General features: G+C 36.7%; 5 protein-coding genes across 12 annotated transcripts; 4 read left to right on the top strand and 1 right to left on the bottom strand.

The window, feature by feature from the left end:
- The first annotated feature begins 4,342 nt into the window (after positions 1-4,342).
- LOC129259327 (syntaxin-binding protein 5-like) lies at positions 4,343-126,678 on the top strand. Of its 6 annotated transcripts, XM_064098656.1 has the most exons (29): positions 4,412-4,702; positions 8,094-8,191; positions 70,890-70,971; positions 72,117-72,217; positions 77,712-77,846; positions 79,940-80,003; positions 80,790-80,997; positions 82,118-82,196; positions 82,786-82,806; positions 87,555-87,709; positions 90,074-90,146; positions 91,396-91,552; positions 99,150-99,217; positions 99,805-99,845; positions 100,165-100,370; positions 100,812-101,242; positions 101,624-101,858; positions 102,445-102,556; positions 111,959-112,336; positions 115,030-115,146; positions 116,198-116,320; positions 117,276-117,404; positions 117,945-118,039; positions 118,527-118,617; positions 120,347-120,455; positions 121,230-121,325; positions 122,738-122,862; positions 123,637-123,758; positions 125,250-126,678. In XM_064098656.1, exons 1-29 carry the CDS (start codon positions 4,586-4,588, stop codon positions 125,385-125,387), a joined length of 3,906 nt encoding a protein of 1,301 aa, XP_063954726.1. In that variant the 5' UTR covers positions 4,412-4,585; the 3' UTR covers positions 125,388-126,678. The 6 variants fall into 6 exon arrangements, with proteins under 6 accessions (XP_063954727.1, XP_063954725.1, XP_063954730.1 ...); XM_064098657.1 differs by lacking the exon at positions 82,786-82,806 and having other exon boundaries at positions 4,343-4,702; XM_064098655.1 differs by lacking the exon at positions 82,786-82,806 and having other exon boundaries at positions 4,343-4,702; positions 102,445-102,673.
- A 12,405-nt stretch (positions 126,679-139,083) lies between these two features.
- On the bottom strand, positions 139,084-179,809 carry LOC129258806 (TGF-beta-activated kinase 1 and MAP3K7-binding protein 2-like). Of its 2 annotated transcripts, none has more exons than XM_064098654.1 (7): positions 158,080-158,291; positions 153,623-153,713; positions 151,122-152,178; positions 147,451-147,599; positions 146,388-146,481; positions 145,269-145,361; positions 139,084-143,006 (listed from the first exon to the last, which is right to left on the bottom strand). In XM_064098654.1, exons 2-7 carry the CDS (start codon positions 153,710-153,712, stop codon positions 142,879-142,881), a joined length of 1,611 nt encoding a protein of 536 aa, XP_063954724.1. In that variant the 5' UTR covers position 153,713; positions 158,080-158,291; the 3' UTR covers positions 139,084-142,878. The 2 variants fall into 2 exon arrangements, with proteins under 2 accessions (XP_063954724.1, XP_054753018.2); XM_054897043.2 differs by lacking the exon at positions 158,080-158,291 and adding an exon at positions 179,660-179,809 and having other exon boundaries at positions 139,460-143,006.
- Positions 179,810-184,966: 5,157 nt separating this feature from the next.
- On the top strand, positions 184,967-200,758 carry LOC129258807 (uncharacterized). Of its 2 annotated transcripts, none has more exons than XM_064098652.1 (9): positions 184,967-185,028; positions 186,848-187,025; positions 188,249-188,410; positions 190,588-190,705; positions 192,921-193,084; positions 193,768-193,834; positions 195,913-195,946; positions 196,794-196,883; positions 197,550-200,758. In XM_064098652.1, exons 2-9 carry the CDS (start codon positions 186,864-186,866, stop codon positions 197,647-197,649), a joined length of 897 nt encoding a protein of 298 aa, XP_063954722.1. In that variant the 5' UTR covers positions 184,967-185,028; positions 186,848-186,863; the 3' UTR covers positions 197,650-200,758. The 2 variants fall into 2 exon arrangements, with proteins under 2 accessions (XP_063954722.1, XP_063954721.1); XM_064098651.1 differs by lacking the exon at positions 184,967-185,028 and adding an exon at positions 185,116-185,392.
- Positions 200,759-207,630: 6,872 nt separating this feature from the next.
- On the top strand, positions 207,631-208,362 carry LOC129258302 (forkhead box protein O1-B-like). The gene has a single exon (XM_054896590.2). The coding sequence runs from the start codon at positions 207,868-207,870 to the stop codon at positions 208,345-208,347; it is 480 nt and encodes a 159-aa protein (XP_054752565.2). The 5' UTR covers positions 207,631-207,867; the 3' UTR covers positions 208,348-208,362.
- A 25,033-nt stretch (positions 208,363-233,395) lies between these two features.
- LOC129258809 (forkhead box protein O1-like) lies at positions 233,396-237,326 on the top strand. Its single transcript, XM_064098650.1, has one exon. The coding sequence runs from the start codon at positions 234,363-234,365 to the stop codon at positions 235,575-235,577; it is 1,215 nt and encodes a 404-aa protein (XP_063954720.1). The 5' UTR covers positions 233,396-234,362; the 3' UTR covers positions 235,578-237,326.
- Positions 237,327-246,248: the final 8,922 nt, after the last annotated feature.

Raw genomic sequence — 246,248 nt, 5'->3', positions numbered from 1 at the left:
TTTTCTTCTTTGGTGACACTTTACTTTTGGCCTTTTGTATTTATTTATGATACATTTCTTTTTTATCTGTATGAATTTGTATTGTATTTGATATTTATTTATAATGTTTACTTTATATTTTGTTATGATTCTATTTGTATGTAAACATTCACTTATTTCAGTCTTTGACTGCTTGTGATTGTATTCTGATAGTTTTTATTGCAATAAAATCCAATATATATATATATATATATATATATATATATATATGTATATATATATCTCAAATTCTCTCTATCTATCCATCTGTCTGTCTTTTTCGCTCTCTCTGTTTCTCTCTATCCGTCTATCTATCTCTCGAATTCTCTCTATCCATCTGTCTGTCTGTCTCTCAAATTCTCTCTCTCTCTCTATCTATCCATCTGTCTGTCTTTTTCTCTCTATCCGTCTACGTATCTATCTCTCAAATTATATATCTATCTATCTATCTATCTATCTATGTAACTACAGTATCTATCTATTAATCTTCTCTGTCTCTCTCTCTCTCTCTCCCCATCCATCTGTCTTTCTCTAGTTCTCTCTCTCTCTATCAATCTATCTATCTATCTTCTATCTATCTATCTATCTATCTATATGTAACTGCAGTATCTATCGATCTGTTAATTTGTCGCTCTTCTCTGTCTCTCTCATTCTTTATCTATATATCCATCTAACATCTACCTATCTCTCAAATTCTCTATCTCTCTCTCTCTCCCTCTCTCTATCTATCTATCCATCTGTCTGTCTTTCTCTACTTCTCTCTCTCTATCTATCTATCTTCTATCTATCTATTTATCTATCTATCTATGTAACTACAGTATCTATCTATCTGTTAATTTGTCTATCTTCTCTGTCTCTCTCATTCTTTATCTATCTATCTATCTATTTATCTATCTATCTATATATCTATCTAACATCTATCTATCTTTCAAATTCTCTATCTCTCTCTCCCTCTATCTATCTCTCCATCTGTCTGTCTTTTTTTCTCTCTTTGTCTATTTCTCTTTTCCCGTCCATATATATATATATCTATCTATCTATAACATCTCTCCATCTCTCAAGTTCTCTCCCCCATCTATATATCTATCTATCTATCTTTTATCTATTTATCTATCTATGTAACTACAGTATCTATCTATCTGTTAATTTATCTATCTTCTCTGTCTCTCTCATTCTTTATCTATCTATCTAACATCTATCTATCTCTCATATAGATTCTCTCTCTCTCTCTCTCTCTCTCTCTCTCTCTCTTTCTCTCTCTATCTATCCATCTGTCTGTCTTTTTTTTCTCTCTCTATTTCTCTTAATCCGTCCATATATCTATCTATCTATCTATCTATCTTTGTACCTATCTCTCAAATTCTCTATCTCTCTCCCCTCTATCTATCTATCCATCTGTCTGTCTTTCTCTATTTCTCTCTCTCTATCTTCTATCTATCTATTTATCTAGCTATCTATGTAACTACAGTTTCTATTTATCTGTTAATTTGTCTATCTTCTCTGTCTCTCTCATTCTTTATCTATCTATCTAACATCTATCTATCTCTCAGATTCTCTATCTCTCTCACTCTCTTTCTCTCTCTATCTATCCATATGTCTGTCTTTTTTTCTCTATCTCTATTTCTCTTAATCCGTCCATATATCTATCTATCTATCTATCTATAACATCTCTCCATCTCTCAAGTTCTCTCCCCCCATCCAGTGGCGTAACAGGCGGGGGGGGCAGGGGGGGGCAAGCTGCCCCCCCCTGGCGGAGCTCACCGGGAAAAAAAAAACGGGGGAAAAAAAAAGGGGGGGGGGAAGAAAGGGAAAGGAAAGAAAAAAAGGGGAAAGGGCACTAGCGTACCTACGGGGGGGGGGGGCAGGGGGGCACTCTGCCCCCCCTGACGAGTCACAACCCATGCAAAAACGTATCTTTGCCCCCCCCCTGACGGGCTTGAAAAATCTTTTTTGCCCCCCCCCCCTGACGAGCTTTAAGACCTTCAATGCCCCCCTGACGAGCTTGAAGACCTTTTTTTTTTTTTTTTTTTTTTTGCTTGTCAAATTTTTTCTGGTACGAAATCCTTTATTTGTGATCGAAGACCTTTTTTTTTTTTTTTTTTTTTTTTTTTTTGCTTGTCAATTTTTTTCTGGTACGAAATCCTTTATTTGTGATCGAAGACCTTTTTTTTTTTCCTTGTCAAATTTTTTGGCGGGCGGTTTTGCCCCCCCTGTGGAAAATCCTAGGTACGCCACTGGGAAAGGGGAAGGGGAAAAGGAAAGGAAAAGGGAAAAGAAAACTAAGAAAAAACATAAAAAAGGGAAAACGGAAAGATAACGGGAAAAGGAAGGAAAAACGAACAAGTGAGAAAGAACAATTCGCCCCGATATACAAATACATTAGCATGATTAGTAAGACAGGGAAATAAATTAAAGATGACAAAAAGACAAACAAAAGCGGGAAATAAAGGCAGAATGGAATTAGCCAGAATCTAAATTGGGAAATAAAGAATAGGGACAAGATAACATACACTACCGGGCTGTCGAGGATTGAGATAACGAGCGGGAAGAAAAATGGATGGTATATATAGCATAATGTCGTATGAAAGTCTATCATGAACTTGCTAAATCTCCAAAGGCTCTGTCCAAGAGTCAAGACCCCGTGCAGTGGGGGCTCTGTAACGGGCCCCTATATAGACCCTTCCTGCATTAAGCTTTACGTTGAAGTAGTGGCGTACCGGGGGGGGGGTGGTTCCACAGCCAAGGGGAAATAAAAGAAAATAAAGGAGGCAGCGAAATGAGATGAATGAAAAAAAATATATGACATGACATTTGCTATAATGATGTAAAAATCTGTCACATAATTAGAATTTCATTTTAACAGGCCTTATTTTTTCTGGCTCGCTTCGCTCGCTGGCGACTTTTTACAAATTTTTCCACATTTGCTATGGTGTGCCCCTCACAATATTTGGATGATTACGATACACAACTGCATTGAATTTATGTGTTGAGTTAAAGCTATATAAAAATACACGCAATTTGATTAAAATAAGTGGCCATCTGTAAGGTTTAAAATGGCTTTGATATCAAGAGGTTCCAGGGCTCTGCCCTGGACCCCACCTGTAAAGCACTGTTATATGGATGAGTTTGGACCATGGCCCCAAAAAGTTCTACAACCAAACAAAAAAATGAGGAAAGAAAGGAAAGTGTATTATATTTTTCTGAATATCACGTTAAAATCTATCTTCATGTTAGATTCTCATGAAAAGGTGATTTTTTTTATCTCGCTCGCTTCGCTCGCTCGGGACCTATATTAAGCTACTTCTTGCCAGAAGCGCCATACTCGGCCCCCTCGAGCATACAGAGCTTCGCCCTGATGCTCACAATCATAACAAAAATCCTGTTCACCGTGGCGTACAAAAAAAAGAGAGAAAAAGGAAAGAGAGGAGGGTGAATATGATTTCATCTTTTTCACATCACGTCAAAATCTATCACAAAATTGGATTTTTGCAATAAAAATGTCAAAAAAATTTTGCTCGCTCGCTCGCTTATATATATATATATATATCTATTTGCCCGCTACGCGATATCGCCCCCTCAAAATTTTTGCCCTATGACGCCATTGCCTGTTCCATGATATGACCGGGAAATTTTTGGCTCTTGCCCCCCCTGGCCACCGACCCCTGTTGCGCCGCTGCCCCCATCTATCTATCTATCTATCTATCTATCTATCTATCTATCTATCTATCTATCTATCTATCTATCTATCTATCTATCTATCTATCTATCTATCTATCTATCTATCTATCCATCTCTCTATCTTTCTCTCTCTCTCTACTTCTATTTATCTATTGATCTATCTATCTATCTATCTATCTATGTCTCTATCTATTTATCAAGTCTTCTATATCTATCTTTCGGCATCTAAGTGTATCAATCCATCAAACTTCAATTTTCTTTCTATTATATGTATCTGTTTATTTTTATTTTGTCTGTCATTCTATTCATTTAGTTAATAATTTATATTTAGAAAAAAATTTTTTTTCATAACTTTTCATAAAAAAAACGTAACTGCAAAAGCATGTTCGGATTTCACTCATATGACTGCTCTCTGTACATGAAGTGCCGAGGAACTCTATGCTCTGATCAGTAACTGTGCAGATTGCATGCGGTGGTGTGGGACTCGCCTGTGTCGCACGCTGCAACCAGCGACGTGTGTAGACTCTTCACTAGTCGCTTTGTGGCTATTTTTGCGGAAAATGCCTTCGCCAGGGTGTAAAACGGAAACGCGCATCCGGGATTGGCTCGCAAGGTTAACCCAGAATTCCCAGCCGTAACCTTCGTAATATGTTGATGTGCATCACATACTTGTGCATAGACTTACACGCAAATTCATCCCGGCGGTAGTGCGCCTACACACTAAAGTGACTTTACGTAGGCTAGCAGACGATCGACAGCACTGCCCGACTGTACGCATCTTGCTTGTTTTTCTCGCGATTTATTCCAAACGGGCCAAATGGAGAGGTGGACTGTTTATCGTGGAGATATGGCAATTTCTTGAGGAACAATCGTGGAGAAATTAAGCAAAATGAAACGTCTTGTGAGGGTGCTGGACGGGCTCACGGCGGGGGTGGGATCCAGCTCTTCTCCGAAAGATTCAGATGTTGTGGAATCTCTGACACCGGAGCACTTCAATGTATGCAAGGTAGGTGGGTGGAACGAATCTCCACGACCTCGTCCATTCATTTACAGGTGGCTAGAGGCCCGCATACATACCGTATGTACCCCGTTCGTGTACGGTCAGTGTGTGTATATGCTCCCATATGTGTCGCACGCATGTTGGGAATCTCTTGAATAAAATCATTATCATAGATTTTTGTTGTATCATTATTGGAGATGAAGTACATTTGAGAGTTATGGCATCCATTCCAAGTATCCCCTTTCTTTAATTACCAATCTTTCCACAATTTTTTACATTTTATCATTTTATTGTGAACAGTGATTGAATTTGACAGAAATAAATACATCAGTCATGTCAGTGATATGTTTTTAATCAATTAAAACTGAAATGTGATTACTCATATAAAATTACAAGACACAAGCTGATTTATTGACTCGTGGAAATTTAGCTGATTACTCAAACAATACTGATAAATATATAAAAATTAACCTACCTTTTCTTTCCTTTGATGTCTACAATGATAAGGCCTTATTAATAATATGTCAGTATCCTCTTTAAAGAAATATATCTACATGTGATGTAGTTTATTAACAAGTGTTTTATTGTGCATTATAATTGTGTCACAATTTCTGTATTTAAACATTTCCATTCTCTATTAAAATAGCAAACTGTGATACATTGTTGCTTAAGTTGCATTTCTCACACAGGCATTGTTCATTAAGTCATGTACTTTACAAACAGCTTTTTGCCATTATTGGTACCTTAATAAGGAAATGAATCCTCCCTATTGTGAATCGTTAAAGTTATCTTTTCTCATTTATTTTTCTGTACCTAGTAATTTAATAAACCTATATCATTATCTGCCTTTTTGGCAACTATCTTTTTTTTTTGCCATTTGATAGTTGCAAACCATTTTGTTATAAAATTAGATCACCCCATTTCATTTATGTTAGACAATCATTTTAGTCATTTTCTATAATAAATAAATGATTATAAGAGGTGCTCTTTGAGCAGTAAACATGTCTTTGGATGGACAGAATACTTTAAAGGCCTAGTATTGCTAATACAATTCCATACTTTCTTGTACTGACTAAATCACTGCTTGTGTGTGCCAGGGTGCTACATAACTTTCTAGAAGCACTTTCCCAGTTGGGCAAGTAAATTCTGAAATAGTTGGAATATACTTGCCCAAAAATCGATTTCACTTGCCTGAAAAAATCCTTGAAAAAAAAGTTTAACCTCTTCAAAAGAAAGTATTGTGGATTTATAAACCATTGAACTACTTTTGACATGAACTGATGTACTTTGTTACTGCATGTCTTTTTCCAAAGTGATTTTATCTTGCCTGCTATGACCAAAATTAGGGTCCATATCATATCAACCCTAATTTTGGTCATTCCACTGTGAGAATTTTACTGTGAGTAGTTTTGGTCTATACTTCAAAATGCTTGCCCAACTCTAACTTTTACTTGCCCCGGGCAATCAGGCAAGTGCTTATGTAGCACCTTGTGTGCCATGTACACTATCTCATCAAGTACAGGTTTTAGGTCTGGATTTATTTCCTGTGCAATATCATATCATATTGCATGATGCTGATGCTCAAATATCTGACAGTGTCAAGTGTGTGTCTTATTGCATGGTCTAATAAATAATGAGCATCAAGATAACAATGATTTTTTTTATATATGTAATTTCTAATTCTCTTTTGTTTGTATATATTTCTTGTGTTCTACATTGTAAAGCGCTTTGATATGGATTTCATGAAAAGCGCTATATAACAATGATTTTTTTTTAATGTAATTTCTAATTCTCTTTTGTTTGTCTATATTTCTTGTTCTACATTGTAAAGCGCTTTGATATGAATTTCATGAAAAGCGCTATATAACAATGATTTTTTTTAAATATGTAATTTCTAATTCTCTTTTGTTTGTCTATATTTCTTGTGTTCTACATTGTAAAGCGCTTTGATATGAATTTCATGAAAAGCGCTATATATAAGACATAGTTATTATTATTATTGATTATTACAATACATGTAGATGGCTCTTCTTCATGGGATACCCAAAATATTTCACTCCCTATGGCAACGAGTGCCAATATTATATTACACTCTTCTTCAATTCATGCAATATACATTTCTTAACTTGTGGAATATTTTTGGCTATCCCATTCTGGGTCATCCAATATACATCAGTCTGTTGATTGAATACATGGACTGAATAAATTCAATAGAAAGAAGTGTTTTGACAAGGGTGTGTGTAAGGTAAACCCTTGTCAGGGTGATGAGATCATGTATCTAAAAAAAATTATCATGGGAAATCCCCCCTTTTTGAGTGGCAAGATAACATACAAAGCAAAAATTGTGGTGTCAACTGGTGTACATGTACAAATGTATATCAAGCGCCACACCAATCATTTAAATCTAAAAAATAATAAATTAAAAATAAAAATATTTTAACACCCATGGGTATTATTACAACAACTTTATTGTTACTTTAACACCTTTGGTGTTATATTCAAACTATATGGTAGAAGTTGAACACCTTGGGTTGTGGTCCTCTACATATAGGAACACCAACTGGTGTTGGTTTTAACACACAAGATTTTACAGTGTTTAAGTAATGTCATGACCAATCCTTACTCTCTGGTCTCTGTCTTTAAAAAAAATATGTCACGCCTCGTCAAAGGGATGACTATGTCATTTGATACAGACCCAGCATTAAAGGGATCCTTTGGGCTGAAAATTTTATCAAAATCTGATAACAAATAGCGAAGTTATTGAATTTTAAAGTATTATTGTGAAAAAAGTTATATGCATGTCATCATGAATATTAATGATGACACAGATCCCCATCATCCTTTTTCTTTTGTTAAATTACATGTGTACATGAAATCATAATTTTTTCATTTTTCCATTCATGTGTGAATATTTCCCTTGTAATGAATTAAGTTGCAGCAATGTATGCACTTTATAATCAGTTGTTATTCCAATATTTTTGGTTCTTGAAGGAAAAAAATTGAATGAACCTAATTTCATATAACAAAATACAAAAGAAAAATGGGGATATGAGTATGACATCATCAGTTTGCTCATTGAATATTCATGAGACATGCCTTGAACTGTTTTACCGGCATAATGCAAATCGGCATTAAAATGCCATAACTTTGTTATTCTTTGTCCGATTTTGATCAAATTTTCAGTGTTTGTTTGTCTGACTTTTATTAATCTGTTCAATAATATTATTATATTCAGTATGGAATACCTCTTTTAGTCTGTTATGTGTCTTTTACTAGAACTGGAATACATGTGTTTCTGAGATTATGTTGATGAAGCAGGGAAGGAGTCGATGACCATGAATGACATCTCAAAATGCTCCATTTTTATGCTATCTTTCTTGTTTGATTTTTATTGTAGGTTGTTCGCCATGGATTCCCGTTTGAACCGACCGCCATGGCATACGACCCTGTCCAGAACATCCTGGCCGTGGGATCCAAGAACGGCTCAATGAGAATGTATCCTTTATCAATTTGTTGACTTTTGGGGGGATTTGTGCCCCCTCCCCATCCTCAATTCATGTCATCATTCCTTCTCGACTAGTTTCAGTTAACCTATCATACTCCAGACATCAACCCCTACCATCATCATTTCGTGTCCCCCCCCCCATCATCCTACCCTTCCACCATCCTTCTGCTCCCTAATGTTCCCCCATCCCACCTTTTTCCCTTCCTCATCCCCCACCGCCCCCTCTCTCTAGCACCCCTGCCACACCTCCATCCTTTCCTTCTATCCTTGTACTCATGTCCAACCCCCTCTCCAACCCTCATCCTCTCCCTTCCCTTTATCCTTCCACTTGCCCACCATCCTCCCTTCTCGTTCCACCTTCCTTCCCCACCCCTCATCATCCCCATTAATCCTTCCCTACGATCCATATTTCCCCTCTCCCATGGTAGCACCCCTCTCCGGTCAATGCAATCCTCCACCTCCTACTATTCTTGTGCTGACCCATTATCTATTAGCTTTCCCCCACCATCCTCCTATTATCCCATACCCACCATTCTCCCCTCCCTACCTTCTTCCCTTCCCCCTTCATCTCCTTCCCCCTTCATCTCCATCATTCTTCCCTCCCCTACCATCCTCCCCTCTCTCTGCCTCGCTAACATCCCCCTCCCACTACCCTCCTACCATTCTTATACTCGCCCATCATCTTTTAGCTTCCCACCATCGCCCCCTCCCACAATCATCCCTTCACCCCCAACCATCCTTCCACCCCCTCTCCCTCCACCCCTCCCCAACAATTACCCCTTTCCCACTATTACTCCTCACCCCCCCCCCCATCGCTCCTCATCTGCTCATATTCTCCACTACCCTCCCCTTCTATTCATCCTGTGTATCTGCTGATGTTTGTCATATTAGTTTCTTAGAAGTTAGATGTATCTTTTTGGTATTATTATTTTGGTGCACTGATATTCTATGGTATCTCTCATTCTCTACACCTGTACCTTTCAAATATTACAAATTGTTGCCACATATGCAGAGCAAGGTAAGTGCAGTATTGATTAATATTTATTTTTGGATATCCATGGATGTCAGATTTTCAGTTGTACACTGTATTTAAATTGGAAGAATGAGAGGTGAAAGAGAATAAAGGAAGGAGGGAGGGAGAAGCAGGGAAAGAGAAAGAAAGGATGAGAAAAGGAGAATGGATAAAAGGGGAAACAGACTAGAGACTATAGAAAAAAAAAGACTGGGGGGGTGGGTGAGAGAGAAAGAGAGATAGAGCAAGGTGGAATTGAACAGAAAGTGTGAGAAGAGATGAGACTTTCTATCGAATACTATGTATACTTTGGGGGAGAGAGATAGAAAAAGACAGAGAGAGGGGGGAAAGAAAGATATGTTCATTAGTAATTCAACTAGCATCGGGAGGATCGGGGGATGGCATGTATTGAAACCAACATTTTTGTGATAAATTATTTAAAATGGCAAATCCACCGGACCAACAAAAAGTCAAGATGAATGAAAAGAGAAAAATTTAAACTAGCTTAATGCTGAAAATTTCATCGAAATCAGACATGAAATGAGAAAGTAATGACATATTATAAAACTCTTGCTTGATTTCACAAGTGTTCAGCATTCTGCTTGTTTGATATTTCTCTGTTTATTTAAAACCACTTTTTGCTGGAGTGGACTTGACCTTTACAGAAAAATGTGTGGGAGGGGCAACACTTATGCATATACAGCAATCAGCAGCGGCATTATATGATGGACGAAGAACTGCGGAGAGGGGGGGGGGGGGGTATTTCTAATTCGTACCTGATTGTAATTACGGACATCTGCCAGAATAATTTATGGTATTTGCATGGCTTCAAATCCTCCAGTGCTTCAAGGTGTACAAAAGGCTTGTGCAAATTCTCATTAACAATGTAACCATCTTGTTGTTTTTCACACTCACTATTTTTAGCCCAATTCTATTCTGGTCGCGAGATCAAAATAAACGTCGGTTGTATGAAGAGACCCTAAATTGTTTATTTGTATGTTTAGACAAATCTGTGCCAAATGATTCTGGAAGGGAATGTGTAATTGCTGAGAAATTGACAAAGTAAGCATGGTATTTCAGCCAGATGTCGGGTCTTTTTCCAAGCAACAGTAATACATTGTCCCACCCGTGCTTATCTGTGATCTCCAGTGTGGTACTTTTTCAGCTAAGATTTCAAAGAGTTTGTTTGAATAAACCAGATCTGAGTCTACGATGCAATGCTGATAATTAATCTTGATTTTATAATGTTTCTTGTGAAACTGTTTCTTATTGTTTGCTGCAACTACTTTCCTTCAGCTTCAAAAATGTGTGAATTATAAGATTTGGTGTAAATGCTGAATCCTGGGGAGCGTTTCATCAATATTTTCATCCGACAAGTTGTCAGATCTGACATCTTTCCATGATTTTGATTGGCTGAGAGGCACTGTTCCTATGGTAACTGTCGGATAAAATGGGACTTGTCGGATAAAACGTCCGACAAGTCCTTTCATGAAACGCCCCCCAGGACATTTAAAAAAAATGCTAACTGCCTTTAATCAGTAAATCAGTAAATTTGCAAATTGATCTACACCCGCTTTGTCTAATTTCCGTCTGGTCTATTCCCACATGGTCTAATCCTATCTCGTCTACAACCGGTTTGTCTAACAGCAACCCTTTGGTTTAATTACTAGCTCGCCAATTATTTGTCCAATTCAGCTATATCCATAAAGTCTAATATCTACTTGGTTAAATATCACTTGTAAAAGCAAAGTTTTCATGTGACAAAGTAAACAATGATTATTTATAGAGGAAGTGGAATTTTCACCAACTAAGCATTAATGATAATAATAATAACAACAACCTTACTCAGAACTGTTCTCCCAGCAGGCCCTGCTATTATTACTACGGCTTTAGCTTGGCTTCTGTAGCTAGGTGCTCAAGCATTCAAGGAATTTCTTCCTACCAGGTACCCATTCATGTGACCTGGGTTGAGTGCAGCACAATGCGGGTAAATTTCTAGCTGAAGGTTTACATGCCATGGCTAGGAATCGAACCCACGTCCCTCCTGATTGAAAGACAAAAGTCATAACCACTAGACCACGAATCCCCGGACTAAGTGGGTGTAAGACCAAGTGCTATGTAGGCCAAATAAACACCATATTGAGAAGTACCAAAGAGGCTTAGCCCATATGGAATTAGTCTATCTTAGAAGTAGAACAACTGTTCATAGACACCGTTCTCACTACCATCCTAAAACTAGTTTAGTGGAAACTAGTTTAACACGTAATGGGAACGGTCGAAGCGGCCTTGGAAGCGATCTTCCAATCCAGTTCGGAAAACCACCTCGCGATGTAGTTTTCAAGATCGCTTTGCCCCGTTAGAATCTAAAACCTTTGCTTTAATCCACTTGGCCATTCCACAAATACGTTTTTTATACTGGATGTTCTTAACCCTGTACTATCCTTAAACCTGTACTAATTTTTTCTTTTTCACACACACACACCAAATTTTCTGCCTAACCCCGGTTAAGGTAATGCTTGCTTGATATCTCTTAACATAATTTAGTCATCCCATACTTGGTAGCCATTTGTGATCTCTGATTGGACAAAAGCGCTGGCTCTGTTGCCGCTATAAAATAGGGCATAAATCGAGCACTGTCCTTGGCTTAGCCGGGTTTTTTTTTTCACTATCGATCTTAACCCCGGACTTTCACTCTTAGCACCGCTATTGCTCGGCTAACCCTGCTATTTTGCAGGGCCCAATAATCCTTATAGGTGGGGTTAGCCCACCTTGCAAAAATGCTGTGTAAAAAGAAACTGGGCTATAAAGCTGAACCCCATTCTATAGGTGGAGCTAAATTCCCACTTTGCCCTACCTATAGTATGGTTTTTTAAGGAGATTTTCGCTACTGTAGTGTAAAAAAGAAAGTGGGCTGTAAAGCTGAACCCCATACTATAGATGGAGCTAAATTCCCACTTAGCCCCACCTATAGTATATTTTTTAAAGGAGATTTTCGCTAGTGTAAAAAGCATATAAGATATATTTTGTTTTGATATAGAGATAGAGATTAGAGAATATCTAATAGCATCATGGTCACACATCACAGCAGATAGGTGAACTTTGACAATCCAGGCACCCCGTATTTGTTTGGAAATTGAGAGTGCAGCAGATGGTCGAAATTTGCAATAATATTGACAAATGTCTGGATCTAGTAAAAACGCGTGGTTAGGAATTTCCCCGGGAATTTCATTTTCATCTCCATATTAAACTGGGACATCAAAGCTTGATTATAAATAATAGATTGCAATAGAATTACATTCAAAACATGATATATGTACATGCATTTTATTTTCACATTGAAGTTTATTGCGATTGGAATTTCATTTGAAACATGATCATGCAGATTATATGTGGTCCAAAGTTTGGATTATTTATTAGCACATTTTTAGGATCATTGATTGATTTCAAGATTTAAGAAACTTCTCAAAGCTTTCTAATTTGGCAATTAAAACTGCCTTGATTTGTGATTTGCAAATAGATTAAGCCAACAAAATATTCCCCACATTGCTTCTCCATGGCAAATAATATTGAGGTTGAATCAGAATAATTTGCTTGATCAGAAATAGCAGGATGATTTGGAAATTTGAGCTGGTTCATATTTTTTTAAGGTTTCCTATTCATCCCCAAAAATGTGAGTTTGAATTTAGAATTCTGGAATGATTTAAAGCCTGACTCAAGAACAAGGCAGAAAAAGTTGATTTGAGTATCAATTAGAAGAAATTTTATGACATTCACAATTTAGATACTTTGACCCCAAGTAAAGAATTTTCTTGAAAATGAATTGTTGTACAGAATACAGATAAATCATAAAACATGTTGTGTCAAAGCTTATTTCAGCATTAATGAGCCCTGTAATGCTGTAAAAATATGCTCAGCTTTCGTTTTGATGGATGATCTGAAAAAAAGTGGAAGTATATGTACATGTACACAAAAGTATAATGAATGGCCTGTTAAAATTATATTTTATGGTTGATTTGTGAATATTGATGATCTTGTTGAATAGGGGGATGGTCATAAAGATGATGATTAACAATTGTATGTTGTGCCATGATTTGATTATAAGCAATACAAATTGAAGAATAACTCTAAAAAAATTAGTGGATTTAAAATAAATCCAGATAAAGCTTCCCAGACCAACTCAGGATTTAGATTTAAACCTTGAAGACTCTAATTCATATCTTCAATATTTTAATTCAATCATTTTAGATTATGGTGTAGATCATTCTAGATTTAAAATGAATCCTAAAGGATTTAAATTCAAATGCAGGGTTTGACTGATCACCATCTACATGTACAGCCCATCTGGATTTATTTTGAAGTCCCTGTTATTTAGATTGTATGAAAATCTCATCTCAAACTGGCTGAATTATGCAAAAATAATTTCAAATTTATAACATCTTTATCATAATTTACTATATAAAAACTATTCTTCTTAGTACCTATATTTACTATCAAGTCATTTGTTTAGGATGAGATAAATCACATAATTTTTTATAATGGCAATCCCAATTACATCTAAATAGATTTTAATTGATTTTAATAAATACACACATTCCTTGCTCATTGGTGAATTTATCCTATTTGGATGGATGAGAGAGGCGGTTTAATGATTGAGAGGGAAAAATAAATACAAACCCTCGACGGACCACATCACCTGTGTACATGTTAAACTGGTTTCCGATTCCTCCATGCCAGGCCATGCAATGAATAATGCAAATATTTGCTTTCAATGAACTAGGGCAATTCGACAAGAAAGCAAAATTTACAGTCATTAAACACTGTTTTGATGCGTGCCCGCTCTGTTCTGTTTGTTGCAGTATATCTTCAAAGCCCTATTACTGGGGTTCATTTCTTTCTTTATTGTTTTTTACCCCGTTAATTGTTTAGATATTGATTAATTTCTTCGAGGATAATCGTGGCTAGAGGTCAGTATTAAAGCAAGTCAGGTTGAATAATTCCATAATAACGCTTTTAAAGGATATAATCCAGTGTATTATGAATAGTTTATGATTTGATCAATATTGCTTTTCCTTTTCTTAACTCTTGTGTAAGGAGGTCACTCCCGAATGTAGGTTACCTAAGTAGGTTAGGGTAGTGTATTGAGTTTTTGTATCTCTTCTTGGAATGCTCCCCAGGGAGTGGAGAAAGGCATTGCTATATATTATGAAGGTATGCCAGTATCCAATGACTGGGGTAGTACATTGTAGTGCAAAGCGCTTTAGATACTTCTTTCTGATGTATTAAGCACTACATATAAAGATATATAAAAGAAAAGATAAAAAATTATGTCTTGTATAATAGTTACTAAAGGGGCTCTGCATCTTAAGTAACATTGAAGATGAGCAAATGCTGCTGAACAGGGGGTCCTTACATAGTAAAAATTACTTCATGAATTCGTAATCTCTTTTAGAACATTTTAATAAAATGTAATTGTAAAATCTATATTTCTATTCTGTTTAGAATATAATTATTATTATGAAACTACAGTTTCATTTATAAATTTGGAATTGAATTTCCTGCTGAAAATTCCCTTACATGTATGTTTTTTTTAGAATTTTGATAATAGGAATCAATTTTTCTTTGATATATGACATTTGGAACACAGTTACAAATTTCATTTGCCAGTAGGCATATTTCCATTGAATGGAACATTAATAATGAAAACCAAAATCAGTTATTAGACATATGATATGTACTATTCTTGTTTTATTACTTAATAAATATTTATATATGTTTTGATTAGTTTTATTAAATTTCTGAATTGTACAGTTATTCATGACTATATCTATAAAAAAACAATCGTTTTATTTAAATGTCTTTTTAGTTGTTTATTTTTCTTATATAATTTGATATAATTCTGCCATCTGTTGTAATGTATAGTATGAGTTATAGCAGTCCGAAACCACCCCTTAGAGTGCCCAAGGCCCACGTTAAGTTGTAAAGTTAATAGAAAGGATTATTTAGACGATTTTGAACGGAAGCTTGAGATACATTTTCGATGTCTTCATGAAGGCTATTCTGCAAAAAAGGACAGCTTGAGCAAATTCATGACTTTTTAAGATTTGGGCGATTCCATGATAAAACTTTACTTTTTTGCTACTTCATTAGTCTACAGTGATACATTTGGTATGACACTATAACAATCATCAAGCCTTTTTTTTATTAATCTAGTATTAATTTGAATGCATTCCAAGAATAATTTGCAAATTTCTTTAAAAGATGCCATTTCTTAATTTTTTTTTGGAAAGTCTTTTTTAAACATATATTCATTAGTCTGCAATTTTCAACACTTCGGAATTGATAACATTTAAGTTTATATTTACAGATGAAAAAGGATCAAAATTTACTGACATTAGATGTCAACTCCTTTAAAGTAATTATAATAATAATGATAAAGATATTTATAAAATGCGAAAGGCATATCCTTCCTAAGGGTGATCAAGGCACTCACAATAACTTCACATTCTGTAAATATTGAGACTATAAGAAATGTAATGGGGCATTGCATGAAACTTGAGTTCAATTGCATGTCCATTTTCAGTCTCTAAATCTTTCATATGTCTGGTAATTAATTGTAAATTTGTGATTGATTTCTAGACTGCTTCTTCTGATAAGAAGTGTAATCTGATTTGCTGCAGCTAAAATTGATTTATTAATTGTAAAATTGCAATTGATCGCAAATATTTTCTTGCAATACCCCATATGTCTGTAATGCTAGTATTGTACTGTCCATGTCCAGAAAGCTTGAATTGTCCATTTGCTATATTACAATCTACAAGAATTGCATCCAATGCATGTACATGTACACATATTGTGTACAGTTATTTTTTTATGTCACTGGAATTAATTTGCAGTCATTGAGATGGTTGTAAATTTACAAGGAGTATGAAATATACAAGATCATACAAGTACGTAGATTGCATACATACAAGCAAGCAAAGTTGTGATAATTACTCCCATATGTTATGTAAGAAGGCAATTACATTTTGCAAGCTTTATTTGTTTTGGAAATCAATGGCTTTCTCATTTGCGCCTCTCCGTGATAAGCTATCCATACTTAATTAAGCATCAAGAACTATATATATATATAGTCAATATATAAAACTATCGCCCTGAATATGTTCCTTTTGCCATATAACCAGTTGGTTTCGTTCATGCATTTTAAACATGAATAACTTTTTTAGTAATTATTTTGTGCATCCAGGCAATTGCTTTTTACTGAAATAATAGAAAATGCATTTGCTGGCATATGCTTGCTCTCCTGCATTTGTGCTCATGTAGGTTGTTTTCCTTTTTAGAACGACGGAGATAGAGAAAGCGGGGGGAGAGTCAGTAGCTGGGAGTGCATTATTACATGACGAGCATTGGCCTGCGTACATATATATTGTGTGAGCAAATTTGAATGCCTGATCTGTATTACGTGGCGAACATATTGCCGTAGAGCTCACACAGCATCCTCCTACGTGTAGCTCGTTGGTGGGTGTGTGTGAGTGTGTGTGTGAGGGTGAGTGTGTATGCATGCATGCATGCATACCGCGGTCCATCTTGTCTAAGTTCCACTGGTTTTGCATAGCTAGCCAGGAGATGGAGAGAGCATAGGGGTTGAGTTAGCATTTTTTATGCCTAATTGTATGTATGAGGCAAGAGAGAGAGAGAGGGTATGATATTGATGCTGCATGCTAGCTGTGTACATGTTTGTGGCGTGTGCCCCGTAGCGTGGAGGTGGTGGGTCCGTGTGTGTGTGTGTGTGTGCGTGGGTGTGTGTTTGGGAGCACGGGTTAGGTCGATTGATGGATGTGTCCCGGCATAATGCTACCAACATAATGCGACAGCTAATTATTTGCAGACGGTGCGGCCATGCCTGATGGAAATTAGGGGAATCAGGGATTCTGCCATTGTCTTCCTCGTCAGAGCCCACGATGGCTTCTTAAAGATTAATGAAGCTTACATCGCATTCTCATCCAGAATGAGGAATCGATTTTCATTTTTTGAATGATTACTTGCTATTGGTTTCTTTTGTGTACGCACCCTTATCTGCATGTCCATATCCTCACTTTTGTTTTGTCTTTCAATCAATGTATTTACTCCAAGTCATTAACATTTTGGTATTTCCTGTCATTTCTATAGTTCATAAGTTCATAATTTCAATAATGACCTTTGCAGGAATCGCAACAGATATCTAGATTAGATCTGAAATTACAGAGTGAGAAAAATGTACTGAAGTGACAAAAGAGTGGTGAAGCCTTTCAAAGTTTTAAATAAATTGATGATTTTCATCTGTCACCTGTAATATTTCAATTTTTCTTGTTTCTCCATCTTTATTCAAAACATGAAATAAACATCTTCACATACTGTATGTATATTGCAGCCAGAACACATGGTTGGAGTTACATGTTAATTAGTGTATGTTCAATTGATAATTCTTTGAGTGGTTTAGTGGTGTTAATTTGACTTACTAAAGCATGAGTGCTTGTTAGAAACCAGTGGACTTATGGCTTAAGGTTCTATCAGAGGGACCTAATTTAAAGAGTATTAATTGTATATATAACCAAATGGCTTTAGTAAACTCTCTAAATTAAAAAAAGATTGGTTGACATATGGAGATACATAATGTTGGTTAAAAAATAATGTGTAAAGAAATTAGTTTTTTAAACAAATAGTAGGTTTATATAAATACTCCTTGGTTGATTAAAAGAAAATGACCGTTCACATGCATGAATTTATTTTGAACCCAGGTCATCACATTACAGACACACTGTTTAAAAACGGTTTAACAAGTATTTTTGTAATGGAATGGCTCTTCTGTTGTGTAAAATAATTTCAGCTAAATAGAATGTTGATAGAAATGGACCAGTAATCGTGAATTTTACCTAATATTGTACTCTCGAAAAATTCATATGTATACATGTTTCTTTTTCGACCAATTTGGATTAGATTTTACTCAACTCTTTTTGAAGATGTAAAACGATACCACTGCTTTACTCTTGTGTTTCTCCATTTACAAACAAAAAATGTGAAAAATCACTGTATACTGGAGTATTATTTATCTTCGAAATTAGTGGAATATCCTGAACATGTAGTATTCTTATTTATTTACATGTAAATATATCTAGAGGATTTCCAGTGGGATTAGAAAGCCTTTTTCTTCATGTTCCTTTAAAATAGGATTGTTAATGAATCAAATATTTTTTTCATTCTTTGACATTGGGCTTTTGTATCCTTTTTACAAATACATGTATGATAGATCATAGGTAATATTTTTGCTTTTAATTGTCGCCCCAAAATCCTGGGAATTACTGCAGACATTTTTGACTGGATCGTGTTTGGCACACCAGTATTGGTTCATATAATCATGAACATGGAAAGAGCAATGAGTTCTAAAAGGGAATATATGATTCATTACTGTGCAAACCATCTATGCGGCTAAAAAACTTAAATTCATTCTAAAACTACATAAAAGAAGATAATCGGGGCCCCGTCTTACATAGAGTTACGATTGATCCAATCAATCGTAACTCTATGGAAATCCATCAGTGTCATAATTGTTTCTACAGGAAATTTGCAAAATGTCCTTTGTAAACAAAGAAGAACACACCAAATTGTCTAGAAATCAATAAATTTATGGATATACATTCATATCTAGAATTTTTATTGAACAAACATGCATTTTATATGTTGACTTTGCTGGCTTTCCATAGTTGTGATTGATCAGTTCAATCGCAACTCTTTGTAAGACGGTCCCTGGTCTTTCTTAAGGCCTGATTTTCTTCCAAAAATTTTAGATAATGAACTGTTAAATAACTGCTTAATAAAAAAAAAGAGTTTGTTTTTAAATGTGATTATAGATTTACCTTTGCAACCTTGCATTCAAAAAGCATATAAACAATCTGCTTTTTGAAAATAGTGATGTTTTTTATCCTCATGTCATGAAAATGATTGTTGTGTTGTTTGATTGAGCTTCTATTTTTACATTTTTACACCTCGATGTGTGCTGTCTAATTTGATAATATTGACAAGGCACTTATAGTTATCATAACACCATTCATCATTATCAGGGTTATGCAAATTAATCGTCAGAAGCATAAACAATCACTAGTACAGCAGTTGACAAGCTCATGTTTGATATTAAGTAAATATTTTCCTGTTGGACCAAATTGGACTGTCCTGATAATCAATTTGAATTTAGAGTAAAATTATTGAGATCTTTCATAAACTCTAAAACAAAGCACCCAGTTTCCTCTTTAATATAGAAAAACCCTTTAGAAGTCATTCGAAGACAATGGTTCCTGGCGTCCCTCATGAGCAGTTAAGTCACTAGAATTTTCTCAACAGATGACCTGTTTGTATGAATGATTAGAATCAAATCATGTCAATTTTTGCAATTTCACATCATTTGCTTTATAGTTTTTCGCATACAGGATCGCTTCATGCTGCTTCATAACATGGGTGTGTTGTGGACCATGTCTCTTGGTGATTCTGACTATCATCTTGCAGGCAGTTAATCAGCCCATAACACACTCTTTCACAGTGAATATTTTATCTATTTGCTCCTACACTTGTCTTTAGTTGCATTCACTAACCCTATTTTACCTTATGGAACACAATTTTAAAAAAATATCTATTTTAATACTGCCTTCAAGCAAGTTTATTGTCAGCGATAAAAATAAGCCCAAACATGAAATGCTAAAGAATAAGGCAATAATAGGAAGGAAATAAATGTACTGAAAAAATGGATGCAATTTCCAGTGCAGTATGATGATGTTCCTGAACAAAAAGCTGTTAAACTCACTCTAACTTGGCAATGCGATGAAAACAAAACAAAAATCGCTGTTTAAAATACAAATTGGCAACTTTTCAGTAAGTGTTATTTTGTCATTCCTTTTTACACATGTTCTTTCCAGATATAATTTTCAGAGTATGAAAATGAATATGAAAAATTGATTGTTGCAAATTTGAGGTGTAAAATAAGATTAAATTGACCTCGTACAGTTTTAATCATTTTATACCCATATAAATTTTTTTTTCATTGTATAAGAATAAATAGAAAATAAATCGTTGTTGCCAATTTGAGCAGATTGAATTTGACCTCATGAAAGCTGCTCGTGTCCCTCTACGGGAAACGCTTGAACTCGCCCCTTTGTCAGTTAAAAAACAAGTTTGATTGAGGAGTATGTTGACACATCCTTGATTAAGCTCTCCCCATCCTTCCCCACTTTGCTCCGCTTCTTATCACGTTGTCATCGCGCCCCAGACAAACTCGGCAGGCTATATATTTTATCTCTTTTTTTTCCTTCCCCGCCAGATCAACCGATCATTCAGTTAAGCTAATCAATACCTTGTTTGTTATCCCGACTTTTTTTTGTCAAACAGGCATGAATCTGGAATTGTTCATGTTGTTCAGGGAAAGTAAATGTGTTTTAATTTGAGCTAGAAGAGAGGTTTGAGTGGGTTAGAATAATGGCATTGGTGATGATAATATAAAGACGGGAAAATGCAATATGTGTCACTTTTGGAATTTTAGTGGGTGGCACGACATATGCTCCTGCGACATTTGCTCTTTTAATATCTCGGAGAGCATAGGGTTAGAATAAGGATGGTGATAGAGTTTTTGGTTCAAAATAGTGTTTAAGATAAGGATTAGGAATTATTTAGTTTTGGAGGTTAGGTTGTATGTTTAGCTTAACGTGCAGATTTTCCATCAGAGCAGTTATCCCCGGAGCAAGTGTCAAAGTGTCATGTAACCATTTTGATTACTGATGTGGTCACTCCAAATGATAAATTTACTTATTATCATTTTTTTAATAAAGTAGCAATGGTCTCGTAATTATGATAATGAAGATAATTTTTTATAATGATTTCATAGTGATTTTTTATCATATTCAATGGCACAAATTATTCAGTGAGAAACCATGAAGTATTGAACATTTTTTTTAAATTGCAAAATGTATAAATGTTCAATGGACAAAATGGCTTCAATTTTCACTGGTATTTTTTAATGAAACTTCACAATTTAACCAAGGGATAGAACTCTGGAGATATTTTCCACAACATGCGTTTACAAAGATTTTTTAAAATGTGGGGTGATTACAAACATGAGAAGGGGGTGTTCTGTGATATTGTCACCCCCCTTCTCCCCCTTATAGAATAATTGAACAGATGATATTTCAGATTTGTTTTTCAGTAATCTCTCATCTGAAAATAATACATGAAACTCTAAATAATGAAGTTGTACATCCTCTCTCTTGGACATTTTATGAAATGCTTTGGGCAACCGATCGATTCCCTTTCTCATCTCTTCCATTGTCTTTTTTTATAAGACGGTATCACAGAATTTTCATTAACTGATCTCAGATTTTTTTTCATTTTCTTTCAGTGTATGTGTTACTTGTACTTACCATCCCATAATTGTTTGATTTTTCACTCTGTAACTCTGTCTCTATCTCTCTTCCTCAATGCTTTCCCCTCTCTCTTTCTCTCTCTTTTGTCTCTTTTAGTTGTCACTTATTTTTCTTTTCTCTTGATCTTTATTTATGTTTCTCCTCTGCTCTGTCTATTTCCCCTCCCTGTTTTCTATTCCTCTCTCTGTGTTTTTTATTCTTTCTTCTGTTTTCCTCTACATTTTTTTTTCTCTTGCTCCATCTCTGCCTGCCCTTCTCTTTGTTCTGTCTCATTCTCTCTCTCTCACATACACACACACTCACACACACTCTTTATATCTTATTATTTTCATATTACTTTCAGTAGTAGATATGAAAGAACTACCCACAGTGTGTGCCACAGTATGTTCACAGTGTGGAACACAATGTGAGATCACCTTCCCACTGTTAAATTCGAGCATTTCAGCAGTGTAAATAGTCGACCTTGTGAACACTGTGAACAGTAATACTGTCGAGATGTCGATCCACAGTGTGAACATATATTTTCACACTGTTAAATTTGAGCATTTCAGCAGTGCGAATCACATATTCACATAGTCGACCGTGTGAACATATTGTGGACAGTAACACTGTCGAGGTGTCCACAGTGTGAACATATATCTTCACACTTTTAAATTTGAGCATTTCAGCAGTGTGAATCACATATTCACATAGTCGACCGTGTGAACACACTGTGAACAATCACACTGTCAAGGTGTCCACAGTGTGAACATATATCTTCACACTGTTAAATTTGAGCATTTCAGCAATGCGAATCACATATTCACATAGTCGACCGTGTGAACATATTGTGGACAGTAACACTGTCGAGGTGTCCACAGTGTGAAAATATCTTCACACTGTTTAATTTTAGCATTTCAACAGTGCGAATTACATATTCACATATAGTCAACCATGTGAACACACTGTGAACAATAACACTGTCGAGGTGTCGATCCACAGTGTGAACATATATCTTCACACTGTTAAATTTGAGGATTTCAGCAGTGTGAATCACATATTCACATAGTCGACTGTGTGAACACACTGTGAACAATCACACTGTCGAGGTGTCCACAGTGTGAACATATATCTTCACACTGTTCAATTTTAGCATTTTAACAGTGTGAATGATATTTTCACCTAGCCTACAATGTGAACACACTGTGATCACACTGTATGACATTGTGTTCTTTCTAGAAGCGTAACTTCCCCAAAACCATAATAATTTTGATTTAATTTTAGGTTATTTTATGAATAATATTGTTTGCAAGTGGAGATGAAGTGGAAGATCTTAATAATGAGAATGATATCAATCTCCACCTGATAAATATTAATCACAACTCTTAGTGAGGTATCATCCCAGTATTACAGTATACAAGATACATCAGAAACCAAATAGTTGCTCATCATTTAAAAAAAAGAAGCACAATCTCTGTTTCTGTAATTGAGTTAGAGTCTGGAATGACCTAGAATTCCCTCCCAGGTCACGCTTCCAACACAGTACACTTTAACTCTTTTACTTCGCTCTCAAATTGAATAAAAGATACTTTTCTTCCCATCCTAACTGCACCTTTTTAGTTATAATTTTGTCCCAATTGTGTATTTGTGTTTATTTCATCACGGAAGCTTTTAGAAGGGCTGTGGGATTGTAATGAATAAACTTTCATGGAAAATTGGCTAATGAACTCTTAATTTGTGGGAGGCCGGAGGGAGATATCTGAGGCCTTGTGGGAAGGCACCATTTCTTCGTTCCATGGGGACTTGTAAAGGGAGGGGGATCTCTGCCAGATAAGATGATAGAGGGAAGCAAGATTTGTTATTCTTGTGATGATGGAAATGTGGATATATAAGCAAAATATGACTGCAATGAATAAATACTTCATGATATTAGACCTCACTGAAAAATGCCTAATTTCAACCAAACGAAATGTGAGAATTTATACTAAAATTTGTATATGAATAATAACAATAATAGTGCATGGCTACTGATATTGCGCAAAGGTGCACGAGTCAATCATTAACGTAAGAATGTTTCAATAAGCGTTGTGACCACTGACAGGTGGACCTGTGCGCTATATCAGTAGCCGCTATTATTGTCATTGTTAATAAACAAATTTTTGTATTATTCATAAACAAATTTTGGTATCAATTCTCACATTTACTGCATTAAATTTAGGCATTTTCAATGACGTTTATTGCATTTCTTGTAGGATGTATTCAGTGCAGTAATGCCTTACTTTAAACACAAATCAAAATTCAAGTGTACAGCGCAGCAAAGAATGACTCCTGATTGTCCAAGCATAGACATATACCATCTATGAAAATGGTATCAAATTATTTGAGAGAATATCCCTGTATTTAGGACATGGATCTTTGCCCATCACTTCATGACATACATTTTCAGTAAAAAGCTGATTTTTGGTTTGTTTGTATGTATTAGCCTTAGCTCTGGCAGCAATTATTTCCTGCACTTGGTGCATTCAAGGAATCAAATTTTGCTGTGGGTACCCTTTCGCCTCACTTGGGCTGAGTGCAGCACAATATGGATCTTTGCCCATCATTTCATGATATACATTTTCAGTAAATTGCTGATTTTTGGTTTGTTTGTATGTATTAGCCTTGGCCCTGGCAGTAACTGTGTCCCGCACTTGGTGTATTCAAGGAATTACATTTTGATGTGGGTACCCTTTCACCTCACTTGGGCTGAGTGCAGCACAATATGGATAATTTTTTTGCTGAAAAAAACCCCCAAAACATATGGCTGGTTTGGTATGGGAATGGGGGGGGGGGGGGGGGGACTTGCCCCGTGTACCTGACATTCTTGTGAGGATTGTTACAGCAGGGCTGAAGAGAAATAAGGTGCTTTGCGTTGGGAGTTTAAAAACAAAACATATCTCACAGGCTTAATTATTGTTTTCTTTCTTCCTCCTTTCCCCCATGCATTATTAATCACGTTACCGACTGTAATATGACAATAAACTCCGGCGCACAGTTTTGCCGCGAGGAGCCCATATCCCTTCTTTATTGTTATTCCATCACCCGTTGTTGTTTTATTTTTTGACGATGATGGAGATGATGGCGCTGGTGGTTGCCGTGCCGATGACGGAGGGACTTATTAAATGACTTGAGGACAGCCATGCTCGAGAGATGAAATTCGCTCGGGGTAGATTTTAGCTGTGACTCGCAGACCGGGGTTTGATGTCCCCGCTATCCACGCAGAATTGTTTTCCAAATAGGATAATTGAATTACAGATAAAAAAAAGTGGTTGGTATGATACAGAAATACTTTATTTTATTTATTTATTTATTACGTCTTATTTTACCAGGGTGACTGTGTCAGTGGTTCAAACACTGTTATACTTAGAGGCCCTGGATTCAGCATTCATTTTCACTTGTGATACATTTCATTCAATATAGTTTGTTTTTAGGGAAGAAGGCAACTGTGAAAATGAGATCATTTTTGTAATTTATTTGTGAAGTTGCCCTTACTTCCGATGAAAATTGTGGATTAATAATAATAATAATATTCCGCATTTATATAGCGCTTAACACATCGGAACGACGTCTCTCAGCGCTTTACAGATATATTATTACCCCGGTCATCGGATCCTTGCATGCCCGCATACAATGTATGCACCTTCTCCACTCCCTGGGGAGCATTCCAACAAGAGTTCTAAGACTCAATTGCTAGGCATACTACATAGGCTTTCGCATCCTACCGGGTACCCATTTAACACCTGGGTGGAGAGTGGCAAATTGTGGATTGACGCCTTGCCAAAGGACGCTAGGCCATGGTGGGATTCGAACACACGACCCTCTGATTACAAGGCGAGAGTCAGAACCGCTACACCACGGCGCTTCCATTTTTTTTGTCTTATTTTGATTAGTCTTATGGTATATTAGCTCCATTTCTGAGTGAATTTGTTCAATTTGTCCTTTGTATCTCCGATTTAAACTGTGAGTTGGTAATGCTATTATTAGCTCTAGTTTTGAGTGAGTATAATTGATTATTCATGTAACCCCCTTAAATGGAACTCACTATTCACTGTTGCATTACACATATAAAATTGAAATTAATTCAGTTCACAAATTAGGTTTTAATATTTTGTAGGTTAATTAGTAAAAGAAATAAACTAATTAGTTACAGTAAAGATTTATGGATTTGCTTTTTTAACTGTAGATTAAAAAAACTTTTGTATTGATACAAGTTACATGTATGATATTGATGATTCTATAGAGCTAAAGAGCAAAACTTTTTTTTTCAATTTGATAGTGTGTGATGTCATCAGGTCACATGTTGATGTACTTTGCACACTATGCAAATCTTCTTGTCGTGTTTTCCAATTTATCCAGTCTGTCTTTTTGTGTGAATTTGCATTTTTACAATAAAAAAAAAAATTGCTCCACAAAAAAAATGAGTCCAAATTTATACTTACAGGAAGTGTGTATTGTTAGTCGAAAAAATTATCAAATATTCCCTTTTTTAACAGAGTTAAATGTGCACTGTGTTTAACCGCCCTTTCACACGGTAAAAAAAATGTAATTTGAATAATGATTCCAGTGAGAAATAAGGCTATTGACGAATATTTAGCATGTGTGAAGCCAAACTAGAACATGATTAGAATCACGAACGCTAATCACAGTCATGATTACAATAGCAATCATCATTACAATGATGATTCAAGATTCACGTGTGAAAAGGCCCTTATGCACCTTGATAGTAAACAGTGCTATGCACTTTCATCCAAGTTAGAGCACAGTGTAATGCACTTTTCTCAAAAGGGCCAAAACTCTCTCCCTCTCTCCCCCTCTAACCTATTCTATCACCTTTTGTCTGTCTGTCTCTGTCTGTGTCTCTCTCTCTCTCTTTCTCTTTTTTGTATTATTACCTTCTGTCAATTTGTAAAGGAATAAACAAGGTATGACGTGTGTATGGAATACAATACCAATTATCCAAAACATGACAAGAAAAAATATTTTTTAAAAGACATTCACTATGGTTTTGAAAGGTTGCATGCCCTGACGATGAACTGAGCAAAAACTGAAGAAAGTTGGAACGACAGGCAAGGTCTGATCACCAATTAGGAGCGCAGCCTTGCGTGTAGGATGGCAATAAAGCCTCCCGACATGGCCGTTTGATGCCACACCATCGGCACAAGAAAATGAGTCCAAGTCCTTTGAATTTTCTCTGTTTATTTCTACGTATATGTGATAGTCTCTTGCACCACCCAATTTGTATTATAGTTTTGGTATGGAGGGAAAGCTCTGTAATACATGTTCTGAATGTGTGATGTCTTGATTACCCCTGCTAACTCCCCCCTTCCCCCCCTCTCTCTCTCTTATCTCGCTTTTTCTTTCCAGTAGTCCATGTTTTGAAAACTCTATGGGGTTTCTCGATTACCCCTGCTTTCTCTCTCTCTCTTTCTCTCTTATGTTTGCTCTATCTTTCTGTTATCCATGTTCTTAATATAGAGTATGTATGTGGTGTCTCATTTATCTGTGCTGATCCCCCACACCCCCCCCCTCTCTCTCTCTCTCTCTCCCTCCCCTATTATTTTATCTCTCTTTCTCTTTATGTCGATTGCTTTTTCTGTATTCCATTTATTTTATTTAACCTCTCACATTTTTTCCCTGTCTGATCCACACAGATGAATATCATTAGCACAATCATATTATTTGCTGATTTCTCTTTTCTTTTTGTAATTAAATATTTTCTAACATTTGGTATTTGATGTAGTAATCCCTACGGTAGCTCATACAGGAAGCTATATCAAATATAAAGCAAATAATCACCTTTGTTTCATTGCATGAGACAAACTATATATCTACAGCTTCCTGAAAGCTTTTCACTTCAGAAAGCTTCATTCTAAATTGTATTGGATTTGATGGTTTGTTCTATCATTCCCGCAAGCAGTAATTATTTGCTTTCCAATATGAATATAGAATCAATGCAAACAAATGCAAGAAAAATGAAATAACTAAAAAAATGAAATTTATTAATGATGCACATTTAAACCCAACAGGTAATGATTTGATGACGTAAAGGTTCATATACATAAAGAGAAGATAATTTGCATTTGCATGTCAGGGGACCTTTAGATAGAAATATCATAATTCTTTGTTGCATCCACCATTATGGTACAGGTACAGATGTACTGTACATCAGACCTGTATTAGGTTTTGTACAATGGGAAGTGAAATTAATAGCATATGTCAGGGTACTGTTATAAGCTACTATAATGGTGTCACATGGTTGGTTGAGAGCAGATTTGTTACAGAACTTAAGCACTTGATATTGATTACAGGTGTTTGTGAAAACTGGACCGAGACCACCTGGAATAGGTCTATTATTTGGTATAGTTTGGTCCAGGTATGGTAATGGTAAAATACACATGACTGTACTGTAGCACCAAGTCTCCCTCGTGATTTCTTGAGGAACGTTTCATGAGGAACCTGAACATGCATTAAGTCGGTCATGCTTTCAGGGGAAGATGTGAATGCATTATCTGTGAAAACTGGTCTGTAGTTTATCTCTGGTTGTTGTTTCATTAAGCTGTTTCAAAAGACTTTACGCACGTGCGGTGATCATTTCTTGCGCTATATGATGTATCCATATGTAGCTGACCCGGCAGTTAAGAACATGTTCCAATCGTGTGTAAAGTTGTGCATGAAGTCTTGTTTTATGGAACACCCATCAGGGGGGTGTTTCACAAAGATTAAGTATGACTTAGAGTCGCACTTAAATGCTGACGTGTACATGTTATGTAACATGCAATCTTATTGATCAATACGCAGTAGTGTGCATCTTCTTGGCATGATCTGACCAATGCGTTTATGCCTTTTATACCAAACGCAGCTAGGCATTTAAGCGCGACTCTAAGTCATACTTAAATCTTTGTGAAACACCTCCCAGGAGGTTTTTTAACAAAGAGTTAAGTGTGATTTAAAGTCATGCTTAGTGATGACGTGCATGTGATATGTAACAAGCAATGTTATTGGTCAATACGCAGTAGCGCATGTCCCCTTTAATAGCATGATCTGACCAATGCAGTCATGCCTTTTATAACGCACTCAACTAGGCATTTAAATGCGACTCTAAGTCATACTTAAATCTCTGTGAAACACCCCACAGGTCTCCTTCATGGTTTCTTGGGGGAAAGGAATGTTTCACGAGGAAACTTGCTTTCAGGTTTAGATGTGAACACATTGATTTTTTTTTATAAATCTTAACACACACTCGGATCTCTATTCAATATCTCATCTTGAAGTAAAGAAAGAAAGGAGGAAAGAAAGGAAGGAGGGAAGGAGGGAGGGAGGGAGGGAATGAGGGAGGGAGGGAGGGAGGGAGGGAGGGAGGGAGGGAGGGAGGGAGGGAGGGAGGGAGGGAGGGAGGGAGGGAGGGAGGGAGGGAGGGAGGGAGGGAGGGAGGGAGGGAGGGAGGGAGGGAGGGAGGGAGGGAGGGAGGGAGGGAGAAAGAGGGAGAGAGGAGAAAAAAGGGGAAAAAAAGAAGAAAGAAAAAAAGATACAGACTGAGTGATAAAAAGATAGAGAGAGAGAGAGAGAGAACAGCAACAGAAGCGAAACCAGATAAAGCTGCATATCTGCCCACAGTAATATTTCATTTAATCATTTTAATTCAGAGTAAATCAACAGCTAATCTCAACAGGAAGTATTTCCCTTGAATATCCAAACATTGAAAGGTCATGGGAGTCACCAGCCCATAACCAGATTCATGATCATCATACCATCACCTAGTCGGCTGCTTAAAGGGAAAAATCACCATTGCAATAAGTGGTTTTAATAAAGGCAGATAAAATGCAGAAAATATTGCTGAAGGTTTGATGAAAACCCATTTTTAAAAATCTGACAAGTTGCTGAATTAGAAGTTTTGTTTAAATCCTGATTTCAATAGTAATGCAGTTTAGGTTTGGCAACGCATATACAAAATATCAAAATGACAAGATAATAAACATTATACAAATTTATTACATAATTGTTTGATAGATAAGAATAATAATAATAATAGTGGTATATGTACCCAGGGTAGCCACTTGATAGATTTGTTACTTTACCTTTGTTCTGTTTATGAACTACAATACTATGCATTAATATTTTGTTTTAACACAAAACATAAAGCTATATATTTTAAAATTGCCTTCAGTAAGTTATGTATACATGCAAATTAACATCCACAGAACATAACCTTAAAATTCTCATTAGTGTGAATGTGAGTACATATGGCATACGTTCATAAATATGAGGGTAGCTAAATGCATTGATTTTTGTGCCAGGGCAATGCCACTTCAATCCGAGACAGTTGTAGAACATGTACAGTATGTAATCATCAGCATATGTGTATTTACATACACGATACATGTACATATGCATACATGTACGTTATATAGAAATGGGAATATAAATTAAAATGAGAAAGTACTCTTCACTCTCCTGTTAAATCTCATGCTAAGTGGCAATGCATGAAATAAACATGATGAATTAATCTTTCTGTAACTTGTGACAAAAAAATAACTGGCTTTCTTGCATAAGCATCACAAAAATGGAAAATTGAAAAATATAATTTTAAACCAAATTTATTTTATGTTATTTAATATATGTTAAAAAATAGCTGGCTTTTCTGCATAAGCATCACAAAAATGAACAATTGAAAAGTATAATATTAAACCAAATTCATTTTATGTTACTTATATATATTTAGACCTGATATATTGTGATGGAACATTGTATATAGGCCTACTGAGGTGGGGTTTTTTTTTGTTCATCTCCATTCTCATAAATATGTTTTGTATGTTGTGACAATGCTCTGTTCTATATGTCACACATATCCTTTTCCTTTTCACCGAGAATAGACATAAAACAACATGAATCAAACTTGAATATGAAGAATTCTAGTGATGCAAGAATGTACAAGAATATATATATTTATTTATAAATAGTAACAGTAAAATCTGGTTGTTTTACACCAATGTCTTTGAAATTCAGTCTACACGTATTTAATTATAATCAGAGTAGCCTTGCTTAAGCCCTGGTGATGGAATGAAACACTTAGAAATGGTGTATTCTAAACGATAAATGTTGCATCATATTATTATAACAATTATTATTATTATTATAATTATTGTTATTATTATTATCAACATCATCATCATCATTATTATATTATGAATACAACATTTTCTGTCCTACATAAATTCATTGCCGAGTCTGGAGGTCAAAGACTATGGCCAGGGACTGTGAACTATGGTATTTTGCATATCGCACCCCCGGTGTCGCTGGAGAGCGGTTGCCTCATTTTTCTCTTCCCTCTCTTTATTTTTTCTCTATTTTTTGCTTATGTATCGTTGTCTGCCCCAGACCTGCACTCATCCCGTGAGAGAGGGTAAATATATATATTTATATATATATATATATATATATGATTTGTGACTAGCAGTATATGAGATCATCATCTTGATATTCTAAAGCGCTATATAAAAACTAGCTATTATTATTATTATTTTCTGTCAAATGGGCTTCATTTGCCCTCAGAGTAAACTCTCCAGCTTTGGGCATGATAAAATACTTCAAGTTTTGGAACAACATAGAATTTGAAGGAAAACACATTTTTAGCAAAAAAAAAGTGGATTGTGAAAAGTGCACTGAAAATTGTGAATATCATGAAAGTCATTGCAAAATCCAAACTACTATAGGCTTTGCTTTACATATTATGTAAGAATTTGGAATTTGCATTTTAGAACAAAAAAAAACAAAACCTGTGGACTTGACATAAGAGTGATTGGGGAGATAATATGGCTCATTTGGGTGAAAATGCATCTCTAGGAAATATAAAAACTGCATTTTTTAAATTTTAATTTCAGCTTGTCAGTATAAATCAATACTCTGTCCATTTTCACATAGCGTTCCAAGAGAGTTTCAGCAGGTAAATGCCTATTTGAGGTCTATAACTTTTTTTCTGTGGCTGTTTTTTTTAGCTTTAAGTACATGTCCATGACTGTTTAATTAATGGTACCATGACAGTGTTAATAAGATCTCCATGAGAGCACAATATCTTAGCAATGAAAAAAATGAAATCCATAATTTATTGTTCGAAAAAGAAATCTGAAACAGAAATACGCTGAAAATTCAATTTGCCCGATTGATCGTGGGCCTGGCAGCCACTCTGCAGTGCCACATCAACCTAGCCCTTTCCCTTGAATCATTGAACACCAAACAGGATAGCAGCAACTCCCATCTTTTAACTTCTTTTGGTTTTGAAGTGGCCGGGGCTTGAACTCCAGACTTACCAGTTGTGAGGGGGATGCTCTACCAACTGAGCCAACACACCGGTTGAGTGAGACCATTACAGAGACTCTTACATTTTATAAGATTTACAGGCAATTGATAGAGTCAAATAATAAAGAAAAACATGCAACACTCACGGCACTCTACGATATTGGCCCAGATTTATCATAGCTGCCAAGAAGTCAAAAAGGCATTTCAGGGAATAGATTCCTCCCAGGTATCCATTGAGCTCACCTGGATCAAGTGCGGCAAATCTACATCAATGTCGGTATCAAAGAACATCAGTGCGATTGCTGAAGTTGGCTGTCATGCAAAACGTACATACGTGTATAAACAGAATATTTAGAGTTCATGTAATTCATTTCCTGTGTCACATGTGACTGTGGAATCTGAAGTTATATCAGAACGATTTAGGATCTAGGGCGACGGCGTGCGAGGATGAAGAAAACTTTCAAAAGCTTTGTCGAGCTCTGTTTCTTTGATGAATTCCTTCAGCGGGATCGGGATGTGAGAAGTGTATAACGCTATAGGACAGCTTGATGAAGGGGGATTATGGTGTTGCCTTGTTTTGTTTCTAAGTGTTTGTTGATGCTGACGAGGCATTAGCCCATTACGGACCTGCCAACCATTACGTTTTACCCTATTAAAGGGATGGTCCGGGCTGAAAATATTTATATTTTAATACATAGAGTAGAATTCACTGAGCAAAATGCCGAAAATTTCATCAAAATCGGATAACAAATAATAAAGTTATTGAAGTTTCAAGTTTAGCAATATTTTGTGAAAGCAGTCGTCATGAATATTCATTAGGTGGCTGATGATGTCACATCTCCACTTTCCGTTTTCTTATGTTATTACATAAAATCATATTTTTTTCATTATTTCATACTTGTGTGAATAATATGCCTCCCTTATAATGAAATAAGTTGCAGCAATAAATATCTATTGCACTTAATCAGTTGTCAATCCAATTTTTCTAGTTCTTGGAGGAAAAATTTGAATCAACCTAATTTCATATAAATACAAAAGAAAAAGTGGGGATGTGACATCATCAGCCCACCTAATGAATATTTATGACAGCTGTTTTCACAAAATATTGCTAAACTTTAAAATTCAATTACTTTGTTATCCGATTTTGATGAAATTCTCGGCATTTTGCTCAGTGAATTCTAATTTATTTATTAAGCTATAAATACTTTCAGCTCGGACTATCCCTTTAAGTTAAGGTTTTGTAACCAAATTATGGCATTTAATTTTTTTTTTCATTACATTTTTTCTTCATGAATACCATTTCCTCCTCTTTTATTAAAAATTATATTTCATTGAGATAAATCATCTCTATATGTCTGTATTTCATTAAACTTACCCAAGTATACGTAATTGGATGAATTATGCAATTGTAATTTCAGGTAACTTCAACTTTCAAAGTATAACAATTTTTTTTTTCTATCATAGAAACATGGACCAATATTGGTCTGTCATCATTTGTAAAAACCAGGGTGAGTTATACATGTGTTTCAATGTGTTCTTTTTCATCTGCAATCTGAGTAATGTGCATTTTTTTCAATAGAATACAGTTTTGGGGGAGAAAATACAGTTTTAGTGATCAAAGAATAACATTGTTTATCCACAATGGTTGACAGCTCTGTCATTTATATCTGCCATTATGAAGGAAAAAAATGCTTACTTATAAATGCAAAAGGAGGACATTAGAGTGTCGGGGGGGGGGGGGGAGAAGGAGGATTTTTATAACTTTGTAACTCCTGCTCATTCCACCAACAGGTATTCTGTTTCAGTTTATGGTAACTCCAGTAGGAACTCGGCAGGACAACATTTTGCTGGTAAATGCCAAGCTGGTATATGTATAACCAATTACCTAGGAAACAGTTTACGTCTAGGTTAATCAGTCATAATGGCTGACCTTATAGACGACAGACATTACTCTCGAGCCTTTTTATCAAAGTGGAGACAATGGCAGAGTGGGGATTCGAACTCACAACCTTGCGATTATGAGTCCAATGCTCTTACCATTGGACCACAGCCCCTTCTGTTTGGAAGTGATTGTGAAATAGGTGCAATATTCTGTTGAATTCAAATGCGTGATGTATACTATTGATAATATAAATAAAGTATTGAATGGAGAAATAATTTGAAAACAATTTGATATAAACTTCAATATAAACAAGGACAGAGAGGTTGACACTCACAAAAGAAAAGTTGCAGAAAAGAAGTGTGCAGAATAATTGGTAAATTAAATGAGAATGACACTAAATGGGTATAAGACCATGTATGACGTAGACCAAATGGCAATTAGACCAAAGGGATAGCAGGTCAAATGGGTTTAGCCCATGTGGTATCTTCGAATTAGACCAACTGCTTGTAGACCGAGTGACAATGAACCAAAAAGCTGTGTGTCAGAGCAAAAGTCAGGGTCATCTGAAAGGATGTCATTTGACTGGGTTAAGTAGCGAATGTTGAATCATCCCTTTTACATGAGTCGATTTCTGTCGTCACCCCCGATGACCTTTGTAAGTGCATGTGCATTTGCCTGTACATTTGGATCAATAGCCAATTAATGCATCTGTAATCTGTTCTTAATGTCAATCCAAATGCTTCTTCTCCTTACCCCCCAAACATCCTTGAAAGAGCTCGGCCAACCGTTGCCATGGTGACACCATCGAGATGCCCTTCTCATCCTTTCTTGTCGGTCCTCTCTCCATGTTTTTCATTCTTCCTCTCCACGATCCCAGACAATGGTGATGTGTGTTTTGCCGGCGACTCTCGACATGTTGTTTTGAAGCCCGATTCATTCAGCCGTACCCTAATGTGTATCGTTTGCTTCCATTCAGATGTGAAAATGAGGGTTTTTTTGCTGTGACATTTAGCGAATGGTCCATCTTCACTATTTCCGTGATGTAAAACCACACTCTCAAAACTAATGTGAAATATATATTTTTTATTAATTGGTTGATATACAAATTTAAAACTGTTTATTAAAAAAAATTATTAAATATGATTGGATTAAAGTGCCTAATGTGCCCTTATATGTATCCCATACAGCTAACATTTCTCTGGTTGGTTAAGAGTTAAACAACTCTTGGTAGGTTCATATTATATTATAACCAACATAATGTGTAAAGTTTGGTTTAAATAAAGTACCGTACCCAATGAGCACTGCATAAAACCCATATAACATCCGATAGACCTGCAATGCTTCTGACTGGTTTAGAGCGAAACAAAAAGTCAAGCGTGCCGCAAGCGTTTACCGACTAGCTAGTGAGCCCTGCAAGCTACCAAACGGAACATGTTCACTAAAAGATTGATTATTTCTCTGCATGCCTATTGCAAGTTTATGCTCTGTCCACTAGATACATGTAGTTATTATTATTTGACTGCTAGCTAGTTAGTAGCTTGCTGCGTAGCACCTTATACCTCGGTCACATTTGCTCCACGACGGCCGTACTGCGAGTCGAAAACAGCCGTTTTATTCATTTTTACTCAAATCACCTATATGTAGCTGGGACAAAAAAGGTTAAAATGGCTGTTTTCGACTCGCCGCACGGCCGCCGTAGAGCAAATGCGACTGAGGTATTACTAGCTAGCTGCCAGATTAAAATTTCTGTGTTGTAGGTAGGTCCATGTATGAACAAATGTCCATTTACATATTAAAGGTTCATTGGAAGCTTTGTCATAACTTATTAGATATACATGTAGATCTTTGATGATATGACGAAACCCCATCAGGTGATTGGCTGAAATCCATCATGTGACCTGTCACTTATTTTAGATGACAGGAAAATGTGATAATGACTAGTACTCAGTACTGATGTGCGTTATATTGACCAGTCATATTAGAAGTTGATGTACTAAATATAAATAACAAGGACATCTACATCATTATCTTTCAAAATAAAAAACATATCAACCATCACACTGTTTCACATGTTCCTCATTCGTGCAGTTGTGAATGCCCTCGATGATGTATTATTTTGTTTTCAATTTTGAATTTTGCACCCAAAGTGAATAGAATCATATTCACATCATGGACTATATTCTTGCCTGCATCTATAGTTTGTTTATGTTTTATGATTACCAGTAAGCACATATTACTATGGGTATTGTTAGACACTGACAAGATAGAAATGCCAGTAGTTGCAGTAAACACTGATTTCATGAGAAAGTCTGTAAAACCAGGCTTAATTGTCAGTATATCATCGAGGATCTAGATCTGGTACAGTTACATAAACTGAACTTTGTGAAATCTTGAAATCTACGCTGAAAAATGTTCACACGGAAGATCACCAACACAGATAGGCACACGTGGGACAGTGTATTATTATTGCTGGAATAAAGACCCGACGGAAGTGACCAAATCCGCGCTCATTTTGCTTATTTCTCAGCAATTACACAATTTCTTCCAGAATCCTTTGGCACATATTTTTTATTCATACAGACACTTGGGTGGTCATTATATTAGATTCTGTAAAAAGTCATTTTGAGATCGTTACCAGAACTGGAATTTATCTTTAAAATGTACAAGTTGAACATGCTGTACAGGTCTTATGTTCTTTTAGCTTTTCATGAAGATGATGATGATGATGGCATCAAAAAGAAATACTCTCAAGGCAGTCCCTGTCCAAGATAGCACAGTTTGGGCCGTTCTCGACCCTTTCTATTCCAAATGAGCGTCTCATTGTGTAGGAGAAACACACAGCCCACAATCGGCATGCAAACAAGCGATTGGGCCGCGGAGGCACGCAAAGTGGTTTGTGGAGTATTCCAGCGTTTACCGCGGCAGCATTGCGAGCTCTGATTTCTGTTTGCGCAGCCACTCAGCGTGACTGGATGAGGGCTCCTTAGGAGGGAGCATCGTTAACCTTTTGAGCGCCGAGGTGTTGAGTGGCCGATGGCGAGTGTGATTGGAGTGGGATTGATAGGGTTAATCAGGTTGATGCGTAGAGTGAGCATGATTTCATACCTCTTTATACTTCTTGCTTTTCTGGTTTTATCCTCTCCTTTGCCAGCAAGTGGCTCCAGTTTGAACGTTTCCTGGTCCAAATATTCAGATGAAGTCACGTTTCAACCCCTTTTCCTCTCAATAAGCAAATAGTGGATTTGACAATTTTTCTTGAAAGAGATTTACTTAAAGTTTAATCTGTCAAATTCCCAGATAATGGTCTGGCAACTGTAACTGACAGGTTAAAGTCTTGTATATTGTAAGTCTTTCAGTTAATGCAGCATTGCTGTGGCAATAAGATCCTATATTTTAGAGGGAATTTTTATTTTTGAATTGAATTGAATTTATCACCAAATATATCACTGTCAGGTACAATAGTACATCACATATAAACAAAACATTTGGTAATTGGAGCTAACATGATAGCAAGATGCTAATTGAAGTTAGCCCCAAATAATGTCAATATCATTGTTTAAACAGTAATTTCAACTAAATCTCAATATTGTACATCAAATTCAGTACTAATTCTACTTATTACTGTTGCAGAAAATTGCGATCATTTTTAGTGAACATATTTACACTATTTACAAGAAAAAATATCTTGATTATTCACAAAATCTTTATATAGAAATATTTGTTTTCAGGCATTATTTACCATACCAAATTAATTATAATCTTCTAGTAGCATTAATTTTTAATGAATAGAAAATCTTTTGAATAATGTTTTAGCAATCTTCTAGCTCTATATCTCAAAAATTTGATCATTGAAGTAAAGCCATGTGAAAAAAGAAAAGAAAAAGACTTGGTTGTCCCAACTCTATGTATAAATGGATATTTCTGTTTCACCCCCTCAAAACCTGGTGATACGTTAGGCAAACATAATGGAGATAAGAAATATATATCATGTTGAAAGTCAGAAACCATGTTGTCCCCACTCTATGTCATAGATGACTTTCCCATACCAACCCCTCAAAACCGAAATGAGTGGATGACTGCAATCAAGTCTCTGGTGTCGGGTTACAGATGAAGCCGGTTTTATTGTCGCTTCAGGACCTCTAAACATACCAGGAGCCTTCCTACAAATTGCCATCAAATTATCATGCCTGGGTTGAACCCGTACTCGTTCTAATATTAGATGAAATATAGCTTGTTCAGAGATCAAGGTGGATAATGAGAGGCAGAAAGGCTTGAGCTTGATTTATTATCAAAATTCATGTACCGCATCTCTTGTGGGGGCGTCGTGGTCTAGTGGTTGTGACTCTTGTCTTTCGATCCGAGGGACGTGGGTTCGGTTGCCAGCCATGGAGTGTCTTCCTTCAGCAAGAAATTTACACACACTGTGCTGCTCTCAACCCAGGTGAGGGTACCCGGTCGGAAGAAATTCCTTGAATGCTTGAGCGTCCATAATGGCAGTGCAGGTAAAGCGGGGATGATAATAGCAGCGCTTTGTATGGATCGACAGGCAAAAAGCATTTTATACATCCAGCTAGTATTATTATTATTAAGGCCCTTTTTTGCAAATCATTACAGCTGCCAAAAGGTAGCTCCAGCACATATTTTGTTTTCTGATAAACCCAGATTTATAGGCCTATAGTTCTAAACTTTTTACTTGGCCAGATGATAATTTTCAGAAAAATGCTATGCAATGTAAGGAAGAATTTTTTGTTTATTTACAAAATATGTCAAAAGTAAAAATTCTACTTATTATGAAGATGATAGTTGACATGACCTTGATATTTATTTTTGGTATATATTGCCTTCTTTGTTTTTTTTTATTTGTTATTCCTTATTTTCCACCCGTCCAAATATTGAAAATTGACAAGTGACATAAAATATACATTTATGAAGTAAGTGGAATGTTCACTGAACAATTGGTAGTTTGTAATATCTTTCAAAGTTCCTCTGTACTTTTTTTACCGATTAACATGCTACTTTCAAGAATTAAAAAAGCTACATTTACTAGTGGTCTGAATTTCTATTGAATTAAAAATTAAAGTATATTAGAAAAAAAAAACATTGACATTACGTTTAAAAATATGTGAATGTTTTGAATAGGTAGTCTGTATTAAAAAAACGTCAGCAAACGCATCACATAAAAATCGAATGGAGAAGGGGTTTCAATGATTCAGTGTCTGTATTTTTGTTGAATTGCTGACCCTATAAGAGTGGTCATTACTCTTCTGTATTACTATTGAACCAATGTATTGATTCTTCAAAGCATTCTTGGCCTTTAATTTGCATTGCCATAAGGCATCGGCATGCTTGAGGGGAGTTTGTTTGTTAGTGTTATTAGGAGACTGTCAAGTGTGAATGAGCCCTTGATCTTGGGAAGGCTGTCCATTGCTAATTCGAAGCTCTGTTTACATTGCCTTTGATTTTACGATGTGTGAGCAACTGTATTGTATTGCCAATCCTGGAATACGGGGGTCCCGTCATGGTATGTTTTCACAAGGAAACATACTGAAGCCCTGGAAAGAGTTTGAACAGCGAAGGGCAACACGAGTAATCTTGAAACAAAGGCAACAGGAAATGCCTTACCCACAGCGATTACAGAGCCTTTCTTGGTTTACTCTTGAATCCAGAAGGAAGTATCTAATGATGTCATTTGTAATCAAAAACCTGTATAACATTGTATCATGTGAGGCGGTCAATGACAATATAACGGTACGATCACGCCAGAGTGAACACACAATCCTATTCCACCACATGAAAGCCAGAACCAAACATTTGCACCAAACTGCAATACATAGATTTCCGATTATATGGGAAAGTATGCCCTCACATATCAAAGATGAAATTGTATCTGGAAACATCTCAAAAGTTCTGAACCTCCTTCGTCGTGAAATTCTTTCTGTTTTTTGAATAACTAGATGTCTGATTTATAATGATATTTCCTTCGAAAATGCTTAATTTATTATTTTCCCCATTGATAAATTTCAACAAAAGAGCAAGTTTATTCATAATTTATACGCTAAATCTAATCCGGCCTATTTCAACTTCAACATTATGTCATTTGATCGCTCTTACATGGTTTTATATATTCTTATTGTCTCATATCCCATTACTTATGGTAGATGCAGTATTATATATCTATGATTTTAAATTTACGATTGCTTTAATGTTTGATGCTTATCATTCTAATGCTTGTAGATACATCATGATGTGATTGGGGGAGGTATTGTGGGGGTTGGCTTGAAGTGACCAAGTCATATTTATGACCATTGTATTTTGCCGATTCTAAATATCTTCATTTTATTTCTATTTTCACCATTGGTGTTATGACCTGGATGGGGTTGGGAGGTTTGGAGAGGAAGACCCGTGGGTTATGGCTATTAAGTTAGCCTTTTCCATACCCAGGCAGCCTCTCCAACTCTCATCCAGGTCTGAATTTCTCTATCATGTACAAGTTTGATTGATCTTGTTTCTGATCTGTTTGTATTCTTTGTTTTTTTGAATGCCAAATAAAATAATAATAATAATAATAACTGAGCATGCATGGCAGAGGACCCCCTCCTGCTCAGAACATGCATGTATGAGAATATATTGAATCTGCAATGTATTTGTTTTTTAATTGCGAATGTGATACAGCAGTGTAAAATTATCATTTTTCATGTGAGCTGATGGGAATGTTTGACTTTCAAGAACAATTGTACAAAGGGACTCATACATTCCTCTGCCTGAACAACTTTTAATCTAGAATATACACTCATTCAAAGCTAAAGTTAAAGAGAAATTCCAGTAGTTGCAGTAAAACACTGATTTCATGAGAAAGTCTGTAAAACCAGGCTTAATTGTCAGTATATCATCGAGGGTCTAGATCTGGTACAGTTACATAAACTGAACTTTGTGAAATCTTGAAATCTACGCTGAAATATGTTCAGACTGAACTTCCCCAACACAGATAAGCGCACGTGGGACAGTGTATAATTATTGCTTTGAGCGTCGGGCCCGACGCTCTACCCGAATCCTGTGCTTATTTGCTGATTTCTCAGCAATTACACAATTTCTTCCAGAATCCTTTGGCACATGCGTTTTATTTATACAAACAGACACTTTGGTGGTCATTTCATTGGATTCTATACGAACTCATTTTGATATCGTTACCAAAACTAGAATTTACCTTTAAGGTCATGTTACTATCGGAATATGTAAAATAAACTTTCTTGTGTCATAATTATGTTCTAATATTCCGTTTCCATCATCATTAACATTATTTCCACCACCACCACCGTCACCACTATCATCATCATCATCATCATCTTCATTTGTCATTATCATTATTTTTTTTTTTACTTGATTATATATATTATAGCAAGTTTTGGCTTGTTAGATTTTGTTCTTCTCTTTTTTATATCATACTTAATTGATACTTTAATAATTTGTTATTGTCCATTCTGCTCATAATATGATTATATGGTTAAAATATGTTTCGGTTTGTCATATTTTTCAAGCATTTTTTTGTTTACTATGGCAATCCATCTTCTGCTATTAATTTAATGCTAAATGATTTATACCTGATTTATTGTCAATATATGTTTGTTACATCTATGTTATATTATATTGTTATGTAGAAGAAAAATAAATTCAAATAAAAAAAAATATATAGCTTTCTCTCTCTCCCCTTTCAAATCCACTCCTTTACTAGATAAAAAAAATAATATATAAGTCTTTTTTATATTAAAAGTTTTAAAAATGAATTACTTTTAAAAGATGAACAATGCTGGACAAAGCTGATTAGTTTTTAGCTACTGGACTGGTTAATTGTAAACTGCTCTTATATATATGCCATTAATTATGATCAATAAAGCTTTTGCGTAAGCCTAATCTTTATGCACTTGATATTCATTTCCTTCTAAGTACTCCTTTGAGATATTTGATCAGTGGGACTTGAAACTAGAACCTTCTTATTCGATCATGATACCCCTACACCACTACCAAATTTCCCTCTCAAAAATTATGTTGCATGCATGTGACTGAGATATAGGCTTCAATTAAGTCATGCTGATCTGTGAGTTATCTGAACAGTTTCTTATCAACCATTCTCTGTTTGACAACATCAACATACCACCCAAAATAAATTTAATTTGCCCTCAAATGAGTCTCCTTTTGGCTGCCTGGCAACCCAATTACAGTACACATGTAATTGGGCCTCAACCAGTTTGACATATTGTCGTTGTTGCTGTCGTTCTGTAGAGGTTGAAAATCCTGAAAACACTGGTGTTTGCTTGTTCTTTTTGTTTCTTTAAGTTTTATTCTGATTTTCTTTCAGGTAATTGTTAAATTCCCTGGTTTTATTTTGTTATTAGTTGAAATGTGAATATGTAAATTGCATCTTGGTCTAATCACTCTATCGAAATTTTCTCCTATTCCACATGGTTTAATCTTGTTTTCTTGACAGTCAGTTTATCCCAAACCATTCAGTCTAATTGCCACTGAGCCCAGTTAGCATTCATCTAATTAGCAGTTATACTATGCCAGTGTTTCCAAACACCCATCTGGTCTAAGTACCATTTAGTTGCCCTCCGACCTGTTGCGAAATGAGTTGCAATTTAAAAAATCAAACGCAACTTTATTTTCAATCCACCAGAAGCAGACATTTGGGACTTGCTTTTGATTTTGACCTAAAGTGACCCTAATTGGACAAACCTGTACTATACCAGAAACTTGTGGGAGAAAGAGTTGTGCTTAAATGCAACCACTAACATCAAAGACAGGGACCAAGTACTGGTTCAGGATTGGTTGAAAATAAAGTTGCGTTCGATCTAATTTCTTTCTACAACAAGACCTAGATAAGGTATTGGACAAAACGGGAAATCAAGTAGATGAAAGTGAATGTATAGGACTATAGGTTAGAGGTTGACTATCAATAAAAAGTGTGGAGAGTAGAGTAAAAAGCAGACATGGTGAGTGTATTTGACATTTCTATCAGTCAAAAAAAAGGAAAAAAATCAGTTCTTTATTGCATTACTTGTCTTAGTAAAGTTGTATCGTCCAGTTTCAGAAGCTTGACACGTTTGCAGCTAATGGCAAACTACGAATCGACATTACAGGTGTTTTTAACCAAAACGTGCTGAATACTCTGACAATTAGGCAAGTTTGGCAACACTTTCAGATAAAGGGCTTAGAAATGTCAGAGTTCGTAACATCTACTTGTAGATTCAGAGATGGTGTTGGATCTATAAACATGAAAAATAGGTCATGTATTGATCTCACGGCTCCTGAAAGCAATCAAGCCTTTCCTGGAAAATATGTATTTGATGCCTTTGCCAGAAAAGAACCATTCATGATGCGAACGATTTTCAGTGATTGATCTAACTGCCGTTGGACTGATAAGTGTTTGAACGAACCCTGGATATTGTGAATTAGGTAACTTCTCTTGAGAAAAGAACTGTTTACCATGTTGGGAAAACTAAAATGACGTTTTCCAAATGATAATATATGGGCAGGGTGGTTGATTGAATGTCATTAGATTGATCAGGGGTATTACAAAGGTTCATTGAGTTTCTTTCAAGGAAAAATCTATACATGATTATTACTTGCCAAAAAATCATAAAGTGTTTAGGAGATCAAGGATACAATAGCCAGTCATGAAACCTTCTTTAAACCTTCCTACTTCTACAACTGCATGGGGCTAGTGACGTCTTCAGAGTTGTCAAGGTCAAAGACCATTGGTTTTTGTTAGATTCAAGTCATTGACTACTGAATTCTGTAATTTCCATAGCGTTTCTACAAGGACCACCTGCTTCCAGTAAGCAGTGGGTTAACCTGTTGATGAAGGAACTCTGTAATCTCATAGATTTTGTTCAAGCATTACCTGCTTCTAGGTGGCAATGGGTTATAACCTGTTGACTAAGGAATTTTGTTATTGCCATAGGCTTTGCACTCGTAAGGACCACCACTTTCAGAAGGTAAAGGTTAAGTCAGAGAATCGTGACTTATAAGAGACTACCAGACATCCTGTTTTTCTGTAGGCTTGATAGGGGATGACCTATTGCAGACATTAGAAACAGTCTTGATGGAATTGGCAAGAACCGCAGATGCAGGAAGCTCTTGCCTAATATTCTCATTAGAAGAGTGCCTTTCGTGGCTCTTTGTATCTCCTCACCTTTCATGGGGGGGTTATTCCGGCTCCAGCCGAATAGTCGCCTTCCATTGTTTGGTTCAAGCACTTATATTGCACATCTTGACATGAACACACTCTCTCTTAACCCATTGATTGTCAATCGTCAAGTTCCCACTAGCTTCGTCCAGGAATTACTAGCTTCTTGTAAGCATTTTGTTAAAAAGTTCCTTCATAAGCACTGTGCGTATCTCTGACATTTCAGGGGAGGATATTCCCAGCTGCGGCCTAACTGTCTCCCTCTGTTGTCCATCCAGTGTAAACATCGGCTTTAAAAAACTAGGTCCTCTAATGGATAAAGCATTCTTTCCTTCATTTGCCAAAGCAGGGTGGTGATGATGCGATACCCGACACCGAACGTGTTTATTGGTTTTTGTTTGCCCAGCACCTGGAGGCGTAAAAATATGGAAAAATTGAAGGAATGCGGAGGTAGATCGTTGATCCTGATAACACTGCCTGGATCTAGATATCAATAACTAATGAGCAATATGACATATATCATTTTTCAATTTTCTGAATTCATTGCTGTAATTGTTCCTGTAATTGTAGTCGGTGCCTAATTGCAGATATTCATACTCGTTTGACAAGTTGATGTTTGTTGGTCTCCAAATTAAAAGTCAAAATGGCCACACAGGAATAAGATATTAGAGAAACAATCATACAACATCCATGATTTCTTTATTTCTATGTACATGTATTTACACTTTTTGCTCTTCTGTCTGTAAGTTTTGCATTCTGAGGTGCAGTTACTGTAATTTTGCAAGGAATTTGGAATTATGGGATAAACACTGGCAATACTGTTTATTGCAAAAGAAGCCTTAGGATTTCACGCAAATATTTGGCAGACTAAAAAATATACTTTTGCACAATTTATTTTACTTTCAAGCAATATCTTGAGTTATATTACTTCATGTATATGAAAAGAGGAATATATTACAATTCTTTGTCCGGAGATGTTATTCATTTTGTGCAATTTGTTCATATTCTATAATCTTCTCAAAATTTGACATTTTCTAAAATGGCACATTTCTCTTAATGCAATACCTCTTCCAAAGCAGTGACAGGCCTTGCATTTTGATTCAATCTCCCCCTCTCTTTCAATTTCATGGTCATATCTTATGATTCCTCATATGTCAGCAGACATACGCACTGACTCCTTATTAGGCCAAAGCATATGATCTGCATTTTCCAAATGCGCACACTCATCGTTATACCCCTCAAAAGAACAGGGCTCTTATCTCTCGAATGTCTTTCTGTATGCTGTTTCCAAGACACAGTTGCATAGTATGGGAATTAGCAGTTACGTTTGGTGGAAATTATCCACCAACGATGATGGTTAATATTTGTATGACGACCATTGAAGGCACATTTGGCACAGCTGCTTTGCTGATTTTTCATTCTGCATGGTAAAGTGTAATGCTAGCCGCATCATTCTCTACACGCGTACATGAAAGATGAGAGGTGTTTCTCTTTAAATTATTTCATCAGATCTTTTTATTTTTAATTGTAAAGATGATTTAGATTCATATTGGTTTTAATAAAATATATGATAATTTTCATGAAAAACAATCTACAGACTTAACATGTATATGATTTAATATGTACAAACCAATCGTTACAATTTTAATGTGACAAGTAGAAAAGCAGGAAAGAAGATTTTACTTTAGCACAGCTGCCTGCCGTATTATTATCTTTTCCTTCATACTTTTGTCTAGAGCTGGCAAATAGATAACGCTAGCAATCAATGGATTTATCAAGAATTTGATGACCAGCCGTCTACCTTATACAAGTATTGCTTACAGCAATTTATTTGAGTATTTCATGCTCTACTAGTTGTACAAGGATCAAGTAATTCATTAAGGAAACTGTATACAAGCTGAAATCCAACTCATTTTCTCTTTAGCATCCCCTTCATATAAAGCAAGCTCTAGTGAGTAGAATAGAATAATTCATAGTCATGTTATTATATTGTAAAACATTTTGAGCATGTTTAAAAATAACATTGTGTACACCTGTTATTCTATACATTTTCCATCAAAGAACTCTCACTGTTGTGATTTCTATATTGGGATGTTCCATGGAAGAAAGTCATATGTCCGGGATGCAGATGCTGCAGTAGCATGCTCTGCCCTTCTTACACACCACGTGATAGTCACAGCCACTGCGTGCTTTCGGCATCGAGCTATGGATTCGGTCTCAACGTTAATCAGTCTCCACTCTGTGTGCATGGCCGTGCATGTATGCCCAAGGCTTAGGAGGTGCACTGCATGCGATGAAGCATGCTAAAGAAAGCACTCATTCAAACGGTGTCCCCAGTCTACTCATTTGGGTGCGTTCGCATGAATATCGCTGGACCGTTACCGAATATGGAGATGCTTACCCCCCTCCCCATCCCCGTTTTGATATCCACCCCTCTCACATCATAATTTTTAACAGAAAATTGGGAATGAAATAGATTTTGCATCAATATGACTCAAGCACTTGAGGAAGTGGGAGATAAAGGATTGGAAAAGTTTCATGTTTTATGATTTGTTTTTTTAGATTGACTGGAACATTGCGCTGAAAGATCACATGACCACTCATTGATCTTCACATGAAGAAACAAGGATGTTACATTGGCTTTTTGTTCTTTGAAATCACATTGCTTCAGATGGAAAACCCAAAATGGTCCACACAAGGATTCCTTCATGTTGTAACCCTTGGATGTCTTCTACCGATCATTTTCATCTCCTTAAAACCAGAATGATCTTCACAATGATTCCTTCCTTTGATAACCCTTGGATTTCTTCTACCTTTCACCTCACTCCCCTTAAACCCAGACTGGTCTGCCCAACAATCCCTAGCTTTGATAACCCTTGGATGTCTTCTGCCTGTTACCTCGCTTCTGTTAAATTAGAATGGTCTGCCCAAGGATCCCTTCCTTTGGTTACCCTTAGATACCTTCTACCTCTCACCACGCTTCTCCTTGAACCCAGAATGGTCCACCCAACAGTCCTGCCTTTGAATAACGTTTTGGATGTCTTCTGCCTCTCAACTCCCTCCCCTCAAACCCACACTGTTCTGCCCAACAATTCCTATCTTTGATAACCCTTGGATGTCTCCTCTCTCTCACCTTCCTCCTCGCAAACTCAGAAAGCTCCGCTAAACAATTCTTTTGGTAACCTTGGATGTCTTGTACCCATCACCTCCTATCTCTTAAACCCAGAATGGTGTGCCCAATGATTCCTTACTTTGATAACCGTCATTTGTCTTCTTCTTATCACCTCCTTCCCCTTGAACCCATAATGGTCCATTCAACAATCCATTCCTATGACTGACCCTTGGATGTCGTCTACCTATCACCTCCCTCTTCTTAAACCCCTATCCACAACCACCTAACAACCCCCTCACCTCCCGCTTTTTTAACCCCTCTCCACGGCCACCTCTGTAATCCATAAATTGAATTTCATGCTGATGTTGAGTTAACCCTAGCATGCACGTCTGTCTCTCAGTCAACAAGACCTCTAGCTATGTAAGGATGCGTTCAGGCTTAATCTTCAAACGCAAGGATCAGCGTTTGAAACATCCTGGTATACCAAGAAAACAAGACCTCTATTAGGCTTAATCTTCAAAAGTTTGGAGCATTTCATCGGGTTGATGCAAGAACGCCCGTAACACCACGTTTTTGCGCATCGCATGCATGCAAAAATGCCCTTAGCACCACGCATAAGTGCATCACATAAGGGTGTTTGTGCACCAATGTGGTGCGCAAAAATGTTGCTTTCTTGCTCTGACATGATGATTTAGTATATTAAGAAGATGCATTTGTGGGATTACCATTGGTTTTACTTCTATATTCTGAGTCTACCATGCAAAGTGATGAGAGAGTCCGTATTTTGGTGATTTCAAGTTTGGTGTTTATATTGGTGTCAAGTGATCATGTTAGAATGCCTAACATAACTCCAACACCTGATGAGGGGTTTTAAGAAATAGAATCAGCGACATTCAAGGCATACACTTCATTTCATGTATGGTTCTATGACCAGATCAAAAATCAACCCAAAACCAATTCCAGCTGTCCAAGCAGAATACGAAATCACCCATAATGCAATATTCATGGATATCATACACAAATCCTCGTGAACAGCATCATATTGAAGCTTTTATAGGTGATATTGCATTCCTGCTTCTATGAAACGCCACACTCAAACACACGATTTTGTGAGTTTACACTGTAATTTACATTACTATTAAATATAGAAGGATTTGACTGCTGTTTGAACTGAACCTGTTTCAGACGCATGGTCTGGTCCTTAGTCAAGATGAGTCTGAACGCACCCTGAGTCAGCTTGACTGTCTTGCATGCATGACTCCACTCTCATACCCCCTACACCATCATAGCATTGTATGTAGATCTTGGAGAGGGTTTAGAGCAAGAAAGTCACTATATCTGTGCTTGAGTGTATGATGAAACGCCCTTCATGCTCTGAAAATATGGTATGAGCCTCACCCATTTTTTGAGAATTGGGGTTCATTTTTGGATATGATTAGAGTTAAGTTGAATCAGAATACGTGTTTTCCTCTGCCTTTTCTTGTTATGTGGATGTTGAATGATTTAACTGTGCATTTTTATGCATTATCAGTTTCCCAATCATGTAAAATTCTGAATCTATGGTCACAGGGCATGGGATAGTAGTATTACATTGGATGGCTAGGGAATACTGCACAAATTAAAGATGAGTGGAATATTTCTAGCATTGTTTTTAGTCAGTATTTATTGCACCATGCAATATTGCGAGATATTGTACACCAGGTCATGTACATAAGTTATGTGGACTTTGTCAGATTACGGTGATCGTGCAATATGCTCGGACATTGCACAGGCAAATCAAGTAGACCAAAACATGCATTTTGATGTTCCACTTTATAATATAGGCTCTACATAGTCCGCCTCAAGTCTCTATAACAAAACCCTTTACCTTTACACAGTCCTACTATCTTTTATTCATCTGTGTCCTTGCTCGTTATCTCCTCAATATAGTAATGTATATTGTCACATCATCATGTATCCATGTTATGCATATTTAATTAGCTAAACTGTGATCAATTTATTCATCGATTTCCATGTTTCATCCATCCATATGGCAACAAATTTGAATACAGTACAATATTAATCTAATCAACAAATACGTTCATCCAACCATGGTTCCCTAGTTATTCCCAAATCCATGAAGACATGGGGGGTTCGGGCTTTTGCTCATGCTGGCCCTGTTCTCTGGAATGATCTTCCCCTGGTTATCCTTGAATGTACTTCCATTGACACATTTAAACGTTACCTTAAGATTCGTCTATTCAATGCCTCCTACTCTTGATTGTTCCTGAATCTATTACGATTATATTTGTACTTTTCTCTTTCTTTCTTTCACTGCGCCTTGGGCACTCTGCCGAGTGGATTTGGCGCATTACAAATCACATATATCATTATAAATATTATTTCATGAATCGAACATGATAATCTAAAATCATTGAATTGGTATTTAACCATGAAAAAACGTTTAAAGAACTCTTTCGTGTGAGTGTATTCTTTTCAGTAAGGACTATTTCTGATTTCCTGTAAATTAATATGGCACTGGTACATACATTAGAGGTAGAAGGGTTGACATTTGCAAATTTGTATGAATTATATTTTTTATAGGATGAAATTTCTTCAAATAAACAGTTCATTTGCCATTCTTTAATCATCATAGGTAGATATGAACATAGTGGTCCATATTTAAGATTTCTTTTCTGATATGATGATTCATCAACACCATACTGCTAACTCATGCTCCATTTAAAAGGATATCAAGTTAAATTGCCATTCATTCAATCTAGGGTATTGCGAACCAGAACCGGTTATGAATAAGCAATATCATAACTGTTGTTGTGAGATCACATATGCTCTGGACGAGGAGCCAAGGACTGTTCACCATTCTCGTAGTGAAATGATTTCTTGTTTGATAGCTGCAAAGCGACATCCAGGCTCTGTCTTACAAAGAGTTACGATTAGTGACTTACGATTGATCCGATCAACCTCAACTCTATGGAAATCCATCAATGTCATACTTTTTTATGCAGGAAATTTGCATGATGTTCTCTTTGCAAGCAAAGAGAAGCACACTGAATTTTCAAGAAAACTATGAATGTATGAATACACAGCATATCTAGAAAGATATATATTGAACAAACATGGCATTTCAGATGTTGATGTTGCCGGCTTTCCATAGTTGCTGTCGCTCTGATCAATCGCAACTCTTTGTAAGACGAGGATCAGGGGCCCGTCTTACAAAGAGTTGCGATTGATCCGATCAATCACAACTACGGACGGCCAGCAACATCAACATCTATTATGCATATTTGTTCAAAATATTTTCTAACTATGATTTATATTCATGCATTCTTTGTTTTCTTGAAAATTCACTGTGCTTCTCTTTGTTTACAAAGGACATTTGTGCAAACTTCCTGTAGAAAGAATTATGACATTGATGGATTTCCATAGAGTTACGATTGATTGGATCAATCGTAACTCTTTGTAAGACGGGGCCCAGATGTCACATTGCAGCTATGAAGCTAGAAATCAGTTCACTACGAGAATGGAGGCTGACTGCTTTTATCTATGCTGCTAATTCACACACTTTCACCGGCCATCAGAAAAAGTGCCGGTTTGGAACACTTCATGAGGGGTTTCTCCACTCCACACACGCCGTTATACGGAGCAATGGCTGCACGGTGCATAATTTATGAGGCTTGCGAGCACGACGGTCCCATTTCACTCAAGCGGTCCGCAGCGATCGTCTGCATGGAGAGACTGGGAGGAAGGGACCTCGTTAATTATTTATGAGGTTTTTTGGGCATGGTGGGTAAGGGATATAGCAAGGTTGCGTGTGTTTGGGTGTCGATGTTTCATGTACACTGGGATATATAAAATGTGAACAGGTCTGTGTGTTTTGATTTGATATGGTGTTGATCTTTCATGTTCACTAAGATATTTAATGTGAACAGGGCTGTGTGTCTTGCTGTGATGTGTGTGTGTGAGTTTGGTCATAATATCTAAACAGAGGGAAGGTCATTATTTGTCATGTCATGTTCAACATGCACAGTGTGGCCAGTTTCATGAGATGTGTGTGTGTGTGTGTTGATGTTTAATTTATGTGAACAACCATGTATGATTTGATTTGAGGTGTGTGTGGGTGTGAGTTCTGGCATGATGTCTAGAAAAAGGCAAAGTAATATGTTTAATACCCATATCATGTTAAGTAGGCATAGTGTGGTTGGTTTTATGAGATGTGGGTGTGTGTTGATGTTTCATTTAAATGTGAACGACCCTGTGTGATTTGATTTGAGGTGTGTGTGGATGTGAGTTCTGACATGATATCTAAAAATAGGCAAAGTAATATTTGTGATACTCATAAAGTAGGCATAGTGTTGTCAGATTCATGAGATGTGGGTGTGTTTGTGTATGTTGATGTTTCATTTGTATGAACAACCCTATAAGAATTACTTTTAGGGGTTTATGTGGGTGTGTTCAGGCATGTCTGACGATCAGAGTCCTAGTCAAATTTGTGATACCCCTTTCATGTTCAACAGACCTTGGCAAGTAACATGAGATGTGGGTGTGGGTGTGGGTGCACCTGCAAGAGAGATAGTGTGATTAGGCATTAGCTTTATAGGCAAACTTGCTCATAATGTGTTCCCTTTTCATTCATTTGAAGTGATGTTCACATCTGGTCACCTTCTCATGTTCACCTATGTGAACAGATGGATAACGTTTGTATGTGTGTTTTGAGGAGGATGTGACTTTATCAGATATAGAGAAAGTGTATTGTGCATAGTGGTAAAGTAGATACTGATGTGTTCATATTGTGTGTGAGGATGTTAGTTTGTCAGATATACTGTAGAGAAAGTGCATTGTACGTGGTGGTAATATTAATACAGTTGTACAGATGTGTTCATATTTTGGGAATGTATCTCTCATTTACATTTCTGAGTACCTGTTCATGTGTAGTGGATATAGGTATGTGCTTTGACATGGCAGCTAAACAAAGAAATAGTCATGTTCAGATAAATGCTATTGCTCTTAAAGTACTAAAGTAATATGATACATGTGAACATGGTGCAATGTGGGTGCGTAGTAGTATATGTTTAATGCATTATTGCTCAGGGTTTGGTTTTAAAGTCGGTTTCACATTTCCAAGGGCGTGTTCGTGCGCACCTCTTTATTAAGTCTTCATGCGGGAACATGCCAGAGTTGTCTATCTTTGATTGAATTTTGTCCCCATTATGAATTGTAATCTCTCAATATGCAGGAAGCATTTGTGAGGTGCCACACTTTAAATTTGGTGATGTAGATGTGTTAGTGCTCTAGGGTGGAAGTAGCTGTAGTAAATCAATACAAATCATGAGTCGGTATATGATGCTTCCATCTATCAGATGGTACAGAATGCATTGGAACATTAGTCGTGACAGATGTTTAGATTGCAAATACTCAAAAGATTGTATTCACCATACACATGGATATTTCTTTTTGTGGAGTTATCAAATTTCATATTGAATGTTTTCAAGGTATTTCACATTTAATTGGATGTATGAAAGCAAATGCCATGATTTATTTAGAAGTATTTATTTAGCAACAAAATGTATACTGCCAATGTCACTATAATTGTGCAGGTATTATTGAGTAGAATAAAGGCTTTAAAAAGAACCAATTATGTTTAATGTGATTCAGTGGCATTATATTTCCATATCACTCTTGTAATTGCAGATGTATGAATCATTTTGATTGAAAAAAAAGGAATTGATAGACTCCGCACTCGTGTAACCGCTGAAAATACTGGTAAAAAAAATGACACTTCAGGTAAAATAGTTACTTAAGAAAAAAATGTATTTACTTAACAGTGAATATTTTATATAAAATTAAATAATGATTATTTTCCAAATAGGGAATATATTGTCATGTTGGTGCAAGAATGATCTTAACACCACACTGTCTTGTATCGCATGCACACAAAAACGCCCTTAGCGGCACACATAAGTGCATTGCATAAGAGCGTTTGTGCACTAATACGGTGCGCGAAAAATGTCTTTGCTATGGATGTTCTTGCACCGACACAACAATATTCAGTAATTATAAATGAATGCATTGGAAAATATAAGAGTAAGAACAAACCCTTGCATTGCCAATTTGATGAAGGCTGAATCCAGCCAATTCATCAACAAGCGATTGATTTCATCTGTAGGAGAATCCTCCTCTGCGACTTAGTTGGTAGATCGACTTCTTGAGAACACAAACCATAACAGTTTTCAGGTATGTGCAAGGAAAGATTGATCCAAAAAATGTTACACCATGTTGACATTCATATCACTTTATACACGCTGTCTTAGAAAGTACAAAGAGCCCCATTTACACAAGGACACATGAACCTCTCCAGTCATCAAAAATGCCTATCTAAATGCATTGATGGTTCACAAGTGGTAGGTGGATGTAGTGCTTGGGGAAACCGGGGGTGCAGGATCATTGCATTTTAGCTTCCCCTATGTCTGCAGCTCTCACATCAGCTATTGGCCCCCTCGTTTATTTTCCCTTGTCTTGGCGGAGTTTATTTTGCTAGCGAGAGTGGGTGATATTACTTGTTGGCTCTTATTTATTGACTCGATTCGATTGGGTGCTGCGGCATCAATCACGACGGTCTTCGGGAACACGCCCGACAACGGGACCCTGCCTCCTTTCACTTTTGAAGGGATCAGCCTCTGGGATGGAATTGATTGAACTTTGAGTTTAAATCCGTTATTTGATTCCGGGCTATGATTGCGGGGAGGGTGGTAATGTGTCTGTTTGCCGTTTGCACTTGTTCAATTTACCGTCTTGGGGATTTAGACTTTGCTCCTGTCTTTATAAAGCACAATTTATCACTGTGGATCAGGGGCAGTGCCAGTGTATATGTTGATTGTGGGGAAGGGGCAAATGACCTTATTAAAGGGGAATTTCTTTTTTCCTGAAGGATGAAATAGATAAAAATGTATGTTATATGATGATGCAGCTCTCTCTCTTCAATAATCTTTTCTTCTTTGACTTTTTTCCCCCTTCGCCATTTTTTTTTTTCACCAAGTTTGTTTCATTCACAAATTATCTTTCGTCTTCTTTTACTTTTCCTATTTTTATCTTCTTTCTTCTTTTCTTCTCAATTTTTCGCCATTAATTTTCCCACTCTTACCCATGGCACTGCCTGTGAGATAAGGATAGTTATAAATACAAATATGTCTTAGTCTTGTAACTGCTTCCCCCCCCCCTTCCCCATATAAGTGGCTAACACTTGCTTCTGAATTTATCTTTCCTGATTTATTGATGCTGTCAACATGGGCAAGACCTCCCTCTCAAGAGGAATTTGAGTGCATCCATAGAGTTTATATTATTTCATTGTTTAATCTATGTGGGTGTTCATACTCAATTTAAGAAAGCATCAAAGTGGTGTTTTTTTAACCTGATTGCTAAGAAAGCATGAATGCTTGTAAGCAAGCAACCAGAGGACTGAAGGCTTAAGGTCCTCTCCAAGGGACCTGGTAATCAGTATAAATGCCTTACCAAAGGTCACTAGCGCACCAAGTGGGAATCGAACCTGGGCCACCGGAATCCGAAACCCCGCTCTACCGACAGAGCTATTACGCCTCCACAGAATAGGCAATTAAAGCACACGTGATGAGTTAAGATAAAAACTTCATGGTGATGATTTTTATGTTTTTTTTATTATTTATTTATATCTATTAATTGGATATGATAGCAATTATTGATTAGACTCTGATATCACTCATTGTTTGTGGTACATCCAGTCAGAGTATATCATAGTCTCTGCAGCCAACAGAAAATTATATATGGTTTAGTTCATAAAAACACATTCGCAATGCTTTAATGAGATAAGGAAGAACAGGAAGCAATCAAAAATTTACAAACAAGAAATGAGCAGGAAAAATTAGGAGAAATGTGATTTGAGAGAGGGAAATAGAGAGAAGAGAGAGAGGGGGATACAACCATTTTGTAAAAGCATGATTTTTCGACTGATGAATTGCAATGAGTTTATTATTAAGTCTTTGAAGTTTTAGCGGAGGGCACCATTTCCATGCCTTGCATCGCCATGGAAACGCTCTGTTACATCATTGGCTTGGTATATTGAGTGCCTCGTTTCCTGGTGGACTATTATTCTTTCAGAATATCTGATCAGCAGTGAGTAATTAGATGTCTATTTTGGGATGAAATTGCTGTATTTTGTAGGGCTGTGGATTTGGGTATGATGTCATGTAATTTGAGCAGTGTTGTAACTTTGTTTGTTTTCTTCAGATTTTACATTTTAAAAATAGTTATTTGTGTGTGTGATTTCTTGCACTATTGAAAATTCTTTATAAAACATATTTTTGTATATATAATTGTGAATTTACAATTATTGTCGAGGTTAAACAGGATATTCTAAGAATATTTTCAGTGAATTGATTAATCCTGGCAATCATTTTTCAGTAACCGATTAAGCTCTATTGTTGATATTATTGCCAGCTAATTTCCTTTTCCCCTTATACTGACAGTTTTCATAAACTTATTTCATTTCTTTTGTTTTTTTAAGATCTAGTAAGTTCACATCAGCATTAGATAGCTAAATAGTGAGCGTGAGTCAATTCACTCTTTGATTTATTAGCACTTTGGAAATTTAACCACTTTTTTCATGGAGAATGAAAATGACTTCATACATTAATGTTATATCCTAAATTTCCTACACGTGAGACTTTTGTTCCAGCAAAATATGGTTTAGAATGGCTAAAATCTGTAAAATATACTAATTAAAATACAACAATTATTATTGGTCTAGGGCTTGTTGTAAGCTTTAAATCTTAGATTTGATATTTGCATTAATCTGCATGGTTTTGTGAGATCTGTTGGTACCCCTTGTCTGAAGACCACCAACCCCTACCCCCCCCCCCCCCCTGGCAAACACACTCTCCCTTACTTAGTAATGGAAAGAAACTATGAATAAAACAAATTGATTATAATGAAAAAAGGAATAGGTAAGTCAATAAATTCAGATAGTTAAGTGAATGAATAATAATAATATAGGATTTGTATAGCGCACATATCCACCTTGCTAGGTGCTCAAGGCGCTCCTATATTACCCTGGCTAAGCTAGTCTACCGATTCTGGTGAGCACAGCTTTTTGAGGAATTACTTCCTGCTGGTACCCATTTACCTCACCTGGGTTGGGGGTAAATTTCTTGCTGAAGGAAAACACGCCATGGCTTGAAATTCGAACCCTTGTCTTTCAGCTTGAAAGACGAGAGTCCTAACCACAAGACCACGACGCCCCCACAATAATATGGAATATGAGTGAATCCATATATGAATAAATAGCTGAACAAAAGATCAATGAAGTAAAATTTACACACTTGCACCATCCAAAGGTAAATAAAGCATTAATGAAAAGAAACAATGAAAATGAAATAAAATTATACATTTACAACTGTAAAAAAATAATAATAAAAAAGAATTAAGCAAAGAACTAAATGATAAGCACGTAAACTACACAAGCATTGCAAAAGCATTTGTATGTATCATTGGGTGTGAGGTTGTGATGTTGTCTTGCATCCTCCCAAGATTCTGGGTGAGAGGTTGTCATGCATTGATGGGTGAACACATTGTTTTTTTCATTGATCTTTCTTGGAAAATTAGAGGATTATGTTGGCACAGTTTTACAGGTGACTAGCCAATCATTGTGCCCCTGTCTGACAAAAACTGCCACTCACAGTGACCTTCTGTTGGGTTATTTTCAATTTCCCTGAAAGTCAGCTAACCGATTGTTGTTGATAGACAGGTGGTGTTGACAAATCAACTTAAAATTATTTGACTTCGTGTATATTGTATTGTGCATTTTATACAGGCTTTGTACATTAACCACCACGGGAGCTTTTCATGCACTGATGATTGTTATAAGCTACTGAAATCCTTGCATCTGATTTGCTCAGAGCAAATTTGGAGGTGAAAATCCCTGACTTTTTAGGAAACACTTCCCAGGTTCCACTTGCATTTTCATCAAAAAATATAATTTTTCCTTTCATAATATTTTTCTCTGCAGTCACCATCTGTTTAATTTTCTTTCTTTTTTTTTGGTGATGATCAGGTTGAGTGAACAACATTGTTTGATAATGATGATAATTACCAAAGCAAATGTAATTTAATTTTGCTTAAAAACTATATATTATTTTTTTTTACATTTGTATTTTTGTGTGGTGTTCAAAGGTTTACATGTTGGTATGGATAATCGTGGAAGAAGTTTATGGTTCACCATGAGGTGAGTCTTAGAAAGGACAAAGGGGGGGTTGCAAGAAAATATTTGCAATCAATCGCAAATATTCTGATGCAATTTTACAATTGATTGATCAGTTTTAACTATAGCAAATCAGATTACACTCCTTGTTTCATGGAGCAGATAAGCAATCGATCCCAAAATTGCAATATATTGCACGGCATATGCTTGATTTCGGGAACGAAAATAGACTTGCAATTGATCGCAAGTGTCTTGCAACGCCCCATAAGAAAAGTGTAAAGAGGTAGAAGTGAAATGGAGCTTGGCGAGACAGTGGAAGGTTAGATTTCATTTTGTACTTACGTTGTGTATTGATGCAATTGTAAAAAATGGCTCTGAGTGGCTTTCCAAATGAAATCTAAATGAAATGAAAGGTAGGGACAGTGATTTTCCGTTTTACCGGTAAATAAAATGGAAATTCTGTTTGGTTCTTATACTTTTCATGTGAAAATTCATGGAATTCGCCTTTGCAAAACGGAATTCGGGTATTTGCTGTGTACATTTTCAGTGACAAAACGGAATTTCCATTTTTAGATCGAGTTGAAACGGAATTACAAATTTTCAGAAACAGAAAAGACCATTTTTTAAAATGGGAAATTGCTGTCTGTAGAAAGGGGCAGAAAGAAAAAAAATTAAAGGGTCTTGGGGAGTAGCCTATACAACGTGGACTGATAATGCTGATAATTCATTACCATAAGTAATTCAATTTGATTTGAAAAGCAATTTGAAGTATCTTTGTTCTGCATTGGTGCAATTTTAAACAATGGCTGACCAGATTTCCTAGAAAAATCAAAAGGGCCGGTCAGTGACTCACTGCATTTCAAGTATGACGTGAATTCTAAGAAAAAGAAGTAAATAAGATAAGAACGTTGATAGTAATTGAATTTACAAATATATAATAGGCTTTTTATATTATTGTTTTAAAAGACCATACTTGGGTACCAACGACTTCATGTGGGAGACTTTCTTGTAAGAATTCAATACTTATGAATTTAAACAACAAAATATGAAGGGTGAATAAACTGCAAAAATCTATAGTGGATGGGGGGAAATCTGAACTTTTGTTTTGTTATTCTCGAGTCAAATTTTATATGAAACTTAATATACACTGTTAAAAAACCCTGATTTTGCAGAAAGCAATCACAGAATCATTCTGTAAATTCATAAAACAGGAATTTTTCTGCAATTTAACACAACAGGTCTGTTTAAAAAGGGGAAAAGGGTGTTTTATTTAAGGAAATTTGTAAGGTTCCATACACCAAATACCAATTTCCTGTAATTTTACATGATATAATGTAAGATTACGCAATCTGGTAAGATTACAGGTGTTCTCGAGACTTTGCTGCAGGAACTTCTTTTATTTTAAGAATAACTTTTCTAACAGTGTACATCAGGATTTCATATTTCATTTTGATATATTTTTATGAAACTAAGGAGTGTCTGTTTGTCTCAACGTGCCATAATTGAGGAGAGTGTCAGTTTGAGGCTGGCTTTTTAATTGTTCAATTCTTTATTCTAATTCTGATTCCATATTCCTCCCTGAAGATTGTAGCCATCTTTCTAAAGATTTAGATGCCATAGAAACGTTGAATCAGAGACAGGTGGCCCCTAATCCACTCCCAGTAGTCATATATATCCTAATCCCCTGGATCAATAATTCCTTTTAGAGGAAGAATGGCATAATATTTCTAATAATAAGCATCATCATATTTTACTCATATATAGTGCTCAGTACAAATAAATTCAGATCAGCTGAGAAAACTGACCGGCCGAATATTGGATTTATTTTTAATCATAAGGATTAATTTTTAAAATTTCAAAAGATTTAAATTCAAATCTTTTAGCTTTATATTTAAATCCACAGTGTTCAAATCTAAATCTAATATTCAGCTGGTCACTTTTCACAGCTGATCTGAATTTTTATTTTTAAGTCCTTGGAATTCAGAGTGTTCTTAGACCACATCGGTAAGCACATAGATATTAAACTATGAATTTGGATTATTGCATTGGTTAACAGATTGGCTTACCCACACTTCATATTTTCAGAATATTCTCCAGAATATGTGTTGATGTAGTAATATTTTTTCTTGGGTGGAGGGGGGGGGGACACAAGGAAGGCAATGGCTCTGCTTTATCTAACCATGGATATCATATTCTGTGACACGTGTTCAGTGCCCTTGTAGTTCTGAACATCTTGGAATGTGGTTTTAAATTCAGAGGCAGATAGACCCGGGGAGTGTTTCATGAAACAATCAGTGATTTTCATTGACATGTGTGCTCTTAGCTAATCAGATATAAGGATTTCAGTAGCTTATAACAAAAGCCAGTGAAAATCACTGACAATTCCCTTTTAAGAAATGCTCCCAATGTCTTTGAATGTACAGGTAAATGCGTATGCATAGATGTGAGAACTGTAAGGGCTTTTTAACCCAGTATTCATGTCTTCTTGATCTACCACCCTCCTACCTTTGAACAAACAAAAATATTGCTTTAAAAAATCGCTGGTTCAAAGTCCTTTAAGCCGTTGCCTACTGGAACCTGGCAATCCCTGTTCGAAGCCTATGGGAATTACAGAATTCAGTAGTCAACGAGTTAAGACACTATGCTCTCTCAGGCTACTAATGTCCTTGTGACTCTGAAACTGCCTCGGTGTAGGATCCAGCCCGGCCAATTCCAATCTGCAATATAACCTCGGGATAACAGACAATTCAACAGACATCAAGTAGGATAATAAACTTCTGGCTGATATTGATTTAAGCGCTCATCTTTACCTTGCTCACCCCCCAGAATTGTTGTCTAAAATTTGCTATCTCTATATTTGTGATAATTCATTTTACTGTCTTAACATTCCCTATTTATTCTCCATTATTAGCAAGCCTTGCAAAGACTGGAAAAGCGCTATTTATCTAGTTTTTATAAAAAATAGATTTTTTGGAAAAAATAGTCTGTGAGGTAAGATTTTTTTTTGTAACCTTTTCTTTTTTAATGTAACTATTCTAAAATGACTGATCCTTTAAAAAAAATTTTGGGGGAAAAAATTATTTTTTAATAAAAACTAAGTCTGTGAGGTAAGATTTTTTTTGTAACCTTTTCTTTTTTGATGTAAACATCTCTAACATGACTGATCCTTTAAAAAAATCCCGGGAATCGACATGATGCTAGTGAAATTGAAACCCCAATGAGTGCTGGTTGTCCACGTAGTCCCATGCATGTCCTTCTGTGTCTGTATAAGAGCAAATCATGCAGGAAAGGTCAAACATAATGGATACTGGATCAGACACAAAAACATTAGGAAACGATGATTGCTATCACATTACATTTGACCATGATTGTGTGTTGTCTGAGGGATGGTAGAAAATATGGGGTTGTTGTACTTGATGTGGTGACTGCCGATTTGTATGGTTTGGGGATAAATTGTTTAGTCCCGTCAAGGCAGTTTTTATATGAAACGATTTTTCATTATGATATATCAAATACTAGTTTGATTTGAAATATTTTGCTTGATATTGTTAAGATATGATTATTATTTGGGTTGCCTCCCCCCCTCCCCATAAATTCTGCATCTTTCGCCTCTATCTAATTTTTCTTTTTCTCTGTCGCCCCCTCTCGATTTCTCTCCCTCTCTCGATCCCTGTCTTTATTTCTCTCTCTCTCCTTTCCCCCATTGCATATTAGATCATATGACTTCATGGCCTATTGTTTTAGATTAAACTTTCAAAACGTATACATGTATGCTTTTTTTTTCATTCACAGTGCTCACATTGTCATTGACTGATTTTCCTGTGATTAAAATTTAATTTGAGCGTGTGAACTTGTAACATTTAAGATATTTTAGTCCTCTCATTCAGTAAAAAATGAAAAGTTTTGCAAATCATGTGGCCGAATAGCATACTTACACCTGTAGAGTTAGACTTTCAGGTGGAGGGGGGGCGGTATTTTTTTTTTCATTTTAGAAAGAGGATTTGTTTTGAGACTAACTCTTTATAATATCATTCCAAGAATTCGAGACAGCCTTTAATCTTGAGGAAGTAACAGAGTAGAATATTGAATTTAAAGTAATTTGATTGGACGATGGGCCAGGGACCCAAGAGGAATACATCGGTGATTAGGAGAGTCTCACCAGCTCCCCCAGATTGCCCCCTAGGGGTATGAGTCGCTGGTGGAAGGGGGCGCTGGGACCGGATAATTGCCGATTGGTCTATTTTCTGTTCTGTCTCATCCCACCCAGTCTGATCCTACTTTAAAAACAATAATAATAATATGCAACATTTATATAGAGCTTAAAGGTCAAGTCCACCCCAGAAAAATATGGATTAGAATAAACAGTGAAAAATCAAACTAGAATTTCATCAAAATTGGACTAAATGGCTATTGGACCAACTGATTATTAAGACAAAATGGTAAGTGGACAATTTAGCAATCAGATCATGTGGATAGTGGACGAACTGATGGTAGACCAAATGATAGTAGATGAGTTGGCAATTGGACGAGTTGGAAATAAACCTGTTATCCTACCCCTTTGATCAAGTCAAGTTGATGAAGAAAGCTCAGACCTAGCCAGCATAGCACGGCCAAGTCGCCATGACGCATGGCCAATTAGCAGAGTATGCAATGTTCTACGTCCCGTGTGCATTGTTTACTACCACACCATGGCAGTAATTGCATTAAATGCTGGATTAATAAGATGGGGTTTAGACGATTTCCTTTTGGACTATAACGGTATAGGAGCACATGGAAATACCAAGTGGGTTATACATGTACCTTCAAAAGAAATTATTCCATCTTTCAATATGGTCTGTTGTTTGTGTATAAAATAAAAGTACAATCGAAGGACTTTGACCCAAATCAGAATAACTTCAGTTAAGCATGATGTAGCAGTCCCCCTCCTTTTCCCATCTTCTCATCATATTGTCATGAATCTACTACGCTTGTGCATTGTTTTAAATCTTACACCTCTTTACTAAACCTTCCTCCACAACTTTGAAAATTTTGCTGAAAATGACATGTTTTTTTTTCAATAAAGTAGAGCATTCATTGCACTTTTAAAATTTGTTATTCACAAATTTCAAATATTTTGGTCTTTTGGGATATGTTTCTGTCATCTTTTGCAACATTTTTTTTCAAAATTGAAGGTGCTGCTTGCCTTAAAAGAGGTAAGACAGCTTTATCAATGGAGTCACTATCTTAGGTATGCAATTCTGAACTGTAAAGTTTTATGAAATATATATGGATTTCGACTGAGTAATAGAGGTTTAAACTCAACTATGTGATCGTGTGAGGTCTAAAAATGCCCAATTCTTTTGATTGCATAATTCTTGAGAACTTTCAATCGGGTGGACTTCAAAGCTCGATAGCAAAAAGAAAAAAAAAATCAAACACATAAACTAATGTAATTAATAAAAAAAAATTGGGGGAATATTTAGGTGCTAAAGTAACAAAGATTTCATTTTTACTGTGGAATGTCCTTAGGCTGACTCAATGCCCTTCTTAGGCCGACTCTCTTCTGCTAACCATAAAACATGAATAGTGTATTGATAGCTACATTTATAGCAACCATTCTTTTGTTGTGAGCTAGTATTAGTTGATGTTGGAGGCAGTCACATCTTTGAGATTGTAAGCGGACCACCTGTGCTTTCTTCCTGTGTTTTCATTGTCAGAATGTGTTTCTTAAGGAATGTTCCCCGATCAAAGGCAGTAACTCTAAATATAGCTCTTTTCAGTTTTCTGAACTGAAGTGGCTCCCAGCCCTGGGTAAAATATGACATTATTATTATTAGTAGTAGTAGTAGTAGTAGTAGTAATATTGTTGTTATTGTTTTATTATTGTTATTATTATGATATTATAATTATCATAATTATTATTATTATGCAATGTGCTGTAGTTCAAATCTTAGATATAAATTATGATACTTGACTTTGCCACTTCTGTGCAACAAAGCCTTGAGCAACACTTACACACAAATATACACAAAACAAGTACAAATCTGGTATTTTGGAAAGAAATATTCAGTAGAAATTTACCCAATTCTGGGTTGAAAAAAAAAGGGGGGGATCATGCATGTTTGCCGGGTAAAGTAATAGGCAAGATGTACATGTCATCTAATTTTCACACAACACTCTGCAAAATGTGCACAGTTACACTTACAAAATACATCGATGTTCTTTCTTCACCATTAGTGGATGAAACTTTTATAGTGTAAGGGTGTTTCTGCGTAATAAGATGCATGAAAATGTGATGCTAAGGGCATCCCAGCATAAGTGTTGGTAGATGATTGAATCTATAAACACAGTGTCAAACTAAGAATCTATTCAATTTCTCTTTGAATTTTCTGTCAAATATGCCATTTATATTTCTCTTTGTTCTCATCCTTATATGGAAATTTTGCCCTTTTGAAGGTTGGTATACGCCCAATGAATTTTGAACCCATTTGAGATAAAATAACCAAAGACCGATCTGATTAAGAATCCACCAGAGACGACATAAAATAATCTTTCATGGGATAAGATCAAAGATGGTGGCTCCGACTCGATGAATGGAGCCAGTGAGACAGCAACAAACTATAACCAAACGAATTCACTGGATGAACTTAGCCACCCCCATAGACAGATGCTAGCCTTGATAAGACACTGTAAGGCCCTAGTACGATGCCTATCTGTGGGCGGCCATCTTTTAAGCTTGGCTGCACATCCCGCTGGACTGGTGTGTAATTGATTTTGAAATCGCAGATGGTATCGTGGAATAATGTTAGCCCAGCATGGCACGGAGTAAGGGAATTTGAACCTGATATGTCCTCTTAAAGAAAAAACTCAGGCGCTGGTGACAGCAGAAGATAAAATCTTCATAGAATTGAAATAAACTAACACAGAATTATGAAAACCCAGAATAAATGACATCTTCCAAACAATTTATCAGGAAAATGTTTAATTACAGAGTTAATGAGCAAATGAAGATAAGAAAAATTACTGAAAAATGCCTGTCCGTTAATTACGTGGTCACACATGTTGTTTTGTGTATTAGCTGCACTAGGAACAGCACATGATAATGAAATTGATATCATTTCCAGCAAGCCTGAATTATTTTTTATTAAACTTTGCTGTTCTAAATAAGCATTCTGGCATGTGATAAATACTTAAGGATTGCTTCCAAGCATTTCCTTTCACAATTAGATTTCTCTACCACAAAGCGAACTTACTTTTAAACTTTAAGATGCAGCTCTCCTACAGGGAGGGTTGTCAAATTTAATACATTTTCACATACACTTTATATATAGATGATTCGTGAATGTTTTAGTGTATTTTTATAATGTATTACTAATTAGAATTGATCTCGAGTAGATATTAAATTATTACAGAATGTGAAAATGTATTGACATTTATATTTCAGAGTGGTTTTTTTTAATATATTTTTTATATGAATATTTGCAATTTGCTGTGGGATATTTTAAACTGGAAACTTAGTATGTGGAGTGTCGAATTGTTTTGGGAAAAGGGTTTTTTAGGGGTTGTCAAAATTTGAAGATAAGTAAGGACCATATAAAAGTCCAACTCTAGGTCCATGCCTGCTTTACCATGTAAATGTACAGCTTTGTTCAAATGCATGCAGTGGTATTTATTTCCAGTGAACACTAGTGGAATAAATGAATCATGCTATATTTATCATGCCCCACTGGAGATTCTATCCTTGCATGTATATTCTCTGTATCTCCTTTGCGTGCCATTTTCTTCCAATATTTCTTATTATTATCAGGAAATTTGATATTTTGTCAGGAAAACTCAGTTTAATGAAGCTAGTCATCACAATGTGGTGCATTGTGGTCTAGTGGTTTTGACGCTAGTCTTTCAATCAGAGGGACATGGGTTCAATTCCAGCCATGGCCAGTGTGTTTCCCTTCAGCAAGATTCTTTATCCACATTGCTACGAACTCAGGCTTGGTAAGGTGAATGGGTACCATAGAGGCGGGTGTTTCATAAAGCTGTTTGTAAGTTACAAGCGCCCTTACGAACGACAAGGGGAGCCTTTCATGGAACAAGTAATCAGTGATTTCCTTTGTCCATTTTTCTCGGCTGCTGAAATAATGACACGACATCTGCTCCTGCGACAATTGCTCCGGTCTTAATATCTCAGAAGGCATAGGATTAGAGCAAGGATTGTAATAGAGTTGTTGGTTCAGAATAATGTAAAGATAATGATAAGGGTTTATTTAGTTTTGGAGGTTAGGTTTTATGTTTCGTTTAATGTGCAGAATTTCCATCGGAGCAATTGTCGCCGGAGCAAATGTCATGGAACCGCTGAAATTCTTTTCTGATTGGATCAGGACAATATCAAGAAGCATTGTGAGACCCCCCTCCTCCCCTCCTCAGGTTGGAGTTCATATTACCATTGTATCTAATAACCAAAATAGTGTGGGCGCGTCGTGGTCTGGTGGTTCTGACTCTCGCCTCTCAAACAGAAGGTCGTGGGTTCGAATCCTAGCCGTGGCATGTTTTCCTTCAGCAAGAAACTTATCCACACTCTGCTGCACTCAACCCAGGTGAGGTAAATGGGTACCAGCAGGAAATAATTCCTCAAAAAAGTTGTGTGCACCTGAATCGGTAGCCCAGCATAGCCAGGTAATGATAATAGCAGGGCCCGCTGGGAGAACAGTTTTCGGAACTGAAGTGGCTACCCTGGGTAAATATACTGTTATTATTATTATTATTATTATTATTAGAGTGTGATATATACCACAGCCTTCATTTCCATATCAGCGGTCCAATGGGGGTTTTCCGCCATTGCATTAGATGGAGATTCTATGGCCAATAATACCATGATATCTCTGACCTAGATTCCATTTAGAATATTGGACAAGTGACCCAGCCTAACTTGAAAGAGTGTAAGCATTCAGCATAATATTTGGCTTGGGAAGAGAAAAATATTACAGTCCTTCTAAAATCATATAATGCCCATGCCATGCAGCTCCAAACAGCTAGCGCTCTACGCTTATTCTTCTTCACTCCGATTACATGCCCTCCTCCGTGGAAGCGGCGAGAGAAACATTCTCTTTTGTACTCCCTTTTGGATTTTACCCGGTAAATTGTCATCAAATTACATCCAAATGAAACACGATTCATTTATTTATCTTTAATCCAATCAATTCCTTTCATAAAGCTAATAGGAGAAGATGACCTTGGCCCGGAACCCTCTGCAGTATTCCCACCAGATAGCTGCCTGCGTGCTTGCGTGCCTGCTCGTCGTCGTCGTCGCGCAAATGAAGCTGTACTTTTTCCAATCAAATCAAAATTTAAACACTCAATTTAGCCTGCTTTGCTGACACGTAGCTGCAAAATTGATGGCACTAAATGCTAATCCATGTGAGCATGTGTTGCTTGCTACATGCCAGCACCACAGGTACATGTATGTAACAGGGTTGGCTGATTAAAGATTTACTGTGTGCAAACGACGAGGGGTGGAGCGTGTGAACATGCCAAAGCGTAAAAACAATAGATGGAGAATGTGAACATCTGTCTTGTAAATAATGTTCCTCGTTTACCAGTATTATTACCAGTGCTATTAGAAATTTTATTGAATCTGAAATATGAACACAATTAACATTTTGATTAATCCTCACAGGAACCCCCCCCCCCTTCAAAAAAGAGATAAATAAATAATAACATGAAAATAAAATAACAGGAATAAATAGATAAATAAAGAAACAAATAAATAATTGAATAAATTGATAAAATATAATTAAATGAAATGAATGAATGAAAATAAATAAATAAATGAATAAAATTATTATATAAGCAATGAATTAAATAAGTAAATAAATAGATAATGAATAAAATCAATACGTAAAAATGAATGGTAACAAAGTGTCTTTGCTGGCCTGTACTTACTTTCAATCTTTTGATTTGTGATATCAAGTTATCAAATTATTGATATCAAAAATTGAATTCCTGATGTCAATAAAAAAACATTTTGTGTTAACAAAAAGTTCTTTCTGGCTTAAAAAAACGAATTATTGAAGTTAAAACGATAGGACATCTTAATTATAAAGTAAATAAGAATGTTGGTTTGTTATTCCCTGAACTAAAATATAAGTATTGTAATGTATTCATCATACATAAAGCAATATTTATCCAAGTATTGGTTTGAATTCAGGCATTTTTGCTATGTGACATGTAACCTACATTTTGTATCAAAGAAGGCAGTGATATTCTTCTAATCTAGTCGAGGCTGTCTTATATTTCTCTCCAAAGCTTACCCAATCTCTAAAAACACTGGGATTTGAGGATGAACCATGGACTAAATCTCCCTCTACGCATTGTTAATTTGTAGTATTGCATTCTGGGATTACAGCCATGTCTGATTGCCAATTTGAGCGTGTAGCGAAGGATTTGCTGAAAAGGGATTTTAATTGAAATTCTATTTGCATTGGGCTGGAAATGCAGATCATGACCCTAGGGATAGTCAGAATGCAGATTTGATTTCATAAATTGGCATTCGCTATCGAATCATAACTAGTACATGTTTATGTACAGACTTGGCTTTTGTTGTTCATTTGTTTTAGTTTCGGAATCTTTCTTGTTATGCAATGTGGCATCATCAGTGATCGAATATTACACCTTTATACAAGAATGCCTTTTTATCAAATAAATCATAAAACAATTGAATTGCAATGGATACAACATAGAAATTGAGGTACTTTGTCAATTTTTTAGTCAGAGCTGCGTTTGTTCGCGCGGGAATCCCGCAAGTGGCCTTTCATTTCCGAGTCTCACATTTCATCTTTATAGACAAAATGATGGGGAGTACAGGAAAGCCTCCATGAAAAGACGCAAAGTGTTTTTGTAGCGCGATTCCTGCTGAAAGACGTTGCAAAGACATTTGACGAGGTACCCGATATTACTCATAAATTGTTCTATCAACCCAAATTTCATATTTCTCTTCATTCTGTGCAACCATGTATATTGCTACCAACCGTATGTGTGTACTCCTGCGCATATATTTCAATGATAATAACAAAAATATGCATTTTTTATATAGCTCTTGATATAATGTTTCTATTGAAGTGCTGCATAATGTTGCCCTAGCTTCAGTTTGATGGTTGTAACAGCACTATTTGAAATATTTTACTTTTTTGGAACATATTTTAAAATATCCCTTTTCTGACTTAAACTGGCAACCTTTAACATATTTCATGTTTGGCTAAAAACTGCGAGAAGCCTTCCGTAAGTACGAGATCTGTCAGGGGGTATTTCAATGGAGCCCGGCTGATGGGGGAAGTTGAGGCTAATTTAATTGTCCTGATGTGCAGCGTGACCAAGAAAAGCCCCACGCTCTGGGGTCTGCTAAATGAAAAGCGTCTCGCTGTGCCAGCTCGCAACCATTCGTCTCCATTATTCCTGGCGATGCTCGCACGCCCGGCATCGTTTTGGGGGGATGAAAATAGAGCGTTTGAGAATGGGAGAGGGATGAAATATCGCCGGTGATGAATTGCTGTGGGTGTCGTAAGGTAGGGGGAAATGACAAGGTGTTTGGTAATGGAAACATTAAGGCAAGCCCGTACATGCTGTAAGAAAGTGAGATTGATACTGAGATACTAGGTAGCGGACGTAGAAAATAGTACATTTTCGTTTCTTAAATTTCAATTTTCTTTAAGGGTAAGATGAATGCCATTGACCCACATGGTGTAAGACACAAATTTTCAGTGTAATTTTTCAAGCAGCTAAAGGGGTAATATGAAGCAAAGGTTATAAGGGGGCTGAATCTGATGATGGTGGACTGTTTTAAGAAAAAATGCAAGTGCGCAAAAAAAAGAAAAGATGATTTAAATGGAATTACATGGAATGTAAAACGTCAAATTAGGAGGTTAGTAAAGAAATTTTGATTCCAACCATGCTAATATATATATATAATACAGATATTTCACACATGAAAAACACATTTTTTTAGAAATATATACCGTTACACCAGTGATAGGCTTCATGTAATGTGTTCATATAGACTTGAATAATCCATATCTTGTGGTATTATGTTATTGAATATTGTAGTGCATGAAACTGGAATATCCTTTTCCTCTCTTTCACTCTTTTGTTTCTATTATCAGAATAAAAAAATACTTGCTGCATTGTTTTTTTTTTCAATTTTCATTGATCCTACTGTGAGATACCATCACCTGATTACTGACTAATACAAAATTATGGTTTCTGAATTTCCTGTGGTACTTCCCATAGTTCACAGGCTTCCGGATTTCCTTACTTTCGTCTTCCCCAACATGAGATCATTCTAGTTTGAAATGAGTCATTTCATATGAGATATTTCTTCATTGACTGTGCAAATCATGCTTATTTTGCTTGATTGTATTAATCAAGCACCTATATTTGTACGAAACATAATGTACAATGTGATTTATGGATCACAGTGCCGTGGACCTGTGATATTGGAAAATAGTGGTATATGTTTAATCAATGATCAGCTGTGATAAGTAATAATGGTGATAGTGATGGTGTTGGTAGTGATGGTGATGGGGATGATGATGATGATGATGATGGTGATGGTGATGATGATGATAGTGGTGATGGTGATGATGATGATAGTGGTGATGATGATGATGATGATAGTGGTGATGATGATGATGATAGTGGTGATGGTGATGATGATGATAGTGGTGATGGTGATGATGATGATAGTGGTGATGATGATGATGATGGTGGTGATGGGGATGATGATGATGATGATGAAGATGATGATGATGATGGTGATAATGATGTTGATGATGAGGAGGAAGATGATGATAATGTTTACAATGATGTTGATGATGATTTTCATTATAAATTATGTTTATGACTTCCATTTCATCAAAAAAGTTCAGGTATTATCACCTGTATGCTACAGGGAGAGATATGGTATACCTTTTATTCTGCCTAAAGTAATATATATATTTTTTTCTTAATTTTGGAAATGTTAACTCATCCCTTTGATGAATGTGATATTGAGGAGACCTACTTTTACTGAGACACCCTGTAGAGACAGTCGTCCCCCTTTCTCTGTTGTCTTGCCAGCAACTTCCAGGAAACGGTGAGAACCTGGGGCTTTGTTTATTAGGGATGTAATCAAGATTCAAGAGTTATTAGCAGGATTGAAAATGACAGAAAAATCAAACTTCCCCGTGTTTTCATTTCTTTTTTCGTAGAAAGGCCCCAGGCCTTAAAAAACGCAAGAGAGAGAGAGAGGGGTGGAGAATGGTTTAAGACAAAAATACAACAAAAATGCAGATATAGATTGAGGTAGGTATAAGAAAGAGAAGGAGGGGGGAGGAAGGAGTTTGGATGTAAATATTTTAATTCATATGAAGTCTCTATTGATATTATTATTGTTATTACTGTTTTTGTGGTTGTTGTTGTTATTATTATTATTAGATATGATGTAATTATTAAAGAAAAAGATAATAGATAGATTTTAGCAGAACAAGATGTTTTCTTTAACCTAGACATTAACCCAACAGATTTGGTAGACCTGGGGTAGACTGTCACGTGAGGCATGATTCCGACACAGCAGTCCTCCAGCTTATGTTTCTAGTAAATGAGGTAAGATATCAGTTAATTGCTGATATGGGCTCCGTTGCATATAAGATACCATAATATTATGGTAACTTTGCCATCCAATGGTAATTTGCATAGAATCCTTGATTCTGATTGGCTGATGATCTTGCTACCATGGTCGTTACTAGTGGATGGCAAATTACCATAATGGTAACTTTTATGCAACGGGGCCTTGGTCTGCACCCTCGTGGTCTACTCTCCATTCGATCTCATCCCACTTGGACTAATACTATAGACCAAGTGGTGAGAAGAAATTGTAATTCCAAATATTATGAATGTAATATATATATATTGGATTTTATTGCGATGAAACTATAAAAATACAATCTCAAGCAGTCCAAAGACTGAAATATGCGACTGTTTACATGTACAAATAGAATCATAACAAAAATATAAAGTAAACATTATAAATAAATATTCAAATACAATACACAAATTCATACAGATGAAAAGGAAATGTATCTTAAGCGCAAAAAAATGCAAGAATGAAAATAACAAATAAATATGAGGCTTGACATTTTTTTACATCAATATTGCAAGAAAGCGAAAATTAAAAGAATACCAAAGCCCCTTTCACAAGCCTTGGCTCGGAATGGTTGCCTGAATATTTTGTCATAGAATATTACATTATGTATTTTACAATCAAGTCTGATAATAACTGTATGTATCACAGCGAACAACTTGCCATTTTGCAGCTGGTGTCTCTTCCTTATTATAGACATTTTGTAGACCTTATGAAAATGGCTCGACAACAGCAACTTTTATCTGGTATTTAAAGTTTTGTCCATAGGGATTACATATTACATGAAACAGATACAAAACAATTTCTGTTTTCCTCTCCATTTCACACAGCTTTGCTTAATGTGTATGTACACTTTATTAAAGCTGTTTTGTGAATACATATATTTACTTATAAGTCAATTAATTAATTTGAAAAATATTATGTTAATATTGTGTTAATATTCTGTTGATAGTCTGTTAAATTGGTCTTATAAGTTAATTGATTAATTTGAAAAATATTCTGTTAATATTCTGTTGATATTTTGTTAATTTGGTCTTATAAGTTAATGGATTAATTTGAAATATATTCTGATAATTTGGTGTTTTCCTCTTTGTAATTATTTTTACAGGGGGCCCTTGTTAGTGTATGTGCAGATGATAGCTTACATCTATGGAATCTTCGTCAGAAAAGACCAGCAATTCTTCACTCACTCAAGTTCAATAGAGAAAGGTAAGAGTAGAGTTCCCGGCTTTCGGTTTTCTAAAATGCAAATTCTGTGTTCTTCCTTTTTTGAACGCTAGATTACAGGTGCTTCGGTGATATCGCCTGCAAAAATATAAGTGTGCTGCGAGTTAGGAACTAGCTTGTGGTTCACTTTCCATAGGCCCTGTTACATTGTTCCGTCCAAGCCTTACGTGGGACTCGCGGGTGATTACTTTTGCTACCCGCAGGTTGCCTCCACGTCACACGCATTGACAGTATCGCGCATAGTTGCCCGTGGGAGGGCATGTAAGTCTGATTTGCACGCAGATAGTTTTGAACATGCTCAAAATTTCTTGCGGTGAGTTGCGGGCAATCACCCACCAGGCTTGCACGGAACGATGCGATGGGGCCTTAAAGGTCAAGTCCACCTCTGAAAAATGTTGATTTGAATCAATAGAGAAAAATCAGACAAGCACAATGCTGAAAATTTCATCAAAATCGGATGTAAAATAAGAAAGTTATGACATTTCAAAGTTTCGCTTATTTTTAACAAAATAGTTATATGAACGAGCCAGTTACATCCAAATGAGAGAGTCAATGATGTCACTCACTCACTATTTCTTTTGTTTTTTATTGTTTGAATTATACAATATTTCAATTTTTACGAATTTGATGATTAGGACCTCCTTGCCTGAAGCACAAAATGTTAAAATAATGGAATTCCATGTGTTCAGGGAGGAATGAAACTTCATTTCACATGACAATGACGAGAAAATCAAAATATTTCATATTTCATATAATAAAATACAAAAGAAATAGTGAGTGAGTGATGTCATAATTTCCCTCATTTGCATACCGACAGAGATGTACATATAACTGTTTTGTGAAATGAAGCAAAACTTTAAAATATCATAACTTTCTTATTTTACATCCGATTTTGATGAAATTTTCAGTGTTATGCTTGTTGAATTTTTCTCTTTTTATTCAAATCAAGTTTTTGTTGGGGTGGACTTGTCCTTTAAGCGATTTTAAACTGGTGAACGGTACATGCTCGCTAAAAGATCACATAATCATTTCTCTGCATGCCTATTACAAGCTTGTTAAAGCCATCCACTAGCAAGTCACTACATGTGGCTTGAAATTTCTGTGAGGGTTGTACAAAACTAGTGAAAAATCTAATAAAAATGTAAGTTTGCAATTGATAAACATGCACTTCAGTATGTAGGTAAAAGATTGACGAACACAATGTGAACTGTGACCAGCATGAATAAATTTGGTCAGCAGATGATCCTCTGATACATGATTGTCTTATTGGATTTTGCTATATGTTAATGATGTTTACTGTAGTAAATAAAGAGGCTTTAATAGGAGGAAATTATAATTTGTAAACAAATTTTCAGCATTACTCCTATGTGTTTAAGATCGCATGCTCGATCTGTAATGAAAATCATAAGTCAGGAAAAGTGATGTTTACTGTATTTTTCATAATTCATTTTTAAGAGATCTAATCAATTGAATTTTCCATAAATTCCATGAAATCTTTATTCTTCAACAATTTCTATTAAAAAAATTATGTTTCTGTATTTTTACAGAAACAGGGCTCCAGCTGAGAGATAAAGATAAAAAAATACTCTGTGGTAGTTATGCATCTCTGCTTACTTTGATATGAGCTTGAGAGTTTGAATATTCTTTTTAAAATATTAAAGAATAAATATGTATGTTGAGATAAATCAAAATCTTCATGTACCTTTAATATTCTTGGACTGTTTCTATTGTTTCATTAAAATTAAAAAGGTCTTGTACACAATTTGCAAGACTAGGTTCTGTGTGCTAGTATTTGTTTACCTTAAATTTTTTAATGACTTTAGATATGTTACTTATATTCTACTTTTTTTTAAATTGTTGATGTATGATGACAAGAATATTACTTAATAGTGCATCTGTATTGCAACAAATTAATGTATGATTTTCCTACATTTTATCATATAATTTACTTCACAAATATTTGGTTTCAGAGAACAGCAGTCTTTTGAATAATAATTCACTTTGCATTTTATATAGAAAAGTTGATATTACTTAGGCATGCTTAAGGTACAGAATATTAATAGTGAAATCATTGCTGTCAACTTGATACTACAATGCAATAGAATGAGCAAAGCCCTGTGTTATAGAATGATATGTGTATGATATGATAATTCAGTCTATGGGAGGCACAATATATATTCTTTGCTTGGGCATGATATTGGAAGATAGTGAAATAACGTTGCCGCTAACGACGAGACCCCAGCGAGTGCTGAAACAGTTTGACGTCACTGCAGTCAAGGGTCTCATATATACAACACGATCTCTTCCAACCCTTTATCCACCCTTCCTCTGAGTTTTCTCTCGTTTTATTGCTCTCGGTCTTTTATTTTCCTCCTGCATTCTTGTATCTCTCTACACTCCTTCATCATAATTTTTCTTCTTTCTATTCCATCTCTTATTTTTTGTATTCTATTCCACTTCTGTCTTCTACCTCTTCTATTCCTCCTCCTCCTTCTCCTTCTTCTTTTTTTCTTCTTCTTCTTCCTCTTCTTTTTCATCTTCTTCTTCGACTCCTCCTCTTCTTCCTCCCCTTCTTTTTTGTTTTCTTTTTCTTCCTATTTTTTCATCTCCTCCTTCTTCTCCTTCTCCTCCTCCTCATTCTCCTTCTCCTCCGTTTTCTTCTCATCCTCCTTCTCCTCCTCCTTCTTCTTCGTCTTCTTCGTTTTCTTTTTCTTCCCATTTTTTTTTCATTCTCCTCCTTCTTCTTTTACTTTTTCTTTTTTTCTTCTTCTACTCCTCCTCTTCCTCTTCTCCTCCTTATTCTTCTTCTTCTCTTCTTTTTGTTGTTGTGTGTATTGTATGTGATATTTTTCGTATGGATTAAAAAGAAAACACTCTGAAGAAAATAAAATCAAGTAAGTGTGGCACTTTCAAACACTGTGACTGAAATTATAAATTTCTCTGCTTGAGATTGTGTTTTCACTTGTCCATTGTCACTTTTTCAAAGCACTAAATAGACCAAATGATTTATACAGACCTGTACAATTTTTTTAGGATTTCATGTTTACAGCATATCACAAACCTTGGTAACAATTTGGACTCTACACCAATGCCTGTAACAGATGATTTATGAATAATATCAGCAAAAGTGGATCAATTTCTGCATGATGCCTTTTGGAAAGGATTTTTAATGAATTACTACTTGTAGATGCTGATTGGAGTGGAGGATCGGAATGACTCGATCTCCTCTCTCTCCTTTTCCATTCACAGTCGTCATAGCAGAGGTGATGCCAATTTGCTGAATTGACGATGTGTAGCGATCTATTTATAGCCTGCGATGTGCGTGTCCCTTGTGACCCAGCCAGGTTGTCTCTGGCCGATGCATAATGTATGTGATGGAATAGTTGGCGGAACTTGCCACAGGTCCACAGACTTTCTAGATTGAAAGGTGGCTCGACAGTCCGAGGGGTGATTCTGATATCGTGGCTCGACAGTCGGAGGGGTTATTCCGATGTTTTATTTGTGGGATGAATTCTGTCCATGAATCACAATCTGGGGAGCATTTCATGATACAAATAGTCAGTGGTTTTCACCGACTGTTGTTATAAGCTACTGAAACCCTTGCATCTGATTGGCTGAGAGCAAGTTGCTTCAAGATGCTACATGCAACATTCCCCAGGGCCCCGTCTTACAAAGAGTTGAGATTGATCTGGGGAGTGTTTCATCAACATTTTCATCCGACAAGTTGTCAGATCTGACATCTTTCTCTGATGTTGATTGGCTGAGAGGTACTGTTACTATGGTAACTGTCGGATAAAATGGGACTTGTCGGATAAAACGTCCGACAAGTCCTTTCATGAAATGCCCCCCCTGATCAATCGCAACTATGGACGGCCAGCAACGTCAACATATGAAATGCATGTTTGTTCAAAAACAATTTCTAGATATATGAATGTATATCCATAAATTCATTGATTTCTTGACAATTTGGTGTGTTCCCCTTTGTTAACAAAGGACATTTTACAAATTTCCTGTAGAAGAAATTATGTCACTGATGGATTTCCATAGAGTTATGATTGATTTGATCGATCATAACTCTTTGTAAGACGGGGCCCAGGAGTCTTTCAGCATGTTTTCAGATAATTCTAAATGATTGTTTTTCTTTCAATTTTAGCACATGAAGTCAGGCAAGGATCATTGCAGGAGGGGGGGGGGGGTTGGTTGGCAGGTGTCACCTTTTTGCTCCTTATTTTTGATATGGTGGTCCCTTTTAATTAGTGTTGCCTTGTTATGAGGAGCAGTTAACCTCATTTTCTAAATGATGATCCTTTTTTATTAGTACGTTTTTGGAAAACAGCCCAGTTTTTGTACCCCCTCATTGGTGAAATCATTGAAATTGCAACCCTACAGTGTGAGCATAATATCAATGAGTGTTGAATGACACCCAAAGTTGCTGAGTGTTGTAATACTACCAACAGAGAGTGAAATAACACCTCAAACTGAAAAGTGGTGTAAAAGGACTGAATATGGTTGTCTCTGTGCACCAGCAATTCTCATGTGATTTATGTTTATTAAAAATGTGATGATTAGTATTTTACTCATGATTTGTAATTCATTGAATAATGTTTTCAATTTTTGTGTACGGACTTGCTGAAAAACAGTCTTTTGGCTGAAAGCAGGTTTTTATTGTCTTTTATTTAAGTAAATAAACCCTACATACACATAGAGTTAAAGGAGAAGTTCACCCTGACAAAAAGTTTATTGTAAAAATAGCAGAAAAAATAATAAGAAATGTTGCTTAAGGTTTGAGAAAAATCCATCAAAGAATTAAAAAGCTATTAGAAATTCGATTATTTGATTTGTGATGTCATATGCGAGCAGCATTCCTACATAACGAAATGGTAAAAGATAAATGAAATGTCATTTTCTCAGAAAATTGAAAATGTTTTCTACTCTACCTTTTGTATATCAATTGACAAATCATTTCAGACCCAATCATGAAAAGAAAATAAGTCATTTTTATATTAAATAACATATGGGGCAGCTGCTCGTTTATGACATCACAAATAATCATAAACTTACATTTCTAATAACTTTTTTAATCTTGAACAGATTTTCCTCACACCTTCACCAATATTTTTATTATTTTTTTCTGCTATTTTTACAACAAACTTTTCTTCAGGGTGAACTTCCCCTTTAACACCTATTATTTTGGTTCCATGACATTTGCTCCGGCGATAATTGCTCTTCTGTGAATTCCACACACTAATGAAAATTGCCAACTTTAACACTATACCTTACCCTAAACCTAAAATAAACTACTATTGCAACCCTAACCCTATATCTAAGATGAAATAAAGTCCGGAGCAATTGTCGCAGGAGCGTGTGTCACCACAACGATTGTTTTGCTGTGTGGTTACTATTTTTTGTGCAAGTTATTACGGTATATGATATTGCAATTGCAAATTGTTTTCTCTTTTTTTTTTTTTTTTGACAGGATAACATACTGTGATCTCCCTTTTCAAAGTAAATGGCTATACATCGGAACAGAAAGGGGGAACGTCCACGTTGTTAACATAGAATCGTTTTCGCTTTCCGGTTATGTAATCAATTGGAACAAAGCAATCGAATTGTGAGTATCCATCCAGAATCATGAAACTGTCGGAGAGATGTTAAAACTCTGTTTCTCAAAAAATTGGGAATATAGTTGTTGAATATAGTCTGTTGCATCAACTGAGAATTGACTCAAAGTCTCGTCAAAGTTACTTTGAAATTTTTTTTTGACTCAATGAAGTTGCATTATTGCATAATCTTTCTTTCTTTTATTTTCTTAAAGAAAAAAGCTAGCAATTAAATGTTTACAAACTTGGATTTCCAAATTATTTTTAGTTTAGATTAGTTGGTTGCATCAACTGAGAATTGACTCAAAGTCTAGTCAAAGTTACATTGAAAAGAAGAAAATTTGACTCAATGAAGTTGCATTATTGCATAATCTTTCTCTCTTTTATTTTCGTAAAGAAAAAAGCTAGCAATTAACAAACTTGGAGTTCCAAATTATTTTGAGTTTAGATAGTTGGTTGCATCAACTGAGAATTGACCCAAAGTTTAGTCTAACTTACATCGAAAAGAAGAAAATTTGACTCAATAAAGTTGACTCCAGCTGACTTCCACTAAATTTGACTCTACAGAAATGGTAGAAATAAGCGTGTACATTGAGACAAGTGTTTTTAAGTTACATTGAACCTCTTATGCCCACACGGTTAGCCTTTGTTGATCCATTACTGATCTGATCAAAATACAATTTACGACTGGGTTCTAGAAATTTAGGGCGCTTGAAATGTCAACCGTCATTATGAATAATACAATGTGTACGGAGAAACTAGGGGCATATACAAGTCAACATGCTATTTGCCACTGTTATGTATTGTACATGTATAAATGTCATATCTTAATCATTACGTATGTTATTCCATTCATTATAGGATTTATCTTATTTGATGAATCATTGCATAGTTTCACAAAAGGCAGAATTTGTTTTCATTGCATTTGAATTCAGGACGTAACAATTAGTACCTCAAAGTATAATTACATTTCTTTTGGATAACATTATGCTTCTATGATGGTTGAAAACTACATAACTTCTGGATGCTGTTGCATAAAAGTTACCATTATGGTAACTTTGCCATCCAGTGGTAGCTTGCATGGAATCCTTGATTTTGATTGGCTGTCGATCATTGTTGCCATGGTAGTTACCATTGAATGACAAAGTTACCATAATGGTAACTTTGCCATCCAGTGGTAGCTTGCATGGAATCCTTGATTTTGATTGGCTGTCGATCATTGTTGCCATGGTAGTTACCATATAATGACAAAGTTACCATAATGGTAACTTTGCCATCCAGTGGTAGCTTGCATGGAATCCTTGATTTTGATTGGCTGTCGATCATTGTTGCCATGGTAGTTACCATTGGAAGGCAAAGTTACCATTACTGTAGTTTTTATGCAACGGGACCCTGTGCTGTCAGGTGTAACATTGTAACAGTGTAACACTGGATAAATCGTTTCGATTCTTGAGATGGAACGTACTTGCCTCGATATATCAAAAAGTATCTTTTGACAAAAACTCTGTGACCCTGTGACCATGTTGTCCTTTCAGTACTCTGTTGATTCACCACAAGAAAGTTGTTAACTCTGGAGGGCCCCGATAATTAGAGCTTAGGCTGTGCTTCTCAGATGGTTCAATCACAAATTTTGTTGTTGTAATTGTAGAAAGATTTGTCATGCAATATGAAAGCTTCACATTGTGGGCCAATATTAGTTTGATGAAGAATTTTGCCTGTAAATTAAAGAGAAGTCCCAAAATTTTAGGAACTAAAAAAATTATACAGACTCTTCTGCAAGCAAAGGGTTGAATTCTAATAGCAAATATAAACGATATATATACGTACAAACCATTTCAGTTTGCATTTCAAGTTACAGATGTTGGAATTCTAATTGTTGCATATACAGGTATTTTTTTTACTACATGTATGTTCCACTTTTTGCTTTTTTTTTCAAATCTGTGGTATGGTTTATGGGAAATGCACTGAGTGCTTGAAGGCCACTTGAGCTACAGCCGGGGTAATAATATCCAAGTCCTTTGGAAGCGCATAGAGACGTTATAATGTGTTATGCACTATACAAGAACTGACTATTATTATCATTCCTATTTCTTTTTCTTCTCAGATCAAGAAAAACCCATCCAGGTCCAGTTGTACATCTTAGTGATAACCCAGTAGATGGAAATAAGGTAAGATATGAAGAATAGTAATAAAATCCGTTAAGAAATTCATGGAGTAGTGGTTTTGACTCTCGCCTTGTAATCAGAGGGTCATGTGTTCATTTCTATTGCTTAGAAAAGGACCGAACATCTGGCTAGAATGCCACTCTGATTTTGTCCATTTTTCAGCAATTGCACATGATCCACCGGATCAATTTGGCACATATTTTTCAAATAGGTAACAGATACTTAGGTGGTTATTTTATTGGATTTTGTTCAAATTCATTTTAGGTTGTACACACAACGGCATATATCTTTAAGATGGGTGCGTGTGTGTTCAAACTTGCTTTCGTTGAACCCCTCCATTTTCATTGTTTTTTATCTGCAGTCTCTATTAAAGGCATTGGCTAACATTGATGCAAGGTCCCACTTGTCACCTGTGTCTGATATGTTACAAAAATGAAGTCCAGAAAAAAATCGCGTCCGAAAATCAGTATTTATTGCTTCAAAAAAGTGAAATACAGAGTGACCGGAAACAGATGTTAATTTCCTCACATACACTCATGTGTTCTTTTATTATCGGTACGATAGAAATTACATGATATCTTCGTTTATAATGTATTAAAAGCATTTCTTTTTATTTTTTGATGGTTTCAGCGTTTTTAGGTTGATAGAAAGGCATCCATGTCATATTTCATCTCTCCTTTGTGTTTTTTTTAAATTACATGTCTATAACGTTAACTTATGCCCTTAAGATTTTCATTCTATTCAAATTTATTGATATTCAAATCCTCTTGTCGTGTTTTTGATCTGCAGTTACTAATAGGTTTTGAGACGGGTGCCGTGGTATTATGGGACCTGAAGACTAGAGTGGCTGAATACCGGTATAACTGCAGCCAGCCCGTCCGCAGCATCGCCTGGCACTACGAGGGCAAGCAGTTTGTGTGCAGCCACATGGACGGCACGCTCACGATATGGAACGTCAAGAACTGCAACAAGCCTGCCAATATCATCTCTCCTCACGGTGAGTTTTGGGATTGGATTTCCTCTCACACAGTATCTTGAGGAATAGCTCTCCCCACCAAACCCTTGCAACCCCAAAATCACTCACAGACAGAGGAATAATAAATGTGACCAGCCACCCCCAAACCAACCATAAGTCGCCCAAAATGAATTTTGAGATTTAATCTAGTTTGAAAAAAGCACAGCCATAGCTTTAAAATGATATATAGTTTGTCTAAATTGATCAACAATAACCCACTGAAATGCAGAAGAAACAAAGCATGAGCTTCAGAAAACAAGGAGAAAACGTTTGAAGATTGTGTTCACTCAAGCATGAGATGTGCACACTGTGTAATTTCAATGGAATTTCCAAGCCTTCTGCAAAATCTTGTATCTTATAATTCAGTTTACAATTTGAAATTTTTACAGTTTCAAAGATGAATAAAGACTCCTTCAGATAAGCTAATTGTTAAATTTTTGCTTTTTGAAGACCAATTTACTATTTTGACTATTAGAGAGAACCTTTCCTGGCAACTTACTGGTGGTTTGGGGGTCACTGGTCACAAATGTTAGATTGCATGCAAAATGCATTTGATATAGTGCATCTCATACTCTCTAGTGTTTCATAACAATAATGGAGTACAAGGAGTTTGAACAACTGTAATGAAGGTGGTTTGTACAGGAGCTCGGCTTTACGTAGGGTTTCTTTACTTACAAGTGCAAAATTATGTAAACTACTCAAGGATATATACAAGAGAATGAGCAAAGCAATCGAGCTGATTTTGAGGATTTTTATCCCCATTTCTTATTAAATGTGATGGGTCTTGTACATACTTTATTGGAAAATTTGTGAAAGTTTGCAATGAAAATAAAGGTTTATGATAATGGCCTAATCTATTATCATCTACAATTGCTATGTTATGACCTTTCCGTCTTATTTTCATGTAGCCCTGAAGAGATGTGAATGTCAATGTTATTAGATTGGCATGTGCTCTGATAAAAAAGGTGGACTTTATATGTGGAATAGTGATAATAATTACAAGTAAATACAAATGTTAAGCACCATATGAATGCAAGTATTATTAGTATTATATTTGGTCGACTCAAAACTAACTTTTGATTTTTTGTTTGTTTCTTTGCAGCCAAAGTACCTGCCAAAGGATTAAAACCAGAGCCGTGCGCCCCCGTGCCCAAGGTAGAATGGGCATCTGTCAAAAGCGGGTGAGTTTGACACCATTTTTTATCAATTTCTTAAAATCATAAAGCCCTTTCCAGATTCTATCAACTTCTGTAGTATATGCCCACAAATACACTGCAATGTCTTTCAGCGAAAGAAATTTCTTCTCTTTCTACAAAACATTCTTTGTAGCCTTCACAATTCAAGTTCGCATGTCAAAATCTTACTTATCACTTTTATGTTCATATCAATGAAGGAAACTGGAGCATTTCATGAACAATTTTGTATGTGATTTTCACTTTATACAATTCGGTGGATTCACAATATTGTGCGCCATCTATCGGTTGCAGCGAACAGGCCAACTTTCTAACTTACATGTAAGGGTCAACATCGCACGCAGGCACAGGCAGTGCACAGTGCTTTTGCTTCAAAAATGAAAACCAAATGGCGCTATTGGTTCGTATCTGCTCTAAATGGGAAACCAAAGTAGTAGGCCTATCCTTATACGTTAGAGAAATGGTTGAGAGTTTGACTGTAATGACAGGAATTGGGCGAGTGGGGGGGGGGGGGGTATTATCATTTGATTATCTGTCAAGTTTCTTTTCATGTTTTCTCCTCTCTTGTTGTGTGTAGTTTTGGTCTGTTCCAGTGGTCGTGAGTTTCTCCTCTGTCTTTTATTCGTCCATTTCATGTTCCTACCATCAATTCTAACCTCATACTCATTTTATTGTAATTTGCTGAATGCAACCAGACCAGCGATTCTCGTGTTTTATCAATATGTTCATCAGTGTTAATCTTGATTAAGATTTCATTTGATGTGAATGGTGTATGCAAGATACATGGCTTAATATAACATTTCATGTATATATATATGCTGTCATGTACATTTTCATGCTCATATCATTGTTATAATCAGAATGAATTATAAGAGGGCATATACTAAAGGTATAATTATCATCAAGTCAAGTCAGTTCGAGGGCATGGAATGGCTTTAGCCTATGCCATCTCGGGCACCATGAACATACATGTAGAAGTGCTTCCAGACCTGTCTATCCAGCATGGCTGTCCTCAGTTCATTAATACTTACAGTATAAATCATGATTATTTATTAATCAGACCAGTAATTTCCAGTAGGGAATGGTGAAACTATGAATAGATTTATGGTGATTTTTTTTCAAAGCTTTCTAACTCATTCTTTTCATCATTCATGGAATGTGCAACTTCAAAATCTCATTACAAAAAAGGCAATGCATCAATAGGGATGTGTATAACTTACTTTTAAAAGGCTTATTATTTTTCCCACCCTTTATTTTCAGACAGTGTGGTTGTGTTTACAAAACACCAGTATCTAATGCTTGGGTGTAATTCATATGGTGTAAGTAGTGGTGACACAACATAGGCTCCTGGGACATTTGCTCCGGTCTAATCGTAGATACCATTCTCATTGCGATTTCTAAAACTAGTGTACTAGAAACCGGCTCAGGAAACCAGTTTGGAAGATCGCCTTGCTAGCGTTCCCATTTGAGCACACAAAAGTGGTTTTCCAAATCACTTCATGTCAAGAGATCTTGTTGCTATGGAAATGCTCTCAGTGGGGTGACACGTTTTGCGTGAAATTCAAAACTGCAACGTAATATTCTACACCTGTCGTGTGGAGTAGCGCGCTCAAAATGTGCGAAATCTCTTCCCGAAGAACAGTTGTGTCCTCACTTACGCTAAAACCAGTTTAATGAGGCAAAGCGATCTTGGAAACTACATTGCGAAGTGGTTTTCTGAACCAGTTTGGAAGATAGCTTCGACCGTTCTCACTACACGTTATTTTAGTTTCCACTAAACTAGTTTTAGGAAGGTAGTGAGAACGGTGTCTTAGAGGTCATAGGGTTAGGGTGAGGATTGTATTAGAGTTTTTGCTTCAGAATAATGTAAAGATAAGGATAAGGGTTTATTCAGTTTTGGAGGTAAGGTTTTATGTTTGGCTCAACCTGCAGATTTTCCATCGCCAGAGCAATTGTCGCCAGAGCAAATGTCATGGAACCTTCAAAGTAGTATATTTCAGTATTTTGTTATCTTAACAAAATATTAAATGGAAAGATGTTCAGGGAAAGCTCAGCCGGTTGGAATGAATCTAACACGGTCACAGTTTAGGGAGAGCATTGGAACTTTTTTTTCGAGAAAAGATTTTTATGTGAATATGGATTAACTGTACATTCAGGTGGCTTTTTTCACCAATCTGTTGTTGAAGTGACATTACGAATGACTTTGCAAATGAATGGAACATGAAATGCCACATTATCAGCCCAATATTTTTTCTTTTATTTTAAAGAGAACTGATAGATTTTTTTTATTATCTCATCTTGAGTTTACTAAGAAATATACTTTTGATTATCAGTGTGATGATATTGTAAACATTTTGATGTGTCAACTTTAGCTAATTTGATTAAAAATGACTGACAACATGGCTTGCCATATACAGTATCAGTTCAGTAAGTCATTCGTAGCTTTGTGAACAGCTTTGTGAAACCGACCTAGGATTCTCTACAGATTGTTGCTTTTCATGTACATAGGGTGCCCTGACTCAGGTACTTTGGGAAATTTATATTGGATATATGTAATCAACTTACATTCTGGCCCGTATTCTGAAGTCGGGTTTAACTTAAACTCAAGTTTAAAGTTGTGGTTTAAGTATGGATAGCCAATTGTTACATAAATCACTAACAGTAGAGATGTAATATTTCACCTCATTTGGCTCTCAAATCATTCATAATTGTATGGGAAGTATATATAGATGATTGTCTTCACCATCGATGAATCAGGAAAGAACATAAGAAACATACAACTAATTAATGAAAATTTTGACACTTTTTGGATTCCCATAATTTCAGCACAGAGTTAGACCATGGTCTAAGTTAAACCCAACTTCAGAATACGGGCCTCTATGTTTATTTTATGAACCTTATTACACTATTATATAATTTCTGTAAGATTGAAAGGGCACTAATGATGTTATATCAAATTGGTATTGTTGATTTTGTTCACTTCATAATGTGTGCTTTGCCTGAGGAACTGATATCTTGTTCGGGGTTTGAACCTGTAACCTTTTTCTTGGTGCATTATGGGGTTTGAACCTGTAACCTTTTTCTCGGTGCATTATGCAAGATTGGAGGATATTGAAAAATGATGTTAGAATGGAATTTTGTAGATTTTGTTCTCTTTAAAATGTGTCCTTTGCCAGAGAACATGATGTTTTGTTGGTTACACTTCGTAATTCCGAAGGTTCGTAATTCCGAAGGTTCTTTATTCTGAAGGTTCGTCATTCCGAAACACGTAAATTGCCTATACCTCGATGTTCGTTAATCCGAAAACGTAAAAGGGTTCGTTAATCCGAACATTTGTGGCGTTATTCCGAAGGTTTGTTATTCCGAAGGTTCGATAATCCGAAAACGAAATAAGGTTCGATGTTGCGAGGGTTCGTTAATCCGAAAACGAAATAAGGTTCGTTAGTCCGAAAACAAAATAAGGTTAGATAATCATTTAGTTTTCGGACTAACGAACCTTCGGAATTACGAACCTCATTTCGTTTTCGGATTAACAAATCTTCGGAATTACGAACCTCACTTCGTTTTCGGACTAACGAACCTTCGAAATTACGAACCTCATTTCGTTTTCGGACTAACGAACCTTCAGAATTACGAACCTTCGGAAATACGAACCTTCGGAATAACGAACCTTCGGAATATCCGAACCTTCGGAATAACGAAGCTTCGGAATTACGAATGTATGCGGTTTTGTTTAGGGTTTGAAGAACCCTAGACCTTTTCCTGGTACATGTACAATACATCATAAAGAAACAAATACGTACATTGTACGATAGATTCTCTTGCTATGTTACAGGTCAAGCACTTAGGTCAAAATGTTGGGGTTTTTTAATTCACATACATACGTGTACATGTAAGGCCTCATTATAAGCCATGAGCTTTTTTTATTATGATACTTTTTTCATTGGGATGGACATTTTATGTTTCAAGTAGACATGATCATTAATCTTTTTACAGGCTATTTTATGAACCAATAACTTTTTTCTTGCTGTTTTTTATCCTCAAAATATCTTGTTGAATGGACTCATTGCTTTTACAGATGAAGGGATAAATTATATATTTATTGAAAATTGAATAAGTAATTATGTATTTTAAAGAAGTTTTATTTGCTTTCATCCAGCCTGTAAAAGGTGTCCACAACATAAAATTGATAATATCTTCATATCGAGAATTGTTCAGACTTAAAGGGATATCTACTATGGAATGATTCTAATCATTCTGTATTTACTATTTTCAGACTTTTATGTTTCTGTACAGTATTTCTGAAATAAATGTTTACCAAATATGATGTCCTCTCTTCGAAAAATACATTTTACTCATGAATAAACTTGCAATTGTGTGTTAAATATGATGAAGTCTGAGATCTATGAATAATTTCATTTGGAAGGGTTTGTTCTTTTCCATACAATTTGAAAGTGTGTATTTAATACAAAAATATGACATCATTGTGAATTAAAAACCAACAATTTGGCAGACATGCCTGACCTGTAAGACAACAGTAGAATTTAGTGTTACTATAATGTTCCATAAAAAGTAGTGCATGTATTATGTATATTATCCTGTAATTATTTACTTTTGTTCTTTGCTATTTACTTGTATCCCAATAATTTACTGTTGTTATTGTTGTTGTTTGATATCGGAATTGAAACGAAATAAAGATTCATTCATTCATTCATTCATCAATGGAAGTCTTTGGCAAACCACATATAAAATGTCTGATTGATTTTAACTGTTATGATACTGTTTCCTGATCTTACATTGTTACATGATGTCAACGACTTTCAAGTGCAAATTTTATTAGTAAATGCATATACTGCTAGGTTATTCCCACCCACTGGAACAAACTAATCCATATTCAAAATGATCTCTCGATTGAAACATTCAAATCATAGAAGTTAAAACTCACCTGATGCTTTTAGTGTGATATTTTGGTTTACTGTAAACAGATTTTAGTTTCAATTTGTTAGTTAGCCCATTCACATGCTTTGAAATATGCCTTTGTAATTATTATTAATCTTGTATTATTATTGTTTAGATTATCATTATGATTTTGATTATTATTATCATTATTATTATTGATATTATTATCATTATTATTATGATCATTATTGTTGTTGTTGTTATTATTATAATACTATTATCATCATCATCATGAGCGCCAGTGATGGTAGCTCGAACTAAAGCTAGGGTAATAATAGCAAGGGCTTTGTCCCCAGGCAAAAAACACTATGTAAATCCAGCTATTGTTAATTTAATTTTAGTATTATAATTATTGTATTTTCTTTCCATCTTCTAAAATCTTTCCAGGGACCCCTACATTCTCTTTTCGGGTGGACTGACGTACGAGAAAGCCACCCAAACACCCAGCATCACTATTATGCAAGGCAAGACCACCACCGTACTAGAAATGGAACATTCCGTCGTCGACTTTCTCACTCTTTGTGAGAATCCATGGCCGAGTAGTAAGTCAGCTTTCCTATTATTTTTCTGGGACCCGTTGTTTAAAAAGTCATGTTTGAACACAGCTCCAAAACTAGATCTTAGCTTTCAGTTGTGTCATAATGTACAGCTTGGATAATTTTGGCACTGTCCATACGACTGTCCCGAGGTGCCTTTTCCATCAGACGCAAGCAAATTTTTATATTTACACGTTTAAACGTTAGCGCTTTTTGTGGCTACAAATTTGTCCACATTGTGCTGCACTCAACCCAGGTGAGGTGAATGGGTACCCGGCAGGATTAATTCCTTGAATGCACTGAGCGCTGAAAGGCAGTTCGAGCTAAAGCTGGGGTAATAGTAATAATAATAATAATGCGCCTCAGAATAGATTATTTCTAGATAGATGGCGCAATATAAATGCCTATTATATTATTATTATTATTACATGTATTTTGGAGGGTTTGAAAATGACTGAATTTGACATTTGCTTCTGTGTCAACATATGAGGAATCAATGAGAATAATAAAGAATGAAATTTTGTGACATTATTGACATAAAACAGAAGATTTTTTTTTCATTGATTGCAATCCATCTTAAGATAACTCAAGAATGAATATTATTCTCTTATCATTACTTGATGTACAAACTAGATTAGATAGACAAAGAGAACTACATGTATTGACAGTGATTAGATATGATGAATATACATGTATAAATAGGTTCAACTCATTTTTTTGCAGTCCAAGTATTAAATAACTCAAGAGTGAAAATCAAAATATTCTGATATCATTACATGATATAAATAGTTACTGTTGAGATAGATATAATGAAATATTGAGTGATTGAATATATATGATGAAGATATTAATAATGTATCCAATTCAATTTTAACTGTGTTCCAAAGCATTAAGCCCGGCTCACACTATGCGATTCGTTATGACGCGATTCTTTAATGAATCGCATTTTGCATTGAATGGGAAAGTTCTAAGAAGTGAGATTATTTCATTTGAAGTTCAGCATATTGTGAGGAATAATAAAATCATAATTTTGCTTTGCGGAAAGCCCTGTAGTGGGAGTAAAGCCCAAATTGCCTTCAAGTTGCAGTCGATGATGACATCATCACGATTTTGATTTGAATTTGCTTTTATTCCTACAGGGAGGCTCGACGAGACTGAATTTTGATTTCCGTAGTCCTACCACAATTCTGAACTCTGACCGCTAAGATTTTATTGATTGGAATGTTCATATCAAATGTTTTTACAATTTCTTTGAAATTTGGATCGCAACGAATCGCATAGTGTGAGCTGGGCTTTAGAGATAACCCAAGAATGAAAATCATATCATTCTGATTGTTATCATTACTTAATATACACAGTAGATGACATAGTTACAAAGAAATATTGAAATAGATGAAAGTACCCATCATGATGATGACGATGAAATGTCTCAGTTGATTACAGGTAAAATTGATGTAGGCTGCAATCTACTTTGTTACATAGGTCATCATATTAATTCTCGTTCAGACGCCCCTTCCCATAACGCATTGCACTAGCAATCAATATCATTAGTATTGACCCAATCGGAGTGGTGCACTAATGCTAATGAAATGTGACCGGAAAAGGTCAAGAGAGTTATAAATATGTTCATTGATCCTATCTGTCTCTCTCTCTCTCTCTCTACCTCTCTATCTCCTTTGTCTGTCCTCATTCAACTCTTGACACTTCTTTCTATTTTTCTTTTTTATCTAACTATTCTCTCTTTGTCTCTATTTTATTCTCCCTATCGATTTATAATCTTTATCTCTTTATTCCATTTATTCCTTTCATCTCTTCTTCATTCTCTTTCTCCGCTATTTCATTCTAATTTATCCCACTGATCGTCTCTTTCTCTATCTCACCATACTTCCCTCACACCCCTCCCCCTCTTCCGTTCTCTCTCTCTCTCCCTCCCTTTCCCTCATATGACTTTTTTCAATCCATTATCTCTATCTTTCTATCCCTCCCACATCCCTTCTCTGTTTCTTCTCTTCCATCTTCCTTCACTGTCTCTTTCTCCCCCTCTCTCTCCCCTTTTCTCTCTTTCATTTCTATATTTTTACCTGCCTTCATCACTTTGTATCATTTTCTCTCTGTCCCCCCCCCCCCACCGCATCTCTGTTTTCATCTCTCTCTCTCTGTTTCTCTCCCATACGTCTTTTTTTCACTTCTATATTTTATCCTATTCCATCATATTACACTTCTCTCTTTTCAACCCATCTTCCACATGTTCTCTTTCTCCCCCTCTCATGTCACCCCTCTTTTTATTTTTACCCCTCCCCCTTGCTCTTTCCATTGTTCTTCTTCCCTCCCATCCCCTCCCCATCCTTCTCTATCTCATTCTATATCTAGATCCACAAGAACCTTATGCTGTGGTAGTCCTGCTCGAGAGTGATCTAGTGGTCGTTGACCTTTTATCACCGGGGTAAGTGGTCGCTGACCTTTAGCTTGCTGACCGTCTCCTTCTCGATATAAGATATTGGGACAGGTCCAGGCTGATTGATGTAGCATGAAATCCAATATATCTTTGCCTTGGTTCTATACCCTCTATATACTACAGTCACACCGACGAAACTGACTCCAAACCGACCAATGGTTTGTTATTGGGAATAATATATTATTTTTTTGTCGGTCTATACTCAGTTTCGGTGTGATTGTGGCGTAGTCAGTCGTGCAGTGTCAACAATTTGCACACCCACTGAACTAGAGCAAATCCTTGTCCTTTTTTTTCTTGGCTGCAATAGACAGTTTTCATTATAGTACAATTTTTCAGTGAGAAGAAAAAAAAAACTTATATTGAAGGAAAGGAAACAGGAACAGAAAGCTGCAGGGATACTACTTTTCAGTCTGAATTCAGACCTTTTCAACACATTTTTAGCCATAGAAAATAACTTTTTTAGGTAGGGACAAAGGGACATTCTAGATGATTTTCATACTTTTAATTGATTTTAAGTGGCATCTCTGAAGCTGGGACATAGGCAGGTAGGTCAGGTTGAGTCAGGTTTAACTATACATGTATTTCTCCCTGTAAGCATGATTGTATATATTGCAGCTTTTTTGCATCACCCCTTGAAGTTGATTTACAAAATAAATTTGTAAGATTGGTGTTTCAGATGATTTTGGTCATATTTTAAAGTTCAATCAACAACATGAAAGAAAGTTGAAACTCAATGGTTGATTCATCTTTCCCATGTCAGAACCTTCCAGTTAAACTGTAACAGTTTTACTTTTGCTGCAACCACCATCATTATATATTTTTTTTAATATCTCAAAGAAGTTTTGTTTATTGATGTAGAATTCCCTACAATGGGAGTTCCACAGGGCTCTGTTCTAGGTACATAGTTTTTCTTGTTTTATATGAATGACCGGTTTGTGTTCATTATAATGATAAGTTAGAAGTATATTAAACCATAAGGCATGAAAGCTCAGTCAGTAGAGCAGGAATTTCGGTTTCCGGTGACTCAGGTTCAATTCCCACTTGGTGCGCTAGTGCCCTTTGGTAAGGCATCAATCCTCTTTACCAGGTCCCTCGTAGAGGACCTGAAGCAGTCGGTTCTCTGCTTGCTTACTTACAAGCATTCATGCTTAGCAATCAGGTAAAAAATCACCACCAAAATAACATCTCTTGATATTTTGCCGCGGTATCTATTTCAATTTTCCTTAATTTCTTGTAGGTACCCTTGCTTTGAGAACCCATATCCAATGGATCTTCACGAATCTCCTATAACATGTGTACAGTACTATGCAGATTGTCCATCGGATCTTATACCCGCTCTCTACTCAACTGGAGCAAATGGCCTCAACAGGAAGAAAACAGCCTACAGTAAGAGGGTAAGATCTATTCCCAAAATTTGAAAATTTTTGAAGATTTATCAGTTATATCCTTCCTCTCCCTCCTGTTTCCTCACCTCATCCTTGTCTTTGGCAAGAGATTTATCTATTTTTGCCACTCTTAACCCAGGTGAGGTAAATGGTATTCGGTTGGGAAGGAATTTCCAGAATGCTCGAGTGCTGTATCGTGGTGGCACGGAGGCTTGTCAAAGAGGTCTGCAGATAAACACTGCCAATTATATTATTTTGATTTAATTAAATTTAGCCACCATGTCCCTTTTTAACTCTTGACTAAAAATCATGGAGATGCTAATCTCTAGCCTATTGTTACAATCAAGGTTCTGACTTGGTGTCCATTGTTGTAAAGATGCATGATTGTGTGTTAACTTTGCCAGTAGAGTAAATTGGCATCAGTCCTTACCATGTTACCATTGTAGTTGACCAAGTCACTTGGATAATTTACCTCAAAATCATTGCCCGTAAACCAATCCATATCTCCTAGATATAACTCTGTTATACTTTGAGCCCATTTCGTAATCATTATCTACGGGATAGCTACACCAGGCGTTTGTACATGAAAATACTCAGCTCAATTTTTAATAACTGGTAATTTTGCCAATTACCAATGTAACATGGTTCAGCAGCCAATTATAAACAAAGGTTCCATGGAAGTTACGATACTGGCCGATTCACGACAGTTTTACATGCAAGGTATGTCTGTATGAAATGTGCCCCTGATCCTTACATTGTTGTGTGAGAGATGACTGTTATACATGTACACCTCTGGCACTCATGTCTGGGTTATTTATTGGCTGGGGAATGCCCTGAGTCGTGCATGGATGAATGACTAACATCCTCCACAGGGTTCCGGAATGGTTCTCACAAGACCACGTTCGCACCTCCCTGATAGTGTGCTTGACCCTGATCAGAAAGTACCAGGGGCGGTTTCACAAAGAGTTAAGTCTGACTTCGAGTCATGCTTAAGTGCCAACGTGCACATGATATGGGGTCGAGCCCATGAGGATGATCTTACCAGTGCGGTGATACCACATGCAGCTTGAAAATGTGAGTTTTAGTCAGACTTCAGTCACTGTGAAGCACCTCTCCTAGGTTACCTTTTTCCCATTCTGAGAGCAAGATGATCCCTATTTTTCCCTAAGAGAATAGTTCAGAATTACAAGGCACTTTTGAAAAGTACGTAAACTTTTTCTCAAATTTCTTCAAGGTATTAGAAATTTGAAAGCAAATTACAAGAATTTTTAGTCCAGATCTGGATGTGAGGTAAAAAGGGTGCACATTCTTCTGTATAGACCTTGTGCGTTGACTTCATCGTGACGCCATCTTAGAGGCTGAAGCCATTGCCTTGCATGCATAGTTGATCTGCAGCTGGCACATCTCTGACAACCCCATTTACATGTATTCCTATATTCCTCTGAGGGAGGGCGCTATGAGATCATGATGTCATATGCAATAGGTCTATAGAAATGTGAACATCTTTGGTTAGTCCATAATTCTGAAAACTCCTGGATTAGTCTGGTGTGAAAGTGAAAAAAAAAAAATAGTTGGGTGGTATTTAATGCTTGAACGTGTTCATGTGGTTTAGAAATATTTTCCTGATTTGTTGGATGTCGATGAGAACGTCTTATTGGTCACTCTCTAGCTATGAAATAATTGATGGGTACTAGTTATGTCCTGAACATGCTCATGTGATTTAGATTTGTTTTCTTCATCGGGTGGGTGTGAATGAGAACATCTTGTTGGTTACTCTCTAATAATGGGATCTTTATCCGGGGGAGGCTGGTGTGACAGTGCCAAAATAATTAATGGGTACTAGTTATATCCAGAATATTTAGATATGTTCTCTTCATTGGGTGGGTGTGAATTGGAACATCTTGTTGATCACTCTTTAACTATGAACACTTTGTTTGGTAGAGGCTGGTGTGAAAGCATGTAATAATCCTGAGCTAAACGAGTTCATGTCATTTAGAGTTATTTTCCTTATCTGATTGGTGTGAATAAACCCCACAGTCTAGACAGGTGTGCCAGGATTCCACTTCCCTCATGACCAAGGCTTGCACTTTCCTCCAGCCGATATTAAATATGTAGTTTTTTGGATATTTCCTCATTTCGATGTTTGGCTCAATAATTTTTCATTCAGTTGGTAAAATCAATATAAATGATACAGGAAGCAAAAGGATAGAATTCCATGTACTGTACCCACTTGAAATGCTTGCAAACATTGTATATGACGCAAGGAATTTTTCAAAAATGAAAGAATAAAAGAAGAATGTGATGATAGAATCTCAATCGAGTTCTTAAAGGACATTTTTCTGGGGTGGACTTGACCTTTAAGCAATCAACTCATATACAGAATATTATGAATGTGATTTAGCTCATTTTTGTTTGGAATTATATTGTATGTGTGCATGTAACCGATGATTTGTGCTGAAAACATAATCCCAATATTCTTGTTTTGTTGTGTTATAAAGTGAATGATACCATGCTCTATAACAATCTATGTTGATACATGTACAGTATATGGATAAACTTGATTGATTTACAAAATGGTTTTTACTATTGAACTTCCTTGGAAAGATGACAAGTTGTCAAAAGTAATTTGGCAATGAAAAAGATTTAAAAAGATGCTTAAAGCAGAAAGGGTTTACATATTTTGCAATGAGAAAAAAAAATCTGTCTTAAATGGATTATTAAAAATCCTAGAATAAATAACATACTGTTATGGAAGTCTACACATGTCACACATACCATTGTTAGCTTCAAATATTTTTTTTAAATAGAGGTTTATTGAATTAGATATTAATTTGGGCGCGTCGTGGTCTAGTGGTTCTGACTCTCGCCTTTCAAACAGAGGGTCGTGGGTTCGAATCCTAGCCATGGCGTGTTTTCCTTCAGCAAGATATTTATCCACACTGTGCTGCACTCGACCCAGGTGAGGTAAATGGGTACCGGCAGGAAGTAATTCCTCAAAAAGCTGTGCGCACCAGAATCGGTAGACTAGCTTAGCCGGGGTAATATAGGAGCACCTAGCAAGGTGGATACGTCCGCTATACAAATCCTATATTTATATTATTATTTATTTAAAAGCATTTGTGATACCAGGGTCAGCTCCAGTGTATTTTGATAGGGGAAGTGCAAGATCTATACATGTAGATAGTCTGAATGGAGGGTATGATTGTGTTTTCTTTTTAATTCCAGAGTGGTAAATGTAAACTTAAGAGTTTTGACAGTCCTTCCTATAAAGATAATATCAGTCTTTTGAAATTGTCTAGAAAGTCAGTGTCTTGCCATCTTTTACTAATAATCTAAATCAGGTTCCTCCTAACCGGGTGACAGTAGGTTACAAATTTCTGAAATAGGTTCCAAATGACATTGTGTCCTTTTGCAGGTAAACTAATTTCACAACATGCGAGTAGACTCGTAGTTCAGTGAGACCTATATATCTCTCCGAAGAGCCAATGCTGACACGATGAGGTGTTGATATTGTCGCTTACCGTAACAGAGATACTGCAGATGCCAGCTGCATATATTCCGAGATATTGAGATTGACAGATCATTTCATTGCTGCTTGTGCACTTTTATTCTAAGTATTTCAGCACAACACTTCTTCTGCTTGATTTAGGCCTACCTTCTGTTGTGATATTGAATTTCTGCATTGTTATGGATTGTCAGTGATTGTGTTATTTGAGGAGTTTAGGGACCTTGCTTTTTGTTATGTATTTGCTATCCCTTTTCTTTAATTTCCTTTCCATTTTCCTCCCCCATGCCTTTCAATGTATCTCTCTATCTCTATCTCTCCCCCTCCCATCATAAGGTGTCTGCCTGCACCCCATTACTCCCCTCCCATTCCCAGACTTCCCCCCTTCACCCACCCCACTCTCTCTCTCCACCTACCCCTACCATCCACCCCACCCCCATCTTAATGTGTCTGCATGCACCCCTTATTCCCCTCCCCTCCCTCCACCCCACCCCACTCTCTCTCTCCACCTACCCCTACCATCCATCCCCATCTTAAGGTGTCGGCATGCACCCCTTATTCCCCTCCCCTCCCTTCACCCCACTCCCCTCCCTCTCTCCCAATCTACCATCCATTCCACCCCCCCCCCCACCTTAAGTTGTCTGCACGTCCCTTACCTCATCCCCTCCCATTCCCCACCTACCATCCACCCCCATTTTAAGGTGTCTGCATGCACCCCTCATTCCCCTCCCCTCCCTCCACCCCACTCCTCTCCCTCTCTACCATCCACTTGTCTGCATGTCCCTTACCTCATCCCCTCCCATTCCCCACCTACCATCCACCCCCATTTTAAGGTGTCTGCATGCACCCCTCATTCCCCTCCCCTCCCTCCACCCCACTCCTCCCCCTCCCCTCCCTCCACCCCACTCCTCTCCCTCTCTACCATCCACTTGTCTGCATGTCCCTTACCTCATCCCCTCCCATTCCCACCTACCATCCACCCCCATTTTAAGGTGTCTGCATGCACCCCTTATTCCCCTCCCCTCCCTCCACCCCACTCCTCTCCCTCTCTCCCTCTCTACCATCCACTTGTATGCATGTCCCTTACCTCATCCCCTCCCATTCCCCACCTACCATCCACCCCCATTTTAAGGTGTCTGCATGCACCCCTCATTCCCCTCCCCTCCCTCCACCCCACTCCTCTCCCTCTCTACCATCCACTTGTCTGCATGTCCCTTACCTCATCCCCTCCCATTCCCCACCTACCATCCACCCCCATTCCCCACCTACCATCCACCCCCATTTTAAGGTGTCTGCATGCACCCCTTATTCCCCTCCCCTCCCCTCCCTCCACCCCACTCCTCTCCCTCTCTCCCTCTCTACCATCCACTTGTCTGCATGTCCCCTTACCTCATCCCCTCCCATTCCCCACCCCCTCTCCACATTCTACCATCCACCCCCACCCCACTCCCATCTTAAGGTGTCTGCGTGCACTCTCTGCTAATCAATAATACAGGACTATGTTCTAAACATCGTGACATTTCCCTCCAAGCTCCTTCATGCTCTGGAGGTTTCGCGTTCTATTTTGGAGCGCCTGCTTAGACATATGATAATCATGATGTCATAATGAAAGAAATTTTCTCAAATGTACTCCTGCACACACAGAAATGCTATGACCAGTTTGTATCTAAAGGGCATTCTCTCTGGGTATTTTTCTGTTAGAAGTGTTATAGCACATCACAGAAATACAAGTGCATTATCTGTTTGTACTAGAAATGTATTTGTTCAATTTAGTTGGATTATGTGGTGGGGGGGTGTCATACACCATACATTTACAAAAACTGCAACAAAACAGGAATTTTTCAAAATCAGAGTCGTTTTCAATTTGTTTTCTGGTATACATCGTATGATACGTATAGTATTATATTTCATATTGATTTTGTCATTTATTTGTAAGGAAGAGTACATGAATTCCTTAAACATTTTGGGATTATATTTTATCCAATACCTCAAGACAATTTTCTTCAATTCAATTCAATGTATTGTTTCACCATCAAGTGCAAAGACAATTCAAACAAATTGACAACAGAATTTTACACAAAAATACAATGTTGGTATGGTAACCCAGGAGAAGCAAGGCTTAAATAAAAACGGGCCACCAAATAACAATGCCAATATCCAATACCACTAGACAATTCTCTTCAATTCAATTCAATACATTGTTCAACCATCAAGTACAAAAACAATACAAACAAATTGACAACAAAATTATACAAAAATACAATGATGATAAGGTCACCCAGGAGAAGCAACACTTATAAAAACGGGCCACCAAAAAACAAATATGCAATTGTCAACAATACAAACATATAAATAACACACTCATGCAGCAAAAACCAAGGAGAGGGGAGGGGGCTAAAAGGTACATTATTATTTGAGGGAGGTTGAGGTTTACTATATGTTGATACCTATTATTGGGAGGTAATATTATGTTATGTGTATATTTATCATATATATATATCAAGGGTCTTTTGTATATAAATTTTGTGTTTGATGATATGCATGTACACACAATGAATTAGTTTTATTGGAAAAATCTACTGGTATTCTTCTTTGATATCGTTTGATGGGTTAAAACTATAGGCTAGTCATGAGTTGTATATCTCTGTTCACTACATGTGTAAATTATGCCTTCTTTAAGAATACACGTTTTCCAATCAAGCATCATTTATTCATTCATTTGATCAATCATTAATGCATTCATTCATTTAGTCGATCAGTAATTCGTTTTTAATTTGATCAATTATTCATTTATTCATTCATTTACTCATTCATTCTTTCTTTCACTCATTAATTCACTCATTTATTCATTCATTTGATCATCTGTTTATTCATTCATTTATTCATTTGATCATCTGTTATTAATTAATTAATTCATTCGTTCATTTGATCATCTGTTTATTCATTCATTCATTCATTCATTTGATAATGTTCATTCATTAATTCATTCAATTGTTTATTAATTCAGTTAGTCAATCATTCATTCACACATGATATGGGAGATTTACCAAATTTAAAGTGGAAGCACCGTGGTGTAGTGGTTCTGACTCTGGCCTTGTGATCAGAGAATCGTGTGTTCGAATCCCACCATAGCCTAGCGTCCTTTGGCATCATCAATCTACACTTCACTACTCTCACCCAGGTGCTAATTTGGTACCGGTAGCTAACAACCATCATTGTGGTTGGTTTAGCGAGTGTGCTTGGGGGTTCCGTACTGGGAGGGAGGGCTTGTTCTGTAAACAAGTTTTTGAATTTTAGAACTGTTGCTATGTTTGGGAAGCCGTTTAAAATCCCTGTGCAGCAGATCCTTGGAATGGTCCACCCTAAGGGTGATTAGCAGAATCATAGCAGACTCCTGTTTATCATTCAAAGGTGAAACAACTTATGCTCCTGCAACATTTGCTCCAGTCTTAACATTCCAGAGGGCATAGGGTTAGAGTTAGGACTGTAATAGAGTTCTTGGTTCGGAGTAATGTAAAGATGAGGATTAGGGTTTATTTAGTTTTGGAGGTTAGGTTCTACGTTTGGCTTAACTTACAGAGCAATTGTCGCTGGATTAAATGTCATGGAACCCATTCAAAACTCATGGGCCCGTATTCTGAACTCAGGTTTAAATTAAACCCTGTTTTAAAGTTGTGGTTTAACTATGGAGAGCCAATTAGGGCACCGTTCCGTAACAGTACACTTCCACTTTATTAACTCATTTGACACTGAAATTGTTCATAATTTTCTGGGAATAATAACTGAAGTATTTTTCTTCATTATGAAAGCAACAGGAAACAAAATAGTAAACATAAGAGACAAGCTATATAAAAAATGTTTTTTGATTTTTTGGCTCCCCATAATTTTAGCACAGAGTTAGATTGTGGTCTAACTTAAACCTGACCTTAGAATACGGGCCATGTAGTTTATTTTTCAGTTTCAAACAATAAGATCAAACCTCTCCTACTTCCTTGGTATAGAATTTGAAAAATAAAGCAACAGTGTTCTGAAAGCAGATTTGTCTGTCATTGTTATAAGGTTGATTAATGTTCTGTTTTGGTTTTTTTTGTTCTCAAACAGAATTGGCCAGTGAAAGGAGGAGAGTGGGGGTCTGGTGGCAGCAGTGATCAAGAAATCATCATTACAGGGTAAGGCCATTGATGGAAGATGAGGATGGTGAGAATGATGATGATGATGATGATGATGATGATGATGATGATGATGATGATGATGATGATGATGATGATGATGATGATGATGATGATGATGATGATGATGATGATGATGGTGGTGGTGGTGGTGGTGGTGGTGGTGGTGGTGGTGGTGGTGGTGGTGGTGGTGGTGGTGGTGGTGGTGGTGGTGGTGGTGGTGGTGGTGGTGTTGGTGATGATGATGATGATGATGATGATGATGATGATGATGATGGTGATGGTGGTGGTGGTGGTGGTGGTGGTGGTGGTGATGATGATGACGATGATGGTGATGATGGTGATGATGATGATGATGATGATGATGATGATGATGATGATTATGATGATAATGGTAATGATGATGATGATGATGATGGTGGTGATGATGATAATGGTAATGGTGATGATGCTGCGGCGGATGATGTTGATGTAGATGATGATGATCATGATGTTGGCCATGATGGTTATTTTATGATTGCAGTGATGGTGGTGATTTTGTTTTCGCAAATAGATACATTAACCTTTCTTATCTTTCCGTATTGCAGGCATGCAGATGGCTCAATCAAATTTTGGGACGCATCCCAGGGTAAGAAAAAAATACATTTTATCTTTGATCATAAAATTTCATTGAGAATGATATTCCCCGAGAATGTGTACATGATATTAAATTGCATTGATTGAATCGAATTGATGATTTCAAATCCCCAATATTACAGGTAATCTTTCATTCACTAGACTGGATTACCCATACAAACTGCAAATCTAGAGACACCATGGAGTTTCGATTTACTAAAAGAAATCTCATTATGGGATACCTTTATGGAGACAGTGGTGTTACTTGTGTTTCAATCTGTTTGCCAAACAAATAATAAGAATAGATAATAATGATTTGTTTCCTCTTCTAGTCATGCTTCAAGTTCTATACAAACTCAAGACTGCCAAGGTGTTTGAGAAAGCCAAGCAAGCCAAGACGCTGGATGGCGACGATGACCCCTTCGCTATCCAGCTGGTCAAGCTCTGCTCGGAGAGTAGGATGCTCTGTGTGGCCGGAGCCAGCGGTCATCTGCTCCTCTACCGCTTCAGCAAGATGGAGGCTTCAACTGAGCTACCGGTCAGTTTATAAGATGAGAGAGAGAGAGATAGAGTGGATAAGAAAGCAAGAAATAGACACAACACGGGCCCGTTGCATAAAAACTTGCCATAAAAAAACTCTGGCAAACAAAATTATGCCATTGATAATAACACCTTTAAAAACTCTGGAAAAAAAATTGCCTATATTCATGCAACAGGCCTCTGGACAGAAAAGAATAGACAAAAGTTTTTTTCAGGAAGAGGGTGACTGAGAAAAGTGGGGAGAAAGAGAGAGATGAAAGATAAGGGAAGAAGAAAAAACGAGAGAGAAAAATTTTTATGTGTGTATCTGTATGAGAATTCAAGAACATTTAAAATTATATCTAATGCAATAGAGCATATTAAGTCATGTCATAAACATACCTGTCTAGCTTCTTGCAGACTGGGCTTACTTTTATTGTTTTGCTTCTAAAATGTTCAGACACTAGAGATCTCGATAGTGTACGAGGCTGAGGAGCCCGAAACCCCAGAGACTGAGATGCCCCCCATGCCGATCCAACCGGCACCCCTCAAGCGGAACACCAGCACGGTGAGTGCCAGCAGCGTGGCCTCGGCGACCCTCCCCTCCACGCCCATCCAGCAGACGTCGACCACGCCCGCGCCAAGCCCCATCAACCACCCCCACCATCACCACCAGCACCAACACCAGCAGCAGCACCAGCAGCACCAGCACCACTCCCATCAGACGGGCGGGGAGGGGCTGAGGGACAACGTGCCCAATCTGAGGGTGAAGGGCGGGGCCCACAAGAGGGGGATGGGCTTCCAGCCCTCGCTATGTGTGCAGCTGCTCTGGGTGGACGGGGAACCCCCTCCGACCATCACTTGCGTGGAGATCAGTTCGGCGTATGGCCTGTGAGTATATGCCTCTTCGTCTCATTTCAGGGCCCTTAACCTTGTTGATGATGTTGATGAAGTTGATAGTGATGATGCTGGTGGTGATTATGGTCATAATCATGATGATGATGATGATAGTGATGATAATGCTGATGATGATGATAGTGATGATGATGATGTTGCTATGGTAATGATGTTGTTTACTAGTTTACTAGCTTTGCTCTATTGGATTCAATTTAATTGCAGAATTATGCATGTAACGTTGCCAATATATACCATCGTTGCCTATCAAAGATGCTCATAGAAAACTGAAAATTCATCTGTTTCTCGGGAAAGATTTTAAGATCAAAAACCCTTTTCATAAATTTGAATTAAAATCATGACTGCATCCTTTCCTAGACTGGCTTTTGGGACCACCAACGGGCTGGCAATTGTCGACTACCTTCAACGGACCTGCCTACTCAACATGGGCACGCCCGACCTGTATGGCTCAGCAGACCCTTACCAGCGCACCCCAAGATCTCCGAAGAAGAACAAATCGCAGCCGCAGGGCCTCGGCGACATCGTTGAACAGTACATGTCGGACCAGGAGAGGTGTAGGTCACCGGTTGGCTCCAGCATGGCGGGAGAGTCGGTAAGGAATCATTTGTCAAATACAAAAAGGGAATTAATGTTTCAGGACATGAACTTGCCCTAGAAAGCGGAAAACTACTATACGATTCAAATGAACAAAACTTGCCAATGAAATTCATTCCCCTTCCATTCATGCAGCCGCACAACTTTTCTTTGTCTTTGGCATTTTCAGAAAAATAATAGACGGCCCCTACCTTGCGTGCTGGAAAATTTGCATTGTGTGAATTGCATATATGTACTGTACATCCTTGATAATTCTATTGTAATATTTGGCGTTCTAAGGAACTTTCTCGTCCTGTATTGTGATGTCCCATGTGTACGCATACTTCATTTTTTCCTGTAGTTTGTATGAATTTCGGTTCAATTCAGTTCAATTGCATTTAATTTTATTAGTCTGTGATATACATATGGAAACATTTCCTCCACTGGCTTTTTGTGGCCATGTCGTGGTCTAGTTGTGGATAACCCACAAATCCTTTTTAATTTGTTAACTAATCTATCTTTTTCTGTTTTCTTCTCTTTTTCTCCCTCCTCTCTCTATTTCTCTCTATCTCTCTCTTTCTCACTCATACTTTACCCCACCCCAGAACGGAGTATGCATCAGCCCGACCGGCAACAGTGCGATGCGGGGCGGCGGCGGCGGAGGCGGCGGCGGAGTCAAGCCCCGCAACAACCACGACCCGTCTCAGCTCCGGCGCAGTAAGTCCCAGGGCTGTCGCAAGATGATGGCCAAGACGCAGTCCACCGTCTCGGACACCGGAGGACCCAATGGGGATGGAGGAGGTGGAGGGAGCGGAGGAGGAGGACCCATGGGAGGTAGCTCCGATAGTACCATGAGCTGCATGGGTGGCTTCCTGAGTTAGTGCCCTCACAAACTAACACATTACCCTATCCTTCCTCGATCATTTCAGTTTCATTTCTCCATCCTTAAAGCTTTCCTTCATATATTCTTTCAATTCTAAATCATCAAGTAGATATGATTCATAAACTGCCTTTTTCGTTCATAAATAGTCCACTACCTTTCCTTTCCATTATTTTCTTTAAGCTCAAATTCATTAAGTAAATATGATTCAGAAAATGCCTTTTTCATTAATAGATAGTCCATTATCTTTCCTTTTTTTCATTTATTCTTCTTTTCCTTTACTTTCTTTAAACTCAAACTTATCAAGTAGATAAGAGTAGATGAATAAATATTCCACTCTCTTTCCTTTCCTTTCTTTAATTTTCTTTTACCTTTTCTTCTTTCAACTCAAATATATCAAGTATATACATGTAAGAGTCATAAAATGCCTTTTTCATGAATAAATTTTCCACTATCTTTCCTTTCCTGTCTTTTTATTTTCTTTAAGCTGTAACTCATCAAGTAGATATTTATAAATTGCCTTTTTCATTCATAAATAGTCCCCTATTTTTCATTTCACTATTGAAAAGTCTGCTATACTTCCTTTCCTGTATTTTATTTGAATAATCAATTAGATATCATTTCATAAATTGCCTTTTTCATTCAATAATAGTCTGTTTTTCCTTTCCTTTTCTATTTTTTCCTTCAGACTTTTTAGTAGTTATTTTTCATGAAATGCCTCCTTGTTTAAATTAATAGTCCATAATCTTTCCTTTCATTTCCTTTATTTTCCTTTCTTTTGTTTTCTTTCAATTCAAATTTATCAAGTAGATATTATTTATAAAATCATGGTTTTCTTTCCAAAATAGTCTACAATCTCTAATGTTCTTTCTTATTCTGCCTGTTAAGAAAAAAAACTTAAGAAAAAGACCTGTTTCTAAAAGCAGCTTTAGCTCTTAAAAGCCTCTTGTCTATCATAACATTTTTCATCTCGTTTCAAATTTCCGACAAGGAAAATGAAAGATGTTTATGCCTTTGGAACCCTCAAGAACTATTTTCCTTGCTTTGTCATTTCAACTCGCTGAGTAGATATAGCTCATAAAATAGTTTCTTAACCATCGTATCTTTTCACTTCAACATTGCTAGAAATTTTCATATTCACACCTTTCTTATTTGTTCCTTAAGTTTCTCACTTCAATTGCTGCCTTTACGACCTATGACACAGTTTAAACCAAAATTAACTTCTTATATATTCATATTAGATCTTTGAAATGCAGTATACCTCTACTGTGGCCAAAGCATGACTTTTAGCCAATTTACATTTGCATCATGCAAAAATTAACTAAATCTAAAATAATACCTGGCTTCATTTATATTCATATCAAGTCATGCCTCGGGGAAAGATTCTACTGCATATTGCTTGTCGATTTTTAAAGCCTCATTTCCATCATGTTCCAGCTCAGCTAATCCTGAATTGGATTAGCATCATCCCTTTTTCTCAAAACCCTTCTATTCTTGTCTGCATACGGCTGCATTTAATCTGCAAAGGGAATTTCCAAAAGATAGGTATATTCATACTTTATCCGATGCTTAATCTTCAAAAATTGAGACGGAATTAAGAAGAATATCCCATTCCATATTTGGCCTTGATGTATTTTCTCATTCCTTTAAGACTTTTTGAGAAAGTATTGTTTCAGGCTATTTGCCTTTGGAAATTTGTCCCATTATTTTGTTCGGTATGAATATTCATTTACTTAGAAAAGCAATTCCTTTCAAATAATTTTCTAAAAGAATGTCGATAGAGTCTAAAGATTTCTAGATGCCAATTTTAAGCCCCGATGCTAAATGCATCATATTGAAGCTCCCAACAAAATTACCCTAGATCTTTTTTTTCTGAATCTACCCTCCAAAGTTATAAACCTTAAAATTTGTATAAGATTTTGCTAAATTTTGAGTTGATTTTTCAAGTTTTGTGTCAATTGTCAGATGAAATGAAAGATTATATAATCAAACACCTGGTAAGTGAAACAAGGATCTAAAAGCAGATATATGGGTAGAATTCATAATTGAAACATCCAAACTCGAAATACCCCGGTCCTGATAATGTTGCCCATCTTTTCTTTTTGGTATAAAATCACTTAAAGTGTTGGGATCGGAAGGAAATATTAGCTTTCTCTCTTATGCCACCGCGCACCTTATGACTGGTCTGCGACCCGATTTTGGAATAAAACGCAGTAGAATTTGATGTTAATATTTAAACATGGAATATAATACTGCGTAATGTTCTCGACCAACGCATGAATACTTATTTATAAATATGTGGCTATGCTATCACCCTTATAAGAATAAAAGCGTATTTAATAACTAGACGTAATGACGTCATAGCAATCGTATGATTGGCTACGATTTCAAACTAATTTGAAATTTACTCCAAAATAAAGGCTTGCAATCATCCAAAACTGTTATTTTATTATTAGTAGTCTTACAGTTAATTTGAGCCTCAAATAAAAAGAGAAATTTCATTCACATTTTCAGAAAATGAGCAACATTCGTTTTGTTCCAAAATTGGATCGTGGACCAGTCTTAAAGTGTATTCAGAGCTAAATCTGTTAGAGAGGAGTCCTATAGCCTTATTAAGAAAAGATGATAATATTACAGAGATGGGGGTTACATGTTTTGTGCCATTAGACACATAGAAATGCTTTTAAATTACTAGTGTTAGCTCACACATCTGTAGTTAAAAGCAAAATTTACTGAAAAGAAACTTGCCCTCACATAGCTTTATGCGTGGAGCGTCCCCTTTTCCATTTGCACTGCTAGGCACCTGTTAAAAAGGGAGTAGGTACAATTTCTTTTAAAAGTCTTTTGCAGATCCAAACCCATGACCTTTCAGTCGTTCAGACGGTCTAACCTCTAAGCCAATTTTCTGATTCAGTGCTACATGTATCTAGTTGAATGATAACTTGATAACATATGCTAAGCATTTGGCTCGAAGAAATCCTCAATTGGCGTCGTATGTAATATGAAATAAATTAACAGTATTGTTATCCTTGTTCCAAGTCTGATAGCAAATTCCTCAACGGAAAATATCTCTTTGACTGCAAATATTTTTAAAGTGAAAAAAGAATGTTTTCCCCACACATAGGTGGTTATATTTCTGTTGAAGCATCATTTCCCAATAATATCCTCTTATATTTCATATATTGATGGTATGTGGATAGGACAATTCATAGTAGTTTCATGCGCACTTTCTTGATTGATATACATGTACATTCTGTACAATACCTTCTTCCATTCATGAACATTCTCTTTTTTTCATTAAAAGAACCTTATCTTTTTCTTTCCTTTTTACCAAAAATATGTTACTTTTTCTGTTAAAACTTTACTATCCCTTCCAGCATTTCTTTCATGATATTCTCTTCTCCTTACTCAGACTAAAACCGCACTAATTTCGCTTGAATACGCTCAAAGCAAGTAGCCGTCACTTTTAGTCATCTCCGTCATAGCTTAGATTCAAATAAAACGCCTTTGCTACTTACATTTATAGATTTTTAATTCACTTTTACTCCACTGCCTTTCTGATTTTAACATTCTTTCCATACCTGCGTACTAATCTCAAGCTTTGCATTAGAATCTGCCCCCCCATATGTACCCGTCCCCCGTCCCCATAACTGTATCAGTAACAACAAACATGCTCCCTCAATTCAAATATTTATGCATGTACAGTACTCACCGAACTGGACATATATATATTCTACTGTTTAAAACTTCATCGCTTTGCCAGTTTCTTGAAGGTTATTTCAAGTATTTGATGTACCTATATAACTATATATTATTCAATTACATGTACATGTATGCAACAACCTAGCAATGGTTCCCCCGTTATCCTACATATTTATACTTCTATTCTATTTTGTGCATATTTGCCCTTTGTATATTATTAAAATCAAAATTTCCCCAGCCTGTTTTTTTTTGGGGGGGAGGGTCTTTTTACAAAAACATCCCATCAATTATGATAAATTTTAAATTTAGTTAGAATTCAAAGGATTCTCATGGATTAGCCTTGAATTTTACTTTATCCATTTTAAACTTGGTTCATTGACCGTAACAGACATCAAGTTACCCGTTTGTTTGGGGGTTGTTCTTATGTTTGATAAAGTTTACTAAAGAAAAGGTATATATATCACTCGTTTTAAGTCCAAAATACTCAAATATATGTTCCTTTACAAGAACATGATTGATGAAATAGGAATGTAATTTATCAGATAATTATAAGATCACCTGACATATTGAATATTCAATAATGGGCATGTATAAGCCTTGATTATTTATGATACATGTATATCAATTTAGGGTTCAAATTAAAGGAGGGAGGAATGTATCTAAAGTGGCAGTCAAATATTAATGCCAGTTTACACGTATCTATGATAGAATAAACATGAATAAAAGAATAAGGATTATATTTCTTTTCATCAAACCATTAAAAAAATGCATGCTTCGTGTACATATAGGAAACTAGATAGTCTACACCATTTCTGGACTAAAAACCATTTAGAATTTCTTCGGCCATCTCTTCTCTTCCCATTTTCAAAATTCCATCCATCATCCAGTGTTTTCCACTCTCTCGCCCACTTTTAATACGGAGTCCCCCCGGTTGATTTTTTACCCTAATACAGCAACACGTTTGCGAAAGTTCGTTCTTTTACGTAGGGCTTTCTCTCTCAAGAAACCCAGCAAATATGGTATCGTTTCCTCCGTTCAGCAAGATTTGCCTGAGCCTGGGAATGAGGCTAGCATGATGACCTTTGTCCTGCATAAGAGGGCATTGACCTCCCGACCACTGACCTTTGACCTCCATCCCCATTTGACCTCCGATTCCTGTAGAGTATGTATGCTTGCACTGCACTGCTATGAATTTGTGTCTGTCTGTTGTTGTTGTTTTTTCTTGGCTTGTGAATTTGATATGTTGAAATTTCTGTATCTTTTCTACTTAAGATGAAGTTTATATACATGTTTTACTTCAATATATTCTTGAAGATTGGAATTTTCTTACATTTTTACTCTTGTAGTCTTAAACATTCTTTAACATGCCATGTTTTCTCATGATGTACATGTAGCCTAACGCCTTTTAATACCACTATCAGTGAAGTTCTAAAAGAGGAGATATTCCACTGACTCTCTGTTAATATGAAAATAAACAGGAACAATTCACTAGTGCTCTTTTTTCAACTATTGAGGTTTTTTTTTAAACATTTTAAAGGCAAGATACCCTCATCCCCATCCATATTTTTCTGGTATATGAACTTTTCAAAAAGATTTGTTGGTCTTCAAAAGAACTAGATATGAAAATAAAACTTCACTGTAAATTCAGTAAATACTCACACCTGCATTGAATCAAAATGTGGAAAATAAATCCGTCATCTGGACTTTCAAGTTGGAGGAGAGCATGTTTCACGTCCGATTCTGGGGCCCGTAACACAAAACTTAGCAATGATCATAGCACATTTTCCTACGATTGATTGATTCCATTGACTACAATGTACAATCAATCGTGAAAATCAAGCGTACAATCAATCGCTAACCTTTGTGTTACGGGACCCTGGACGCCTCTTCACCCTGTCCGAGTTCATGACGGGATGACAAAATTTATTTTCCATATTGTGATTGATTATTTTCCGGGATCAATCAGAAATGACATCGGCTTATCATACATGTACTTGTACTGCCATTTGATGCTCATTACCAATGCGCCTGTGATATGAAAGGCTTCACATGAAATTACATGGCATAAACAATCTGTTTTCTATTTCCTGGGGGTGGTTTCACGAAGCTGTTCAGTGCTTGATTTTATGACCTACTTGTCTATGAAGTGCCAACATGAGATGCTCAATTCTCTTGATGTTTAATTAAACAAAATGTGACCATATTGTCCGATAATCACAATTTAGATAAGACCTCTTTTTTTGGGGGGGGGGAATATTGTAAAATTATACATTGCTTTAGAATGGTCCCAAACAAATATCAAATCTTAGTCATCATTGGTCATATTTCAAATTTAGTTGAAATTATTTTTTTTTTAATGACTCATTTTGGCTTTCCATAACCAAGTTGTTTATATAAATTCATTCATGACCGTATGAACAGCTTTTAAGAAACACTTCCCATTTTCAAATAATAATGCACTTTTGAATTTATGATGATTTTGAAAAAATCTCCCTTTCATTGTTTTGCAAGATATGATTCTTAAGTGAACACTAAAAGTGATAGACCTGTGCATTGCCTTTATAATGATCCTCACAATTTTTGTGTGATATAACCCAAATGAAATTAAAGAACTTGTGAAACACTATTCTGCCCGCAATTTAAACAAAATATTTGATGTTAACATTTCAAAACATGTCTCAGACACTTCAGATTTATAATGTTCACTTAAGATCATATCTCTTTAAAATATAACAGGTTATTATTTGTGATATAGTATGAAGTTATTTCTTTCTTATCTTAAATATCCATTAAGGATTAGTTATTCCTATTTCCAAAGTGTATTTTAAATGTTTTCTAGTTTGTTTGCAGTTCAATTGCAAAAGGAATAGACAATGATTTTGTTATCTACTTACATCCTTTTGCACCTTACTTCAGATATTGATTTCAAATTATTTTTATGTTTGTTTTTGATCGAATTTGTTTAACAAATTATTGATTTGGTTTGTTTATGTAATACCTTATGCATTGATTTGCTGTTTGGGAAATTTTGACATTAACATTCTTCATGGCATTTAACAAAACTAACTTGTACTAAATTCTATCATATAACTAAATAAAATTCTAACAACAAATACATGCACATGGCTTTGCCTTTTACAATAAACAAAAAGAAAATAAAAGTTAATATAACAGAAGCAAGGCATCATACAATTTATATATGTATGACCATACACTTCATCAACAGTCTGCTTTGTTATTAAAAATTACATTTGTAATCATGTTGTCATGTTGAAGTCTAATTGGCTAGTGAAATACCATTTACCTTTTTCATTCATATCTGTATGTTATAAAACCCACTGCATTCAAGATGAAACTTGTGGTCTAAATATATTTCATTGTTTCGAGGGGAAAAAATTCAGACAAGTGCCAAAAAAAAATAAGGCTAACTATATCATGCACACATCGTAAAATATCACCAATATAAAACATTTACCAAAATACTTCCATGTTTATTTTCTGTTTACTAATACTTAAGAGCTGAAATCATGCTAGCATTTTTGCAAGTCGAAATGTAAGATTTCCCTATTTTATAGTGAATGTCTTAAATAGTGTGCATTACAAAGTTAGGAACATATAAACATGTGGTCCAGTCATTACTGATGAATTGTCATTGTAATGCTAAGAAATGGTGCTATATGACAGAATAATACCCTTTCATTACTACACCAATCTATGGGGAAGTTCCAGAAGAAGGCAATATTGCCAACTATTGCTCACTGCTATTTGAGGTTAGGAGAGGTGCAAAACACAGGTCTTTATTTGCAGCTAAAATACCCTCCATACATGTATGTATTATCTGCTTATGAAGTACATTTACTCCTTTTTCAATAACAGGCAACCCATATAAGTTGAAATGATTAAATAAAATAAGATAAAATTTTATCCTGCTTGGAAATTTAGCTTTTAGCCAGTATGCATTAGTAAATAGCCACATCGCTACATTTGGCTTTGCTCAAATAATTCGAAAAAAAAGATAAAAATTCAATTTCCCTTCATCGATCGACTTATTCATACCTCTCTCTGAAATTTTCAGTAGTTTTTTATAATGAATTCTCCATGAAAATCGACTTGAATTTGTCTAAAAACAAGTACTCATACATAACTTCTGGAAAGTTGCATTTTAATGGATTGAGAATTTAACTTCGCAGCAGGCAAACGCGTTCACCTATTTCACATTATTCCATATCAAAAGTCAGGAATGTATATTCCATAGATTAGTAGTTTTCTATCCCTTCTAAAAATGTGCTATCTGATTTATGATACAGAACTCAAAAATGTATTGTTATCAAAACTCAGAGCTCTGCAATAACGCATCATACAACAGTCTGTCAACTTTTTACGTTGATAACTCCACAAAATAATTATAAGTACATATGTCTGTATAATTATTCGGTTACTTAAATAAACAAATAATTAAAACCTTATGCAGAATACAACCTTTTTGTGTTTGTTATGAAGAAAGTACTACATGTATATTGCATCATGTGCTTTGCCTTTCTCCATCCTTTTTTTATTTCATTTTGATTCCTTTTTTTAAATAATAAGTTACCTCATATTCCTTCTTGCTTGCTTGCTTGATTTAAATCCTTGCATTTTGGCTTTAGTTTGAATTGATTGCTTGCAACTGATTAAAAAGCACAACATGCATTTTGAGCAATATAGATAATTAATGCTTTTAATAGTTTGATTTTTTTTCAGTACTATTTGCATGTGAGATTAACCCTAAGTAGAACTTCTAGAGAACACATTACTTTTATTGATTACTTTGATTTGTAAAAGATATATGATTTGCTGTTTGTATGATAGATAAAACAAAATGAACGTATGACTTAGCCTTGCTATTAAAGTGCATGAAAATCTGTTATCGAAATCTGTTTTGGCTGATGTTTTTCAGACAAAAAAAAAACATATCTGGTGAGATTTGATTCACATTGATAAAATCTGCATATAAGTCCTCAAATGTTTTTCTTTCAAATACAAATATTCTTTCTCAGAACTTCTAGATTAGAAAAAACTTTTTAAAAAGAATTGAAGGTTTCTTCATAATCACTAATTTTCACGATTAAAATCTTTTGGCTTTTATCGATTTTGCTGTGATCACTGCTAACATTTCTTTCAACTTGGTGATACTTGCATTTGTATGTTTTTATTCACTTATTTATATTCTCATTTATACAGTGTTGATTGTCGAGCTTCTACCAATATTTACTACATGGATATATATTTTTTGTTTCCTTCTTTCTTTTCCATCTTTTATTTGGCACCCCACCCCCCTTTTCCTTGCTCATTTCATCACAAACACCAATTCCATTTCCAACACCAAATTTGTCATTCATTCCCCATTCATTAATTGTATCACCTTGTACTTTTATGTGTATGTTTTTGTCTCTTGTTTGGTGATGTTTTATTTGTTTTGTTTTGTGTTGTTTGTTATATTTGATGGTGTTTGTCGATCTTGTCATGTTTGGTATCATATTTGTTCTTTTCCCCTCCAGCTCCCAAAGTCAATGGTGTCAGCCACCCTGAACACCCCGCAGACCCCCATCAAACATCACCTTGCCCCTCTACCCCACCCCAACCTCCCAAACAACCCCCTCCTCGACCCCCTCCACCCCGCCCCCCTCCTCCCAACACATCCCCATCCACCACAACCAGCGAGACCGCACACAAACCTGTCTCCGCCACCAATTCTTTCTCCTCGACCACGACCCGTTCCTCTTCTTCCAATTCCTTATCTTCGAACCCCGCCCTTTCCCAAACCAACCAATCTAGTGGTGACCCGCCCCCTCAGTCCGATGCATGTCACAAAAAGTCATCTGTACCCCGGTTTCGTCTTCTGGTTGAGTCTGTCGTAGCAAGCATAAGTGGCAAGCGTGAGTGTAGCAATATCTCTCTCTTCAACGTGGGTTTATATCTTTAAAGAGTATTGTGGGGGGAGGGCTTAGAGGGAACTGTCATTTTCCCTTCAAATTTCTCAGAGGAGTTCATTTTCACCATTACTCTATTCATATGAAAGGATGGTGAGGAGTTTGAGTTCACTCTTTAAAAAAGGTGCTTTTTAAGATAGTTATTAAGAGGATGCAAAATAATGGTTTCTTTCATGTATATTTTATATTTTCAATTCTATCATTCCAACTCATATTATATATATCTTTTAGACCTGTCAAATAATCTATCAATTTAGAGAAATCAGGTATCTTTTCTTAAGATTGAATACCTGATATTGCATATCTTTTTTGAAGAAAAAATATGAATAAATTGACTTGCTGCTTGCAAAATTAACTTAATTTTTCTAATGATGAAATGAAGTGAGCCCTTAATTTGCCTAATGACGAAATGAAGTGAGCCATGCAAAGATAAATTTTGCCGTGATTTGGGGCATGGTCAATGCAGATTTTGTTAATCAACTTGAAATAATGTATAGTGTAATATGCAAACCTCAGATATATTGTATACTGAAGTGGTTATGATGTGTTGCAATTTTAACCTCCGTTTTTATCAAAAAGAGTGTAGAAACTGATTTATTTGTGACAGAATGACTGAAGTTATAGTTATCAGTATATAGTATTGCCCCATCTTCAAATCAGCATTGCATGAAAATGAATTTAGATGTAGGTAATATGAAATATTTTTGAATTTAGCAAGCAGGCTTGGTTGCAGTGGCATAGTTCTATTTAGAATAATGTTGAGTATATATTGTCGATATCGTGTATGTATTTATATATTCAATGTTTGCATGGAAAGTAATAGTATTTAATCATAGTTTGTATACATTTATTGCAGGCCATATTCAAGGTTGTGGTATTTTCCATAATTTGCATGACTTTCAAATCATAGATTACCAACAAGTATCATTTCTCCCAAAAATATGCAATATTATACAAATAAAGTAGTTTGCAAGTGTGTGAGGATAGTGCCTGTACACAGTGGTTAGTCTTTGCTAGAAGTAATGCATAGGCCCGCAGGGCAAGTGACTAATCGGACAGAAAAAACATTTAATACGAATCAATGAATAAATAGTCACTGCATGAATTCTTAAATGAGAATACATATTCAGAAATATTAGACACTTTAATAAAAGAAGTGAATAGGTAATATTGACATAAACATATTGAGCCATATAGTTACCCAACAACACATCCCACTGCTGTCATCAAAATGAGGTAAAGAGTTGTTCAGTCTCATAGTCTCAGTTACCCAACAAGACATATCCCACTGCTGCCACCAAAATGAGATAGAGAGTTGTTCGGTCTCATACTCTTAGTTACATTACAATAAATATCCCACTGCTGCCACCAAAATGAGATAGAGAGTTGTTCAGTCTCATAGTCTCAGTTACACAACAAGAAATATCCCACTGCTGCCACCAAAATGAGATAGAGAGTTGGTCAGTCTCATAGTCTCAGTTACCCCAAAACACATCCCACGGCTGACGCCAATATGAGATAGACAGTTGTTCAGTTGCATAGTCTCAGTTACACAACAACTATTATCCCACTGCTGCCACCAATATTAGATAGATAGTTGTACAGTCACATAGTCTCTGTTACCCAACAAGACCCATCCCACTGCTGCCACCAAAATGAGATAGAGAGTTGTGACCCAACAACACATATGCCACTACATTAAGTTAGAGAATTGTCATCATGGGATGAAGTAGAAAAAATTAAACTTTGTACAATTTGTTCAAAAAAGCAATCAGAAAAAGATATTTTGAAATGAGTAAATTTCAAAATAGTAGGTACTAGAATTGGTCAAATGGTACTCTCAAATATATCAATTTTGATTGATTGCTCTCATTTCTGCATTCACATGCATCAGATTTATGAGGTAATATATAAAAATGCAATATATAACAAATGAATTATTTTAGAAGTAGTATAAGCATTTGATCAATAATATCAACAAAATATATTATTCATTAAACAAAATTACAATTTAAAAGAATGCAGGAGATAGCTGTCATTACCAATATCTTATTTTCGTAAACTAAACAAGACAAGAAAAATATATCTACAACTCTGCAACATCATTCAATGATATGTGTACATGTAATGTATATTAATCATTTATTTGTTTATTTATATATATAGTATTTAATTTACACATAAACACATATCATAAGTAACACATTAAAATTAAATAGTATTAATTTGTGGAGGGGTCGTTAAAATTCAGAGGTTTGACAAAGATGACCCCTTTTTTATACATGAAATACAGAACAACATGAATTATGTGATTCAGGTGACTTCACACGTCAAATTCTTGGGGGGGAGCATATTGTAAATTTTAAAGGAATATGTGAAAGACAACATTGTTTTATATTGTGAATCAGTTATGTTGGTTTTAGTTAAATATACCACGTCATTCACTTGAACCTGAAACATTTTTTTTTAATTAGACTTCATTAGTTGTTTTTTTATTAGACGTCTTCCGTTGAATAGATCTAAACAAGGACCATTCTTTCGCCTCCAGTTGTTATGATTTGTTTCTCTCCACACATTACACACACACACACGTGCCATCTTGTGTGCTTAGTCTCCTTTCCCCGGTGTTTCATATGCAGATCGTAGTGAGGGCTCATTCACGCGCTCACGGAGCTCCAGCATGTCGAGCCTGGAGAAGGAGACTAGGGAGGGAGTCCAGAATCTTGTATTTTCAGAGTCCTACACAAGAAAAGAAGGTGAGTCCACAGGGTTCCCAGCCAATCGGGGAAAATTATTTTACTTTTTTCCCGTCTGAAAAATCAGGGAATTTGATTAAAAAATACCTCGAATCAGGGGAAAATCCCTAACATGAGAGAAAAATCAGGGAATTTGATTAAAAAATACCTCAAATCAGGGGAAAATCCCTAACATGAGGGAAAAATCAGGGATTTTGATCAACCCAAAAAGTTGAAAGCACGGTAGTCAGTCAGACTCTGTTATATTTTGTTGCATATCTAAACAACATCCATTGAATGACTGGTTGGTTATTGGTGGTACTAATTAGTTTTACATTGTTGTTTTTATTCTGAAAATACATGTAATTCACTGCAACAACTTAGAAAACATGCGAAACTGGGAATGGGTTTAAATAATTATCAGGGAATTTTTAGACTTCAAAAAAATCGGGGAATTTTGTTTTCTTGAAAAGCTGGGAATCCTGGTCCAGGGCCCTGTTTCATAAAACTTGTTATGATAACAAATTAGCAATAACAGTTTAAAGCTGCTGAAATAATTCTGTTTGATTGGCTGATAGCAAAATTGGTATTTACATTGTGCATTTTTTTATCACCACAAGCCTTTATGAAACGTGGCTCTGATTGTACTTTCTTTCAAATAATTTACAAAGATTCAATTATTATGCAGACACTGAAAGCCCGATTTCATGAACCTCACATTGTCAATTAAAAGTGAATCTAACCTGGGTAGTACAAAGGATTTGTATAAAAGGTGAAAGAAAATTAAAGTAAAAGAGAAGGGTAGAAGTTTAAGAGATCGGACCATGAATAAGGAAGTTAATAATAATAAATAAGATCACTAAGGCTATGTAAGTCTCAAATTGGCAATTCAGCAAGTGAATTATGACAAGTGGTAGATAAGTAGTAAGGATAACTCCCATTTGTCTGTCCAAAAAACCTCCAAAAATCAGGATTTTCTGTTTACTCTCCTCTTTCAAACTGACAACCTCACAATTAGAGACCAAAGATCGAACCACTAAACTACATGGCTTCTTTTCTTTTCTTTTTTTAGAATCTGTGACTTGTCCATGTCTATGGGTAGGAACTACTCTAGGTTCAGTGCTTGGTATCGTTGTAAATCTTCCACCTCCTGGTGAACAAAGGCTATCCCAACCGGTCATCGTCACACCAAGTGGTAAGCAAGTCTCCATTCTCGGCACTGAATTCTAGTATAAACCGTAATTATTTTGTTTGCTGTTGCTTGTACATCATGAGCCCAACTTGCGTGTAAGATGTAATCCCAGAATTCCTCCCAAAAGTGTCCAAAATGAATGAAAAACTGACGAAGTCTGTAATGGGACTCATTTTTTAGGATTTGCTTGAAATGAACCATCATGCACCTGAGTCGTCCTTATATTCGTATACTCAAATGTTTGTAGTTTCTGTAATTTACGATCTAACATCAATATGTAGTCATTTTTCATTCTAGCTAACAAAGTCTTCGATATCATAAAATCGGATAAAGCAACAACGCGCCTGTTTGAGACCTCCGGAAACACTTAAAGTACTCTAAAAATTCAAGCGCACATTAAGTTCCGTACTTATTTCCTCTTGCGTTTGGGTGTTGTTTCTTACATGTTGGTTGGTCTCCATATACTGCAAATCATGTCATGTAGTACGTTGCCTGTACCTTCAAGGTCGATGTGTGCGGCAACATGGGACGAGCTCTATCCAGTTTTTTATATCGATGAACAAAATAATTAAATCCCCAAATTGACACCTCTCCCCACTACTTAACATTAACTTGAACTTTCATAGAATTTGATAGAATTTATTGATATAATTTTCTACCGGTGTGTTGGCTCAGTTGGTGGAGCGTCCGTCTCACAACCGGGAGGTCGGGAGTTCAAATCTCGGCCACGTCATACCAAGAGATGTTAAAAGACGGGAGTTGCTGCTACCCTGCTTGGCATTCAACAGCCCAGGGACTGCATCGATCTGGCGCCCGGGCCCACGATCAATTGGGCAAAAAGAATTTTCTGAGTTTTTCTATTTCAGATATCATTTCTACCAAATAAAATATGGATTTTTTTGGTGTGGATTTTCACTTTCATTGTTTTGAATGATTATTCTTGATGGTCTCTTTTTAGGTACTGTATTCAGGCTGAAAGGCTGCACATTACACATAGCCTTCCTAGACTGTAATGGTCTTCAGGTCCCACCAGCATGCGATGTGTGGAGGGACCCCAACAAAGAAACCAGGGAAGGAAGAGATAAAAGTAAGTCATATGTGAACGGACCTTTACTATGAATAATTGTGGCATGGATCAATCAATTTGTTGAGGTTTAATAGAGGGGGATGGGAATGTATGTTCTGACACTTTTGCAACGAAGAGGATTGCAATAAATGGGAAATGCAAGAAGAAAGATGGACATATGTGGACGGATTTGTTCATTAAAATCTGGATGAGAAAAGAAAAGTGCTGAAAAAGATACAATGTGACCTTCCTCTTGTCAGAGTTTATATTGATATTTTATAGATACATCCAGTTGCACTTTTCTAACTATCCATTAATACAATGATCGGGATCAATTTTTTTTCAATATAAAAATGATGTTAATAGCTGATAGACTTTGTTTTCTTTTGGTTTAATCATATCAGTGCCCCAATTTATTGAATAACATGTTTGCAATTATCATCTGGCTTTCATTAAGCTGCCTTTACAAGACATTTATAATTTGTGGTTGTTTTGGTTATTGTTACTGCTGCATTCATGCTACTCTGTTCTTCATTTCAACTGGTTTCGATTTTATTTCAGAGCCGTTACTACAAAGAAGTCGAATGTCTCCCTCATCATCCACGGAGATAGCAGATCGTCAGTTCGTCGTCATCTGTTCAGAGAAAGAGGCTAAGGTAACGCAGCCATCATAACCTATTGACTCCTGGGGAAGGTTTCATGAAAGGACTTGTTGGATGTCTTATCTGGCAATTTTATGATTTATCCAACAGTTACCATGGAAACTGTGCTTCTCAGCTAATCAAAATCAATGAAAGTTTTCAGAAGACACATGATGATGAAATACTCCTCAGGGGAGAGTTTTATCAACATTTGTAGTCGGAGAAATGTTGTCTTTACAACAAATAATTGTCATGATTTTCTTTAAATAAATTATACAGAATTGAATGGAAGACCATTTCTGAAATTAACTTTATTTCATCTTCATCTGAAAAAAAAAACAAATCCCTAATAAATTATTTGTATAGCTTTTTTGCATGATAAGTAGTGAAGCTATTTACCATTGAAGTCGAAGCAAATTGGCAACATTGAATGCATAACGTGTACACTTCATATTTTTGCTTTTAATGCAAGTTTTCCTTATATTTATTTTCAATTTTATAGGTAATATCACTACCTTCCCAGACTTGTGTGTACAGAACGAAAATATCAGAATCATCTTATGTTGTACGCAGTGATGTCATCAGTATGCAAAGTAAGTTGACCTTCATACCTTGACCTTGACATTCGAGTTGATCGGTGCACTCGTCACAAGCTCTGCTTACAGAAACTGTATTAATGCTTTTATCTTTGGAAATAAGTGTTGAATTCAATTGGATTGAATTGAAGACTGAATATATAGGGAATTTTCACAACCACTATGCAGACGCTTTCTGCAATGCTGAGAATCTATTGTCAATAGCCCTTCATGACAAAGCAGCCTTTGTCGAAAATCTGTGAATCAAAACAGCAGTGTCAGCATATATACAATTTTTCTCAGCTCCAAATCTTAAGGCAACCACACACCTTACGATTGGTCTGCGACTCAGTTTTGGAATAAAACTTAGTAGAATTTGATGCTAATATTGAGACTTGGAATATCTTACTGTGTTATGTTCCAAATCATCGTACAAATACCTATGTTCAAATCTGTGACTATGCTATCATTCTTCTTAGAATAAAATCAAATTTAATATCTAGTCGTAATGACGTCATAGCAGTCGTAAGATTGGCTACGATTTGAAACTAATTTGGCCTTTACTCGAAAATAAAGGCTTGCAATCTTTCAAAATGGTTATATTAGTATTCTTTCAATTAATTTTAACCTCAAATAAAATGATGTGTTCCATTCACATTTTCAGAAAATTAGCAAAATGCGATTTGTTCCAAAATCGGATCGCGAACAGTCGTAAGGTGTGCGGTGGCCTTAAGGGCCATCGGCTGTCCCAGTTCACCAATTTTCGACAAAGACCTCTCAGCTGTTCATTGTGATTTGACTGGTATATTTCAATAGTCTTCTTTTTAATATACCTAACTCTAAAATTACCCGACTTCAAAAACTTCAGAATTCAGCAGCTCGTATTGTTTCTCTGTCAAATAAACACGATCACATCACTCCTGTTCTTAAAGACCTCCATTGGTTGCCCATAAAGGATCGCATAGTTTTCAAAATTCTACTTTTGGTTCATCATATCATCAATGGATCCGCACCCGATTACAACAAGTCTCTTATACACCACTATCAACCTGCACGCACACTGCGATCATCACAATCTAGTCTCTTGCATATCCCACTATCTAAAAAATCCTGGGGCGATCGAGCCTTTGCTCATGCCGGACCAGCCCTGTGGAATTCACTTCCACAGGAGCTAAAGAACTCAAACTCTGCAACATCCTTTAAGGGCAACCTAAAATTGCATTTGTTCACCAGCAGGTACTAGGTTTGAAGACAGTAATTTTTCCTCATTTTTAATTTACCCTTTCTTGTACTTTTCTTAGTTCTCTTTACTTTAATGTCTTGCTCTCTTCTAAGCGCCTTGAGCATTTAATCAAAATGGAAAAGACGCTATATAAATCATATGTATTATTATTATTATTATTATTAATAGATTTACTATGTTTTAGAATTCGTCCCTGTTGCTGTAGGGGAAGATATCTTGACAAACTCTATTTCTGGGTTCTTATAACTTCCCTTTTTCCTTTGTTTAAAATGGTAAACTTATTATATACATATATATTTTATGTGAGACTATTATAATGCATATATACGGCTTTCTTTTGGTCAGTTGTTAAGTATCTTAATGAATTGTATTGTGATTTTATAATTGGAAATGAATGAATTGAACTGAACTGAACTGATACCATATGCCTGGTGTGCTATGTGGCTGCAGAAAAAAAGAGCATAGCAATCTTATGATATATCTGTTGTTGTTTTTGTTTTACAGACAGCGTATGCCTGGCATGCTATGTAGCAAATGGTCATATTATGACCTACAGTCTACCAAGCTTCAGGCTTCTACTAGACAAAGAATACCTTCCACTTACAGATCTCAGGTAACCTTTCACCTTGAACCTTCGACCTTTGACATGATGTGTTTGGTGATAATTTGTTCATACTCCTGTGTAATAGAACTAGTTATAGATGTTTGTTGAAAACTTTAAATCACAATATACAGGGGTTGCAATGCATGAAATTCTGAAATTGTTGGTAAAATTATAAAAGAATAGATATACATGCATATTGAAAATGAGTTAAGATGCAAGAATGAACAAAAACTCAGTGAAACTCATGTGGCTAATTGGTGCATATTGAAGATTTTGGGGTGTTTTGCCTCTTCCTTTCACAAAATGAATAGAAATAGATTGAAATAAAGATAACAGCAAAGCAGTAAATTAATAAAGGATTAGACAGAACAATGAATAAGTAAATAAACAAAAATAAAACTAAAAAGGGGTCCAATTCGATGCAGTTACAATAACGAAATATGAACCTGATATAGCTGAACCAATGACCCACGCTCAATCGATGTTAGAATTTTAAATGTGTGGTTATATATAACAATCCTAAATGACTTTTCAATGTAGTGGATTTAGCTCCTTTTTTAATAATACTTTACTGGATTAAGCTCCTTTTTGGAATAAAACCAAAATTTTCAATCAATTTTTGCACACCTACTAAAAAAAGTATGTCTAAGGTACAGATATTTAATGCAAAAAAAAAATCAATTTTGGTGATGTTAGCCCCTTTTTGGAGTTAAATTCTATTATTCGTTGGGTTTTTAAGTTCTCTGTCTTTTAACAATTAAATATTGTTATTTTTTATTCTAGGATCGGCAGAACATTCCAATTTAGCTCACACGGTAAAGGCTTGTATCAATGCTCACCCACAGAGATACAAAGGTTTACAATATGCAGTGAAGCGAGGTAAGAAACTAAGGGATTGATGATGATGATGATGATGATGATGATGATGATGATGATGATGATGATGATGATGATGATGATGATGATGATGATGATGATGATGATGATGATGATGATGATGATGATGATGATGATGATGATGGTGATGATGATGATGATGGTGATGATGATGAAGATGGCAATAAAGGAAATGAGAAGGATGATGAGATGATGATGAAGATGATTATTGTAGGCAAAAATAAGGATGAAGTATTCATCCTTATTTTCTTAATGATTACTGTTATCTCTTCATCTATAAATGATGCTATTTTCTGGTCAATCCTAGTCGCAATCTCACACACCTACCTATTTCAAAAATAGGGGTTTTCTATCACCTTTAATCTAATAATGATACATTATAGTTTTGACCATCCATGACCATGCTTTTGTCTTACCTGAAGTCCAGTCTGCGTTTGCTTTACTTACTCTAACTACTCTCCTCTGTATGTCCTTTTAATTTAAAGAATATGTGTGTTTTAATTAAAGAGATGGTCATATTTTTTTTTGGGGGGGGTTGTTTTTTGTTTATCATTGTATTGTATTTGTTTTTCTGGGGCTCATTTCATAAAACTTGTTATAATAACAGATTTGCAATAGCAGTTAAAAGCTACTGAAATCCTTCATTCTGATTGGTAAATAGCAAACTTGTTACAGAAATTGTGCATTTGTTACTGTAACAAGTCCTCATGAAATGGGACTCAGATTTGTATGTTAAAAATTGATGAAGAAATGTAATAAACCCATAAATTCAAATGCAAATTTATACCGTCATTTCCATTGCTTTACCTCGAAATTCCATCTATTTTGCTATGAGGACAATGAATTGCATGGACTAAGCTGATCATTGTGAGGTGTTCAATTATTGTTGGCTCATTCGATAACGCGTCTGCCCGCCGAACCAAAGATCGTGGGTTTGAGTCCACCCCGGGCGGATGACTGAAGCCAGTGCGTTGTGTATAAACGTCTCTCCCATGTTTCATAGATGTAGGCTATGTTACAATGGAAAACACTCCGTCCTTTGGATAGGACGTTAAATGGAGGCCCCGTGTAGAGGAGAGTCAACAACTTTGCACGTCAAGAACCCACTGCACTATTCGTAAAAGAAAAGGGGGAAAACCCCGGTGTAGTGGTCCACCTGCAATCCCCCCAATCAGTTATATCGGGAGAGACCTGTGGGTCACAGTGATTCAGTTCGCATTTCACCTCCCAGGCACAGGTGACGCCAAACAAATGATAATAATATTGTTGTAGTTGCCCAAACATGGAGTAGTGTGTGTACATTGCTTTGTAACCGAAAGGAGAGGGCGCTATATCAAGTGTCTATTGGATCGGAATGAAACTGAATCCCTGACTTTCTCTTTTTGTGATTTCAGTGAGAACCTTCATGATATGCTAGGTGATCTGTTCTTACCTGTTAACACACCAGAAGCACCTAGTAAGGGGTTCTTCAAGGGACTCTTTGGAGGTGGAGGAGGAGCGCTAGACAGGGAAGAACTTTGTAAGTCGGAAGATACAGATGAGATAAGATTTATTAACTCCTTGACCCTGCTCTTGGGGTATGAGAATATAACAAAATAACATATTCACAATGTTTGAGTATTCATATGGCTATTCAGAAATCGGAACAGTGGTGTAACCCATGTTGTAATGTTCACATCAAAAGGCTAAATTCATTTATTTCACATCTTTCACAAAGTACAATGCATATTGTGGCTGGGCTGATAAAACCTCATATATCAAAATTTTAAACTTTTGAGGGCAGCTTAGAAAAGGCTGTTATAACTCTAAACTTAGCATATTCTGAGCTGTCATCAAAATATTTAAATTTTGAGATGAGGTTTTATCATCCCAGCAGCGATACGATATGTATGTTGCATGTTTTCCAAGGAGATATGTCTTTACGATTAAAATTCATGTTCAAGTGCCAACGTGCAAGCGATATTCAATGTATGATCTCATCGATGACAACGTGATAGTGCTCCTCCCTTGGGCATACTCTCACCACGATCTGACCAAATGCAGCGATGCCTTGAATACCAAACACAACAGGGGGATGCTTCACAAAGATTTAAGTGTGACTTGAGTCGCACTTCAATTCCCAGTTGCCTGCAGTATAAAAGCCATCACCGCTTTGGTCAAATCATGCCAAGAGGACACGCGCTGCTGCGTATGAGATACATACATATGTGCGCGTCAGGATTTAAGCTTGAGTAGACCCACTCTTTTGCGAAACACCCCCTGCTGATAATCTTCTTTCTGTTCCTTTTCCTAGTCGGTGAGACTGCGGGTAAACCATCGAAGAGCGTTGCAAGACACATTCCAGGGACAGGGGGACTCGAGGGGGTCAAGGCCCAGGCTGGAGGAGCCATGGGAGAGGTCGCAAAGGCCAGAATTGTAAGTATCGCATCCTCCAGAGGGCTCTTAATGATGATAATAATATAGAGTATTTCTAAAGCGCCAAATCCACATTGATTATGTGCTCAAGGCGCTGAAATATACTTGGTATATCATTATTACCCCGGCTGTAGCTGAGCGACCATATAGGCGCTAAAGCATTCAAGCATTTATGTGCTCAAGGCGCTGAAATATACGTGGTATATCATTATTACCCCGGCTGTAGCTGAGCGGCCATATAGGCGCTAAAGCATTCAAGCATTTATGTGCTCAAGGCGCTGAAATATACTTGGTATATCATTATTACCCCGGCTGTAGCTGAGCGGCCATATAGGCGCTAAATCATTCAAGCATTTATGTGCTCAAGGCGCTGAAATATACGTGGTATATCATTATTACCCCGGCTGTAGCTGAGCGGCCATATAGGCGCTAAAGCATTCAAGCATTTATGTGCTCAAGGCGCTGAAATATACTTGGTATATCATTATTACCCCGGCTGTAGCTGAGCGGCCATATAGGCGCTAAAGCATTCAAGGAATAAATCCTACCGGGTACCCATTCACCTCACCTGGGTCGAGTGCAGCACAATGTGGATAAATTTCTTGCCGAAGGAAATTACGCCATGGCTGGGATTCGAACCCACGACCCTCTGTTTCAAAGTCCGAAGACTAATCCACTGGGCCACAACGCTCCACTTTACGTGCCATGAACACATATCTGTGCATCCACTGGAGTGCCACGAACACATTTTCGTGCAATGGTCACACAGCTATTGTTATGCCTATTGCATTTTGAGGAGTGCATTGCATGCATGAGTGATTCCATTGTTCAGTTCAGCTGATGGTCAAGAGGTTTAATATTATTGTCTCAGGAGTGATTCCCTTTTTATATAAATAAAGCAATTAAATATAGACTCTCTGAAAAAATGGCACTCGCTGATTACAGTGAAAGGCACATTAAGAGTTAATGAATCTGTACTTAAAGATACGTGCGACTTACAGGGAGTTTTAGATTTCTCATTCATGGCGCTGAATCTTCTCATTTGGGGAAATCAGCCTTACTGTGCACGAATAAAGCCCGGCGCACACTATGCGATTCGTTTCAATTCGAATTTCAAAGAAATTGTAATAGTATTTTACAAGGACATTCCAACCAATAAAATGTTAGTGATCAGAGTTCAGAATAGTTGGTAGGACTACTAAAATAAAAATTCATTCAAGTTCCTGCCTCCCTGTAGGAATAATAGCAAATTCAATTCCAAATCGTAATGATGTCATCATTAGTTGCGACTTGAAGCCAATTTGGACTTTGCTCCGACGACAGGGCTTGCCGCAAAGCAAGAATTTGATTTTATTATTCCTAACATTATGCTATGATAGCTACCATACATGTACATGTATTTGACTATTTTCTGTACTTTTGTATCACGTCTTTTTGTCACTTTGCTGGTGTTCTCATTAATAAATGAATACATATCCAATCTTTTTTCAGGCATTGTACGAGAGAGGTCAAAAGTTGAGCGAACTCGAAGAGAAGACAGCCCAGATGATGGCGAATGCAGAGAACTTCCAACAGGCGGCTAACCAAATCATGCAAAAGTACAAAGACAAGAAGTGGTATCAATTTTAACACACTGCAGCTTGCACACCGGGGTAGGATTTCATTTACCACTTTTGTTATCCCCGTCATCGAGGATCTTCGTTGCGGCGGTGGGCGCGAGGTTGACATACGTGTAGCGTCCGCCCGGCGACGGAGCGGTGCGGGCATTTTTCTTTGCGCGGTCGGACCGAGGATTTGAGCGACAGAGCATTTCACTTACCACTTCACGTCAGCGTCACGGTTTTTGTTTTCGATGCAACTGCTTTTTTGAAAAACTGAGAGGAAGAGAGCTTTCGTAAAGATGGTTGCATTTATCCGTTCTCTCTCGTAAAAAATGAAGGATGGATCACGCAAGACGGTGATGGACAAACTTCGGACGATGATTAGTATTGTGAGTTGGATGAGCTCAGGAGCAAAGACTTTCCAATAAACACACGATCACACACGCTTGCTTGCTCAGACAACCTGTTTTGTTGCGGGGGTGACTAAAGAATGGATGACGAGGTGGCGAAGGTAGGTGTGTTGCCATGGTAACGAGATGGATGGTGGTTAGCAATGTACCGATGCATGACTTGATTAGCTGTCGAGAGAAGGAGCCAGAGCATACACGCCGTCAGATGGGATTTACAGAGAGGGGAGTGATCCAAAGCTGGAACAGCCAGCAGCCTCACCCTCTCTCAGTGCACGCTCTTACAATTTAGCGATTACATTCACACATGTCGGGTTTCAGGCAATACGTGAGATAGATTTTGAGACGCATTCCTCGCGGGACGACGACAACGCGGGGCAGTCTCGATGGAAATCCGTGAATTCAAAGCTAGTCTGACTGATGCAGTAGCTATTCAGGAGAAGTAGGATGTATTAATTAAATCATAGATAATGTTTGTGATTGTTTCTAAGCAAATTTTACGAATGAATACTTGGGTCCTGATTTTCTTCCAAAGTATATAATTGTAACATGATTCTGAATGGATGGTAGACTAGAGTCAGTGGTGTAACCCTAGATATTCCCATAGTGTGCTTCTCTTTCCCCTAGTCATATACAATATCATATATATGTAATTTATATACCAAATTATCACTCGAAACAATGCAAAACAAAAACAATTTTCAGAGTGAAATTTTCATTTCTCTTCTTCTCTCTCTCTCTCCCTCTCTGCCATCTAATCTCTCCTTTTTTTTTCTTAATAAGTCGAAGGTCGTTGTAACTTCCATTTTCAGCTCTGTTATCTTCACAACTCGTAGATGAAATGGTTTTTGCTGCTATTATGTACATTCCATTATGGTTCGGAAGAATGGGAATTTCTGTGCGGTTGAACAAAGTTGCTCGTTTCATCCGATCCTTTTCTTCTCTTTGGAAAGCTGGTTTTGCACCAGCATTACAGTTTCATTTCATACTGACACCAAGCGGTAGTTTTGCTATTGAAGATTGATGATTTCATATTTTCATTTAGAACTGGATTTTACATGTTCATTCTGGTTTCTATACTTGAAAGTGTTCTAGGTAATTCAACGGCAATGCTTTGCATCGTCTTTGCGTTGTGTTTGCAGTGACGATACTTTTATCACATGCGACGTGCTCTTGCAAAAAAAAATAATAATACATGTCAAACTTTTGTTGTCCTTGATGTTGTTTATATTTCAATAATATACTGTACATAAGAATTGTCTCAATATATGTAGTTTATAGAAGTATTTCATATACATGTACGTACGTGAGACATGAGAGAAAGAGAGGCATTATCTTGTATGATTGTGCTAAAAAATGACATTCACAGCACTTATGGCTATGATGTGCAACTTGTATAGACAACATTGTGAAATATATACATCGTATGTTCACATTATTTTTCATTTCATTGTGCTTGAGGTCACATAATGCTCTATCTTTATCCAAGTTTTTTTGCCGGATGAAGTATGATATTTTTTAGCATTTGGTCTATTTTTCCCATTTTCTCAAGATTTGTTTTCCCCCTTGATTACAGTATATCTGTACTTGGCAAATAAAATGAATTATCCTTCATACCAATAAACCATTTGCAGAAATGCAAACATGTTCATAATCATATACTATTCCTGTAAATAGCGCTTTGTATATATAAAAAAAAATTGAGTTGGAAAAAAAAATATGCTAGTTATACTAGAATATGATAACATTTATGCCATGTATTATGTAAAAAAAAATAGTTTCATTTAATTTGTGCAGTTGCAATTTTATGTATTCAAACAGGCTTGTGGCTTTGAAATTGATTTATATATCTTCTTGGAATTAATCAGCAAGTCTGAATTGGAAATTGCCAGTGTTGTGGGATTGTGTTTTTTGTGTTGGAGAGATGAGAAATCATTGGTCGACCTGGAATTTGGGGAACGGGGAAAAGATTTACAATCACTTCTTTATTTATTCAAGCTGGAGTTCCCAGGGCTTTATTCAAGCAAGTAATATAATGTTCAGTTTTAGCATGGCTTGTCTCAGGTTTCTGCCCTTCTATGTGCCATAACAATACTCAGAAATCCTTCTGGTAATAATAACATTTAATTGACATCTCCTATATTTACTAATTATTTATATATATCCCCAGCTAATCAGAGGCATTATCAATTCTTTTTTTTTTCAACTATACCCTGGTGGTATATTATTTCTGAGAGCATTTTGAAAGGAGGGAATCCTCAGATGCTTCACTTGTATTCGAAAATTTACATGCTACCAATATTTATCGCGAACTGCTGTGCAATCTATTTTTGTTTTCAGTAAACGGTTTAGGAAGTCAGTCACAAAAGTATTTTCATTATTTATTCATGTTCAAAGCTTTACTCCACATTCAAAGTAATTAGGAGCAAATGAAGGAACATGTATTTCCATGAATTTACAATTTGTTTCTAATTCAATCCCTACTGTGAAGTATGCTTATAGTTTGCTTTTAAAAAGTTTGAAAAATAGTGATGACTTGAATTTCTAAAATCATTCTATAAATTTCCAAGGTGTGAGGAATTTTGTGATTTGGTAATACCGAAATCAACAACAGTGAACAATTTTATAATGATTTGAAAGGGAGATAAATATTGGTATTTGATATACCAATTTTAAAAGGATTTAATTCTCATAATCTTCTTGCATTAAGTGTACAGATGGTATCATTCTGCTTTGTGACCCATTTTCTTGCCTTTGAGTTAATATGTGTATTTCCTTATATGGTCTTGTTAGAACTTTAATGTAATAGGGTAAATCTGAAAAATATGTAACTTCTGACTTTTATTACAATGAAATACAAAGCCGATTCTAGTATTCAAATCTTTTGTTAGAAATTTTAGATACTATCAAGCAGAATAAAGTAAATTATTTTGAATATCACGATTGGCAGACAGAATTTGTGTAAAACATGAATTTCAAATTATTTTACAATTGCCATGCCTCTTTCATAATGTTTTCAGTGTGAATTTTGGCTGAAATTCTTTTTAGAGAAGTAAAATGCTAAGTAATTAATTGAATAAACATGATTTGCTTCAGTCAACAAGCCTGGGGCACGCAAAAGACTTTACCTCATTTAATTTTACTTAATCCCATATCAAATTGAAGGCATGCAGATCCTGTTCTCATTGTTTGAATGTATGTAAATGGTTTCAAAATAGTCACTTAAATAATAAATGTTCTATATTGAACAGATAAAAATACAATTCAAGCCAATGTTACATTGTCATAGTAATATATATTTTGATATGCTCCAAAGATTTGAAGTGCATGACAAGTGTACACATTTGAGCTGTATTCTTTTAATAGCTGAATTTTCAATTCAGGGGGGTGTTTCACAAAGATTTGAGTATGACTTAGAGTCGCACTTAAATACCGAGTTGCGTACGGTATGAAAGGCTCGACTGCATTGGTCAGATTTTGTCATGAGGACACGCACTACTGCGTGTCTATCAATAAGATGGCGCGTTGCATGTACGCGTCGGCAGTTAAGTGCGACCTAAGTCATACTTAAATCTTTGTGAAACACCCCCCAGGACTTCATTGCAATAGGACTGCCAATTGGTTTAAATTATCTGCGCCTCGGAATAGATTGTTTCTAGTTAGATGGCGCTATACTAATGCCTATCATTATTATCTGCAAGACATTTCGAGACAGGTCGAAAGTAATGATTATCATCAATCGCTTTTTTAGTATTTCCTCCCATTCTCTATCCCTGCAATGCATATCGAAATACACACATAATCCAGTCATTTACAATGTTGCATTTCAAACAATACCCAGAAAATCCATTTTGACCATCTGAGAATTTTGTGTTGAATGTTTTGTGTTATTTTGACAATATCATTTGATGGAAGAACTATTGTTAAGTTATTCTGAGATGCGTCTGTAGATGCAGGTACAACTCAGCTACTTGAAGACGTTGGTTAATATTTACAAAGGTCTTGTTTAAAATCTTCCCAAACGTCGATATGTGTTGTATGCAATATTGTTAATATGGACGAATGAGAACAACTAGGAAGAGAAAAAAATTAAAGAATTCATGCAGGTGCTTTCAAGAAATCTGCACCTGAAAAAAAACGATTGATTTTTATGCTGTGGATTCTCCTTTCAACACATGTAGTCTATGGGCTCAAATTGGGATGGTGTTTCTGGTCATTTTTTAAAGTGCTCATTTAAATAATGATATTCAGGTGTAAGTTTGTAGGGCTTCATTTATACAACGTATCGCAGACAGAGGTAATAAGTGAGACCTTGTCGCTCAGATTTTGTTCCTGACAAATAAATTTTAACCAATGCCTTTTTAAGCAATGATTCATGGCTCACGTATCTTGTAATGATCTCCACTCAAGGACGAGTCTGTCTTCTGGTGTCTAAGTCTTTCTTATACTCACGAGGTAGCACCCAGTCACCTTTTGTCGCTCACTTCTGCGATTGCAATCTTGTACAGCACTCGTATGTATATAGCGTGTAGCATACACCGCACGAACATTCACCCAACCAACATTCCATAGCTTACGAACGCACTCACCTGAACATAACCATAGGTGCAGCATAGAATGGCTCATTCTAATCATGTCATGTCAACGATTCTTGCACAATACAGTTCTTTTCATTCGGTTATTTGTATCTAATGCACGTTACACAGAAATATTGATCATTTTGGTGAAATTTGAATATGTTTGGTGTCCCGATCTGCCAATCATTTTGTACCTGATTTGTTTGTAATTTTACATTGATAACATTAGACTAGAGAGAATATATGATTCTGTTGATTAATTGTCTAGCTATATATTTGTCGAGGCATCTGTAAGTGCCGTTATTTAGATTATTATTGGAATTTGCTTATAATGCGTTATGTTGGTGGAATGATCGATCATGAAGCTTGCGAGATTTGTATTTGTTTTTTTAGTTAATGATTATTGACTTTCCTTTATGCCAAGCCATTCCATGATACGTTTGGATATTAATGAAAATTGAAATGTATGTTTTACCAAAAAAATCATATATTGCTATTTTATTTGATATTTCTGATAGATCATCAAGATATTAGTTGTTGCATTGAAGTTATGTGTTCTAATTAAAAGATTGAAACATTCTGGATTTTTGCCAAATATCAACAGAAGTTGTGTATGGAATATGATGTAACTTACATTCCAAAGCTATACCTATTCAAATCTTACATTCTTTGACTATCCATATTTGTGTATTACTCTATTTCCATCTCTCCAAAATGGTTAAACATACTGTTGAAATGTTATTATTTTGCAATGCTACTCTGCAGAAACTATTAAAGATTAATTAATTTTATTGGCATTCCAATATCACCAGTTTTTGTATTGGGAAATTGATGAAAAAAATGTAATCGTAAAAAAATTGTTGGCATTTCCTAACCCTGTAGGAAGCTCTTTGCTTTTATGTAGTATTCCCAATTATTAACACATCATTCCTTTTTAATTTGTTTATTACCATTATGGAATGGTATGTTTGCACTCTGTTAGAATTAAAATATCTTTAGGACTGTCAACACTCGACAGGCTTTATCTTTTGGGCCCCATCTTACAAAGAGTTTTGATAAATTCAAATGAAACTCATTTCTTTTTTCTTTCAACAGTATTTATTAATCAACTGTATATTTTCATTTCACATTTGCATCAAAATATCAACCACAATCAAATAATACATGCAGAAGACGAATCAAAGGTTGTGATCGATTATGATTGCTTAAATTTCTTATCTCTAACAAACATGATTTAAGATAAATTCCAGGTTAAGTTTGATTTGAATTCATCACAACTTTTTGTGAGGCATGCCCCAGTATAATTTTTTGCTGTAATTAGGCAAGAATGAGCTTGTGTTGCTACAACTGATTCGTCAAAAGATCTTGTAGATCGCATTTTTGTTATCTTCAAAAGTGAAATTAATTCTATTAAATATGTAATTGAAAAAAATACATGAATAAGATTAATATTGATATGCTGCTGATCCAATTTAGCTTTATCAAATTCATCAAATATTATAAGGATATATATCCAGTCTAGAAAATTCAAATAAAAATTTGATTTTTCCAAGAAAGTTATAAAATACAATTTTCAAGACACGTCAACCACTGCCCCACAATGCATAATCCTGTCGAATAATATCCTAATGGCAGATAACTTTGAAAGGAAATAATTTGTTATTCTTAAAGGGATGGTCCGGGCTGAAAATATTTATATCTTAATACATAGAGTAATAAAGTTATTGAAGTTTAAAGTTTAGCAATATTTTTTTTAAACAGTCGTCATGAATATTCAATAGGTGTGCTGATGATGTCACATCCCCACTTTCCGTTTTCTTATGTTATTACATAAAATCATAATTTTTTTCATTATTTCATACTTGTGTGAATAATATGTCTCCCTTATAATGAAATAAGTTGCAGCAATAAATATCTAATGCACTAAATCAGTTGTCAATCCAATTTTTCTAGTTCTTGGAGGAAAAAATTTGAACAAACCTAATTTCATATAATAAAATACAAAAGGATCAAGTGGGGATGTGATATCATCAGCCCACCTAATGAATATTCATGACGACTGTTTTCACAAAATATTGCTAAACTTTAAAATTCAATAGCTGTGTTATTTGTAATCCGATTTTGATGAAATTTTCGGCATTTTGCTTAGTGAATTCTACTCTATTTATCAAGCTATAAATACTTTCAGCCCGGACCATCCCTTTAAGGCAATACACTGGACATTACAAATTTATGTTGAATCATTAATGGTAAATTAACAATTTCCAAATCTTTATAGTCTGTGAATTATGCAATCTTGTAATGATTTGCACATGTTATATTCATAAATGTACCCAAGCAATATTGATTAGCATCTTTACTTAACCCCCCCCCCCACTTCCCCTCCTTGAAAAAGCCTATGTAGCATATCTCACTATCTTTGATAACATGAATGATTTCTAAACAAAGAAGCCTTTGCCAAAGAAATAACTAATCTAAAAAATTTGAGATACTTTATCAGCAATACAACTGGTATTTGAAGTGTATTCGTGTAAAAGGAAGTTGCAAGAGAATTTTAGGACAGTTTTCTTATGCCAGCTAGAAGTTGGTATTTTAGAAGGGAAGTTGTCACTTTGGTGCGACGAGTTACGTTGAGTAGAAACTGACCGGTGCCATGATTTTTTCTTTTAAAAAATTGTTTTCATGTATGCTTAAGCTTGCGTTTTGGACATCAATGTCGTTCAATCGAAGGGCGCGGGATTTTAAAAATCCAGATTTATTTTCCCTTCATCTCACTGTGCAATCTAATGATGTAGTTGTATATCACAAATTATTCATATTCGATTTGATGATAATTGTAATAATTGATGTGTGTTTAGAAAAAAAAAAAGAAATTTGCAAGAGAAAATATATAAATATATATATAAAAATAAATATATATGATTCATAAATGCTACAATATAATGATGGTGATGGTGCGACACTGTGAATAGCTGAACCTTAGGAAATCTAATTGATATTTAGATATAAGTATAGAGAAATATATATAAATGTATCATAATACCAAATCAGTTTAACATGTGGTTCTTTTCATTGTACTTCTTGTTTGAAACTTGGAAAAAGAACAGATAAATGACTCTTACGAATTATATTATATCAAATATTATATCTGAAACCTTATGGTTGATGTCACTGTCGGATTTGGACAGTGTGTTTTCCCCTTTTCCTCTGATTTTTTCCCTTTTTTTTCTTCTTGTACCTTACGGGAGGAGAGTTGTGGATGTTCCTTGTTGCAAATTATGTACAGACGACAGTGGCTAGATTAAAAACTGTCTGTGTAGACACAATCCTATTAAAAGACAGTATATTCACGCATTACTCAAACATGTGGTATCCGTGTGCTCTTATGTTTTTTGTATTCCGCTCATATTTTTATTTTTTGTCGCATTTTGGCGTAGTTTAGATATTCATCAGTCGTTCGTTGGTGATATATTCATATCTTTATCGTATCTCTTCAATTTGTGCATTTCATAATACATGCATCGCCAACGTTCGTTATCGTGAGAGGCTCATGGTTCGACAACTCTTCCGTGAAGGACACTATACACCTTATGATTGGTCTGCGACCCGATTTTGGAATATAACGTAGTTAAATTTCACGCGAATGTTGAGACACAGAACATCTTACTGTGCACAGTTCTTAATCATCATATGAAAAAATGATGAAAATCCATATTTCATTGTTTGAAATACTCCAAAAATCTGCTTTGCCCAATTGATCGTAGGCCCGGCAGCCGCTGGGCAGTGCCAGATCGACGAGACTCTATCCCTTTTTCATTGAACGCCAAACAGGGTAGCAGCAACTCCCATCTTTTAACGTCTTTTGGTCTGACGCGGCCGGGGTTTGAACCCCCCACCTCCTGGTTGTGTGACGGACGCTCTACCAACTGAGCAAACACACCGGTTGTGAATGCCATTGTTCAAATCTGTGACTATGCTACCATCATTCATAGAATGAAATTACATTGAATATCTAGTCGTAATGACGTCATATCATTTCTACAATTGGCTACGGTTTGAAACCAATTTTGCCTTTACTCCAACATTGAGGCCTGCAATCATCCAAAATAGTTATATTAGTAATCTTTTTGTTAACTTGAACAAGAAAAAGATAATTTTCATTCACATTTTCAGTAAATAATCAAAATGTGATGGGCCAGAAGAAAGAAATTAAAAATTAAAGAAATATTTTATTGAATGATGGATCCAAAGAGCAAAGAAGAACGATGATAAATCAGAAGAAAACAATGAGTGAAATCCCAGGGGAAAAAAATGTTTGAATGAGGTGTGTAATCACTTTGAAAAGAAGAAAGCTGTGATTAATGTTTTGTGTTAAGTACACTGTAGCTGACCAATCTCTCAGTATCCACGTAGGAGTGACGCCCAGAATAGGGGCGCACATTGCGTGCATGTATTATGAACTGCAAGAAGTCGATTCATTCTTTAACTCTCTCTCTCCTGTTATCTCTTCTCTTTCTCTGTAATCTCTTCTCACTTTTTCTTTTTCTCTTATTTCCCTCTCCCTTTCTCTTCTTTTCTGTCACTTATCTCCTTGTGTACAAATTTATGTCTATTTCTTGCTATCCTGTACGTTTTCACCTGTATTCATCGTCTCTCTCCATCTTCTGTAATCTCTTCTCTCCTTTTCTTTCTCTCATTCCCCTTTCTCCTCTTTTCTGTCACTAATCCCATGTCTCTCTGTCTGTCTCTCCCTCTCTCTCTGTCTTCTGTAATCTCTTCTCTCCTTCTGTTTCTCTCATTCCCCTTTCTCTTCTTTTCTGTCACTAATCTCATGCGTCTCCGTCTGTCTCTCCATCTTCTGTAATCTCTTCTCTCCTTTTCTTTCTCTCATTCCCCTTTCTCTTTTCTGTCTTTAATCTCATGTCTCTCTGTCGGTCTCTCTCTGTCTTCTGTAATCTCTTCTCTCCTTTTCTTTCTCTCATTCCCCTTTCTCTTCTTTTCTGTCACTAATCTCATGTGTCTCTGTCTTCTGTAATCTCTTCTCTCCTTTTCTTTTTCTTATTCCCCTTTCTCTTTTCTGTCTCTAATCTCATGTCTCTCTGTCTGTCTCTCTCTCTCTTCGTCTTCTGTAATATTTTCTCTCCCTTTCTTTCTCTCACCCTTTCTCTTTTCTGATGCTAATCTCCTATTCTATGTCTCTCTGTCAGTTTATATGTCTCTCTCTCTCTTTCTATCTTTCTAACTTGCACACAAGTGACATTCATTTTGTCTGCCAACAAAGTCACACTCAAATAACTGCATACCACATAAGTAATTAAGCAATCTCACCAATATACATCTTTTTATGCTTTATTTCATCCAACTTTAGTCATCTTCACGAGTTTTTCCATCAGCAAATGTTACAATGTCGAATAATATGATAAAGTTACACAATTTATGTTTACATGTTCATTCATCTTCTTATTCAATTATACATAATAATATTCTCTTAATCATAAACCAACAAAAATATATGCTTTCATGATTATAACATCATTTGATAACATTAATTTTGATAAAGAATCATTATCCCTCATATTCATCATCCAGTTGCATTTTTTTTAATGAAAGAGATAAATACTAGCAAAGATATGCCCATTACTCGCGAAGCAGAAGTACATCATATATAGAGTCATCTCGCCTGCCTCCAATTTACATAGACACACATGCACTTGGGTAACAGTATGAAATCAGAAAAAGTGGACCACTTCTACCCTTTCCATTTGGTGAAAACACGTTGACATGGATTTGAAAGGAATGCCTTCAAAACAAACACTTTCACATCACATCTGTAATCAAAGTACATGCCATAAATATGTCTATAGATATATATATATATATATATGTTTTTTTTTCTATACAGATGATTTGCTGCCTCCCTCGATACACGTGTTCACATTAGAGATTTCAATGTGTTAACGTTAGACTCTTTAAGAGATTTCGAGAAAGTCAAATAGCATAAAACGAAGGTCTGTGGACCACTTTGTGAAGTTTGCTAACAGAAGCAAGATGTCATTCTCATACAGTTTACCAAAGTCAGACTTGGAGACCGGTAGTCTGCAGGCACAGACCCTAATTGACACTTCAACCATCAAATGATCTTGACACAAGACTAGTTCAAGTATCAACTTGCTGTGTCAATTGAGCTTCAGTGCAAAAGTCATATCCTCCTCGCTTTACTAGTCTGCAAATTCAGACTGCTTTCAACATACTGCAAAATTTATGAGCGCCTGCACATGAATAGACCAGGGGTTGTTTAAAAAAGCATCGGGTCTGACTGAAACCTCACACTTGAATTCCCAGTTGAAGGCGGTATATAACACATCGCTGCATTGGTTAGATCATGTATAAGGGAGACGCTAAACTGCATATCAATCGATGAGACTGAACATGCCAATAAAATATCTTGTGCACAAAAGGTACTTAAGAATGATTTTTAGTCAGGTGTAACTCATGGTGAAACTGCCCCTGGTGCTTCTCATGCAACCAAAATAAAGATCTGGGTCCCCGTCTTATAAAGAGTTGCGATGATCCGATCGATTGCGATGATCCGATCGATCGCAAGTATGGAAAAGCCAGCAAGGTCAACATCTAAAATGCATGATAGTTCAAAATGTTTTCTAGATATGATGTATATTCATAAATCCATTGTTTTCTTGATAATTTGGTGTGTTTGCCTTGGATTTCCATAGAGTTACGATTGATTGGATCAATCGTAATGGGGGCCCTGGGTTCCGTAACACAAAAGACAGTGATTGATCGTACGACTGAATCAGCCGTAAAGATATTCTTCTACGATGATTTCTAAGCTTTGTGTTACGGGTCACTGATGGTGCCCAGTGGTCCGTTGCAGAAAGAGTTGCGTTTAAACGCAAGTAAAAAAATCAATCGCAAGTCCCAAATGAGCACTGTTGATTGATTGAAAATCAAGTTGCGCATGATTTTTAGAGTTCCGTTTGATTGCGACTCTTTCTGCAACGGGCCCCTGACTTCATAACATCACCCCAACAAAAATAAAAATCAGTCTGCTTTCCATTGATAAGTTCTAACCCTGCCACAAACAGGATTTCAAATACAACACCGACTCTGGGTCCCGTCATACAAAGAGTTGCGATTGATTCGATCACACTTAACTATATGGAAATCCATCTTTGTCATAACTTCTCTACCAAAATTCTGCACAAAGCTCTTTTTTAAACAAAGAGGAGCACATCAAATTGTCAAGACAACTATGAATGTATGAATATACATCATATCTAGAAAATATTTTGGACAACATGTATTTTAGATGTTCGACGAGGCTGGCTTTCCATAGTTGTGGGTGATCGGATCAATCGCAACTCTTTGAAGGATGGGGCCCTGTTCACCCTTCAACGCATATACAGATACACCTATGTGATGTAGAATTCTTGCAAATCTCTGCATAAAAAATAGGAAACTTTGAAAAATATAGAACAGTAAATATAATAGCAAACGTTGCAATATGGAAGGAGAAAGTTGTGAGAAAGTAGTGTTTGGTGCAAGAACGCCTTAAGCACCTCATGTTCGTACATGGCAGCCAGGGGAAAACATCTTTCGAACAGAGGGTTTCTTTTTTTTCTACTCCTAGCCATGCTGTATTGCACACTGTATTTCATGCCAGGGGCCTGTTTCACAAAAAAAGCTAGAACGGTTGTAACTTTCAAGCTATTGTAAACTACCATGGAAACCTTGATTGTGATTGGCTGCTGAGTCCTGTAACCATGGTAGTTACCATAATGCCAAAGTTATCATAGTTTTTGTAACTCTTTACGAAACGGGCCCTGTGGTTATTCAGTAGGGAGGACTTTCACAAAGAGTTGACATCCATCTATCAATTACAACAGCAATGCCAACATCTAGAATGCATTGTGGTCAGTTCTAAGTATTTTCTGAACATGGTGTTAAGAGGCTGTCACATCTGGACTTTCGAGTGAGCGTATGGAAGCTATTTGCTCATTTCTTCATATTTCTCAATACTTGATATCATGCTTTCCATGCTTGATAAAATTCAATACCTTTTGTAAACAAATTTTAAGAAATCAAATTATTCATATTAAATCATTATTTTTTTGTTCACAAAAGGCAAATTGTGATATCAAGAAGTGTAATTCAGTGAAAAAAAAAACCAACTTGCCAAATATGCATATACATGGGCATGCACTGGCTACAAGTACATGTATGACAGCCCCTTAAACCCATGCATGCCTGACATATCGGTGTTCATCTTTGCTTCCACAGTGACGCCTGAATTTGCTATTGAATTACAAACTTTTTGCTGTATTCCTCTGACCAAATCAACCGTGACTCGTCGCAAGATGGGCAAAGAGCTATTTTTGCAATGCAAAAGAGCTATTCGGATATTTGAGGGTGAACCATCATTAACCCCTAGGCGTATCTTTGCCTGACAGCTGCAAAACAGGGATGCCCTTAGACAAGGCGTAAATACACGGTGCTTGGGTGTTCTTGCATCGATGAAACAAATCACTACATGATGTCAAGAAATGTCTTGCACCTACGCGACACTAAACTACTACATTGTGTATCATGAGAGCACTGTAAGAATAATATCTCATAGATTGGATTTGGATGCCTTATAATCTTAATGTGAGAAGGATCATAACCAAGGTTTCCCTAAGGATTTATGCACCGACATAGCAACGCAGACTCAATGCAATTTCCAATTATTGATATCATCTATTCTAAATCTTGAAGGTCCCATGGACATATTTTACATTATTCCAATCTGAATTCGTAAAAAATTCAGAAATGGGTAGTTTCCTTCAAGTTCATGACATAAATATTCAAGGTTTTACTAATTCAACGAGGGATATATAATAATAAGGCTATAGTGTAAAAAACATTTGATTTTTCCACCGGTATTTAAAGTTAGCATTCAACATTCTGAGGCATTCTGCCAGTAATGTGTTATTTCAGGTCTTCATAATTAGCACTCTCCATAATTAGCACTCTCAGTAAAATGAATGCTGATAAATTCTAATCATGTTGATATATAAATTTACAGGTATATTGACAAGGTATATGTTGGTTTTTTTTTTCCATGATCATTCAATTCATTCATAACCATTATACTGTAGGAAACCATGACATAACACCACCATCTAAATGATGAGACACGGGGCTTAAAGAAGGATGTAGGCCGAGCAAACGGGTTTGGAAATCTTGCTAGGAAGCAGGGAGTGAAGAAAGTGAACGAATTATACACATGCAAGACTTGATCTCGTCGCGTCGGTGCAGGAACGCCCTTACTACCACACTTACGCGCATGAAACGCCCTTAGTAGCGCACATAAGGGCATTGCGTGAGGGCGTTTCTGCACCGAAATGGTGCGAAGGGCATCCCTGTACCAACACAACGATCCGATGACGGGGGTTATACGTGTAATATAACTGTAAAGTGCTTAGGACGTTCTTCCAATATATTGCACGCAACATTAAAGCGAATTATCATTTGTTGAAGCGTTGTGGCTCATAGGATAAGTCTCCAGACTTTGAACCACAAGGTCTGGGGTTCAAAACCCATCTAAGCACCTGCGTCCTTCGTCAAGGCATTTATCTACATTTGCCACTCTCCACCTAGGTTTGGTACATGGTACCCGGTTCGAAGGAATTCCTTGAATGCCCAAGCATCTGATCAGGGTATCCATGCTACAGCCAGGGTAATGGTATGCAGTGCTTACAATCATTGCATTGAGAACTATATAAATGTAAATATTATTATCATTATTATTACTAGATAATTCAAGATATTGCTTAATAATACAGAATATTGAAGAAAAAAACAGTTTCTTGCTTCATGCTGTACAGAGTTACAGAAGAAGGAAGCACCTACAAAAGGGAATATAGCAACTAGTTCTAAACTAAATCAATTTTAGTGATAAAATAATGCCCATCTCTTACAATAGGAAGCCAATTCTGAAGTTACACTTGATACGCAGACTAATTCATTCCGAAACAAGTCTCTGAAAACAGTGCCATTTCCACAAGAAACCCTTTCCAAGGTACGACTCCTATTTCCAGAAAAGCACATCCATATTAGAAAAAATTGCATTTGACAGTTGCACGTTTGTACCCTAGGCATTCAACCAAGGATCGAATATATATTTCTTTGCCCAGTTCCATAAAAGTTACCATTATGGTAACATTGCCATGCAAAGGTGACTTGCATGGAATCCTCGATTTTGATTGGCTGTTGATCCTCGTTACCATGGTAGTTACCACTGGACGGCAAAGTTACCATAATAGTCACTTTTCTACAATGGGTTAAAATTAAAATGCATACATGGTATTGCCCCTGCTTATCTTCAAGAACTTGTCCCAATTCATTCACCCAAGCGAGATCCCCGTTCCGGTTCAAGAAATTCTTTGTCTCAAATCTCTGTCAAGACTGCATCATGTGGGGATCGGGCTTTAAGAAAGGCTGTGCCAGCACTCTGGAATTCTCTCCCACACATGTTCAGGGAATATGACCCAACTTTACTGACTCAAAATATAACTAGAATCACATTCTGGATGCCTTATTACATGTATATTCAAACAATATTTGTGATATGTATTGGATTTTCAATGTTTTTACCATTTTTACACAATGTCATGCACAGACACCTTATATTGTCACCCAGGAGAGGTAAATGGGTACCTGGTAGGAATTACTTCCTTGAAATGCCTCTGCGCTTTAAATTACGGCCCTCAGCAAAAGCCGGGTAATAATATCCAAGTCCTTTGGAAGCACATAGAGACATTATAATCATGTGAAATGTGCTATACAAGAACTGTTTATTATTATTATCATTATGAATTCAAAAGGACTGTAATATCATTTGTTAATGACTGTTAAAGAAGAAGGTACCATATTGTTGCACTGTCTTTTATCATATTTGGACACCATGGCATGCAAACTAAACTTACAAACAGAAATGATCGCCATTTAGCAGAGGAGCTCCCTTTCAAGGACACAACAGAAATTTTTGGCTTCCATGAAACAATTCTAAATTGAAAATGAAAGTTCATTGATCCACACGGTAGTTTCATAAAAAAATTAAAAAGTAGATAAAAAAAATGTTAGCATGTAACTTGAGTTGTATTACATTGAATGCAGACACTGGTAGAAGCGTATCTAAGTCGGCTTTTTAGTTATCCCTGAATTTTCTTCCTAAGCAGAGAGGACATCCTACACGGTAATTTTAAAGGAAGGATGCATTATGTATTGTGGACCACATGTCCTTTTTTACAGAAATCAAAAGCCAAATTTTCACCTTAAAGCTACTCATCGATACAGAAATAATCGTTTGTAATTCTGACCCTCCAGGTGGGTGTTTCATAAAGCTGTTTGTATATTACAAGCAACTTTACGAACCACGCATCATCCTTTCTTTTGGTAAATGACACACACCAAATTTTCATTGTTATCGATTAGCGCCTAAGAAAGGATCACCAGTCGTAAAGTCGCTCGTAACTTGCCAACAGCTTTATGAAACACCCACCTGAATGCTAAAGAAATCATGTAATGCTAGGACATTTATTGAAGATGTCAGCAATGAAAACTTGTCATTCACAAGTTACCATGGAAACAGTCAACAATTACAATGACCAGTGCTTCTCAGCCAATCAAATCCAAGAATGTCGCCGAGAGTAAAATTGTGAGAGAATGGCAACTTTCCTGTGCCGACACTCTTCATGAAATGGTTGCCCTGGGGTACAAAATGCTTGGGGTCCTCTTCGAGGGGCTAGGTAATACACATAAATGCCTTTCCATAAGGCACTAGCACATCAACTTGGGTTTTGAACCCGGAACGTTCTGATTTAGAGACCAACTACACAACCAACAAACCATCATGCCTCATATTTATATTCTGATATCAAGAATTGTCATTAATCGCTTGTCATTCTACATTTAACACTAAAAGTGACGGCCTGGGGATCATCAAGTAAAGATCTGAACTCTTAAAGAGAATTTCTGTTTGGCATGAGCGTTGCTTGCAGCTTCAAATGAAATCTGTGTTTGAGCCTTTGAGGACATCAAGAGTTGTTTCAGCTTATCAATGACTGATGACAGCAGCATTCATGTAGCATTTCTAAAGCAGCAAATGCATCTCCCATCGATGACACCCTCCGCAGTTCATTCTTCATAAGCAAATGATGGCTAAGAATATCAGCTATCTCACAGCGCCACCTAAGCTCACAGGATTCCTTGCGGACCTCAAGCTTCCAACTATCTCCCAAACAGCACATAACGACACCACTGGCAAGATGTCACACCTTTTCATTCATCACGATCACGCGATACCACAGCTGGGCGAACTTTCAAGCAGGTTCCAGGCTCCTATTCCTTGTCAATCTCTGTCTTTATGGGCTTTCCGAACAACTTACGATATATCATTCTATTCAAGAGATGCCTTTGGTTGGCCGTGAGGTTCTAGGGGTCTCTTGATCTGATGTCTTTGGTGGATGATCGTTGTTCAGGCACTATCCCGAGGCATCTCACAACATTCACACTTATCTAGGAAGGGATGATTGAGGAAGGTACAGTGCGTACAGGACCACTGCTGGCCCTCGTCCGGGTCTAGGACTGGAGGTGACACTGGATCTGAAACAAGAAAGAATGAAAATAATTATTACAAATTGCTATTACAGATTGCTAAGAAAGCATGAATGCTTGTAAGTAAACAAACAGAGGACCGTCGCAAGGCCTAAGGTCCTCTCTGAGGGACCTATTAATGAGGATAAATGTCTTACCAAGGGCACTAGCACACAAAGTGGGAATCGAACCCTGGTTACCAACACAGGGGGTAGCTCTACCTCCGCCTACTAATAATTTTCATAGTTAACAACAAAATACTTTCAAAAGCAATAGCTCAATATACATGTACTCTCAAAATACATCTCAGTTATCATATATACATGTATATATCTTGAAGCACAAAATATGAAATTAGTAGTAAATGTATTTAAGGGAAAATATAATGAAAGTGATAGGAAAAAATGATGTTTTTAGTAAGTACTTGTGAAAATTTCAGAAATTACAATGATGATGACAGTCATGACCTTGATGGTGATAATGATGGCAATGAAGATTATGATGATGATGATGGTATATAGAGACAATGAGGTCGACGGTGACGGTGATGATACTAATGATGATGATGATTACGATGAGGACAATGACAATGATGATGCTGCTGATAATGATGATGAAGATGATGATGATGGTGATGATAAGGATGGTGATGATAATGACAGTAATGACGACGATGATGCTAATGATAATGATCATGATGATGAAGATGAGGGTTATGATGAGGATGATGATGATAATTATGATGGTGATGATGATGATGATGATGATGACGATGATGATGATGATGATACTGATAATGATGATGATAACAATGACCATGATGCAAGTACATCTGAATTCCAATTTTTTTGTTCACTTTAATTTAGATTTGTTTGAACTGTAATTTGTTAGTGCCTAAAAAATTTAGCACAGAAGTGACTTGGCCGTTTTATTCTAAACTCGCAATGAGTAACAAACTTCTGTATATTAGCACTTCCCTATGGTATGCCTTGTATAGCAACAATCACACAGAAGAGACAATGATCATGGCACTTGTGAAGATTAGACTACCCTTCTTGCGAAGGCATCCTTGACATTTTTAGACTTTGATTATGTCACTAAGGAAGGCGAAGAGGTTAGTTTTGTATCTTGTTTCTGTATTTTTACAAATAATCAAATATAAAGCTTGAATTAGATAGCAGGTTTGATTGACTACATGTACATGCACATGCATACAAATCTTATAATGTGCAATGTACACTGCCATTGTGTAAAAGAAGCTATGTGCATTCATTGTTACAATGCATTTACACTGGCCTAAATAAACTCAGGCAGATAATTGAACAGCAGTGCTGAATGCCTGTACTTACATTCTTAGAGTGCTTCATTCACTATGGAAATATAGAGGTTTGGAATTTTTTGCTTTGTATACAGTTGTTTCAGCTGATGTGGTTGGGTTTAGGGACTTGTTAGTACTGTTAAATCTGTTTTGAATACTTGGTGATTCATTTGGTAAATGAGTTTGGAGGAGTCATTTGCGTAGAGGATTTTCATAGCTAAGATACTGCTAGCATGTTGCAGGTTGATTTATACGGTACTGAAGCCGAAGGGAGATTGAGAATCTGTCAAAGTGTTGTTATTTTCATAAACAATCTTTCAACAAGGATGAATTTGCAGAAATATTTTGTTAATGAGAATTGGGTCACAGTTCAGAAGGACAAAGCTAAGATTCAGATCACAGCCCATGACTGTAGAGACATATTTTTTTGTCTTTTGTCGACATCGCTGCAGCCAAAATGACAATGATGAAAATGATGACGACGTCAACGGTGATGATGGTACTAATGACGAATACAGTTATAGCGATGGTGATGATACAATAACAGGTAATTATCAAATTTTATGAGGATGATGATGATTATAATAATTAGGATGAGGGCAATAATGATAACGATGATGATGATGACGATGACGATGATGACAAAGATGATGACAAAGATGATGATGACAATGGTGATGGTGATGATGATGGCGATGACAATGGTGATGGTGGTGATGATGGTGATGGTGAAGATGATGATGATAAATGATGATGATGATAAATGTTGATAAACGATGATGACGATGATGATGGTGATGATGATAAACGATGATGATGATGATGGTGATGATGATGATAAACAATGATGATAAACGATGATGATGAAGATGATAAAAGATGATGATGATGATAATGTTGATGATGATAATAGCCAGGATGATGATAATAAAAACAATGATGAATCTACTTACCAGGGACTATCGGTGGGCCTGGGGGTATAGGACCAGTGGGGCCTTGTTCAATATTAGCATAGAAATACTCCTGGCTGTGTGGGTTGGTAAAACCTAAGGGGAAAAGATCACAATCCTTTATTCTGATATGCAGCTTTTAACCTCCCAAATGGTCGGGTATTTCATTACAAGACAACTCAGCTTTAATGCAGCCATCTGAAAACGGACCCTCGCAATTTCACATTGGAAAAAAAATCATGCCTTTAAACACTAATCAACGATCGATCATCATGTGTAGAAGTTACATTTCCATGCTTAAAACATGCCTCTTTACTTGACACTGGTTTAGTAATCCAGAGGTCGTGGGTTCAAATCCCTCCCAGAATGCCTATAAGCCAGTTTACGGTAAGCTCATGATCAACTTTTCTCAAATGACCTTTGTGATTTTTCATTAGGATAAGCACTATCATTTTCAAATGTAGATGTTGCGTAAGCTTTACCGGTAGAGTATTCAAATTCTAAGAACAAAAGGCATTGTATAGACCAGGTGACTAGAATAGTACATCAGGGATAAAGTTTGGAAATCTGATTTATTTTCTGCCTTTGGCACATTTGACTATTGTTTAGGCTACTATCAAATACCAGTGATTATGAAGGCTCTATTTATTACTCTTCAGCTTGGATGTGATAAATATTTTGAAAGGAATACATGAATAATCATCAAATCACAAATGCCTATGTCAGTGAATTTGAAAGCCACCTTCATGGTTGTCTCTAATGACCTTTTTCTGCTCGTGCGCAGTTTACAACCATGAACAGGCTTATTATCTATATTTTTCACAGCTACCATTTATCACAGAGCAGTAATGTGTGCTGTACCACTAGAGACAAATGAATAAAATAAATTCTGTCTTTAAAATAACTCAACAGATTAAAAATATTTTCCTTTCTATGCCACTTTCTATTTGACTGAACACAAATTTTTATTTGTATTTTAATCCCATTTTGCCTGAACTTTCATAAATCTTTTCCTCGTATTTAATGGTTTAATTCAAAGAAGGTTATTTCTAAGATAGCCTACCCTTAATAAAGGTGTATCATAGAAGGATTTGTATTGGTGAATGGTAGAATAGAACTCACCTTGCTTTTTAAACATATCAATCTCTTTGTTCATACACTCTATATCAATCTGTAGTTGTCTCTTCTCCTCTCTCAAATTGCTCAGTTCTTCATTCTGTGGAGATATAAAAATCGATGTAAAATCCATTTAAACATCACAATATTAAAGAATTCTTATTAAAGAGGTATAACTGTATTGTATTGAGGGAGAGTGAAAATACTCTCATTTATTTCTTTGAATAATATATACATGTAAAAACATACAAATAAATATACAAATATGATCATGAAACATTAAGATGAGATTAAAAAAATAATGAAAGAAAAAGGTATCCCAAAAAGCCTCAAAGGCTTGAAAAAAGGGAAACCAAGAATAAAACATAAGAATGATTATAGAAAATGATTCACAAATAGAACAGAGTACCTGAATGCGTCGCCACAACAGTAACATTAAAATTAATTATCATACACAGAGCTGGTATAAAGAACGATAAAACGTTAGACTTTGATTGAGATGATCGGCGGGCACGTCGTCAGTACTTCCTTTCAATTCAAAACACTGACGACATGCCAGCCGGTAACTAAGGAAACCATAAAGAAAAGACAAACAAGAAAATGAGGCTGCGTTTGATATTCATGCAAGCAACCGGTCTGAGAGGGATTAAGAATAACATAATAATAACAATTATGGTCTGGGAAAGAAACACATTTGTTTATTTGAACTCTAAACTCCATTCTTTAGGGATTTTTTCAGATTGTACACTTTACGTGACAGCCCATCTGATGAAAATTGAAGTACTGAGGCGGATGCAATCATTAAATTTCATTCTTCAGTTGTTTTGTATATAAAGTGACAGCAATGTTCAAAGAACATTTTTTAACGTCTGACGAAAATTAAGAAACTGCGATGGATGGGATCGTTAGACATCATTCTTCAGTTATTTATAGATGCATACACTGTATGTCACTGCCGATATTACTTCTTGAAAACTGTCAAATTTAACGTAGAGTGTGATTTGATCAAAAATTGCGTCGTAGTCGGATCGTGAAGAGAGAATTCTGGGGACTTAGTATCAAGACTTACCGATGGGAAGTGAGATCGGTGAGATCGCTTTGTATTGAGATCCTGCTCCATACTCCTGATCTCTGCTCTCATTCTCTCTAGCTTCGTCTGTTCCTCGTCGAGGTCCTTTCTTAGTCTCTCTTTCCTTGCGCTCTGGTGCATGATCAGTGCTGTAGCAAAGCAAAAGTGTTATAAAAATATGAATAATAGATTTATAACGCGATTTCCTAATTAGAATAGATGCTCGAGCTGCTTCAGAGCAAATTACAGAAAGAAAAAGAACTTCATAGCAAGCTTAAAGAATGAAAATGGTTGTCTGTCAAAAAAGCTTACAGCTACAAGTCTTCAGGTTGCCCCCGAAGGTGGTCGCTGAAATCTGGGTTTGAAAACCCTGTAGAAGAGAATTCCACAAAGTCAGCCCAGCATGAGCAAGGGCCTGTTTCCCCTTGTGATTTTTTGGAAAAGATTAAGTTGAGGATCGTAAAACTTTGAGAGTTATGAAACCACGGATTTATTGTAACAAGGGGAAGTTCCACTGACAATATGAAAGATAGTACATGTACATGCAAGTAGGATTTTGAAGACTATGGGTTCCCTAAGGGGCGAGCAGCAAGGACTTTTCAAGATAGGGGCGATGTGACTGCGCTTGCTGGATAAAGTTACAATGTGCGCAGCTGCATTTTGTAACTTTTGCCAAATTTGAGAATTTATAATAGTGCGAGGGTCCTACTGTACATGTATACCTTTGGCCAAAGTGCCAAAGATTGCATCACTGATTTGTCAAGATGATTTTTACAGACTACCACAAGAAGTATCTGACAAAGCACAGTTTTACATCAATTTGTTTCCTTTAAAGTATAAAATAATCTGACCAACCATTTCCTATATTTTTTATCAATGCTATTGGGTTTTTTATATTTTAGGGGGGATCAAACTGTATAGATGCATGTGAGGGCACTTTAAGAGCGATCTTTGCAATGGACTATATGCCTATAATATTCTTCCCAAATTTGACAAGAATTCGAAAGCTAGCAGAATATTTATCATTTTTCAACACCTTTTACCCCGTGAACGTGAATAGAAAAAGAAATGTAATTTACGGTATGAATAAAGAATAAATTACATTCACGTATTTCTCTGAGATAGGATGTACAACCGTCTCATGTTACATGTTTGTACATGACTCCCTATTTAGATGTAACCCAATCATAGAGAATAGAACTATGTATCCAAACCACTGGTCTATTCTTACATTCAAAAGCGAAAGCTGGCCATCTTAAAGGGAAAGATCACTCATTTAAAAAAAAGTAGAGGTATCATGAAAACAAATGAAGAAATATCAAATGAAAAAACAAGATAAGTTACTGTGTTGACATTTACAGTGAAATACAAATTAAATAGGGATGCCTCTAAAAATGACCCAGTAAAAAAAAATCCTTACTTTTTAACTTCGTTTCCAGTGATGATACTACATGGAGAATCAAGGGGGGGAATAATATTTCCTCATGAAAATAACTTTTCTATTTCAAATCAAAATTTGTCTTGAACGGACCCTAGAAGCATTTTGGGGGTATTTTTCTGAGGAATATTTGTAAAGAGTGGAGGGTAGAATCCCTAGTTTATTTTCTGGTATAGCTGGGATATTTCTTTCGCAATGGGAATGTAATAAACACGGAACATTGACATAATGGTGCATGTTCAATTGTCAATTATTTGAAGAAAACAAGTATAATCTTCTTGACTTACTTCCAGAGGGCAATGTCACAAAGATGATAGATCTATCTTTTTTTTCTTCTTTTTATTCAAGTTGTACTTCTATTGGAACTATATTAATATCAGGGACTTCCCTTTTCATGCTCCCAATGCCATGGAAATTCCCATTGGGGGAATCTGCTTCTCAACTCTATATACAATACAACACTCCTGTTGTGCAAAATTTTCCATGACAATCATAGAGCCTTTCAAAGCTTTGCGCAATCTTGAATGAAATTTTCCCTATGAAATGGTATAGAACTGTACTGCTGTCAAGCCAAGGAAAACTTTACTTTACAAGATTTCATACATGTACCGTATGTAGAGTCTTTGAAAACCTTTGCGCAATCTTGAAGGAAATTTCCCCTTTGAACTGATATAAAACTGTTTCTTTATACTACTGTCAATAAAATTCAAAGATTGGATTTCTAAAATTAGTCTACTCTTTTAATAGGGACTTTCCTCTGAACTTCCTGCATGTCTGCTACCAATGTTGTTTAATATAGAAACTCATCACTTGTATAAAACCACATGAAGCTGTAATACATTTAATCGATTGTCATATTACAATATTTAGTTACAACCACGTAATTGACGACAGATACAAGATTTGTTTGATTCTCCACACACTGAGCATTTTTGCTTCAATGTCAACCCCCACCCCCCCCCCCCCCCCATCCTCTTTATTCTTAACCTAGATTAAGCACTGTCTGCTATGTAAATTACATCGATAACATCCTTGATATTCAGACAAGGGAATTTCCCAGTTTGGGATTTTCCCCTGGTTCATATCTTAATACCATGTAGCTGTACATAGACACATACATGTATGGAAAGTTAGTAAGCATTCCACTGAAAAAGCACTAAATGAAACTGCAATCACAAAAAAGCAAATGTAGTTCAATGAAATACTGTGAGGTCGATGAAGATATTGTTGCCCTAAAAATATATCACAATCCATAGCTCAAGTAAATAAAGCTATCAAAGACCATGGCCAGAGCTGCCTATTTGTCTGCAATCAAAGCCCCTCTCATATGCCTTGGAAATTTGTTGTGTCCTTTTTACTTTTCTCCATCTCTGCTGTAATAGGAGTATACTCCAAAGAAAATTGACCTTGCCCTCAAAATATGATCAGTGCGATAATTATTTTTCTCTGTCATCCCTGGAGATAAAGCTAATAAATGGCTATAATATATTTACTTTATCTATCAAAATACATTGCTAGCATCAATTGTGTGACTCTTGTAAACCAAGCGGCAATTTTTACTTGCATGGTGCACACTCACTTTTAATGTTTATAAGTGAAATTTCAAATTACTTCACCATGGCACCTCGCACTGAAACACAGAATGTTTTTATCCCGGGATAGCTTTGAAGCTGCTGAAAGGGATTACTCTTCAAGGTTCAAGGTGACAAGGAGAGCAAGATCAAAGAAAATATTAAAATAGCACTTATTATTATTATTCAGAGCTGCCAAGTTGTATTTTGCATTTTCAGTATTCTTATCCCCCAAAATCAGTATTTTGACAAAAAAATCAGTATTTTTACCGTGTGAGATAAATATTTTGTATTTTCCCCCCAAAAAGTGTATTTCATAATAAAATGCTTGGCGCACTCGCCCATCACGGCGCTCAAGCTGTATGCAAGCTAAAATGTGCACTGCTCTTGCAGATGAAAAAAAAAAAACATTGAAACTTGTGTATATCTCACCCTGGTTTTTACAAAATGATTGAAAAAAAAAAACAAATTACATTGATCTAATAACCATATTTGTGTACGTTTTATGAAATAGAGACATATAGAGATGATTTTTCTCAATAAATTTTGATTTTGTATAAAAAAAAAATCGTACTACTTGGCAGCTCTGATTATTCCATCATAATTAATTTGGCATGCAAAGATCTAATATCTCATCATAGCTTGTAGATTGTCAGACATACCTTGGTTATATCTAATTTCTTCTTGACTCCCCATTCTATGTCTGTGCTCCATGCTCTCCGACCCTAGGGTTGCTGGTCTCTGGGTAGAGGTCGGGTACGACTGTTGCACTTGTGTCCTGTGTCTCGCAGCGCCATGAACACCAACCCCACCTTCAACGCCGGTTTCGGGGCGGGGGGGTGAGTACACCTCCGCCCAACGTTCCGGCTGCGAGGTTTTCCTCCTCACGTCCTGTCTGGGCTCTGGGGTATTGCGCTGGTGCGGGGCGACAGGATGCGACGTCGCCACGTTGGGTTGCCCCACGACGGGCATCGGTGCTGCCGGTGAGTTGTAATGGGAAGGCGCAGTACTGGTGTTCTGGCTGACCGGGACGTGCCTTGGCGAGGCACTTCTCGGATACTGATACCCCGCTGCAGGGGATGACCGTCCGTTTGATTGTTGTGAGGCACGTAAAGCATGAGGATCGATGGGCGGGAAGAACGGGTTAACAGATGGCGACGGAGTCCTGTCTACAAGAGGGGGCGATATACCCGGCAAGGTTATACTCGATTCGAGTCCGATACTGTCTGGGGTACCCGGCGTTCTACTGCCATTCCCCGCATCATAAGTTCTGCTAGGATGTGAAGGGGACGTTGTAGGTTGGACTGGGCCGGGACTTATAGCTCTTTTTCCAGAGTCCTGTAAGTTCACAGATATTTTTGAGACCTGAAGAGGCGGTCGGTAACTGTATAACTCTCTATACCCCTGCCAGCCACTGGTCGGTTCGTTCGCTTCCGACGTCCTGGTGGGTGGCGGGTCTACGTTGTCTCCTCCCGCGTTCATGGTTGGAGGCCAGGTGAGCTCAAACCAGCCGTCGCTGTTCAATCGGCCGTCCTGCGAGGCCTCTTCTTGCGGTTGTAGGTGCGGTTGGTGGTGCTGTCGGTGCTGTGGTGGTGCTTGTTGTGTGTAGTGTTGCGCCGGATCCATTCCGGCTGTCACAGCACACATGGGGTCTCTCCGTTCCTGGGCCTGGCTTCTCTCTTTCAGCTGAGTGATACACAGGTTAAGGTTGGTTGGATTCTGAAAGAAAAAGAACAAAACCATTTTAAGTAAGGAAAATCACATTCATCATCTCATGGTAGATGGAATTCATTGCAGACTGTGAATTCATGAAGCTAATTTGTAAAATATGAACCATTGTCAATTCCTATACATAGCTCATGGTAATTTCAGAATTGAGTAGTCAAAGTCTTGAAATATTTTGAAGGCTTAATTCAACTTCTCCAATTACTGCTCTAAGAAAATATCATGAGAACATCCACATCAAATATACAATTTTTTGTCTTTTTCTTTAATCAAGAAGAGTATCAAAGCCTCTACATGTCTTTGTGATCGTAAGTAGGCAGAGCACGGCAGTGCATGCATTTTTTAAAACAGAATTGTCCCCTTACCCTGAAAAGGTGCTTCAATAGGAAAAGTGAAGGGGAGAGTGGGGTAAAAAAGGCCACCTTTTTCATAATTCTAATCATATCTTTATAATGCATGATAGCAGTAGAAACATGATTAGATGTCCAATACAAGGTCCACATTAGACCTACATTATATGAGATCTAATCAATCTCATTTTCATATTAATGAGCATCGAATATTGGTGTCAGGGGGCCTTATTTGCCCCCATCAAAGTGGGACAAATGATGCCCCTTGATGAAAAAGTATTTTGTGTTGCTATAATCAAAGTAATAATATTAAAGTCAATTGGTTTGATACAATCACTGAACTAGTTACGATCACAGGATTGATATTTAATTATTTTCCCAATTTTGCAATCTACTGCAACTTTCTTGCAACAAGATATCAGACACACACTTGGCTTGCCATAGTCCATTCATAAATTTGTGCATAATATGTATTAAACTTTACAAACAGCTTTGTGACACCTGGGTCCTGTTTTACAAAGAGTTGCAATTGATCCAAACCATCTTATCAATCAACAATGGAAAGCCAGCAACGTCAACATATAAAGTGCATGTTTGTTCAAAATATATTCTACATGTAGATGTGAAGTATTTTCATACATCCATCGTTTTCTTACAAATTCAGTGTGTTTCTTTTTGTTTACAAAGGACATTTTGCAAATTTCCTGCAGACAAAACAAAAAATATGACATAGATGGATTTCCATTCATTTGAGGTTGATCGGATCAATCGTTTCAATCGTAAAGTCTCTTTAAAAGACAGGGCCATGGAGGCACTTGGCCTTGGTGCGATGGATCGGATCAATCATAACTCTTTGTAAGACAGGGCTCTGTAGGCACTTGGCCTTGGTGCGATGGATCGGATCAATCATAACTCTTTGTAAGACAGGGCTCTGTAGGCACTTGGCCTTGGTGCGATTGATCGGAACAATCATAACTCTTTGTAAGACAGGGCTCTGTAGGCACTTGGCCATGGTGCGATTGATCGGATCAATCGTAACTCTTTGTAAGACAGGGCCATGTTGGCACCTGGTCTTGGTGTGTACTCACAGTTCTGAGGCATTCATCAAAGACTGGATCAGGGAGATGTGAAAAGCGTTGTCGTAATCGTTGCCTTACACCTTCCTCTACTAGAGCCATACTGCAAAAAGAATGATTGAAAACAAAATAATCATTATCAAGCATTGTATTAAAGAATCACCAAGTGGATATTAAAGTCCCAAGACTCAATACAGCACTAGCATCCTTTTAGCAGTGTTATAGCTATAGTGGAGCGCAGGAGTCGGGCCCAACAGGCACAGACGATTTCTGACCACCACGCATCATGAAAAACACTGCTTCCGTCCACCACTACTTTCAAATGAAAAGCGTTTCAAAACTAACTCCTTGCAAAGAGGAATAGGACTTGTGTTCATTTCCATCTTTAATCTTGTTTCATTTGCCTAATTTACATTAAACATTCTTATATTTGATAAATGTTAATTTTCAAAGACTTGCTAATGTCAGATTGTTATTACATTGATGTTCCTTCACTTTTGGCTTTAACCCTATAGCACCTGAACCGCCCGAGACCGCCCTTCCTATTACACACTGAACCGCCCTTAACCGCCCGTACGTTTTCTTTGCGCTATAGTATCTCTTGTCTATGATTTACCGTGGTAATATTGCGTGTGCATACCATATAGGTTGGCTGCTATATAGATCTGCATAGAAAAGTGTATGCTCCTATTGAGTATAATAGAGAAAAACCGACTGACATGCATCGGTGTGTAGCAAGTTCCAGACTGTTGCGCAGTCGATCTCAGCAAAGATGATTGCGTCCATGTCTCGGAAAACCACTTACTTCGCCGAAGAAGCTCGGGCGTTGCTATATGTTCATCAAAACGTTGGATATCACACAGAGTGACATCTAGATGTGAGTTGGAATTAATTTTTGACATATTTGATCCAAGATTTGGCGAAAACTTTAGTATTCTGTCAGTGATACTTTACATTTTTTTGAAGGCGTGGGACTGGGGCGGCTGAAACCTGAACTTTTGTTTTTTTTCTTCTCGCTCTGCAAACGATTGTCAAAGGTCAATATTCGTACATCTGATTGAACTTTGCCATGTACCATTCTATTCAACAGGTCCTATGCTAAAAAAATAAATATAACTTGTAATGAACAAAAGTAAATTTATAAAAAACTCTTTCAATTTGTTTGAAACAATGCCTACTTATTACCAGTTTTATTGTTTCCTCCAGTGAGTAATTGCCATTATGCATAAGAATCTGTAGGTGCTAAAGGGTTAAGACCTCTAACTCGGCCTGAAAAACTTTGTAATACTGTGAAATAGTGACCACCACTAAAATGGGTCTAGCTAGAACACTAATCCTAATAGGCAATACCGGGCTTAAATTCAATTTGCATGTTGACATTGCCGTCACCCTGATATGACATATTTTTTCCACAATGCGCACATGTGAACGTCGATCCCCCGTTCACCGACCAACTTGAAAACGTGCTCACTCACCCCAATTTTCACCAGCCACCAAAATTCACTCAAAACCTGTTGCTGGTGCACGCGATTCAAGTTTACCTTACGTCAGTTGACGATATGTAAAGCGGGTCGACATGGGGAGTGACGCATTGACATACATGTACATGTACGCCTGCTGCCGGCGTCACCACATTCTAGTTTACCAGATCAAAAGACTCTATCAATCTACACGTTCCACTCAATCTATAACCGCACAATAGACCAGTTCGTAGTTACTCATGGACAATTTTTGGTCAAATGACCTTTCATTTCTTTCATTATGATAGGCAGATTTCAAAGCAAAATATTACGTAAGCTTGCCTTACATAGCAGGATGAAGAAATTGAATAGACCAGGTGACTAGAATAGCACACCAATGAACACTTTATGAAGGTATTTGTTGCATTACTACTTTGAATGCATATCATAGCATTGTTGCACAATGTACTTGGCAAACTGTGAAAACCAGTCGTTCGTGGACGCGTTGTTGTTTTTTGTGGATGTAAATGAAAACCACAATTCAAAAGAATATATGAATAATCAAGACATCAAAGTTGGTGCTTATCTCATTAGATTTTAAACCACCATGTCACTTTAGTACAAATGACCTTCCTCTGATCATGCGTAGAATCTTTTGATCATGCGCAGAAAGGACCTACGAACTGGCTTATTACAGAAAAGGCAAAAAAAAATTGACCATCAAAACAATTCATGTAGATGGTAGAGTAGCTAGCTACTTCTTTTTTTAATTGAATTTAACCAATTAAATTGACAAGTAATTCCAAACCCAAGTAAACACACAGCATGCGACACTGGCACTGGTCCGACGGTCCCAGACAGGTAAAAATTGCTGTTGGGGCCAGTAACTTTTCAGAATAAGCCAGATTTACTGGTCCGACATGACCAGTAAGATTAATATATCAAACTGATACAAAATATAATTTCTTCTCTTCTGTAAATTATAAAAATGGCTCTGGCGTCTCAAAAAAGGCTCTCATGAATTATGTTGTGTGTGTGTGTGCTGTTTGTTTTTGGGGGGTGTAACAACAAGCAATAAAAGACAGCAAATAAACTCAAGTTTTTTAAATATTTTTCTTGTTTTTTGGGACCAGTAAATTTTAGGTTCGGTCCAGTAAAACATGGAAAACTGGGTATGTACTCGTCCGACATGATCAGGTTGGACCAGTAGAAAAAAAGGTTTAGTGTGGAGCCCTGATTAATACATGTATCTGAATAATTTCAAATTCCATATGTAGGCCTACATTTACAATTAAATTTTTAATATTTTTTTCTATCAATTCATTCATTCATTCATTGCGATGCTATTATCTATTCAATTATTTATAACACTACACATTTTTTGAAAGATATGAATTTATACAAACAAAAGAAAATTATGGGCCAAAAACTTTGATATACAACAAGACAATAAAGAGACACAGTCAGCAAATCACTTCATGCACCTAAACTAATTAATATCCATTATGAACAATCATCAGATGTCAAGGCAACACAAGACAAATAATTCATACACAACACATTGTTGCACATACATGTACCTGTAATGTACAGTACATGTTGTAAGGCTTGGAAGTGAAACTACATGCACATACACCATTGAGACAAGTACACACATGCCTCTATCCTGGCAACAAGTAATGTACATGTACAGAAGCACAAGTTCATGACTCTGAGCACTGTTACTTCGAATGGAGAGTACTACATATAAAATATATGTACATGTAGACACTGTAGGCCTATGGCACCAAACATGTCTAAAATTAGTCATAAATGTAGCCTACATCGTACAGTATACGCTGCACAGAAATACTATACTACAGTAGTAGATGTACATGTAGTATTAAGTTTGTCAAATTGAGTCAAGGGGGTGTTTCACAAAGTTTTAAGTATGACTTGGAGTCGCACTTTAAATGCCGACGCGTTTATGATATGTAACGCGCAATCCTATTGACAAATAACGCAGTCGTGCCCATTTAGCATGATCTGACAAACGCCATCATAGGGCATACCTTTTATAACGCACGCAACTAGGCAATTTAAGTGCACCTGTATTAGTCAAACATAAATCTTTGTGAAACACCCCCAGATTGGGTCGTCATATAATAAACAAAGTATGTCAAAATACTTGAAGGGTATCATTTGCATACCAACCATGTGCATTTTGGTTACCATACATGTATGTACATGTAGCATGTTGGGTGTCTTCTTTAATATAATATTAAAGAAAAACTATTGGAAAGAATCCTCACATTTACAAATACATGTATGAGGCAAGCAGGCCTGGAGGCAAGTACATGTACAATATGAACCAGGAGGCGAGATTGTAAATGTATGATATGTGTGCACATGTAGGTCTAAATGTACAAACACATGTAATTATGATATAGCACGAGACGGTAAATATTTCACCAATTCAAGTGGAAACTGTAGACATTGGTCATACAAAAATGTTTGTTTCTTTGTTATAGTCCTCTGAACTAAATGTACATGTATTGAAAAAAATAATTTCTTTCTACAAGTATGAAGGCTTAAGTAGAAGAAATAACCAGTTCACGATGTACATGTACCAAATGTAGTTGGAGAGCGACGTTTCATCTGCAAGCTGCTAGACTTGCTCATTGCCTGATGAAGTCCAGCAGCTTGCAGAAGAAAAACGCTCTCCTACGTTAATACATCGTGAGACAACTGGTTATTTCTTCTACTCAATCCTTCACCACATGAACCTCTTCCACATCATGTGGAGGCACAGTATTCAAGTTTACAGGATGAATATATGAACCAGGAGGCCAAATTGTATATAGGCCTACACATGTACACGTAATACAACATGTAGGCCTGTCCTGATGATCTATACAGAAAATGGCAGTTGAGCGTGTACTTTGTAGTACTAAGTACTAGTATGTGAACGTGTACCAAAAATAGACGAGACCCATTGCCTACATGTACTATGAAATTTGTACAACTTACCATTACCACCGACAATACAGCACAACAAAGTCTACATTACTTCTGACACCAAGTCAGTGATCAGCTTCAGTTTTCACTATAATTTCCACAATCAGTTGTTTAGTGAGTATTTTGTACTCGAACACTTCCCAGTTGCCTTTCACGAATAAAATGTGAAATATACAATAAGCACGATCATGTATGTACATTCATTGTACAATTCAACTCTGAGTGAGGGGATTCCCCTTGTGAACTCTCTCACACACACACAAACTGTTTGTACACCAAGGCGAATACACACACACACAACTAAATGTACAGTGGTGTTGCATGCAGCTGTTGTAATGCCAACGTGTATAAAATGACAAGGCTACTAGAACTACACACATGACTATGATAACAGACTATCTACATGCTCATCACGTGAGATAATAATGTGACTCATGATCACACAAGCCATTAATATTTTAAGCCTTTTAGTTTTCAATCTAATATTTAAAAAAATCAGTAAGACAGAGTACTATCCCCTTTCATATCAGATTTATACAGGCCTTTAGAATTATTCTTTCAATTCAATCAACCGTAATAAGTAGGCCTATATACAAATCATACAGTGTACATAATTATGCAATAAATAGTACAAAATATGGCTAGGACCATAAAAAAAGCAAACTGCTTGTAGAGAATGGCCCAAAAAAACAAGAGCATTGACAAAATTTACAAATTAGAAACAGGAAACTAACAAAATACAAACAACCTTTTTCAGCAGATATAAATGCAAACACATAGACATACACACACACACACGCACACACAAACCCTGGTAATTTTGATGGATTTTCCATTTAAAGTAGGCCCTATTAAAAAGTGTTTGTGTTTTGAGAGACTTGTTTTATTTGTTTGAATAAAGGGGTGATTATTATGGTCAGCCATTCAAGGAAAAATGATACAGAAGTTAAGCCAGCCTAAATCCAATGTAGTACTGCAAGTATGCAGTAAGGCCCAAAAAAGCTATAGTGGAGGGGAAGGGGGGGATAGGTCAGTCCGTTGGTCATTTTTTCTTTCTGAGGCTGTGCATATGACAGGGACTCCTCAAGTAAAAACGTATGCAGAATACTGCATGTTCAATAGTATTAAATGGAAGATGTTTGCCGGCCATTCACCACTACAATTAGAAGCCGAAATAGCTCAGTTGGGAGAGCGTTAGAAGCCGAAATAGCTCAGTTGGGAAAGCGTTAGACTAAAAAAAAAAGATGTACATGTACGCAAAACCATGAAAATTAGGGTCGGTTGGCAAATTTTTTTTCTTTGTCAAATTTTCATTTGAAAAAAAAATCAGGTTTGATGAGGGTGGATCGGGTTACAGCAAACAAACTTTTTGAGGGGCCTAAGAATATGGTGTGCACAATATTCTTCCAGCTTGGAACAAAATTCTGAACATGAATCCTAATTCGATATTTCCAAATATTCATACTGTGGGGAACAAATAGGTATCAAAACAAAAGAAAAAACTGCCCACGTTTAACAGTTGGATTCATCTATTCAACATTATACCATTGATAGCAGGCAGATATGAATAAATGTAGTTGAAGTAAACAGATTTCATAAGAAAGTCTGAACACAGTCTAATTGTCCATCTATCATCTTAGATCTAGATCTGGTACAGCTCCATAAAATGAACTTTACAAAATCTGCGTGTTAGTTGAAAAAAAGACCACACTCAAGATCACCAACGCAGATATACACATGTGAGACAGTTCTCAGCAATTACAACATTTTGTCAGAATCATTTGGAGTTCATTTTCATGAAATTGATACCACAACTAGCATTTATTCTCAAGACCAAGTTTGACAGGATATAAAAGGAGATGAAACTATCAAAACAAAACCGCATCAAACAATCTCTTTATGGTAGTGCTCAGTGCAAATGAAAACACTTCATGAAGGCCACAGGTCTAATAGCAGTTATTGACTTTGAGTCATTTGATCTAATGCATTCAATGTATAAACTTTCAAGTGTATCATTTATGTATTGTAAATGAATGATTTGATAAAATTATTTGCATGCTGGTAAATGACATCATACTAATTTTGAACACTTCCTTTAAATTTTTCTACCAGATGAATACATATGATCAGTAGAGAAAAAAAATGACATCGAATTAATTTGGAACACTTCCTTTAAATTTTTCCAACCAGATATAAAATAAATATGATCAGTTGAGAAATAATATATATCTTAATAAATCCATTTGAAATCAATACCTTTATCAGGAAAGGATTGTAACCACTTTCGAGACACACAGGTAGGCTGGTCCTGAGTGAGCCTATGCACCAATTATTTACTTAAAGTTGAATTAAGAAGACGATTCCAAATATTGAGATATTTACATTAATAGCAACCTTACAACCCCCAAACACTAATAGGTGATTCGACCCCCCCATTTTCTTTTTTAAAATAGTGAATTTGAACGATTTATCCCTACCCATTTTCCCTGAGTTCGCTCCTGCAATGCCTACCGAGACGGGTGTTCTTTGAGTGTGACGTCACCGGGGGGTATTCGGTCCCGGTGTAGTAAACAAGGCAGTGCCGTTTTGTGTACTATGCACGTACTCCTTCATATGGAATAACTGCAGTTGAAGTTGTATCTGCGAGCCATAGAACTTGCAAAGAGGAAATGATTAAAATATTTGTGGCCGTACTATTATTCCAAATATGTGAATTCCCTCAGAATGATACCATAGACCCTAAAGGAATAATTTCAAGGTGAATAATATGAAATTTGATCGAGATCTTCTCACCAGTCGATAACGTAGCAGACGTGTTATTATGACATATTTATCCGCGTGTGACGCGGCTCTTGCAAAAAAAACACAGTTGGTTGCGGAATTGCTTTGTGCCGACCGGCCGCCCGCTCCGGCGCAGCTAGCTGTCGAGCTACCGTACCGTTCTTGTTGTCTTCAACCATAGAGATGTATACTAATTACTATATATCTTTCTGTCTTCAACTCACTTCCGAATTGCGTTTGTATGTGTGACGGTGACCCCTAGCGTAATTAAATATAGAAAACAACTCAGAAGGCCGAGAAAGAATACTATACGTTTGGTTCAAGATTGTTCTGTGGAATGAGCTATGAGTGGAAATGATCCAGAGGATATAAAAGTGGAGTCAAAGACAAAAGAAAAGAAGAAAAAACGCCAGGGGATCGCTGCACGGCCATGAACTAAGTCGGCATACCAGACCATAACAGTACACTCAATGCCTGGGTGTTGTGTGTACTAGTATTATGCGTTCAGCGCGCGCTGAGCTAGCCGCCGGAATTACTTTCCAGCTACTCACTTGATTGAACATCGTGATAAAATAAATGAGAAATAGTGAAAATATCATTTAATAACTCACTGTTTGCTATCTTACATGATGATTGAAGAGTTCATGGTGGTTATTCATACTGTTTTTTATACAGGGAAAGTAAAGATTTGTACATATCAGTCCTATTTGTTTGATTTGAGTTGCTTTGAAAAAAAATTGTAAAATATCTTTCTCTCTCTGCATAGCATTTCTGTATGACATTCAGGCACCTCTTATACTAAATTCCCCCCGGTGACGTCACACTCCGAGTGACTTTTCTGTACACTCGTCTCTCGGGCTCTGACAGGTGGCTAATTTCATAGACTTTCAAAGCAAAATATCGAGAAGGCAGAGGATTATTGTGACATGCTATGTGTTTGAACAACTTATATATATTATATATTGTATGTAGAACCTATATTTATGGAAACTCACCCCCTTCTTAATTCAACTTTAAAGGTCAAGTCCACCTCAGAAAAATGTTGATTTGAATCAATGGAGAAAAATCAGACAAGCACAATGCTGAAAATTTCATCAAAATCGGATGTAAAATAAGAAAGTTATGACATTTCAAAGTTTCGCTTATTTTTCACAAAATAGTTATATGAACGAGTCAGTTACATCCAAATGAGAGAGTCGATATGATGTCACTCACTCACTATTTCTTTTGTTTTTTATTGTTTGAATTATACAATATTTCAATTTTTACGAATTTGACCGCCTTGCCTGAACCACAAAATGTTATAATAATGGAATTCCACGTGTTCAGGGAGGAATGAAACTTCATTTCACATGACAATGACGAGAAAATCAAAATATTTCATATTTCATACAATAAAATACAAAAGAAATAGTGAGTGAGTGATGTCATCAGTTCCCTCGTTTGCATACTGACTGAGATGTGCATATAACTATTTTGTGAAATGAAGATAACTTTAAAATGTCATAACTTTCTTATTTTACATCCGATTTTGATGAAATTTTCAGCGTTATGCTTGTTGGATTTTTCTCTTTTTATTCAAATCAAGTTTTTGTTGGGGTGGACTTGTCCTTTAAGTGCCACAAAGGCTGGCATACATGTAAATCTATAGGCCAGCCTCACTTTAAAACAGGAAGCTCGTGTTGATGATATGTTGGTTTTATAAAAGTATGATAATAAAGAGAAATATGGGTGAAGGTTTGATGAAAATCCATTAAAATAAGATAGGCCTACTAATGAAATGTTTAAATTTGTGACGTCATATGTGAGCAGCTCCCCTATATCATGTAATATAAATTTCAGAAATTCCAATCTTTTCACAGGAAATAAAAATATCTTTCATCATAGAAGCAATTGCATAGAAGTAGGTATGAAATTGCCGGTGTGATATAACCCCAGCACAATCACTTTGTCTTTTTTTTTAGAAAATGGCATATTTTAGAATGAATATTGCATGACAACCAAGCACTATTGAGCTACTTGTCTGTGATGTCACAAAATAAAAATTCTTAAAAAATTCATAACTCTTGTTATTCTTTGTTGGATTTTCATCAAACGGAAATTTTTCTATAATTTTGCTGCTTTTATCATTAAACTTTAAGGGTTGCGATTCCCCTCAAAGCAGGCCTTATTGCTTTCACATACAAATATTTTGATTTCACACCCCAAAAATAAATTATCAGATCAAGAGACTACGGGAGCCCGTGTTGAAAACTGACAAATATTATCATCTACTTTTATTTAGCTGGATATTTTGCAGAAAGTCAGTCAGCCGATCTTTTCCCCACTTATGCCTTTAATCTGTACTATTTATACTTCTAACCATCTTCCTTTCTTTCATTTCTTTTCATTTTAACTGTTCTCTTTACCCATTACACATATCACACTGGCGGATCCAGGGGGGCACAGTCGGCCCATGCCCCCCCCCCCCCCTTTGAGAGCCATAATCAAAATTTCTAATGTAAACGTGCCGTTCTTACCCAAGTGTGCCCCCCCCCCTTTGAAAGTGATGAGCTTCTTTTTTTTTTGCTTGTCAAATTTTCCGTAGATGAAATGGCCTTAAATTTTTATAGGTGAAAACCTTTGGGTGCCCCCCCCCCCTTTTGGAATATCCTGGATCCACCCCTGATATATCTGTAGCATTGTTGTTTTGTTCATTACTCTTTTCACCTAATATAATGTACATGTATGTTGAATCAAACTATCATATTTTGTCATTGTTGTTTTGTTTAGTTTTTTTTTAGTTTATAAATATATATTTGATGTTCATGTTAACAGTGATTTACTTGGCACAAAGGGGGCCCTAACCTTACAAGCCCTGCCTTTTCAGATGTTCTACTTGTCTTTTCTTTTGATTCCATAATTTGATGTTTATTTTCTTTTTTTTTTTTTCTTTTTCACTGTCATGACGCTTAACGATTGATAGTATTAATACAGAAGATTTGTAATGCCTGAATGTGAAAAACAATTTTGTAACCCACATGTACAGAAACATAGAAGAATATTACTTATCTTATCAGGTATATTTCTAATCACCCAGGTGTTAAAGCACCTAGTGCAACAGGACTTCCTCCATGGTGTATTTTGATATAAACCGAAACTAACCATTTCAATGAATGCAGCATTTCACTATCAAATCAAAATATATATGTAGCAGGCATGGTCAAGTTTCTCAACAATGCAATCACGACCAGATTTATATGTTGATGAATTCATACTACAGTGCAGTGTGCATACATGTACTACAAGGCTCCACTTTTTTTGGTGGCCTACATAGCAAATTTGGTGACCCTAAAACAATAAAAAATATTACAATTTTCAAATCAAATCTTTCCAGTGTGGACTTTTACATCATTTTTGGTGCCCGACTCTCATTTTTGGTTGTCACCTATAAAAAAAATCTTTTGTCGATAGTTGTCGATATCAGTGAGATATTTTTAGCGATATATCAACAGAGAATTTTCTTACCGATAACGGCACTAATTTTTATCAAGCCACCAATGCAAACATACAATCCAAAATCATATCTAATTTATTTGTGTCAAATCTGTTTTTTCTGTAGCCAAAAGAGAGGAGGTGAGAGGAGAATAAATGGAAAAACAACAAAACAGCCTCTAAATGCAGAATTACATGTCCATGCAGACTGCCCTTTGAAACAAAATAACTGAAAGTTAAAAAAGCAACTGTCAATGTTAATTAACGACTCCCCTTGAAGTTGTTTTTTTTTATCAAATCATAATTTTCTTCCATACGATGTACATGTGACTGATCTGCTATGCTCTTGTAGTCAAATAGAGGCTTAGAACTAGTTGCAATAGTGTCTCTATTTGAATGCATTATAGCTCTACATGAAAAAATAAATTGATATTAATGATATCATTTGACATCTCCACTTAATATCAATCATCCACAATTATGGATCAATCGAGAACTATTTTGTATTATTCATGTATTAAAAACGAAACCGATTCCACACTCTGCTCCTTCATGCCACTGAATGTGTATAATGTTATTGAATTGAATCAGAATAACAATTGAATTGAAATTTTGATGTACTCAGGGAGACTAAGGGTGTGTTCAAATTCGGTTTCCAAATTTAAACGGCAACATAGATCATGATTGAAAACGTGATTACAAAACGCATATATAATGAGAAACAAAGGGTGTGCGTGTTCAATGTCCACTATTCCCGGTCGTCTTTCAAATCACGATTCAGAGGAAAATTTAAACGTAGAAAAAAATGCGTTTGTAAACGCGATCAGCTCAAATTTACGACCTTGAGCATCATGAATGCAACATTGAACACAATTACATTTTGAAACGTCTTTAAATTTTCTCTCGCAGTGGAAGCCTACACAAACAGGTGCCAGAACAGACCTTTCTTGTGATGGATCAAACTGAGCACTAAAGCTGCGCTAAAGAAAGCGGGAAATTTAAAGATGATCAACATATAAACAGCTTTATATTTTCGACACTGAATGGTGCACCTCTGATCGTGTTTGTGTTCGGTGTTTTGGAATTGAATTTTTAATCATGATTCATGTTGCTGTTTAAATATGAAAATCGACATTGAACACACCCTTACTTCCTGAAATGTATCCTGTTTTAGCCAAACCTACGTGCACAACTTTTTTTACTGACCTCATTCTGTGCCGCGAGAAGGGGTTCGTATTACCCTTGCATTATTTTAGTTGTTTTGGACCTTGACAGCCAATCACAGATCGTCGTTGAGCACCATTTGTCCTTTTCTGTTCTGTTATATATTGTTTGTTCTAGCATTCTGTTCATTCAGTTGATTTACTCTGATGAGTGCATTTCCAAAACTTTATTAGTATGTCTGTTTTAAGACTAATACGTTTTTGCGGTACCAAAGTAACCAAACAGTGCTTAATTTACAAAAAAAAATTAAAAAATGGGAGGATAGCATATCAAAGCCCTACAAATCATGGTTCAAACATGGATCCTACCAGAAACCTACCAGAAAGTTCCATGGTTCAAATCTTACATTAGATGCTCTCAGACTTGACTCGGTCATTAAATAAATACAGAATTATCTTATGCATTCATACCCACATTCAGAGTATTTGAAGCAAAAAAGGCACAGCATCTTAAAAATCTGTAGCTCAGCTAGCTGGCGTCCCATGCGCCCTATAGTACAGTGCCAAAATTGGATTTTCGCAATAAAAATGTCGAAATTTTTGCTCGCTTTCTTCGCTCGCATATTTTTTAATAAAGTTTACGCAATACGCCATATCTAGCCCCCTCAAATTTTTGGGCTCATCACGCTACTGTGCCCAATGTATGAGATGGGAGAGAGATCTTGGGGGCCCCATTTAAAAACAAGTGGAATGCCTCTGGCGGTCTCACCTGCATAACGCGATTCAATATAGCAGCAGTGCTGACTTTGAAACCTACTATAACTCGCAACAAGATGTTCAGTGATACTTGGTTACTCTTATGTCCACGTTTTATGAACTAGACCAATACACTTACAGAGATATGATGGTAATTCAACAAATACCCCCAATTTGGCCAAAGTTCATTCACCTCATACGACCTTTGACCTTGATCGTGTGACCTGAAACTCGCACAGGATGTGCAGTGATACTTGATTACTCTTATGTCCAAGTTTCATTAATCAGATCCATAAACTTTCAAAGTTATGATGGTAATTCAACAGATACCCCCATATTCGGCCAAAGTTCATTGACCTTTGACCTTGGTCATGTGACCTAAAACTTGCACAGGACGTTCAGTGATACTTGATTACTAGTATGTCCAAGTTTCATGAATCAGTTCCATAAACTTTCAAAGTTGTGATGGTAATTCAACAGATACCCCCAATTCGGCCAAAGTTCATTGACCCTAAATGACCTTTGACCTTGGTCATGTGACGTGAAACTCATGCAGGATGTTCAGTGATACTTGATTAACCTTATGTCCAAGTTTCATGAACTAGGTCCATACATTTTCTAAGTTATGATGACATTTCAAAAACTTAACCTTAGGTTAAGATTTTGATGTTGATTCCCCCAACATGGTCTTAGTTCATTGACCCTAAATGACCTTTGACCTTGATCATGTGACATGAATCTCAGGCAGGATGTTCAGTTATACTTGATTAACCTTATGGCCAAGTTTCATGAACTAGGTCCATATACTTTCTAAGTTATACTGTCATTTCAAAAACTTAACCTTAGGTTTAGATTTGATGTTGACGCCGCCGCCGTCGGAAAAGCGGCGCCTACATGTACATGTATAGTCTCACACTGCTATGCAGGTGAGACAAAAATTGTCACAATAAGTTGACAATCATTATCAAGCCTAATCGCTCAAGATGGCGGTCTCCTACATTCCTTTGAATAAATTGTCATTTCGTTTTATAATGAATTTTGCTGAAATTTTTTATCCAATGCTTTAATATACAGTAGTACAACTATATCAATTTTTATATTGTATTTCATTACCTTGTAAACTATATCTTGGGCATGTGAATTCAGAAATAATAGCAATCAATCAGTAACAAATTGGCAACAATATAATAAAAGCTACTAAAATCCTTCAATCCAATTAGCAATAGTAAATTTGTTATAGAAATAGTGAATTTGTTATTACACCCTGTATAACAAGTCTTTGTGAAACCGGACCCTATTCTAATTTAACTTTCACATTGAAAGAATGTACCACTACCTCGAAAAAATCCCTGGCAAAGTTCTTGCAATATTTTATTTAAAGCATTGACTAAAAGCGGGCATTATTTTGGGGCATATTACAAGTACATGTAAATTGTAATGCTCAACATGCTAAAGCAAGTGTAATAATATCCAAGTCGTTTGGAAATGCCTTAAGATATTAGATGGTAGGATATACACTATACAAGAACTATTAACATATTAATGTTTAATATTATTATTAATTTTCTTTCACACTGGCAAAACTTACCAGGTATTTTTAATTTTTTAGTGGGTCTGAAAGCACCTATTTACAGAACTTGTTGAGGATGAGGCTCATATTGTGCGGCACAGTATTGGAAGAAAACCACAAAGCAAATTGGCCTCAACCATTTCTTGGAAATTGAGCTGGCCAGCCAGGATCACAGAGATGCTAGAAGAAAGAACAGAGACTACAGGAGAACTACGTAAAAGACATAAAAATGTATGTTGCAGTCTCATATGAACTTGATGAAAAGCTTGTATCCAGTTTAAAGTACTTAGCAAAATTAATCTGATGTGAAGGGTTAAATATTGCATCAAACTATCCAACTTGAATATAAAGGAGCATACTCCATATCATCTACTAGCCTGCTGTGCAGACCCCTTCACTCGAGTTAAGGGTCTGAATGTGCAGCCTACTCATGCCTAATGTACTGAAGGCCCTCTCGCTCCTGAATTGAAACAGCAAGTTTTGTATGTGCTAGTCTTTGCGTGGAGACACACTTGCTGGTCAAAGTTTCAATCAGGGTCTGTGCCTGCAGACTAATCATCTACAGGGGGTAGGGTGGAGGTGTTTAATCTTAATATGCCAAATTGATCACAAGAATCCCCGTTAAATCAAGAGAACTTTTTCAGGCTAAAAAATACCCACTAATTATTGTCGAATTCACACCGCCCCGAATCATACCCTTCAGAATAAGTTCCTGAAGTTATGGGCATGCGCAGTGTGGTCTGATAAGCAGGCAAGGCGTGAGATTCAAAATAGCTAGCTCAGCACTGAGCCACCCAAGGAGCCAAGGCTCAACTACACGCTGGGCTAAAAGTTCCCGTAATTTGCTTTCACACTGTCAGAATACCTGCGACCTTGGAAAAAATCCTCGCGAAAGTTCTCGTAATTTTGACAAGAACCTACTATTCAGCGGGTATTTTCTTTCGGGGAGATTACGAGTAATTTGCTTTCAGACTGCCCAAATTACCTGGTATTTTTCTGATCGGGGTAAATTTCCCGATCAGAAAATACCTGGAACTGACTAATTACGAGGCGGTCTGAAACCACCTATTGATCACAGCTTTGGTCAACTCATGTGACCTGAAACTCAGGCAGAACTTGATTACCCTTATGTTCAAGTTTCATGGACTAGGTCCATATATAATACTTTCTAAGTTATGATATTTCAAAACTTTCCTTGGTTAAGATTTCAATGTTGATGACGCCGCCGCCACCGTCGCCAGAAAAGGGGCGCCTATATAGTCTTGCTCTGCTATGCAGGCGAGACAAAAATGACATAACAAACATGGAGTTCTAGCCAGGTGAAGGATCTTTTTCCAAGCAATCCCACATTGTCCTACGTGTGCTTGTCTGTTTTGGGGTGATTTTTTCAGCTCAGAAAAGACTTAAAAAGGTTTACCAGTATGTATAAATCATGGTTCCATAACATTTGCTCCCTGGAGCGACAATTGATCCGCTGTAAATTTGACACATTAATGGAAAGACCAACTTCACCCCTGGATCTGACACTATGGCCTAGGCTATCCTAAACCTAACCCTAAACCGAACATAAAACCCTCTTGAAACCCCAATCCTAACCCTATATCATAAGAGGAAATAAAGCCCGGAGCAATTGTCGCCAGAGCAAATGTCGTGTCCCCATAAATTATACCATGTCATTAGATATGGTGAGGACTGAGGAGTACATGTAGCAATGACTTTCTCATAAAATCATTGTTTGCTGCAACTACAATTAGTGCTATTTAATTGACAAAATATGTTTATGAACCCAGATATCAATTGCAAAGCAATTTAGAGTTGATAGTTCCTCGTCAAATACTTGCCCAAAATTCTACTTCCTGTTATGGTAAATCATAACCAAGATGTCAGAGAAAAGGGGGTGGTTTAATCAAACAGCCATAAACATTTCCATTATTTTTTTTCCTAAAATGAAATTCCCAATAGATTATAGTGAAGCAAAGTGTGCACTTCCCTTTACATGGTGCTGGTAACTCTTTGCATGGTGCGATTGAAAATGCCGTTTGGACTACACCCGCTCTGTTAACTCTCCACTTGGTCCCTGCCCACAAGGTCTAAAATGCCATTTAGCCAATTAACCAATCTGTCTAGTTTCCAGCCATGGGTTACCCATGTCTTTTACATGTAGATTAACAACACTATTAGATGAAGTGTTTATGAACCAAAGTTTAATTTCACAAGGTAAAATGTTGGATTGTTGACTACAGAATGATTTTTGTTTTTTTCAGGTCAATCTGCACAGTACACTGTTTGCAATGATATTGCAGTATAACAGAGTGTGAATACAGTATAAAACAATGGCTTACCCAATGACCACTAACTGATATTGTGACCAGGGGCCCGTAACACAAAGCTTAGCAATGATCGTAGAACATTTTTCTACGATTGATTGCATTGACTACAACAGGGCAGGAATTAATTTTTTTTTTTTAGGGGCTACTTTTTTTTTGACATTGGGGCTACCACTGAATATCTTGGGGCTATTTTCTAATTCATGGGGCTACTTTTTTTATCGCATATCAGCAATTACCTTTTGACATTCCGAGACTCACTGTGACGCCTAAAAGCTCAGAACATTTTTAACTGTAATTACTGTATACATGTAAGTAAAAGGGTCCTGAACAAAGCCGAACTTCTTCCGCCCGGCAGCTCCCGGTGGTGGGGGGAATGCCCTACAGGCCTTACAATAAACAACAGTGATCCCACCAGAGTCGCCTTCAGCTTCACACACTTCAGATTCGAGCCAATAGAGGCCCAAGACTTTATTGTCGATTGTTTCTGTACAGTCGGTTTCTTTTTCTGTTTCTTGTTTGGCTTATCCTTCTCAACAGTATCTCGATTTGGAGAGGCTTCTGGCGCTGGCTCTGGCCGTTTGGCAGAGCCAGGTTGAACTTGAATTAGAAACTTATCCATCTCGCACTCCGACTCGACGATGTCGATAATCAGATCTGTCACAATCACCAGCTGATCGCGTACAATTCTGTGCATGCCTAGTACACATAATATACCGTACGATGCATGTGGTCTCGTTACCAGCTGTGCAGTCTAATCGTGCACGCGTACATGTACACAAGCCATGCGGCAAGTGCATCAACAATTCTAAAAACCCCGTGCTAAAGACTATGTGTACTCCGCATCCCATATTGCATTTCGCGTTTATTTACAATCGCGAAGCTTCCCGTGTTACGGAAGGCTCGGATATTGCATCGACCGTTCAACTTAAAGCTGGCAAGGGCGATATAAAAGATGAGTTTGCTCCGCCGCCGGAGAACGTAATTATGTGAAGTATTTTTTACATTGTCGATGGTATTTTATTGGGGCGATTCTGAAATAAATAGTCGCCCGAAAGCATTGGGTTTTGAGAATTTTTAGGGGCGATTTGGGCTGCCATGGGGGCGAAATCGCCCGTCGCCCCCGTGTAATTCCGACGCTGGACTACAATGTACAATCGATCGTGAAAATCAAGTGCACGATTAATCGCTAACCTTTGTGTTACGGGACCCAGATGACAATGACATAATTTTCCCAAACCCATATATCAGGAGGGGGAGGGGGGGGGGAACATACGTGTATGTACATGCATATTTGGCGGTGTGGCACATTTTTAAATGCAGTTTTCAACACCCCATATCGGGCAAAAAAATCCTTTATTTTCGAGGGTCTACTTTTCACAACCATTCATCAATGTCTAAATCTGCAAAGTTGTGGATAAGCTTTAACATTGCATCAAATGGGGAATGGGGGGGGGCTCCTTTTTAATGATTCGGGCACGAAATCGTCGAGGCCCCATGTAATCTTTTCCCTGCCCTACATGTACAGTACATGCATTTACCTGTACTGTTGCCTAGACCCTGTTTTCACTCTGCTCCACAGATCATGAACAGTTCAGAAGACTAGGAAAGTTAACTCGTTGCAAAGTTTTGTGAGGCACACCCCTGTTAAAATATAATTTGAGCGCCCTGATTCCCCTATTTCCTAGCGATACTTCCTCCAAACAATCTAAGCCCTTAACTCTACCTTTAGAATCCACACTTTTCTCTCCTCAATATCTTGAATTATTGAAACCTATTTAATGGCAAAAATACATGCATCTCCATGTTGACTATTATTTTTGCAGTAAAAAGTATCAACAGAAAAAGAGGAAGAAAGAATAGGAAGGAAGGAGGAAGAAGCAACAGTATAACAGTCTAATTTGCTGGATTTCTTTCTATGTACAGTGTACTTTATCTGCCTCTTTAATAGTGTTACATTTTGCTCTCTATACTTTAATGTTTACATCTGACTTGTTTATTTACATTCCAAGTTATGATCTCATCCTTCATTCCATTTCCAATAATCATTGTCAATTTGTCATGGCCTCATTCTTCGTTCCATCTCCACGATCCGCATGTACATTTTATCTCTGACCTAGCAACACCATCACACCAGGTTCATTGCATTCCATTCTCTCATTCAAATGCTTCCTCAATCATGCTTCCTTTGTTTTCTAAACCATCTCCACATGGTCTCATTGTTGAGTTCTCATTGATATTCAGATCCACATCATACCGTTCCATGCTTTTATTGGCTCATGTTCATCAATAGGGTTTGTTCATTTTTGGTGACCATGCCATTTTCCTTGTATCTAATTGGTTGAAGCAATCAATTGTATCATTAAGATAAAGAGGCACAAGGGAGATTTCTTTGAGTGAAGCCAGTGCTGTCTTGGATATAAAGGTTTTTTGTCATTCTGAGTTCACCCTCCATCATCTACATACACATTACTTCAAGGAGAACATACATGTATGAGATTGATTTTGAGGACACATTACGATACCATAATGTTACGGGCCAGCAAATTAAAGCAAGACAATTTTGAAATCCTGTTTGGCAATCTTGTTTCCATGGCACATATCGACTTGGTTGATTAAGGTTTGAAACTTAATTAATATCCTTTGCAAATTTTGGTAGCAAACCATTTTTTTAGTCTTTATGACAGAGTTGTTGATGTATTTCTTTATTTCACGTGTTTGATTCAAATCACCGGCAAGCAGGGTTGTAAGAGTCACTAAATTTGGATCAAGTCGAGTCATTTTAAGGTTCAAGTCGAGTCGAGCCAGTCAAGCAACTGTACAAACGTCAATGGGAACTAGTTGTGGAATACTACTCAAGCCACAGGTCACTCACACGTATTGCGAGGTTAGTATTAGTATACTAACCTCGCACCACGAACCGCGTTTGGCACTGGATTTCTAACTAGTGGGTCGCGCGTGCTGGGATCTCACTTCTTGGGTCCACAACACACGACTTCTATGGCTTGATTTTTCTGTGCGCGGCGGCATGTAATGAACCCTTGGGTGGCCACAGGTATGAGACCAGGGGGGTGTTTCATGAAAGGACTTGTCGGACGTTTTATCCGACAAGTCCCATTTTATCCAACAGTTACCATAGGAACAGTGCCTCTCAGCCAATCAAATCATGGAAAGATGTCAGATCTGACAACTTGTCGGATGAAAATATTGATGAAACGCTCCCCAGAGTCATGACTTGATTACAACCCTAGGGGCAAGCACTGGTTTTTTTTTAAGTTATTACTCTGGACTATCATACATATATTTCCAGCCTCATCACAAGTTCGGCATTGTAGTTCGTGTACATAAGACAATTGGCCAAACTAACATCAGCTTTAAATAGCCAACTTGAATGAAGCAATCATAGACTTTTTGGGGGCGTCAATAACTCAACTTAAACTTCGTGGTTTGTTTGAATGTTGTCACCAAAGCCGGCCGTAGAATATGATTGCAGTTCATTAGATCTACGTAAATAGTAGGATGGGGCTCTGATGTCCAGAAACATTTAGCAGAGATAAACATCTTTTGCTCTTAGTTTTCTCAATATATACATGTACATGTACTGTAGATCTAACCACAGATCTATCCAGTTGTTGTCGAGTTCTTTGTCTGGACAGGTTGTTTGTCAAGACGAGACAGATGAGACAGTATTTTCAGGAACTTGGGATCAATTAAAAATGTTGATAAATTGACAGAAATATCAGACAATTAACTGTTTAACACTGCATATATATTTACAAACATTTTTTTAGAAAAATGTGATGTTTTTTTATCTGCTTAAATGACTAGACATCACCCCCCCCCCTGTTACAATCGATAATTAACAACATTCCCACTTTTTAGGTATGGTGGTATGACCATAATTCGAGCATTACCGGTACCATATTTTGCATACAGTCAAATGTCTCAAAAAGTTATCAATATCTTGAAAATCTAATTGAACACCAACAGAAAAAAACGACCTACAAGTAAGGTACAAGGCCTTGTCTGCGCACACATGTATCTGCGTGATTCTATTAAAAGAAGATATGCAACAACTACAAACTTTACACATATATGCAATACATAGAAAGATATTCATTAAAAATCCGACTCAAAATGGTGAAAAAATAATGAATTCCTGGCATTTCATGTGACGGCCTCAAAATGCATTCTTTATCACCAAAATCCCTGAATCGTGTGTAAAGTGAATGGGTGCGCAGAGTCGCAGACATGGGTCAACATTGTTTTGTTCAGTCTGAAAATGACTGGCCGGGGCTTTTTTCCATGAAAATCATATATTCCTCTCAAATTTTTGAGAATTTTGTCACACTTACTCATTACATTATCAATTGAAAATTTTTTTAAATAGAAAAAAAAATTATTCTAGGTGCGCAGACATGCCCCCCCCTCCCCTTATGCGTAAAAATATCTAGTAGAGTAACTTTCTTAAGAAGGGTCTCCATTCATGAAAATATTAACAAAACATCTGCAGATTTTGTTACCCTTTGCATACGTTCTGACAAAATCCAAATTTGACATATCGTCAATATGCAAGCGGAGGTCTTCAAACAAGTGACTTTATAGTAAAAAATGTGATACCAACTGATTTTATGGCATTATAACCTTCATCTGACACAATTGTCTTACCTTTTATGCTTGAATTCTTTTTTAAATCTTTGCAAAACTTTTGTGTGGAATTTAAATTAAGGTCACACTTTTTATGACACTTTTTCAGCCAAGTGCACATTTGATCGCCATACTAATAATTTCAGATCACAATACCATTACCAGCAAAACCATTGGCCTATGACTAGAATAATTTACACTTCCATCAAGCAATATGAACTCTAGGATCTTGTCTTCTGTCTGAAATTCATGATTTTATTTGATTGTGCATGAAGTTGATGAACTGTGAGTATTTTTGATTTGATATCAACTTCATGATAATTTTTGAATTGCGTGCAAACCGTAAGGGCACTTGTATTCAACACGTTTGGAGAGTTTCCTCAAATATATAGAAATATAGAATTTACCTGAATTTCAGACCCGTCTTATTTCCAAGAGCAAATGCTGGTTATTCTTTTTCCGTTATTTTTTTCTTCAACCAGTTAACTGTGTGCGCGGGCGATCGAATTATACGGCGACGGATTTTGGTACTAGTATTCAACCTAGCGATGAAAGATGGCCCTGTCTCTCAATCTGCCCTTGTCCCATCCGACTATGGACTAGACCATTTGAGATGAGACCAAACAGGGAATTAATCAAAGCCAGAGACTTACATAAATCTAGATCTAATTTAGCAATCTAAACCCTTTTGAGATTTGCTATCAATCCTCACTAGGTTGAATACTAGTATAGTTACGTATTGTATTACCGGACACTATCATGATTCCGGACGCGCATAGTACTGCGTACGAAAACAATTTCGTACCGTAAGACTTCCGCAATTCAATTTCACAGAGCAATACATAGAACAAGATTGCTAAAACAAGGCGAAAAAATCCAACTTTTACCTTATTTATCTCTAAAACAAGGCTCGCCATTAGCGGTGGCCCGGTGGCCCAGGGCCACCAGAAATTTACTTCGGGCAACCATTATTGATAAAATTTTAAGTTTTGGTGGCCCGAATCGGGCAACCAATAATTTTCAAAGTAGCGCAATTTTTCTTCCGATTTTGCACGCATTTATCAACATTCTACAGTTCAAATTGCAAGCCAGTTCGTCATGCGCCCTTTTTGTTGATCTACACACAAATACACACACACAAAGTTTGCATATTAGGCCTACAGCTATAGCATACAGTAGCTATTATCCAGCCAGCCGCGCCGGCCGGCTGGCGTGAGCTTAATTGCATGAAGCCACTGCATAAAGCTGTGCTCTAGATCTAGCTCAGCCTATTCAGACTCTGGGAGCTGCGATAAAAAATGTTGCTGCTAAGAAATCTTCCACAGAACTTTGAAAATCTAAGTCAAAGTCACATTTTACACCAATGAAATGACATTCTACAGTCTATATTACGAAAATTTGGTGTACCCTGATTATTTGCAAGCATTAAGAAGAGGAATTATGACCTCTCTTTTGACTACAAAAGACCGATTTCCAAATGAATTAATACACATAAAAACACATAGGCAAGTACATCACAGTCCCACATGTGCATTTGTATGTATGTTGATACTTGGTTTCTTTCGAAGCTGTGTCTTTTCTAGCCAAAAATGAACAGACAGTTTCTTTCTTTCTTGTTTATAAATTACTTCTTAAACCACTCTTGAGAAAGTAAATACTTTGGGAAGGCATTTCAGCGATATGAAATGTGAATTTTTCCCACATTTTGGCAAATATAGGGAAGGACTTTTCCCACAGTCACACTTTTTTTCCAGATATAACTTTTGCCGTTTTCTTATTTTTTTTCTTTCATTTTTTTTACAGTGGTTAAACCATTTATACCCCTTCCCATTGAATATGCCTGATAAAAAATATGTTTCTACTGAAAATTAAATAATACAAACTAAAGGATATAAAAATAGAAATGTGCCATTCCCAGAAGGTAAGTGAAAATTATTTGCTTGGCTTTTAATTATATTCCAGTCAGAATAGACTGTTGCCACAGCTGTTAAAAAACATTCGTAATGGCTTCTTAATTTTCCCCTTTTCCCCATGTTTATATTAATTTTGTTTTATTCATTTTTCTTTAATTTTCTTTTCTTTTTTTTCTCTCTAATTTTTTTTTTCCCTGTTCTTTGTTTTTTCTTTCTTCATTTTCTTTCTTTTGTTTTATTTCACTTATTTCTTTTATTATGTTTGTTTTCTTTTTGTAATATACTTTTTGAAAATTATGTTCATTTGTTTCCCCCTTTTATGCATTGTTCTAATTTTGCAGCATATTTTTCTGTGATTTTCTCCTGCTATTATATGCTGCAAAAGAGAAAACAGAAATAAACTGGATTTGGGGCCTGCATAATCTAGGTTTCAGGATTCAAAGAGGAAGAAATGAAAAACCATTGTTTTGTACATCTATCTGAGTTTGCTATGCACTATTTATTTACTTTACCATTATGAGTGTGTGTCTATTAGTATTAGGAGATAAAAAAAAAAGTCCACACAACCTGCGAACAATAAAATTCATTTATTCTCTTTCAATCATTTCATTTTTACAACGATAGAAACAATTTATATTTTACCACAAACCAATTAGCAAAGTAAAATAACAGCAAACAAGGTTTACATACAAGATGATAAAGTAAAAGTAACTTAGTGGTAGTGGCTGCAGAATTAATTTTTCAGAAGTTTGTTTTATTAATTTTTAATGTTTTTCTTTATATTTTTCGGGCCACCAAACTTTAATATCGGGCCACCAAAAAAAATTATTTGATGGTTTTGGTGGCCCGAACGGGCCACCACCAAAAAAAGTTAATGTGGAGCCTTGTCTAAAATGACAGAAAATGATTAAAATATCATAAAACGTAGTTTTGCATTAACAATTGATATATTTTCTGATGGAAAAATGGGCCTGATTTTGCCGAATTTCAGTCTCGTCCACTCCTTCGATCGAATGATGAAGTGTGGTGTATTGTGGTTAATCGTCGACGGCTAGACTCGAGGTATACATACCGTGCGCGAGGTTTACCGTGACTAGAGCCGTCGATCGACAGCGCATCAAACCTGATGAGCGTTACGATACGAACGAGCATAGTATTGGAAAGTGCCATAGAACATGCAGCTAAGAAGTCAAAATAAAATTTATCAAACACGAATTCATTACCAATATCTGCTCAGATTTGATGTGAAAAAACAAACAAACATAAGCTTAGAATTTATGCATGATATGATATATGAAGAAAAATTCACACAAATTCTTTCTTACATCATTATAATGAAGAATATCTTTACCCGTCCGGCGCGCGTCCGGAATCATGATGTAATTTGTCACGCGCAAAAATAACTGTTTTTCGTGGAGGGGTATGCGACAATTGCGATGCAAAGGAAACGGATGGTAAATATAAAATAATTTTATCATATTCATAATTTTCATAATATTTGGAATAGCAAGTGCAAATATTTCTTGATTGCATTTCCTCTAGTTGTCATTTTTAAAGCACTGAAATAAAGGTGTCCGGTAATAGGATACACTGCCATACCATTCAGTGCAAAAGGCCATCGCCGCATAATTCAATCCTCCGCGCATACAATCGACAGATCGACAAAGAAAATATCGACAACAGATTACCCTGGAAATAACAAAGGTATGAAATTAAGATAAATTCCCTATTTCTAAATATTTTGGGGAATATGTCAAAATCTTTGAATTATGCCGGGTTGAATACTAGTATGGTTGGAACTACCCCTTATCGACCACCTAATCTTCTAAGCATCGTATCTGCGAAAATATTCATCAATTTTACCCAGTTTTCGTCTCATTTGTGCAAAAAATTGAGCAGATCAGAATCCCATGTTTCGCTCGGCGACTCCGATTCAATCCGCTTATATATCGACGATCAACGAATGCGACGATTTTCCATTTGCTCATTTGCACCCGTCTTTTGAAACCGACCACCCGCGGTACACTAAGTTTACGGCCGATTCTTGTCGCGGTGGCGAAATATTTTTACTCTTTCAAATCAGTTCTATGACGTCAACATGCTAAATGATCGCTTCACTACTTCCACTGCGAGCTCCGGCGCATGATTCGACGATTGACGACAGATATTTGTTCTAAAGCCGTTTCCTATCGGATTTCTTGGTTTTTTCAGCGGGTTTTGGGTTTGGTCAATACAATTTTGATTAATTCTACTAACTTTTTACTTTTTGTTGCTTCTTTTTTTCTCGTAAAATCGATTCTTACCATTTTTATGGACACTGCGCCTACTCTCCCGTGCGTATCGTTTGTAATACGCAATAGTTTTAACGCGCGCAAGGTGGTCGGTTTCAAAAGAGGTGGTCGATATGTGGTAGTCTCACCATACCCATACGGTATTGCCATCCATAACTTCCAAGACAGTCATACAACTTGGAAAGTCAGAATTAAGAAAAATACAAACAAGAAGTTTAATCACAAATAAATCGGCACAGCTTAATTAACCACGTAGGATGGGGGGTCGGGTGTCCGGACACTTTATATTTTTGAAGCCTTCTTTTTGTATTTGGTTTTGGATTAGGGCCTAGCCCTAGGCCTACACTAAAAATATGAATTCAATAGGCCCTACTTGTAATCATCTTCTATTTTGTTCTTTATATAATATTTCCTAACATTTTGTACTAAAAATTTATGAAACTTCGCTTGTAAATTTTTCCAAATGACTTTCTAAAATTGATCGTCTGGACACACAACCTGTCCGGACACACAACAACTGGGTATACAAGTACAACTCAAATTAAAAATCTCATTCTCAACTCATTTTCGTTTTCCAATTTCCAAACATGATCAATCATCAACACATCAGCAGATCGAACAGACGAACACTTCATAATTGTCTTTCTCCTCTGGGTATCGACCTACTTACATCATAGAAAGGTCCCAACTCCTTTACGGTGTGATAAAGCCATATCTTCAAGAATTTCAATTGATTTTAGAAGTAATTCTAACTGATTCGTCTGTCCCTGCCTGAGCAAAGTGAACTTGTTCAATCGGCCATGTAAACACGTAAATATGTACTAGCTCCACGATTGCACACTTGACGCTATTCGATGTGCATTTACCGCAGCGTTGTTGTTGCATCAAGTCGACTTACACGTTTTATGGCTACAAAGATTTCCTAGCAGGTATACGCATGACAAAAGACCTTTGACCAAGGGACTTTTCAACTTAGAATTGGTACCAAAGCCACCACAAGATGGCATAGTTTAACTTCTTCCACCAGGAAATTTGGGACAGGCTCGATCTGCATTTGTATAGCCTGCAGGGGCAGAAAGAAAGAAAGGAAGAAAGAAAGAAAGAGAAAGTTAGTTTATGGAATTATAAAGCCTTTGCCTCCTCAGCAGCCCGCTCCTAAGGTGGATACAGAGAGCAAAGCAACTGCGGCTTCATTATTTACACCCCTCCCCCCCCTACAAAAAAAACTAAAGAAGAGAAGAGAGGTAAGATGGGAAACAGACGAATGGAAAAATGAAGAAATGGGTAAAGAGGAAGGGAGAAAGGGTGAACAAAATGCGGAGTGAGAGAATAGCAAAGCGCAATTAAATCTTTCTGTTCACTATGCATACAAATAAAAATTCTGCTTGCGCTTCGCACTCAGGCCGGCTGTTCAATAAAATACATGAGCTATTCATAAAGATGCATGGCCCTTACTGAAATGCCTCGTTTTTTCATAAAAAGATATTGAATTCTATTTGAATTTATTTCATCAAAGCATTAAAAATAATGGTATGGTACATGAATAATACATTTAAGGAATAGATAGTAGAGTCAAGACAAGTTCCTACTTGGTACAAATAATTTTAAGCCATTAAACTGCACGATGTTGAGCGAAGAACTTAAAGGACAAGTCCAACCCAACTAAGGTTGATTTCAATAAAAAGAGAAAAATCCAACAAGCATAACACTGAAAATGTCATCGAAATCGGATGTAGGCCCGACATAAAAAAGTTATTACGTAAAGTTTTGCCACATCCTGGTCAGTAAACATGCATGAGAAGACTGATAATAATAATAATAGCTGTATTAATAAAGCGCCTTTTGCCTGAGGAAACAAAGCGCTGCTATTATTACCCCGGCTTTAGCTCGAGTTACCATCACCGGCACTCAGTGCATGCAAAGAATTAATCCTGCCGGGTACCCATTCACCTCACCTGGGTCGAGTGCAGCACAGTGCGGATAAATTTCTTGCTGAAGGAAAACACGCCATGGTTATAGGATTCGAACCCACGACTTAGTATCGTAAAATCATATGATTTGCTATTGTTAAGATTTCAAACAAATAATAATAATAATAATAATACAGGTATATTTACACAGGGAAGCCGCTTCAGTTCCGAAAACTGTTCTCCCAGCGGGCCCTGCTATTATTATTACCCCATTATTACAAAATGGTAGATATTATTCTATTTATCAAATACTTCGAATTAGATTAGAGTCAGAACCACTATAGACCACGACGCGCCCGCGTGATGTTGTCACCCACTCACTATTTCAATTTTATTTTGTATTATGAAATATTTATTTTCTCCTCACTCTCCCGTCAAACAAAGATTTCTTCTTCATCTCATTATTTCGTTTGATTACCACTTGAATCTTTTTTAAGTGCTTTGTAAAATGCCTGTTTTATGGTCTAAATATGAACATTTTCTGTTCGCGCTACGCGCTCGTAGTATTTGATTTGCCAAGTACCAATTGTATTCGTGTATTCCATAAAGTTATCAAAATATCCCTTTTCATTGTCAAAACGTATAGGCCTATCAGCTAGCGCTAGCGCTGCGCGCTCGCATTCTGATTGGTGAGTTATGTATACCTCTATATTAATTATTTAACTACTCAAAAAAATTTCATGACAGTTTATCAAAATTTTCGGCTCAGGATTTGCCCTCGAATTACCTGTTTGAAATATATTAACCCATTCATCCTATTCATAATTACAAAAGTGCTTAACATGTCCTGTTTTCAGGATTTAATATCAACAACAATATTCACGCTCTTATTAGGCTTAATGTTAGATTAATGAATAAGAAAATAAAAATTTTCATGAATTCCTTATAACGAAATTGTTCCCTCGCGCTTAGGAAGAGGAATAGGAATACAGTCATCATTTTCATATGATGACAGAATGTTTCAGTCCGAGTTCAAAATAATAATAAAACACTATCAGCTCGCGTTTCGTGCTCGAATCATTTATTAAGTAACTTCAGATCGGGATATATCAGATATTTTCAGCTCGGGCTTCGCGCTCGCATTATTGATTTTCATGATAAAACAGTGTATTCAGAATGCCCAGATTATAGGTCTGAATCTAAAACACGCACACGCATGTTTAATGAGATATGCAGCTTTTTCTTTATTGAAAACGTGCTGAAATTATCAATTTTTAGATCAGAATATTCAACGTTTTCTGCTCTTGCTTCGCGCTTGCATTAATTAATATAGGGAGATACCCGATTGCAAAGGCGGATCCAGGAGGGGCCCGAGCCCCCCCCCCCCCCCCCCCCCCCATTGACGGAGCAATAAAAGGGGGAAAAGGGAAAGACAGAAAAAACGGAGAGAAAAGAGAGGAGAAAAAAAGAAGACGAGGAAGACGAGTGAATAAAATAAGATAAGAGGAAGACTTGGAAAAAAAAGAATCTTTCATGTCACTATATAAAATTTTAGCTCGCGCTCGCATTGCCTGTTAGGTAATTTACCTTTTTTGTCCAATATGAAGCTTAAATATCAAGTTTGGAAGTCAATTTACAAAACATTTTTCTCCTTGGAAACGAACTTTCATTATTTTGTGTGATTTACAAATTCATTTTTAAAAAGTGCTCTGTAAAAATGTCAGTTTTATGTTTTATGGTCTGAAAAATAACATTTTCTGCTCGCGAATTTGATCAGGTACCTATTATTTTCGTGTATTCCATAAAGTGTTCAAAATATCCCTTTTCAGGTCTGATTGTCAAAACGTATCAGCTAGCGCTGCCATGCTTGCGTTTTGATTTGCGAGTTATGTGTGTCTCAATATTGATTATTTAACAAACTATACTTCAAATCCCCTTTTCATGACAGTTTATCAAAAATTTCCGCTAGCACCAATTGTTTAGATATGTAGCTATCCTGTTCCTGCGGGGGGGGGGGGGGGACCTGTCCCCCCTAAATTTGAGGTGGGGGACGGTCCCCCCTAATTTTTTTTGTCCATTCCAAAATGTCAGGTAGACCCCCCTAAATGTTTTGGCTTCCGCCGCCAATGCTTAACAGGCACCTTTTCGATCAGTTCAAAACTATATAAACATTATCTGCTCGCGCTTTGCGCTCGCATTAAGAATTTAGGAAGATCCCCTCTTACTCATCCTTTTCATGATTTACAAAACGTGAATAGAGTGTCCCGTTCTAGGTCTAAATCTCGAATTTTTCTGCATCAATTGATTAGTTATATAGCTATTCTGTTTACGATTTAAAAAATGATTTAAATTTTCCATTCTTTATGTAGAAATGTCGCATTATTTGATTGTTGAAATATGTAACGTCTTCATGCATGGCTAATTGGCCTACCTTTTCGATCAGTTCAAAACGTGTGTCAAACATTTCTGCTCGCGCTTTGCGCTCGCAGTAATTATTTAGTTGCAGACACATCTTTTTCAGTATAAAAACTTTGCCCAGATTGTTCAAAGTTTAGAAAAAATACAATTAAAAAAGAAAAATTTGCTCGCGCTTTGCGCTCGCATTATACAAATAAGGATTATGATATTATATATTTATGTTGATTTATAAGAAATATTATTAAGAATACAGCTAAGAAGTGACTATCAGGACTACCCCCTTCAAAGAAACAAACAAAAAATCATGCAAGCGGCCGATCGGGAAATACATTGCTGAAAAAAATTATGGGCCCCCTATTGGCGAAGGCTGGATCCGCCCCTGCAATTACCCATCCTTTTCAATATTTACAAAACATGAATAGTGTCCCGATTTTCTAAGTTTAATTTTTTTCTGCTCGCGCACGCATCAATTGTTAAGTTATATACCTATCCTATTCACAATTACAAAAAGTGGTTGGAATTTCCATTCTTTATGTAGAAATGTCAAAAATTTCAGCTCGCGCTTCGCGATCGCATTATTTGATTGTTGAAACATTTAATGTCTTTATGACTAACTCGAAAGCAGTCCTTAAAAGGTCCCTTTTCGATCACTGATATCAAAACGCATATTGAAAATTTATGCTCGCGCTTCTCACTCGCATAGTTGCATATACCTTGCTCAGGATCCCAAACATTGACCAGAATGTTCTATTTTTAGGAAAAATTACATAAAATTTCCCCCAAAATAGCTTGCGCTTCGCGCTCGCACTATTTAAATAAGGATTATGAGATTATTATATATTCATTACAATTTGGAAGGATAAAGCTAAGAAGTGATTATTAGGAGAAGAAACAAACAAGAATAAACTTCCAACGGCCGATCGGGGAAAATATGGCTTTAAAAAAATTCCGCCCCCCCCCCCCTATTGGCGAAGGCTGGATCCGCCCCTGGAGGGACATCATCGTTTCTCTCATTTGCATTTCAGTGAGTTGTGCGTAGATCTATCGACTGTTTTGTGACAAATAAGCGAGACTTTGAGATGTCATAACTTTCTGTGCAAGGAGAAAGGCAATATTGTCATTTTCCCGCTCAGAACAAAATCTATATATATGAATTTAGAGAGAGAGATATTTCTTTTATGTTTTTATTAAAAAAACGAAAAAGAATGAGAGGTAAAATGACCAACAAAGCTAACTTTCTTCCTTTTTATCCGTTCGATTTTCTATTTCTCGTCGTTTTCCCTTTTTTGGGGGAGGGGGGGGGGGCATTTGGGGCCGGGGACGACCGCCCAAAAAAGAAATAGGGCGAGTAGGATGGGGAAGGGTATAGTGAGAATATATATTGCATTGCCATCATAAGCTATTGCCCGAATAATGTGATACTCAGGGTGATAATGTGGCACCCGCTCAAAATAAATATTCCTGCAACAACCTTAATGAGTTAAAATGTTTTATTTCTTTTTATTTATTTCTTTTTATTATTAAATGCTAGCCTATTTAGCGTAGAGCCTAGGGCCTAGGCTATAGAAAAAAAAATAATACCGTGTGTATATTGTGCATATATATGTGTACGTGCTTTGCTGCGCTGCGCGCATATGCGCATGCGCGCGCACATTAATTAATTGATTGAGCTAGCTAGCTTGAGACACGACAAGATCAAGGACAAGTCAAGGTAGGACCAAAATTATTTAAAGTTTTATTATAGGCCTACGTTATATTTTAAATTTTACAGTATATTCAGATCTAGACCTCTACTGGTAGTCCGAAGAAATCCCGCGGCGTGTGTAGAATTTGGCTCAGCTCACAAAGATGCTGGAATATAGCTAGTCTATCCGAAAATAAATCGGCGCTGCGCCTGACCTAGACCAAAAGCTTCGGTCTCTGTTATGTTGGTTGTTCAGCTGAACTCCGTTGGCTTCACTCACCAAATAAAGAGACCGAAGTTCTAGCGCGATCTGTACAGGGGACTCAATGGCCATATGTTTATGTACTTAAGATCGGATAAAACGGGGAAGTGAATTTGCGCGACAGCCGAGGTAAGTCACTGTTTTTGTTCCTTTTAACTCGATTTTTCTCCGTTTCTTGGCAATTAATGCCAAGAGGGAATATCAATTTGCATTTTGGTCGCATTAATTTTCAAATTTTTTATTGATTAAAGACAAAAATTGAAGAGCCCCGACGGGGGGATTTTGCATTGCAAGTCCCCTAATGGTGGCTGCACGCTAGCGAGCCGTCTGTGTATGAGGAGAACTTAAAAAAAAAAATGTTAAAAAACTCCTCAAAACAGACGGCTGCCAGCTGTCTACGCCTGACCATCTCAGTCTCAGAGACTCGGGATCAACTGGTCGAAGACGAAGACAAACTGCAGCAGCTGAGACTGCACTGGCGCATAAAAGGGCTAATCGTGGCTAGGCAATCACTTCAACCAGGCGCGGCTGCCACCGGCGCTGTCGATAATTTCTAGCTAACGTTAGGCCTAATGTCATGACTAATGTAGGGTCTACTGACTTTGTTAACATCTACTTTAGATATCCAACTATACAATCGATGTAACAAGTTAGACTTAAAACGTGCATCAAATGAAATATTATTTTAGAATTGAAAATTTTAACTTTCTTGCTAAAAAATGCTAACAACTGTGTTGACTGTTGTGTTACTGTTAGTGTTACTAGTACCGGTAATAGTACGGTACCGTAACGGTACAGATTTTAAATTGAATTTATTTTAGTTTAGACCCATGTTACTTGTTTATTGTTACTTAGATCTACTGTTAAGGCTTAAAAAAGGCATTTTTAACTAGGTGAAGTAGATCTAAGTTAGAGTCTAGATCTAAGTTAGTAAGAGAGATCTAACTAAACTTAATCTTAATGTTAGACCTAATTATAATTAGGCCTAGATCTAACTTCAAAGTTCAGGGAATAATTTTCCTGGTATCGCATCGCAATTTGCTCCACATGTTTTTAAGACTGCTAGATCTAGATCCACGCATAAAGTCTTGTATATAACTTGTTAGCATATTTTTACATGGGAATCTGTACCGTACATTACTTAGTTCAGAGCTTTGTCTTATGACCGAAAATGCTATTCAAATTTGTAAAGCAAAATTAATCCCTGAACTTTAGTTTATTCTAGATCTAGAATCTACTCTCTCAGTCTCTGTGTAAAAGTTTTTAAAGCAAGTTTAGGGCCTACCAGTTCATTGAAGTGTGCTGACAAGGGTAACGCGTGAGTTACTGAACATTAATTATTTCCATTTGAATTCTTAAAGAGCTTCAGGTTCAAAACCAACATGGCATAGCAGAAAGAAAAATATTTCATCACTTAAAATATTGCATTTCATTACTTATATTGTACAATTTTAGCTTGTTGATATGCGTATCATGATGGCGAAGAGTCTAACTATAGTAGATCTAGATCTATAGGATCCATTTTGTTCTAGCTTTTGACATTTACTTGATTTTTTACTTTTTGTTTTTGTTTTTGGTCTCCAGTGCTCCCTGTCAGAAGATGTCAGCTTTGGAGAACCAACCCCATTTGACCTGCCAGGAGTTAAGTAAGCAATGCAAAGATGTGGATTCCAGTTCCTCACAGCTATGCAATCGCTGGGCACGCAGGAGTCTTCGTAAAAATGCACCAAGTGGATCATATCAGCCGAGCATATACAGAAAGGTAGGGTACAGAAAGACCTAGGGAAAAATTTTGTCAGTGACTGTCAGTGACTAATTTGCACTTGGCCAATCAGAGGCAAAGATTTGCATTACTTATGACTTCTTTTGGTGAAAGTCACTGACAAAGCTTTTCATGAAACACTCCCATGATACTAAAGTCGTAAAGAATCTAGTCTCCACTTAAATTTGTTCTGCGCATTAATCATTAGTTTAATTTTTTTCAATCAGTGTTATCCCTCAATTTTCAGTTTTAGAAATAAATTTCAATTTTCAGTAAAAAGCACTGAATTTTTACATTTCCATTGCATTACCAGTAAAGGGAATTTCTTGATAATATTCCCTGAAACATTGTATACCATTGAGCAAGAGACTTTGATACATTTGAAATTGACACAGTGACAAAGTATTAGCAAATTTTTAAAACTTTTTCTGTTGTATTTTTGTATGATATAGGGTCATCAGCATAATTTTTGTCAAAACGCAAATATCATTTTGATGCCAAATGGTTACCTTGCCATTTTTTTTTTTTTTGGGGGGGGAGGGTGTGGGATAAGAAGAAAATGCTTTAGTTTTACTTCTTCAGCTTCTCTCAGAAATGCTCTTCCACTGAGGATCCAATCAGCAGAATCGATTGAAACATAAGGACGTATCGAAAATCCTTTCTCTTTTCATCTTATTTTTGTTAAATAGTGTTTACTAAAATAATTAAATACATGCACCCAGACTTTTTAAATGATCTGTTATTCCTTACGCCTTTAACTATCTGCTCCTCAGAATGGTATATTAGATATCCGTCAGTTGGTCATCCACGGTTTAAATCTGGATTAGTCCAAAGGCGCCGCACATCAGGCTCGGACAAAGAAAGTGGAGGGGCACCTTTTGTCTGCCAAACAATAGGTGCCCCTCCACTTTCATTGTATCAGCCTGATGTCCCCCCGCCTCTGGGTTAGTCCCAATCTACAGGGGAGGCCTCGAACTCACAGAGATCACCCTCACTCCTCTCCTCTACTGTAATCTATTCGGTGCACTGCATCCTCCTCCCTAAACCCAACCCTCCTACTCTCCTCCACCACTTGCTTCTTCCATGCCTCCCTTCCCCTCTGACTTGGAACTCAAGCGCCCTTTTCAAAACATCATTATCCCTCCTCAATATGGAGCATAATAAATGCTGTGTTTGTAATCATAATCATTAATGTCTTTACTCTATTTCATTTGATTTTTAAGGTCTCGGTCGGGAGTGTATCACAGAGCTCAGATCCTCATCCTGTTGGTGAGTCATCGGGAACAAGGTATTATCACAACAGACTTGAAGAACTTTCTAAAGAATTGGAGATGCTTGATGACCAGTTTGTTGACGAAGATGATGACGATGATGATCCGGAAGAGGTGATCCATTTGGGCTACGTTGCATAAAATTTACTATTATGGTAACTACCCTGGAAACTGCTCAACAGCCAATCAAAATCGAAGATTCCATGATAGTTACCATTGGATGGCAAAGTTTGCATAATGGTACCTTTTATGCAACTGGGGCCAGCCTGATGAGTTCTTTGATTTTCATACAATGTGCATTATTAATCTAAATGCAGCACTTGGGTCCTTTGGCAAGGCATTTCTCTACATTTGCCACTCTTCATCCAGGTGTAGTAAATTGGTACCCGGTAGGAAGGTTTTCCTTAAATGCTTGACCACCCAGGCAGGGTAGCTGTGTTAAAGCTGTGTTAATAGTTTACAGCGCTTAGAAACATTGTTTTAAGTGATACATATAAATGTTGCATATTATCATTATCATTATTAAATATTTTTTATACAGAAATCAAGGATTAGTTGAAATGATAGTAATCCACTGGCATAAACTCAAGCAAAAAACAATTGTTTGGTTTGTGACGACTATTATACTTATGAATAGATCAGGCATGAAAAAAATAAAGGAAAAGGAAATGAAATGGAATGTAACAAATAAGTTTGGTTATGATTGTTTTTCTATGCTTTCAGTTTTATTTACTTTTTAGAAAATAACATAACCACTTGATGTTGAATATATTCAATTGAAAATTTTTGTTTTGCCTAATTGAGCTTCAAAAGAAAATACAGTTAATTTGATACTAGTAGATATGCTGACCTCTCTCAAGCCAAACAATTTCCTAACATGAAAAGCAATTTTTAAGACTAAGACCAGCTTTTGCAGAATTTGTTATTTATACATGTACATACCTCTTCTGAGTATAATCCGAATTGAAATTAATTATGTACCAAATACTTGTAATTGTATTTTGGAAGTGTTTGTGATGCTTTTGGAAAATTATTTTGAATTTTCCCACTTCTCTGAATGCATTTCACTGTGGCAACATTGTGATGACAGTGCCCTCTCCTGTCAATATTAGGGTCATTGAAACGTAAACCCTTAAAGTTGTTGCTGAAAGCACCAGAAGGAATGAACCAATTCAAAGTTACCCAATGTAGCGTTAAAAGCTGCAAGCTGAGATAATTTTCATTAATCAATCACAATTTAAGCTCCTAAGTAATAGTCATCAAATTAAACATCAGAATGAAGGTTAATACGTTTCTGGAACCTAATTCAAAATCTCAAGCTTTGGTAAAGATTGAATAACGTAAATTTCATTGCACAAGTACCATTCCTGCAGAAATTATTGACCAATAATCTTTTTTTTTTGTATGGCGATTATTTGTAAAAAAAGTTTCATTACCCTAGTCAAACTATTTAGTCCCCTCTCTCAATAATACTTCATTAATTGTTAATTATAGAAAGTCATTTTAACAGTAATCTTAAAATTTGCATACCAAAAGCTTTTTTTAAATACATATTTAGGCCTATAATATACTCTAAATTGTTGCTTATTCCGAGCTTGCTAAAATATATATATATTTTTTGTTTTTGTTTAAAGGAGAATGAAACTCTTAGAGCAAGTTAGCTTTTGTGAAAGCAGAAAAATCAAAGAATAAGATCAACAAAAGTTTGAGTAAAATAGGACTAGCAATAGAAGAGTTATGAGCATTTGAATGTCGAGATCACTAATGCTATGGAGATCCTCCTATTGGCAATGCGACCAAGATCTATGATGTCACAGATGAACAACTCTCCCCTTTTGGACACTGAAAATATACCCCAAAACATCTCTTTTTGCTCATTTTAATCATATGGCAAATGATTCATCAATGATATAATGTTGTGAACCTCTGTACTTGTCCTCTCATAAAGAGAACACCTCACCTTGTAATAGACTCTATAAAAGTGAGAATATAAGTGAAATAAGTACTAAAGTAATGAGGGAGTTGTACGTGTGTGACATCACAGATCTTGGTCGCATTGCCAATGGGAGGATCTACGTGGCATTAGTGATCTCAATATTCAAATGCTCATAACTTTCTTATTATTCATTCAATCTTCCTCAAACTTTCAACAATATGTTTCTTTGATTTTTCTCTTTGATATGGATTCAGCTGGTTTCAAGGGTTTCATTCTCCTTTAAGAAGGTTGGCCTCTCTGGCTAGTCACTTACAATGTTTTGGTGGTGAATTAAAGATATATTTAATTGATACAGGATTGGGGCAATTGTCAAAGAGGAGAAACTCAAAGCTGTGCATACAGGTGGCTCCCTAACGATGGAGAATTTGATGACAATATTGATGAACACCAATTGGATTTCTTGGATGAAATAGGTACGTGTGCAGGCAATTTTTTTTAAAACCTACTGCATACATCTGCAACATTGGAATCCAACCCAAATAAAAACTAGTTTCTAGAGGAAAAAGACAAATTAGACATGTTGATAGGTGGAAGTTTGAACAATATTGGACAAACAATAAGAAAGAACGAAAGAAAGAATTTGCAAAAGTTGTTTATATTGGTAATCACTTAACTCATGGAGACTTCAAATTGGCAGCATATGTGATGTCATAGTGATGTAAGGCAAGGACTACGCTTCCATGTACTCCAATACATAAAATTGCTAATTTTTTTTTTTCAAAAGTTTTACTTCAAATATACTACATGGCTTATTTTTAGATTACTGCCCCTGGGGAATGGGTACCACAAATCCCTGATAATTAAGTGGATGGCCTATGGGAAAGTTTTCCTTGCCCCTTGTCATAATTTACTTACCCAGTTACCAATTTGAATGATTTGTCATGTATCTATCCCTGCAAATCAAATGGGACAGAATGTATAATTGTAATGTATGTAGGAGTGGCGAATGAAAAGTTTTGAGTCTAACTTATGAAAAGGATAAAGTCATGAAGACCAAATTTGATCCTTAAAATTTTTCACATTTCTTAATCTTACCCACCAAATTTTGGTAAATTGCCAATTCGTCTACTGCCAACTCGTCCACTCAACACATGGCCTACCTTCATTTAGTCTAATGCCATTCCGTCCATCAATATTTCGTCTAACAACCATTTGGTCCAATAAGCATTTGGTCCAATCATCACTTTGTCTAATCACCAGTTCGTCTATGACCATTTCGTCTCATAACCAGTTGGTCTAATATCCGTTTAATTTTCATTCACTTTACCCAATAACCACTTTTAGTCTAATTAGACCAAATGGTATATGGATTAAATGGCTTTTGGACCAACTGTTTATTAGACGAAATGGCAGTTAGACCATGTGGATATTAGACGAACTGATGGTAGACCAAATGATGGTAGACAAGTTGGCAATTGGATGAATTGGCATATAGACCAAATGAAAATAAACCCAAATTTCTTGGTAGCTATATTGAGTCTGATTTTACAGGGTTCCTGTATCATAGTGTCTAATGAAAAATAGATGATCTTGTCTGCTCCTTGGTCTGGGACTGAAAGTGATAAACCCAAGTCTCATCCGTGGTTACAACTCATTCCAAGTAATTGGATGGGTTACCCTCAAAGTGTACGTGCCAAGTCTCAGCTGGGGTCATGCCTTTCAGCTACAGAAACTTAATGACAGCTCAATACTTGGGTTTATCCATTTTTCATGAGACACCTGATACAGAAATTTTGGAACCTGTAAAATAAGATTAGATATTGCTATGACCAAGAAATTTAATTGATGGGTAAGATTAAGAAATGCAAAATATTTTTGGGCCGAAATTTGATCTTAATTGTTTAATCCTTTCTATGTTAGGCTCAAAGCTGTTCAGAATTGCTCCTTGTAAGTTGCATGTCACATATTATTTCTTTCACAATAATCAAAGGGCTTTACTAGCTTTGAACTTTATATGGCTTCACTTGCTCACTTTTGTACACTGCAACAAGATGAGATATTCATATAGAACCGTATTCTGAATTCTAATTTCACTTATGCCATGGTCTAAATCAGCGCTAAAATTATGAGAAGCTAAAAGTGGCGTTCATTTTGTTTACATGGTATATTTCTTTATTATTTTCCTATTCTATGTCTCTTACTACTAAAGAAATTAGTAAAGATTAAGTTTAATTATTATTTCAAGACATTGTGAATGATTTGAGTATCAAATAACCAGTGCTGTTAAACATCTATGTTACAATTTATAGCCAAAGTACAAGTTTACACTAGAGTTTGAATTAAAAGCTGACTTCAGTTTCAAATTTGAGCCTTTTGTATAATTGTTGATTATATCTAATTTTAGCTCATGGATACTGAAACCCTTTTTAAAGCAAAATGATTTTTTATTCATGATCTCAGACTCTTCATAGCCAATTCACAATTAATGTTTTCTAGACAATTTTCTGGTAAATCTTAGATATGCCACTGGCGCTGATTGATTGATTAATTAATTAATGTTAATGCTCAGTTTTATCTTTGAATGTAATTATGTAAGGAATTTGTGAACTATGATTTTTCTCTTGGAAATAAATTTGAATTTGAATATTGATGTTAGAAAGTAATTGAATTTAAATATCGTGATTACAGGCTCATCTCTTCATAATCAAGTTGATGATGAAATTGAAGTGTTCCGTTCGAGTCTCCATTCCATGATAAGCCGACAGCATCACCAGTGCAGACAGCTATGGAATCAAGAACTAGAAGAGTCATTCTCAAAGATGGTTCCTTCACATATGGTTTCTGATGAACAGGTAATAAGGGATCATGTGAAAGGGGAGGGGTGGGGGGACTCAGCCAGGCTGTGCCCTGTATAATTCCATTTGATATACATTGTAAATAATAAACTATAAATCAATAATTTAATGAATGTCTGAATGATTGGTTGAATGAATGGATGGAAGAATGAATTAATTAATGAATGAATGAAGAAATTAATGAACAATGGATGAATTGAAAGAAGCAATGAATGACTGAGTGAATGAATGAATGAATCAAGAACTAGAAGAACCATTCTCGAAGATGGTTCTTTCACATATGGTTTCTGATGAACAGGTGATAAGGGATCATATGACAAGGGGCTCAACTTTAAATGATTAACTATTTACATCTACAATTAAATAGTGAATGCTGGAATGATTGATTGATTGAATGAATGAACAAACGTTGAAAGAGAGCTCAACTTTAGATGTTAAACTATAAGCATGAATAATTTGAATGAATGCTGGAACGATAGAATGAATAAACTAACAAACAAATGAAAAATTGAATGAACGAAGAAATGAAAGAATGAATGAATAGGTGAATGATTGAATGAATAAGTGAGTGAGTGAATAAATGAATGAGTGAATTGAATGAATGGATGATATAAATCAAAGGTTTTTTTTTTTTTACCTTTTCCCTTATTCCCTCCCCCACCCCTGATATGTGTATGCAGTCTTCTGGTCAGAGTCCATGTCAGACAGTACCTCACAACCCTAGCTCACAAGATACATGGTCATCAGGTAAGTCCTGTTGCCAGGGATGTAGTCGAGGCCAACCTCGATGCCATATTTTGCCATCCTCGGCCCGAGTCACATGTACATTATCTATGGGAGAAGGTTTTCTCCCGTGGCATCGTGACTCGGAAGTACCGGCCTTGACTAGATCCCTGCCTGTTGATGAATGGTTCATTGATCTACACCCACTCTATCTTCCCTACCATTTGCTCTCCTCCCAATATGGTCTAAGCCTACATGTAGTTCATCTATAACCAGCTTGTCTACTAACCATTTGGTCTAATAGCCACTTAGCCCCTTTCCATTCTATTTGATTTCCAGTCAGGCTACATGCATTTTGTCTAACACCACTAAATCTATGTGGTGAACTGTATAGTAAAAAAGAATTAGGCAAATTGGAAATTAGACCTATTGGACATTTAAAGTGTGCATAGACCTGATGCATATGACATAATATCATAGCGCCCTCCCTCAGAGGCTATAGGAATATGTGTAAACAAGAGTTGTCAGAGATGTGCCAGCTGCAGATCACCTACGCATGCAAGGCAATGGCTTCAGCCTCTAAGATGGCGGTGAAATGACATCCCTGCATAAGGTCTATTAGACCAAGTGTATAGTAGACCAAATGACAATTGATAGTGGACCGACTGGTTAAAGACCATGTGGTACTAGACTATTTGAGTAGTAGACCAACTGCTTGTAGAACAAGGTTTCAACACCATCACATTGACCAATCATAGAAGATAATGTGTTCATATCTACTGCTGAAAGTTGTGTGAGAATAATATAATAGAGAGAGAGAGAGAATGATAATGACCATACTGATCATCATCATCAATTATTCAAAGACAGAAAGACAAAGAAAATAGATCGGTCACATGCTGAGACATGACAAAATGATGTGTGACATGATTGAAGGTAGGGTGGATGGGAAAAGAGAGCATGGAGGACAAAGATGTTTGGCATGATCAGGAATGGAAACACTTACCGGGGCCCTGTCTTACAAAGAGTTATGATTGATACAATCAATCGTAATTCTATAGAAAATCCATCAGTGTCATAATTTTTCAACAACAAAAAATTTGCATAATGTCCTTCGTAAACAGATTTTCAAGAAAAAAACAATGAATGCATGAATGTACATCTTAGTTAAAAAATAATTTGAAGAAACATGCATAATAGATGTTGATGTTGCTGGCCGTCCATAGTTGTGATTGATTGGATCAATCGCAACTCTTTGTAAGATGGGGCCCAGGAAACTGAACAAAAGCTCAAGACAGGAAAGAATACAAATGATGGACTTTTTCTGTAATGGCCATGTCATACTGATATAACTAACACAAATGATGATGAATCACGTTATTCCTTTAAACACCTTGTTTTAATAGATATAGTAAGATAATACAATAATATCCGATATAGCAGCTTGGCGGTGATGATTATGATGTTGGTAATAAGCATGAAATATAACTATCAGATCAAAATGAATTGATAATCTATGTCATGTATATTTAAAGGAACATTTAAAGAGAGATTGTGCTAGAAAGAATGAGTAAAATTTCAAGAGGCAAGGGTAAAGCTAACTGCTACTCTGTGTCCCACATTAAAGTGCTCGACATGTAATTAAACTTTAATGTGACATTGACATTAAACTTTAACTTTAATCTCATTGGCCCATTTTAAATACTTTGCATAACATTCTCTTTGACGTGCTTCCAATTGTTGTTGCATATTTAAAATTTCAGTTGATTATCTATGATCACAATGTTCAATGGTTTTCATGGTCTTCCAACAAACGCGAAAGGCATGTCTTTCTCCATTCCTCTTAAATTATTTTTCTTACTCCTACCATGTACATGCTACCCATATTTTAAAAATAAATTTGTTTAACAACATCCAGTGAGGAGAGTCTTTAAACAGAAAATAATAATATTTTTAGATGATCCCCGGGCATTGGTTGTTGTTGTGTTACTGTAATATGTTTATTGCTAACTTTCCCATGAAAATTTGTTGTCATGTCATGATACTGCGTCATATGTTCCTGGAAATTGAATAGACATCAACAAATTTCTCTTGTCATGCAGACATTTTCCACAGTTCTTCAGATCAGCCAAGAATGTAAGTCATTTTAATACCATCGTTATTTTTCTATAGATAAAGTGTAATGGGGGGTCAGAGCTTTAAGAAATATTGTGCATTATGGAAATTCAAAAGCAAGTTGATTGTTATGACAGGTTAATTTGCAAATTGTAAGTGCTGAAGGCTCTTTACCTGAATTGGATTGAGTTGAATTAAACTTTATTATCCCTCACGATGCATTACAAATACAGACATTTACAAGAGAAATTGAATTTACAAATGAGATGACAAATAAAGGTTAATATTTTGAAAAAGTACATTCAAACTATTGACTTAAGCTTCAATGAGTCAACAACAAGTCACGATTCATTTACAAAAGAAATAAAGCTTGCATATGTTTACTATGAATTTAAATTTCTGGCATGCATTCAGACCCAGAATCTGACCCATTAGGACCTATAATCTAAATTAACTCATTTGATGGGCAGGGGGGGGGGGGGCTATTTTAAAGTTCTTATCAAAATTTTATACAGGTTGAATTTTCATGATTTTAAGCAATTGTAAATGTACTTTGTAATCTTGTTATTTAATGGTGGTAGTTTTACCAGACTGTTATGTACATTTAGTGATTAATGATTCTCGGGTTTAGAATGATCTTAATTCCCATCTCATAAGTAGACATTTACGATCAATCTCAAATTGAGATTGATTTGCCTTAGATGAAACTTGTATTCATTCTTTTATAACAAGTAAGGTTGTATTTAAAAACAAAAATTATTTCAATCTCACATCATGCATGCTATGTACAATTGTATGATATTTATTCTTTAAAAAAATATGGCTATTTGAATAAAGGCTTAATTATTGGTCCATTCTTCTACGACAGAGAAGCCATGTCAACCTCTACTTCCAGTATCATTGCTGATGAGGGGTCAATGCACTTTGTACCAAGTCTAGGATCTAGTAGCAGCAACGAGTAAGAGATCCTCTTGGCAGTGTTTCATGAAAAGTTTTGTCAGTGATTTCCACTGACAAATCTGGTCTTAGCCAATCAGATGCAAGGATTTCAGTAGTTTTTAACAATAGTCACTGGAAATCTATGACTCTTTGTTTCATGAAATGCTCCCGTGTTGTTTCTAATTCTTTTTGTTTTCCTGTTTATACTACTCCCTCTTTCTCTCACTGTATGTTTGTTTTATTTTTTCACCAGGCATAAAATTAACATTTCCAGATAAGAATTCTAACTAGGACTAAAGGAAAAATAATGTATGAAGTGCAGAGTCCCTTGGATACTAAGTATATAGATGATAAATTTGTTGAAGTAAAACATGGCTCTGAATAAAGCTTACATAACTTTGTTTTGAGAGCAGAAACAATGTGTTTACATATTGTTGGTTGCAGAATTTCCAGTCATTGCCCTATCACCTAGCACTACATTATACAGTTTTAGATTATTAAATGCACAAAGCATATAATCATTTGACAAAACACCAAACACTTGGTTTTCATCCTCAATCAAACCATTGATTATAAGGTTTTTTTCTAGCTCTCTCTCTCTCTCTTTCTTTATCTCTCTCTCCCCATCCCTTTCTTTTTCTTCCAATTTTCTTTTCATTCTCATTTTTTTTTCCCCATCCCACAGGTTGTCATTAGAATCGGAGATGAACAGGTTGACCGTTCAGCTTCTTACGTCTGCACTCACCATAAGCAATGCCCTACACAGACAGGAATACGCTACATGAACAATACAAATATCAGCTAGTCCTGCTTTCAGTCTTCCAGATGTAGGGGGCTGATGGCACCCCCTACCCCTGAATTCTTCGCATTGTTGGACGAAGAACAGTGACCCCTATACTCTTCATAATGGACACATTTATCACCTGGATTAAGAGTGGCAAGTTCAGATTATTGTCTTGCCCGACGACCCTGACCGACACCAATTCCTCACTTAGACTTGATCCATGAAGACAAGATCTACAAAATATCTGTGCCTTTCACTTGGTTATCATGAAGATATGATGAAGAGAGAGACGGAGAGAAAGAGATATAACATCAGAGCCCCATCTGACAAAGAGTTACGATCGATGTGATCAATCACAACTATGGAAAGCCAGCAACGTCAACATCTAAAATGCATGTTTGTTCAAAATATTTTCTAGATGTGATGCATAATCATACCTTCATTGTTTTCTTAAAAATTGAGTGTGCTTCTCTTTTTTTTTTTACAACAGACATAATTTCCTGTAGAAATTTTTTTTTACATTGTTGGATTTCCATATAGTCTAAGATGATGTGAACCATTTGAGTATGAAAAATTGGAAGTGGAAAATAAAAGAATGGGCCCGTAACACAAAGCTTAGCAATGATCGTAGAACATTTTTTAACGATCGATTGCATTGACTGCAAAGTACGATCAATCGTAAAAATCAAGCGTACAAGTAATTGCTTACTTTTTTGTTACGCGATCAATCGTAACTCTTTGTAAGATGGGGCTCAGGATATTAATACTGCAGTTAAAATTTTGAAATAACGTTGCCAGAGCTAACAACGTGTTAACAGCCTTTAACATGTGACAGGTGCAATGTCAGGCATGCTGCAGAGAGAAGCAATGTAAAAGGTATGTTGAGATGTGAAATTGTGTATTGTAAAATGTTAGTGATGCTGACACTGTTTGACAGGTGATGTCATGGTCCCGGGGTCATGGTCAGAAGAAGAGATAGAGCTCTTTTTTTAAGGGATGGCGTTAAGTAAGTTGAAAAATACAATTAAAAAAACTCTTAAACCTACTTAATATTTCCATACTTAAAGCCGGGATAAAGCTTGGGTCATGGTGTGAATTGTACTCAAATATCATCTAACATGCCATCATTACAGAAGTGTAGTAGCAATTAATCATTTTTCATCAGCCGATTCTCTGAGAATTAAAATATTTAATTCTTAGATATTTAGCGCCCCTTCTTGACTATGTTTCTATCTTCTTTAAACTGGTCCTTTGAAGACTTACAAATTTACAATTTGATAACAGAATTTCAGAAAGCCGTAGACAATGATTATATCCTAAAATTTTCATCCCATTACCTGCTTAGGGATACCTTGATTTTATATCAAAAGGAAATATTCATGCAATAAAACAAACCGATTTCATATCCTCCACCTCATAACAGTTTTAGGGCATAAACACATATCTGCCTTCGTCCATAAACAATTTAAATACTATATTCGTTTGATTTGTGTAATTTACATGAAAAATGTCAGTTGGAAAAAAGAAGGTTTACTTGAATTGAATTGAATCGAATATAATCAAGTAATTAAGTGAAATTGTGATGGGCACTTTTAGAGGATTTACCAATACTAAATTACGCTTTAGAACTGTGTATTAACAGGAATCGACTTGAATATGCACGGCAGTGGTGCGAATGTGTACAAAATGCCATGTTGATTAAACTATTCTTCTAATATGTTTAGAAAAGTATTGTTGCATAATGATAATCTATGATTGCATAATTGTCTGGAGGGGTAATTAGATGTACTAAAAATAGAAAGAATGATTCAATTGAAGTGTTATCATCTATCACTCGGACTGTTGGAAAAAAATGATTGGATAAAAAACTGGTTCAGGTTGTTTGTGTAATTCATTGTATTACATTTAAATTCAATATTTTGAGGTGAAAAATGTTTGAGATTGATCATTGTTCCCAGAATTGCTATTAATAATATGAGATAGTTATCATTCTCCCTTTCCTGATTACATGTATTTGATACATGTATATCTTACATTTGACACATTGTATAACCATTTCAAGTATTTGAAACAAAAATATTAAGAAATTATTTATTAATGGAAAAATAATGTTTGTCTTTATCAGAACTTAGAAGCTGTCAAATTTAGTTAATTTATTGATATTTTGTAAATCCTTTTTTTTCTGTGTATACTTCTAATTCTATGCTGTCTTCATTTCACTCCACTTGCATTAAGCCTTTTTTCTGTCATCAGTACGTTCCATTGTTTTTTATTTTTTTATGATAATAATTATTATTATGAAAATCAAGTTTAACCATCAAGTAAAATGAGACTTCCATGCAAATTATTTGTGTTAAAAGTGTACTTTGTTTCTCAATCATTCATTCATTGTCATGCATGTCAGCCAGCAAGATTTAGACTCATGTACCAAAAAAAATAGAATTAAAAGTGTTCTTGTACTTTGTATATTGTAAGGAACTTAGATTTTTACAAATAATTTGTTACTTGTGAGTGATATATGATAGGTTTCTCAGGAAAACCGGAACTATGGAATCCTTCATACTTTGCTTTCAAGAAGTTTTGATATTTACTTCATTGGCAAGAGCATTTTCTATCAAAGGAATAAATCCAAGGTCAATTTGGAGTATGTTTTAAATTCCCTCCATTTTAAAATTTTAGTTTTTGCTACTGAATAATTTATGCTTTATATGACCTGTACGATCTTACGGAAAAACTGCATTGAATTTCAAATTATGTGGAAAACTGTCAGATACATTTTATCCATTTTCACTTTTTCACATTGACGACCATCAGAAGGATTCCCTCAAACAAGTACACTTGTATGCGATGCCATTCTTAACATTATTAGTCAGTTATCTGACTTTCCAAAATTTGAAAATCAATTTAACTTAAAAAACAATAAAACAAAGTAGAAATGAAATTATTTGTCCAAATTTGATGACCTTGGTATTATTTTCTTTGCTAGGAGATGGCCATCAATACAAAGAATTACATTTTGAAGGCAAAGTGCTTGAAATATACCATTTTGACTTTTCTAGGGCATGGTGGTGGTGGTTTGATTATCAATAATGATGAGTTGGTGATGATTATGATGATTGTTTGTTTCTTTGTTTTTATTTCAATAGTTTTAAAAATCATAAACAAAATACATGAAAATCAAAATATTTGCAATCGATGATGGCCCATACAAAATATCACTGTTCTTCCATGGGGTCCTGCATTTTGTAGCATTTCTTTTGATTGCCATGGTATGATAAAAGTGTGCAATGGTGGTGGTGGTGGTGATGATGATGATGAGGAGGAGGAGGATGGTGGTGGTGGTGAGGATGATGATAAAGATGATGGAGATGTGGATGCTGCTGATAATGATCGTGATGATGATGATGATGATGGGGGTGATGATGATGGTGGTGGTGGTGGTGATGATGGTGATGGTAAGATGATAGTGTGGCATAATGGTGATGATTAAGGTCATTTGATGAGGACTTTAAGAGGCTGATGGTGAACTAGCAGTTTCTCCCACTGTAATCTCTCCTATCCACCTCATGGTTTCACCCCCTCCTATTTCTGCCCTTCTCCCATAATTTCATGATTGTGATGATGATAGTGGTGGTGATGAAGATGCGCGTGCAGTGAAAGGACTTTCGAATTGCCAATCTTTAATAGCCTACTTTTCAACAGCGTAGTGCAGGGTGGTATATATTTTAACCTATTATGAAAGTCGGATATAATTTTATTACACATTATTGTGGGGGAAACGTTACTTCAGGGTACTCTGTCTGAGATCGAAGCAAAATTACTTGTTTATTGTCCTTTTTTAGAGTCCATGTACGTGCATGATGTGGACCTTGTGATTATAGTGCCACCCCTCCACGCTCCATCCCGGGACTCGGGATTTCCTTCCCGACTGTGCCAACACCCCCCCCCCCACCTATGCTCAAATTTATACTAGACGTTCTGATAAAAGCAGCCCTCGTAATCCTAGGACTTAATCCTCCCTTATTCCTTTACAATACAGTTCTAGCGGCCAACCGTTGTATTTTATGATAACGAAACTGTAATAAGCTCCAATAAGTTTTAAACCTATATAGCTTTATCCTATTCAACTAGCTTTAAACCCGTCGCCTTTCTTGAACTAGCGGCGACTTAATACAGCAGGCCCCCACCCATTCCACTAATGACTGCTTTTTGAAAAACCATTCACCCGAAACCAAGTCCCTATCAACTTTTCATGATCTTGATTCTCATTAAATCTCAGTCCGACATTCTTTTGTGCAAAATTAATGCAGGACTGAGCAGAGATAATGAACATGATCATGGTCGGCTTTAGTGAGTGAGGACAATGTAAGGGAACTTGAAGGGACTTGAACGTCGAAAAAAAAGTTGAGAGGCTCGAGTATAGGATTAAATTAAAACCTTCACAATGAACCGTTTTATCAAGATAAGTCGGCCTTGTTAAAGGATCGGGGATCTTTTATGCAACCTCTGCACACAGAAGACTAAAAAAAGCCCTCAAGTTTATAATGAATGTGATTCCTTCCCATGCCTGTTTTTCACTACAAGATGGAGGTAGAATTGGTCCCGAGAAATACTAAAAGCCCCCCCCCAAAAAAAAAAAAGAGGGTTTCACTACATAAATATGGTCATTTTGGTTACATTTTTCCATTTTAAAAATATTCCAGAATACCTGGTGGTGCTGCCTATGGATAATAATTCACGCATCACCCGGCCCAAATGAGAGCCCCCTAAAAAGATGATATAAATAAATAGATAAATAACTAAATAAATATATAAATAAATAAATGAATGAATTGATAAATGAATAAATAAATAAGTAAATAAATAAATTGAAAGATCGCCCCAAGGATGTTTGCCCCCATCACCAAGAATTACTTCAGGCGTACTTGTTCCTTTTAATATGCCAAGTTAACTGGTAAACGTGTGTATGGGGGGGGGGGCTATTTTCTGATTTGCTTCAGCTTCTAAATTCAAAACAATGTACCGCCGCCCCTGGGTATAGACGTTGTCTTTCAGTCTATTCCGTTTTAGAAAATCGATCAAAGTTGGTGCTCAAAAATAGCTGTAAACTCAATGAAATTCCTTCTTTTTGTTGCTCAAATATGACGTCAATTTCTGCACCAGTGCTGGCGGGCCCATGGCGAGTGGCCTGGAGTCAAGAATCCCCATGTACAGAAGAATTTGTAAAGTGGTACATGGGGGTTGAAAGGGGGCATTAGTTCATCAAATAGAACCCCCATTGACTGGTCTATACTAACAACAATGTGAAAAATGTAAATCAATATAAGAACCTCATTGTTATATTGTTCGATGTACATCGTGAGTCATAATTATGCCGTCCGTCCCGACTTTCAGAAAAGTTTCGTTATTCGTATAGGTAATGACCAATCCGTTTGGGTGCGATAAGTTTCAGTTGCATTTCGAAACGAGGGACTTAATCAATTCTTATCGAAATATGATTAATGGAATGACCTAGAAACACATATTATTTAAATAATTATATTCGTGGGTGACGTCCGGGTATTTTGAAGGGTTGGGGCAAGACGATGTTAATTAAAGCCGTCATTTGTTTTTCTCTCTCATGCACTATACACCACACATATATACCTTACCATCTTTTTTAACATTGTTTATCATCTTTTAATTCCCTTTTACCCTTCACACTTTCCTTTCACATTTCCGCATCTTTTACAACTTTTTTTCAATACTTGCAAAATCGCATAGGGGCGATCGCCCTCTGTCCTTTTGTATACCATCACCCCAGCATTTCTTATGATATGCGGGAGTAAAAGTGTCTTAATAATAGACGAGCCCTTTCGGGAGATGTAAAAACAAAAACAACAACGAGCATTATTGTAATTGTCTCTTTGATAATTATGCTCCCAAATATATTATTTTTGTTATCATCAAAGTTGTTCAAGTATTTTCAAACTATAAATCATGTTATACGATGTATATAAATTCACGACAATGCTCACCATACATGGCCCTGGAAAGCGGGGGGGGGGGGGGGTGCTGGTGGTGCTGAAGCACCCAACAAATTAATTGGGGCGCTGCGTGTATTATTCTCCATAGGCAGCACCCCCATTCTGAAATAATATTTTTTATGTGTAAAACTTGAAAAAATGAAACCAAAATAACCTTAATTTTGTAGTGAACCCCACTTTTTTTCTTTCCTTTTTTCAAATTTACATCAGCAACCCAGTAAAAAAATCGTTCCTACGGCTCTGATATTCATCGTACGACATTGGCTGTTGGTGTTTGAGCAGCCCTTTTTGGCATTTTTTCTCGTTATGAGAGATTTAAATAATATAACTTCCTAATAATTATTTAGATAGGTCCCCGGATAGGTCCACACACTACAAGCATTTGCTTTTTAGTGGATCCCTCCATTTTCTCAGATATATATAATGTTTATGATAATTTGCTTATATTATATACAGATTTGTTTTACCTATGGAAAAAATATGATATATTGCACATACCTCAATTTATATTGTTTGTATAAATTTTATAGTGTAGAAACACTACTAGTTAACTTAACAGATACTATTTATAGAGAGATGGATAATGGCAAAATTACGGCACTCATTATGCTTGATATGAGTTCAGCATTTGACACAGTAGATCACACTATCCTAATTGAAAGGCTGAACTCATTAGGTATCAAGGGAACTGCCCTTGCTTGGTTCAAATCCTATCTATCAGAACGATCTCAATATGTTAGAATCGGTAGTTCTATATCAGGTTTAACTACTCTGAAGTTTGGGGTACCCCAGGGCTCTGTTGGAGGTCCACTGCTCTATTCCCTCTATATATGCAACCAATCAGCAAGATATTTCGTAAACATGGCATAAAATACCATTGTTATGCCGACGACATACAACTCTATTTGTCTTTTCAACCCTCAATGTCATCACTGAACTCTGCTATCACAAAACTTGAAGCATGTCTACAAGACCTTAAGACATGGCTTGTATCTAATTGTCTGAAACTGAATGATGATAAATCAGAATTCTTAATACTTGGATCAAAGTTTATGCTTGGTAAAATTGACTTTCAGTCATGTCATATCCATCTTGGTAGCTCTTGTATCACTCCGTCTAAAACAGCCCGTAATCTTGGGGTTATATTTGATCAGGAAATGACTTTTCGCAACCATATCACTCAAGTCCAACAAAATGTCAGATATCAACTACGTAATTTAAGTTTCATCAGAAAGTCACTGTCTAAACCTGCAGCCGAGATACTTATCCATTCTTTAATTTCCTCCCGTTTAGATTTTTCAAACTCATTGTTCTGTAACCTCTCACAAAAAGATTTGACGAAACTTCAACGTCTACAAAACTCTGCTGCCCGTCTCCTAACCTACACTAAAAAGTATGACTCCATCTCGCCAATCCTCCAGTCCTTACATTGGCTGCCTGTTGGTAAAAGAATCACTTTCAAAATTCTTTTACTAATACATCATTCAATTTATTCTCTCTTCCCCACATATCTCAGCAGGTCTATCTCAAAATATCAGCCTTCGCGTAGTCTTCGCTCATCATCTGATACTCTATTGCTCCAGACACCCAGAACAAAACACAAATGGGGGGACCATGCATTCTCTGTTATAGGACCAAAACTATGGAATCAACTGCCTATCCAATTACGCCAAATTTCATCAACAGAAACGTTCAAGTCCCAGTTGAAAACTTACTTAATCTCCCATTAACAGTTTAATATTGTGTTTATTCAGGAGAATTCAAATTCCATTCTTGTTTGTTTTCTATAGTTGTTGTGTTTTGTGTTTATTTTCCTTGAAGCGCCATGAGCACCGAAAGGTGGACCTGTGCGCTATATAAGTAGCCACCATTATTATTATTATTATTATTTGCAAATGTCATTGTAATTATTTTCGACCACTATACTTTGCTCTGGTGAAAATTAAATAAAACTAATTGAAAATTGAATTAAGATTTTTTTTGTTAATGTTATACCTTGGTCACATTTGTTCTACGGCGAGTCGAAAACAGCCGTTTTAACATTTTTTGTACCAGTTGCATATAGGTGGTTTGAATTAAAATGAATAAAACGGCTGTTTTCGACTCGCCGTACGGCCGCCGTAGAGCAAATGTGACCAAGGTATTAATGTTGTATTGAATTTAATTGCCCTGCATTTTCTCCTAAAAAAGAAGTGTGCTGGGCGTATATTATATAATTTAATTTAATGTGCAGATTTGCCAATAAAGAGATGAATAAGAATAAGGTAAAAAGAAGTATTATAAAGCCTGTCTCTAATGCAAATTATCATGATTAAATTACATTCTTAGTGGTCTTGGACTTACTTCGTTTTTTAAAGAACTCACTGTGGCGGCACGCCCTGTCTTCGCGCCGACCAGCCTTTTATGAATGAAATCACTACCCCATACCTTACTGACGACACGTAAACAACTTATTACGTAATCAAACAAAGTGAACAGTTGCTCAGCCACAGGTTTTGCGCCCGCCCCTCCCAAACCCCTTTTTTGGCCTCGACACCAAACATTGTTCGCTCCGAGAGCAGACATGACCTTATTGCATGATACATGTACATGCATTTGCAGGAATCCCCCTCCTCGGCTCAAAAAAGCGAGAGTGAGCGAAGCGACACAGCTCATCAAGCGGGAGGAGTTTTGTTTTATGATCATTTTTTCAACTGAAACGAGAAAAAAATTCAGGTGTAGGCTTTGAGTGAATTTTAGAGACAATTTATATGTATTTAAAAAAAATGATTAAAAAAAATGTCATAGGGCAGGGGGCACTGCCCCTTCTTACTTCCCGGCTTTATGATAATAATACTCGTATATGATACTTATGAAGGGAACACCCTAAGTGTTCGTGTCTTTCAAAAAAATATCAAGTAATCTAATGAAACTCATTCAAGATTTTACCAAGATAAGGAATGACAAAAAAAAAAAATCACCCAACAACTCCCCTCCAAGAATGATGGTTGCTGCGATGGTGTTGGTGACTGTGGTGATGGTGCAATAGACGATTTGAAATGATGGTTGAGGCGGTGGTGAGATTTTTTCTTTTTTGTTGTTGAGAACATAAGACAAATAGTTGCTATAATGATGGTGCTGGTGATGATGGCGGTAGCGATGCATGGTGAAACGGAGGATGGCAGTGATGTTGGTTGTGGTGATGGTGTTGGTGATGGTGTTGGTAGCAGCGGTGGGGATTGCGGTGGTGGTGATGGTGAAATTGGTGGTGGTGATAATGGAAATAGTGGTGCATGGTGGTTTTGGTTGTAAGTGGTGGTGACTGTGAGGATGATGGTGTTGGTGTTGGTAGCAACGGTGGGATTGTGATGGTGGTGGTGGTGCCGTGGTGGTGGCGAAATTGGTGGCGGTGGTGATAATGGAAATAGTGGTGCATGGTGGTTTTAGTTGTAAGTGGTGGTGACTGTAAGGATGATGGTGTTGGTAGCAGCGGTGGGATTGTGATGGTGGTGGTGGTGCCGTGGTGGTGGCGAAATTGGTGGTGTGGTGATAATGGAAATAGTGGTGAATGGTGGTTTTGGTTGTAAGTGGTGGTGATTGTGAGGATGATGATGGAGGTGGTGGTGGGTCTAATGTTCATGGCAGTGATAAAGGAGGCGAAACTGAAAGAAAAAAGGAGAATATATTGGTTTTGGTTGAAATATTTTTACGTTTTATTTCCCCTGATATTACAATGTTTTTTTTTCCATAACAGAACCTTATTTCTCAATGTTCAACAATCTGTTTTGAACGAGCAACTCTGTCGCCCTCATGAGTCTTTGCGATTGACTTTTTTTCCTACATGCATATTGCATTGCGCTTTAACTTGTACGGCAAATGCGTGCCGTATATATATACATAACGAATTCCCGGCTCTTCGATCATCGTATAGCATTCGCACGCACTGTACTACGTCTAGCTACGAGAATTGCATGCATAGTGTAATATGCGGATTCGATCGTGCACGTACATATATATATGTATACGCGGATGAAGCTAGCTCTGTGACTGTGAATGTTGTTTGTGTCACGTCAGTGTCTGACAACTTTTAGAGTGACACACATGCATTTTATATGGAACGACAGCCCCTTGGACTTTAGTGGATGCTTTCATATGATACTGTGTACCCGTGACCCAATTTAGGATTATTAATACCCTTTGGAAACACCACCAAGATGGTTGACAACGACCCCGATTTCGAGCCACAAGCTCGACCACGTTCGTGTACATGGCCGTTGCGTCGGCCGGACTTTTTGGACTCGAAGCCTCAGCAACCGGGTAATGCCGCCGCCGCCGCCCCGGCGCCTCCGGTAGACCATCCCCACGCGGCACTCAGTCCCGCCGTTCTTACAGAAGAAACACCGGATATTAAGCCTGTTTTACCTTTAGAAGGAGGAGAAAATCGTGAATTATCAACTCCATCATCACAGAGACGAAATGGATCGAGAAGGAATGCTTGGGGAAACTTGTCATACGCAGATTTAATAACCAAAGCGATTCAAAGTGCTCCCGATCAACGCTTGACCCTCTCCCAAATTTACGACTGGATGGTAAAAAATGTCCCATTTTTCAAGGATAAAGGAGACAGCAATAGTTCAGCGGGTTGGAAGGTATGTTATACCAAAGTAATCTCCGAAGTCCATCCCACATTGTAGTAATAAATTTGGCAAGTGTCATGTCAAGGAATGTAGTTTTTAACGATTGTACTTTTTGTGTATTTTTTTTTGTCCATCGTGCGAGAGACTTGTTTTCAAATCGCAACCCAGTGCTCCCATAATAAAGCATGCAGCGCGTGCGTTGTGCATTGACCAGTCAACTTCCGCACTGCAAGCATACAGTAGCGAATCAATGTGATCAATAGACAATTAACATTCTCTCATTTTCTTGTCGATTCTTAGCAATTAAAAAAAAACTACAAAATTGAATTCAATACATTATATTTTGATAACCATCAGCATTATTCCTGCTTTCACATTTTTCCTCATAGTTCCATTAAGATTTTATTCTTTATTGTTTTTTTTTTTATCCAGCACTGATTTTATTGAGGAATGAGCAGATTTTCAATTTTTGCAGTTTGTAAACTAATGCAACTTTTTTTTATGATTAGCCTAATAATTGTCTTTATTTGTGATGTCATTTGCAAGCAGCTCCCCCATAAGGGCCATATACATGTATTGAGAGTAAGAAAATCAATGAAATGTCATTAAAAAAAGGAAATTGTTATTAATTATTGTACCTTCAGTACATCAAAAGCCAAATCATGTCACACCCACTCTTGAAATCTTTTTTTTTATCTTCATAGACCTGAACCATTGAAAAGTGAAAGTCATGCATTTTAAAACGTGGCGCAGCTGCTCGAATATATGATGTCATATTAAAAAGAAATCTAAATTTTAATAACTCTTTAAAATTTGAATGGTGGGTGGATTTTCCTCAAACCTTCACCAATATTTTTAAATTATTTTTTCTTTTGTCAGGGTAAACTTTCCCTTTAACTCTTCTTATTTTGCTGTGAGTCATGTCCTGTGCATGCATGGTACTACTACATTTAAAATTCTATCTGAACATTTCAGCTGGTTATCGTAATTTCTTAGGAATATGAAACCATTGGATGAACTTAGTTTTATAGGGTCAATAGCGCTTTACATGTACATGTATATAAAAAACAGACAATTCTTGAGAACAATCGGACAAACAATAGAAAGTTATGAGCATTTAAATGTCAAAATCACTATGCTATGGAGGTCCTCCAATTGGCAATGAGACCAAGATTTGTGATGTCACAGAACTACATCCCCCCCCTACCCTATAATAGCTATTTTCGCTCATTGTTATGATAGTACAAACATTTTGTCCGTGAAATATTTTATGGGATCCCAATAAAATATTCTTCCATGAAGAAAAACAAAACAAAACAAACTGATCTATGGATAGACTTGATAAAAGTGGCACTATTTATGTAGAAAACTGCCATAATTGGAGATTTGTACAAGTGTGACATAACATGGAGGATGTCCATATCATTGGTGTTGTCAATAATATTCAAATGCTCATAACCTTCTTTATTATGCGTTCGAATCTTCTCAAACTATCATTGATTTGTTTCTTTGATTTTTCTGTTTTCACACAAGCTAACCTTTTCCCAGGGTTTCATTCTCCTTCGATTTTACCAAAGAGCAACTGTCAGCACTCTGCAGTTGATCATTTTACTGTGATATTCTCCTTTAAGATATACAAGAATTTAGAAGCTCTCAAATCTCAATCTTAGTTTTCCTCTTCCCCACAGCTTATTAAAGGGATGGTTCAGACTGAAAATAATTATATCTAAAATAAATGGAGTAAAATTCACAGAGCAAAATTCTGAAAACTTCATCAAATTCGGATAACAAATAATAAAGTTATTGAATTGTAAAGTTTATGAATATTTTTTTTAAACAGTTATATGCACATCGTCATGAATATTAATTTGGTGGGCTGACAATGTCACATCCCCATTTTCCTTTTTCTTTAATGTTATTACATGAAATAATAATTGTTTCATTTTTTCATACATGTGTAAATGATGTGTCTCAATTATGATGAAATAAGTTGTGGCAATAAATAACTAATGCACTTAATCAGTTGTCAATCCAATTGTATTAGTTTTTAGTAGACAAATTTAGAATAAACCTAATTTCATATGATAAAATACAAAAGAACAAGTGGGGATATGACATCATCAGCCCACCTAATGAATATTCATGAAGACATGCCTAGAACTGTTTCACCAGCTGGTATAATGCAAATCTTTAAAATTCAATAACTTCATTATTTGTAATCCGATTTTGATCAAATTTTCATCATCTTGCTCTGTGAATTTTATGCTATTTATTTAGATATAAATATCTCCAGCCTGGACCTTTCCTTTAAGCTTCCCTTTAATCCTGTGCATTGAAGATACCATGACCTTTCTAAAGCTAATGTGACGTAGGTAGATTGAGAGAAGATCTATAGGATACAGTACAGGGTATTGCTGTCCCGTTTGATGGGAGAAGAAAATGGGAGATGTGAGTGGTGGGGTACATGTATGTATTGTACATGTATGTCTGCTCCAATGCCAGGGAACACATACATGGCATACATTTGGTTATGTTTACTTGGTCTACTAGCAGTTGGTCTACTTCTGAGATAGTCTACTCTAAAACCACTAGGTCTGATACCAACTTTCATTCTCATTTAGTCTAACCCCAGTTGGTCTTATTTCATCTTCATCTACTTATGTATCTTTTTACTTTGTCAAATGAAAATTTGGCTTTATGTACTGTAGGTAATTTGATTTTTTTTGTGGCATTCTAGTCATAATGACTATTTATGCCATGATAATGACTGTAAAATATGTACAGGTACATGTACTGTATGTACATGTAGGGTCTACATTTCGTGTAGATGTACACTCAAAATTCCAAGGAATTAAAGATCAGTTTGTCGCAATGTCTCTCTCTCCCTCTCTCTGAAGACTGAATAAGCCTTTAACGTGTACTAGGCTTGGATTCTAATAAACGAGCGCCTCCTCGCACCGTGGAAGATAAGTGTGATTAATGAATCTCCAGATTGCCAAGCTGAGCTGGCGATAGATAGGGCATGGCGAAGGGCTGATGATGTATGCAATAAGATATCATTTTCACTTAAAAAGAGACAGAAAGACGTCACGTTCGACTCCATGACATTTGCTCTGGCGACGATTGCCCGCTCTAAAGTCCACACACTATTAATTGAATGACCAACTTCAACCCTGGGTTTAACACTATTTACCTTTATACCCTAAACCTAACATAATACCCTATTGCTAACCCTACATCTTAGACGACATTAAGCCCGGAGCAATTGTCGCAGGAGAAAATGTCATGTCATTGGTACGATCATTTATAGCAAAGTTTCTTGAGTTCAATCTTGATTCACTTAAAACCAGCCATGTAGAATGTTGTTAACTTATCTTGAAAGACTACATGAAGAGAGAGAGAGAGATACGGACAATACATGTACGATCATCATTACGCATCCATACTAATACAATATTGTTTTTTACTTGAATCTTGATTCACCTATAAATTCAGCCATTGATTTAGTATGTTGACAATGTTTAAGTCTTACAAGACCACATAAAGGAGAGCGAGAAATGGAAAAAGAATGATGTTACGTTCAATTCAATGAAGCATCCATGTCCATGTACTTTGAGTGAAATCCTGATTTACTTTTAGAATTTACATGTAACACAATATATGGCCAATTAAAGAGAAATTCCAGTAGTTGCAGTAAACACTGATTTCATGAGAAAGTCTGTAAAACCAGGCTTAATTGTCAGTATATCATCGAGGATCTAGATCTGGTACAGTTACATAAACTGAACTTTGTGAAATCTTGAAATCTACGCTGAAAATGTTCAGACTGAACTTCCCCAACACAGATAAGCGCACGTGGGACTGTGTATAATTATTGCTTTGAGCGTCGGGCCCGACGCTCTAGCCGAATCCTGTGCTTATTTGCTGATTTCTCAGCAATTACACAATTTCTTCCAGAATCCTTTGGCACATGCGTTTTATTTATGCAAACAGACACTTTGGTGGTCATTTCATTGGATTCTGTACGAACTCATTTTGGTATCGTTACCAAAACTAGCATTTACCTTTAATATCCAAATCTTGGAAGAGATTGAGAGAAAAAAAAACAAGTTAAGGGGGGGGGGGAGGGACTCCAGGGAGAGGTCAGAGGTTATGATTGTTGGTCTACAAAACTACAAAACAAAAATTACACCATGAATTTTGTGACTCTTTTTCGTTTATTATATGCAGATGACTTTGCTGTAAAGTTGATGCATGAAATTATTTCATTGATCAGAAATGAATCCACTCTGTACTCTTTAGAGTGCTCAATGTATATAATACAGTATTGATTATTTAATGTTTTTTTTATTGGTGTAAGAATTTGTACTAGTTTCCCTCTCACTCATCATTTCCAATTTAATTCAATTTACGTTGAGTTGAAGTGTTGTCAATTGTTCATGAGGAATAATAAGTAATTGGAAGTAATTGAGCAAGAAGCAGGCTCGCTCTTCCCATTATGCTAAGTTATCACTATCCCCACTGCCAATAGCTGTCATTACAATTTCTATGAGGAAAGAGGAGCCACACAATTAGCAAGTAGGCATCTTGACTCTTGTTTCCCTTTAAGGAAATTTCCCCTCCTGATTATGTGGACTTCAAATAAATACAAGATTTGATATGTATACTGAACTTCCTGAAATTAATATTTCTAGAAGTGGTTACTTGATGCTATAAAATCGGAGATGATAATTCTCTGCAACAATGCACGAAGTAGCATACTGTACAAAATGGCCTATTATGCAGAAAACATTAATTACAGGGTACATTATACATGTAGGAAATAACTTATTTTTAGGGGCAATATTTTTTCCACATGGGGCAATTGCAGAATTTTGGAGGCTATTTCTTTCATTTTAAGGGCTATTTTTATGGGTTACCAGCAAATATGAAGTAAAAGCAAATATTATTCTGCCATAGTTTAATAGAATATTTGATTTTCTAGATAGTCTTTAATATTGTTTGTGACAGGTCTTGGGGCGATGGTAGAAAGAATGGTCGCCTCAAAGCATGCATTTTGAAAGGAATGATTGGGGTGAAATCACCCGTCGCCCTCATGTTTATTCCTCCACAGATTTTACTGTTGTGTACATGTACAATATATGTGTTAATTAGACAAAATAAGCACAAAAAATATTTGTGTCCTAAAACCTTACCGACCCTATGTGTGGAACAACTGCAATTTTTTATTTAAATTTGAAAATAAAAATAAAATAAATGAGCTGACTGAATTATTAATATCTGTACAGTTCTTTTTTTTTAATATAAAGTTGATGGAAATTGAGGAATGAAACTTCATCCATATTGTTCTTCAACAACCTTCAATCTCTACGCATGATATGAAAATGTACTTTTATGTCGAAGCTATCAAAAAAATGACCATACTTTTTCCCTCTGTAATTTTAAGGCAAACAAACTTAATTTTTAAGGCCATAATTCTGTGCACAAATCTTTATATTCAAATTTTACATGTAGTTTCCTTTAAACTTTATCTGTGATTTGTATTTTTTTTGCTGTGGATTACAAATAGATTACTTGCAAAATCACTCCTTACATGTAGGTCTTGACCATCCCTCAGAAGTTGGGGACGTGTAATGGTTTCAACAAATAAAATGCCATTGACCTTTTTGATAAGTTTTTAATTAATGGTGGCTCCATGTTGCTATGGCTACAAATATGATTTTATGTATATATACAACGTGCATGTACATACATGATTAAATGTTCCTCAGATTTAATTTGCTGAATAAGATGTAAATAGTAACAAAAACAAGATACATCTAGGCCGATTAAAGGAAGCGAAGTTATTAAAAGATGTAGACCTTCATATATCAATAGTATTTTGACAACTATTCCATGGCCACTATTGTGATTATTATTTGAATGTGTTTATTAAAACAACACACTTGTATTAAGTTGATTTTTGGTTCTCTCTGTGGCCAGTGTGGTCAAAAGAAAATTGTTTCGATTTTATTGTATTTTGTTTTGCTTGCATTGCAAATTCAAATGTTCAGATTAAGAAGTGAACTTCAGAATTGGAATATTTGACTGCGTGATTGTGTGTTATTTTTTTTTTTTTTAGGGGGGGGGTGAAGAAGTTAGTGGAATGTTTTTTTTTATGAAGCCTTCTGTTTGTACATGTACATGTTTCATAAAGTAGAACTGAATTTCTTCATCATGGACAAAGTTCATTTTATAGGGCTTCATTGATGGGATTCAGGCAGAGACTAGAGGCCATTGTGAACATTAATGTAAGGCATAGGGCATGCATGACAGTATATGTATATGATAGTATTGTATATATGCCTTCAGTATGTAGGTCTATCATGCACAGCTAGCTGATGCCAGAACTGTGCACGCAACTGTACACCATTGTACACTCTATGGTTGGCAGACCAATGGGAAAGCTCAGCCAACTTGAGCCAAGGAAGGCTAGCATGGAAAGGGATTAACCCTAACCACATAATGTGGGTCAGAGAATGAAAGGAAAAAGTGAAAGGTTACTTCATACAAAGTAGGCGTGAACACTTTATTGAATAGGCAAGGTGATTCTCCAGAGTTGAGCTGTGGTGGCTATTCATACCCTCTCCCAACCCCCCCCTCCCTTCCTCTGCACTTCTGTCTCATTTGCGTATGAAAGGCCGGTCCCCCCTAACAGGCTCAATATAGCTCCTTGACGTCAGTCCGATCAACCATTTCAAGCCCAAATCAGCTCCCTGAATCTTGCCCTGAGTTAATGGCAGACGGCTACGTCCCCTTTAATGCCCTCTCGGTCTTGCGTCTGACGTCATGCCGGCATCTTTTGCGGGGCATGCCGCTGCACCGAGCTGTGTAATCGCTGAAATTGTGAATATTTTACGGCGTCATATGACGTGGGGAAACTCACCTCTGCTCCGTGCACGTTTACGTCGACGTGCGCCTCGCCGAAGGTACATGGAGCCTTCATTGTTCGTTGCATTCCCATGCAGTTGCCTAATTCCTCCCCTCTATCAACCCCCCCCCCCCCTATCTTACATGTATCTGTCAAACCTTCCCCAGCCAAACACTGGATGCGTTTGTTCCAGTGGGGAAGCTTGTGGGAGAAGTCTGAACGGATTTAGACCCTGATTGCTTGAAATAACGATAATGCATGCAGCATGCCCTGTCGCTTGCTTGATTGTGTGTCACGAATGCCCTTTGCCCCCCTGGCCTGTTCGACAGCCACTATTCCAACATGCTCCCAATATGCATGGGTGTATTGTACTGTGTACTGTACATGTACCTCACTGAATACTGCACATAGGCTTGCACATTGAAACTGAGAAATACAGACACTTATAATTATAGTCAGTTTGAAAACATAATCTTTGCTTGTCCTTGGTTGCTTGAGCAAAAAGGTGCCTTCGTGACTCAGCTACAATTGATTGAGGCCTATTAAAGACATGATCAAAAAGTCAACAAAATATTTAGCCTTTCATGTTGGATTGTAAGGTCATATGACTCTTGATTTATATCTAGCCTACATTTATCTTTTGGTTATTTTAGGTCTACATTTATAATGTTTGACAACATTTACATGTACATGTCCATGTATGTATAAATTAATACATTAAAGGGCATGACTGTATTGCAGTTGTCATTTGTGCACATTTTTTCTTCTTTATTAAAGATGAAAAACAATATTTAGCCTATTCATTTAATAGTAGCCTTCATGTACATGTACAGGTAGGCATACAAAATATACATGCAGGTCTACCTATCATGTAGTTAAGAAAATACTGTAAAGTTGTTTTGGAACATTTATAATGGTTATGGACACTTGTGGGACCTTACATGCAATGATCAGCTCAAGGCATGTATGTACATGTATGTAATATTTCCTTCCATAATTGTGCATGCATGTACATGTACATGTAGGCCTGTACATGCATATTGTACATTGCATCAGTGCATTAATTCTGGGTCATTTTAATGCTTACATGTACATACAGGTACAGGTAGAGTGCCTTAAAGATTTGAAGAGTAAAGAATTTGAAGAGTATGTACATTGCATACCACATTTAAAAAAATAGTTTACAGGTGTCCACATATCAGTAGAACTAGAACTGCACTGTACATGTAGGCTACCAGCATGTACATGTACATGTATGTACCTGGATATAGATGTACTGTACAACAAGGTCACACTACATGTATGTCCTTCTACATAATTCTGCACTACTTGTGTATCAGATCAGTACATTGTTGATGACATAATACATGTAGGCTACATTCTTACATACATGTACAGGTATAAAAACATGTACCTTGTGTTTTAAATGAGTATCTGGTGCTACATGTACATACATGTGTAATATTTAAATTGTTGACACATTTCACTTTTTCAAACAACTGAAATTGATAATGAAGATCATAAGACTGACAGACAAAATTATATTGATTTTTCAATAAAAATTAAGAAAAAATGTACATTCATCTACATACTTGTATGTTCTGCACCATTAACACTAAAAACTTTGAAGACAATTTCGACATCAATTCAGATTTCAGACATCAATCGTTCAATGTAAATGTCAGTTTGTTTTGTTTGCATTTGTAATTGACAGTTTCAGTGTTCACTCAGTACCGCTTTTTAATGCGATTCGTGAATGAAGAATAAAAACAAACAGAATTCCTTCAGAAAGTTTTGGACTCCTGCCCAGTAAGATAACTATTTTCCAATTACAAGATGGGAGCACTATGACCAACACACTTGAAGAGTTTATCTCAGAGGAGATCAGACTCATGAGGGATTGATTAGTACTTTGATTAAACACAAGTGGTCCTATTAAGGTGCCCTTAGGAACACCAGTCCAGTGAGCAATTAGTGTTGTGTACATGTGCATGCCTTGAGACTTCAGTTGCTACAAGGTTAAAGGGAGAAGTTTCAACAGAATGTCTCTTGTTTCTACGTGAAGCCCTGTTCACACTACAAGCCCTGTTCATATTGTCTGGTTTAAGAAAGTACCTCTCTTAAAATGTCAAATATAAAAGATTATATACCTGTTGTACATGCACATACAGAGATTATATACTTGTAGAATAGAAAAGTGTCTTCACTTATGTTTATGACAAAGTTCAGCAAAAAGCTGAACAATGAGGAAAACTAAATTTATATTGAGTTAAACTGAGTTGTTCATCAACATGTTATCTTTGTCGGCCCATAAGCTTGGATTAGGTTTCATAAAGTGTACTAGTAATGTGAAATCTGTTCTTCCTTAGAGTGTGAATAGCTTTGCTCCAGGCCCTTCTTGAATGTACATGTAGATGGCTAAGGATTCATCTTCATTCTACAAAAGAGATAACAGGTTTCTCAGACCTGAAAAACTTGTTTTTACTCGCTCCATTGTGGAAAGTGTTTTTTTCCACGGAAAGGACCTCGGGCTAGCTTAGTACCCCAGCATACAGTATTCCATGCTGCTCAAATCTTCTAAAGGATTTATTTTTTTATGCTCTGCTGGAATGGCTGTATGGGATTGAAACATAACTAAGGTGTGTTCAATGTCGGTTTCTAAATATAAATGGCAACATGGATCATGATTGAAAACGTGATTACAAAACGTAGATATACATGTAATGAGAAACAAAGGGTGTGTTCAATGTCCTACATGTATATTCCCGGTTGTAAAAGTAAACGTCTTTCAAATGGTGATTCGGAGGAAATTTTAAATGTCTAAAAAATGTGTTTGTAAATGCAATCAGCTCAAATTTTACGACTTTGAGCATGCGACATTGAACACAATTGCGTTTTGAAACGTCTTAAAATTTGCTCTCGCTATGGAAGCCTACTCAAGCAGGTGTCAGAACTGACCTTTCTTATATGATGGGTCACACTGAGCATTAAAGCTGCGCCAACGAAAGCAGCAAATTTAAAGATGATCAGCATATAAACGGCTTTATATTTTTGACACTGAACAGTGCACTGATGATCGTGTTTGCGTTCGGTATTTCGTATTCACGTTTTTAATCACGTTTCATGTTGCCGTTGAAACCGACATTGAACGCACCCTAAGCTATGGAAGAGTGTCGAGCAGGCTTTTTATTGTTGAGTAATTGTTCAGAATTACAAAGTGAGGTAAAACCCTAGTGGTTTATGAGTTGAGCTTCTTATTCAGCAGGTAGATTTTGGTATGATTTGAAGGCCACTGGCTACATTGCCATTTAAATAAAAAAGTCTCAATAGGCGGTGCTGCACCATCCCGAGTTTGCTCAATCTCGAGATATTAGCCCGATCAGCCCTCTTCGCGATTAATCTCGAGATTCAAGAAACCCCGTCTGCACCATCCCACGAAGAGCGATTCCTGCTCGAGCGAGGCAACAAGCCCGATATTACGAGCATGCGCACTTTCGGATCTTGGAGTTTCAACGGCCCGCGCTTTTGAATAACTTCCCGCGATATGCAAGCAATGTACATTATGTACTCCTTTCACTAGCACTTTCGCCGAATTCAACCGGTGTTATGCAACAATCCTCTCAGCTCAGCGAGTGAAGAAGTGATGTATTCTTCGTTAAATATGATGGCGGAGTAGGAGGCAACGACAGAGAGAGAGAGAGGCAGAGAAGGAGGAAAGAAATGCTATTTGCTCACATTTTGCGAAGGAATAAGACAATTACACTGCTGTCAGTGTTGTTATTGAATATGACCATCGTCGATGAGCGCCTCCCCCTTCGGTCTGGTCTCTCCCAAAATCCATTCACTGGTGGGACACCATCGTTGCTTATGAACGCTATTCGCATGTATAAAGTTGACTTCCGCACGTGTTTATGTTTGACCAAGGCGGAAGTGGAACGCGAATTGCATTATGGACTGACGTCATGAATAAATTACCCCGAGTCCAATCTCGAGTGCGTCTGCACCGACGAATTAGCGGGATAATTCGTAAATTAGCGCGCTATTTTGCAAATAAACCCGAGTTGACTTGGGATTGCAATCTCGAGATTAATCCTACGAACTAGCGCGATAATTGCGTCTGCACCGCCAACTATCTCCAGATTTTTCAGATCGGGATAATTTGCCGGATCAGAAATAGCGCGCTAATTTGAAAACTCGGGATGGTGCAGACGGCCCTAATCTTGCAAATACACCATGCTGTAATGCTTTTAAAGCCAAACTGAGTAGTTGAAGTGAGCAGTAATTTTGAGAGATAGTCTTCTGACATCCATGGATGAAGTAATTTGAAATGATGAAAAATATATGAATTGTAGAATATCATATTTTGAAGTAATGAAAAAGATAATTTGAATTTTTCTATTTGACAATATTTTAAAGAAGTTCTTGAATAGCAATACAACATTGGTGATTCCACATGTTCAGGGGGGAATCAATTTTTTGTTTCACATGAGGAAAGAACAATATTTCATCTAACAAAATACATAAGAAACGGTGAGTGGGTGATGTCATCGGTCCCTCATTAGCATATCTACCAGGATGTGCATGTAAATGTTTTGTGAAATAAATCAAAACTTTTGAGTATCAAAATTTTCCTTATTTTCATGTATCTGATTTTAAAATTTCCAGCATCTTTGCTGGCTTGATTTTTCACTTTATTCATTCAAATCAACTTTTTGTTGGGTGGGGGAGGGGGGGGGGGTGGACTTACCCTTTAATGTCAACTTGTCCCCCCCCCCCCATTACACCCTATCCATTGATTGATCAACAAAGTAGGCCTACAATGTATATGTACATCATACATGCATAAAGTCAAAATCCCAGGCCTTTTGTAGCTAGATATAAAATGGCAAGGACAGCCTGTACTCAAAGGGCTCTCCTTTCCTTCCAGCTCATTAGAAAATTGGCATCAGTTTCACACAGTATGTATTGATTTCATATTTGACCAAGAAATGATCCTTGGAAGTATAATTGTACATACAGGCCTATTTTGTACATGTACGTGTAGTCTACAGTGTATTTCTTCTTTTTTTTCCTACACATAGGCCTACATGTATATACTAATACTAATTCACAGGACGGGGACAATATAATGTCTTGAGGATAGTTATAAAACAACAAATTTGATGCACTCATTAAGAGTAGATCAGGGGAATTACATGTCCATGTTTAACTTGATACATAGTTAGAGATCAGAGAGATTAGAGAGAATTGTGATTAATTGTACCAGCATGTTTAAAGTTAAAGTTTTTTAAACATTTGAAATGATATGAAAAATGTATCATGTATATTTTGCGATCACAATTTTTACTTACATTGTCGATCAATCGTCAAAATACATTGTTTTGGGATTTATTTTTCAAAATAAACCTATGAAATAATATGAATATGAGTAAATCAATTTATTGCCTCTTGAAATACATGTACCATTCCAAGTACTACATGTAAACTGTGTAGATGCACGTAGCAACTTGTTTCCACATAGAGAGTTGAGTCAGTAGTAATCGATTTATTCCTTTTTAAAGCTAAATGAACGTAGTTGCAGTAAAACACTGATTTCGTGAGAAAGTCGATAAAACCAAGGTAAAGTATTGATATATCATCGTGGATCTAGATATGGTACAGTTACATAAACTGAACTTTGTGAAATCATAATATCTAGCTAAAAAACGATCACACTGAAGATCGCCAACACAGATAGGCACACGTGGGACAGTGTATTATTATTGCTGGATTAAAGACCCGATGGAAGTGACCGAATCCGCGCTTATTTTGCTTATTTCTCAGCAATTACACAATTTCTTCCAGAATCCTTTGGCACATATTTTTTATTCATACAAACAGACACTTTGGTGATCATTATATTAAATTCTGTAAAAAGTCATTTTGAGATCGTTCACACAACTGGAATTTATCTTTAAAGGAGAATGAAACTCTTGGAGCAAGTAAGCTTTTGTGAAAGCAGAAAAATCAAAGAATAAGATCAAAAAAAGTTTGAGTAAAATAGGACTAGCAATAGAAAAGTTATGAGCATTTGAATGTCGAGATCACTAATGCTATGGAGATCCTCCCATTGGCAATGCGACCAAGATCTATGATGTCACAGATGAACAACTCTCCCCTTTTGGACACTGAAAATATACCCCAAAACATCTCTTTTTGCTCATTCTAATTATATGACAAACGATTCATCAATGATATAATGTTGTGAAACCTCTGTACTTGTCCTCTCATATAAAGAGAACACCTCACCCTGTGATAGACTCTATAAAAGTGAGAATATAAGTGAAATAAGTACTAAAGTAATGAGGGAGTTGTACGTGTGTGACATCACAGATCTTGGTCGCATTGCCAATGGGAGGATCTACATGGCATTAGCGATCTCGACATTCAAATGCTCATAACTTTCTTATTATTCAATCAATCTTCCTCAAACTTTCAACAATATGTTTCTCTGATTTTTCTCTTTGATATGGATTCAGCTGGTTTCAAGGGTTTCATTCTCCTTTAAAAATACCATGTACATGTACATGTACAAAGTGTAAAGTACACGTAGCAATTTGTTTCCACGCAGTGAGTTGAGCGATTGTCGCAGACTTGCAGTCAATGTTCAGTATATAGGAAGAAATTGGTGATTTTTTGTCGAAGCCTTGGGTTATGGTCAGCGCATACTCTGTGTGGATTACCATGGGATTTGGGTGCCTTGGAATGTAGGCTTTGTGGTAGAGAGGCTGCTTTGGGGACGCTCACATTGCGTTATGTTCAGGGCCTTGTCTATGAGAAAGTGTGATCGATTGTAATCTGCCCCCCCCCCCCCCCCGATAAGGGAGAAAGTCCGCAACTCTGTAGTATGCTTTTCACACTGCATTTCCTTAACCCCATACTATCCTTAACCCCGGACTATCCTTAACCCCATACTATATTTTTTTCGATTCACACTGTCTATCTTAACCCCATACTATTTGCTTAGCCGGGGTTAAGGCGTTATCACTTATCACACAGCTCATTAATATTGATGATTTTACCATACAGAGCGCGATTAACGTGCAATTTCGACTTCTGTGATTGGCTAATGCTTAGCCTCACTTTTCCTTAGCCCTGTTTCGTTTCACACTGCATCTCTTAGCACCGCAATTGTGGTGCTAGCAATAAGCCGGCTAACCCTCCTTTTTTGCAGGGCAAGATAGTACCGTACTATTTACCATGCTAGCCCACTTTGCTAAAACGTAGTGTGAAAACGAAGTGGGCTAAGCTTAACCCCGGGAAATTGGTGGGGCTAAGACCCCCCTTAGCCCCACCAATTTCCTGGGGTTAAGGGGAAAGAGTGCAGTGTGAAAAGCATATAATTGTCTAGTATCACAATTTCATTGATTACAGTTTAAAAGAAAAGTTTGTACTTCAGGAAGGCATTAAAAACCCACCTCTTTCTTTTTTTGTAGTTTTAACATTATATAATTCCTTTTAATTATTTCATTGTGCACTTTTGACCTTATGGGAAAAGTGCAATATAATATAAGTAATAGTAATAATAAGAATAATAATACTTCACATCATTTTTATTCCTTATAGAATATTAATAGATGTACATGTAGTTTGTTTATACTTTGGATTTTTTCTTTTTGTATACATGTGTGATCACATTTTGTACAAGTATTGTTATTTGAATGTAGAAATCAAACCAACCAAATCATTCAGTCCAAAGATTTTTTAGTATGCATTTATTAGCAATTGACCAATCACTGCACATTTTCATTGGTTAGCAAAGGCACATTCAATGAATGCATTCTTAACGACAAATTTTTGAAATTTTGCTGATTTGAAGATTATTTTTTGATAAAAAGTCATTAAATGATGCTTAATATTGACATCTTTATGATAAAAGTTCCTTTCTCCAAAGAAGAGTTCAAAACCTGCGAGTTACTACACTGTAAAAAACAAAATGCAATAAGATACATACATGTATCTTATTCAATGAATATATACAGTACTTGTTTTACTCCATGAATTATTAAGCGCTCGATAAATGCAATATTATTAATATTTGAACTTACGTTTGTTCTTTATTCATACATTGTACACAGACTTTATAAACAAGTGATTTATGCATTCAGTCAATTATGTGTAAATTTGAAGCAATATAAATTTATTAGAAATTGAACATAACTATTTGAATTAAAATTAGTTTCTTAACAGTTTAAAAAAATCCATCTCCAGGTCATAGGTAACCAGGTTGTATAATGCAACTTTTACTGTGTATATTAAAAGCCCATAAAAACTGCATTGTAACTGACGCTACCCTCAAATTTGCGTACACGCCGGGGCTCCGGTCAGGAAGTGAGTTGTCATCCGAAACGTGCGGCTGCGGCCGTGTCATATCCCCCCTGTACTCTACAGGCTAAATGCAAGACAAATGGGAGACAGGTTTGTGAACAGGAACACTTAATCATAGCCCTTCTCCGTACACAGAATGAAGCATCAGCACTTCATTATTTAAAGGGAATTATCGGCCATTAGGCAACCCGATTAAATAGTGGGCATGGGAAAATAATTGTTGCAGGCCTATATGTACATTTACAGCTGTGTGTGTTTTTTTAATTGAGAGGAAGTATTAATCATGGTGATCCAGAATGATACATGTATTTGAAATTTATTTGTTAAGCCTATTATGCATGAATGTGATAAAATGGGTCTGTAGGGATGAGGAGGTATGGGGGCGGCTCCTTGCTATGAGAGAAAGGGCATACTATTTTTATCTGGTGTTTTAACAGAAGTCGACTCCAGTGCATGCTTTACTGCATGCTAGCTTACACCATGGCTTTCCCAATTCCCCTCCCACCCCGGAAGGGGCGCTTGTTCTTTAAGGTTTGCGTACGCCGAAATTAAACGATCAACAGGGAAAGGGGGCTTGGCACGATTTGCATAAGAGTCACAGCTAAACATCTCTCGGAATTTCAAAAGATATAATAGCTTGTGAACAGTATGAAGTTGAGAAACAATTCTGAAGTACTTTCAAGTACATTATTTGTTTTATTTCACATGTTCAGGTGTACACTTTAGATCTAGTGATATCAGACAACGGCTCCAGATAATCATTAACATTTTGTTATTATGATTTGATATACATGTAGTACCCTGCTTGGAGAGATGTTTTTAAGAAATCAAACATGAGTGGAGAATTTAAAATCAGTATCATTTTCTCATCTATAAAAGTTGAACGTTGCTGCAAAACTTTGTAAACATATGTTTAAACTTTCTTAATGCCTTTTATGACATGTCTAGTAAACCAGAATAGACAGATTGTGTTTTTCTTCACATGCCTGCAGTTTGTTTGATATAACAAGGCCCCACACTAACTTTTTTTCTTGATGGCCCGATCAGTCCACAAAAATCATCAATTTCATATTTTTGGTGGCCTGCAAAGCAAATATGGTGGCCCTGAAACAATGGAAAAATAACACAATGTATCAAAACTTTGGTAGCCCAACTGGGCCACCGAGTGTGGGCTTTTACAGAAGTTTGTTGGCCCTACTCTCTTTTTTGGTTGCCCAGGGCCACCGGACCACTGCTAATGTTGAGCCCTGGATATGACTTTGTCTGCATTAATAAAATATGAAACAGCGCACTATAGAATTATTAAAAAAAAACATTAAGACATGAACAGTTTTCAATTTTCAATTACAAGGAAAACACATGTATGCAAAAATCCTTCTTTTTAAGACAAACAATTGTGAATGCAGGAAACCATCACCACGCGTTGTCTTTGGACTTTAATAACGTCAATGAAATCAAAACGAGCTGGGTTCGCGGAATGTGGATACAGATAGAATTGACACCTTCGAACCATAACGTTAGTTTTAATGGTCAATTGAAACTAAGTCAGTTGACCGTAGAGGAATGGGAACACATAGCGAGCGTGGTCGGCCATCACAGGATCTCAGGGGGATTGCGTGTCAGTGGTCATTCAAGTTTGCTTTCTTATGAAACTAGCGTAAGGATTTACCTGCATGTATTGTACTTATTTCCTTAAAAGTATTTTGATTTGCATATATATATATATATATATATATATATATATAAACTACAAAGAAAAGGATAAACAGCCCCTTCTTGAATCTGAAAGATAAATTTCTAGAATTTTAGGTAATTACTTGAAAAACTATTAACATCGATATGAAGGCCTACCAGGGTAAAGGTAGGAAATAATTCTTATTTTTTATTTAAAAGGGCTATAGTATTTTCCACATGGGGCAATTGTCTTTCAAAGAGCTACTTTTTAGGGGCAACAAGCAATTATGCAGTAAATGCAAATGTTATTATTCTGTCATAATTAGCATATTGATTTTATAAATAATCTTGAATTTTGTTTGTGACAGATCTTGGGGCGACTCAAGAAAGAATGGTCGCCCCAAAGCATGCATTTTTGGGGGAATTTTATGGGTGATTTGGTCTGTCTTGAGGGCAAAATCGCCCGTCGCCTTCGTGTATTTTTTAAGCCGAGACCTACATGTACATGTGGGCCAAGATCCAGCAATTTGCACGTTGGTTGTACCTGTTACTGTCCATATTTCCCTTAAAGAATTTCAAATTGGTCATGTATTGACTAAATTGAGAATTATTAGACTACCAACATCAAGATGTACCGTGTGGGACTTCTTATTTTGAAAAAAAAAAAAACATATAGACTATAGTGTAAGATTATGAGAAATAAAATGAAGTGCTTCTCGTACTGGAGTTGTTAGACATGAGTATTAATTGCGCCTCGTTCTCAGAAATGATATCCTGCATTTTATAGCCCCCTGAAATCCCCTGGAAATGAAAGACAATTATCAAATACTATCAGTGCAACAAACTGGGGATTAGTGATCTGATCGATTCCCCGAATCTGTATCGAATTGAGTATAGCGTGGAAATTTCCCTTGATATAAAATGGTTTGTCATGTACATGTATTAGTATTGAGCTACAGTATTTGTAGGCCCTACAGTTTAGTACATATTTTTCTTGTGGACTTCTCAAAGGAAATCCATCATACAAATGTGTAAATGTTACCCAATGTTGTATGAAAATATACCCATGAAAGTTGCCTTGCTCTGATATTATTTACCCAACAAACATGCGTGTTCCCTTTATTGGGTAAATTTTTACTCAACCTTTTGTTTAAAGGGTGTAGGCCTGTATATTGGGAATGACTTATCATTGTATGGGATGAATATCCATCTGCACTCTGCAATTGTTGCTACACTCGCACCAATGAAATTGACGCCAGACTGATGACAAACATGCACGTTCGCTTTTTTACACAATATTGGGTAAAAATTTTACTCAAGCTTTGTAGAGTGTATGCCTGTATATTGGGAATGACTTTTCATTGTATGGGATGAGTATCCACCTGCACTCTGCAATACACTCGCACCAATGAAACTGACGCCAGACTGATGACAAACATGCATGTTCCCTTTTTACACAATATTGGGTAAAATTTTTACTCTTGAAGATTGTAGGCCTGTATATTGGGAATGACTTTTCATATATCGTAGATTCGTGGTACTGTATTGTGAATCCCGGTTTGCACTCTGCAATTGAGGTTACAGTCGCACCAATTCCAAACCGCACCAATTCCAAACCGACTGGTGGTATGCCATAATGTAACAGCGTTGATCGATCTGGAGTTGGGTTTGCTGTTGTGACTGGAGCACATAAGCAATCAATGGTATTGTGTGTTCTTTTGAATATATTCCCATTCCTTGAGGGTTCTCATCAATAACGCAAAATGTCAAAGCCAAGGCACTAATTAATGCCGGCCGATTCGATACCCTTGGAAAATCCATGTCTATTGTTTGAGTTCATAATGATGTCAGTTTCAAAAGCCTCTATTCCCTTTTCTCTTTACTATCTCTCTCCCTTTCTCTACCTTTTTTCCTTTTCTCTTCCCCACTCCCTCTTTTTGCACTTTTGTTTGTCCTCTCCATTTCTTTCTCCTTTTTTTCTTTTTCTCTTTTTCTCTCTTATTCTGTCTGTCTGTCTGTCTCTCTCTTTCTCACAATTTCTGGTGTGTAAGTGATCCGGCACGTGACTGTGGGTGAGATGGTTTCATTTTTACCTGAGGCGCAAGGCAGTAATTATCAAATTGACCGCTTTTGAGGGTGGACGGAATCGCCAGAGGAATGGAAGGGGGGGGGGGGGGTGGGTGGGGGTTAGCGTGACTTTCAAAAAGGTTGAGTCGCCCTCTTTTCTCCCCGTCCGCTTATTGATCGGCAGGTAGAAAACTCGAGCGTCCTCCATTATTGCAGGAGCAGCGTGTAATCTGCAACGAAGAAGGGGGCTGGCTGAATGTCAGAGGTTCAAAGATGTAATTTGCGTTGCACATGATATTCATCTCAATTTGGTTTATGAGGAGCGTGGGGAGCCTTTAGCGAGAAGCAAGAAAGATGTAAAGGTGAAATAGACACCGTTCTCACTACTGTCCTAAAACTAGTTTAGTGGAAACTAGTTTAACGTGTAATGAGAATGGTCGAAGCAGTCTTGGAAGCGATTTTCCAAACCGGTTCAGAAAACCACCTTGCGATGTAGTTTTGAAGATCGCTTTGCCTCATTAAACTGGTTTTAGTGTGAGGTCACAACCGTTCTTCGGGAAGCAATCTTCGCACTTTTCGAGCACGCTACTCCACACGCTGTATGTGGAATTCCTACGCTGCGGTTCCAAATTTCGCGCGAAACGTGTCACCCCACTGAGAGTGTTCCCATAGCAACAAGACCGCTTTACGTTCAGTGGTTTTGAAAACCGCTTTCGGGTGATCAAATGGGAACGCTAGCAAAGCGATCTTCAAAACTGGTTTCCCGAACCGATTTCCAGTAAACTAGTTTTAGAAAGTATGAGAACGATGTCATAGAGCAAGAAGAGATGGAGGGTGCAGGAGAAGGGAAGGAGCGACTAAAAGGAAGGAATGAAAGGGAAAGTGAAAAGGAACAAGTAGGCCTATTTGTTAATTACAGATAGGAAACCCAATAAAATATAAATACAAAAAGAAATTACAGATAGAAAACTGCTACATATATGTATATAGGGAGAGAGTTTGAAGAAGGTGTTTTACATGGCGGCTACTGCTAAAGCATAATAAAGATGAATTAAATTTATGGTTTTAAATTTAGATATGTTGATTCAAAATTGGCTTTAAAATCTTGGGACCAATGTTAATCAATGCACATAATTTGTGATCTAATGATTTTTCTTAAATCCTAATCAACACTATAAATGTTCCTAAGCTTTGTTGCACAAGTCTGAGGCTTCAATTTATTTTTATCAGACTTAATTTTTTTTTTAGTACTTAAAGGACAAAAAGGGAAAAATCCAACAAGCATAACACTGAAAATTTCATCAAAATCGGATGTAAAATAAGAATGTTATGACATTTTAAAGTTTTGCTTTAATTATTTTCACGAAAAAGTTATATGCACATCCTGGTCGGTATGCAAATTAGGAGATTGATGAAGTCATCCACTCAATATTTCTTTTGTATTTTATTATATGACATATGAAATATTCTGATTTCCTCCCCCTTGTCATGTGAAATCGAGTTTTATTCCTCCCTGAACATGTGGAATTAACATTTTTTAACATTATGTGATTCAGTTAAATTTTACATTATTGTCAATTCTGTAAAAATTGAAATATTGTATAATTCAAACAAACAAAAAACAAAAGAAATAGTGAGTGATGGACATCATCGACTCTCTCATTTGCATATCACTGAGTTGTGCATATAACTGTTTTGTGAAATAAGCGAAACTTTAAAATGTCATAACTTTCTCATTTTACATCCGATTTTGATGAATTTTTCAGCGTTATGTTTGTTGGATTTTTCTCTTTTTATTCAAGTCAACTTTTTTTTGAGGTGGACTTGTCCTTTAAGCACAGCAGAAGACATATGGGTTGCTCCTTTGCTCTCCAGCAAATCTATGGTATAAATATGAGACATATTTCAAAAACTTGCCCCCTATTTCACCTCTGTTGGCTCTTAAACAATATATACACATACTAGTTGTCGATGCTATAACGTGAACAAGACCATAGTTCACATATATGACTGTACGACCGGTCCTGGTTTCAACCTATTCTTTTGGGGATGAAAAGTCTGATTTCCTGTGCTAATATCCTGAAGGATTAGTGTGAAATGAGATCACTATATATAGTCGTGGCCAGTAACTACTGCATTTAGCCTCTCTTCACAATCGAATTTTACCAAGGGCGCGTCTATATACGTTTTTTATGGGGGAGGAGGTGTGTGAAACATTAAAAAATGCCTCTGCGGGCCTGCAGCCTTTTTTTTCCATTTGTAAAACCAGGAACCCGTTTCATATTTAAAATACTTCCCACAATGCATTGTAACTTTTCCATTGTAACTACCATGGGAACCTTGTTTGTGATTGGCTGTTGAGCCCTGTTACCATGGTAGTTACCATAATGACAAAGTTTGTTTTAGCTCTCTATGAACTGGATTCCAGGGCCCCGTCTTACAAAGAGTTACGATTGATCCGATCAATCGTAACTCTATGGAAATCCATCAGTGTCATAATTTTTTTACAGGAAATTTGCAAAATGTCCTCTGTAAACAAAGGAGAACACACCAGATTGTCAAGAAATCAGTGAATTTATGGATATACATTCATATCTAGAATTTTTTTTGAACAAGCATGCTTTTTATATGTTGACTTTGCTGGCTTTCCATAGTTGCAATTGATCGGATCAATCGCAACTCTTTGTAAGACGGGCCCCTGATCTCCATGTATCAAGCTGATCGTGAACACTTATCGAAAACTTACTAAGAAGGTTGGCTTTTTCAGATCGATGTTTCTCCTATAATTCCTGTTTTCTGGAGACGCATGAACACATCATCACATTCATTTGAAAAATTGCATGTTGTTCCACTTTTGAATGTTGTGTAAAATAAGGTTCTCTCAACTGCTTGCCTGGTATTTCAGTTTGCTAATTAACTTTGAAACTATTTAGCACAACTATTAACCCGATGAACTGCGATTTTGATCTGTGTACATCCGAGTAGGTACACTGCAGAACACCCATTCAAAATTATAGCATAAATGCACCTCAAAGGATTTTTTTGGTGGTATTAACAGATGGTAAACAATATTTTAAGATGTGACAATAATTTGGGTCTCTATAAATGAACGTTAATACCCAACATGTGGAATCGACCCTGTTGTCTTTTCAATCTTGAGAGTAATGTTATGACAGTTCAGTGTTTTTTTATTATTTTTTATTATGGATTGCTAACAATTACCACTTGAGATAATTCCCTTATTATTGCGCAATTGTTATATGAGTAGACCACTATGAAATGATAATAATTACCAGCTGGCAAATACCACTTTAATGTACATGCATACCAGCAAGTTATCTTTATGGAATGACCAAAACTAGGCCAATCTAATCAACTTACTTTTTGCAGTTCATAGTTCTCTTTTGATATTAGTTTATTAATGAATTCATTCGTGCAATAATTAATTCATGATTCATCCAGTATATATACATGTACATTCACACAGTATGGTCATTAAATACTCATTTATGTTTGTTGGTATTTAATTTTTTGTTATCTTTATCCATAAATTTCAATATGGGTTGTTCTGTTCCGAGTGAAAAGATTTCCCCTGAGAACCACATTGACAGTATGCATTGCACAGTTGTCAATTCCAAAATCATCATTTGTCAGGTCTACTTTTAAATTTATAGTCAAAGTGATTGGTTAACATTGGTTTGACTTTTTAAAAATATGAGCTAGAAGGTCACACTTGTCACCTGTGTCTGTGATATGTTACAAAAATGAAGCCCAGAAAAAATTCGAAAATAATTATTTAGTGCTTCAAAAATTGAAATATAAAGTGACCGAAAACACCATCTTAATTTCATCCCATACACTTATGTGTACTATTTAGGCATCTATAAGACGCCTATTTACAAAATCGGGGTTTGCCTTGTAGTTTTAGCTTTTCATTCTCAATAATGGTTGTTTTCAGGGAATAGTTCTAATACATGCACTTGTACACATGTTTCATCTTGGTTTGATAATTTTTTAAATCGGCTGCTCACAAAGTTAAACAATACCTTTAATTCTTTAAATATTTGCATGGATCTAGTGCATTTACCTATTTTCCTGGTGATGTACACTATTACAGTTCATGTACTTGTAGGCCTATGTGTAAATGATAGTCGGAGGCACATACATGTATGTACATGTGCATGCACATTTAGAGGTCAATTCCACTTTGTTAATGTTATCAAACATTTGTTTGATGGTGATGACTAATAAACAGCCATGTTAGTATGATCAAGTAGGTCATATAGAATGAGGCATACCTTGGTAGGCTTGTATTCCTCCCAATTTTGTTTTTCATGTTGGAAATAAAGCAGTGTATAGAGATAAGAGAGAGAGGGGGTGGGGGGGGGGTGAGGCTTACAAAACAAATCACATTGTAGTTTGCTCATAGGCTTAGAAAAGTAAGGTCTTTTGGACCAAGCGAGCGGCATTTGTCTGGTTTCTCATTGTGAAGTCTCATTCTTTGACTTGTGCTATTCTTTGAAGCTAATGAAAGGCTTCTGACTCTGAGTAACAGGAAGTAGGTAGATTTGGATCCTATTGTGATTCTCGGTGAGCGCCCTCGCACCTTCCCGATCGTGAAAATGGTTCCATGACATTTGCTCCGGCGACAATCGCTCCGCTCTGAATTCCGCACACAAACGGAATGACCAACTTCAACCCTGGATTTAACACTAAACCCTACCTTTAACCTAACATAACATCTAAAAACTCTAACCCTATACCTTACATGTAGATGAAATAAAGCCAAGAGCAACTGTCGCCAGAGAAAATGTCGTGTCCCTCGTGAAAATACCCATGATGATAATGGAAGTATTATGGTCACAATGTCGCCTTTCAATTGCTCAAAAGAGCCCCAGAAAATCCCCATTCACTTCAATGTTAAAGCATTATTCAACATTGTAGATTTAAGCAGTAGGTTGTCAAAAAAAATAGCCCCTGAAAATGCCCCCCCCAAAAAAAAAAAAAAAAATGCCTTAAAATGAGAACATGTAATTTTGCTTTTACACTCCAAAAATACTCGCAACCTTTATCTTTGCAAAAGTTTTTTTTAATTTTTAAGAGTTCCTACTTGTATTTATTGTAGATAGTAGGCTCCTATATATGTACAAGTTCCTTGCTTTCACATAGAAAGTTCCATGTAATTGTTCGCATACTGGTGAGTATGAAATCACCTTAAATTGGAATATATGTACTTTGTACTAATATTATCAAGTGGATTCTTTGCCCTGTATTATCAGTAACAGTGGTACTTCACTTGACAGTTTTAATAGACAGTACTGTCCATCGGAATCACAGTTTCTGAATAATTGTAATGGAAACTTGCAATTAATGCAATTTTATAGCTCTCCTATTATTGGTTTCTTAACGTAATTAACATGCTTTATCTGTATTATGACAAATTTCGTGCTTTCAGACATTGTTGCCACTCGCCATCCATGACAGTGTGCTATCAGTAATGACTGGTGATCAGTAACATTTATTATTTATATATTTATTCTCAAATATTTGTACAGAGTAGCCTGATCAGCATAAAAACAATTCAACATAAAAAAGAACACAAATATATATATGAAAAAATAGTTACATGTCAATCGCACATTTTTGCCACTTGCGAGAGATTGCAGCAGACGATGAGTATCATTTTATTCAGCTCATAGTATTATTTCATTCCACAGTATACATGTAGTTTAGATTGCCATGTGGATTCTCCAAATATTCTGTTTTGATAACTTTGTCTCTCTCACTGGAAAAGAAGTCAGCCAGTTGACAGCTTGTTCACACTCCAGTTGAAGCGAGTAGTCTCTCTGTGCTGGTGCTCTTTCTGCCATTATCTCTCATTATGAGCTGTCCTATTTAGGTCAAGTCATTAACAATTTGAGTGGTTGTTAATTACAGCCCACTGCCTTTCTTTATAGCGTAGTCTGATTAAAAGCAAGCCACCACATTGTCTCGCTCTCCCCAAGCCTAATTTTCAAAATCGATAATGCGGGATAATGTGACCGCTGTGAGCCTCCCGTCTCTATGGTCCGCCGCCCATTTAATGAACGTAATAGTGATACGCTTTCAACGTGCGTTTAAGCGCTTCGGAGAAAAGGGCACCGGGAACGGCTCTGCGCCTGTGCGTTATTAATACCCACCACAGGCCGTCGTTAATCTTTCATTTCAGGGCTTAGAGCAGAGCTGGGATCTGGTTTGCCACTTTTTTGAGGGAGAAGCGATATGGCGGCTGTTTCTACGATTTCAGGCTCTGCAGGTTTCTTTATCGGAAGACAAGGCAATGTGACACTGGCGCATTTCACTGTAACCATGCCGCATGCTTAGCAAGCTGTCATGGCAATCCGATTATTTGTAATGAAATATTCTTGATTGTGGACCGGGTTGGAGAGAAAGAAAGTGATCTTATTCTTACTGGTATCAAATAATGAATTCTGGTGGTTTCCCCTTTCCTTTTTCTAAAATATTCATAACCAGTCATTGATATGTAATGTTCAGGTGGAACAAAAGAAAAGGAAAATAATGCTATCACCTCCCGTTCCCATTGGAATAAATTTGCTGATCAGACTTCTTGCATCTTGAGTTACTGTACATGTTATAAGACCCAACCTACATAATGTTCATGCAAACCTACATGTCCACTGATTTTCATTAAATACATATACATGTAGCCCTTTTAAACATTACCAATATATTCAAAAAATGATTTACAGCAGGGATGAATACATTTCCTGTATCATCAGAAATTTAACAATCAATCTACAGACAGAAGATCAATTTACATTTTTGCTTACAAATGCCCAGTTTTGTTGTGCCCAGCCATAAACTTCCTTTTAAGTCAGACTTTGATAATAAAGCGGTCAATGTATCATTTCTTTCAAGGAATACTGACCTAAATACCTACGCATGCTAATTTTGAATATTTTTTCTGCTTTTACATCTATTTTGCTGTGCTAAGTTTTTACACAACTACCTAAGCAAATTTTGAAGCATTTCTTTTTTTTTTTGTGTATTTTCTATGCAGAACTCTATTCGACACAACTTGTCCCTTCACAGCCGATTTGTCCGGGTGCAGAACGAAGGTACAGGAAAGAGCTCCTGGTGGATGATCAACCCCGATGCCAAACCAGGCAAGTCATCGAGGAGAAGAGCGTCCAGCATGGACACCACAAACTCCAAGTTTGAGAGGAAGCGAGGGAGAGTCAAGAAGAAGGTCCTGGAGGAACGCGCAAAGTGGGGAAACACAAGTCCCACGCCAAAGTTAGAAGGAGAGGAAGGTGCCAGCCCGTTACCGTTCAACTTGGGAACGACAGATTTCAGGTCGCGAGCCAGCTCAAACGCGAGTAGTTGTGGCCGTCTATCCCCGATTATGACCACGCACCCAGAAATTGACATGCATGACAATGAAGTCCCACCTATGTCACCGATTCCCTTCCAAGATCAGTCATACGATAGTCCAGACCCCTACCAGTCAACAGATCAGCTAGCAAAACTAGCCAAAGCAATGACCCTTGATTCAAGTCTTAGTGTAGAACCCGCGATCCGCCACTCACACAACAGCGGCGGGTATTTGTTCTCTCCACAAAGCTACAGTGGTTCCGATATGTCTCCTGTACATAGTAACAGCCCCTATTACTCGCAACAGGGCACCCCAGCTGTAAGTCCTCTAGGTCAGTGTTCCCCGATGCAGGAGCTGCCACCCAGTCAGTATGGCATGCGACAGAGCTTCACAAATTTGATGCATGAAAATAGCGATGCCATCATCCCTCAGGACCCCATGTTCTCGCAGTCCGCCATCTTGCGCCAGCAGCAGTCGCCGCGGCCCATGCCGAGCTGTCGCGAGGAGAGCATGATCCAGCACACGTCGCCTCACAGGCTGATGCCTTCCGGGAACCAAGGCAGCAACCTGGCCATGCTGCTGAACAACGGCCACAACACTCACACCAACAGCCACCACCATCCGCTCCCGTACCCCAACGGCGGAACCCCTCAACACCTTCCTCACATGCCTGGCCACATTCATCACCACCATCCCGGGATGGGACATGTGGATAGATTCCCCAGTGACCTGGAGAGCGTGCAAGTGGACCCTCTCAAGGGTTGGGATCTTGATGTGGAAACCATCCTGCGGAATGAGCAGGACTTGACAGAAGGACCTGAAGCCAGCTTTGATAACATAGGAACGATGGGAACTACAGCAACGACCATGGCTGCTCCAAGCTGGGTTCATTAAATGGTAAGACCAACTTTTTCTTTAATATCTTTCATTGTATATCTTTTACTTAATCACATACCCTTCAAGTTTGTCTTGAAGAATGTCTTCCACTTCTTGTTGAATGTTTTCCACTTATAAATCATTAAGATTCAATCTAATCTTTGATCAAATTACTGGACTGAAAAAATACATTGTCCTTTCAATCATGACTGAATGTTTCAGGTACCGCTTCCTGGTGTAGGAGTAGAAATACTTGTACTGGACAAGAGCTAATCATGCTTCTTAAAATGTCATCATAACCACCGTTGCTTTTCCGCGAGCAACACCTTGTCATCAAGTTCTCTTGATTTTATATACTGTAAGCGATGCAGAACCTTTCAAGGTGAAATATTCCCCTCAGGAGCTACCACTTCTAGTGAGTGAGGGATCCTTGTTGATTCTAATATCCAATAAAGGAGCTAGTTTCCAACACCTTTGGACATAAAGGGATTTTCCCCAAATGCTCATTTGTAAGAAATATGCAAGCATAGTGATAGGTCTGCAAAGGATTCAATGGAAAAGAAGACTCTTGGCTTGAAAGTACCTCAATGGATGTGATCATTGATGTGTTAAAGCTGCGTTGGTATTTCTTTCTTCCAACCAAGTAGAATGCAAACTGTATTCATAACTTTGCTTCTCCTAGATAGTCTTCAAACGCCTATTATGTGATGGTGTGCACATCATACAGACCGCCTTTGGAAGAAGGGTATGGTATACGTTTGGATAGTTTATCTAATACAATTCAAAATTGTGAATTTAAAATACAAATTACATTCAATTTTTCAAATTTAAATCAAATTCAGATCTAAATATCTACTCCTTGTCAATTATACTTCTTTACCAAATGGTGAATTTCAGATACAAATTCAAATTCAAATTCGGTCAAATTCGGATCTAACCTCATACCAATTCCAAATGAAAAAAAGACAAAATTCAAATAAAAATCCTTTTTCATATTCAAAATGCACATTCTACATGTAATTCAAAATCATCAATATAAAAAAAAAATGATAAAGCGACCTGGCAAAGGCAAAATTGAGTTCGTCTGTCCTATACTACTCGAGAAAATTACTCAAATTTAATGCATTAGAAAATGTAATGAAGAGATCTATAGGCCTAAGCTGAAGATATTGGATGACGACTCGAGATATTAGGACAATCTGAAGGCAATTTACTGAATACTCGTATGGGAGGGTAATAGTTTATTCTTTTCTAGATCTTAACTGACAATATACATCTATCAATAGGTGGGCGTATTCTGTGGGTGAATTAGCATTGGAAAGTTCTTTTTATTTTTTATAAGAACTGTGAATTAAACTTGAAAAGCCTTGAAATAGAATAATAATGCATGCAATGGGACATGCTGTATTCTGTGGGCGATCTCTAGCATTGGATTTAAAAATAAAAATAAAAACCTTGAATTGAAGTTGAATCTACTTATATATTTAAAGATTAAAAAAAACCAACAGGATAATGTTTCTTGAGAAGGGATCTGCTAGATTCTGGCACTCAAGATATAATCAAATTGAAGCGAAATAATGATATTGTAACAGACATTTTTTGCGTACCTTGAATTGTAGTTTTATTCTGAGCCCTCTGGATCCCCTTTAAAGCTCTCGGAGAGCATAGCCAGGTCAGTGAATTTGGAGTGCACTTGCACGGCGGCGAGAAGTGAGCCACCACTTGATTTTCCATTCATGTATTCTCACCAACTCCTCAACCCAATTTTCAACAGCTTCATTTGTATTCCTTCACCCCCCCCCCCCTCTTGCCCCCCTCTCTCCCGGTCTTTATCTCCATCCAGACCTTCCTGCCATTTCTCTATTATGCTAAAATTTGTATCTCTCTCCCCCCCCCCACCTCAAATGCAAGCTCTGTGATACCTCGCCCTGTTTTAGTGTCGTTTGCATTTAGGCCTACATGTATATACCTTTAGCCAAATTTACTTGCCCTCACCTCGAACTCGCTTCCTGGAATACCCCACCCTACTTTTACAATCCGTTTTCGGAGTTTCCTCATTTTGCAGCATTTTTCTGAATCAACCCCCCCCCCTCCCTTCCCATATTTGCAATGCAGGCCTTTTCATCCTGCCTTTCACGTCTCCAACTCAGTACTCAGCTTTTTCACCACCCCTCGTGTTCCCCCATGGTTTCCCTCTCGAACTAGCATCACCTACTTGCATGCGTGAGTGAGGAGAAGGATGAGGCGACTTCGTAGAGGTCGTGAAATACTTGAATTTCGGTTTTTCGCCTTCTCGGTATAACGTCTTTCTCCAATCATGAACTGTTTGTACATTATTCCTTAGATATTAATTATACGTTATAGGAATCACTTCAGGCAAGATACTTTTTTTTATTTTTTACAGTCTTAGAGAAAAATAAAAGGGAGAAGTCTCCGTCAGATGGGTTCACCATTAACGCTTAGAAAATGAGAGGCGCATGTTGTCGAAATCGACCATTGGATAGAACAGTATTTTTAAAGTTTGATTTCCCAGTAGCCTGACTGAGTCAATTCAACCCTAGTAAGAACTCTTCCAAAATGAGACCAAATGCTGTGATTAAATTTAGAGACCCGACTAACCTATCCCACCCAAATGAGTCAAAATGATGTGCTTTTTTGACTGACTTTATTGACCCCACTGTGGCTTAAATTAGACCAACTGACTCAAATCTATTCCAAACTCTAGCGAATCGTGGCATGCTCTCCAATGATAGGGGGAAAAAATCCATTTAAATTCCTGTATGCTATTACAGCTTTGGGACATTCGGAATCAAAATTGGAAAGCTGTAGATCTCAAGGGGGGAAGTTGAAAGATAATATCTGAATTTGTATCTGATAGTGCATGTATGTAGGTCAAGGGTCGCACATATGGATACTGCCTTCTGCTTAATTAATTCATGCTGCTCGTACAACAGTGACATTGTTATGCGTCTGAAATAACAGGCATGCCACTCTCCGGTGCACAACGCTTTCTAATTAGCACCCGGGATAGATTAGAAGAGATGGTAGGTGAAGAATGTCGGCTGTTAACAATCGCCGACTGTCACTTGTGGACCTGTAGCACTTGTGTCCATGCTATTACTCTACGTGTCTACTTCATAAATAACCGTCAGGGGCGTGTTTCATAAAACTTGCTAAAAATTTTGAAGTAGGGTTTCAAAGGTACAGAAATCATTCAATTTGATTGGTTGTGTGTGAACCTGTTTAATATAGAAAATGTTTACTTGTTATCATAACAAGTCTTTATGAAACAAGACCGACATTTATAACCATCAGGGCCAGGGGCGTGTTTCATAAAACTTGTGAATAAATTTGAAGTTAAAAGCTACTGAAATCATTCAATATGATTGGGTGCTTGTAAACTTGTTACAGAAAATGTGTACTTGTTATTATAAAAAGTCTTTGTGGAAAAACAGGACCTATAATACTAGTATGAGACTGAATCTGAATAGAAACTGTCTTAAGAGTGATTGGAAGATTTGAATATACTGAAGAATTAGTGAATGCTGTATAAGACTTGGGAACCATTTAACTTATAAGAAATTTACTATTTTGCATTGCATCATATGTATGCACTGCATGCCTTTTGCACAATATTAAAAATTCTCCCAATATCGGTCACAATGAACTCAAAATCTTTTATTGTTACGCTTGTACACGTAATGATCTCCTTTCTCCAACAAACATCTCAAAGGAGCCTACAGTATATATGATCATGCCTACAGCATATATATATGATCATCTACATTTTTAGCAAAATTATTATATCATTTCATGCCTCCCCCCAGCCAGGCATTTTGATTATCTCATCTCATTAAACCAAAAGTCACGTCCTATCCCTTTTTCCATGAATAATCCTGTTTCTAGGCCGTGAAACCATTATTTTTCTTGCAGCAATGTCATTACCGGTAAATGGAACAAAAAGGTTTAATGAGCAGTTATATGTTGTCTTTTTTTTGCCTTGTTAGTGTCTTTTATCCATGTAATTACCATGCTTGCCAGATGAGGACTAGGATATTTTCTTAAACTTGAATGGAGGATAAAATGGCTGTATCTTTGTGATCTAGAGCAGTGTTTGATGAGGGATGAAGATGAGGAAGATGAAGGGGAAGAAAAGACAAACACCTTTTTAGAAAATGTCTTTCAAGAATTATGCTTGGCCCTGGGTGGCTTTGATTTACCCGGCCGCCGCAACGATTTTCTCATCAAGTTTTGGACCTGTAATTTTCCCCCCCTATCCCCTGCCCCCTTTACCCCCTTCTCTACTCCCCTCTCCCCCTCCCCTCCCTTTACTCTCCCCCCTCCTCTACCAGTTTCCCTTTCTCTCTCACCTCATACCCCTTTCATAAACCCAATTATGCGGATAATATCCGCATAATTTGGTCGTAAAATCGGAGCGGGACCAGAGTTATCCGCATGATTTCGATGCTGCAATTATCCGCATAATAGCGGCATCGGGACCAGATTTTGACTTTATGTACGCATTTCCAAAGTAATGCGGATAATTGCCATGGTGCGGTCACAAAGGTCACCCTTTTCCAACACAACCCCATCGGAGGGGGCGTGTGCAGTTGCCATGACAATTATCCGCCTTTTTCAGGTCGGGCGCTCGTAAAAAAATAGTGCGGATTATTTTCGGAGTTTGTGAATGCAATTTTTATTGAATTATCCGCATTACTCTTAGGCGGATAATTGGAGGATGGGTTTGTGAAAGGGGTATCAGTCTCTCCACTCCACCAACTCCCTCTTCCCTGCCCTCTGATCCCCTCCTACTCTCATACCCTTGCTCTCCCTTTCTCCTTTCTACTCCATTTATCGCTTTCCCCTTCTCCCCTCCCCTCCCCTCCCCCTCTCTCCCTCCCCGCTCTCTACCAACCTCTCTCTATCCATCACCGATGACTGGTATGTGGCATGTGGCCAAGTCATTAGCATCAGCGGCAGATTTACCTAATGACATAATAAACTAAACTGTCCCCAGTTATGTGGCCATAAATTGTCAGAAGCACCCGTAATTCAGGACTGTATAGCAGGTCATGGGGCGCACTCGGCCCTATGGTCCTCCCATCATATCTTCTTGTTAAGGACAACAACAACAGCAATAATAATAACAAAAATAGTCCACAATACTCTGTTGGACTCGGAGCAGCGGCTGTATATAGCCACATTGTGAAGCAGACAATACTTAAAACCTACAGAATGAAAACCGTTTAGAGAATGAAATCCTTTACAATCCGACAGCACAAAAAAACAAAGCGATCTCTTCATGTTACGAGTAAATTGGTCATTCAGCTTAGTCTTTCATGACATGTTCGTCATTTTATACATGACTTGTTCAGTATTATGAGTTGCATGACGTCTACAAACTAATGTTTTACAGTAGGTCCTGAGTTTTTAAAGTTATTTTAGGTAATACTAGTATTTATTAAATAGATCTTTCGATGTGTAATGTACATGTATTTGGTCATGCATTTAGTATCTTTAAAATCACAAAGCTCTTTTTTTCCCCCCACAAGAGACGGCAAAAATTATGCATGAGACAAGGTACGTGCTCGTGTGGCCATCGGTAAGCTTTGTGGCGTGAAGGAGCAGCACGCCACGAAACTGTCACTTGAAGTTTGAAAAGGAGAGCAAATATCAGTCGCAGTAATTCAGTCATTACCGTCGGCAGAATAAATCATCACTATCAAGTATGTTTGGCTTGATCTAGATTGAGATCGCACTTTCTTTTGCAATTCCTCTCTCTTCCTTTTGATAATGGATATTGTAAAGGTTTGATGGCATAGTTGCATACGTGTCTGTGCATACTACACAGACAATTTGTGTATTTGCCTAGGTACTCACCTCGTCGACACACTATACAGAGAAAAGCGAGGGATCTCTCTCTCCCCCGTTTTTCAGGAGCAGCGTGGCTTTGATACCGCGATGGGAAAAAAAAAGTAGAGTTCAAAATGAATTCAGGACGGAACCTGTAAGTAGGGACTCCTACGCCAAGGTTACTTTATTGAACCGTACCCGTGATTAATGGCTTTCTGTTCCCCTCTGTCGCTTGGGATTCCTCATTTGTCAAAGTGATAGGTCATCGAGAATGTATGTGTGGGACTACTGTTGCAAACTTGCAACTGTGTATGAAGTAATCAGTGGCAATATGGAAAAGAGTGGGCCTCAGATTACATTTTTTTTATTACTGAATTAGTTCCCCTCTCATGATGCCCCCCCCACATTAATTTTCCTCACGTTAATGCTTATAGTGAAAATAGTGGGTATTCTTCCGTACATTCAAAAGTCATGTAATTTCTGAAGGTTTCCATGGCGAAGAAGAATAATGTAGTAGGTTTCACTGTACACCATGTATCTTTCTTGGGTAAGTGTTGGTCCTGAAAAGGACCACCCAATCTCTTGCGCAAGAAAGATACATGGTGTACCGTGAAACCTACTACACTATTCAAAAGTCATGTTATCATTGTATACAGCCTCAGGCATATGCCTATAAAACCTAAAGCTGTCAAATATAAAGTTACCATTTATATGAATAATATTCTAAATTTTCAGAATTGCCTTTTACTTTGTTTGATTACCAATATCGCAACTTGAAAAACAACATGTTATTAGCTGTGAAATCATTCCAAGCCTGTTAACCTGTATCAAACTGGGTGAACATGGTACATATAGGGAATCTTGTGACAGCACTTATCAGTCATGCATGTGTACAAAGCTTGGATTATTTATCTACTCTCAACCACTATTGCTGCGTTCACTTGCTACTTAAAACCCTAGAAACGCAGTTTTCAAAAAGGTGAACTTAAACCATGATTGCTTTGAAGTGTTTTTGATGGTCATATGAAAATTATAAAGCAACTGTAAAATTCAGACATGAAAAAAACAATGAAAGAGGCGACTTTTTGAAATGCAAGTTTACCGAAATGCTGATGGACTGAATTGCGATGGAGATTTCAATTACTGTTCTACTACAGGCTTCCTCCTCGTTAGGTCATCAATTCCAATCCAACGCTGTAAAATGCTGTTTAAAATTTCAAGTATGTTGTTTAAGCTCGTTACTCTAACAACTATTGTTTAAACTTTTGAACCATTGAAACTTTTAAACAGTTGCTCTAAAACTTTTGAACAATTGTTTAAACTTTTCAAACAACTTTTTAAAAGTTTAATCACTTTGTTTAAAATGTAAACAACTTGTTCCCCCCAAAAAGATTATACAATATTTGTTACAATAATGGGCTTTGAGTTTAAACAGCATTTTTACATTCAAGTTTATCTGTACTCCATGGGTCAAACTCACTGATCGGCGATGTTCAGTGGGATTGAAAAAGGGACACTCGGTGTAATTGAACCTCTTCCGTTGTAACTGTTTTTCGTGTTGTGCATTATAGAGCTTGCATCGAGCCAAAGGCAATGAAGGCCAGTGCCTTTGGTGCCCCCACCTCATTTGCGTTGCTGCCCTCTTATTTCCCCATTAACCAGATTTATTCTATGGTAAATCTTCGAAAAATAAATGTGCTTCTGTTGGCTAAGTGTGAGGAGTGGTTCCATTTTGTTCCATGATTCATGTTTGTTGTACCAGCTAAAAAGAGAATAGTTTGAACGCACCCTTCAATTGTTTGTCTTGGGCCATTCTCTCCAAAGTCAACCCTCTGTAAAGTCCACAGGGACATGTCTCCACATGCAACCTTCTTATTCTAATCAGTTTAACACCACTCATGGTGTGGCAAGCGTAATGAAGATGATCAGCTCGGCTGACTCGCTACGACGTCCCCTTATTCCAAGTCATCGTTTGGCCAAATTCTCTCTTCGCACGTCAGTTGTCATGTCGTTGTCAACTCGATGCGGAGAGGGCGTTAGTAATAGGGCCGGGACATGTGGTGTTTACAATCAAGGCTTAATTCTCCCCCTTCAAACTTTTTTTTTAAGAAACAAAAGATGTGCCAGGGAGCTTTTAAAGATCCACATTTTCCCCAATCTGGCTTCTGATGATATCAACCTTGCCAGTTCTGGGAGCAGTCAGAAGCCATCATTATTTCAAGTCATTGGGTAGCAACAGGCATATTGTCAATCCTTTCATGAAATGGGACAACATGCGTGCGTGCGTGTTTGAATTCGTGGGGAAGAAACACCAGCCCCCCCCCCTGCATTCCCACATGGCCGTGATTTACGACCGAGTTCCATTCTAATTTTCTGCATTGTTCTCCTTTCACAGCTCATCTTGGAAGAGATATATATCCCTCGCACTCCTATTCCCTTCACTCAGGGAGCACGTTGTCTATTAAGAGGCTCATATATTTTTTCCACCTCCTCAGCTGACCCAGTGTAAATGAGCTTTCCATCCCTATGAGATATTTCAACGAATGAATGATGATTGGATAAAGAGAGAGAGAGATTGAGATAAAGTTTTCTTTTCAGTTCAGTCTCATTGGTTATTGAAGCTAGCATACTGCAACCTTTGCCTTGCTTGAGTTATATACTACTACCATGTCCAGTGGAGGGGGGGGGGCATGGCCATACGCAGAGGGTGAATCACCCCCCCCCCTTTGCTGAGAAATTCTGTTCATTTGGGGGGTGATTTCCCCCTGTATCCCCGTGTAATATTTTACTAGTGTTGAGCTATCAATTTAAAGAATATAATTTTGCAAGCTCAGATTTATAGGTGTACAATTTTAAGACAGTCTAACTCTAAATTGTGTTTAACACCAACACCATCACCAGTTTATCGTACATGACGATATGGCAAATTGTCATTGTGACTTTGTCTCGGAATGTGTAGGCTCATGATAACTCTCAAACTGTGCAAAGTAGCGATGCAGCGGAACCTCCGTACATGTAGTCGGGCGAGCTTGTTGGATGGAAAGAACGAGAGAATTGAGATTGCGTGTGTGGATGGATCTGAGGAAAAGTAGTGAATACCATTCTGAGTTTTGTTGCTGAAAGGCATTCCGATGGTGGAAAGCTTCGCTGGTGACAGACTTGGCCCTACATACTGGCCCTGACAAAGACTCCCCAACAGATTCAAAGTTGGGTTACCCGTTTCCAGGACCCTTTCGTCTCCCTGCACAGATAAACGCATCATTAGGCCTGTAGGCCTACATTCTAAACAGTAAAAATGATTTATATTCAACCTAGTTTTATACGAACAATATCAAAACAGAGGGCATAGATCTTTATCCCTGTAGGTCCTATGTAGTAGTACTGTGTAATTGAAAAATAATTACTAGTATAGGCCTATAAAGTAGGCCTACTGAAAAAAAAAATCAGTATGACAACACATTTATTTTTACAATTTTGAGAAGGGCTGTATGACAGTATGTATTACTTTTAATACTCTTGTTGACACCAAATATATTTTACGCCTATTGTAAGTTCAGGCAATAGAGGCTTTGGATGTGTGTCAGTTGCAGCTTACTGGCTTACAAATTTAAGTGCTTGTTGAATAAAATTAAAATGTTACCATCACATTCCAAAAGCAGAAGTCAAATCAAATCTTATTTTGAAATTGAAAGATTAAAAAATTGGAAGTGTACATGTCGGCCTACATGTATATTTTATCTTTCTCTTCTATCTCAGATTTCTTTCCACTTTAGAGACCACTGATCACCTGTGAACTACATGTATGCTATTGATATTCATGAAAATTAATGGTATTCTACTTTCTAGGCCTATGTTTTTTTTTACACTAAAAGATGAAACAATATTATTCTAATCAAATGTAATCATGAAAAAGTCAGGTTTAATAAAAAAACAAACAGTGAAGATTAAAATACATGTTAATAGCTTGATAAAGAGATATAAGGTGAGTTTTTATTTTTTTTGGGGGGATGGGGGTGAGACAGACAGGTAGATGGACAGATGGACAGACTTGCACATAGTAGTAAGACACAAGGAAAGAAAGATAGAGAGACAGGGAGAGAGAAAGAGAGAGAGAGGGAAGACCTGTTTTATGATGCAAAAAGGTATGAGAGCTAATCTCCAGTGTATGTTGATAACCGGAGTTCCATGAAACCCTCGGGGTGTGATGAAAAAGTCTGGGCCACCCCAAGTGACCTTCGGCGACCCATCACGACCCGACCTGACCCCCATAGCTCCACTCCAAAACACTGGCAGTCTGGCGAAGAATCACAACAATTGGCCCAGCATTGAGGTCTTCTGGTAGTGTGTTGGTCGAGGCTGTGTGCGTAGGTATGTAGATATGGTACAGAGCTCAGGAACGTGTAGGGCCGGGCCCCATCTCCTTGAATATTAAAGCTTATATGAAATGAATGGCTATATAAAATCATGGACCTACTAGGTCCGTGATGAAATGAACGTGGAAGCGTTCTTTATTCAGCTTAAAATTTTCTCTCAAATATTTTGCAGTAAAGAATTATTGTGAGCAAAGATTTGGCCTGCAAGAGTTATACATGTACCGGGTATCTCACACATGTCCATATTCATCAGTGAGATTCTATTATTAAAGTTAAATTATCTATAACAGATGAGTATTAAACAAAAGAGAAACGATTTATAGCCATATATATTTGCAGTACATAATTCATGTTGATCATTGTTGGCAGTTAATATAATTAGGACTAATAGTATCTTGATGTAGCCTATAGTATAGGGCCCATTCGGGGGGGGGGGGGGCATCATAACCTGTGTTAATCACAT

The sequence above is a fragment of the Lytechinus pictus genome, chromosome 4 (assembly GCF_037042905.1).
Source record: "Lytechinus pictus isolate F3 Inbred chromosome 4, Lp3.0, whole genome shotgun sequence".
Lineage (NCBI taxonomy): Eukaryota > Metazoa > Echinodermata > Echinoidea > Temnopleuroida > Toxopneustidae > Lytechinus > Lytechinus pictus.
Note: the sequence above shows the minus strand (reverse complement) of the source record. Positions and strands in the feature narration are given on the sequence as shown.

Bases quoted from the DNA above. Each gene is read 5' to 3' on its own strand.
- LOC129259327 (XM_064098655.1), top strand. From the start codon at position 4,586: ATGAAACGTCTTGTGAGGGTGCTGGACGGGCTCACGGCGGGGGTGGGA. The intron at 70,972-72,116 runs GTAAGATATCAG...TTATTTTTACAG, and splicing joins TTATGTTTCTAGTAAATGAG to GGGGCCCTTGTTAGTGTATG. The intron at 90,147-91,395 runs GTAAGTGGTCGC...AATTTCTTGTAG, and splicing joins GTTGACCTTTTATCACCGGG to GTACCCTTGCTTTGAGAACC.
- LOC129258806 (XM_054897043.2), bottom strand. The intron at 147,600-151,121 runs GTATGTCTGACA...GCTTTGCTACAG, and splicing joins AGAAATTAGATATAACCAAG to CACTGATCATGCACCAGAGC. The intron at 143,007-145,268 runs GTAAGTAGATTC...TTCTTGTTTCAG, and splicing joins AGGCCCACCGATAGTCCCTG to ATCCAGTGTCACCTCCAGTC.
- LOC129258807 (XM_064098652.1), top strand. From the start codon at position 186,864: ATGTCAGCTTTGGAGAACCAACCCCATTTGACCTGCCAGGAGTTAAGT. The intron at 190,706-192,920 runs GTACGTGTGCAG...TCGTGATTACAG, and splicing joins GGATTTCTTGGATGAAATAG to GCTCATCTCTTCATAATCAA. The intron at 193,085-193,767 runs GTAATAAGGGAT...ATGTGTATGCAG, and splicing joins ATATGGTTTCTGATGAACAG to TCTTCTGGTCAGAGTCCATG.
- LOC129258302 (XM_054896590.2), top strand. From the start codon at position 207,868: ATGGTTGACAACGACCCCGATTTCGAGCCACAAGCTCGACCACGTTCG.
- LOC129258809 (XM_064098650.1), top strand. From the start codon at position 234,363: ATGCAGAACTCTATTCGACACAACTTGTCCCTTCACAGCCGATTTGTC.